The following is a 253,668-nucleotide window of genomic DNA, read 5'->3' as shown; positions in this document are numbered from 1 at the left end:
TCACCTAGTCTTAGAGTAAAGTCTGAAAGTAGTAACTGACATGGAGTAAAGTGCAAGTATGCCAACATTGTACCTAAGTAAATAAATATACACTGAATATACATGCATGTAAACACATGTACATTTTTTGATGTATTTTGGATTCTTTAATACATTTCAGATCCATTAAGACTTTTATTCAAGTGTTGTTTGTATGGGTGACTTTCAGTTTTACAAACTTATATTTAACACAATAGCATTTGTTGTTTTACTCAAGTATGACTTTTAGGTGCAAACATGCAGATTAAACAGAAGCCATGGGTGAATATTCACTTATCTAAAAGCCAAAAAGTTCAGACTATATATATACACACATATATATATGTATATATATATATATATATTAAGAGGAAAACAGTGTCTGAGCTGTTAGAATTGTGAGAAATAGAAAGTGGGTCACAATTTTTCTTTTATGTTGTACATACTTGTCGATCTAAGAGCATCAGTTTTTATTGAAACGGTGAGACGGAAACATGAAAGATCCTGGTGAACAGATTATATAGAATTTGAACGGTCGATGTGTTTAACTTTGTCTTTGAAGTTTAGGGAAAGAAGGGCAAACTATCTAACGACTGTCCTCTTACTTGGCTATAATTATCGTGTACATGTGTGCTGCAGCCTGGAAGCCTGATTGGGAAAAATATTTAAGCTGGTTTTCTTTTATTTTGGGCCTCTTTGTAGTGCTGATGAAAATGTATAAATGGCTTCAAAGACATGTTTATATATATATATATATATAATTTGTGGTGTCTTGTAAGCCCACGTGGGCTGAGGATAGCTGAATACATGACACAGTAATAAATAACTCATTCATCCATCCCTGTATTAGGTGTGTTTACAATAATAGGATGCTTCCCTCTGTTGCTTTACTTGTTTAAGGCAGATTTAATCATTATAATGACATGTTGTTGCCACCTAAGAGCTCAGACCTTTTTCCAGCCAGGCCTGCAGAATAGAAATCCTCAGAGGCACCACTTGGTGGCAGCAGTTTCAAACCCTGACTGGCAGCACGCTGAGGTCAAACACTATTTGTATACAGTGTAATGTAAATGTAGATATTTGTCTTAATGTATTCAGACTCAGACACTAAGGTAAAGTGTTCAGTGTATAATACCACAGTGAGTGTCTGCATTGAAGTCAAACACCATCCTGACGGTATCTGAGGAGGCCGTGAGCCGAGCCCCCACTCAGCGAGATAAACAGAGAGCTATTTGATCAAGGTCTGATGAGCAGTGGCGTATTCGTGCCCGGACGGCGGAGTACGCAGTAGTCACAGACAGCCTGTAATCAAATGTACTCTACTTACACAGTTAATGTCCTCCTGCCGGGATTCTTTTGGATGCATAATTGCAAAAAACAAATGGCTGAAAAACCAACAATGGCAACAAACAAGTGTACTCTGCTGCAGCATTCCCCCCCCCCCCCCCCCACACACACACACACATCAACAATGTTGGACTCATTTCCTCCATGTCTCATGAGGGCCCTGCTTTTTAATTGGGTAGACTTTAACAAGCAGCTTTTAAAAAATACAGTCTTGTTTTTTTCTTTCTTTCTTTTTTTTCACATAGTGTTTCATTTGAGCGGTGCAAATTTGCAGAGTTAAGCAGAAACGTCTCACTCTGCAGAAAGAAAGAAAAAAAGGCATCAAAAGCTGCTTGTTCATCTAAACGCATCTGCCACGGAGCAGGAGCCAGTTCACTCGGCGGCGCTGCGTTTCACAGGCGAAATGTGGTTTTGAGAATTTGACACTTTGACAGGATGAGGGTATGATACTTTCCTCAATTGCAACGCAACAAACACCTGTAAGTTGTCTTTGGGATTGAATTGGCAATTTTGGGGGATCTGTTGTGCTCATTAGCAACAGACGGAGGTTCAGTGAGCTCTGTAAACACCACGTTAGAGTCAGAACTACCTGCTGTGCAGTTTTGTGTGTTTGTTGGAAAGAATAAGGTACGAATCCCTTTGTAGATAGACACTGATGCAAAAAAACATTGTGGGATGACATTATTCACCATGGCAGCTGCTCAGTTCTAGTCAGTCTGTGTGTTTGTCCACAGCTAAGGTCTAATATACCTAGTGACAGTTAATGGTCTGTAGTTATAGTTATACAGTATATTATCCATAACATCACCATGAGGTTGACATTTTAGTTTTTTAGTCAACTGTCTCCACAGCTACTGGATGGATTGTCGTGGGATCTGGTACAGATGTGGTCTCCAGAGGAATATGAATGAATCCGGTGATCCCTCAACTTTCCATAGTGCCACCAGCAGGTCAAATATGTACTCACCTACTGAAATATCTACAAAATGGATTGGCACAGATTTTTAAAAAATCATATTCATGATCCCCAGATGATGGATCTTCAGGACTTTTCCATTTAGCCCTGTTTGCACAAAACTAGTATCATGTGTGGCCCTCCAGTGATTGGTAATAATTGATTTCACTGCAGAGACAGCACTACAGAGAGGTCACAGACGTCTTGTGGTAATATCAGTCTGTGATTTGGGGTTTTATTCTATTTTAACATAATTTTCCCGTTGTCAGACAACTGAACAAATAGATTGAGGATTAAAAGTGACGGCAGTGAGAGTTTGAAGCAACGAAAATTTGTCATTTTTAAGTACAACCATGAAACATCTTTTACTTGATCTGAAAGAGCTGCATAAGTGTATTAATGCTTAGAACACATGCAGAATATGTGCAAAACAACTCTGAACTATAACAGTAATGTGGCTGTTGAAGAACAGAGGTTCCACTTCTGACAAGCTGATGTTATGCAGAGCCTTGGCATCATATCCAGGGCCTAATGTGAGTCAATTTAAGTAAACATGTTTGTTCCATATGAATGCGCCACACAAAGCACAGTCATTGGGGGGTTACTTCTAAATCACACGAGGTCCCCTGGTAATACTAGTCCCCATGTGTATAGGAGTTTATAATGCTTTTATTAAACTAATAGTAAGACAGTTTGTCCTATTCCTGCAGGCAAATGATGTTGGGAATATCAAAATATTATAATCATTTAGATAAATATATTAATTTAGAACAGTCTATAGTTTTCCTCATACAATTCAAACGTTGAGCTGTATCCCAGGTTATAAAATCAATCAATCGAACTCTGCAGCTCTTTTTCCTTTCTCTGTTAAACCTGCCTGTACAAACACAATTTGAACTGATCTCAGATAGTTTTACATATCTAGGGATGAAAATGACTCAAATTTAATATCTCTTATCCAGCTGTCTACTCAGTGTCTGATTCTAATAATAGATGGTCAGCCATTTTCTGTGATCTGGCATATCAATAATCTTGAAATGAATGTTCGCCTGAATTTCCTTCATCTCTTTCAGTCCATCAACTTGGACCTCCAGCAGTTTTTTCTATGAGAGTGAAATAAATGTTTTAGAATTCTATTTGGACCGACAGGCACTCCAGTCGTTTATTCCCTCATCCCTTCTATACCTACCCCATGAGCGAGGTCCATATCCACAGAAAATATAAATATATATTTAAAAAATAAAATACAGGTCTGGCATGAGCACCCATCAAAGCGAAACCCCAGTATTTTCAAAATTTATGCAAATCTTGGGTGATAGCGTCTTCCCACCTGGTACAAGAGATATGAGTTTGAAAATCTGTGTAGGCAAAACGGTGGCTCGATAATCACAATTTCAAAGATTGACAAACAAATTCAAAAGATTAGAAGCATAGCTAAGACAGACAAACTCCCTATCTTTACCCGCCGTCATCGTTTTAGAACAGATAGCAGTGAATCATCACTCCGTGAGTAGACAGCAGCCAGGTGTCTCTCTTTTACAAAATAATAGTAATTATCTCCCAGTTTCCCTCAGGAAAAAAAGGATTATGTGATGTCGATGTCTGGGAAGAGATATGCTGAAAGGCTTAAAGAGAATCTATAAACTGTTACCTGTTTTAATTATATAACACAAACCTAGTGATATAGATTAGATCCTTTCATTCTGGACCTACGTAGTAAATATGGAACAAAGGGCACACCGTTTCATTGTCTATTGCATGTTCCAATTATCAAAGATTTCTGGATAGTGGTTTTGAAATGTCTTTACATTGCATGTGCAAGGTTATTAAACTCTTTATCATCTGGATTATTTCCTGCATATTAAGCAACATAGATAAGAAAATAACTGTCTTGTTTTAGTCATAAGAAAAGCCGTGAAGACCAAACCTATAAATGTGGCTTGAGGGTCAATCACAACTTACATTGCCGATTAAGTGAATACCTTTGTGAAGATGTAGAGACCTTTGGTCGAGTTTCTTGAGGGGGATAAATCTGCATAAACCCATTTTCTTTGATTATATTCTGATATCATAAGTCATGCAGACTTTTCTAAGTTAAATTTCCATCTCCATCTCTTTTGCATGTACAAGTGTTTTGTTGTTTTGCCTTCACAAAGAGGAGTATAATTAGATTGTGCCTTGATGTGAATGTGAATGGAGGTGCACCCTTTTCTTTATCTGTCTTTCAGAATAATCGTTCATTCAAGTATTTGTGAAGTATTGTTGAAAATACAATGAATACATGTCTGACATCAGACGGACAACTAAATAAACCCATTACACAAAGCTGTTGTCTAGTTGTTGACTATCTCATGTAGGATGGTAATTCTGGGTAATTGCTTTGTTTATTTCAGCAGACAATGTTTGCCTTCAACAGTTTCAACAATTCACAGGAAAGTTCAGTGAAGAGTCAAACAATTCGACAAAAGTTCCAGCTGAGATGCTTTGTGACAAAGTTCACCTAACTCAGACTTATACTTGCAGCTTTTGACGTGACTGAGGAATAGATAGTAGATAACAATGAGTTACTATTGTGTAACAGACTGGGACATACTCCATTAATGAATCATTAGGTAATGATTAGTTCATAAATATCTTTGAATCGACATTCTGATGACTTTCTTCATGAGTTGGTGTTGATTGACTACGAGCCAGCTGCTGTACAAGTTACTAATTACTTATTAAATACTTATTACTTTGTCATAAGTCACTCTTTTTGTGTACCTTCAAGTAAAGTGAAACATCATACTGATAGACTCATCTAAAATACTAATTACTTAATCATTAATTACTTTTTTGGTGTGCCTTCATGTAAAGTTTCTAGCTTGTGCCATAGTAATAGTTAATCGAGAACAACTCATGAAGAAAGTATCCTGAAATACAAATATTTATGAACTAATCATTACCTAATGATTAATTAATACAGAATCTACCAGTCCAATCTCAGTCATTCAGAGATTAATCATAAACAATGAATTAACTATCAAGGAGTTCCTGATTCATTCCTCACTCGTTACTTAGGAACTACACATATGTTGTGCACCTTATTGTCAAGTGTCACCATCACAACAAACTCTTCCGGTCAAGATGTCTGTTTGTCACATATTTAGGTTTTTTGGCCTTCATCCATCAGCGTTAGCTGTTCTTTGTGTTTAGTGCTACCTTGCCTGTTTGAAAACACTTAAAACCAAAACACTAAATTAGAAAACATATAATACTATATCTATACTATATCAAGTATATAAATTCTCTACCAAAACCAAGGATTGTATTTTAACATACCAACGGGTTTATTCATGAGTAGAGGCCTTGGAGCTGGACAATTTATTTTAGCAGCAAAGCATATGTCTTTATTTATATATTATTTACACAATGTGTAATAGGAATATAATATGTTCTGCTAAATATTTAAAACACATTTTGGTCCTGAACTTTTATGGAACAGTGGCATTCTTTACATGGACAATTATAGCCTTACAGAGACTGGCTGCAGATTGTTGGTCTATATTTTTTGATAAACCTGCCCTTGGATCCCTGGTTTAAAATGTTGCAGTATTCAATAATGAATTTTTTAACATGGAAAAAAACAAAACACACACACACACAAAAAGGATTGCAGTCACTGTCATGCAACCTTCTGAACAGTGAGAGATAACTCCCTTCATCTCCTAAGTGAACCCCACTGCTCCAAGGTCATTTAAATACAAAGAATGCTTTCAATAAGCCAATGTTAGTGCTTGCTATTATTGTAACATTCTTTGCAACTTGAAAAATGCTGCTTTGTTGCAAACCTCTGGGAGGCTGTGAGTCTGGATTCCTGCATCTCTTCTTCCTTTTCTTCTCCCAGCGGTTAGTGATTTTTAACTTCCCCTCCCTCCATTTCCCTTGCTGTGCTGTGCTGTGGCGCAGGATGCTGAAGATGCAGTTAAACAGACGGAGACAGAGATGGGGGGGGGGCCTCCCTGGGCCCCTCATGTAGGGGCCAATCTGGAGCAGGCAGGGGGGATGACAGAATAAGGCCACGGGGAGGTGAGACAAGCAGCTCAACCAGGTCCTCTGGGGAGTCGGGCCACCAGGCTGTCACCTGAGCGATTATGGCTCTTTTCATCTGTTCTGCATAGGTGTGTGTACGTCTGAGAGAGGAGGAGGAAGATGGGAGGAAGGAAATGATAGAGTGTGATGAAAAAGCAGCTGAGTACAACAATGATTACAGGAGGTTAGATGCATTTGTGCACCCCCGGCATCAGTCTGTTTCTAAAACACAGCTAGGCTTCATAGAGCTGAGCCGATGCAAAGCAAAAGAAGCCAATAATGCCTCACCTCTTTTGTGCAGAGTGAACGTTATGAGTGCATAACCTCATTTTACATTTAAATGAATTTCCCTGGCTTAATTTCTCTGCTTGTATGTTGGTAAATTGTCTTTCTCTGCTCTCTGCAATGCGCAGGAATCTATTTGTGGTTCAGAGCCTGCTGTAATGGAAACCATGCAGTGTTTGACCTCAAGCGCTCTCGTGACTCTAATTCTTGTGCTCATATCACTCAAGACTGTAGACCACACTGCCTGCACCCATCCCTTCTTCTTCTTCTTCTTCTGCTTCCTCTTCTCTTCGACTCCAGGCGTTTACTGTATCTGACATAGTGTTAACTGACAAAGAGACACAACAGCAGCAGGAGCTTTTGTTCCATGTCTCTTTTTTCAATAGCAATAGATAAGCTGTTCCCATTTATTCCATTCCATATTTGTGTTTCTTGTCAGGCTGCGACCTCTGGCACATCAGTTATTATGACGACTGTGAAGGAGGAAGTGAGGAGTAGTATAATGTGTAGACCAACAAGGCCATGTAGTGAGGAGGTCGGGGACGGATGGTCAGGTTATACAAGCACAGGACTGTCATTCAGGAGACCGCTCTTCATGTTCAGTGTGATACCAAAAGTCAATGGTGAGTTACATACATAAAGTAACAAGCCTATTTTCCACATATGAATCTCCCCTCCATATGAAATATGTGATGGAGTGAAGAGATATAACCATACGTTACAATGTTTTTCTAAACCTAACCAGGTAGTTTCCTTACATAAACCGAACCAAACTGTTACCATATGACTAAGGTCTGGTCTTGTTTTGGGAGCAGTCATTTGGGAGCAGTGATGTAAGTCCTTTTGTGAGATGCTGACAATCGTTCTATTCAGTCGTTTCAGTGTGAGGATGTTATCGCATTCTTTATCGCCCAACCCAGATGCCAGAATAATATTGGCACGTGCACATCTGCAAACCATGCATATGCTGAAAGGTTATGTTTGATATGATGAAAATTTGCATTTCCTTAACTTCAATGAAGGACCTTCAACTCTTCATGGTTCGATGTGTTGCCCCTGTAGCATTCAGCCATGCTAAATAGCATGCCGTGCTACTGACTCTTTCTACTCTGATCTGATCTGCGGGTCACGGCTGTGCCAGAGTAAGATAAGCACTGCAACGTGACGTTTGGCTGCATTTCTATAAACGTTGAGTCTGTTTTAGCTTTTTTTTTGCCACAGCTGGCTAAGTTTCTTTTTTCAGAACCCTCTGCAGTCAGCCATAGTGCACTACCCTCATTAAAATGAATGGGATGGCTTTTGCCAGAATGTTGGATTTGGTGTGAATAGAGCCTTAGGGTTAGTCCCAAAGTCTTATTGAAAATATCAAGTAGTTTCGCACTTACAAAAGTTGAAACGTCGTATTGAACAGTCCTGTCATCTCACATGTGAGGCTAAATGTATTGTAGAAATGTTGATAAGACACATATGAAATGTACAAATTTAATGTAACCCTGGTTTGCAACATGCCAGCATTTTATTCATGCACCTGGGCTCCTATTCAAAGTTGATCATTTTACACATGTGTAAATCATTCCATTTAAAGACTTGACTGGGAAATCCATGTCATACTCAATGGACAGCTGATAAGGGCTGATGGCACCACATAGTTTCTGTTCACGACTCATTGTCGTGATAGAATTACGCATGTTGTCCCGCTTTTAACAGTATCAGTAATTACACTGAGATCAAATAAAACATCTAGTGTTGTTCCTCTCACTTCCTCCGCTTGTGTCTCAATCTACCCTTCTCTTTTCTCTCTCCCTGAAGGTGGTTCAATCAGACGACAGCGGTGGCTGTCTGCCGTTGTCAGAAGACATTTCAATTTGGCGACCCTCCCTCGGGTTCGGGCAAATTACCACTTCAAAAGGCTGCGACTCCCAGGTCGCTCCCAGTGGGGTCGGCGCAGTGTGCTCTCTCCCCCTTCTTGCTCTCTCGCCCCCTTGAGCATGCTTGTCCCTCCACACTAAACAAAACTCTCTCCAGAAGAATTGGGAGCATGCTTCATTTTTCTGCACGAATAGGGTAATGTCTTTAATTTGTGTTGGGTGGAATGGGTTGGTAGCTTTTAAACCACTGAAAATTAGCAAATAGGGAAAATGCTGCAACTGATTAATAGAAGTTTTGAGAGAAGAGACATGAACTTCCAGGCTAATTAATGTATCACAAGTTTTTGTACAAATGATAGATCCTTTCCATTAAGTAGTTTAATTGACTGACGAGAAGGACTTTACAAATTCAATCCATAATCACAATCTGAGATTGGTTTGTCGAAAAAGGAAACAATTCCACTGAAACACGGTATATCTCTCCTCCTTTTTGATACCTTCACTGTGGCTGGGTTGCACCAACAAACATTATTAATCATTTAACACCAAATAAATCACAATTCAACTTTAAATTACGTTTACGTTAAACTTACACTCGAGGAGGTTTGACTAATAAAATGGCTGCCTTTTTTAAAATATGGGTTATGCAAAATAAAGAAGTTCCTAATAAAGTTCAGTGACAGATTCAGCCCAGTTTAATGATGCTGCTGAATTTCTGACTCCTGGTGGCCCTTAGATTTTACACCACCAGATGTTTCCAGATGGTGGATGAGGACCTGATTGGCCTTCACAACTCCAGTCAGTCTGTCAGCAGAGTGTGAAATTAAAGCTTCTCTGCCGAGCCATCATCAGTAGGCTAACCAAAAGTCAATATGACTCGGAGTGTCAGCCCGACAGCAGGGATTTGTAGCCTATATCCATTACAGCATGGCTACCCGCCTGATGTGTCTTTAACTAATGATGCACTTGTCATGAGATGAAGAAAAAAGCCTTAAATGCAGAAGGCTGAAAAGCTCTCCTTATTCTATAATTAGAAGACCTCAGAAACTCTTCACAATAAAAGTCCCCTGTTATTTTGTCATTTCAAACCTGTTACTATGAAGCAGTAAAATCAGGAAATGTTGGGTTTTCACTAGTGGTAACTTCACACGACACCTGAAACAAAGTGAACATGATGTCGATGAACTAACTTTTTAAGCCAGCAAGCAAACGATGTAACATTTAGTTCAAGGTGCTGTAGTATATGGAAGATTTTTTGCTAAACTAAAACGATCACCCAGCTGGAAAAACCAGCATAGACCAGCTCCAAAACCAGCACCAAAACGCAGCATATGTTGTGTTTTGGTGCTGTTGTAATCACTCAAGACTATGCATCATGTCATACTGAACAATTTTATATTCCATTTAACTGACACACCTTTAATTAGATAAAAATGTTGTCTCTAAGGAGCTCTCTTCTTTGTCTCATCCTGCTGTGACTCCTCAAACACCAAACTGCTGAATTTCAAACTCTTTTTTTTATAGCCGATGTGAGCTTTTTAACCGGCATTCAATCTAATAACACCTACAACAGATCAAGTTTAGGTTCGCAGTTGTTATTTAATATACACAGATATCCATTTACGCTGCGGAGCGAAAGCCGTTTTTCATGAAGTGTTTACTTTCTGTAGCCCACCTAGCGGCCAAGAGACATTTGACGCGCTTGTACTGTCAGTTATGTAATTGTCTTGTGTTTCATATGAGGGGTGGGAGATCAGAGTTGAAAGTTCAATAACAGGGAATTTCATAATATTCATTTATGTCTGTGCCATCATATTGCCTTCTATCATTACAAAAAGACACACTCCAGGATTTGTGCGTGTGAGGCTTGATGAGAATTTCCTCCCTCAAAGAAGAACCTTGAGGCCGTAACACTCCCAGGTTGCATGCGTGAAAGAGGTATAAGTCTCTAAAATCCTACCAGATCATTCATTGTAAGTCACCGTGGATAAAGACATTAGCTAAGACCCTAAAAAATGTGATATGAAAAAGGCACGACTGCTGCTATCAGGTGCAGCACAAAGACACGGATTGAAGAAGTGGCTTCTTTTACTACAGTGAGAGGATCGACTTGTTTTAACAGAGACTTAAGTCATGCCTCTGTTGCTCCAAGCTATAAGTTTTAGTTTTGTCAGCTAAATGAATGATGACAATCTATTTTTCACTACACTCAGGCCTGTATTATTGGAGGGACTGTAACAGGGCCTGCAGTGAGTAAAACAGATGTAACGGTATAAAGCGGCGAGCTGACAGAGAGTGACGGCGCACCATTGTCTGAGCTGACTGATGCTCACAGACTCACCATGCATCACCACTGCTCTAATGTGGCCTGCTGCTGCTGAACGGCTCTGTTCCATTCGATCACGGCGCACTAATATAGCAATTAGAGATCAAGCCCTGTTTTTATGAAATATTTAGTGTTCGTACATCATTCAACCCCCGGTCTCTCTGGGCCTTTGACTTGGCTGCTGCACGGAGGCTTTAATTAATCAGATTAGCACAAAATAATTGCAACACAAACAACGTGGGGCCTTCGGGGGGCCTAAGAGTCTGAGATCACTGGGCGGTTGCCCACTATTGCCTTTAGCATATTGGTTATTAGTACATATACGAAATGGCTTTGTGAACATGATGATTTTAATTTTTTTTTACATTTTCCTGTGTGACAAAGTTTGATAGGGCAAGTTTAAACGGTGTCTATTCCAATAAAGTAGCTGTTTGGAGGTATTGTGCAGCTGTTAGTCTCAACCAGGGGTGTCAAACTCAATTGTATCTGATGCCACATTAACATGGTTGCCCTCAGTAGGCCAGTCGTAAAGGTAAGACTGAATAAATGTATCTACTTGTTATCATATTACATAAAGAATAAGCTCACTGACTCACTCTGCAATAATGTTTCTTGACAGTAAGCAGTTAGTAGTAGGAGCATATTAACTCAACAGGTGGCAAATTCTTACATATTGCGCCTTTAACCAAACTAATATTTTAACATGATGTACCTAATTTTACTCAAGTATGACTTTTGGGTACATTTAGAACAGTTACAGGTTATTTCATGTCTGTGGAGGTGAGCATGGTCGAGGCGCGGCTGCAGGAGAGAGAGAGGTGGGGAGAGCTCAGGAGAGACCCAGTTACGAATCACTCTCTCCCTCTATATGCAGTCCAGTGTAGCCTGCTCCATAAATCCAGGACAACCCCCCCACCCCAGACCCCCACACCCCCCCCCCCACACCCCCACACCCCCCAGCCCCCAGCCCCTCTTTCTGTTCCAACAGTTTTCACATCCTGTCACAGGCTGACACGTACTGTACGCACACACACTCAGACTCAAATAGTTTCCCTTCTAGTGCTGCTAAATGAACTGCGTTTGAATGTGTGGGTTCATGTGTTCAGGTATGAGCCATCCCTGACACAAATAGTAGCACACTGGAGCTGCCTGATGGAAATGGAAATGTGGAGCTCCGGCTCTGCATTTCTCTTTCTAACATCATGTGGTGCCCGTGCTGTGCCGGGGGTTGCAGAGGGGGGAGATGTGAGGGTCTTCAAGCCGCTTCCACTTTCTGACATTTCTCCTTTACTTCGTCTCTCTCCCTTCCTCTCTGAATGGGCGAGGTGAGATCTCTCTGTATCCCGTGCCCCCGGTGCGACTGATGATCAGACGTGGGCATGGGAAAGCGAGGCTGTGGCCTTGCACGACGGGAGTTCTCACCTCCTGCTTCCCTCCCCATCCTCCTCCCACCTCCTCCTCTCCCTTCCAGGATAGTGATAAGAGTTGTTTGAAAGACCTTCCTTTCTGCCAGTGGTGGGAACTCTGAGATAAGGTGGGCGGTGGTGGTGGTGGTGGTGGGGTGTGTGTATGTTGGGGGGGGGGGGGCTTCTGGGCCTTCTCCAAGGAACAGGGAGTTCCCAGACTCCTCTAATACCACTGTACTGATGAAGGTTGCAGGTTGTGTGTGTTTGTGTTTGTGTGTGCGCGCGTGTGTGTGTGCGTGTGTGTACGTTTGATGGTTCGTCTTAGCTCGTGGTACTTTTCTCATGCGACATCTTCACACCTGGCTCAAGTTTTCATCAAACAAAACTGTGCTTCCCAAAAAAACACACCATCAGCCCAACTCCGTCTGAGAATCTTGGAGGCACAACAGCACCGACCATCTGATAAAGGTTAAGCAAAACAGCGGTCAAGTTGTCCCTGTGCAGAGCAAACAACCTCGGCCTTGACTCACCACCTCGCTGTAACTTTTGGGTTTTTCTTGAAGGAGCGCTCAAATGTTTTATGGAAGAAAAATACACCGATAATTGGGATACATTTTTCCTCAAGTCACGGGGCAGTCAAAGTAATTACTCAAGTCAGAGTGAGGGATAAATCATCACGATTTATCATATCATAAATCACCAAGATGTATCCCTCACCCATTTGTCCTTGAATAATACCGGTAAGTGGCCGTTGGAAGCTGAAGACTTGGCAGCGATCCCGCTTTTTGGTCTTATTAACAAAAATATGGACTCTTTCTTATCTCAAGAAAACTAAAGTTACGGAACATAAACGTCAGCACAATTAGCCCAGAAGTGAGTGCGCGCAGGTATTTTCCACCCCCGTGCTCACGTCCCCCGCTTGAATAAAGAACTCAACTTTATTCCTCCAGCTTTTACCTCTGTTTCCCCAAGGTTGTTGTCCGTGTTAAGGGGAGGGTAATGAGCTGTCAATCAAGTGACCGGGGGTTTGATTCATGGGTAGCTTCCAGGGAGGACAGAGTTACTGCTCCGGTGGAACCTGAGCGCCGACGACAGCTGATGCGTGCAGAAAAAGAAACAAACAGGCACATTTGCATCACTGTAGTGTTTTTTTTTTTCTTTTTCGAGCTGCCATCACCTATTCAGTTTGACAGAAAATATGATTATCTCCCTTCCCCCCATGTGGTTTATGGTAGGAAAAGAGAGACAAGACGTGTGTGTGTGTGTGTGTGTGTGTGTATCGTTAGGTAGCGGCCTGCTGAAGGAGTCTGTGGTCGTCTTTGTGCGCCCCTCTCTGCTGGATGCACCTTGCGTGTCCCTGACACTTTCCCTCATTATTAGATACACGGCTTCCTGCTGAGGAGGCCAGGTGTTGCTGGGGCTGTCATACATACGCCCCATCAAGATGCCTCATGCACACACACACACACACACACACACACACACACACACACACACACACGTACAGTAGAGTAGTGGTAGGTTGGTTCTGGGAGAGGACAGATGTGATGTATTTTTCTCAGCCCATCACTTCGACACAGCGGAGGTGTTAGATTGTGGTCTGGAAATGCGGAACCCAAACTTCAAGAGCCACTTTTCAGCTAATAGCCATCCAAGTCTGTGTGAAGTATCAAGATGATGAGAACAGGTGTAAAGGGGGGGAGGGGCAGTGTGAGGCGTTACAACAATATTCCTGTCTTCAGCAGAAAATGTGTTCTCGACCCTCAGGGGTAAAAGATACAGACATTTTTGAGCCTAAATCAATTTCAGCCATCAGAAAGTAAAAGCAGGATTTATTTGGTTTTGATTAATGAACCCAGAACACACACAAACCCAGTGGGTCGACATGTTGAGGTGAGAACACTTAGTTCCAAGATTTTACATGAAATTAAAAACTAAACATAAATAAAACCAAAACAGATTAAAAGCCCTGTTAAAATGATGTTAATAACCTGCCAGCTTACTCCGTACATAAGCTCCAACCTGACCTCTAAAAGGCCCTCTTATTTTTCATATTCAGTGACCGGCTGCTCCACAGTACAGCACCAGTTGAAAAGTGAGCCTCTCGATGAATTCTTTACCGAAGGCGTTTACATGAACACCAGTTGGACTGTTGTTACCTGTGGACAACCAGGAGCATGATATCGCACATACGATGGAGCTTCTGTTGCGTCCGTGCTGAGCTGTACAGGCAGCGGTTTGAAATTCACCACAACTAACAAGAATGAAAGAAAACTGATTAATTGCATACAAAATAATGTTATTTTTGTTTCACTCCTGTATTAAGCAGGACAATGTGATCAGAAGACACTTTATCAATCATATTAACTCAAGCTTAACTTAATTTATCTAACATTCTTAGATACTATTCTAACAGGTTTACAATAGAGTGACTATCTTACATTATCGTTATACCCAGCTGGACTAATAATCCAAAAGCCATACAATGTAATTACGCCAAGTAATTAACTCTTTATATATAGGTGTTATTGGTTGTGGCGGAGTCCGCCGCTCCCACTTGGACATGAAGGATTCACAGGAAATCATTTCATCTAATTGATATCAGTGTTTCCATCAGCTGTTCACTCTCATAGCACTACATTAGAGCTGTGTTAAGTTAGTGCAAGACTTTTAAACTTTATTGCCGTTTGCCTTCTGCCTCACCTGCTGGTCCTCTTGTCTCCACTCTGCAGACTGTAGTCCTGCATCATTTTGGTTGTTTTTGTTTGTTTGTTATGTTATTTTACTTAATTTACAACTAATGAGGAGGCATCCGCGGCACATGTACTCATTGAGTAAAGGCTGTTTTTGCTGATATCCAAGAAAATATCCCTCTTTTCCACAGCCTTATGTTAGCAGGTACAAGAACAGTGAGCTGTTAGATGAAGTCTGCTCGGATCACTTTTGCAATCATCATCTCTTAACCTCTTAATATAAAGTACTGTGTATTTGTTGGGCTTCTGTTGTATTTCTGACAAAGCATCTTCTCAATCACCGTCTGCTGCAGGATTAAACTACACCTGCTGTTCCCAAGGTAACAACTCTAAATGCATATAGGGTGTCAAAAAAAACAAAAAACTGGATCCTAAGTGGAAGAAACAAATGTGCCTTCAGGTTATGCAAATATAATTGCAAATTTATATTTCCTGCAACTGTGCAATTTGTGCTAAAAGAGGATAAGGAGCACTTTGTGTGCCTCGTGGATTCATTTCAGTAAAAACTCAGGCAGAGTGTGCACTGCATTGCATAACCCTGACCCTCTGGGACGCTCCTCACTGTGAAGCCATTGTGGATGAATTTTTATGATTTATAAATAACAGCAGCACAGGAGAAGATTTGATCATAATAACCAGCCGGCACAAGTGAAGGATCTTATGCCATTTATTTCCGAAGCCGTCACAGGAGGATGAGTTCAAACATCTCCAGCGGTCCCTGCGGAGAGTAAACAGCTTAAAACCAGAAGAGGTAGAGTCGTACTCCTCCCACTGAAGTAGCTCTCCGTATTTCAATTAAAAAGTGCGTATTCTCATCTTCAGCACTGATACTATCTGCGACCCGCTTTTTTCAGCCGTCTTCATTAACTTTCTTTTCAAGTCATTTCCCACCAAGGTGAGGGTTAATTCATCATTCATTCAATTAATTCAAAAGGAGGGCTAAAATCTGAGTTTATAATTGTCGGGCATTAATTATCTCCTAATAATCTCTTATTCATTAACAGATTGAATAGTGCGGCCGCTCCAAAGTCTTTTTTTCATATTGAAATCTTAAAGATCTCCTCTCTAATTAAAAAGGTGCTCTTTGGAGGGAACATTCAAATAGACAAAATCTCTCTAAAAATATATTATCAATACAGGTTACACAAGTGACTTTTTCAGCATATTCCCTTTGAATCTGGGGTTTTGAGGTTCTGAGAGGACCTCCATCCTTGTCGTTAAAAGTCCAACTGAAGAAACACATTTAAAAGTTTAACTGCACCTGAGCGTCAGTTGTTTTATGGTCTGAGTCAGCACTGGATCAGATCAGACTGTTCCATCTAATCAAAACATCAGAGCAGAATAACTAGTCTTTCACAGAGGATGGAGCCACTGAGCGGTGCTGTGATAAACAAGCGTGTTTTGCCGGTTCCCTTCATGCCCGTAAAGAGGAGCCGCCTCCCTGTATGCATCCACAGGCCAGCAATTACAGCTGAGCCCAGCTACTTCCCTTTTTCTGCCTCTATTGACGTGTCCGTGCCGACAGTGTGACAGAGCAGAGGCAGAGAGAACAGGTAGTGGACAGCTGGCAGGAGGAAACAGCAGCAGAGTTGGGATGAATCCACCTTTGTTTCAGTTGCACAGGGAAGGGATTTTCTGCAGAACTCATATTGATTTTCTTGGGGGGGGGGGAGAAAATGGCTAATCCAACCTATTGGCAAATAATTGAAAGTTTTGCTGCATTGTTAGAAATCTATGTTTACAAGATAACCTATGAGTGCAAAAAACACCCTTTTTTCTCTCGTTTATCTCCCGACTGAGGAGGACACTTGACAGATTTACGGCCGAGAAAGTGTCACAGTTGCCACAAGATGCCACAGTTGATGGAATTTAAAGTGGTGTACACACAGCTTCAACGGCTAAAGTATACGTTTGTTTTAGACCCCGCCTTACTGATTAAAGACCCGCCACCGTTTAGCAATTTTGAGACACTTAAACTCTTTCCCCATAAGGACCGCGGAAGATTGGAGGGAGCAAGTGTGAAATTGTAAATTGCGACAGCTGGGTTTGATGCGGAAAGCCACAGAAGAGAAAGTCATAATCTTGGACTCAGACTTCTTTACCTTCGCAGAGCCGGGCTTCGCCTATAAATAATCCTCGCACTCATTCACTGAGGCTGCTCGTCGCCTTGCAAGAGAAAACAGCTGCGAGGGGAAGCAGTCCTCTCCCCCCTTTCCTTTCTTTGTTTCTCTTTAATTGACTTTTTAACAAGGCTATGTTCAAGCTGACCAGCTACAACCCTTCATTCCCAACCACCACTCACACACATATACACACCTCTTATTGGCTGAGGTGGGAAACTCATTAAAAGTGTGTTTGTGTGTGTGTGTATGTGTGTGTTCAAAATGCACCCAATTTCTGAATCAATGAGGTATGTGCAGAGCGGCATAAACGAACAACATGTTCATATGCATGATAATGCCGCCCCCTCGGTTTCTGTTAGAGGAGGTCGAACTGCATAATGCGAGAAGGAGAACACCCTCCTGGGTGGATTTAGAGCAAATTATTTCACACCATTGTCATAAAGACGGAGTGAGAATCTGCAGGAGCATCATTTGGAGCGGTAATCTACCAAACACTGGGTGGTCAGAGCAGGACGTCTCGTTGACTGGCTGTACACTGAATCGCTAATTCAGGAAGCAGAAAATAAACACTAAGGGATAAGTGCACCTAAAAATGGAAATCAAGTCATTATCTACTCAGTATTATAGGATATAAAAGATCCAAGATGTGGACGCTCGCAGTGGTACTGAGGGGAGGAAGACAAAGGCTGGGCATCTGTATGCGATGAGGAGTCGTCTCTGATGAGCTCAACCTGGGGACTGGATGTGATGGACTGGAGGTGAACGGGGTGAAGGAGGGTCACAACACTGAAATGACAGCTGACAGCAGCAGAGAGGAGAGCAGATTTAAGGTTTGACAGAAGCGACGTGACTGGCTCATAGACACTGTAGCAAAATCTGGTTGGTTTAACTGAAAGCAGGAAAAGGTACATTGGTAAGAAGAAGTAGAGCAGGCGAGAGAAGGAGAACTGTGAATGAAAGAGTGTGAAGATCCTCCGAGTCCTCATTTCATCTGCCAGATCAAGTCAGCTTCAATGTTGGCGTGAAAGTTAATTGCTGACCTTGGAAGAGTAGTTTGACCAAAAAGTGTCAACTCTTGACACCCTCCTTTCTCTGAGGAAGTACGTGACATTTAAATTAACGTTGAATCTATGATGGCATATCTCAAAATGAAAAACAGATACAAAGACAATATTTAAATGTACACGTGGACAGGGCTTCGGGGGTCCACAACCTGGTGACTGGGACATGGCACTCTGGCATAAATGATTGAACATGGCTTCAAACTAACTGCCCACTGTCATGGACACCATGCAGGGAAAGGTTTAGGTTTTAGAACTCAATTATAGACAGAAAAGACAAGGGGCTAAAGTTTAATTCCCCAGAAAAGGAACTGTTCCTGACCTGAAAGACTTTACTTACTGCAGTTTCTACTGTTGCTTTATCCCAACCAGTACACACAACTGAAATCTGCGCCACTTGCAGCACCTGTAACATATTATAGAGCTAGAATCTGCAACTTTTACACCATTAGCCGCTCCGAGTGGCATCAACAGATAAGAGTGTGGAAACTGTTTGAACTTCAATCCCCCGTGAAACCCTGCAGTTGAACATCAGTAAACTGCACAGAACACAGGCTGGCTGCTCGGCAGCACTTTATGATACCAAATGATCCCAAAGGGACGGAGAAGCAAAAGGTCTGACATCACCGGGTCCGGCCGTCTGTAGATGGATCACTCGCTCGCCGCTGTTAAGCAGACAGTTTCTATTTCGCTGTGAAGATTTAGTAATTCTTCTCCGGCAGGCAGAGATGATTTCACACCAGTCACCACACCTGACACCAGAATTTAATTTTGGCAAATACCATAAATGCGCGCCACCAGCAGAGGGGATGATGGGAGTCTCTTCTCCGCCGCTGCTCCACTTTCTGGTGCAGCCTGATAAGACCGGGGTAACTATCTCGCCTCACGCAGGTTTCATTAAGTGGCAATTGCTGTGCCTCATTCAAATAATTGTGAGCTTTTATGACGCTAAACTTGCATGGTTAAAATTACTTCCTCTCCCTTATGTTATTTCTCGAAATATATTTGACACATTAGGATAAAACTTTACGACCACCTCTGTGTGCGGGGAACACGCACTGCTGGAGTGCCAGTGCTGACGTGCTAAATATGTAAGAGCATATCGTATCTAATAATTCTGAAACAGATGTTCAAAATCAAAAACAGCATTTTTAGGGAATCAGTGATGCTGAGTGGTTGTTTATTCCCCTTCCTGTCCTTCCTGTTTGGCTTATTTACCTGCTTTAGCCGCCACAAGGCTGGTGGATTAGAAACTACCCCGAGGGGGCGGTTGTTCACTTCGCAGAGGACTTCAGGGGGACTGAGCTGATGCTATCGTTCCCTCTGAAGTCGGTCCTATCTCTTTGAACACACTTTATCTTCACATCTCTGTGCTCGCCTGCAAATGGAGCAACACACAGGGGCTGCTTTGAAAATGAATTAGCGATAGGAAGGTGCCCGAGTCACTAGTGAAGCATACTTAATCCGTGTAACATAAATTAACGGTCTAAAAATAAGAACCTCGTCCAACCTTTTAGCGGGCTCATGGAGAGCTTGAAACGACGAAGCCCAGACAGTGATGAGGGACTACGATGAGAAATTAGCGGAGTCAAAATGTCACCTTCCCCCCTGAAGTGCAGCCGAGCAGCCCTTAGAAAAAAATAACAGAAAAAGAAAGATGAATGAAAGAAAGAGAGGAGCTAAGCATCCAACGCTAGCGGGGATCCCAGCGGACGGAGAGCACAGAAAGACTGACAGACTTCAAGGGGGCTCAGAGAGACCTTCCTGCTTTTGTCTGGTCCCTCTTGCCCCTTTCCGCTATGGCAGGAAATAGCAATTGTGTGACACCGGGCTCCTGTGGGCCCCGGCTGCTACGAGCCAGCAGTGAAATGCGATTCTTTCTGCCGAGGCTGTGCGCTCCGACTGTTGTTGTTGTTTGGCTGCGGAGGAATCAGAGCGGGGACTCGGGGCTCTACACCCAAAGGAGAGTAGATTTCATATTCCAGAGCGAAATGCCTTCTGGCACTCTTCCGCCAGCCCTTGATTTGAATAGACAAGAGCTGCTGGGGAGGATTGAGGGATAAAAGAGGCTGAGGGAGAGAAGTGACTGGAGCCTCAAGAACAGACACAAAGTCTATATGCTGCATCAGCAGTCAGACATATGGAGGAACGGGGTGCTGAGTGTGAAGTGACACTAAAAAAGAGGGTGCATGTCTTGTTAGGTCTCAGCTGGAGAACACCACAAATATAAGGTTGTGGAGTTTGTTTATGCCTTTGTGTTCGTCAGCACAGAGCTCTTGTTCTCGACCTTTTTCAGCTTGTGTCTCTTTTACAGAGTTGCAATGTGGAAGGTCATGTTTGTTCCTGTAATTATGCAGCCCCACATCGGAATGTTGTTTTTAATGAGCCTCTCAAAGTAACTTAAAGGAACAGTTCACCCAAAAAACGAAAATGCCGTCATAATCTACTCCGCCGCACGCTGATGAAAAAGTCAAGGGACGGTTCATTGTCCACAAAACGTTTTCTGGAAAGCAATGTTTCTGCGTCCTCCTAAGCAACTGAAGTAGATGGCAACTAAAAGACAAACTGAACTGTAGCTGCCAGGTTAAAAGTGCATACACCCTGTCTTAAGAGGTTGAACAAGCTCGAACCATTGTTGAGGGTATGAATAATGTCTTTTTAGGTCAGTCTGGGTTTCTGGGCCTTCTGGAGACTTAACTTACACTGGACAAGCTGTACAGAGACATTTAGGGTTGTTTTTTTTGCTGTTTTTAGAATCTTCTCCAGTTGTTAAGGAGAATGCTGCAGCTCGACCCAACTTTCCATTGGCATGAGGGCGAGTAGATGAAGACTGAATTTGAATTTTTGGCCCGATCTTATCCTTTCACATAGAAACCAATTCCTTCCTGTGATAATGTAATAATAGGTTTATGTTTTTTGCCAACGCGTAGCTCCTCTTTAATGAAAATACGTCTCTTCCTCCTCGCTTATCACCATCTTTCAATGGCTGGGGTCGTTCTTGCGATCTCTCGGGGGTCCTGACCCATGGTTCTAGTAGTCTGTTGGTTGGTGTTCGTTAAGAGCGGCTCTGAAACGCTGCCCTGACTCTACGCGCTCACTTTACCGCAGCGCAGCGAGAGGTGCTTCACTCTGCCACCGCTCACACATGCCTACACCGACAGTTTGTACAATGAGCCCTGTGTTCGTAGCCCTGATCTCACCTCAGGTTTTTAAATTTTTTATGTTTTTTTCATATCCTCTTCTCCTCATCGCCTCAAAGGATTAATCTGAAGCTTTTATAATGCAGCCGCAAACAAGCAGACATGTCTCCTTCTCCTCCCTTTGACCTGAATGCAGCGGCAGCCTTCCCCTTCCCCCCTTTGGTAAAGACTGCCATGAGAGCACATCAAACACCCTCTGCCCTCTGCACCCAAGGCGTTGAAAAATAAATCAACAAACAAATGAATAAGTAATCACAAAGGGGAAAGAAAAAAAAAAAAAACAAGGAGTCTTTTAAATAATGTGGTGCGAATAACAGGTTTATCTGAACAGTTCTTGTGTTTCTGAGCCTCTTGTGCTGATAATCCAAAGTGTATTTCGGGAAACATGCCGTTTTTTCCGGGTCCCTGATCTCATTAGATTTATGTTCATTGTTCATTTTTCTGATCAACAAGATGTAAAAAGATTTCAGTGGGTTTCTTTTTTTTTGTGTGTGCGGCGTCACTGGCTATATACGTCGCCACCCGTGGGCTTCTTGCATTCAGGCCAGTAAAATGGAACTAAAAACACCTCGTCGCTGTTGGGTGATGTCTTGGCAGCGAGAATTGCACGAAAGGAGCCACCTTGATGTTTTTAGAAAATAGCTACATAGCGACGAGAGCTCAGAAGCATCATCCGAACGGTCACACCTGTGTGCACAGCTGTGTGGAATAGATGGAATAAACAAAAAAGAAGCAAGATGCCAATAAGGCTATCTTCAAACCTCTGTATTATCATTAAAACTGTAGACCATTCAGTTTGTAATTAATCGCTCGGGAACTGAAAGACACAACTCCTGCATCTCATTGCGCCGCGATCCTATCCACTGACCCGTGCTGTTTCTTGCTTACGCACACCTGCCGAGCCACGTCAGCTGACTCCTGATGTGCATTAGGCTCCGCTTCCAGTGTTGACACAGAGGTCATTAATTCACATCAAGGACACCTCGGTAATAGACTTGTATCGCGCAAATACAGTGGCTGTTAGTTTGCAAACAGCTTAGCAAGCAGCCAGCTTTGATTCGACACTAAGTGCTTCATCAATCACAATCCCAGACAGATCATTAGAGGCTTCTAGGATGACAAGACCAGCCAAAACATCTACAGCAGATTGCTCCGGACCACCCCTCAAAACCTTTAATTACGCCCGAGGTTGGCAGTTATCAAAGACACGCGGTGATAAGTGGCTCACTCAATAGTAGCTATTAGTTAAAGCAACTTGTTAGTGTCAAGGGGTTTTAAATGACCTGCCTTGCATTGTAGCAGAGGACGTCAGACCCAAGGCAACATGCGCGTGTCAAATTACTGTAGGCCACTGAGCAACCCCCTCGCTGCACAACACAGTGCAGTTTTTTAATAACAGGGCTCGAATTCAGCTCTTTTCAGGCTGAGCTTTGCAGCAGACTTCGTAAAGAGATGCTGGGCTGAATCCCCTGTCAATATGATTTTAAGAAAGATGATGAAGATAATGCTGGCTTTACTTTCAATTAGCTGACAATACAAGGCAAGATTGACATATCAGCTTGTTTTGGGGCATGCTGGCAACGTGGTTCTAGAGATGCCAGTGCCAGTTGTTATTAGGCCACTGAGCTGAAATAGCGGTTGAACGGATTACAATTAAAATATGTAATTTATAGTCGCCCGAGGAGAGAGACTTTTGACTTTGGCAATCCCCTGACCTTCCCTCTAGCTGCACCGCACAGTTTGTACTTTGAGTATTAAGTGGGATATATCTTGACAGCGGCTGGTTGGTTACCATGAACCCTGTTGTTGAAAAACTTTAATTCTTCTGACATGTATCAGCTTTGGTGATTCCTTAACTTTCCATTTTGGGCCATTATCAGGGCAAAACAATTGTATCAAAGACTTTGATTCAAATAAAGATGTATTCGTACATTATTTAGTGCTAATTGGCATATTTTATCAATAGATTTGTATAGAAGAAGGGGATTCCAGATGCAAACAGTGTAATTATGTGATGGAATTTTTTTTCCACTTTTCTCAGCTTATGGGAAGTTTTACAAATCTAAAAACTATAAAAGGCACAGGGGAATTTTTGCTGCAATACCGCGAGTGGCCACCCTCTGATGCCTAATTTTAGCATGCTAAGCTAGCCACCTGAGCAAGCTTACTGTACAGCTCAGCTCTGTGCCGATGCCTCTCGTCAAAGAGTGGTAGGGTTCAACTCAGTTTAATTGAATCAAAAAATTCAAAAGACCCTTTTCAGGGCAGACATTTTGACTCATCAAGGCATCAAAGGTGTGTTCAATATCATTAACAACGGCTCCATTCTATTAAATGTTCCAGTAAGCCATGTCAGTAAATGAGCGCGCCCAACACCAGAGTCCTAGTATAAGCGCACCTAAATGGAATGCTGCCATTATTAATGTTATAAATTCCACCTGTGCTATTCCTGCTTTGACAAGGCAGATATCTTCAATGAAAAGATAGAATTACAGCAGACCTATAACCATGTTCTTTAACTGACAGAGGCCCAACATTTACCCATGAGCAAGAACTTGACAACAGTGGCAAAGAAAATCTGCCATTTTAACAGGCAGAAACCTCGGAGCAGACCAGGACTCAAGGATTATGGATTACTTTAAACAGCATGATGATTTGTGGAGAAACACATTGCTGTTTAATTTCAAATGTATGTTTTTGGTGCTTTGAGCACCACAAGCCAAGTAGAATCCAGATGGATAAACAGCACTAACAGTAAGATGCAAATTATGTATTTTAAATTGGAGCAAAATCTCCGTTGCGGTCCTGATTTATAAACAGTAAGAACAACACACGGAAACATTTATTATGGCAATTTTCTTTTATCATTTTATTCTCATCAACAAATCCCCCCGAACAAACAAAAAACCACAACACTGGATAATCCTACAAGAAAGCCTGTGCAGTCACGGCTTGACATACTCTATAAAAGCTTACTCCTTCAGATCTCCGTAGAGGAGTCATTCCGTTGCATTTGTAACGATGATGTGAACTGTAGGGAATTTGCTGATAAAAATATCTTTATCCTTAAACAACCCATTGCTGACTGCAAATCCTCAGAGACCATTAGACAGATGCACTATGCAATGTGTGTGTGTGCGTGTGTGTGCGTGTGTTTGTGTGTGCAAAACCACATGCACACTCAGTCAACTTTCCCTCAAACAAATAAGGGCTACAAATGGGAATTTGTTCAGTGTGTACTTTCATACTGTAAGCAGAACATGCCCTTTTGTCCTTCCTGCCCACCTGCTTAATGGAAACACTGCTACAGCAATGTAACACCCTGGGAATGATTGGTAACATGTGTGTGTGTGTGGGGGGGGTGGTGGAGCAAGGCTGCTTCATGCCATCGGACAAACTGTTCTCTTCCTGATGAGCGGCTGGGTGATACGTACCATGGCAGACAGGCGTAGGCCAGGGTCAAGAGGTAACTGTCACAGGCCCTTCACCTGTGCGTGGGCTGACAGACGGGAGTCCTAGAAAGAGCGCATCTGGACACAGTGCTTCACAATGTTTCCTCATGAGTTACTCTGGAGTCCAAGTGCCCTCTGGTGAGCAGGAGGGAGAAAAGTCCCTGAGCGAGATGAGTTACGAGGGATTTAGCTCCGCCTTTGTCATCAAACACAAACTTGTGTACACATGTGCTAATTTTTGACTCCAATTTTACCTTAAAGCCCCTGCTCAGTCATGAACTACACTATTCATATAAAAATTCAGCATATTTCTGTATAGCCGACAGCTATACACACCCCCACCCCTCCCATGTTCTGCTCTGGATATGGATCCAATGTAGCATCAATGACTACTTGCCTCAGGAGAGTTATAGTGCTTATTCCAGCAGACAGAGCGGGGAGATCACATGAATATCAGATCCCAGCGGAGCTGTAGCTTTGGCTGCTGTTTAAAGCCTAATCAATGAAAGAAACATGACCCGCGTCTATCTGATGTGTGTTGCACAACAAAATGTTTCTGGGAAAAATGCACGCCAAGGATGATTCAGGAATGAGATAATGCGGGAAAGAAAAAACATTTGCATGGATACCACAACATTTGTAAATGCTTTACGGCACTGTTAGGGCTATGATTTAATGACTACATCTAACACCTGTGCAGAGCGTTGAACGGAGCCGCTACCAAATGCAACAGCATCTCCCCGGATTTGAGTGTGCTGACTGTGGAGATTTGACTGATTTAGCTGCAGGCACAGGCTACCTTCAATGTCCAAAGCCATTAGTGATTCCTGTACTACTAAAGCGCTGCTCCAGGGTACACATTTCCTTGCATTAATGTCTACCCTCCACCACAGCAAATCAAAGGCTTATTCTAATGCCTCTGCCTACCTTAGTACACTCCCTAAATAACACAGGTTAGAGGGCTCAGAGGCTTTCTGATGACCAGAATGAAATAAGACAGAGAGACAGAAACGTTCCACTTTTCCGGTACATTTGAAAGCAGAACAATTTATTATCAAGAACGAGAATATCAAACAAGAGGGAGGAAAAAAAAGTTCATCAGTTTCACAAACTTGTTTTCGCTGCAATTTGATCACTTAAACGCTTCCAGCACAGAGAGAATGACTTATTAAGCTTGGAGTTTTCTTCCATTTAATCTTACGCCTCTAGTTACAGTTTTTTTTTCTTCTTTTTTACCCTATCATGTGAATATAGAACTGCTCTGCTGAAACGAGAGATCACAACAGTAGTTATTAAGAGGCTATTCAGACGGGTTTTAAATCTCAGGTCTGTAAAGTGCTTCTTGCCCTCTTTTTTGACCTCATCACAGACAAGGTAGTGGCTCCGTTGAGTCCGATTTGTGATCCGGGTTCCTTATTGCCAGTCGAAGGTACGCTTCACCAGCCTGAAGAAGGTTCGGTTGTGCTCCTGCAGGTAGGTGCGTAGCTGCTGGAGGACGGTGCTGTTGACAGCTGGGTGAGGACGCCCCTTAGATTCATGCAGACAACGCTCTCGACCGTCGCTTCGGATACAGTAGAACCCCTTGGTCTGGTTGAAGTAGAAGTTGGATGAAACTATCCTTGGGGGCAGGTTGAGGAAGCGCTCCACTTTCTGAAGCTCTGGCAAGGGGTCACGGATGAGAGCATCCCCGTCTACGATGTGTATCTGTTCCAGGGGGAAGTGGCGCAGCCAGTTGTGCATATGAACATCATAGAGGCTCCTTTGAATGGCCTTGTACCGCATATTCAAAGCTCCATTGCGCACTAGCAGGTTCTCAATGGCTTGCACCGGCTTGTGGTTCTCCAGCCGGTTGAAGTACACCTGGGTATAGTCAGAAATGACCCGCTCGGCTGGATCTCGCAAGATCAATAGCAGCTTTATGGACGAGTTCATGGCACAGATGCGTTCTGGTGCGAGGGCTGAGGTGAAGTACCCTGGAGTTTTTTCCACTGTGATCTGATGTGGGTAGGAGTAGGGCATCAAGTCACGGTACCATTCAAAGCCCTTGGCATAGTTCTCATCCCAGTCAAAGAAGTGCACCTCGGTGGCAGCAGCGGCAACCTCAGGGTGTATGTCTAGCATCTCCAGCAGCGCTCTTGTGCCCCCCTTGCGTACCCCAATGATGATACTATGGGGGGCTCTTTTACTAGTCCCTGGGGGTGGGGATGAGGGCACATCTTCAGAGACATTGGCTGGTAGCCCAGCATCAAGTTCCATCGGGTCCAACGTTATGCCATATCCAGCCTGGACAAATTCAGACGGGGCAGCATATGTCTGGAGAACCAGAAGAAAGGCAGATGCCAGGAAAGACGCCATGGTGATGGGATGAAGAGCGAGGTGGCCAAGAGAGCGAAGCGAGAAAAGGAGAGTGGTTTAGCTTCGGACAAGATCTGTCTTTCTGAGCTCAGCGGTAATGAGAGCAGTCTTTGTCTGCCATTGAATTTGACCCGGAGGAGGAGGAGAAATCATCGGCAGTCCACAGCACATCTGTAGTGGAGAACAAAGAGGAAAAAGAAGAAAAGGCTTTCAGATTTCAGGCATATAAAGCAGAATGAATGTCTGTATTATACTGAAATGGCACTTTCCTTATTCTCCTGAAAAAGCAATCCAGCCATAAATACAATCCATGTCTGTTATGAGTGTATCATCTCAAAAGGATAATCTCAATTCATCTTTCTCTGAATCTCTTTTCATCTTCCCCCTTCCCATCTGCTTTCTCCTCTAACTCTATAAAGTCACTTCCAATTGATACTGTAATTTCTGCGGCTGAAAAACATTTAGCCAGACAGCTCGTTAGAAAATGTGTCGGAGATATGCAAGTGTGGCTCAAGGCCAGGAGACAAGGCCAGAGAGCTTTGTCTTCCTTTACCAGGTCAGAATCCACCCCAGAATCGATACACTTAACATCTCCCCCCTGGAGCATCGGAATCGAGGCATTCAGAGACTTATAAAGATACATTTATTGCAGGAAATCAGATGAGTTCCCACTTCTAGGTGACTTTGATTTCCTATACATGCCAATAAAGATCAATACTAGGGCAATGAAATTCAGCAAACACAGGAAGAAGGATTTAGGGCATTAAATTAGATTTACAATATTGCTGAAGAGACGCTCAAAACCATGGGAAAATGTACTGTATCGTGTTTGTAACTCTTTAATATAACGGCTCTTTTAATATTTGCCTTGTTTTCTTCAAAACTTGCCTCCGCTTGACATGAAATCACTTGTGCTAAAAAAAATTTTCTCAAGAAGCCTTAAGCTGAAACAGCAGAATATTATTTTTGTAAATGTCACAGAATTCATTTAAAAACCAAAAAGTCTCTGAGTGCCTTCACCGGGAGAACAAGCTGAAAAACAGTTGGTGCTCCTCTGTGTTAGTCAAAACAGCAGGGCCGGGCAAGGCAAACATCCAGATTCAACAGCAAAGGTCAGGGTAAGGTAATCTAAACAGACTAATGTATTCCCTGCTTGGGAGCAGACCGACACACACACACACACACACACACACACACACACACACACACACACACACACAAAGTACTGTTCTGGATGCATACAGCAGATAGATTTAATGTACAACACATTTCTCTCTTATATCGAAGGCTGGAAGTACATAACACATAATGTGAATACGGTTTCTTCTCAGCACATGCTCACTGTCTGTAGATACAGTGACTGAAACTACATCTTAAAGGTGCGGTGTGTAGTTTTGGGGAACACATTTTTATCAGAAGAGAGAAAGATCTTCATTGACTGGTTGACCTAACTGACCTAAGCAAACTAAATAAACAAACTCTGAGTTTTCATGACTGAATAAAATGTATTAAATTAAACTGACCTTAAAGGACAACACAATTATAATTATATTATAATTTATACTGTTTTATTTTGTTTATATTTGGCGGACCCTGCCCCCTTCAAACAGAGTTCTGGGGACCTTATCTTCCTCTGAGAACAGCTTGTGTATTCAGTTAACAAAATATATATACATATTTTTCTGAGTTTGTATTATTACCTCATTAATATTGTAAATATTAAAATCCTGAGTTTTAATATATTCTCCAAAACTGCATATTGCCCCTTTAAAAGGGAAGGCAGTGAAGTATAATTACATTTGATATGCCACAGCTTTAAAATGAGCAAAAGAGGCTGCTCTCTTCTGTAGATTTTGTCTCAGCAGTGTTTTCTATACAATGTTTTTCACAATGAAGATTGTGAATCGAAAAAAAGGAAAAGGAAAAAGCTGTTCCGTTTCCTGAACAAAGGCTGATGAAATATCTTCCTGAGGCATTTTCATCTTTCCTAACCCTCAGAGCATTTGTACAGTAAAATACCAAGGTAACAGTTATATAAGGATGAATTTGATTCCAAAATGATACCCCGTTGTAAAGAAGTAATTTTGAGATAATAAGAGCCCGTTTGTGAGACACTGTCATTATAAATTGATATGAAAGTACTTTTTTAACATCTTTGCTTTGAAACTCTCAGTAATTATACTTGAGGGGTCATTCATTTGTGCGGCATATAAAAATATCCATATGTGTTTCTCTCAGGTGTTTTTATTGACCAACTGATATAGTTTGGTAATGAAGTCTCTGCAAGCGGAAATACTTGACCTATTCACAGAAGTTGTCCCTCTAATTAAGAGATGGATATGGGAAGTATAACCACCAACGTGCATAGCACCTTTCTACGATGTCACCAGTGGCCTTTCTCTCACCTTACAGAGTCTTTCAACCATATAAAGGCTGTGACACATGCCCTCGCTCTCCACTACGATCTGTGGCTTGAGTGTGCGACTGGGTCTGCGAGCTGAGTGCAGGAGAGTCGACCTGCACTACAGGACCCGGGGTTGTGCACGGAGGCACTTATGTGCTGTGACAGGCGCGCCTGCCTGTCAGCGTTTCCCTGGCAGAGAGCTGCCAAGTCCAATGCTAACAGCCAGGCAGCCAGACGAGCTTTCTGTCTCATCCAATTCCCCCCACTCCTCTCACAGTGCACCACCACCTGGAAGGAGCCATTGTTTCACATTCCACTGGGCCTTATTGCTTTATTCAGCACTTGATGCATATCTTTCCAGCTTTTCATTCAGCACACGGCAGCCACGCTATCTGGCAGACCCCTTAACCGACACTATTTCCACTGAACAGTGTGGGACCAGAGGAGGGTAACAGAACACGGGCTGGCGGAGAAGAACTGTGGGAGTAGGATAAAGCATGAGCGTGCAGAGGCTCAGTGAGAGCACTGCCGACTCACACCCAAACCTGAGCTCTGGTCACTCTTTTGCTTATAGAGTTTGCATGTCTTGCTTCTGTGCATTTCCTTGAGGGACAGGTGCTGTCAGACCAAATCTGGTAAAGTGACATTTACCTGTGGTGAAATGTGGGCACAACTAGAAATACTTTTAATAATAATTTCAAATAAATAACTCAAAGCAAAACATACTGTTGTTATAACCTATCTTATTCATTATTTAATGTCAGTTCTATTTAAAAATTGTGGGCCACCGACCAAGCCCCCAGGAAGAATGCCAAGCTTTCAGGCCATTTCGACATAGCGGCCAAACTATGTAATTATAACAGGGATGATACACAAAGGCCCAAAAATACTTTTTCCCACAAGCTAAAATTGTGAAAGAAGCAGCCAAAAATCGGTTACTTTGGGAAAGTAAAGAAAAGGCTCAAGATTAAATCATTTGATTGCTTAACTCAAACAATGCATCAGGTTTTCATTACATGTCTATGACGCTGATTACATTTTTAGTGCCCAGGCAATCTCTGACCTCATTTTAGTCCAAATAAGAAATGATGCCAGTCACAGTGAAGAATACAGTTCTTATTTCAGTTGGTGTCTGGAGATGAATTGTTGGATCACTTTATTCCTAATATGAACAACTAAAACCTACTAAATTACAATATTTTTTAATTTTGGCAGTTTGAATTTAATCAGATTGAGAATGAGGGGTGATCTATTTGACACATAAAGCAAAGGAGTCTCGCCAAATCACCACACTTTCACTGAACCATTAGCTCTGCAATTGGCTAGTGACATGCTCAAGAATCAAGATGCCACCCTGCCTTGCACACTGGCATATGCTTAAGCCCTCTTTGACTTTGAATAATGAAAAAAAATGAGAATGTGCAGACAGAGGCATGATCGCCTCTTGTAACAAAATCAAACTATACCGCGTTCCCACTTGAACCCGCGATGCAGAGCCCCCACACATCAGGCGCTGCACTTGCCGAGCATTATCTAAGCTCCAAAAACTTGTCGGCGCCGGAGCTGAAGTGCTGTCTCACACCTGGGCAGACAACACAGCCAACAGATCCACACTAGTCATTAAACCTCACCAGGCTAAGAGGAGGGCTCCACAGGTTCTCCGTGCCACAGGAAACCCCTGCTCTCACTAATTTACCCAAACAGCTTCCATACATCTACGGAATAAAACCCTCATTCATATTCAGCCGGGCCCCCTGCCATTAACTGTGGCAGGCAGCAGGTATTGAACAGGGCAGCTTTGTTTTTTTAATGGCCGCTCATTAGAGACATTAGTACAAAATAATTATTACCACATAAAGCTTCATTTTAAAGGGTGGCTTTCCAGCTATTAAACTGATTGATTTCAAATGAAGTAGAAAGTATTCATCATTGTAACATTGATTTTTTTCATGCTGTGGTCGCATTTTTTAACAAATTTCCACACGTAAATCCACACGCGGAGCCGCAACGGAAGAGAGAAATTGTAATCTGAAGTAGAATCAAATGCAGAGAGAAACCCCATTATCTTCTTCTTGTTTTTTTTACCCATCTTGTTTCTCTTTCACGGCCTTGTTAGATGATCTCTTGTAAGATGTATTGACCCTTCCCGCCAAAAAACGCTTGGGATGCAGAAGCGTATTCACCTTCGTTCTATTTTATTCTGCACTTTCCCCTTTGCTCCTTCATCTCTTTCTCAGCCATTTTCTCTAACAGGCCCTCAAAAAACCCAGTACAATATATTTCCCACCCACACACATCCAACTGTAACTCTGAGACTGTACTCCCACATACAGGATGGGTTTTAAATTATGGATGCATTTTGGTTCACAGTGGGATTTCTGGCTCAATTTATTAATTTCTAGTGCCACAACATAAGACAGAGAAGATCTTTTTCTTCCATTCCTCCCTTATTTGAGAAGCAAGACAATTTCTGGGGCACATGAGGCACATACTCCAGAAGAGAACCGGTAACAGTATTAATTTCCAGCCATGTGTTAAGCACCCAGAACACTGAGAAAATGCTCTGCATTAGCATGCAAGGGATTATAAAGCGACACCGTGAGCACTGCCGAGCTTTTTCAATCCTCCCACAAAGCTAGCTTGACCATGATGTGAAGAAATAATGAGTACGAAGTCCCATCTATGCACATTACTGGTGCATTACAGCCACTTGCTGGTGTGTAAATAGGTTGGAGGCTTTGGTAGCTTGGGAACAGAGAGTTGCTACTTTCAACCTCCAGGCAAGACAAGAAAATGAAGCAGGGGAATGAGTAATGCTCTGCTCTCACTAGGAAACTGCTACACAGGTGCCCCTGACTTAGTTGCCTGTTAGCAAAGCATTTAACCCCTAACTGGCCTGTGGAGGCATTCGGTGGCCAGTCCAGAAAACAGAGGAAGCACCATGTGCCACCTTTCTCTGGGTAAAAGTTACTGCATTGGTAAGCATGTTAGAATTAGGCAACTATTCAGAATATGTGAACATGTTTTAGTCATACTTTCCCCTGTCTGGCTTTGTTAGGTCGAATCTGAGAATATACTGTAGATCGAATCACCATGACAGTCACTTCTGGGTCACTTCCGGGGTGATTTGCACTGTCGAGATTTGTGAAATCTTGTTTATTTTCTGCTGTCATTTTGTAAGATGTAACACTTAAGATACATCTTTGTCTTGAGTCTGTAGTCCAACAGGTAAATTAGGTCTTCAACCTAATGTTAGTGAAAGTGTTGTATTTTAGATGAAAGCATCAAACATGCATTTCAGATGAATTAAATGTATACATTCGTACAATTTAGAAAGAATTTGAAAGACATTTCAATTGTATGGGGGCTGGTGCTTGATGAAGAGATTTTCCAAGTTATTACGAACACTGTGATTTGTTCTTTAGTGTCGCTCTGTTAATGACCTCTTGACTCATATTTGTGAAATCCAAGGGGGGAAAGGTACAACTACCTATTCCCACCTTCATGATGGTTAACGTTCTGTGGCCATGTGTAAGTTCAAAATTAGCCTTGCTATCACATAAATTAAAAGTTGTGATTTATGCCTTACTAAAGCACGACAGACGTAAATTACAACATAACTCTTAGTAACACCTAAACACTTACACAAGGCCCTGGGGTAGTTGTAATCCATCACAGAATTCTACTCAGTCACAACAAAACAGTCATTTCACTTCACAGTGACACTTTTCATTAACTGTGACTTAACTTTGCAACAGAACAATCCAGCAGAGACTGTACTTATATATTTCAATATTGATCCATCTTACCATGATATGCTACAATGCCGAGACGCAGTGCAAGCTCGAAGGCTAATGCACATGGTAACCATAACGATAGAGCTCCAATAATGATCACTGAATGGCCACTTGCCTTAGTTATGACTTTACATCCAAATTATTGAGGTGATAACCCAAATACAGATGCAATGGAATTAGTTTTTCCCTTTACCGTAACAATCTCGGAAAATATTAAGCTGTCACAGTAGAAAACAGTTATTACGACCAGCAGGTTATGGTTTATGTTGGTTGGTTTGTCTGCAGGATTACAGGATTACACAAAAACTACATGACAGATTTCTGTAAATCTTGGATGGCGGATGGATCTCAGGCCAGAATAGAGCCCATTAACTTTTGGTCTGGATCCATGGACATTTTCTGACTTTCTTTAACATTGCAAGATTGACCAAAAAGTCTGGTGTATTTAAGAAACTGGGGTCTATGAGTGAGAACAATTTGATGCATATCCAAATAAAAGTCAAGCCCTAGAAGTTTGGATTAGGCCTTGATTGAATTAAAGGGGACTGTCGGGCCTTGGCAGAGGTGTGAGATGGGTTTTCTGGTTGAACACTTAACTGACTGACACTGACTTAAAAACTTGATTAGAAATGACACTTAAGGTGTATATAAGTTTAATAATACTAATATAGTACCATTTAACACATTCACCACGTCAGTAGATAAGCAAATGCACACACTAAAATAATGATCAATTCTCAAACTGGTATTCTGCTGCAACCCAGCCCCAAGTCATCGATTTGCAACCAATTTTAGTCTTAGATTCAGTTAAAAACTAACAAGTAATAAAGCCACTACTGTCGACTTCAACCCGACGCACTGTAGGAGAGAACTTACACATTGCTGCTGCAACCCAGTCCAGTTTTTACTGAGACCATTTCAAAGCGTCGTTGATTAAACTGTATTATGTAAGTTGCACCGCTGTAGATTGCAGATAGCAGATTGTACAGCAACGTTTCTATCATTTAATCTCCCCTCACTGAAATAAATGATATGGACAGAATACTAGAAACACCAACCAGCTAACACAATACAATTCAACGGCACAGCAAACCACAAGCTCCAAGATGACCATCACAGCATTATAACCCTCATTAAGGTAGGACTGACTGCAAGATTGTTCTATTAGACTGCATTAGTTTCAGCTGCATGTACCAAATAAACTGACAACTGAGTGTTAACCACTGCAGCTCAACTAGAACCTGTGTCACAGTAGTGCTCTCCTCTGGGGCCACCTGGTGGATCAGCATCTTAAACCACTCTTATAAAATGTTGGCACTTTGTTCATTACATCAAATTTAAGCAGATAAACAACAAGTTCTCAATTGAACTGATTCAGTGGTCAATTTTCAATAAATGTCTTGTCATCATGTTGTGCAGTGATTACAAATGTGATCTGATCTGATATTTTTCTACATTCAAGTCAAATCTGATTTTATTTATAGCCCAAAATCAGAAGTAATTATTTGCCTCAAGAGGCATAACAATGTGTGCAGAGTAGAAGACCCTCCGTCTTTGGACCCTTTTTCTTAAGCTCAGGAATAAAGACCACGTCTGTCATTAGTGAAATATCTTATCTTAAATAATGATGAATTATATTTGGCAAAATCAATAGAAGTATTCATTATCTGATATGAATTACCATAAATTGGATGAATGAGGGAAAGCTGCTTTCAACCTTGAGTCAGAGAAGTCTGAGAGCAGCTCTGTGCCATAATTAGGACGTATCTAATATTGATACAGACAGTTCGATCTGACACCTCGGCAGCATTTCACACAGTGACACCGAGGATGGAGAGACAACGTTTACTCGTTTTGAGAGGAAATTGCGCCGCAGCTCTGATGGTAAGCAGTATTCAGCTATTTCGGGAGTAAAACAATGACCTAATCCACACCCACATGTCAGCACAGGCATTCATTACGGACCTCAAGTAGCGGGAATCTGCCAGTTGCAAGAGCACCAAGACACACGCGGCCCTGGGCGCTAATTACAGTGTTTTAACCGTGAACTTCTATACGTTCAGTTAAACCTTTGCAGTATAGCGACCATTTCAGCTCCTGTAGGATGATTCAATGTGCAATGCAGTCCCTTCCAATTACCAATCCTTCTGCCCACTACCATCTGTCCACAGGAAGAAGCGCCCATCTTGATGAAGGCCTGCGCCTCCTAAACAAATATACGTTTATGATACGTTGGCAGAATCTGCATAAAGACATGTAACAACAAATGACACATCACACCGATAAGACATGACAAGGATGCAAATTTCAGGCAAGGTAGAGTAGATAGAGCAGCTGTCTACCAATCAAAAGGTCAGTGGTTCGTTTCACTAAAAAGATAGACTAAATTACATTAAATGATGATTTGATTTTGATTGTTGATCTCCTGTGTGCTGCTATTCAGCAACTGTCCCAACAAAATCCAACGCATATGGAGGCTACTCAACGGCTTCTTCATATAGAAAGTACAGAATTGATTGAATTCATGGGTCAAACATGTTATTTCCTCCATTTTCCTGAGAAAACTAGTTAAATATTATGTATTTTCTGGATATGCACAAGTTGTTTATGTCATTATCACAGAGTAATAAATGTTTTCTTTTCCCCGAGACAATTGATCGAGAGAAAATGACTTCGTACGATTCATAAAAGCAGACCACCACATACACAATGCTCTCTGGGCTGGGTTTTGGGGATTTTCAAAGACAACTACATGACCTTCTCATTAATTTCTTTGCCATTAAGTACCCCTTAATCGGACATTTTCAGTTTAGATCAGTTGCTACACTTATTAAAACTCTCGCTGCTGATCTGATAAAGATTGAGCTTTAAGGAATAAAGGAGATCAACCTTTTAATTTTTAATTTGGAATTGATTTTGATACATTTGAAGAAGGTATTTGTAACCTGTGACAAGGTATCTGTGGCCATCTCTGATCGTCAGTTAATACATTTGTATCAGCTAAATTCTTAACAGATCAATGATTTATCGTTGACATCCCTAGTCCCTGACATTGAGGATGGAACAGTCTTGGTTTTCCTGATTTTTGCAGAAGGAACAGGGGTCAAATAATGCTGCAGCCAGCCATAAACTGTCATTCCCCCACGGCATCACCCAGCCCCAAACGCACCATTGTTCAACTGACACAGGATCGCTGTAGCAATCTCTGTTGCCCGGGTGCATGCCCCAGTCCGGGCTTCCTCCAGTTTAGCTTTGACATTTGTCAATGCTCTGAGATTTATTTCAAGCATCAACTGACATTGTCTGGATTCCCAGGAGGCATTTTCGCAGATAAAATAGGCTGACTTGCTCATCACCCTTGGATGAGTGGAGGCAACCAATCCCAGGGACGCTGACTCACTCAGGGAAGTGTTCCGTGGTCGTTCCGAAACAACAACAGACTATGAGAAGGAATTCAATCAGAGTGTGGCCTGATGATCCTCATTCAGCCTGCCACTTCTGATAAAGCACCTATGCTTTCTGCAGCATCTCCCCCCGCTGCAATCGCCTCCCCTTTCACCGACGCTACTGTAAAGCTAATTCTGCTCCGCCAAATTTAATGCTACTGTAATTCTTATCGTGCTTTTCCCATCATGCGCTCCCCGGTCCTCACAATGAGTCTGATCTCCGCCATGTTAAGTAATTGCTCTACAGTTCATCGCGGAGGGAACGCTTGGAAACGCACACTTAATCAAAACAAATGCACCAACTTTCCCCCTCTCTCCTCAGGCCTGAGCCTCCAGAAAAGCCGATGCTGTTCTCCACAGTCTCGCAGGCATCCTTGCAAACGGCAATATACACATACATTATGGATGAATTACTTCATCAAATAAAAAGCAGAGCATCTTGTAATGAACTGTGAGGATACCCTTAATCTTTGATGAGGCCTTTTCTGATGAATAGTTTAATGAGTAAAACTATGGGAAGGCCTGCTGGGTGCTGACAAAGACATCACGCCTCTGATGGGTTAAGTGCAGAAAAATGCACAATGTTTAGATGATTTAATGATCTTGTTGTGTTGCTTATTAAAGGGCATCAATCTTTACAGCTCAAAAACTGCACTAGAGTAAAACATCCAGTGCTATCCCACCTGAGCCAAGTCTTGAGTTATGCGCTGTGAAAGCTGTACTCTAGGGCAAAGCACATAATACATATTAACTATGGTACGTACACTAGGGGCTTGGTATTTTCTTCCAGGAGGTCAACTTAGATATCTCATGTTTATTTCCCAGACTACAGCTGGTGTGTGCAGTTCTACATAACTTGGAAAGCCTCCCCAGCTCTGGCACCGCAACGTCCTATTGGTAGGCGAACGCTACAGATCTGCCAGTGTTTTCCCTCCATAACAAATATGTATTCAGCGCTGCAGAACTCGAGCTTCCGTATTTGGACCTTCTGTGATGTGCTGTTGGCTGCCAAGCTCTGAAGTGATTCAACACCAGGCTGCAGTTAGTGAGCTGGTGATAATGCATTCAACTTAAAGCCGTTTCCCACGGCGGCGCCCCGTGTTTGCCCGCATCAGAGGTCGAGGCATTATACAGTTAGATGTGTCAGTAGCTGTTACGGTGCGCCCTGCCACAGCAGTGGGAGATCACCGGCACACATGCAGTAAACTAAGAGGAGGGCACAATGGAGCCAGTATAGTGAGCAGAAGATAGGATCCTTGAGGAGAGGAAGCTGGAACAAAAATACTATGCCGAATAACATGCCACGACCTGAGAGGCAGAGAATGATCCAGACACACACAGACACACATACGCAAATACATGCATAGGATAGAGTGAGAGCTAAGACCTTAAATAAGTAAGCCTTTTTGCTGATTCCCTCATCTGGAAGGTTATTTATTGGGTTTTATGGATAGGACTAAAAGCTTTGTGGTTAACACAAGCTTCGAGGTATGATTTGTAAGAAATAGCCACATTTGAAGGTAGCTCAAAAGCTACAGGGGGCAGCATAACCGCTCACTGCTGCTCAGTATACTTTTTGCTGTAGCTGTCTTTGGCTGTAGCGCCGAGCTGACTTTAGCAAGTAACTCAGTTAGCCGTGGAGCTAAATGGCCCTATTAACGGACTGGAGTCTGCCCACACTGCAACCTCAGATGACGGGGTAGGCACTGACTCGTCACACCACCGCCACCTCCCAGTGAACACAGCTTGACACTGAACGCAGCCTCTGTGAGTGACAGATGCCAGATTGAAGACAGGGGATACAGTGGAGGGGATTGACAGAGGCTCTGTCCAGGACTATGACTCCAGGGACAGGAAGACACAATGGGCAGGGACAGGAGAGGCGTTCAGTGGCAGAGGAGCGAGAGAGAGTTGGGCAGTCAGCAGCAGGTGAAATGGCATCTAGAGCTGTAGTATTTTGACATCTTACTCTGTGAATTGTGGATTCCTTTCGACCAAGCCAGACGTGACTGTGGAAGGAGCAACCAAGACTGTTTGTTTTTTTTTTAGTTTCTGTCAAGTCCTAAGTATTGTGTTTGTGTATTGTGTTTTTTACGATGAGATATTGAGGCAATTAAATTCGTCTTGATTGGGTTTAAGTTGAATTCAGACCATGTACAACTGTATTTTTCTCTTTAGTAAGGGAAATTAGTGAAAGAATGAGTCCTGAGTTTTTGAACTAAAATTGTGGCCATGTCTTATAAACTGCTCCTTTAAGATACTTTATGTTTACAACATAAAATACATCAGTTAATACCCCACTTGTGAATTTTTTAATTGTATGTGTCTTAAAAAAAAAACAGTTGCATAAAACATCATCACATCAAACTTGAAAACGTTTTAGATGACTTCAAAAACAATAGCCGAAGAAGATGATCTTACTTAAACAATACTTGTAATCAAGCGTAAACCCATTGTCAGAGAAAGTCAACCCTTCAAAACTCAATGTAATGTTTATAATTAATACATATCAATCTTACCTTAATGCTAAAGCTCATATTGTTGTTGTGTTCTGTAACTGTAATTTGGACAAACTGTATTTTGACGTTTGGGAAACATTGTTCCTGAGCCATTTCATGCCATTAAAGCCCGGCTGGGATGGGTGTTGTCTTTCATGCGCAAAGGATACTGAAGCCCCAGTCCGTCACCCTGCTGCCAGCTGGCTAAAGGTACAGAAGTATTTCCTGTCATACCAGCAGACTACAGAACAGCTTCTATCCTCAGGCTGTGAGCCTTCTCAATGAATCCTCCGCACTCTATAAAATAGTTCTTTTTTTTTCTTATGTAGCGTAAAGAGACTTCAACTCACATTTCGTTCCACAACCCTGCCTTAGTAAAAGGACTGTTAAATGAACCTTTGAATTTAATTGAACTGAATTGAACCGTAACAAAGCAGTCTATCTTTTTTTCGTTTCTTACAGGCGGATCAGAAATGTGAGCTCTGGTTGGAGAAAGTCACGGCGCAGCTATCAACTGACCCCCAGTGTGCATGACTCGACTGCGACATGGGTCTACTGCCAGGATTAGCTTCATTTGTTTGTGCAGTGCGTGTGAATGACAAATCAGTCAAGCGTAACTGTGAGATATGCAGATCAGAAGTGGAGGGAGTATCAGACTGACACCGACAGCGACACATTTTCTGAGATGTCATCCAGCCACGGAAAATGACCTTGAACTGGAACTTTCACAGTATCGAGCTGCCTCATCTGCATAAGTAATTCAAGTTGTCGCTTCACATGCTGGTCATTGATTGTAACATGATCAGAGGGATCAGACTTTATGGCTTGAGGTGGCTTAGTCATTTATCAGCGCAGAAGTTTCAACCTTGTAAAGTCATCCTTTTAATGTATTGTGTTTTGTATCAGACAACATTTCATCTTGGACAGGTTCAGATTTTGTGTGAACTCAAAGCAACATTAAAGGTTTTACTTGGAATCTTTCCCTCTGTTCATTCTGGCCATTAAAGTGAAACTCTCACCAAAATGCAACCTAGGCTTTTTTTGTAAATGTATATGAGTCAAACCTTCGTGTAAAAGCATAATTACGACGAAAGAGGCACTTTTAAGATTTACCGTATTTTCGTTTTTGGGTCAAGCTCATTTTCAGTGGGAGTGCTACGGGCACACGCTAGCATCAAAATCGCTATTTTTAACACACTAAGAAGGCTCGACACAACATGAAACTTTGCTCATAGTATCACCAGGGTCTCTACACATGAACATGAGCAATGAGAACATTGTTTGTGTACACAGAGTTTACTAAAAAGAAAGTTTTTGAACAACTCACCTAAGCAGTAGCTTGTTCCACTAGCCGCCATCGTGGTAGCCGAGAAGTATTGATCTCCGAATGCGACATAGCTTGGAGGACAGTTAAGGTGGACCACTACTGTCTTCCATCAACAACGCAACACAATATCTCACATGACTTTTCCGCCTTTTTATTTTAGTATTGTTTCTTATATGAGGCTCCTTTTTGAACGCCAAGGTCAATATCGTTTTTCGCTAACGACAAAACAATGAATTATCCTTGCATTTATATGGAACTTAGCTTTAGGAGCGGTCCACCTTAACTCTCCTCCATGTTACGTTGCATTCGGAGATCGATACTTCTGGCTGGCAGGACGGCGGCTAGCGGAGGAAACATCTGCTAACGTGAGTTGTCCAAAAACTTTCTTTTTAGTAAACTCTGTGTACACAAACAATGTTCTCAATGCTCATGTTCATGTGTAGAGACCCTGGTGATACTACGAGCAAAGTTTCATGTTGTGTCGAGTCTTCTTAGTGTTTTAAAAATAGCGATTTTGATGCAACGCTAAAGTGCCCAAAGCACTCCCATTTAAAATGAGTTTGACCCAAAAACGAAAATACAGTAAATACTTAAAGTGTCTCTTTCGTCGTAATTATGCTTTTACACGAAGGGTTGACTCATATACATTCACAAAAAAAGCCTAGGTGGCATTTTGCTGAGAGTTTCACTTTAAGAGATATTTCACCTAATGTGCTTTTAGTGTCAAGTGATCCAAAAAATGAAGTGAAGTGATAAAAGTGATACAAAAATCCCCAGTCATCGTTTTTGTAAAAAAAATCTAATGTTTATCTGAAGTTAATAAGATGCTCCAGCAGTCTGAGTTAGAGAAATCATGTGGGTATCTTTCAAAGGTTAGTCTTTTAGTGCAAAACTGTTTTTGTTATTATCCTTCCACTGCAGCTCAAGAGGGAAATGCTGTCCAGGGACACAGAGGGAAGAAACTTCACACTAAAAAGACTCTAATATGGGATAGAGATATGGCTCTAATGAGGCGTGTGGCTTTTGTCCCCCATCACTTAGACTGGAAACGCATTAAAGAGGGTCAGTATGAACAGGAAGAAAGATTATAGCGAGTAAAACCTGTTTCAGCGTTAATGCAGGCACCCGACCGACTGTTTTAAGACAGACTTTGGAAAATTGCGAACCTATGCTTGAAGAGACAGCATGTATAAATCATGGTACATTTAGACAGACATCATGAAACTTTTACTTCTGAATCAAAAATATTCTAGTCTTTTGGAATATAACTTTACAAATGCATAATAATATTTTTTTTTTATCAATTAGTCAAATAGTGTTTCCCACACACAGACTTCACTTGGGCTAGCTGCCATGGTATATTAACCGCTGCTCAGGTATCTTCTTGCTGACCCATCATAGCATTTTTTTACTTTCTTTTTTTTTTCTTCAGTCCATCCAAAAGAACGACACCATCCATGATCAATTAACTAGTGGACTACAAACATGCTGATGGTGATGGGACCTCTCCTATTCACTGTAGGTCTTCTTATGCCTAGGGCGACCAGCCGTCTCTGAAAAATTTGGGACAGTCCCGAAAGATTGGCAGTTGTTTTTGTTTTTTCAGCCGTGTACATTAGTTTCGATGATCCGACATTGTCTTTCTTCAAATACTGGTTTGGATGTCGATCACCATGGCAGTAGAAGCTTTGAAGCATTTGGGCCAGCCCTACTCAGGTTTTGTCCAACTAAAAACCCAAAGATATTCTGCTTGAGATAACGCGAGACACACAAGAAAGCAAATCTTCACACTTGAGTCAGAAAATTGTCATTTGTTCTGAATCAAACGACGGTTAAACTGTTCCCGACTAACTTTCCTATCGATCATCCAATCGATGAAGTTCCAGCCGTACACATATGTAAATATATTCCTGAAATGACAATTGACTGAACTGCCCTCGGCTTCATATGCAGACACGCTGAGGACAGTTTTTTAAGTGTGCACAGTGGCACCTCAGAGGCAAATAACATCAGTTGCCTCCAAGCAACATCCTTGTAATTTTCTACTCACAGGGCAAACTAGATCGTACGGGAAGTGTTTATCTATAATAACAATCTCCAGCTCCATTTCCCCGTGCCTACTCTCTGCCTCTCTGCCTCTCCGGCACAGAGTGCCTCAGAAGTCCGACTGGGTAGAGATGGGGGAGGATGTAGACCATCATAGCGCCATAAGCTCTATCATTACATTGTTTATAGTACTTGCTTTAACCCTGTTGCCTACATAGTTCTGTCCAGCTCAGTGGCCTTACCTCTGTGCAGAATTTCCTTTGTGCCAAAGAGGAAATGAAAACTCCTGTGCCAGGTGGGCTTTACATCTGCTTCCAAGCCGAGCATCCTCCACCAGCGAGGCTCTGTTTACAGACGTTTTCAAGGAAAGCTAACCACAAGTATTGGCACTCTCTGTTACTTTAGACTTTTCCCTCTTGTTCATTCTGGCAAACATATCACTGGCAGCGGTTTGAATGCAATCCTACCGTACACTTCTTGTGCTCAGCCTGCATAGCGAGGTGGGATTTGCCATCAGTTCAAATCACTGGAGCGTGCATAAACTGAGATGAGGTGTGGTTAAAAAATTTTTTAAAAAAAAATAAAAACATCCCTGGCTTTAACTGGATTTAATGCACATGAAAAGGAAAAGCAAGAGATGTTAGGTGAGCCAAATTCGAAGAATTCAGGCTCGTTTAAACAGCTGAAAAGACCTGTCTGCGACTTAATGACAATATCCGTGCGTGTGCAGCTCTGGCTGTGTGACAGAATCAGGTTAAGAACAGGGAATAAAACATCATGTCATTTCAGCTGGGTGGCTTTCATAGCAGAGCAGAGCTTTGTCTCTGCTGGTGTGATAATAAACCCACAAGCTAATGTCGGAGCCCTGCTCGAGCTAATGAGTATGCAGTGTAACTTTATGGGTCTCCAAAAAAGGAGCACGAGCACGTTATCCTTAAAAACATCACTGCGATGTGTGTGGAAAACGAAGCCTGGGCCAACGATTAATCAACTCCAAGTACAAGAAGAGTCCTATCAGAACTACATAACAACTCATAGTACGAGGACGTCTCACTGTCAATTTCATCAGTGCCGTCTTGTTGCGCCGTTCTTCATGAATAAGTCATCAGTCGCCCCACTATTCCCCTTTGGCTTATTGCTCGTTCTGCCGCCTCCATGGCCCTGTAAAACCAACTGAAGTGTTTATGGGAGATAAGAGGCAAAGGAGGTCGCAGGCCCAATAACTCCTTTTATTGCCCCACGTTTCTGCAGCGAGGGCCATTTTATGGGTGAATTTGCTGAAGACGAATTCTTAATTAGAGAAGTTTGTGGACCCGGCATCGGCGGCCTAATGGGGGGATAAAAAGGAGCAGAGAAAGGGCATCTCCAAGATTGGTCGCCTCGGCCTGCTTTGTTACTGTGTCTTGTAGGGAAGATGAGAACACCCTCGGTTTGTTCTCAAGCAATATCAATGAAAGAGGCCTTTAAAGAACGGGTTTGCAGGGCCTGTTTGGGTAGGTGCGAATTCTGTGTTTGTCTCGACATCCGCGAGTCCTTTGGAAATTAGATCGGGTTATTGATTTTCTTGGAGGCTTATCTTTATTAAAGGAGTCTACCTTGTCAATGGAATTACTGCCTCAGCCATTAAGGTGAGCTGATTCTATTTCCCATTATTGTAAATTCCAGCCCAAGAGACTTAAAGGGCTTAGGTTAATAGGAAATGCAATGTTTTGTCCTGAGCTTATCTTATTAGACAACAAGTTTGACCGAAATGTGAAACTTTACTTTTTTACTTCCGCTACTTTTAAAACCAGCTAAACCAAACTACTTCACTTCAAGGACAAAATGTACCTAACATCTTAAAAAAAAAAAAAAAAGTCCAAAATCATGAAGTGCCACCCCTGACAAATATGAACAGGGCAGGATGGAAGGGAACGAGCACACCTTTTAATTAGCCGACTTGGCAGACATGTTTCACCAGTACAGACCTGATAATGACTAGGATCCTGTGTTCCAGTCTCCTGCATATTAACCGAGAAAAAATGAGAAAATTAATTACTCATTTTCCCAGACGGGGGGGGGGGGGGGGGGTCTCGTCCTTGATTGCATAATTTTAAAACTCCATAATTATCTCAACTCCATGGCAACAATGAAGCAAGGGGAGATACGTGCAAGTTACATTTTCTACTGCAGACTCCTCAAAGCTGAAAAGACACTTAACCTCGAAGACAGTGTGCTTTCTGTTCGAGACCCTCGCACCCTGAGCAGAATGGTTTCTGAGCTTAGCCCAAAAGTGTTGACGATTAAAGTTAATAAACAAGTGGAACAATGGAGCATTAATATAGACGTGTGATGCAATCCGCCCCCTCCTCGCTCGTCAACCCCTGCTGTAAAGCCTAGATTAACCATCTTTCACTTCATTTAGATGGAGGATTGTTTTGGGGTTTGCCTGATTATATCTGTCTCAAGCACACACCATGCTTCTATTGGTATTTAACAAAGATTAGCTTTAAATTGATGATTAACCTTTGTAATCCTGCGTGCATATTGAAAATGGCTTGCTTGTCTTTACCACAGCCGCACAAAAGAGATGCTGCATTATCGTTGGAGAAAATTGAAGCTCGGAAAGCAAATGAGGCGGTGTTATCTGCCCGGTGCTCGGCTGGATAATGAAGATGAATCTTCAGACCAGAGAGCCATCTCATAATGAATCCGTACAGATGAATTCTTTTGCGTTTCTTAGCGCGCATCTTTTAATAAAACTTCATTGTGACCCTGACAAGCAATTGCCGCCCTTATCTGGCAAAGAGGCAGAATTTACTTGTGGGAATGAGTGGTTGCCATTGTTTAGATGGCTGTATTAGGGAGTAATCAGACATTAAATGAGTCATTTCTCCATATTTAACTCCAACTGGGGAGGTAATGGTTTAATTTGCTGGGCAATGAGTTTTCCCATGTGTCGTGCTCCATGCATTAAATCACAGACTGGTGCGGCTGCATCTGCTGCTCTGGAAATCATCAGCTACGCAATGGCACAATTCAAAGTGGTGCCTTCACCCTCTGGAGTAAAAAACAGAAGTACCTTGTGGAATACCAGTGGTTTGACGAGCAAAGTGGGAACAACAGCAGATTTCTTGTTTTTGACAAAAACAGAGCAATACATCCAAACTTCACATGTTGCACTCAGAACCTCAGGAACTGGAACTGTGACTGGTAGATATACATTTCTATATGCATACAGCAGTATCCACCAGTTTTATGATGGGGAATCGATTGTCGGTGACACATCTGGTGCTCGTGGATATAGTAACAAGTAACAAAGATCATCATAACTGACACACCAGCCGCACTGCAAGGCTTTTGAAGCACAAGATAGGTCGGCTAAGCTAGTATTCATGCTATAAAGTGACTATAATTCATGCAAGGTATAATAGGGGCTAGGCATACAGTGGATAAAATGTTCATATACACTTAAAGCTGGGGTTTGTCAGACTGTAGAAACCCACAAAAGCAAGCTACATTTTGAAAGTATCCAACAGAACCTCCCACCTCCTCCCCTCAGAGCCTCTCTTTCAAACTACATAAACACACACTGCTTGACTAGACAGCCCTGCAGCTCTCACTGCTAGCTGGGAGATGATCTAGCAACCAGTTCCAAACGTTCTCTTTGCTTTAAGACTGATAAATACATAAACAAACAACTCTGTTAACTGCCAAAGTGCCCAAATCACGTAAACACAGGCAATGTCTCGCTCACATGTAAGAGAACACCCAGTGTTAATGAACATAAATGGAAGGGTGACTGACAGGTAGCCTGTCCAGTCTGCTCAATGATACGGATCGAGGGAGACAGTTTATGGGCTTATTAGAGACCTGCAACAGCCACAGTTAATGGACTCTTTTATTTTATTTGTCAAAGCAATTTGATTTATGGATCACAGTTAGGATGTTAAGAGGCTCTCTAGAAATATAACAAAAATGCTTGTAGATAATTTACTGAGCCTATGTAGACTTATTGAAATAGCTTGTTTTGTTCAATCAGCAGCAACTCAGTAATGGAAAATTTTCACATTTAAGATGGTGGGTTCAGTGGCATTTTGGCATTTTTGCTTGAAAATTAGTTAAAGAAATAATCAATTATTACAATTGTTGCCATTTGTTTAATAAGCTGATCAATTCATAGACGATTCGTTTCAGCTCTAAATATATCTCCTATAATAACATTCAAGAAGTATATTTACTTAGATGCTTTTGTGCTCAGCATACAATAGACAAGCCTTGTTACATTTATCTTTTAATAAAAATCAAAAATTCTACTACTCTGTGTCATTTCTCCCTCATACTGAACAGTGGTATTATTTAGGTATTGTGTCAAAGCTAGAATTTCCAGTATCGTGTCAACACTTATTCAACCTCTTCCATACGCTTCCTTACAAAGCTATAAACCAGAAAACCTGAGCTCACTTATCACGGACAATGTCCAAAACCTCCCTCTCTGTTCCTTTCTACATATAGTGATGAAATGAGGAGGGTATATTATTCTTTGAAACCTTGGAAGCTGACATCAAATGCCATTCCTAATCCCTACTGTGCTCCAGACCTCTGGAGCAGATCACAGCCTACACCTTGTAATCCTATTGCAGTTTATTAAGGGGATATGATGTAAAGAGGAGGCCGTGTGATGAAAAGTCATTCTGAAGGTGAAAGCGAAAAAAATCTGTGATTTTTTTTATTGGCCCAAGCTAACCCTGAAATATCCCGTTAACTGGGACGCTTCTTATCACAAGCGCACTCTTCGAAATAACAAAAAGATCTTATCGTATGTAGGGATATGATGTAAAAAAAAATATCTTCCCCCAAAAAATCTGCATTAGCACATTTCAGACCCACGTTAAAGCTTGGTGTTGATGTGCAACCGTGTGAAAAACACTGCAGAGCACAAATTTGGACAAATCTGTTTATCTGCTCCCAAGTGAGATGCAAATTTCAGCAAATACAAGTGGCAGAGCCCCAGTAGCAAATGCGTTTCCAATAATGGAATGTGCACCAGATAAATTGAGCATAAGTTTGGCATGCACACTATGAAACAGTTACCTGACGTCGAAGGGAAGTGTGCAAATTTACCGTGACAGAGCGATATGGGAACACAGATTTGAAAAAATGCAGCGAGCATGAATCGTCCTCTTTAACTTCGACTCTGGCAACAACAGAGAGACAAAACATTTGTACACAAGAATCGTTTCCACATCATTTCCGCCTGTGTTTTATTTAATATCACTTGCTCCAATCCTGTTCATGAGATAATGTGGCTCTTTTTGGCTTGTTTGCCTCGATGACAGAAAAAAAAAAACTAAAAGCAAACGTGGAAATATTCATCTCTATCCTCTTATACCAAAATCATCTACGCTCATGAATATTAACTGGTCAAACACTAAAACACTCCATAATAAATGTGCTGAACCTCTGCTGCACACACAGCCTAGATTATTGGAAACAACAAATGATGTAATTACCAGATTAGTACGAGTAAACAAATATGTTATCAACTGAAATGGGTAAAAAAAATTAAAAAACTAATCTGAAATGAATCAAAAGAAAAGCTCATCTGAATGTCTCCAATATCTGAGTGAGCCTCATTAACAGATCAATGCTGATTATATCTTTATATCCCCAGATAATGAGACTACAAACTGCCATCAACACTTCTGTTACTCATACAGAACAGACTACCAAAACCAAAACACATACGGTGCACGGGTAAAAACAAACAAGTAAAAACAGACAAAACACTCACATCATTAATCAGTCTCTCAAAACCGTGACGCTGAAAAGGAGGCAAAATTCAAAAGCAGCTAACAGCTATTTTTAATTGCACAATTCATCTACAGATGACTTTCCCAGATAACTATGTCTACCATTCTATGTAATGTCAGAAACTTGAAGAACTTCTCTCGAAGCCTGACATGAGGTCCAAAGTCTGCTTCCTTGTTTCCCACTGGCATTAACACCCCAACATAAAAAGCATCACTCATCACATTTGAGAATTTGGAACCACACAGTGTTTGTTCTGACTGAGGAAATGATTATCATAATAGTTGTTGCCTTTTTCTCCACTTGACTAATCCTGTTTATTTCCATATCATATTGTGAGTTGTTTCTGATTTCCTAACTGGCAAGGTTTATTGGTTACCTATAAACATCAGTTTCACTATGCAATTCTGTTTGCCAACAGGCACGAGATTTCCCAGGCTCTGTTTCTGTTTCTGCTTTAAATTTGCTTTGAGTGGAAGCTTTTGATAGTAGCTCACAGGGCTAAACATATGTATTTCTTCTATAAAAATGACAGGAGAAAGTGCCAAATGCCAATCAAAATTGCCAAAAGCCTGAGCAGACTCATTTAAAATGCTCATTTTGTTCGTTCAGCAATCCAAAACTCAGTCATATTAAATTAACTACCTTAGAAAGCTGGAGAGACAAGAAAATGCTCACATTTATAAAGGTGGATTCAGTGAACGTTTGGCATTTTTGCTTGAGATTTCTTGTTTCTTCGCTCACAGAAATGATGTGGACAAAACATATTTTAATATATCATATCACAGAACTGTATAAGTTACCTAAAGCCAGGTGTAATATTCAGCCACCAACAATTCTAAATCATCCTCTGTAGATGTAATATTTAAAAAAAAATATTTATTTCTTTTTTTACATAAAAATGTTATCAATATGACTGTAAAAGCACTAAAAATAACAGTTCAATGAGTAGGTCCATGACAGAATTTTTATTTTTATGTGAGATGGGTGATGATAATATCATAGAGCTGCGACTGTCAGTGGTTGTCATCAATTAATCTTTCCAGATGAACTCATTCATCATTTGATCCTTATAATAATTTGTGGGCTTTTGTTTTGTCCAACTAGCTGTCCAAAGCCCCAAAATATTTAATTTACCGTCACATATAACAAAAACAAAAACCTCACGATTAAGAAGCAAAACCAGTATTTGCTTGGCATCATTGCTTGAAAAAAAAATACTTGAAAGACTAATTTGTTATCAAAATATTTGCTGATACATTTTTGGTTGATTGACTAATTAAATAAATGACCAATGTTTTTCCATTATATTTGCGTCTTCATGCACAAATGTTGCGGGAAAATATCAGAAACTACTTTTAATGTCTGTTAAATGTATTCCAATACGGGCACATAGTAACTGAAGCCATGACAGTGACCATATAGTTCAATTAACACAGGGTCAAATTATACAAAGGTGAGATTTAAACTACAGGATTGTAGTTTAAACTGCATTACATTGTACTCTGTATCTGTTCACTCATATGAATCGTTAACATGGGTACTAAAACAGTACAATGGGTCACTCTTCTTCACCCTTTTTATTCTGTTCAGTAATGTGACACCTGGGAGCAAGGAAAAGGTGATAAGCAGCAGTATCCTCTTTGTAACAGGAAGCAGCGCTGTTTATATGAAATGTGGTTTCCTTGACGTAAGCTTCTGAGTGCTGCTGTAATGTTGACTATTTTTAGATCAGACTTTTAACATATATATAGTTCAGTAACAACACTTTGTGCCAACTCCGTGCCTTCTAGCCAAAAAGTAGAAAATCTAAGGCAGAGAAAAGGCATATTCAATTTCAAGTTTCAGATAAGCGGTATTCACCTTTGAGATGGGAAAAAAAAAGAGATCCTCATCTGGGCATCCTCCTCTCCAGAAACCGAGATGAACAGTCTCATTCAGCACAGCGGACAGCTCCCTGCACAGCCTCAAGAGATGGCTTCGTCAGTAAGCATGACCGGGACGTCATTAACACTGGTCGGATAGCTTTCTCTGGATGCTCCTCTGTGCCTAGTCTTTATCCATCCATGTGTCTTCGTTGAATACTTAGTCTTAACATCAAATCTCCCTGTATAGCACAGTGTTTAACTGCTTAAGTTTCAAACAATCATTAATAATATCAATGGGCTGGTAATGATTTTCACTCTCAAAATATGTGAGCACACCCTATGGTTGGCGAGCTTCCTTTCGTCAGCCTACGAAGGTAAGTACAGACCAAGAAAAGCCTCGATTGAAAGGCTGACTGACATCGAAAAAGGAATCACAATGTAATTATTTTTGACATTTTTGAAGTGTAGTTTTTGCACTTCATTTTCACTGGAAAAAAATATCAAAATGATGATGTCAATTTTTCTGAACAAGCATGTTCCCGTAGGGGCGATAAGATTTGTAGGCCGCAGCATCTCTGTAGCACCATAATGCTTCATTTTTAGTGGTAGGTTATGACACATTTACCCTTATAAAAAAAAAATTGGATCACCCACGATTTGGATATTGCGCTCTGCCATAATCGGAATTCAATAACAATTAACTGTTTAGCCCTGCTGGAAAAATGAGGGAGGTGAGCACCAGCAAACATCTCTCCCAGTGCTTCAGACCACATACTGGACAACAGTTCAGAACAAAATCCTGGTTTGAGTTTAAGTCTCTACATTACTTCTGGGACTTCACTTACAAATGTGTTATGTGTGTATTTTGTTTATGTTATGTTAGTAAGTTAAAATAACTCAGTGCTGACTTCTGTTTTCACACTGGACACAAACTCCCTATCCCATACAGACATTTTGCTCTTTATACTACTTCACCTGACTTCCTCCTTTGCATCCACAATAATTACTGCATCCTCTAGAGGTTACCGAGATAACCTCAAATATGAGTCTTAATAAGCTGCTTTCATAGTTGATTCATATGGTCTTTTATCTGATGAGGGCTGGCAGCTTAACAGCTACTACTAGTGTAACTTTTGGCCGCTATGTAAAGTTAGCTAAACAGACACGTTGAGAGATCAGAACTTTAGTTTGCAAACCAGCATTTCAATAAGGATGATGGTGGTTATGCACTAATGTTAGCTAGCTGTGGCTATTGCACTGTCTTGGTTTGTGCTAGCCTGGACAGAGTGACCTCTGTTTGGAGTTTCCAAAAGATTCTCGTTGCTCCTTGGTTAGCTTCCAAAATGCCTTTCCTCACATGTCGATAGTTGGGAGAGACCTCATAACATCAGTTCACCTGTGAAGATATTCTGAAGATGAAGTTCAGGGTTCTCTCAACATTCGGCGCAGCACTCAAGCCATTTTGGACCACACCACAGCTGAATGAATGAATGTGAAATCAAGGACAGCATCAAAACTAACCACAGGACTCAATCTGTTTGTTGCACCACTGCTGAAAAAAAATACTACAGGTACCACTGAAACACATGTTGGACATTTGGTTATCATTTCAAAAATAGCTTAGTTCTGTTCAACAAGCAGTAAAGGTTTGGATCTGAAGGACACCGGGAGGTGGTTACTTTCGTCTCCTCTCAACTTGGGAATCAAAGCACAGGTTGACTGTACTGCTTTTTGTTAGGTGTCTGACCTTCACACAATAAACCTAAATCAATGTCTCTAAAGATCAAATTTCATATTTAGACAAACCCAGATCTTCGCCTTTAGAACAAATGTCAAACATTGCTTCTGGTGGTGGCAAGAGCGCGAGCCAGGAGGACCGACCATTGCTTGACATTTTGTTCTCATGAGTATTCATCTGCTCCTTTAAAACTACCTCCAGTGACGTGTAGAGCGAAGGGGAGGCAGACAAAAGAGAAAAATGGCCTCGGCTGCTGCGCAGAGTAAGGCTGAATTAACATTGTCCTACCAAATGACTGACAAACACTTGATCTTTTTTTTAAAATGAGGACCCAGGGGTTGACTGGACTCCATTCAATATGCAAAACACTTATAAATCTGCTTTAAGATGATGTCCCTCTTCACCCATGATAATCTTAAAATCTCCACGTTAATGGGAAAAGGCCTTGTTCCAGTGAAATCATTTCATTAAAATGTTGCTTAAATAATCTGCTCTCGGGCTACCAGACAGATGAGGAACATATTTCACACACAGAAACCGGTGCAAATCTCTTCACACTATCTGTTCCTCTCCCTTCCTCTGCCTCACAAAACCGCTCACACCCACACATAATAAATGGATACATATGGAGGAGCAGAGGCATCGGAATCAAAACAAATCTCACTCCACGCGACGGGGTCGTGATCCCTCCGAAGCGACAGATACCATTAATCTGACAAATATGACAAGACATGGGTGTGATGGGGAAAAAAATAGGGATGTATGACACACAATCACCAATAATGAGAGATGTGGCTGACATGTGCCTACTCATCTGAGGCAGAGAACAAAGGTAATGAATAAATAACTCCGCTCGTCATCAAGCGGAATGATGAATCTACTTCATAACACTCGGCGGTGATGGCGGCGTCAGGCTTTCTTGAACCCCTTGATGAAAACGTGGCCCGTGAAATGTGTTCACGAGAAGTCATTGCCCTCCACCGTCTCCTCTCTCGCCCTGTCCCACCCCGTTCTATTATTTCAGAATGGCAGTAAATTAAGCAGGAAGGGGCCTGTTGTTTGATTCTGTCTGTGAGACACTGTGCGCCTTTAATAAGGCTTTCCCAAAGGCTGAGTTCAAGCTCGGAGGCGTTTGATGACGAAGGCGCAGCTCCCCGGTGTCTGGCACTGACAGCATCGATGCTGCTTTTTTAATACTGTGCCGTCGGTGCACACAGTGGGTATCAACCCCTGAGATATGGCGTATGGACCAAGGTGGCTCTTTGCACCGTGGCTGGCTGCCTGCTGCACACTCATGAATTATGGAATTCAGCAGAAATATGCAAATTTGGGCATTAGCCTAGTTATGCCCCTGTACTGTAAGTTACAGTGACTTATCTATTATGTATGAACCGAGAACTGGAGTGAAGAGGTCCTGGCAGCCAGCTCCGCGGCCCTCTTTCAGTTGATCACTTTCACATCATGAAAGAACATGAATAGCAGGGGATGTAGCTCCAAAACGTTAGCTTTCTGCCGCTCCACATCTCCCAAGACTTGGGAGAATTAGAGCTTGCTTCCACGCTCAATTGCCAAGCTACTTAAAATAACAATAGCTTCCACAGGATTTGGAGGCCCGGAAGATACGTAGGGGGAATAAGCATGAAGTTGTTGCTAATCCTCTAATTTCCCCCCGCAAGGCTGATATGAAATGCTAGTCTGATCAGTAATCAGTCCACGGGAGAGGCAGACAGGAGATCCAGCCAACTCTACAGGCACACACAAACATTAGCCTCCGTATGACATTACCATCACAATGCTGGATGATTGATCGTACTCGGGTAACCGAATCACAACGGTGTAAAGATCCCAAAATCACAAACCGTATTGAGCATCCCCGAGGTCAAGCGGCTCACTTCTGAAATCGCGCACATGTTCTGCTCGACAGCATAATGAAAGGTCCTGCAGCTCCGAGACGAACACAGCGATCATTAGCTCGGATCAAAGTCAACCATCAGACACATGACAGCTGACAACTTCTATTTAACTGGCTGCCTGGGAAGTAATGATACCTGGTGTTTATGAAACCCGGTCGCTATGGCAACAAGAGGAAGCCATCCCGTTACACTGTCCCACATCCGCGGCCCTGCTCAGTATGACAAGACAATGTTTACTAAAGTTGAACTGAAATTTGAACTCTTATAGGCTATAGTGATACTATACGGATATTATATCATTTATGTGATATGAGACGATACAGTCCCTCACATTTTGAATATCATGATACGGTGATGTAGCATAAGTGTTTTCCTTTAAAGGCTGCGTTACAGTGAAGTGATAATGAATGAAATCAGCCAGTTACATTTATTTATTTGGTTTTGAGGAGATTTCAAATTATAAAGATACTTTTCATGTATTCCGATCCAATCTTCGGTTTTGCATCAATGCAGAGACAAGACCACAGTCAGGAGTTTGTTGCCAACACACAATTATAACATCCGAGGGTTTTCTGGCCTCAGCTGGACAATAAAGCTACAAAGTGAAGTTGCATTGTTGCGCTTAGGCATTTAACTGTGAGTGAAGGCTTTCATAACATTAGCATATGAATGTAAAAAAAAGATGCGGCCAGTGTTTTGTAAGTGAACATCTGGCCACATTTTCTGAACTTACCCGATATTCAACAAAGCATGCGCTGTAGGTAAGCTAACTGTGGCCATTTCAGCAAACTGACGTCTGCAACAATAAAGAATACAGCAAACTTGGCTAATCATCCAAAAATTCAAGAGACACTCTGAGAGATGCGCGTGCAGACATGAGCCATGTTCAAGGGTGAATGATGATCAGATCATGAGGCTTGTCAAGATTCACACCTCTAGAATTAAGCTAGCTAGCAGAAGCTGTTTTTCAGGTGTGGGTTCAGTTGTGGCGATGTCAAATGACGGGACTGTGAAAACACTCCACATGTTAATCCGAGATTGGATTCATGACTCATAACTATAATGAGGAGTCATGGAGAAACAGATGGTTAACCACAACGATCCCCAGACTGTCTCACCGGACCTGTATACTTCCTATCAGCGAGTTAGCATTTTTACATTGGCCGTCAATACAGGAAACAACAACCTACAAGCTGACGGGGTACGGATGTAAACAAGCTAGCAGTCGTTTCCTTTTCTTTTGCAGGGATTTAGACACTTTAACACTGGGGGCTCGCCAGCCCACATGAAAAATGTTCCACCAAAGCAAGTCCAAAAATGTAGGGGGCACTGCAGAAAAATTAAGGTGAAATAAATAAATAACTAAATTTCTTCACATGAATGCATTTTTTTACCAAATAAGCCCACAAGTCAAAACAAACACCAAGGATTCTCATATCTTTGCTGAAACAAATTTCAATTTCAGTCGCACTTTAATAGACAAACGAAGGCCTTGAGGAAGCATCGATCACATTTTACAGCAGAAAGCTCTGAGTTCCCTCCTGAAAGCTCTCTTATCTCCTCACAGAGACGCAAACCGACCCGCCCAGCACAGAAACAGAAAAACTATTCTGTTCATTTGCATTTTTAATAAATATCCCAGTATGCTTCGGCTAATAGTTTTCATCTTTTAATTCGCCAAACATTACCTCATCAATTATTAATCCCGTTCTCTCATGATTTTCTCTTTGCTTTTGATTAGGAAAACTTGAGGAAAAAGAAAATGCACTTTTGTGTCGCTGGCGTGGAGCCAACTCCATCAAACAGAAACCTAATAACAGGAAATTGTACACAAGAAAACACTTTCCTTCCCCACCTCCTCCCGCTCTCTCTATCCTTCCCACATGAAAACCCTCCCGACGATATGGTGTAACGTCCACCGATCCGGTGTATTTGTCCAGTCGTACATCACTGAGACACCTTGACTTCTCTTCTGGGATTTAGAAATCATAACGCCTCCCTGGACCACCATCGTCTTTACAGCCACACTCGTAAACACTTACTGGGGGGGAAAATCCCACAGAACAACCAGCCTGCTGCTGTCCATCCAACGTCACCTTTACTCACACATTTGTTTGCAGCACAAGCAGCTAAGTGTGTCCCAGTTTAGCTTCAGACAAACACCCCAGTATGGAAATAATGAGGATGACCCCTCTTTCATATTGACCTTTTGACCTTTGGTGTCAGACTGACCGATTACATTCTTTATTCATGTTTAACACACATCTTTAATTTTTTATTTTTTTCAATCCATCCAAAATGAGTGAAAATAAAAAAGGCATTCACTTGAAATAAATGTGCAGCTCGGCCTTAAGCAAGCACTGTACACCACCTCACAGGGTAATGAGCAGTCCACGCTCGTACAGTAATTGTGAACATTAGCGGGGCTGCTGCTGCGGCTGCTGCTGCTGAAAACCAGTGTGTTTCATTTGAATTTCATCAGAGAACTTACTCCAGTCAAACAGCCGCGTTATGCCTTTGAGAAATCCTGCAGCTACAAACGCCGGCTCACAGAAGGCAACACCCACATGCCTCGTAATTAAAGGTGAATTGCACAGTCTGTGGCAATTTGCATCCTGTGACGTTGATACACGGCTACTGGAATTTCACTGGGTAGGTCTGATACCAGATACAGGAGATGTGACGCTGCTACATCGAGGCTGCATTTCAGCAGGAGCCGAGGGAAAAGTGTCTGCCCTTCGACTTAGACATCAAGATACAGCACGATGCACTTACAATTTTTGATCCAGCGGTCTTCAGCAATAAAAGTAGAGCTTATACGAATTGTCTTTGTTTAAAGGTGCAGTGTGTAGTTTTGGAGAGGTAATTGTATTCACAAGAGAAAGGTCTTCACTGAATGATTTTGACTGAATAAACTGAATAAATAAACTGACCTGAAACGACAACACAATTCCCTCACTGTCCGTACTTTGTATATGTGGCGGACCCTGCCACCTCTCTAGCTTCGGACTTATTTTCCTCAACAGCATCTTTTTTATTCAGTCGTGAAAAGAATAAAAATGTATCTAAGTCTGTATTATAACCTCATTAATACTGTAAACATTAAAAATTCTGAGTTTACCTGTAAATGAATAACTTAAAGGGGCAATATGCAATTTTTATCAAAACAAAAGTATCAACAGTATGTGAGGAAATTAGAGTTTTGCCGTAACATCAAAGACGTCTATTTATTGGGCTGCAGAGGTTTCTATCAAAGTTAGCAATGCCAACCGACTAGCCCCGGCACATCCCATCTCATGATACCACTTCATAGCTCACAAGGCGATAGTCCGAAAGCGTTCTTAGTGCTCTTAGCTTTTTTTGTCGCATCAGACAATAAACTAAAACTCACAACATGTTGAGAAACAAAATAATCATGCACCTATTTTTGTTATTAAACAGAGAAACATGAGCGCACACCTTCTGATTTCAAGACACTCTATTTTACAGAATGAAGACGAGCTGAGTTGCCTTCACTCACGGTAAGGCACACCTCCTTCTACCCCGATATTCTACATACTGCACCTTTACTACATTTAAAAATGAAAAAAAAAAAAAAAAAACTTTTAATGCTTTTCTATAGTGTTGAGGCAAAGTTGATTTTGATATGGCACGGCCCGTAGGACCTGCTAAACACTGTTCCCCCGGGAGCTTATAAACTAATTTATTGGATGTAACATTTTAATTAGCCTGATCAATACTCTATTACTGAGGATTTAAATGTGAGCTGCTGGGAGAAGGACAAGGCGCTCTCTTCACATGAATGACTGATCACGTCTCGACATGTCAGAGATTGAGCTCGCTGTGAGGCCATGCTGGATTTATTCTAGCTTAATAATTGATAAATTAATCTCCCGTGAATTGAAAAGCATAAAACATCCTTTTGTCAGACGCTGGGGAGATCCAAGTGTGGCATGAAAGCGCGCGCGCACACACTCACACACACACATAAACACACAAAGCACACACACATACACACACAGAAAGTAGAGATCTTGAGAGAAAATCTGGTTACCTCGCAGGGGGCTTCGGCGAGGATCTCAGCGCGCCTCTTGGGTTCGGGTTGATCTCAGGAGCGGAGGATGAGGATGGTGATGGTGATGATGGTGCTGAGGAGGACGATGATGCTGAACCACGGAGGGAGCGCACTTTTGTGCCGGTCCACACTGAAGAAAAGCGTCCGTCCTCGCTCTCGGCCACTCTCATCACTGATTCATTTGAAAGCAGACACCGGGTGGTGGTGGAGGTGGAGGTGGTGGGTGATGGGTGGGGGGTGACGGAGTCCTCGTTTATTCAAAGTGGAGAACTCGACTCCGTCTCCGGCTCACGCAGACGAGCCCGTGTGTAGAAAGACGGGCAGAGTTGTGCCCGAGCCGCCGCTGTGCGTATCAGACTGGAGGGAGCGGGGAGGAGCCGTCTGCCGTCAGATGATCAGGGCAAGGTGCTCTCCTCTCCTCTCCTCTCCTCTCCCCTCTTCTTCTATCCTATCCCCTCCTCTCCTCTCCCCTCCTCTCCTCTGTTCTCCTTTCCTCTTCTCTCCTCACTCACACTCTGCATTTCCAGCCGAGCAGAGCTGCACCTTAACACAGGAGTCCACAGCTGATCATCTACTGTCAGCTTCCACCGTCACTTGCACCTGCGTGAGTGGTAGACTGATGCTTTTGTTTCAGTACCTGTGCACTGACTATGTGTCTGTGGCCAGGTGATAAGGACTATGATGTCATCTTATTACAAAATCTACTGGATGGGCTGCTATATTATTATACAGGCATGTGCACAGATACCCAAGGAGGGGCATCGGCTATTATTTTGCAGTTACCTTATTAACCAACAGTGTTCGGCAAGCTACTTTCAAAAAATATTACTAGTTACCTTCATATAAAAGTAATATTACACTAACTAATCAAATGGCCTTGGATACAGGGATGAGCAGGCAGAGAAGGATCGTAGGTTGATAAATTATGTGATAGGAATAAATTATGTTTTAACTGTAGGCTCAGTCGTATGAAACACAACAGAGATATACCTTCTGTAATGCAGCTGATGGTGACAAACATCTCCTTCTCTATGCCTTTTTAATTTTAGTCCACAGAACAAGGAATTCACAGGCACATTTGATTCAAGAATGTAAATTAAAGTGCTCTCGGAGGATTCGGCTTCATCACCAGGCCTACCAAATACAGCTAATTTCAGTCTCACAGAGAGCAAAGAACATATCGTCTATATGTTAAACACACCCATAGTCTACATTAATATGGTCATGTGTGGTGTGGATGGCTTCTTTAAAAAAAACAACGGTAAATGCTTCACTCCAGTCAGTGAGGCAGATTATAATGCATTACGTGTAGTTATATTACTCCATTATGTAACGCGTTACCCCAACACTGTCAATCAATCAACAACGGTCTGAAGTGTGTGTTTTTAACTTCAACACCACGTCAATCAAACAGTGCCGATATCATATCTAGTGTAGACAGCACCGTCAGCAGTTTGCATTAGTTGACTTACATTTCTTGGAGCTGTGCTGTTTTCCAGACAGTTCTTAACAAATCATGCTTTTAAAAAGAGATGGGGACAAACTCGGCTATCTGGTGCTCCTCAGTGTAAGTGACACGGATGCATTTGCTATTTAACAAGCTCTGGCTTTCAGCTGGTTTGGTATTTTTCTGTGGACTATCTGAATTTGCCAATGGCAATACACAGCAACAGAAAGGTCCATTATTTTCGTTTCATCTCACCTCCATATGTCCAGTGGTTGAAATGTTCTTCCCTAAAAATTCTTTTGTACTAAGAGAAAGAAGAAAAAAACAGTCACTCATATCGAAAATCTGTTTGGATGCCATCAAATTGTTGCCTCCTTCCTAAAGTTCCTTTTTGAAAGAAACTGCTGATGGAACTGGTCAAACAATGGATGGAAACATGTCATCTCTGTGATTTCTTAAGGAATATAGTGTTTGAACAGGCACGTTATTGACAGTTTGTCATTATTGCAACATCGGGGTGAGAATTGAGACTTCGTGGTGGGGGCAAGTGTCCCCCACCTTTTTTAAATACTTGAGCCTGTCCCTCCCTAAATTTGTCTGCACTCATCCATTGTTATTATACACAGTATAGACGTACAGTGGTAGATAAAAGCCTAATGACTCCAAAGAAAATGACATTAAACTGTGTCAACATTGTTTTGTTTGTCTGTATATTAATACCAAATGGGCTGCAGAGACACTCCTCCTCCCCCTGAAAAGAAGTCTGCTCAATTACATGTTCTCTGAACGTGACGTGGCACGTATTGTGGGGATGTTGAGATAACCCACATGACAGGTACAAATTAATCGTTTTATGCAGAAAGGTGCAATGTCAACATTTTATTCTGGTGACTTGGCTGGTTTGAAAGAAGTTGCATCATAGGAAACATAGGATTGTTTTGTTTTTTTGAGCTTGTTACATTTAGAGAATTTGTTGACCAACCGCGTGTTGACAGCTGATCTAATCTGCTTCACTCAAAGGGTGAAATGCCGGTCATCACAGAGGCTGCAAATATCCCCCCGGGGGTAAATAAAGCATGTATCTAGAGAGAGGGCAGACAGGATATCATTTAAATACGAGGGTAACAGTATACATTTTCAGAAAGTAACTCCCAGGAGGCATTCGTAGTGTAGCACATGGTTGTTGAGAAAGTGACAGAAATGTTGTGTAATAAAGAAAAAAACTGAGAATTTCAAATGCTGGCCTCTCTTTCACCTCTGCCACCCAGCCAATCACTGTGTGCAGTGTGTTGTCAGACTGTTGGATTTTAGGATGTTACAGTGATGGTCGACCCTGTTAAAGGGGTCAGTATACTCCAAACAAGGTGCTTTTCTATCCTCTCTCCAACACACCTTTCTACTCTCACGGTGAGAGATTAAGCAGGGTTTGAACTTTTCTCTCAATCACTCTTTTTTTTTTTCGTTCTTAACACACATATTTCAGACACGTTTTTGTGTGTAACAATGAAACAAAATGCCTTCCAGGAAAGATAAAATGTGCACCACTGTTCCAATTGTCAAAAGCGTACATCTTGTTTGTCTGTGTGATGGCGGGCTTTGAACCGTATCTTTAAGCGTAGCCTCTCTTACAGCTGTAAACACATTTGCCTCCTCTTCCACTTGTTGGATACCGATCGTTGTAGTGACTGTAGCATATGATTTACATCAGTCAGTGAGCTCTCTCGTCCTGGGTGAATTGTAAACCTTGACAAATTTTCTGGTAGGAAAATACACCATCTCTACTTGCTGCTGGCTATATTGTATGCAATTTCCAGTAGAGAAACATCTAAATATCACAGCATAAAACATGTGTTTCTAGTTTGAAAGGACAAATACAGGAAGACATGCTATTTTAACAAACTCACCCATTTTTACGGTGAGTGGTTCCATCGGCAGCCTGATCTCCAGCTTTACACTGATCGGTATGTGGTTTTTTCACGTTACTAGAATAGCAGCCTACACTACTCCAAAGTTTAAAACACACGGTGGGTGCACTGGAATCAACAAAGTACAAAACTCCAGTTCTCTCAGCAACAAAAAAAAAACTCAGTTTTGCTGTGGGCATGAAGCGAACGTGTTTCAGCACCAAGCCTTCATCAGCGTGAAACTTGCATGTTATTTGCTGAGATTGCCGGAGATGTGTTCCTTGTTTACATGACGTAAGAGAATGCATACATAAAGTATTCATTGTGGACAGCGATCATCCAACATTACGTTGCGTCTGACGTCTATGTGTAGTTAGAACCCAAAGGACACAGCTTGGTAGTGACTAGCCAAATCGCAAGGTAGCCAGGCCCAAAAGCATACCCCTCTTTATCATCTATAATATTGACCATATTCTATTAATTGAACATCATACTGTCCTAAAGAAAACTTGAAACTAATGATTGAGACCATAATCTCATTAAGAAAGTCATTACTGAGGCAATAAATCATTTTAAAAAAGCAGGATTGTTTTCTCATAAGCTTTTTGGAACCAGAGTCTGTCCACTAGAAATGCATTTTAAGGCACTTTTACACCGCCGTCACACTTCAGACCTGGACACTCAACATCCTTGTCAGTCTTCACCACACTGTCCTTAGTGTTCAGATGGTGCAATGTGTGCTGTGTGTGGTACAGCATATTATAAGACAGTGGTTAGGTGGTATTCTTTGCCCGTTACAGATATCTCCACACGCTATGCTTGTCTCTGGAATTATTGATTTTTCTCCATACACCCAGCAAAGAGAAAACTTTTCCCTCCACCTTGGTTTGAAGCAGTCTCTCAGTTTAACCCGCACGCATTAACATTACCTTTATTCTCTCCCTCTGTGACATCTGCATGCGTCTGTAAGTCTAAAAACAGATGCATCAGCTCACAGGTGGGACGTGGTGTCAGAAAAAGACAAAGCTCTGTTACAAAGAGAAGGGTCAGATATGCCCAGGAGCGACATGTGAATCCAAAATCCCCATTCATAATGGAAGTGTACGTGTGTGTCTAACATCCCCGTCGACGCCGCTGCCTGCTTCCTACAGGAAACTCAGCCGACTCCGAGCTGTTGTAGCCAGATGCCTAAAATGAGAGCCAAAGAGAGGGCAAGCGAAGGGCACATTTATATTTCAGCAGTCCGTACCACATTTATAGAGAGGGAGAAGGACAGAGATCATATTTGATTGCTTAAAAATGTATGGTATTTAGACGACAAAGGATGACAGCATGTGGGAAATGGGGACAATGAATGAGTCGCAGCCTCGTCAGCAGCTGCGAGGCTGACATGGGAATCCAAATTGGGGTAAAGGAAAAAGTCAGTTTTAGCTTTGATTGAGCACAAAAGAGCCCTTTCAAGTGATCGGGTGAACAGTTTGGGGAGTGGAAACTAAAATTCTGTCCTTCTTAATAAAATATAATGCTGTGCAAAATAAAAAATGTCGGGAAATGGGAAATCTAGGACCCCAAGGGTTTCTTTCTGACCCTACTTTGAGGAGTACTGTGGTGTAAGAGATGGAATAGTTGCGGGCAGCGCTTTGCAGTGTGCAGATGTATTTGATAATTTATCAGGCGCCTGGTCTCCGAAGCAGCACAGATAACCTACAGCCCACAGCCGGCAAGACACCTTGAGTCACAAGGTCTTGAAGCTCAAAATGAACTCCTCACGCTGACTCAATGATATTTTGACTGATAAGGGCAGTAATCTTATCCTTAATACTGTTAACTTAGGGGGAGAGTCCGACATTAAATCTGCAGTGTGAGCAATTATTTATTGGAGAATGGATTCTATACCTTCTTATGGCTCTTCATTCAGCCAGTAGCTCTAACACAGCTGTCCTTTCAGTAATTTGAGTGCTCTGTTTGTCGCTGCTAAATGTTGTGTAATCTGCAGCTGCAACGCTCCGAGCCAGCGAGCTGCACCAGCGCTGCTCAGACTTGTCCCACCATGGCCTGGAAAAGACTCCCGCTGATGAAATTTTCATTGAGCATATGAAGCTGAGCGTAGTTTCATAATTCCCCGGCGAGTTGCATCAGCTTGTTCTGCTATCGTTCTATCAAGGCCCGCTAAGAGCAGATCTGATGTCTTGATAGGTGAGGGGGACCCGTCCTGTTTGAGGATGATTCCTTCCTGAGGTGCGCTGCGGCTTTTGGAATACATGCGCCATGATTGAGATGTTGTTTTGGATCTATGTGACACTTTTCCCTCTGAGGAATTCGTCGCCCCTTAACTGTCAATACTTTCTGGTTGAAGTGACGAAAAGACGACCAACTTTCGAAGAACAGCCCAGACGGGGTTCGGCTGCCGGAACGTCTTTTGTGAAATACAGACTGCAGATATTTTACCGGCAACAGTCTCTCTAAGAGAGTGTAAGAGTGGGATGCATCTATAACGGTTACTGCAGGGATTCAAGCATCCCCACTGCTTCTTCTTGCACGGTCTGAAGTGTTTGTTTAAAACTGAATGCTGATTCAAACATGCAGGGATGCTTGGGATTCATATTTGGCTCGAGCAAGAACACAGACGATGATTTGCTCGGTGATACATCATTACTTGCAGATTATTGTATTTTATTTTCCCTCCTTTTTAAACAGTATCTTTTACATCGCCTCGACCGTGTTCAGATATTTTGATGTGGGAGTGAAAACAATGAAACGCCTCTATCGCTTTTGGCACTGTGTGTCTTGCCAAACTGCTGCAACTGTGGCATATGCTTCATGTTTATTTAAACATTTGGAAATCAGAGGAGGCTCTTGGTTAACACAAGGCCAATCCATTACATTTCACCCCATTAGTAGTCAGGATGGTTGTGTTTCCGCAATATTTCCACAGTCTGGGAAGGATTTCTGATGCTCCAAAACTCCAACCATTGACAACAACATATTATTTGTTGCTTAAACATACTACAAGGAGTTTTTAAATGATTATGAAATCAGCCTTAATTTAACACTGATGTCTCTATAAGCAAACGTGACCTTGCGAAAAAAATGGCTGTTTCTGTACAAATGCATACATTACCTCAACACTAGCCATCCTGCAAACAGCTGTGGTTACCATAGAAAAATAGTATTGGAGGTCGTTTGTGGCTTTTTTTCATAATAAATGCACGTCAACCAGATTCTGTCCTTAATTTTTTTGTCAGTCAAATAAGGGTACAGCTAATGATTATTTGTATTTTCTTTTAATCTGTTGATTAGTTTCTTGATTAATCAGTTCGTTGATTGAGTTATAAAGTGCCAGAAAATTGGTGGTGAAACATTTTGATCAGTATTTCCAAAAGCGCAAGACGATGTCCTCAAATGTCTTGTTTAGTCCTCAACCAAAGATACAAAGAAAGTCTTAGAGGAGGAAAGAAACCCCAAAATAGTCACATTTAGGAATTTGACTGTTTTTCCTTAAAAAGAAATAAATAAATACTTGGTGATTAATGTCATGGTTGACAATCTAATAACTAATCAATTCATCTGTACAGCTCTGCTCACCCCTGATGTTGTGTGATGCTTGGATTAGCATAGCTATAAGCCTTTTTCTCACAGGCAACAGCTGGGGCTGAAAATTACATCGATGAGAGTGGATTGGTGCAAACTTTAAAGTTGGCTAATTATACTCTGTGATCGTCACTAAAAGCGACCCTGTTTGAATTATGTATTATTCTACATTTACATGCATTAAGCAAAGAGGCACTATGTAGTTTTGGAAGAGAAATTCACACTCTTGAATATTTGAATGGTAATGAGGTAATAATGCAAACTTAAAAATGGTTATGTTTTCCGTAACTTATAGATGATAAACAAATAAACAAGCTGTTCTCAGGGTAAAATAAGGTCCCCAGAACACTGTTTGATGCTAGAAAGGTGGCGGGGTCTGCCAAATGTAAAAAATTGATCTGAAGAACTTCCTTCTTCTTAAAATGTCCTCCCCAAAACTACATAGTGCGGCTTTAAATTATTGTTGTTTTCTACCAGCTTGAGTTGTGCAGCTTTAATCTTGGCTGCCTCCATAGCATTTGTATCCAGCTGTAAAATTTACCTCTGTCCTTTAGAATGTTCTGCTGATTGAAAAAGTTAAAAAAAAAAAAAAAAAAAAAAAAAAAGTCTTGAACCATTACAAATGACTCACACTCCATTATGAAACATACCTTGGTTTTTATTATGATTCTTTGTGAGATGAAAAGCCAGCACTCCGGGTCATTCATTATGATTGTTCATGGCTACTTGCTGAATATGAAGTGAACGCCCCTGTAAGTGGGAACCACCACCGGCTGTGAGGTGACTTACTCGCCATGGTGAAAGGAAAAAGCCACCCCATCAATTCCTCGCATGGGAATGAAATACTTAATTTTTGTTCTGGAGGACGAGATCAAGAGCTGTGACCTCCCACTCTACCGCTCATTGACCTACTAGTGAGGATTTAAAATGCAGAGGACTTGATTATCCCGTGAGCAAAACCAAATCACGGAGGAGCATCAAGTGTAGACTTGGCCTGCGCTTCTCGTCACGTTGGAGGAACTGAAGAAAAGATCAAAATCGAGGGTGGACCAGCAACAAGAAACAGCCCAGTGCTTTCAGATTTGTTACAACAAATTCAAATTGGCACATTTGTCGATCAGCAAATTATGAATTCAAAAAACACAGTCTGTTAATTAGTATTGTTTGAGTTTGGCTGATGTATAAAACAATGAAAATAATTTTCCAAAGTTTTACCTCACAGTCGCAGACATTAATATTTAACAGTGCACCTTTAATTGGCAATCAAATAGTGTCAGCCTGATAGGCCATTATGAGAAAAAGAATAAATGAGTAGTCTAAAAAAAATCATCAAATTATTTGATCTATTATCTGTCAGTTAAGAGAAGTTCAGGGTCAAACTCAGGACAGGCGGCAGGATATAATGTGAGTAGCTAACGTTTCTGTAAACCACAGATATGTCCGAGGTTGACATTTGTCTCAAATATGACGTATCACGTTCATATTATAAGACAACAAGACTGCCAAACAGTCACACCACTGGATCATCTCCATCTGTGATAGTTGCGACTAAAACAGGTATTAAAAGCCAAACCATGATGTTTTCCTAACCCTAACCAAGTGTCTTTTTGGCTGGAACCAAAGCAGACCATACGCACAGCGTTGTGACATGAAAGAATTAGAAAATTCAACTTAAACAGGCATAAAGTTGCAACATAAAGAAATGTCCACTTTTAACTCATCTCTGGTTTTGCAGAAACGTTTGATTTCATCATGCTATTTTAGCAGATAGCATGATGAGGCACCTGCTCCCTGCTCACTCCTCATCAACACCTGCACACTGCTTTAATGAACCAGCTATCTAAGGACACTCTCTGATGACAAGAAGCGAAACCCCCCTGTGCACGGGTTCCTCTTTTGTTAACACCTAATTTGAATGGAGGTTCATCATGGATTTTCAATCAGCCAGTTGTGTCACTTAAATGCAAACTTTATATTATTTTGGATGTCTTGGTTGACATTTACCAAGATCTTTTGTTATATATATGTTCTAAATGTACCTTAAAGGGATATTTTTCAAGTTTTTAATACTCTTGGAGTGGATAAATATGCTCGCTTTACGCAAATGTATAGCATATGGTGACAAACTCAAGCCCAACAAGCAATGACAGACAGGCAAACTGACCCGAATGTAACATTCCTTTGTAAAACTAACACAACGTAGTGTCCAACTGTACTCTTGTAAAGGTTACTGTAACTAATTGATGTTAATCGGCCTCCAAGCTGCAGCCTCCCATTTAGCTATCTCTGTTTTTCTACTCAAGGAGGTTTTGTTCTGCTTGCCATCCACAGTGTAACTGCTGCAACGCTCCTTGATTTCCCAACCTGAGGGTCATAACGTGGATGCATTAATCACACGTCAAAAAAAATAATGCTGTTAAGAGGAATATGCATTAACACGTTATTATTGCGTTAACTTTGACAGCCATCTGAGCCATAAGATGTAATTTAGTGAGTGCCAGCTGCTGGTGGACAGATTTAGTTAAATTTGGACAGAGCCAGGGCGAACTGTTTCCCCTTCTCGAGTCTTTATACTGAGCAAAGCTAACCAGCTGCTGACTCTAACTTCATATTCACTGTTAAACATGAGATACATAATACTTATGTTGATCTTCTCAACTATTTACAATAAAGCAAATTATCTTACATCCTAAAATGTCTAAATACGAATTTAATAAAAATGAAACAAATGCAGTTTGTTTTTTTGGGGGGGGGAGGGTGATATATCAACATAGTGTTTTATCACCAACTGCAGAACAGAAAAAAAACATGTCTGGGTTGTAAATTTACTCAGTCTGTTTATGAAAAAAAGTATTTCCAGGCTGTCGTATCCTCCCCGTGTCCAGTGCGCAGGCTGAATCCAAGGATCAGCTGAGCTAATTTTGGAGCAGGTGATGTGGGAAAGTTATAATTGTGCTTTTGTTCACATGTTCACAGCTGACAATGTACCACCTGCCGCCGTGTGAAGTGCGCGCGGATAATGTGCTGCCAGTACTTGCCATGTGGTTTTCACCCAGGACCCGTGTTACACATTACGCTGACTTCCATAATAATTCAGCGATGCTTTGCAAATAAGCTCATCAGAGATTCAGAACACAGGCTCCTCTAATTGTGACATATTTAAAGTCCATTTAAGTGCTGTTTCACATTTAAATATATTAGCACATTGCCATATTGTCAATTCCAGCAAGGTATTTGACATCCGAAATAGGAGGTTTTACTGTGTAGGAGTGTATCATTTCACTGTAATGTGAATTGTGTCCCGGCTGCTGGAGTTCATTATCACACTCTTGGCCTGGTGCCGGTTAGAGAGCAACCATCTGAGCGGGTTTCAGACCCCACTCAGATGAGCGTGAACTGCCCTCACAAGCGCAGACTACGCTATCAGATGACCACGCATCTCCAAGTTTAACTAGCTAATTCTCACCCGCCTACGACGCCTCTCCACACGAGCACACCGTGTGATAGGCGGGGGTATTTTTAGTCATGCTTTTTGGAAGTGACAGATATGCATGGCTTCTTTTTTTCCATTAATAAAATACCTTTTCTAATTGACAGTTATTAAGCCTGCGACTTGACTAAAACTATGTTGCACAAGTCCCTGAATTCACCATCCTGACAAGAGCAGCATTGCCAAAAAGCATTTTTTTTCTGCTCTTAAAAACATACATCCTTAAGAGTGCTTCTGTGTCGAGGAGTGGATGGCAGCTACTGCGTGACACAACTTCATCTCCCCGTGCAGCCTCGCCACCCAGAAAAAAAAAAGAGACTTCATCAACAATAAAGAGGCTGACAGCAGTGAGATGTAGGCCCACGGTGAGCAAATCCGACAGGGCTACACATCTCCTCGCTGACTTATTAGCATCCTGAAAAGTAGGTCAATCAAAGGAGGAGGGGGTGAGGAGGGGTTTTTAAAAAATGCATTTTAGTACTGGGAATAGTACAGCCAAAATAATACTGAGCTTATAAAATATATATGTATAATTATATTGTAGTACTTTGCACACAATAACTGATTTAATAGAAATGTTCAGAGCCCTAATGTATAATATTCACTGTAACCCTGCAATCTGCCAGTGCCTATATTGGTATTTTTATGCTCATTGTGATTAATCATTAATGTTTAGTGACACAGCTTTATACGTTTATAACCTAAGATTTAAGATTATGTCAATAAACCGTAATTGATAAAAGTATTGAGATTGTGTCAAAAATGTTAATACATCAAACATCTTTTATCACATTTGACCAAATAAATACAAAAAACATGTTGCACAATGTAGAGAGCTTAACCAAGTATTCCAACACTCCACAGGTGAGAAATAATCGTTTTTATGAGCAGAGTGCAAAGTCGTTTTTATGGTTTCATGAAAATATTTTGAGCGTACAACGTGATGATTTTTATTCAAGGTCAACTGAAACGGTATCATGTTAACAACAACCTCCCACAGCCAGTTTGGGACTACCTGGGGACGTACCTTTTCATCGATTGTAAGGGAATTTCAGAGCCTTCTTTGAATTATTGAAGTTGTTGCTCAACAGCATTATAAGTCTGCTTTTACCCCACTATCATTTCTTACAAGGTAATTGCCAATTTATTCATTTAGGAGCCTTCCAGACAATTAAAATCCCTGTGGAGCTTACAGTACCTTTTTGTTTTATTTACTTTCCCATTGTTGTTTCCTAAGTGCCCAACAAGGCAAGGTACATCCACCTTAAGTAAACCTCCGATCTGTTTCGTTTCATGATGACATTTGAATAGCTATCATTGCAATCGGGAAAGGTGTTAAATGCTCTTCACAAATCGCTGTGTGGAATAAGCAAGCACATAATAAATCAGTCAAACCTGAAATGTGTGAAATGTTTACACTATACGACAAGGAACCAGGAATCAGGTGTGATTTTTAAAAGGGAAGAGCATTAAAGGGAGCTAATGCCGTACATTGTCACGTTGTGATAATGATGACAGTTCGAGTGGTTTTTCTTTTGATTCCAAGCCGGTTTTGAAGTTGGAGTCTGTCAAAGGCCCGTGTAACCTTGCTGCATTAATAATGATGATGATGATGTCAGCCTCTGCAGATGAGAAATGGCACAGAGAAAGGGAAAGTAGGCAGGCAGGTGGGTATACACAAGTGGGAAGACTTGGTGAGCTAATGTAATGCATGGGACGGCAATCGAATGACATTGGTTATACAAACAGCAGAGTGTACATGTGCTGTATATGCATGTGTGAATCTATTGTTTATATAGCCTGTAACCATTTTATGTGAAACAACTAAATATTTAATGGCATGTAAAGGCTTTTTTTGTAGATATGCTGCGTTTGCATATTTATATGCTTTTAAGCCCCCGCAAACAACTGTGTTGATGGCTCACAGTGGATTCAATAAAGTTGTGATTATGGGGAAGGATGGGATTTTATTTTTTTGCAAATGGACTCCTTGTGCATTTATCACTCATTTCCGTGGGCCTGTAATTCACTCTCCAGCCCATAATTTAAAAAACACAATGCGCAGCACATAATGCAGAGCAGAGGTCTTTGATGGATTTGTGTTATAATGTGAATGCGGCGTTATAATTAATCTGGCTCCTGAAAAAGCCAGGGACTTCCAGGGAAATGCAAGGCCAAAGTGTTTTTGTATTGTCAGAACAACTGCAGACTGCCCCAGGTAAACTTTTCTGTCTTTTTTGTTTTTTTCTTGTCTTTTGCAGTCAAGTTTTTTTTTTTATATCGTGACGGTGCTAGAAGCTGTCCCAGGCGAAACTTTGATCACTCCTATAATCATGGCTGTGTAGGCATCACCAAACATGATAGCTGTGTCCCGCATTCGGCTCTGCCCTCATCTATGGAAATGAAAGCAGCAGAAAAAGGGAGGTAGGGTAGTACTTTTAGGGAAGTTTTTTTTTTTCTACATCTTTGCTTTTTCTCTGACAGATCTTTGAAGTTATTTGTATCCTCAGGCAGAGGAAAAGTACTGAGTGTGATAGCTTTTTATTCGCTGCAAGATTCGTTTTTTGTTTTGCTTCTTTTTCTCAACTATTTTTTATGCAGCGTAGCATATTTCAGACACACTGATGGCGGCAGAGCCTCAGGGAGCTACAGCTTTGCTGTGTACAGAGTGCATTTGTTAAGGTCTCTAAGTTCTAGATAATGTCACAGAGAGTGACTGAAAAGGAAACGACAGCTGGGCTAAAACGGTTGAGATCTGAAAACAAGATTACGATGCTAACAGCCGAATGCCCAAAATAACAATGTTATGTTAACATAACATATATAATGTTCATGGTTAACATGTTAACATTTGCTAAATAGCACTAAACAAAGCTGAAGCTCATAAAATATCAGTAGTTTTGCAGGTATTTGGCCATAAATTTAATTTCAAACTCATGTTGTAAAAGTTGGAAAGGACAAAAATCATTTTTCTTTCTAAATGGAAGCCATTGTCATGATTGTGAGCTTTGTCTCTGTGCTTCCTGTCCTGTTTTGTTTTCTATCTGCTCTCAGGCTTCCTGCAGGGGCTGAGCGTGGTGTCCATGGATGTCTGGAGCTCCTCAAACACCTGCAGCTCATCTTGTCATCAGCGCTAGCTCAAATACTGTGGTCCTCTCCACACACTGCCAGATTATTTCCACTTGACGATGTGATTTCATGACACAACCTCTCGAGCTTCTATTTGGGGTTTTTGTACTTGTTTGTCACTTTGAAACTTTCAAGTCTAACTTTTGCAATCTCCTCCTCCTTCTTAGAGCCAGTGTCATCCAGAGCTCAAGCTCCACAGCCACTCTGCCGCCCAGCCTACTGCTACTCAGCCACCTGCCAGATCCCTCAGAGGATCCACTGCTTCTCACACACTGGAGTCCCCACCTAAGCTTCAGTCTTGATGCAGCTTGAGCCCTCATATATTCAGTTGTACAACTTCGACTGAAGTGACACATTTTCATCTGGTTTAATAATTGAAATCATTACATTGTATCTAAATGGTATCATGTGATGAAGAGATGATGAAATAATCGTTTTAGAGACGAGATTTTTAGAGACGCTTTGTTATGGAACAGGTGTCTTTAAAGATTCTTTCTTGCCGATTCCCCAGAGATATACACTGTCCCTCTGCCCCTCCTCAAAGCAAGTATGGCTGTATTACCGCAGGGGCCTAAGGACAGAGGGGGCACCAAGAAAAGTGCCTCTGTTTGAAGTCATTGTTAACATTTCCTGATGAAAAAGTAATTAATATAGAGTGCCAACCAAATTGATTTGATCTTTTCTATTTTTTTTCCATTGTATCATAACTGCAGAGCACACTGAGGCCACAGTAACATTTAATTAGAATTCAGTCACATTCGCAGCGCAATTTTTTTTTAACCCAGAATGATCCTGGTTCAGTTCAGGTATACTTTTTGAATGAATAGCAGCACCTGAGAGGATGGTTCACCTGCATAAATGTCAATGAAAGAGCAAGCAAAAACACAACAAAGATGAACAAAACAGTTACAAAGTAACAACCATACAACAACTACTATAGCTATATATGCAAAAGCAACCAAAGAGAGATGCATAACTTCTTCAAAGAGATCAAAAAAGGCTACAGAATACCACAAAGAGACACAAAAATCTACAGCGTAACACAGGACAACCACTTAACGACCACTACAACTATACGGAAAGCAACCGTGAAGAGATGCCTAACAACTTCAAAGAGAGACACACCAACTGCAGAAAAGCGACAAACGACTACAAACTACAAGTAAATGACTACAAACACAAGAAAAGACGCTACAATGAGGGACACAAAGAGACACATTGCACACACACCTGCAGACAGACACAAAGAACTACAAAGAGAAGCAAAACGACAACAAAGACATAAACAAAGGTTACAAATGGATACAAAATGACTACAAGGAGACAAAAAAACAACCACAAAGATAGACAATCAAACTGCAGGAAGCAAGAAACAACTACAAAGAAACAAAACTGACTACAAACACAAGATAAAAGGGCTACAATGAGATAGATTTAGAATAGTTTTTTTAAATAAATCTTAAAATATTTAAAGACACAGAAGCTGGCCGCATGGAGAGAACTACAGCTACAAAGAATCACATAACTACTACGAGACACGATATTAATTGGTCTGGCAGTTCCTTGTGGCTCGTGTATCCTTCAGGCTTTTTACAAGTGTGTATCTGGGGTCCCTTTTTCTCATTATGTTACAAGACAGGTATCTGAGTAGGTATCAGTAGATAAAGCAATATTTGGTTTACATTCTAATATATTTGCAGTTTGATTAAAGCACAAACGCTCAGGCTGGCCGACACCGTAGTCAGAAGATCTTCTGTATGTATTCTTTTAATATGAGCATGTACATAAAGTTGCCTGCTCATCTTATAATATAATACCAGAAGTCAATGTCTGAATCTCCAAGCATGTACACAGTGCACAAGTTGATAAAAGATTTCTGTAACCGTATGTTTTTTTTTAATTATTGATTACATATCAATTGGAACTCCTCAGGAGCCCTATAGCTTCACAGGTGTTATATCACAATTCTCTGACAGCTCTGATGGACCTGCCAGGGCCACAGTCATTGTTGGTCTTCAAGGCTGCCAGCCTCATTATGAAGAGGAAAACATGCACAGTTTTGCATTTTTTGAATTGTGAAGTCATTCATCATAGTAGCTCAAATAATATATCTCATTTGACTCAATTAATTTATGAAGTTAAAAATAATACTTTCTCTATTTGAAGTTGTCATTAAAATTCAGATGTGGGCTTTGGTAAATCAAGTTTAAGGGATGACCAGACTCACAGAGCTGATTGGTGCCTGCTGTGCAACTGATTATCGTGCAGATCTCCCTCCAATTGAAGCTGACTCACACAGATTATAATCCACTTTATTAGGGAGTGATTGTTCCCTCATCTACAAAAACATTCAAACAATCTGAAGTGCCATTCTGCTGTTTAACTACAAGTGCTGTTGACTCAAATCAAACATGTGCTCATTACTAAAATTGGATTCAAACAGCTTCATCTCTCAACTGTTTATCTGCCGTCATCTGCTTCTTTATGTTCTTTCTTCTTGTCATCGTTACAGAAAAACACAACTGAAGCAATTTGTTCACTTAAATCAAAGCATTATTATATAAACAAAATAATCCCTACTGCAGTTATCTGAGTCATAAAGTTCCGCAAAAATCTTGATAAAACTTAAAAAATATATTCTCATTATAATTTCCCTGAGTTTATCAACTCATTAATTGATGGGGAATTTATCAAAGTATGGCGGTAGCAAAGTTACAGAAAATAATTAATGCCTGCTTAAGCCTTCAGTCATTTGTAGCTCTTAGGATTGTTTGATTAAAACGCTGTGTGGGTTGTCATTCACCGAGCAAAGGAGGACTCGGGCAATTCAATTACTTTTTCACTTAAACACTGTAAATTTGAACATCATGGTGCGCTTATGTAATGCAGTAAAACAGGGCCCAATTGAAACGACTCAATCATTTTAAAACTGAAAATGTGTATCAAAGACTTAAATGCACACATAGAATAAAGAGAATGTAGCAATACATGCAGACGGGATAGCAATGCAATTAAGCTCTGCGCTCTTGTTCAGGTGCCAGGCGCGATGAAAAAAGAGCCTAGAAATATGAAACGAAAATGAAAAAGAGGGAAAGTGACAGAAGCTAACCTGGGGCAGGGAACATAAAATTATAATTAATGTAAAATATAAAGAAAGACAACAGTATGGTCACATTATTGTAATATTCTAAAATAATGTTAATGACAATCTATCGTAGGAAGAGGAAAACTTTGCAAGAAAGATGCACGAGAGCTCAATTCCACTGAGTTTTATCCTCATTATAGTTTGGCTATGAGGGCACTGAATACAGTAAACTAGCATAAAGAACCTTAACATCTTGCTTTCAGGATGCAAATACAGTATACAATCTGATTTCATGCTGCACATGGCATGAGTCATGTTCCACACCACAGCTTGTCACCTTGCTGAGGAGGTGTCCAGCCTGAAGCCTGCAATACAAAAAATAACCGTCTTGTATGTACACGCATTCAAAAGTTCCTTTATTTAAATTAAAAAAGAGTTTCTGCTTGACAGTGTAAAAGCTTGAGTTTTTATCGCCTAAGAAAATATTCTTTTTCCGACAGAATAGTAATGTGAGGCAAAGACTGTTGAACAGTGTATATCTGACAAGGTGCTTTTGTAACAAAATGCTAATCCAAACAACACCAAGTGAAAAGCCTGTGTGCACACTGACCAGGAACAATCTGATGGTATTCATGCAAACACCCACGCAGTCACATTCAAATTAACAGGTGCCAATCGCTCCTCAGGCTGCCTGGAGTCCACCTGTGTGGAGCGACTAGGTTGTGAACTCTTTGTGACACCAATGTGTGAATGCACCTCCGCATCCATCCCTGAATAATTTGTGGGCTGCCTGCTGAACCGGGCTAAATGGTCTCCTAGCCCTTTCAGAGATGCACTCTGCTCTCAATCTCAACTGGTCCACATTTCATGCATCTGGGGCTTCTATAGTGAAAGAGAAACAAGGTCAAAAAGTACTGGTTGCATAACAACGGATTCTTCAAATGTGTGTGTTAAAGAATTATGTGCCACTCACAGGATGTTTTCAGCATTTTCAAGCATTCAGTTTGACTGACATGCACAGGAAATGACACCTAGTCGGATATGGATTTAAATACTACCCCTTGTGAACATTGCAGGTATTATGGACATCTGCCACCAGACACATAATTTCCTCATGCTGCTCTGACATATGAAGATTACCGTGAATCGTTTAAACCTGTAAATTGTGACAACAAAGCCTAGCAATATCCTCTTGTCACTCTTGCCTGAAGAATTCTGTTACTTTATACGCTGAAGACATGTCTCTGCAAATCCTAGTGTTTTGTGATGTAAGCACAACAACTAAAAATGTAGACTAATGCACAGTGCATGAAAAGTTAGAGGAATACATAAGAAACATGATAAGAAACAGGATGCAGTTTGACATAGGAGTTAAAGAAGAATATTGACTAGCAAGGTCAGGTTGTTGAGGTCAGAACGGCATGATGGGTGTATTTCCTGAATTCCTAGTTTGATGACAAATTTGGAAGTGTAAGCAATTAGCAATTCATTCAACTAGTTTTCTCTTCTCCGAACCAGGCTACAATGTTTTTGATAAAGCAGTTACAGTAGTAAACAACTGCAATCAGGGCACTCTTAGAATTCAATTGGAATTGTGTTTCTGGCCACAGGTGTCGAACCTTAGTACAATGTTCACTCTCATTTTAGCTCTATTTTGGTCTCCACCAACTCCTGCGGAAAGAATCTGTCTTCAGTTGCTAAACACTCCTCTACGTTCACCACAATTGCAACAATGCCATGACACCATGCAATGGATAGAAAGCATAGAGGAGCTTTTGCAGTGAAAACAGCTACCTGCTATGGTTGGAAATGGTTGATGGGAGCAGTGAGACAGAAACAAAACCATAAGGTTTCATGCTGAAAAACCAAAACAATGAGCCGAAAAACAGTAGAACAGTTCGTAGACATGAAGCGACCTGCAGAGTCATGTGAAAATCCACTGTTGGTTTGACAGTACAAGTGACACCTTTCACATTATACAGAATACTTTGAACAGTTGATGTTATTAAATATTGATTAGTGCAGCTTTGCTATAAGCATATAATCAGCTTAGAGCTGCACAGCTAAAAACTGACATCCATTTTCACTCTGTGCTACCATAACAGTGAGTAAGCTTGTTACTTAGATGAACTTTGGTAAACTTTACAGTTCCCTGTTAGATGTATATGTCCAATGTGTTTGGTTCTTTTATGTTGTAAGTAAAAAAAGGAAAAACAAGTTCAAATGGTTAAAAGATGATACTGTTGGGTCTTTAAAGCATCACTTGATACTCTGAACCTGTGAAAGGTGTTTTGTTCATTCCATCCCCAAAACCAAAGACATATTTTGTCCAAAGAGCTGATTACTCTGTGGTAGACCTCACCATCTGCTGAAATTTAACACCATCACCAATGACACCTATGTGTGTCCAAAGGTAACATTATGATGTAAAATCACATTATATAGAAGCCGCAATCTTCAGTGACACGTTGGTATATACCATAGTCACATCTTGGATTAGCTAATTTCCGTTTCCTCAAGAGGAATTAGTCTAATGTCAGATCACCAATGCCAGCCAGGTTTGCTTTGTCCTTATTTCTGTGCTAACATTAGTCAGGACGGATAGGTTGGTTTCTGACATATTTTTAAGATGAATTATCGTTAGATAGAAAAGATTGAGGCTTTTACTGTTTTCATTGAGACCTGACTTGGCCTCAATTCGCGTCATTTTGCTGTCTTCATAAAACTTAAAATCATGAATATAAACTTTAATTGCATACTGTAGTCCTTGTGGCCCGAATAAGCTTATAAGCACTGCGGCACTTAATAGAATCGGCCTTGCCATCTTTCTTATTGTCAAGCTTGTCCAACCTGGCAATAGTAACTAAGGGGGGTGGGACTTTGGATCAGTCAATTAAGCATCATATAAAGGGACGATCAGTAGTCATTGTTATTGGCTGAAAATAAACATTTCAGGATGATAACATGGTGCTCTAATTGTGTGCATGCAACATTAACTATATAGATTGCTTGTCGTCTGTCCTCCTCTCCCATCATGATAAGAGTATAAGGCACCTTGTGTTAGTTCCACTGCAGAAGAGACCTGACGTTCCAAAGAAATATGTGCATATATTTGTGTCGACATTGGCAATTGGCCAAAATGAGTAGGAAAATATCTTCGTATCTGCAAAAAATCCAATATTGTGCACCCCTAATTTTCTTTTTTTTTTTACATAATTTGGTTTGTGGTGCAGGAATGCAATCATCACAAAGTATGTATCCATATATTGTAATCACCATTTTAGACTTTTAGCACCAGTGCCACCGTGACAAACTCTCGTACATGTAATGTGTTTGGCAAATAAAGTGATTCATTTACACACTGCAAGATTCCCTTGAGGCAGTAACAGCAATAAACGCACATAGCGAACAAAAAATATTAGAGGAAGGAATAACTGAGGCATAAAACGAACAGTTATCAGAAGATTTAGGTGCCCTCTGAGATATAACTCCATAGTGGACCATAATCACAGTCAGTTTTTTCTCCACGGAGTATGCATCACAAAGACGTAAAGTGCTGCTCCTCTTATGCTTTGTGAATTATAACACACTCAGTGCGAGGGTTTCTCTCCACCGAGATTACCAATGCATGCTTGACCAAGTAGGAACAATGGGGATATCAATTAGAAGAGGGGCTCACCCACCTGCGAGTGGGGAGAGCCCGATCAGCCTGGGCCATCTGCAGGCTGAAGCAGTCTCACATGTATCACTTCCAGTGAGCCAAAGCTAAGGTGAAAATGGTGGATTCACACTTCATTTAGCACAATATTAACATAAATCATTTTGATATCAACACTTCTCCAGGCCGAACTGCGCTGAAGCTCAGCAGTCTATGGTTTCACACTTAACTTCTTCCATATGGATTTTACTGTTTTTTTTTCTTCTTTTTAATGATGCCTTTTGAAATGATGAGGAAACGAACGTTTTCTTTTTTTTTTTACTTTATGATCAACATGAGATCTCAAAGCTAAATCCCTGAGTTTTTTTCCACAAGGTTCATATAAAGTTTAATATCTAACAGGATCCCCTTTTTTCTGAACTAGTTTCAGGACTTATTTCCATCCACGCTGCTGTCATTCAAGGTAACTTAGAATATTCCTGCTCATCCCCCTTTGGCATGTACACACAGTTGTAACTGAAGCCTGAACACTGTTTTAATTGCCTCGAACATTGCAATCAACACACTATGAATACATTTGGAATAAGTGAAAAGAGATGTTGCTCATCTTTTATTTAGCAAACAGGCATCTAATGCTGACTGTACCAGAGGCACCAGTTTACCAAATCTAACACTGTGAACGACCTCCAGGAATGTTACTGATAAACAAGTCAAGACACACAGCATGTATGATGCATGTTAATACTCTGCAATATTATATTTACTACTACTACTGTAAAAGCTCTGCAGACTCCACTGATACATTTACAATATCATTAGCATTATAATTAACCATATTTAGTTCTAGCAAATGTCTTCTCTTAACTTATAGATTTAAAGGTGCAGTACGTAAGAACTGACCACCGGTTAAATTCATACTCAAAACAAATAGGGGGCAACAGATCACCCAAAAACACTACCTTTAGCTGCCCTTAGCTAGTTAGCTTAGTTTAAAAACTCCTCTCCCACACAAAACTGAGACGCGTCATCAGTTGTCCCACATTTAATTCCATAATACTGTGACATCACATTACATCACTATGTCACATGGTGGCTAGTTTGGCATATAAATGTTGATTTAGCACAGTTGCACTGTTGTTGATAGTGATGCTTGGTCAGGCATGTGTCAACTGATCAATCACAGAAGGGAGGGCCTTGAAGAGACATGAGCTAAAATAGATTCTCAGATAGAGGGGAATTACAAAGCTGCAGCACTGTACAGTATGAGAGTGTCTTTTGAGGACTAAAGCATGTGAAACTATTCTAGTGTTAACCTCAAATAAAATGAAGAACCTGGCAATTAGCATACTATGTCTCCTTTATTATGTGTGTGTATGAAACTAGATTTTGTCCAACAAAACTCTGACTGTGCCTTTGAGTCTATACTGTAATCCAAAATTATCCTTCTTGGGATTTGAGACATAGATATTTTATCTTTTTGTTTTTTGCAATGTCAGATACAGGAAAGATTATTATTTTTTTTTTTTTCATCAGACTGAAGCTGAATTATTCATATCTAGGAAGGTCTAAATGACATCGTACTCTCTAAAAGCATGTATGCACGTATTGGTTTTCCAAGGAAGCAAGAATAACCAAGGACAAATAACATTTTTGCAGCCATTTGAGTCTCGGGTGTGACATTTACAATGACACAGGGAAGGCTGTGTGACTTCCTGTGCAATAACAAACTTGATTTGTTTTTAAATTGTGGGTTTTATTATAATGTGCGAGCTTGTCTGTTTCAAAGATTTCCAGAGAAACATGTTGCTTGCACATAGAATAATCCTGGCTCCAATGGAACTCACATGTCTGTTTAAATATCGGGAAACACTGAAAAACATTTTGAAAAAAAAAAAAAGGTTAAAAGCAGTTAGTTTATACTGTAATGACAAGGATAAAGACAGTAATCTGTTCTCTCTCGTGCTGCATTGCCGCAACCCTGTCTCCGAGAAATTACATTTATATATCACTAAATTGTTCTCATAATTGCATTGTGGGGACAAATGTAATTGCTGTCTGGATTATGTTCAGACACGATGTTTCTTTGAGTGAATGAAAAACTGCATTCTTTCTTTTATATTGTTTTGGACTTTCATGGCTTTATTGTGACAAGACAGCTTTAGTATGCCGTTTTTCCATCACATCCGCCGGACTGGCTCTATTGGGTTGGAGCCCGGGTTTTTGCATTTCCACCAAAACAGGGCTACCTGCTTGAAGGTGTGTTTTAAACCAATGACACGCTTGTCCTGATCCCTGCAGTACTATCAAATACTATGTATTTGTAGCGAAGAATCACAGCTACAAATACATTTTTATTTGCTAAAATGTCTTCACAATAAAAGCCCCCTGCTATTTCGTTCTTTAAAAGCTTTTATTCTGAAGCAGCATTACAGGAAACGTTGTGTTTTCACCAGTAGTAACTAATCATGACTCCTGAAACAGCTGAAAGCAAACTAGATTAAACAGTAAAAGACAGCAGATGTTTGAAAGTACAAACAGGAAGAGAGAAACTAAAGAGATTCAGTTAGAAGCTGAAAAAGTACTGAGAGCAGAACACAGACTTTTAAAAACACCTTTCTCTTAGGTTTTCTGCAAGACATGAGTTAAGTATCACTTTTAGGGGGAGACAAATGCTTGTCACTGGTTGTTTTTTTCTGTAAAGTAGGCCATGATCTTTCACAAGCAATGAAAACAATGCTGCCGGTGTTGACACATAATCTTCAGAAAGTTGAATGATGCTGTAGCCACCTTATGTTTTTAGCGGATAGTGTATTGCAAGATTGCCCATTTTGGCGGAAAACAAACAAAATACGTCGACAGTTAACCTCTACCTTCGTTAAATAACTTTTCCACATTAGAAAATGTAATTCGGATGGCATTATGTATCTTTAGTTCCTGTTATAGAAGACATTGTTTTAGTCATAAATCAATGCATTATAACTAAATGAATGCTTTCTAAGATGGTATAGGCATAAAAAAGAATGAAAATATAATCGGTTATGTTTAACACTTACATAAAAAATGTATAGAAATCTGAATGCCTGAATGATATCAATGTATTACTTTCAGTCTACTCTTCAACTTATATCAGATGAATGAAGAAAAATACCTACCTGTCTATTTCACAAGAATAGGGTTTACTGCCAGAACATAAGAGTAAGCCATCCTGAGAATGGAAGTATAATGTCTTTGTTACAGAAGTGCTGATAAGTATAGGATGCCAATTTATGAAGTGGCTCTTTGTAGACGAATAGACCAAAGTGCTGAGCGTCAGATACAAGACACTATGACAGATGCCGTATGGGTCATAAGTAATAAATCTGAGAGCCGAGTGATAGACAGCAGCTAGATGTTTAAGGTAAGACATAGTAGCATGTCTAAGAATAACATCGGCACAATCTAACACAGTTGCAGATTGGGTGTATATAAAAGGCTGATCATTGTTGGATTTTCAAACTTATTTTGCTTTCAAAGCTTGAATTACTGACGATCTTGAGCTCGAGGGGCGCACTGCAACTGCTTCTCACACTAATCTACTCATACATTTTAGAGCCTGTTTCATCATTAAGTCAGATTGCAAACTCTGCTGCAAGTTTCACGAAGTCTGATACACACACAAAATGAATGACAGGACATTAAGTTGTAACTCTCCTTTCATTCTTTTTTTGCACACATGCTGTTTTAAAAAACTTGGATATCCATTTATTCATCAGTTGGCATGAATGAAAATGAGCATTGAGACTGAGAGGGAGGGTCAGATTTTTGCTGTGGTTGCATGAGGGTTTTTTAACTACCTTTGTGCCGGCTACAGCGTGGTGAGAAAAATATCTTTTACTAATCGGATGTGAGGAGAATCTTCTCAGCAATGTAATTTAGTCTCTTTTAACGGTGCAAAATGTAGGAATCTGCCTCCTGTGAAACTCAAAGGACAAGGGGGCAGCATGTCAGCAATGTAACCGCTAACTGCTGTAGTTACTGTTAACTAGTTATGTCAATTAGCCTTTCAGTTTGCTCAATATGAACCGACTGGGAGCTCAGAGCACTGGGGACTTTGGACGGCAGGAAGGAGGGTTTCACCACAGGTACAGTACAGAGGCGATTTACAGCCACTCCAACTAGGCTTCTGACTCCACTGACGACGAAGATATGGCATTTTCAGGTGGGCAAGGGATAGACGCAACACAAGAGAGGAGCTAGAGTCAGGCATGAGTCAGCACCATACTATCGGACTATCATCTCCAGAGGTACAAAGTGGTTGGACTGGCTTCGGCGAGCTGGTTAGCATGCTAACTTTAGTACATATCTCTAGATTCATAGATGTCTATAAAGAAGCACAATGTAAGAATTTGCCACCTGATAAATTCATACTTCCGACCAAAATGGGCAGCATATAGCATATAGTTACTACTGAAACTGTATTCTGTTTATACATCCATGACTGTACCTATTGGTAGCTTGTTATTTGAGTTAGCCATGCAACTTCAGTAGATATCTCTGCAACAAAATACATAGCTAGCTGTCTTTGACATACAGCAACCTCAAAACAGTTATTGGATCTCTGTCTGTTTCCTACATATTGCACCATTAAAGTGTTTCCGAGTTTTTAAAACTCATTTTATTTTATTTTGATTACAGGATTGTGAATTTATTAGCGTTGTTTTTGTGTTAGGCAATTTTGTCTTTATTTGAGAAAGAGACAATACATTTTGTTTTGTTTTTTGTAATATTCTGTCGTTTGGCTGCAAGAACAAACACATTTCTCCTGTTTCTGGGACATTAAAGGATTACTGATTCTGATTCTCAGTGGATGCCAATATTTGTCACTTATTTTATGGCTCCACTACCTCTATTCAACATAGAAATAACCTTTATCATAATATCATCAATTCGAGTGAAATTGATTTATTGTTATGAAATGAATTGACTTCAAGCTCAACTGTTAAACAGCACATTTAGAGAATAGATTAGCTTTCTTTAATGAAAGTCAGTGTTATAATCTATAATTCTGACTGCAGACATCTCGCCTATTGTTGAAAACATTCATTGAAACAAACAAGTTGTTAAATTCATGGAGCTTTTCAATCTCATGGGTCACACACTGTTATTATCCAAAATAATACAGTTCATTTTGCTCATCACATATCTTCCTTTGGACCCAGCACCTGGCCCTCCATAGCACTGTCCTGCCTCAGTAAACATAAAGGTTCAATGCATTCGGGTCTGCATAAACACTTTTCTTATTGCTCTACCCAAAGGAAAAGCAAATCCTGTTGCTAATTTATTCATATTTTCTCTGTGGCCTGGCTTGGAAAACAGAGGAGAAGGCAGGACAGTAATGCATTTTTATTTTTCCTTTTGAAGGTCTTCCATTAAAAATGAATGGCTCTCTGATTTGGTGAAACGAAGGCTGGGATTGGGATCGACTCCCATACAGAGACGGGCAGGGTGAAGCCTTAATGGGTCCAAATTAAATATCTACTACTCTGCCTTTCTTTGTATTTGAGGCACTTTGGGAAAATAGCATACGCACTTGGCAAGCCCTCGCTGTTTTAAGGTTAAGAAAATGTAGCTGCTTGGTGACGATTCAGCTGAGATGTAACACAGAAAAACTACAGCAGCTTGCTTTGGGCCTCTTTTAACTTCTAATGGTAAAAGTGTGCCAACTGCCAAGTCAACTTAACGCCAGTCAGATTAAAATCTCCAATTGTTCCTTCTTTTCTGTATTGTCAATGACAAGTCAGCAGATCAGAGATGGAGAATTGTCAGAATATTGTGCTTTGATGAATTGTACTTTGCTCTGCGAGACAAATAAAACAGTTTTTACTCCTCCCAAACAGAGTTTTATCTCTGGTGCAGTAGAGGAATTGCTGAATACAGTCAAAAGAATTATCACACGCTAAAAAGTCACTCTGGGAAGCTTTATTTGTCCAGTGTTTCAACTTGGCAGTGGAGCTTTGCTGATGTGTCACCTGGACATCAACATTGTGCTGAAGTAGTGCAATATTAAAGTTTTCTGGGAGCAGGAGGGGTTGAAAATAACAACTAACTGGCCTGGAGCAGATCTAATCAGTAAGTTTCTCTTCCCCTGCTTTGGCCTTTGTCAGGTGCGGCATGAACAAGACCTATATTAGCTTGAAACATAGCACCAATAAAGGGTAGAGGGTGAAAGATTCAGTGTGGAAGTATATACTTCAACAAAAATCCTCCAATTCTAAACAACAATATATGTGTTTGTAGCTACCTCTTCTCCGCTCACTTGTTGAAATATAAATCTGTTTAGTAATGTTACAACAATATGGTTTAGACAGCTTCGGCAGGTTGAGGGTGAAAATAAGTGAGAAGTGTTTTTTGTTAAAATGACAGCTTTGTTAGGTTGAAGGAGCCAGCGCCTGGACAAGTCCTTGTCAGAGAATTCAGAAGCCACATTTTTCCGATGTCTGACCGTAACTTTCCAAAACTATCGATCTGACTGGCCAGCTGTGAGAAAATAAGAAAGGAGCCATGATTTGATCTTGTGTTTATTGCTCTCTTTTTGATTTTCACAACTAATCATGTATCTCATCATGTGAAAAACCAAGTGCAACAGTATGGAAGTCTTCCAGCAACCCCATTGCTAGAATAAGGGTTGCCAATACTGTACTATACTGTAAACCACAGATACAGTATGTTGAGACTTTTGTTTATGTGCCTAAATACTCAATTTAGAGCAGCCCCCAAAGTCTCTGGTCATTTCTTTCTTTCTCTGGGTCAATACCTAGTAACACCTGCATTTTTCAGTAATTCATGATATTCTGGGTGAATTATTGATGACACTGAACCAACAGTTGGTGGTTTCTTTGTTTGCCTCTCAAACGCATTTGATTCAGTGCATCATAAAATAAAAATAGAATAATAAAATGACTGATCTGCTGATTTAGATGGAGCTGAGTTAAGCTCTTTAAGAGGTAGTCTTGGTCCATTTATAGTTATAGTAATCTTGAATAACATTCACCTTAATCAGTACCTCAAAGCTGATTTCTATGCAGATGAGCCAACTTTTTTCTGGTATGATCCTGATTTCACTCCAACCCAAGCTCTCAACACATCCTCATACCTAACAACTGAGTGGGTTGATTGCCAGCATTTTCCTTGAAGCTTACCTGCGACACACCAGACCTTCACAAACCCGTGAGCCGGTCCTTCATCATACAGCCGCAGTGATTATTTTCCTTATTTATGTGACATGCTTAACTACATTAGTAAATTAAAATAACTCAAGTTAACTTAACACATGCATCCACTTCGCCTCCCTTCCTCCTATGCTGCCTAATAATTACAGGGATTACAAGAGTTTGCCTTTTCTCAATAAGAAAAATTCAGCATGTTAGGTATAGGTTGACATTTCACAGTCAACCTATATGGTAGTCTTCCTGGTAAGGAGAGGCTGAGGCTCTTGAACATCTTCAGTTCGCCTTTGATGCTTTCATGGTAATTTATTCATTTATGGCTCAAAGAAAACAACAGTGAATGTTGGTGGAAGACAGCATGTGAACCATCTCTTATATCCAAATCCGGATGCTTTGTATGACCAACCACTCACACTGTTCTCCTCTCTACTTTGTGTAATTACTTTACACAACATCAGGCTCTTTGCTTCTGTAAAACAGTAGTAAAAGCATGAATACAAGAGGTCATGTGTCCGAAAGTGTAATAAGGTCATATTACAAAGTTGCTGAAAATCCATTTTTGACATGGACGTGAGCACAAAATGACCTGCTAAAATTAGGTCCTGATGAACTAAATCAGCTTTGGAGAGTTAACATCTTAATAAATTACACCTAAAGATGTTTTCTGTATTTTTTTCCCCTCAAAATGTGGCCTTGATTGCTGATTATTTAATCATGAATACTTAATGTTAATTAGTGTTTTTCTGGTGCAGACAGTCTCAGGATCCCCAGCACATGCATTGAAGTGTATGGTTCCGATGATGCAGAGTCAAAATAAAAACACTTTATATTCAGCTCTAACATCATTCCCCTCTGAAACACCTCTATTATGTGAGTACACATAGTTCCCTATATATCGTAAACATGTGCGTTCGCAGATGCGTACACACAAACAGCGTGCACGCTTATAGACACACATATAATGACAATGACATGCTGCTAAGGCATGTTTGCTGCCGTGAATAATTCATATGTTTTGACGCTTTAATGATGTGTGCATCATAGTGGATGGAGTCTTCCTGGTCAGTCAAGGTCCCAAGCCCTGCCTGCACCAGGACTGCAGCAGAATGCCTAATACAAGACTGGCAGGCAGAGGATATCAGTGTTTTGATGAGTGTGTGTGTGTGTGTGCCTGTGCATGTGTGCATGTGGGTGACGAGGGAGGGGAGTAGTCCTAAGATCACAGGGTGAAGGCTGCAAGCAAAATGCATCTTTAATTCTAAAGTTGTTTATTTTTCCTCCTGTTAGTGCAGAAAGTCTGTATAATGTGGAAAATCACTGCAATAATTACACCCGATTTCAGCTGATGCACAAAGGAAGTAGTTCTCGGTAAATCCTGAAAACAGTCTTTAACACCTTCAGAGAAGAGTGTTTACATCAAAGCCGCATCAAGAATTCCAGGCTGAGACTAATTTCCTACAGGTTAAACTTGTGTTTGTCCATGACAAGTTTGGTAAAGACGACACAAGGGTAAAAACACGCAGACAAGTGTGAACCAAGCATTTGAGATATCCGATCGTTTTCTTCATCTATTTCTTTATTCAGGGCTTTGCGATGGCAGAATATGCTTCGAATGCTTGTTCGCTGTCTATGCAGGCAGACGGAGGGAGGGAGGAGAAGCCGGCTGCATTTGCATGAGCCTTTCCACACTACATTAGGCAGAAAGTGGAGATAGACCTATTAATGTGAGCCCCTTCTTTTACTGCGGTGATGAGCTTATTTCAGCCATTACCCTTGAGAGATCTTCTTTGTTACCTTAAGGGAGAATTTGCTGAGCAGGCAAACAGGATTCAAACACTTTGACTCTTGGCAGCTAACCCCTTGGTCACATACATAGAGTTGAATGTTTTCCTATTATTTTGAAATTACAAATGACTTTTTCATCACTTCTCATCTCTTTTCACTCTTTGGGATCTCTTGCTGGAGGAAGAGAGCTGGCAGTGTGATTGGGAGCACTGGGTTGAAGAGCTTGTGGAGTATGAGAAAGACTCTCTGCACCGTGGCTTTGATTGACACTAGCTGGCGCTATGGGTGATAACAGCACAACACTCAGTTCTCCCCCGCAAAAGGGTTTTACTGTCTGTTATGATGAAAAAAACTTGGGACAGACATACAAGAACAAGCTGCTCCTCCATTTTCTTAGTTACCAGGCTGACGGATGACAAGTCCCGCCTGATCGAATATAAAATTGGTTGCCTGAAACAGAGTGATGGTGGAGACCCCAGGGCCTTTTTTTCCAAAAAGTTCAGGCATTTTCATCCAGAAGTTCTTGGTGTTATGTTCTATGGACGTGGGCCCTTTTTTCTTTCAGTATGCGATAGATTTAAGCTGTAGATGTATTTTGGCCTTTCATACGTTTGAGGTCGTTGAAAATGGACGGGCAGAAACAGAGATATTGGGAAACGATGATGCAGGCAAAATTGGATATTTTTAGGAGAGGAGGAAAATTGCCTGCCTGTGTTTGTGGTAACACAACCGGGTAAGCGGAAACATGATCTTTTCTTCAACCTAAACCTAACCAGACCATCAGCACATTGACATCACCATATAAAAATGTAAAACTGGACCTAAAGAAACGTCAAGTTGCAACATGAGGAAGTTTCAAGTTTGAACATATCTGTTATTTGCAGAGAGGAGTTGGTAGACTGTATCTTGCCCTCTGCTAGATGTTTTTTAACCTTTATCTTTGTCTGTTTCTCGTCTAACCCTCAACTCTATGGGAGTGCAATAAACTCTCATTTAAATTGCAAAAAAATGAAAATACTTTTCTTACATCCATTTGTTGACCTGCCGTTTTTTTGGTTACAGATTTTATACACAGTGTAACACACCGCACAGTGAGCTGCCAGTTGTCTGAAAAGTAACCAAGAGAAGCCGCTGCAGCTGAAAAATAGACCCAGTTATTACCATGATAACAGGATTTCAAGGTTGGATATGAAGCAACTCTAACATAGTAGGTTTTAACAAGATGACCTTTGTATTAAATCTGTATTTTGACAGAACATAAACACACAAGTGCGCCAACACTAAAGTTTAGGTAAGAATTTACTATAAATACTCAGTCCCTGGTATTCAACCCTGGCACAGAGATTTCTAACACAGGGAGGAATAGGTGGACTGATGTGTCAGAGACTCGTGTTTGAACATAAATGGATCCAAAAGTGGCAGAAACATGACTGACAGCTGCTGTATGCACATGCCCAAGGACAGATCTTGGGCAAAACACAACCTAGAAATGAACTTTATTAATATTATTCATCACAGGAGTAGATGTGCTATCATTGGGGGCACCACATCACCACAGTAACAGCATTATTTACCAGCCCTCTATCTGTAGTAGCTGTTTTTGTGCACTTGTGTCACACTTCTGTCTGCACGTATGATTTATGTTCTCGGCGCTTGCAGCTGTTCCGTCTTCATGAGACAGCAGTCAACATGGAAATGAAGCTGATGTGAATGGAACCAAAATTACTGTTTGATTAATGGAATCAGTCCCTTAACAGACTTGCTCATCATGAAATCGACAGATTAAACAAATCTTAATCGCTGATTGAATGTAATGGAGACTAATAAGATCCAGAGATGTACTTATCTTTATTCACCCGGTGTAATCCTAACTTAATGTTTAATAATTGCATCATTACATGCCATCTGTTATTGCTAATGGAAGAGGGGTTTTAAGTTCTTTCTCTAAAATCATTCACACTTCCTTGTAATTCCCCAAAAGCCTTCACTTGATACAGCTTATTTCAGACAGGATTAGTTTAGTAGGTAGAGAGGTGATGTACCAGAGCATGTCTGCAATTTCAGTCCCATCTGAATCTGCCATGGCAGTCATTTTTATGGACTGCTCACGCCCGCAACCAGTTAAATTTCTGTCACCTTTTATCGTCTTTATGATGTCCAGTGAAAGTAACCTCAGAAAATATGGGTCCAACTCAAACTGACATCTCTGAGATTATTGCCAAATATTGGGTCATTTCCTTTGGGAGAGCACTCCTTCTGTATGGTAGTGAGCCATCTGCTCAAATTGCTATTGGCAGCAGGGCTCAGCCCAAAGAGAGAGCTGACCCAAAGTCTCAGCTCCGGTCTGGCTGTGACTTTCTCTCTGCTTGTCATCCTCTGCAAATTGGACGTCTGATGTCCAGGGTTAGCAGCTATTGTCCAGCAAAAACCAAACAGGGTCTGTATTACCTTCAACAAAACTGCACTGTGTGTGAAAATATGAGTCCATGTGATGAAGCACATAAAAATATAAATCAAATCTGATATTCATTAGGTCTATTACTTTTTCAATTTGTGCCTTTTTTTCCCGATGTTGCACTCGGAAGCTGACTCTCAGAAGAAATTAAATTACTTTGGGGATTTTAACGACTCTAGACAGCAGTTTGATCAAGGCAAATTCAAAGCAAGCAGGGAGACTTTTAAGATGTTTTAAGAGATCTAATTTCACAATGCTTGCAGCACAATGTACCAAATGTGGGTAAACAGATTGGCTTGTTGTCAAAAATACCATCACTTGGCATCTTCTCGCCTTAAATTGAGCCGTCATCGACAGACCGGGGAGATGCCTAACAAATGCATGTGAGCAGCTTAATGCCTGTCACAGCGAGAGCCAGAGTTATAATTATTCCACTTACATAGCATGCTGCTGTTGTCAGAACTGAAGTATAATAGACAATGACTGCTGGAGAGGCCTCTCGTCGCACATTAAGATCAGATAAATTCAGTGAGAGACGGGGCTGAAGAGGTTGGTGTTGTTTATCCATGTCAGTCATTCAGCTTATATCATAAACAGTAATATAGTTTACTTCTATCAGGTCAATCAAAAGTGCATTAAAATGCTAGGCAGCAAAGGAGGAAGTCAGGTGATGGTGGATACTACTGTTGGTGTCCCGTGTGATGTCATCCTGAGTCATTTTAACATCAGCGTCAACTCACATCATGTACATAACATAATAGCTCGTTAACTTACTGTTAATTACTTAAATAAACCTAAACAAGTAGTTTTCTTGCCCAAACATCACCAGTTACTCTAATTTGGTAGCTCTTTAGCCTAAACCAAATTTGGTTGTTTTATTGCCTCTCTAAACCACAACAATAAATTCAATAAGTCAAAATAAAAAAAGCTGTACCCACCACAGGAAACAAACTCCCATGCTGTTAAAACAGTCTTTGTATCATGTCACTTTCTAAAGGCTTTTGGGCAGAAAACTTCAAATGCACAAATTGCACAAAACACATGAGCACTCAGAGCACGGCCCGAGCAATCACAGAGCTCACAGTAGCATGCACTGCCATGTGCTGCAAAACCACATCTAAATACCAAGTTTTCTGTGAGACCGATGCTCTAATGCAGTGTGCACAGCTGCATGTTAACAGGACTTTTAAAAAAAAAAATCATTTTCATTAGCAATGTAAGCAACTTAGTCGGAGGAATGTGGTCTCTTTTCAGCTGAAATGCAAAAACCTGAATGTATTTTTTGGCATTTAAATGTACCGATTCTATATTGTCCTCCAGAAAAATCCAAATCCCAGGGAGGAAAGGGAGCTGGGGGCAACATCCACTTTGGGACAGGAAGCAATGCTGTACTGGACAAAGGCAAGATGATAAAAAATAATGATTTAAAAAACAAAAAAACTGGAAAGTCATCATATCAGCATTTGTTCATTAGAATCCTGTCCCGTCCTCTCTATGTGTCCACAGTTATACTGTAAGGTGGCTACATGTGATGCCATATCAGCTAACATATTTTGGAGAAAAAACATTTTCATTATTTGTGCAACACAATTTACATAATTGGTAAAATGCCAATCTTCCTCCAGTGTTTATTAACAGAATCTATAATAACATTTTGGTGTGTTTATTTTTACTTTTTCAAACTTGTTTAAGGCCCAAAAAAATTGTTCTGACAATCCAACAGAAATTAAAACATCCATCCAAATCATACAATCAAGTTGGACCGCAGCTCATGTAGTCTCACCTTTAAATCATGCGACAAAGTCAACACAACAGTAATATCAGTGTCCTGCTGTGTCTGAGACAGATTTGGATCATTCCCTCGCTTTCAAACCACAAATGTTGCAGCTGGATTTGATGCAAACTGAGACTGGCATTTCTTGTGCATTTTTTGTTATCATCAACTGAAATTATACTTATTGTAGAAAGAATTGTGTTCTTCTTGTAGTATAATTGTTGAAAATTCACAGTGAGGCTGGTAACACAAAAAGCTACACAGCCTTTTGATTAAATGCTCGAAAATGGCTGACTAATGGGTCAAGGCCCAAACGGATGGATGGATGGATGGATGGATGGATGGATGGACAGTTGCTTATCATACAAGACAACACAAAACATGATCAGATCAGCAGATGAACTAAATTGGACTCCAATCCCAGCTGAGTCAGACAACCCCGAACCGCAGGACACTAATAGTTATTTTGAGACAGTGTGGGGGAAAAGATAATTCCACAGTGTTATTCCAGCTTGTGTTTTAGGGATGGTAGATTATTATTAGAACCAGTTATGAACTGACCTTCGTGTTATTAAACTTTATCGACGGTTCTCCCAGGTAATATATCTATCCACAGCAGAGTGCACACCGGGAGGAGCAGAGGCGTGGGGGTATCGCGGATAAATATTTGACTTTGTGAGTTTACACTGTTTACTGAGGATTATGAGTTTGAGAGGCCAAACACTCAGTGTGCAAGGTCTGTTCTTCCTCCACCTTCCATGATCTGCCTCGCCATAATTCTTCCTGCCAATCCATCACTCTCAGCGGGATCTCCTATTTCATAAACACCACCGTGTAAACACACCTCTGCATTCGCGGGTTGTCGTACTGACTCCGGGTGTAATGCGTCTGCAGGGGTGTGTGTGTATATGCGTAAGAGAGCAATGTGGGAGTGGTTTGATTAAGACTTGAGAAACAGGAATTTGCCACTCATTAGCACAGACACTTCAGAAACATTAATTGGAAACATGCGATCCCAGAGGAATCAGACGGCGGCGGCTCAGTGGATGTAATTCAATTTTCACAATGTTTGAAAATACATCTTAGCGTCTTTTAACCTCACAGGTGACAGGCGCAATTTATCCTTGAGTTCCCGCTGAACAGCTGACGTGATTATCACTACCGCTCGCATTGCCAGTATCATCCGTCACGCCCAAAGTGACGGAGTCAGGTCACCATTTCAGCACCTTTGCTTTGATTTTCAGTAAATCAATCACAATATTTGACTCATTTAGACAGAGATAAATCACTTTACAGAGGTTATATTGTGCTTTTTGCCCTTTCCGTTGCGCTATATAGCATTTTTGTGCATGTAAAAGGTCCACAAAGTGTAAAAGCCCAAACACTGATGGCGGTCGCTGCCATGCAAGATGCAGTTTGGGGTTCACGATCTTGCCCAAGGACATTTCGAGATGCAGACCAGGGGAATCAAACCAGCGACCTTCTGATAACAAGATGCTGGCTCTCTCCCTGAGCCACAGCCTCCCCTTAATTGCCTGAAATATCTGGTTTGGAGTCAAGCCTTTACTTCCCCAGTTTATGTGCATCACAATGTAACAAGCATCATATAAACATATATTAACCAGGTGGACCAGGTTACCTGCTGTAGATTATCAATATAACCCTTAAAATATCTCAAAGGAGGCAATCTTTACATTTAGGCAGTTATTTCTACTCCCTTTTTATTTGTACCAGTCACAAGCTGCTTCGATTTACCTAAGTGGCCCAAAGAGGCCAGGAGTTGCACTCATGTGTGAATATTTGACAACGCAATTAAATAAAAAAACTCAACTTGGGAGAAAAAAAAAAGAAAAGAAAAATGTTACTCCTAATTACTGAGAGATTTCTTGCCTCATTTTAATTTTATGGGCATCTTGTGAACTTGCCCTCGCTGCCCATTAACATCTGACCCTAGTCACAGGTCATTAAACATACTTTATTTCACAAGATTTAAAAATCCAGCCGCTGAGAAAAATAACCTTTAAAAGGGTCGGATCACCGTACTGAAAATTATCATTAGGAAAGATAAATATATAAATAAAATTATATTATTATTATTATATAGATAATTGGTGTGGAGGGATAGCATTCTGAAGCTAACAATCCAATAAAAACATGAATTCTGCACGAATCAATCGTTTTATGTTGACAGTGTGAAAGAGTTATTAGAGAGGATTATCATCCAGCTCAGTAGTTCTCCTCAGCTGCACAGATAATTATATCCTATTTTAGCAAACTGTTTTTGCAGCAACTATAATGTTTTGGCACCACTCTCATCAAATTCTTATCCAGCAGCAGCAGGCAGCTGTTTTCAGCCAAAAAAAAAAGGCGATAAACCCACCGTCCTACCGTGTTCTACCTGCCCAGCAACAACCAGCAGACAGACATAATTAGCAACTAGTTGGTGAATGAATTTGAGCATTTTTGGTGCTTAACAGCCAGATAGAGCCGGTGGAAAGGAAAATTGAACATTGAGCTAAAAGCTAATGTTGCTCCATGTCTGCTGGATAAGTAAACCCTAAAAGTTATAATATTACATGGCAGAAAAGGTTGATAAAAATGAATGATGAATTAAAGCAGACATATTGTGCTTATTTTCAGGTTCATCATTTTTTTAGGGGTTATCACCAGAATAGGTTTACATGTTTTAATGCTCATAAAACATATAAGTTTTCTCATTGTGCGGCTGATATATATTCCCGTTCTCTTTTAACTCCTTTCTCTTTAAGGCACACCTCCTGAATATCCAGTCTGCTCTGAATGGTCAGCTCACACATGCCTTGGCCAGCACTGCTAGCAACAACTGGGCAGCGGTGCTAAATCGATTCTTATGTGCCAAACTAGACGCTAGGCATGCAATAATTCAAATGTGTGACATGGTGGTGTAGTGTGATGTCACAAAGTCACGTTTAAAGCCAGGTCTGCTGATGAAGCGTTTCAGGAGCGGTGTTCTCCATGGGAGAGAGGAGCTTCTGTTGGTCAAGTCATTTTTCAACTTTCAACACCTTTTACAAGCACGAGAAAGCAGATATATAACACACTGACAGAAAAAAGCTACAGTGTCTGATGCTTCCTAAATGCTCTTGTTTTTCAATGCTGTTTTTTCCTCAGATATGGATCTTATTTAGAATGATTACACTTTTAACACTGAGCACATTCCTTACTCTGTTATACTGTCAGATTCATAATGGACAGATTGAAAACAAACGATTGCCACTGAGTGACATCATTGGAAGCAATTTATCGGATTACATGCAGCATCCTTTGTTGCCACAAAAGGCTTCACATAGTATCACAAAACGAGCAGTTCAAGATGTTAACTGTTAGGTTTGACATGTGGTTGTTACACCTGTCACAGGGGGGTGTGGGAGAGAGTGGTGACAGGGAAAGCACCCAGGAAGTGCAGAACAGCGAAGGCAGAGAGGATGATTTCTGTGATTTAGTGCAACCCTTAGCAAAAAGTAGTATACTTGAAGTTCATTTTATTAAGTATGCTTGAGTATAAGTACAAGTATAGCAAGTAAACTATGGACCATGTACTTGTAGCATACTAGAAAGTATACTAATTTAATACTTCTTCGGACTAAATTGGAACATTTTAAGTTTATAAAAGTATACTTTAAGTATACTTTATAAGGTCATTTTAAGTTTACAGAAGTACACTTTCAAGTATACAACAAGTACACTAATCTATATACTACGAGTGTACTAAGTATATACTTCTAGTCCACATTTTAGTTTATTAACATGTAAGTTTATAACAGGGTTAATACATCAAGGCAAATGTGTGTAGTGAAAACATTTTTATTCTGCTAAATTAAATGTAAGCACAACTCAATAAGTCAACCTTTTTCTGTACTTACATCAAGATATTGAAAGTATTACCACTTGCAATGTGACAAGCTTTAGCAAGAAATCTACCATTTATTACCATACATACCCACAGCTTAACAGACGGGAAGTTTCTCCTGGAAAACACCCCTTCACTCACGGTGCCAACATTTTTATCATCTTTGTTAATTCGACACAATTTAACCACAGAACAAGGATGTGAATTAACCCGCAACCATCTTACACATCATCTTATTCACAAACACATTCACAAACCATAATTACACCAACAACAACAGAATACCCAAGAGTCTTTGCGCCACAGTCCACAGTATACTAAAGTACAAGTATAAGCTTTAGTATTAAAGTATAAGTCTAAGTATTAATGTACTTAGTCTTAGACTATTCTTTATACTTTTCAGTATAAGCCAAGTATACTTCACTATACTTTTCTTAAGTATAAACTTCAAGTATACTGCCTCAGTTTTAGTATAAAATAAGTATACTTGAATAAACTACTTTTTGCTAAGGGAATTGAAAGGCTTACAAGCAGGCACATGTAGGCAGGCACGAAGTCGGGCAAGTATGGATTACAAGTAGGTTTCGCTGCAATCCATTAAAAGTCCATGTATCCAAATTTGTATTCCTGACCTTCAATATCTCTGCGCATCTGCTCGGGAAAACAGGACGCCTGCAGCAAACTGATGTTTGCACTGCAAGTCTCTGAACTCCACAAGCAGCCACAGCAGCTGATTTAATAGATAGGCACTATTAAGATACGAGTCGGCTTGAACTGCATTCTTGCAAAGAGGTCTATCAAGCAAAAATCAACTGAATAAAAAATGAAAATGGCAACTTTGAAGGTCCTTTGTGTAAGAAATGTTGATTTTAGAATCTCTTCAGATACTGTCTCAGGATGGCAGGTCAGGACGGTCACCACCTCAAAGGGTAATTATTTGACAAGTTTGGAATGTTACTCAAGAAACTACTTTTCTCACAAGTAGGACCTTTAAAGTTTGTATAGCACATTTCACAAAATAAAGTAAAAAGTGATGATAAATAAGGAGTTTCCAAATTGAATTGTGACTTGATAGACCGTTCCACTGAAATGTTCCTTGTCGGAAGTCTCTCTTTCTGAGTTAGATGGATTGCAGCAAAACTACTGGTTAAAGTTGTAGAAAACGTCTGAGGCACTCGAGAGGGTAATGAGTTAAAAAACCTTTAATTACTCATGGCTACTGAATCACAACATCAGTAAAAATGTGTCTACGCGTTTCAGCCATTAAGGCCTTTATCAGGGTGGTACAAAACAGCTACCTTTAGGCTCTTACATTACATCACCACCTTGAATGCCTCAGACTTTTTCTGCAATTTCTGAAAGAACAAGATCCCTGAGCTGATGAGCACCAGAGGGACAACCATTTTTCACAAACCGAGCAGCACCCCTTGAATCCTGTTTTTTACTTGTCTAAATTGTTTCAAAACAAGGACGAACCCCGACCAGGCAATATTACACCGACAGACAGACAAAGTGGGCCTGTATTTGTGTGAGTGACTGATGAAGGGATGAGATGCAGGTGAGGAGGCTGGTGGGGTAGTTCCAAGAAACCGTAGAGCCGATGAGGGAAGTGGAAACAACGTGTGAAGATGGGTGGAGCAGGCAGGTGGGGAGGAAGCGAGGCTGTCCGAGGACATCTGGTGAATGGATAAAAATGGCAGCGGCCCAAGGGGGCCTAGGGGATTACTGTAAGTATGTCTCCAGAGAGGTGGGACACAGAGACAGACTGTGACAAGACTGAGGACAACCTTAAAGGGCAACTCCAACAATTTAACACATTAAAGAGTGTTTACAGGTCTTGCAGGGTACTACTACTGTAAAATGATATACTCTTCTTCATTTTAATTGAATTTCTCAATATCGGCCTATCCACAGTCTTCACTGAGAAATCTTGTCCACCAAGCCTTAAACATTGAAAAACAATTCACAGCAGTGACATGACCCTTTAAAGTTTCAAAGGCATTTCAAGCATTGTCTATATAAAGTCTATGTATACACACACACACACATATATATATGATACATGTTCAGAAGCCTTAGATACAAGTTTCATAAGGAAATATAAAGAATGGCGCTGCCAAAAACAAACTATAAGCTCACCAGCACCTCAAACTGAGGAACTCAAGCGAGCGTCTCTCTCCACCTCTGATCAAATGTTCCCAGAACTGTGAACATCTGATAAAGTGCCCAACTGCAGCTGCAGTTCTCGCAGAGAGTACAGATTGCAAAGAAAGACTGCAAGATGCAGTCATAAAAACAGGCCATTTTTCTTTGGCTGTGGGTATTGACTGTGTATAGGCCTGTCTTCACACATGATCAATAGCAATGCATAATGTCTGCTCTCCACCGCTCTTAATAATGAGCCCCAAACACAGCCAAATTCTCATTTTGTTTGGCCTCGAAAGAATAACAAGGTTGTTAACTACAAAGGTTACACTGATTAATATTCCTTCGGCCCATCAATGGATGGGTAATTCTCTGTAATGGAACACGCTTTGCTCAGAGAATCGATCCGGGCTTCATGGAAGATGAAAAAATATCTGTTTGTTATCAGAGAAAAATGAATTAGAAGACAATCAAAGGGGGGCAATGAGCTCTGGCATGTTCCAGACACCTTAACGTGATGGAATTGAGACAGAGATAACTGGACAGAAATCTGCATTTACAGTTGCTATTTTCTGCCAAAAGTGCAATAATTCTACACAACTGAACCCTCCGTGGAGCTTGATATATGAAAATCTACTGTATGTTGGCAGCTGGCTTCCCACATTCTGCGTTTGGACACATCCATAATGACTCATTTGATTTGTAGCCAGAAGTGATTATACATATGGCACATAATGCATGCTGTACCTGCTGATAAACCATCTAAGTGAGACATATTCTGCTGCATCCAAACAAGAAATAACACTTATGTAGTTATTTTTATGGAGGGAAAAAAAAACAAAAAACAACACATTCTGTTTTGGCTTCCATGGCGTCTCTCCGGAGGTGAGGGGGAGATGCCATCCTGATCGTCTAATCCCCACCTCCTCCCCCTCTGTACGCCGCTCCTGCCTATCTCTGTGACTGAGGCAGACACCAGTGGAGGGCCAGATGGTGTGTGTTACACTTGTTTCGCTGTCGTGCGACTGTTATTTATACGCCACAGAGGCAGAGGCAGCAGCGGCGGCAGCGGGCCCGATAGACGAAAGCTTTTGTTTCGGAGCTTGAAGAGGAGAGAGGAGGGCGAGGAGGAGAGGAATGAGCTGGGAGACAAAAACAAATGTCCCTATTAGATTATCACCTCAGTCCCTGTGGAAGAACTCCCTCCTCCTGTCTTGTGTGTGTGAGCTCTGCTGGCGTGGGTGTGTGCCCCCATGTTCCTGCCAGGGACAGAAAACAGCGGTCTGATATCTCAATATCAGCGGTATTAGCCCGGGAAAGAGGCCATGGATCATTTTAATGCCAGCGCGTGTACAGGAAGACCCGAGTCGTGGATCGATGATACATGTCCCGCGGACACCCATGACACCTACCGCCTCACATACACACACACACACACACACACACACACACACATCCCTCAAACCCGGCCTGCATTTCTACCTTTTTACTCTGTCACACACACACACACACACACACACGCCCCCCCACACACACACACACATGCACACATGCACACCCCTCCCCTACCCACTCAATAAACTGTGAGAAAAAGCAATATCTCTCTTGAAGGCAGAGGAATATGATTAAAGCTTTCGCGCAGCCTTTATCATCCCATGAGCCGTTAACAGCGAGCAAAATGAAGCAAAGTGAATTACCTCCAGCTGTCACTGTGTAGCCTGCAGACCCAGAGTCAAGGGCCTGTAATGTTCAAAGCATTGTTAAGCTTATAATGACAGATAGAAGGGGGGGAAAAAAAGAAACATGCCAGGAACAATGTTATCGCGGGGGGAAAAGTTCCTGCCTTTGTGTTCAGTGTGAGAAGCTACAGAGAAAACACTACAAACGCTTTTATTGTGATAGTATAGAAAGTGCAAACATCTTGACATTGCATACATGTGGCGGGGACACCGCCTACACCAGTGCTTTGCATGGCCCATACCTTTATTTTCTCAAACAATGCCAAGTGTTTCCACTCACTCACTTCCCAACCACTTCAGATTTGCCTTTATTTAAATAAATCTAAACACTTCCTAGACAGATGTTTTAAATGAAAATGGACATAATCTCTCCGATGATGGTTAATTCGATATTTTACTATGTTATGTATTACTTTAAATAGGTTAAATCTCCATACAACTTACCCAGCAGCGAGCTCCTTTAGATCTTGTCCACGTCTCTCCCCAACCGTGTCCTGCTTTAAAATACAGTTTCTGTTGTTTCACTTGGCTGTGCTGATTCTGTATGATTAGCTACTGCCTGTGTGTGAGAAGTGTCCGTGGGGTGGATGTGTTTTGGTGGTGTGTTTTTCTAGACCAAGTGCAGGCAATGTAGTCCAGAAGACTTCTGGCGAGACAATCTTGACGAGATAAACAAAGCCTGTTTCTCCTTCCCGAGTCGTCTGATAGATTGTCAACCAAAAACTCCCTCGCCATAGCTTCCTCGAACTCTTGCCAAACCCTAACGTTCTCTTTGATAACACCGTAAGCCACAGCACCTCAGAACTTCCAATATCTGTACACTGTTTCAGGAGGCACCCAAGTCCCTCGTAACACCATGCAGTGCGCTGAGTTTACCTCAAATGTACTGTACAACTGAAAATGCCTTTCCTTGCCACTGTTGGAAGGGTAAAAGGGTCAGTTCACCTGAATGATAAAAAAAAAAACAGTTAGCTCTAGTGGTATTTTGTCACACTGATGTGGTTTTATTTGTCCAGGTCTTAAAGTACCTTTCTTGGTCCCCTGCCACCATCCCAATACTTTGAGAAAAAAAAGCACAAAAACGCCAGCAGCAACATTTCTTGCTGGCGGTGAAGACACTTGTGGCAGAGATCTCACAGATGAATATCTTGAACTATTCTTGGGCCGTCGAGACAGGGCAGGTATTAAAAAAAATAGATTTTCATTTCCTCTCCTTTGACTGATTGTCATCATCCCAGATATGGTGTTAACATTAAGACTGTTAGATCAGGTTGTGGGGAAAGGAAAGGATTATCATTCCTGTCATCGCACCGAGATGTCTGTGTCTCATGCCCCCTGTGGTGTGTTGTTGAATCCAATAAAAGATGACAGCGACGTAAAGGTAAATATTTAGTCATTTCGAGCATGCCATTTACTCAGTTAATCCCATGCCTTATCAGTTCTCTTGCTTCTTCCAGAGCGCATTTTATTATGTCGGGGGAAACATCTCAGAGCGAGACACGGGTTATAAACACTGTCATTAGGAGATGTTCACTCTGTCCCTCTTGAAAAGCCAAGGATTTTGCAATCCTCCAAAGATAACATTACAGCTCGCCATCAAACGGAAACACCATCAGCCCTGGCTGCTACGCTAATCGGTAGCAGCAGCGAGATGAGAGAAGACTCAAGCAGGAAGAAAGAAAATGAGATAGAGGGAATGAGAGGAGTAAAAAAATGTGAGTAGGAGACTGATTGCAGCCGGCTGTCTGATCCCCGTCGGTCTCCCCGTTTGATTGCAGCCTTGTCAGCGAGTCTTAGACCTGCCTTTTTTGAAGTTGGCGGACAATGTAATGGTTTACTCTGTGATCAGCGCCCAGATGGAGCAGGTAGGGACGCCTTGTCAAACCCTCAGGGAGCATTTGCATTAAAAGCAGCGTGTAGGCAGAAAAAAGCAATGCAGCGGCTGTTAGAGCAGCGAGCTCTCCAGTGAAGGGAAAGGCAGCGTGTTGATAAATTAAGTCAAGTAAATTAGGACAGGGACTCATTTTGTGCCCAGCTGACAATTAAAGATGTCTTGGGACTCACCCAGTGATAACATCCATCTCCTCTTTTTACATCCATTAAACAGGAGCAATCATCTAGATTGACACAATGAGTGCTTGTGAAAAAAGAACGCATCACGTGACGTTATTACTCGACTTTTCAGCAGCAGTTAACGTTCAATAATCTAGTTTTCACTGACTGATGTTCTCCAATGGAGGACATGGGACTGCCCCAAAAGGAAAATGCTAGATTTTTGAGTGTGCTGCTAATTGACTCTATTGACCCGCAATTAAATGAAACTGAAAAAGCTCAATAAATTGCCGGTTACAGCTGATTTGAGTGACCAAAACAAGCATTTAATTCTCTCTTTTAGGCGGCAGGCCTAAAGGTCGATCTCATTTTATAAATATAATGTGATGCTGTAGATTTCCAACCACAGTGTACATCTTAAAGGTACAATATGTTATTTTTCTAGTCAAACATTCAAAAGTCCACTTAAATTATCAGCAGAATATGAAGGAATAACCGTTTTAACATTATGTCGTCTACATATTGTGTTGTGAAGCATGTTCCTTAATCATTAACGTAATGAATGTAAAGCATTAACAAATATCAAATATCGTAAAAAGAATTCAATCTGAGAGGATTAGCAGTCATTAAAAGAGCATCCGTGTCAAAGTGAGCAACAGTGTCAAGGCAGTCTCTCTTCTTGGCAACAGGTCGTCCATATCTGCCTCCTCCTGCCCCGAGGACTCTCCAACTGTTCTTCCAAGTCAAACTACAGAACAGATTGTCATTTCCATCCAAAAACAAAACACATGGGGGTGTCTGATCAAGGGACGATATCATTTCTCAATGTAATTTCCAAACGCATATGATCATTACAAAATCATCCATTTGATTTACTGGATCTTTCACATCTACGGTTTAGGTTTTTCTTGGCTACTAAGACCACTTAATTAAAGCTGGCCTACAGATTTAATGTATTAACAGGAAAGTAAATTGTGTAATGTGAAAGGGGTTGATCGTAATTACACACCCTCCGAATGATCTCTAAACTCTGCAGTTTCCCACGGCTTTATGTTGCGTATTAATGCCTCACAGCTAACTGTTTTTCACCAGGCAGCAGGAAAGACAAGAGGAAGCTAAAAACCAGCCGGTGAACATAGGGGGAACATTTTAGCTGTTAAATAAAGAGCCAGATACACCCCTCAGTAAATATCACAACTTCTTACTGCAAAACTGCAAGATGGTGCAGTTGTTTGGCTACAAGTTCACCATAATAGCGCTACAAGAAATGATATGTCACTGTTGCGTTCGCAGCTTGTTCAGTCAAACTTAATGCTGCTTTAAGGCGGTATTGTTACATAAATATATACCTTTTTTCAAGAGTTTAACCGGAGCAGCAGTGCCACCTCTTTCTGCTAAAGACGCTCACACTCTTACCATTCGTTTTGAGGAGGAGATGGAGCTCCTAGCAGATTTTCATAACAATCAATATGCAATTTTAAGCCCATGTAAAGTAGAAATGATGCAATTGGAACAGTGGAAATGAAACAGAGTTTTACATGAATTGGGAAATCAAAGCCGCTGCCACTTTGTGTGGCGAAGTAATCCAGCATATTAAACACCTACTCTCACTGCAGGGAGCGAGATGTAAAATTAACTGCAGGGAGATGTCAATCATCCTGACAATGAGATGAGTTTACAGTGAAAACCCCAAAAAGTGATGACGTGCCTCCACCACCTTTAACAAACACGAGACGATTGAGTCGGAAACATGTTAAAAGGTGTGTGCTTATCCAAAAAGGCTATAGGTGAGACTGAACTGGACTCCTATCTGGCTGCTCTGCCTCGCCAATTGTTGTCGAACGCTTTACGTTTGCCTCTTTTGCTCAATCCGTTGCGATGGCGCGTGGCACGGCCCTCGAGGGGTGTCCAGACGCCGGTGTTTATTCAGCATGAAATGAGGTGAGGCCTAAAAATACATGGGGGTCAGGTGGGGTGCTGGGCGGGGTTAAATGGTTGGCCCCTCCATTCAAAGAGCCACAGAATGAACAGCGCCGCCTCATTAGCAGCCTGATATGGAGGAAGGTCCATCTGGAATAGCAGGCAGAGGAAGTGAAGAGACCGGGGCCCCGGCACATACAGAGAGAGAGAGGGGGGTCAGAAACAGCTGAGAGATGAACAGACTGACCGCAGTGACGCACACATGAAGACCACAGCAGCGTGCAGACAAAGGAGTTATGGAGCCGCACACACACACACACACACACACACACACACAGATGAGACAAGGTCAAACACAGACAGACACACACAGCACATCACGGAGACGCGAACAGATGTAGACACAGATACATGTACTCCATCATGGATCGCTGATATTATTATTTATAACACGATGTAAAAAGCGCAGTCGGCTACAGAACTTAGCTCCTGGGTATTCTGACGGAACAGGACAGATGCGCCCGTGCTGTACCAGCAGTCGGGCTCAATTCATACTGAAGGAATGCATGTATATTTTAGCTCCCCACTGCGTGATCCAGTAAATATGAATCCTACATATATGTGTATACACAGTGTGTGTATGAGTGGCTGTGTTTGCATTGGGTATGCAGTGGTAAACATCTCGTACTGTATGCATGTTTAAAGCGATGCTCCTGCAATTCATACTGCGTTTCATTTAGTTGGGGTGACTCTCGGCCCTACCGTTCCCATAATGCCTTTCTCTACTCTTGGAATTTGCACCAATATCTACACTTCCCTTGACAACCCAAGCGCCCGGATTAATAATATGCGTACGTTTCTGCTGAGCAACAGACAAGTTTGTTTACATTCGATTTTCTGTCCCTCTCTTGTCACAATGCTTATGCTCTTGTTGGGTTTAGACACAAAACTAGTTAGGGTCACCTGTTACCTGTTTTAGTCGTTTAGTCAGGTGGAGATGGTTCGGCCTCCCGTGAAAAATAGCTGGTTTCGGTTGCCAAAAAAAAGTAGGTCTCCTTCAAACACAACTCCTTTTCATGCTACAAAAACATCTCGAAACATCCCCAGCTGCCCTGAGATAACATCGGGTTCTGACGCCACTAAAAGAGATGGAAGAATTCTCCAGTTCTGGTTGGACGTTTAGCTGCCTTGTTGGTTTGAAAAAACGCCCCCACCGTCTCCACCCGCCGATGTGAGAGTCAGCCAATTAGCATATATTGTGAACACGATGCGCCACGTCTGCTAAAATGTGTGACAGCAATATAAGGTTTACTAATTGAGATATGATTATTAATAACACTCAAAATTGTCGACCTTGGATCTGTGGTTCGCAGAAGCTTTAACTGCTAACACGATCTGCCAGTGACTGGACTGCCCTTGGACCAGACACTGCTATTAGCATTTCTCCAGAATATCCATTTGAGATGCACGTATAAAAAGAGCAGAGCAGAAAAAAGATCATTGTTCAAGTCACAAGTAAACTTTGCTGTTGGGAAAACTGTTACTGTCTTTTTCTCTTGCTCTTGTTTGTGGAGAGGGCATGCAGTGGAGAGAGGTCAGGTTTAAATACAGAGTAAGATTCTGGTGGAAGTTAGTAAAGAAGCAAAGACAAGATGGCTAAAACACAAGGAAAACTGAAGGAGTATAGTGAAATACGACAGGAATTAATTTATATATATTATATATTATATTATAAATATTATATATCAATGATCGCCAAAATCACAGAGCTTCTATATAAAAACACAAATCGGAGACACTTGCACGCAAATACACATACACACACACACACACACACACACACACACGGTAAGACAGAATTCACAGACATAGTGGATAGAAAGCTGAGCATGCACACCACCATTCAAAGACAAACAGATCAGATCCTCTCCCCCGGCTGGCCTGCCTGCCTGCCTGCCACAAAGCAGAGAGTGGAGGGAGGAGTGGAGTACGGTGATATGTTGCAGCAGATGGCTTGTCTCCTCCTCTTCATCTTCCTCTTCTCGTTCCTTTCAATCCTCCGCCACCTGTGGAGGAGGACGCGCAAGCTCATAAAAAAAAACAAAAAAACGTCCGCCCTCCCACGGAAAAATTAAGGATGCAGGTCATTTATCATGAGCAGGTCACCTCGGATTAAAGTTTGCCTTGCGAGCGCATTGTTTCTGTTGTGCTCCCCCGAGTCCTGCACATCGCTCTGTAGTTTTTAGACTGGATGATGGCGAAAAGTCACAGCGACACAGACGGGAGTTTGTCTTACTGAGCACATCCTCCCTTAGATCTATTTTTAAAACATCTACTGATTACACGAGTGTTTAATTTCTTTTCTTTTTCTCTCAGGCAAATTAAAACGTTTGGTGATTGCTGAAAATCACTGTGGGAATCCAAACCTTTTTTTTTTTTCCATTTCGCCTTCGGAATCTATTCAGTGGAGAAATGTTTGTATATTTAGTGCATATTCTACGTACAGTGCTCTTTTCAAGAAGACTGATTGTGATCGAACAAAAGAAGATCCGTTGGTGGTGACAGGGTCACGATGAGAACTTTAAAAAAAATCCTTTAAAAGTCTGTTTTCTATTTGATGCAGACGTCGCACTGTGCGCAGCCTTCTCCTCGCTCTCTGTTCTTTTGTTTCAGAGGCGGCCGGAGCCGTGCATCGGCTTCACTCCTCTCCGGCTGAGCTGACGATGTGACAGGCCTTGAGAGGCAAGGATACACAGTGTCCTTATTCTGTCACCTTCCCCCATTGGCTTTGACTGGCCCCAACACATGCATTCAAACCCCTACAGCACAGCCAATAAATCACTGTCTTCTGATACAATACAAGGGAAAGTTTGCTGAAGGAGCCCGGCTCAGACATTATCAGTGTTTGGTCCTGATCTATTTTGGTCCACTCCCTTTTCAGTCGCTGGATGTCTGACATGAAAGGATAGACACGCCAGTGGCTCAAACCGAGATGAAAACTGCGATGTCGTTGCTGCATTAATGGTTTGGATAACAATCAAACCGATCTGGATGCGTGTGTCAGCTCCCTTTTTTTTGCGGGGGGGGGATTTCAGTTGCACACGCTCGCTCTCACCTCCGAGGATCGTGTTCACGCAATTATTCACATTACACACTCGCTCAGTCGTTGCGCGTCATGACCTTTCATCACGTAACTTTGCGAGGAAAGTGACACTTCATATTCTATCTTCAGACCATCTCTGGAGAGGCATTATGGCTGATGCATGTTCCCCCGGGTACATGTGTCCTCCTCAAAGAGCCACCCATTAATCTTTGAGCACTTCCTATCAATGCAAACCGTCCCCTTATCATCAGCTCTCTCAATCAACCCCGTAATATCTGCAGTGATAAATTGACAGAGCCGCAGAATGACCTTATGTCATTTTACATTGCAGCGTATCAAGATCCATTGTGGGACTCAGCTGTCTCTTTGTGGTTGTTTTGCATTGCTTTCAGATTAATAAATGTATCTTCTTTGTTGTTTTGCATCTGTTTGTTGTGGCTGTGTGTTGTAGTCATTTTGTATTTATTTTTCAGCATTTTAAGTTTCTTTGCAGTTGGTTTTCGTCTTTTTCTGGTTTTTTCTTGGCTGTTTTTTGTGGTCATTTCAGATCTATTTGTTGCCATTTACTATGTCTTGGCTATAATTTAGCTTCCTTCAAATCATTTTGTGTCTATTTGAGGTATTAAATTTTTTTTTGTGGTTATTTTTCTTTCTCTTTTTTTGCTCATTTAACATCTCATTGGAGCTGTGATACGTCTCCCTGTGATCATTTTGCCTCTCTTCACTGTCATTTTGCAGCTTCTTGCTGAAATTTGTAATTTCTTCAGAGTCATTTTGCCTCCTCTGTAGTCATTTCTTGCCATTGTGGTTGTTTAGCGTCTCTTTGTCGTCGTCCAGTTGGCTTGCCAACAAGAAACGTTAAAGGGGCTCTGTGATGCTTCAGTGTTGCGCTGGAAGACGGTGGTTAGTTTATGTTAACGTTAGTTACTGTTGCTCTCCGTTAGGAACTGAGAGACAATCAAGAACATGCATGAAGTCACATCCTTTGGCCTGCTGTAGAAAATCCTACCTGAGTCCAGCAGCTTTAAACAACCTAAACAAATCGTCGACAGGCTTGTACAGGCAACTGAAAGACATTTTTCAAGTCACATTACAATCTGATCACATATGGCCAATAAAAAAGTGATTAATTAATTAATTGAAACAGCGGATCCCTACAGGCCACTGTTTAGTGTCTCTTTGTAGTCGTCTGGTTGACTTGCCAACAGATAATGGTAACAATCGGTTTTAACAGAGGCTCCCTGCCGGGCAGAGATCCAGGGGTAGCCTGGTTCAGTCTTCCATCCATCACAGTCCACATGACGTTGTAAAGGTCAGCCATGAGGCTTCAACACTGTGAATGAGTGAGACCTAGCCGGCATATACCATCGAGCTGTCATTATAAAGCCCCTGTGCCATGATGGATCTGACTCAGTTAAAAGAATGGTTGCCAGACTGCGATGATTGAAAGCTTTTGGCGCTGGAATGTCACTGACAGAAAACTGTGAATTGGAAATGATTGCATAGGTAGAAATGAAAACTGATTGGATGGCAAAATTCATTTTTGTCAGCAAATCAAGCACTTTTATGCAAATTCTTGTGAGCAATCTTTCATATATTCACACATCTGTCATCTCGGGCAGACCTCAGACATGGAGCATGCAAAAAAAAGGGAGTGTTTGCCAGACTGCAAAGAGCCAAAGGCCGTGATTTGCATAGAAAATAGCCATGTGTGATTGGCTGAAAGTGATGAATAAACAAATAAGTTAGATCGGAGCCTTTAGAGTTGGACCTCAGCAAAAACAATTTCTCTGAGCGAGATGGAAATTTGGACAGTAATGAGTTAATAAAATGTGTCAGGTCATCTCTCAACTTAATATTTAGTCAGTGTGGAGAAACAGCAAGTCCTGCAGCGTTTGTTAATACAACACAATAAGTATTTATTGGGACTAATAAAGTTATACTTCAACCTACGTATCTTTAAATCCATCCTAAAACTTCCACTTGTGTCGTAAGAGCACGCAGCTCTATTTGTGTGTCTCCTGCAGTTGTCTCAGGCTAAAAAAGACCAGGCCCCTATCTAAATGAATGAGGAGACACACCTGGACATAAAAACTACATGTGTAGAATCTTCACAATAAGGTTCGAGACACTTTCCTCCCACAGGTTATACTTCTACTACACATGCACATGGTTTTATGACACCAGCTTTTATAATGGCTCAGTACAGAGTGTGCCGATGTGATGCTGTCACCCCACCAGAGGGTATTAGTGTGATATCCTCTTCTTCCATGGCCATTAGAAGTCCGCCTGCAGCTAAACCAAATTGGTTTAGACTGTTGTGAATCTCAACTATGTGCTCAGATCAGTGCAACCACACAAATGCCTTATATGTTTCCAAGATGATTGGGTTTTGGGGTGAAGGGGCAGGTTATGTGTCATACAACCAACCGTCTCTGGCTGCTATAAGCAAGACTTTAGAAAAGTCTCTAAACATAACAAAATTACAAGAAAATAAGAAAATACACATTACCAGTGGACCACTTTTGGTCCTGTACAGTATACCTTAAAGTATTTTTTTCTGATACTTACGCAGGTGTATTGTAGCCATATTTGAATTGCCTGAGTTGTATTTGCACTCGTACCGTGAGAGTATTTTTACTTAGTAGTGTTGGTACTTTACGGCTCTTACAGAACTTTTATTATTTTATTTTCATAATACAGACTGAAAAATGACAACTACAAACAAACCTGCATACACAACCCACACTCAAAAACAAAACAAAAAAACCAGCAGACAACCACTAAAAGCCAAACTATAACACACCAGCGCCTCAAAGTCTAAATAAAGCACATGGTGAAGGGTCTTCAGCTAAGAAACGGTAGCATCATGGTGTCTGATAATTGGGCCCCAGGTACTCTGAAATGTTTCCTAAAAAACACAGCTGATGCCTTAGCCTCTCAAGGTGCATCCCTGAGACTGTTCCCTAACCCACCTAAAGAAACAAGGAGCACCAGTAGCCTTCCATTCTTTGAGAATCATCTTCTACGCTGCTAACATACCAAACATTAGAGTCTGCTGTACAGTATGTGGCCAGAGAGGCTTGTAAACAACCACACAAGGTTCAGTTTTTAAATCACACATTTTACAATACCAAATAAATTTATCTGGCCGAAAAGGGACGATCTGAGGAAAATACCAGATAGTGTTGCATCTGTCAAAATTACATTAGGATACATTTCTGCAATTTCTTCTTTATATAATAACGCAATCTATGCATGACTTTGAGCTGAATCAACTGCAACCTGACTATAATTAAACCTGGGTGGATCCTCTCCATCCCCTCCCTCACATCACCTCAGGCAACTCCACACCTAGATTTGAAATAATTAAATGATTCAACAGTCAAAGGGAAAACAACAGGACAGGGTGTTGCCTCATTAAAGCGTGAAAGTGTTGCTCACATAAGCTTTCAAAATGTTTTTTAACTATTCTTAAAGGTGCAATATGTAAGAATTGGCCTCTACTTGAATACTTGCTACAACCAAATGGAGGCAGCATATCGCCCGAGTCGCTGCAAACTACAGCAGTCTGGTATTAGGAGAATGGATGGGCTGGGGCTAGCTGGTTAGTTTGATGACTTTAGTAGATATCACTTCAACACAATACAAAGATGTCTTTGAAATAATGTCAAACTCCTATTTGTTCACATTCTGTTGATCATGTATGTATATTTTTCTTAAATTCTTACATATTGCAGTGCTTATTTATGTACAATAAAATGTATGGACTCTGGGACCTTAAATGAATTTGTGATTACACCCAATCCTGGGACCTGTGCACAGACCTTGCTGGCAACATCAAGAGAAGTCAAAATGTTTATTAAAATGTCATATTGATAATTGTCGGGTACCTTAGCAGGGACATATCCCTACAATCACAAACACAATCTACATGTAGGGTTTGTTGATTCATCTCACACACAGTATGTAAAAGTGATTAGACTACAATATCTGTTGAGTCCAATGCGAGTGCTTTCCAAATTAATTTCCTGTATTAGCATTAGTAATTATCTGAGTTCACGGAGGTTAAGTGTTGCACCACTTCATTATAATCAGCGGAATTGTTCGGCATTCACAGCTCTCTCCTACACTGCAAACAGCGGCTGAGCAAGGACGTGGTCCCACCTAATAATGCATCGCTCCACTGGGAGTGAAATGGAGGAGTTTGGAGCAGAAAGTGTAACTCTTAACTCTTTGCTTTTCAGCTTTACAAACAGTTTAGGACTCTCTCAGCCCAAAACCACAATGTGTGAATTCTTAAATTGAGTAGTACAGCCTTTTAATCCCTTTACACTGGTGAATATTTAATGTGAAAGTAGAAAGAGATCCCATTCTCACTTGAAAAAAACAGAGCCGGACAAATGTAAATTTATTGAGGCCAGCTTGGTTTTTGTTTTTTTGTTTTTTTTCACTCTGGAGACATCTCCTATTTTTTGGTGAAAAGCCATCCCAGCTTTAAAGTGAAAACATTAGATAACCCAGGAGACCATGGCTGCAGTGGCTGGCTCCATCTGGTTAACACTGCAAACTGGGATCCTTTTAAAGTTTGTTTTTTGTGTCGGCGAGGTTGAGGGACTAGCGCAGCGGGAGAGAGAGAGGAAGACGGAGACCAAGAGGGAGAGGGAAAGAGAAGAAAGGGTAGTGGGAGGAGGCCCGGGTCGAGTCCTCGACGTGCAGGACTGTTCTACTTAAAGATCTTTAAATAGGGTGATTCACTAGAATGCCTCGCTCTCATCTGTCTCTGCTCTTGTTGAGGCACCACGGGATGAAGCGGGGGGCTGAGCATCATGGGAAAGTGGGTTGGGATGTGGACAGCCGGGCAGGTCGTGTCATCGCCCAAATTGCCCACGGGGATCAATAAAGCTTCTTCGTTAGTGGACCGCTGTCCATTTGAAAAATATGGACACAACTCAAGATGAGTCGCCCTCATACATAAAACATAAGCCAGAGTCGGACCAGTGAGATAATGGATGCCGAGATCCACCCATGTGGTTAGTGGACTCATTTACCTTCCGTCTGATTTCTTCCTGATTTCCCGGTGCAGCTGATTGCCTCTAATTTGAGCCGAGCATCTGGGGAAGGGGACTCATTGTGAGACAAGAGCGGAGACTATGGGTCTTCGGGTAGCGTCGTGCCAGCTAAATGATCTCCAGTGGACGTAGGCTTAAATGGGGGCTAAATGGCGATGCAGAACGCTCCTCTATCTGAGGCTCATTACCCGCCTCTCAATTCCCCCAGAGACCTGGCTCAGCTTCACGCCAAGCACTCTCCTGCCAGGAGGAGGGTGATTACATCATTTTGCTCAACAAAAGCCCCCTTCCCCTCTCGCCTCTCTCACCGCTTCCTGTCTTCTCCCTCGCCCTCTCTCTCTCTCTGGTCATCCGCTTCCCCCTGTTTCTTTCACGCTCCCTCTCTCCTGCGCCGCGCCGGCACCCCAGGCTATTTGAGCTCTGACTGATTCGTCTTTGTGTCCTGCCTGTGATTGCAACACTTAGAGACGGGCGAGCCATGAATGGTATAGGAGAGTGTTTACTCACTTAGAGACAATAAGCAAAATTATGAATCACAGAGCAGCGTGTAATGCAGACAACAGCAGTAATGGCAACAACAACACAAAACTGTACGGAAAATCAAAAGCTGTTTGAAAGTGAATCACGGGAGACCTGCAGAACGGCAAGCAGATGGGATAAACACTGATGCACGCACAGGATATCATGCAGCCAGCGAGGAGCGGAGGCCTACGCATTTCTCTGCCAAGGCTCGATGTACTCCAGACCCAGATGGGCAAAGATGTCCCTTTCGGTCGTAGCTGCCAGGAACTCTTTCTAGAGAGAGGACAAACAAACAAAAAGTCAGTGACTTGTGCAGGAATTTGTCTCGGTGACACGAGTCCAAATCCATAAATTCTCAATTTTAAGCTTGAAAATGCCTAGAACGCCTAGAACGCCGCTCACGTTCGCGCTCCTATCTCTCCCGCAAGCTGTCAATATCAATTTAGGATTTTTTTGTTTGTGCCAAGGTTCAAACACGGCGTGCCTGCGCCGATTTACATTTGACCGTCCACCACCCATAAACACCCTAACCTTGCTCTAAGTGATTGCACTCCTCAGCAGATGAGTATTTTCCCTGACAAATCACGACAGGGCTATTAACTGCTGGCCGTCTACCAACGCCATGCGCTCGGGCTATGTCTCCATAGGAGTGGTGACGAGGCCTGACTCACCTTGGGAGAGAGACAGCCTGGGGAGAGATAAAGAGAGAGAGAGAGAGAGAGAGAGAGAGGGCTGTGATTCTGACACATCCTGCCTTCAAGTGCTAAACTGGACCTGACATGTTGCGAAGAGATGGCACCAAGAGCACGTCGGCTCCCGCTGCCAGGAGAAGGCGGAGATAACTGAGAACAACTAGTAGGCAGCCAGGAGAGGGGAAAACACTACAAGGCACGTCTCGCAGCATACCGGCTTGTTACTTATAATGCAAATGACAGGTTAGCCGAGCGGCGGGGAGGTCGGGGTTCACACGGCATTAAGCTCAGTTCATATCACGCCTCTTTAATTCTCGGTTAAAGTTATAAATAAGTTGGGTGTTGTTTGTTGGTTTGGCCATCATACTATACATCATCGCTGCTGAGGTCTGGGAACAGGGCGGCAGTCAGGTCAGGTCAGACAGGGCGAGAAATGAAGGCAAGAAGCAAACAGTTTATCCAGATTATCTTAAAGGGTAGTATAGAGCCTTTTGTGGCTCCAGGGGAAGATGCATGTAATCTGATAAATTGCCTGCAATGATGTCGCTCAGTGGCTGAGTTGCATGGTAGGCAATGTAGGCGCTTGGATTTGAAAAGGAAGAAGTTTGCGTGGAAAAAAAAAGGTGATCTCACTGGTTCTGCTGTATTGATTTTAATGATTCATTTTTCAATAATGAGTCCAACAGTCTTGTAGGAGTGCAATACCAGACCGGTGGACTGCTTTTTGTGACATCATTCTGGCTCCTGGCCATATAAATGGCTTACTTGGCACAAATGTTGATGATGCTTTTTTGGATTAACTCTCAAGGTAATAAAGGCTAATCAAGGTGGTTCTTCTGTGTAAGTGGAATCAAATCTGCCACTTATATATTCATGAGAGGAAACCCAATGTTTGTTAAGACTGGGTAATTCTTAACTTCAGCTTCTCCCATGTGAATCCCAGCCTCAGCAGGAGGGCATGGAGACAGTGGAGCCTCATGAGGTAACAGGATGGGATACTTTAGTGTGGGATCAGTGTCATCTTCCAGAGGAGGAAATCCTATGTTTCACAAATCCAAGTACTTCTTTTCATTGTCGACTCCCGTGTGAAGCCAGGCCTCAGCAGGGGGAGGGCTTGGAGGCAGTGGTAGCTCACAAGCCAATATGCTGAGAGATAGGCACATGAGACAGGCCACTTCCTCATCTGGAACCTTCTGGAATCTGGATGTCTTTCAAATCTGGGTACTTCTTTTTGTCTTCTCCAGTGTGAAGCTAGGCCTCAGCAGGAGGAGGGCTTGGAGGCAGTGGAACCTCATGATCCAACAGGATGCGACACTTTGGACCGGCGTTGTCTTCCAGAGCAGGAAACCCTCAGTTTTTTAGATCAAGGTACTTTATGTGATTGTTGTCTCCGATGTGAAGCCGAGCCTCAGCATTATTCACTGCCAGCACCCCCCAAGCCCCCTTACAGTGAAGTGGCAGATGTCCACAGAGTGGAATGACAGAGTAACTCAAGATGTAATATTGTGACGTACTGAACTTGATACAGTGATTTTGCCGAAATTGACAGACTACAAGACAGTCATCTACGATACATCTTAGACTGTGTAACTGAAAAATAACGTAAGTAGCCCAAAAAAGGCTAAAAGAAGGAATTATGTATATACACTGCTTTGTGGCGTCTGTTGCACTGAATTTGACAGATGAAGTAAAACAATGTACAAAAAAGTGCATAAAAGAATACATTCAAATTGCTATACGTATACCTACACACCACCTTATTTAGGTTTTTATTTCAAATTCATGAAATCATCAATCCTTTTCACGTGAATGACAGGAATAAATGGAAACATAGCATCGGCTCATAACAACGAGCTGTGTCCTGCTGCCCAGTGCTGTCTCACATTTAGCCAGTTAGGACATTACAATCTCAAACAATGCAAACCCACTGATTTTGTTCGTATAGACCATCATCATGAAAGTACTACAATCTACTTACGATTCTTAAGAAAACACGATGAAGTTGTAAGGAGGGATTTATAAGTGCTTTTATGGACGTTTAGTGGGATGGATAACAGAGACAGCAAAATATCTGGAAGGACCAAGTGTCAGATTTGTTTTTATTTCGATGTGACTGGTTATGACTGCAAAGAAAAGGGTGGCAGTGTTGATGCAAATTGCAGGTTAGGAGGGTAACATTTTCATTTCCACCTGATGGAAAAAAAATAAGACCACAGTAATAATAACACATTGTATCCTTCAGGGAAAATCTGTCGACTCTGAGATCAGATGAATACCTGAGGTGAGTTCTGTTTAAGTTCTCAATTTCTCTTGCACACAAAAACATTTAATCAGTGGTGTCCTGAGAAATATGATCTTTCTCTTGCAAAGAACGGTGTGTTGTTAGTGAAACAGTATTCTCTTTGAGTGAGACTATCCAAGGGCCCATTAAGTGGTCCACCACTGCCTGTATTTTTCACTGTTCTCATAACCCTGAGCCCATTTATTGCTCTAACCACTCAAAACACAGCAAATGCACACACGCACACACCGCGCTGCAATTTATGATGCTGCAAGCTGTGCAGTATTAGACATACAGGTGATAGAAAGTGGAGGAGGAATGAAAGAAAACAAAAGAAAAGAGCCTGCTGGACAAGGCTGATGCGATTTGGAGTAAATCCACATTGCTATCAGCACATGGCAGGGCTTATTGTTTGCAGGAAACAGAGGACAACTCAGGAGATCCAACTAAAGGAGAAAACACAGGGTTCAGATGAGATTCTCAACATTACCAATTTAGCCATTGTCCCAGATCAGGACTAAAGCCCTCTGTCCGCTGGACTGTCCACTTTCCTCAACTCCGACAATGCTCACATTCCCTCAGGGAGACGCTGCTTTATTTACTTTGCACAACACAGTGTGGGCTCTCTGAGAGATAAATCCACAAACCTTATGTACCTCTGAGTTCTCCCCTTCAGGCATACACAGGGAAACTCTATTTGAAATGGCAAAAGCAGCATTTATTCCAGGGCTCTTTTGGTATATCAAAAGCAGCTTAAAGTTAAAGAACAGAGCGGCGGTTAATTAGAGGGAGAGGTTATCTGTCTGAGACACGCAGGTTCTCTGTGACTGGCAAGCCATCAGCGCCACAAGCCAGAATGGAAGCAGTGTGTGTTACAGCGAGCCAGTGTCCTTGACTTAATAAGCTGCTAATCAGCTACATGTTTCTCTGTCCGCTGCGTAATGACATCCCTCGTGGACGTGAACACATATCAGTGCCTGCAAAACATCTGCCCCTTCTCTGCTGCCCGTCATCCTCTCTCTGCCACCCGGCCCACTGCTTGATGGATGGAGCTGATGGACATGGCTGCCTGCCCGGCTCTGGCCCCACTCAACTGACACATCAGAGAGAGGGAGGGAGACAGAGAGACAAAGAGACAGAGGGAAGGCCTGGATGGCTGCTTAACACCACCGTGCCAGCCAGCAGACAGTATGAAGGACAGAAACATGGAGGGAGCCCAACATCAGCCCGAATGAGTTTAACAGCCACTTAAAGGCACATTATGCAACTTTCAGAAATTCTGCACCATTTGGCAGCCACAGTTTTTGCGCTAGGAGACTTAACTTTGGCATGGAGCTCGAGTGTGTATGTCAGGTGTGTGTGTGTGGAGGTGTGTGTTTGTGTTCATACTGATAGAATTCCAGGAATGAGTCCCAAAACCTGGAAATAAGTTTGCATTTTTGTACTTCCTGTTCCCTCATCCCAAAGTAAATGGGAATTTTGAATTGTGTGGCAGTGAATTACAATTACTGTTTTAAAAAGCCACTTGTTAAAGGTTGATAACAAGTGGCTAAAAGAGAGGTTGTCAGTGACATTAAATGTCATCACGCCGACATGGAGACTCACCTACTCGCTAGTCCATCTTTACAGGCTGACTTTTGTTGCAAACTATTCTAACTCCAACTTTGCAGCTTGTAAGTTGATCAATTTATAGTAAAATGTTCATACTATAGCATAGTACGATCAATCAATCAATTCACGATTTGTCTGTAGGTTTATAATAATGTGATGCGTAAAAATGGAATGTGACATTTTTGCTGCAACCAGCAGCTCTGTATCTCATTCTGTTGATCCATCAATTCACTGGATCACAAAGCTGTGAACCATCTATAACCATCTATGAGACTGAAATTTACCATGGAGGTCAAGTCTTTCATAGGCTTTTTATGTGTGAATAAAGTCGGACCAGTCGGACCAGTAAGATAATGGATGCTGAGATCCACCCATGTGGTTAGTGGACTCATTTACCTTCCGTCTGATTTCTTCATGATTTCCCGGTGCAGCTGATTGCCTCTAATTTGAGCCGAGCATCTGGGGAAGGGGACTCATTGTTAGACAGGAGCGGAGACTATGGGTCTTTTGGTAGGGTCGTGCCAGCTAAATGATCTCCAGTGGACGCAGGCTTAAATGGGGGCTAAATGGCGATGCAGAACACTCCTCTATCTGAGGAGTTTATAATAATGTGATGCATAAAAATGAAATGTGACATTTTAGCTGCAACCAGCAGCTCTGTACTCATTCTGTTGATCTGTCAATTTTATCTGTGAATGCATTAATACATAGCTGCACATGTGTATGGGGTTTTAGCTCTTGACATGAAGTCTTGTAAATTTAAATGAGGTGACTAAAAGTCCTGATGTGTGCTCACTAATCTCATCAAATTAACTTCCTGAAGCAACACAGTGGGCACATTACCATGTTTATAGGTTAACACCCTCCTCAAAGTGTCCTCTTCTTTAGCATGAGTATAAATTGTTGAAAAGACTTGGGAATACATGTGTTTCCTCATTACATTTAAAAACTGCTCTAACTGTGATGAAGGCTCACATTAACTTCAATCAACAGTCGCCCACTTCATTTCTGAGTAGTTCTTTTTATTTGCTTAAAGTTTGGCATGGTGAACATCTCGAAACGCTATGATACCCATGAGCCTCAGCTGCTGTTGTTTGGAATCGTAGCTTAAAAAAATATAAGTTTGCATTTTTGTACTTCCTGTTCCCTCATCCCAAAGTAAATGGGAATTTTGAATTGTGTGGCAGTGAATTACAATTACTGTTTTAAAAAGCCACTTGTTAAAGGTTGATAACAAGTGGCTAAAAGAGAGGTTGTCAGTGACATTAAATGTCATCACGCCGACATGGAGACTCACCTACTCGCTTGTCCATCTTTACAGGCTGACTTTTGTTGCAAACTATTCTAACTCCAACTTTGCAGCTTGTAAGTTGATCAATTTATAGTAAAATGTTCATACTATAGCATAGTACGAGTATGAGTATAAATTGTTGAAAAGACTTGGGAATACATGTGTTTCCTCATTACATTTAAAAACTGCTCTAACTGTGATGAAGGCTCACATTAACTTCAATCAACAGTCGCCCACTTCATTTCTGAGTAGTTCTTTTTATTTGCTTAAAGTTTGGCATGGTGAACATCTCGAAACGCTATGATACCCATGAGCCTCAGCTGCTGTTGTTTGGAATCGTAGCTTAAAAAAATATTAACACATAATATGTGCAATCGGGAACGATACACTGTGCCAAAGCAGCTGAAATCATCCTCAATCCAAAAGTAAACTGATTTAATCTGCTGAATGTTTCCCTTGCAAACAACAGGATGTTGAGTTAAGTGACTTGATGATTGGGACCAACATTCAAAAATCAGCAAACCAGATATATTCTACAGTCCTACACTTTCTCACTAAACAACCAGGAGAGTTTCGCTCTCCGAAAAAGTAGTCAAGTTAAGTTTATCAGCAATGGGCACCTGTGTTTTAAAGTTAAACCAGTTCAAGCATGATAGAGAATGAAAGGAGAGAGGGTGTGGCGTTAGCGAGAACAAAGCAGTGAATCAGAGGAATAAAACATTATTTTCTGATCGTTTCATGGCAGTTCCCTTATAAAGCACAAATTAGCAAACCCAAACTTCTATACAACCCTCTAGGTTTTGTGTGAATGCACTTAATTCTGTTCACTGCTCTGCCTCTCTGCTCTTGTGTGTATGTAGCTCAGCCCTGCCCTCAGTCACAGTCACAGACCTGCAGCTCTTTAAACATCCATAACAGAATGAGAGCAGAGGATATAGATGGAGACAGTGATTTAACCTGATTGCTCTGTTTTCCTGAGCTCAAACCATGTGCGCTGCTACTGGGCTACACACTACTGTCTGACACCCAGAATAAAACTCAAGAAATAAGAAAATAATAGGCAGAGTACTCTGATACCACACGCTTCTAGTGGGTACATTAGTTTTGTATGAGACTATACATTTTCTATTAGGAAAATCCTGCATAGCATAGCTGCAAATGTTAGTGTGTGTACAATTAAGCATCGTCTCATACAAACACTGCAAATGTAAAAAGTATTAGACCGAGAGAGACATCTTTAGAAACACGAGGACACAACAGAAACCAAATGGCTGCCAAACGATCCAGGCGAAAGGTCGTGTGGTGAAGTATGCAAAACACAACCTGAAATCCATGCAAATCCACTTACACAAAGTCACTGGTAGGAAAATGTATCTGTGCAAAAGCCTCAGTAAGAGTGGTGTCATCTCACTTACAGAGCTGACTGCCTGCATGGCCAGAGGAGCGATGGCCGCGTGTCGAGTACTCAAATACTGAGGTCAGACTGAATAGCAGATGCACGTAGAGCCTTCAGCAGCATCGCTTTCACTGTTGTATTTTAACAGGTGAGAGGAACATATTCATAGTTAAGTATTTTATGTCTGAGTACACTTCCATCAGAGCAGGTACACTCAAAGGCAGAAAAGAAAGGTGAGGTTTTCACCACATGAATTCAGGTTATCAGATCAGCTAATGCTCCCAGTCTCCTGCTTTTATTTGGACTTCCCTCTTCTCACTGACATTTAGAAATAGATTACTTTATTGCCAAGAGATCAAGTAAAAAAAATCCTTTGATTGCCTTTAAGTTAATTTGTCTTTATTGCAGGGAGAAGGAAAGGGCTGACAGGGGCAGAAAAAAAGTGGGAAGTCGATTATGCCCCTGTGTCTTCCTCCTGCAACGATCCGCTGCACACCCACACTTCCCCTGCGCTCCGGTCTGCAGGAGCTCAGTTCACAGGACAGCCAGAGCAACCAGAGAGGGCACAGACACCTCACTAATCACACCAGCAATTAGTGCAAGCATCATAAAGCACAGCTGCCTATAAAACAGCTATTGAGTTTAGTGTTATCGTCATTACCTGTCCTGCCCCAGCCTGCTAATCAGCCCATGCACTGGGCAGAGAGGCAGACGGGTGGCAAATAATGAATTCCTAATCAGAAACAATGGGATCCTCGGTCAGCGTCCCCGGTGTTATGGCTCTTTGCTCCCGTGGAGGAGTAAACATTTTCAAATCAAAGTTATTTTGTTGATTAGGCTGCCCAAAGGTAATGAACAGATACAGCAGAGAGTCTGAGAGAAGAGTAATAAAAGCTCTGCTATTCTAGTGTCCTTATGATGTGACCAAAGTACAACTTTCACACCCTTTGAATGAAGAAAATACATTTGCATATCATTAAAAGAGGAGTTGGATTGAGCCAATGACAAAAACATTTCTTCACAATGTTAAGCTGTGTGTGAGTTCTGAATTCTTCTTGTTGTCCCGTTACTTGATTGAGAGAAAGAGGCTGAGGCTAAGTGGCCACTTATAGTGTTATTAGTTTAATAATTTATAAATCTTTTCACCGAAAGTAAGTGGAACCTACGCAGTGGAAATATCACTGAACAAATCTTGACTGCGAATACAGATTTACTGAAGAAATTAATCACGGTCTCTCTGCACATCCGCAACCTCAACGACAAATATGTTATTAACTGAAGTAATGTAGCTGGATGACACTGACATTTTCAACAAGAACAGCGAAACCAACAAACCCGAACAAGATTTCTCAATAGGGTGTAAAGAGCATGTCAACCCACAGTAACTCCACCAGAATTAGTGTTTCTCTAACTTCCACAATTCAGACAGATAAAATACCATGGTATTAATCTGAAGGTCCTGGGTGTTCTCATTATGTTTTCATTAGTCTAGGATCATCTGAAACTAAGATTTCTTGTGTCTGACGTTACTTTAGGCTCACGCGCACTGAAAGCAATAACTGACAGGCCCCTATGGAAGAGCATCATTTCATGTTCCTGTGGCACATTAAAGGCACCAGGTTTAAAATGCCAACACCACAGATTTAGCAGTATTTTGGGATTAAGTGATCTCAGTTGTGCCCATCTGTTCGTGCGTGTTCATACACTGTCACATGCAGCGTGTCAACCCCGAAATGAAAGCTCTGAATAATCATTACATTTACCTTAGTATTGATAATATGGCCCCTGGGTCCTGATTATTGGTTCAGGGAAATATCAAGCATTTTCCATTTATCGGTATCAGTGATTTTTCCGTCAGATAGCCGAAAATAAACTAATTCAAAAATGTGCTACTTTGGCTCTGATGCAGCACCAACAACGTCACGTCAACACTACTATCTGATTTGGAGCACGTCACAATGAATAGCCTATTAACAGGAACCATATGAATCTGTAAAGTAACTAGTAGCTAAATGTATCCAATAATTGTGGTGGAGTGGAAGTATTAAGTAGCAGAAAATCGAGATACTCAAGTAAAGTACCTGAAAATTGTACTTAACAGTAATTCAGTAAATTGTATCACTGGTTGTGACACGGAGAGTTTAATTTTAACTCCCCTAGTAGTAATCTAGCTACTATATGTACAACTGATGCGCTGTGATGCAAGTTTTTGTCCCACTGTAATTATCCGCTCTGACCTCATATGATTGTCCCATTACATTGCCTTCAATCACATATGTTGAAGACCACATAACGTTCTTCTCTGAGCACCATCGTCAAGTGTTTATGGCGGCGTCTTCTTTCGGATCGCTCTCCCTTTTTCTACGCGGCCACTCCCAGCACTTCTAGTCGAAGATCAGTGAAGTATTTGGAAAGACTCCGGGCTCGTCGTCATTACTCTTTCTCAGGCAACCAAATTAGATCAGGTGGGACTTGTCATCCGTCACCCTGGTAACCAAGAATAAAGACAGCACAGACTGTCTGTACGCTGAATGTTGCTGGTGAGTGCTTTTATCACCCGATGCGTTGTAAGCTCGTTATTATCTGTGTGCTCAGCCCTCTGTTACTCTGTGTCACTGAGTGACAACACCGGAGACAAATTATCAGATCGTACGCGGCTCATAAACACTTCTGGCAACTTCTTCCACATATGCAGTAATACTCCCCAAAGTGCCACACAGTCACCCAGCACCACGCAGCACACTGCTCGCACTTTTCCACCAGAAAGAAACATCGTGTGCACGTGGGCTGCTAAAAAGTGTTTTTCATTTGAGCCTCTATGTCCCCACCACCTTTGAACAAGAAGTGTCGCCCTTCAGTGCCCTCACCCTTCCTCATTTGCATTTACTAGCCGGGCTTCTTCCCGAGGTTCATCACTGAATTTTTCGGAGGAATCTTGTGAACTTGTGAAGTGTGAGAACCGCTGTCTGCCGCAGCCGTGTGAAGTTCTCTCTAATCTGTGGAGCCTGTAATTGTAGCCCGAGTCTTCCTCGTACGGACCCAAACAGAACACTCTTCTAATGATAACAATAAATTAACTTTCTCTGCTCCACTGAAGCCCATAAATAATTAATTGGTTTGTTGAAGAGGGGCTGGTTTTGCATGACCAATTTGCTTCCTGCTCCAGACAGTGTGATCAGATGCTGCTGCCTCAGCACTCCTTTCATTCTGCTCAATTAAAACAGCACATTGGCAAAATATGAGCTTTGGTTGGTTGTTTTAACAACACGCTTTCATTCTGACATAAGCCAGGATCCTCTGAGTCATTGGATCGGTCACATCACCAGAGAAGCCGCAAATCCTGGGACTAAATGAATATGCTTTACCTGGAGATAAGAAACGCTGTAAGCAAGTTGCCATTAGTTGTATGTGTTGCTTTCATGCTGATATTACTATGCTGGCAGCTCACTTTTAAACTTGCAGAACAAAACTGTGTCTTACTTTTTAGCAATTTATGAGGGCTGGACCAAATTATTTGATGCCTCTTCACTCTGATCACTCTGTCTATAGCTGATGATCTTGTGTGGCCTGATCTCTTTTAGGTAACCACAGTGGAGAGGACATCTTTTGGTCAGCACACAAAGGGCTATCATGACCTAATGCTTTTGCCCACCTTAGACCGACGTCTCCAGCTGTAATCTCTTGCCAGCTGGGGCAGATGAAGCACTTTTTCTGATAATATTTCTACATTTACAATTTCAAATTTGTGCTCAAGGTTATAATGCAATAAATCATGGATTTCAAGTCTGCTGATTTATAATTAGAAGCTAGCAAGCAATTCTTTCAAACACAAAACTTTCACATCCAGCGATTGGAGGTTGAAAAAAAAAACCCAAAGCTGTCAAAACCAAATTTCAAACAGGTGTTTTGAGACTGAAAAACTGAGTGAATTTCATCTGTCAGAGGGAGCGATCACTGACTGCGAATGCAAACAAGTTTTTCTGATGGTGAGAGCACCACTCAAAAATCAGCCAGCAGATTTCGTCAATGACAGCACTCAGGGTTCTATGTTTGTGACACAGCACTGGTGGGCTTTGTGCCCGCATTTTGGCTGGACGCACGGTGCTTTATTTCTCGATGGCAGTCATTTAGTATTTCGGTAACTCACTGTGATGTCCCGGTGTCCCATCGGGGAGCCAAAGGTGATAATCGAGCAGCGCTAGGTCATTTTGATGTCAGAGCCCTGAAATGTGTGCTTGGAGAGGGACTCGGTCAGAGGTCTGTGGCACGGGAAGCTGCTATTTTCTGGTATTTTCATGGCAGCCAAACAGTGCACATATGAAGAGATCCGAAAGCTGCCAACACATGTCATGTTGCACAGAATAAAAAAGGGCTGCCAAACTAATTCTTCTTCTGTACACTGGACAGTTTCCTACTTTGAAAAATGGTGCACTCGGGATCTGGGAACATGTCGCCAACATCTCCTGCCCACGCCAGTTTAATTTAAGGTTCTGTAAATTTACCTCAGAGTCCCATTGGGGGAGGCTTTTGCAGCAGAATCTTTTGGCATTTTTTTCCTCTCTGAACTGTTCTCTCCATCACTAAGTTGTCAGAGCACGTCTTCTCAGAGCAGACCGCTCTTAAAAGGAAAGAATAGAAGTGATCTTATTTGTGGTGACTCATGTCAGAGCCTCCACTGGCTGATTAATGCTTTTCTCCCAGTCGCACCCTGTTTCCAATGGTGTAACTGTGGCCACAAGGTGACAAAAAATCACTTGCCACTTCCTGTGCGCCTGTACCATTACCGAAATAGAAATGCAGCTTCTTATCGCAGCTCTGCCCTCTCATATTTTGTCCAAACAAACCGCAGCTGTTGGTTCTGCAAACAGAGAATGCATCACCTCAGTGCAGGAGGGCTCTGATCAACAAACACTGTTCAGAATAGCTCATGTACAAACTTGAACATGAACTGGGGACCGGCTGAATCATCAGCGTATGACAGCAACTGACAAGAGGGCTGCTAGACAGATATAATCAAATTAAACATTTGCTTATTTTTCAGAAATATCGACTTCATCCTGGTCCAGCCCGTCATGTGCTCTTGGTTCTTCATCGGCATTGAATAAGTCAATTAGTATACGAGCGCAGGCTGTATACCTCACATCAACACATCTAAACAAAACATGATTACTATTACATGATCATGTATTATTCAGTGCATATGAATCTTTTCCTTCAGTCAAGGTCAAAGATAATTACTCACTGACTGTGTACAAACCTGATTCCAAAAAAGTTAGGCTGCAAAACATAAATAAAACACAATGGGATAGTTTGCGTTTCCTTTTAAACATATACTCTATTGAAAACGGTACAAAGCCAATATATTTAATGTATTATTCCATCAACTTTAAATAGTTGTTAGGACAGGGGAATAGAAAAGTTCTGCCAAATTTGGTGAATGCCCCAAAAACACTTGTTTAGAACAGGTGAACAGGTTCAGCGGTCACAGGTGACAGTATCATGATTGAGTCATCCTCAAAAGACTCAATCATTCACAAGCATGTTCCTGGAACACCATAATCAGTGTTGCTCAGGGACCATCATTGACTGCAACTGACGTTTGTGTGATGGGAAAAAAGAACATGAAATACACACAGAGGAGAAGTTATCCTTTGTTTGTTTTAAATGTTGTGACATTCTTAGGTTTGCGCAAAGTTTGAAACCCAAATGCACACACAAAGGCAGACAGGCAGGTTGAAAAACAAAATGAAGCTGAAAACTGAAAGGACCATAACACAGACAATACAAAGGCAGGTAACACAAGGTCAGGCAACAAGAGCAGTCCAAGAAAAGGATAGGATACAGTGGGAGAGACGCAAGACTAAGAAACTGACATAGAAACAAATAAACCGTCTAAAGCCTCGTCAACACTGTACAGGTATTTTTGTGGAACAAAACTGGATTTTGGAGAAAAAAAAAATCTCCATCCAGATGAATGTTTTGGGCAGGTGTGTGTTGTTGTAAACAGGAAGCAGATTGTTTTCTCTGGTCAGTTGCTTAGAAACAGAAGATACTTTGAATGAGGCAAGCTGCTCTTGAGCAGAATGCTCGGGGATAATTTGTCGGTAAAACATTGCAAGAACGTGTGTGTGTCTCTTTTCCATCGTTGCGATATCAGTGTCCATTTGTGTCCTTCTAAATATAATGTTAAACAATGACATCCATTCCGTCACCATACAAACTCAAATACTCCAACATGCTAACACATCCAGATGTAAACACTGAAAAATGTTAAGAAATACCAGTGTACGTGTGGACAGGGCTCAAGAGACGGGGAAACACACATATTTAAACACACTAGGGAGTGAACTACAATAAGGGACAGGTGAAACAAATAGGGCATTCATAAAAAGGCAGGGAAAACAACAAAGATTGAAGCAGGTTAAAGCAGAGCAAGATGCATGAGAATAAATCATACAAAATAAAACCGAAACAGGGCATCTTTTAACCCACACCATTTTTTTTACAAGGTGCCTAAACATAACTCGACAGGGACAGAACATTGTAAATAAGCAGAAAATAACAAGTGAACAGTACCCAACCCCCGGACAGCTTGCTCAAAATGTGGATTTTGTCACTTTCTTGTACAACAATTGTCCTTGAGCAACATCAACATGGCAATACCAGATAGACAGAGGTTCACAACATGACTGTAGAAAGCATATTCATACATGGGCTCAGGAACACCTTGTAAAACTGTCAGTAAACACAGTTCATTTGCAAGCGATTGCATTCTGTTTTTATTTGAATTTTAAGTAGCATCTCATCTCATCATCTTTTTGGAATCCCAAAAACCTGAGCACTTGCACCTTACACTTCGGTACATAGGTGCCGTTCACATCACTTGTTTGTCTTCATTTAAGTAGTTTGTTCACTCATTTGCTGGTTTTACAGTTATTTCTGTAATAATTAGCCCCATTTGATTCATAGAGTAAAGCCTACCTCCTTCAGTTCACTGTGATGATTCAGTATAGTCCTTCCAGTTTAGGAATTTGTTCGTACATGTCTTTTCTTGCAACCGGATCTCCTTTTCCTGGTATTCTGCAGTGAAACCAGCCTTTGTCTTTTAGAGGGCATGACAGCCCAGAAACCACAAGATAAGCCTGAAACACCCTGCTGATTGTTCAGCTGATTGTGCCTGTAAATAAATCATGCTGCAATCTGAAACGGGAGCCCCGGACAGACGGGTTCCTGTGCCACCGCAACGGCAATGTCAATTAATGTTACATGACAAGCGGACACGGCCCAACACTGGCCCTTCCTGAAACCCTCTGCCGTTCACTTTCATCAATAATGGAGCAGGATCTGTCTCCTGAGTGAGCTCGAGACCCCGGTTCAGCTCAATCCCCAGGCAGCACCTCCGACATTCCCGTTCCCCTCATTATGAGCCCGTCTTTGTCCTCTCCTTCCATCACGCAAGTTCACAGAGTCAACTCACGGTTGGTCGCAGGATTCAGGGCGATAATAGCTTGCCACTGAATTCCCCTTTTTTTTTTTTTTTTTGGCCATGCAAAGCACAGGCTCAATGGAATCTATTAATACTTTCTACCCTTTTTATTCACCCATTAAGCATCGGAAAGAGGCACTGTGTGGGTGGATGGGAGGCTGGAGAAGTGGAGGCACAGGCACAGTGGGCGAGGTGACGATGGTGAAATGGGTGACAGGGGGAAAGAGGGGGCGGTAGAATTCAAGTCCAGTAAGTGAACAGATAATATCCATGTAATTATCCTGAATCTGCTTCTCTTCTTTTAGAAATTTCCATCCACCCAAATGTGCCCATCACTCTTCTTTCCCCCCCTTAATTCCCCTTTAATTTCAGTCGATTTTTCAACAGTTCCACATTCCCTCCTCTATCATTACCCCCCTTCTGTCAGGCAATAGCTGTCAATATGATTTATCATTGATTGCTAGCTGATGTAGTTGTCCCACTGTGAAGGCTGATTAGATGACCATCCCGCTGATAGAGCCTCACCAGGGATAACATTCTCCGGGAATGGCGACAAAACCTTCCTGTCTCTTCACATGTCACTATATCCATCGCTCTTGAACCTTTCTTTTATAGCCATGACTATTTGCCTTCCCACACCAAGCATCGTACAGCAGCCTCTTAAAGCGGCACTAGCCAACAATCTTATGGAAACATATACTTGTCGTGTCATCATAAATCACAAAGTGCAGCTAAAAATGTATCTCCATTCCCTGTGATGTTGTAGATTTGCCCTATTTGCCCCAGAAAAACTGTGGTGTCAGGCACGAGCAGAGTCCTCTACGCCTGGAGAAAGTGATGAATGGAAACATAAGAGCGTAGTACAAACTATCTGACAAACAGCAGTGGGAAGCCCTGCTTCTACAGAAAGAGGAAGTCAGCACTGTTTTTTTTTGCCTGTTTCATCCCTTTGTTGCATTTGGTGTGAAGCATCTCATGATAGCAGGGCCATCAGCTTGATTCAGCCAGAAATATCTTTACAACATTTGGATGGATTACCAGGAAATGTTGTAGCCTACAGATATTCATGGTCCCCAGAGGATGGATCCCACTTAGTTTGGTGAACCTATGACTTCTCCTCCAGAGCCACCAGGCTGACGTTTTCGGTTTTTGAGTAAAATGTCTCAACAACTTTTGGATGGATGACTGGAAATTAGGTCCATATATATGCAGTGTTCCCAGAGAATGAATCTTTATGAATTTGGTGATCTCCTAAAGCCGTCAGTTATCCAGAGTAACATATTAACATCTTTTAGCTGGATCGACACATAACGGGATGTATTCTCTGGGAAACATGAATTATCTGAACCCCCTGTAAAACTTTGGTGGGATTGCACAAAATTAGGATCTTCAATAGTCACAGTCGTCATTAAAGCTTTTTATGAGTTCAGACCAAATTTATGACATTACCATCAGCTGCGGTGGTACTAATTAGCAAATGATAGAATGCTCAAACACGTGTTCAAGCCAATGAGCATAGTAAAAACTATACCTTATTAGCATTTAGCTCAAAGAATCGCTGTGCCTCAGTATAGCCCATATAAAATATGGACCGAATTTCCAGGTCTGAAAAATGAAGCCTTTCCCCTGCATTCTTGTGAATGGCCAGGAGGAGGCGTCCCACTGGTTGCAAAAAGAAGTCAGATTGTATGTAATTTACGAGAAAATTACCCCACTTCTCAGTTTATGGCGTCAATGGGTTGTTTTAAGTCTTAAATCTAACGCAGCATGATGTTAATTTCAAAAGTTATGGTCCTATTCAGAGTATAACAGATGATAAAGCAGGGTATTCTACAGCATGACTACCTTGTGATTAACAAGTAACAACACAGCATGTCATTGGGTTCTCAGTCAAATCTGGCTATCCTCCCCAGCTGCCACATGTGGCTGCTTCTAGCTCCCAAAAACCAAGACGGAGACAAAATGTCAAACATCAGGCTTCAAAATGCTTGTGCACAAACGTGATGTCACAGGGCGTTTACCTCACAGAGATGCTACAATGGCTGGTTGTACATGTTAGTCGTGTTTCTTCTTTATAGCGTTGGTTCTCATCAGGTCATGTGTTATGTGTATCATGTATTCTGATCATGAACCGCATTATTGATGAGCCTGATGGGAAATTATGTTTGGAATCGTCTTCACCCGACTTCCAAGTAAATACTAAATGTATTAAAAAATACAACAAAATGCGTGTGAACGGTGAAAAGATTAATAAGGATTGTCACCGGGCCAGTAAATCACTACGTAAACCGGATGCTGGTGGACCATTTATTAGCTGGCTGCTCTGTAACAGTTACTCCATCACTGTGCACCATTATCGCTGCAGCCCTCCCACTTCACACTCCCCAATCATTCCCATTAAAGTCCCTTAATTGTTTCTCTAACCTCTATGTGGAACGACCCAATCACATGGCAACTGTATCCTGAAATGAATGTCCATATTTGCATTGTTCACCTGTCATGGGGGCGTCATTACTTGGGTGGTTGGAGCGAGCAGGCGTCTTGTTCAAGGAGAGAGAGGACAAAAGAACGGTTCTCACACATTTGTGCTCATGAATATCTAGATCTTTTTTTTCAGTGACTGTGCTGTCACGCTGAAAGACATCTGGACAACTGATTTTAAATGGCCTGCTCCTCTGGTTGCAAACTACAACTTTTCCTTGAGATTTGCAAAAAACATATTTCAATAAATATAATAATAATTATAGACATATTTCGACACATTTTCAGGGAAATCTTAGTTTCTTTTCCATAAAAACAAGCTTAAATCATGAGCTGAGACTGGTCAGAAATCTGAGGAGTGGAATTAGACTTCACTGCAGCAAACACCGTCACATTACACTCAATGAATCCTGTCACTGTATAATCCATCATACATCTGTGCTGATCTACCTGTCTGCAATCATTCCACTCGGCTTCCGTCTTACAGTCAGAGCCTTTCAAGACCAACTCAGGGACACAGCAGAGAAAACGTCCACACCGGTGTGATCAAAGCAAATCCCTGAAGTGAAATATTCCTTGAACCCTTTTTGACTGGCAGGGAAAAAAGAAAAAAGAAAAAGGGAAATATGTGCAGGCTTTTTATGGCAAACCAGCAAAAGCCCTGTCTTTGTAATGCTGAGTGGCAGCTCCCTCAGAGGAGAACAGGGTTTTTAATCAGAATAAATGCAAGAAGACACTCAGACCTGTTGCGTGGCTACGGCATTAACATGGACAGAGAATCGACTGAGACATTCCAGCCATGTAGACGAGATCCTCTTTACTGCAGCTGCATACAGACTGAAAGCAAATGACTATCAGTCAAAGATAACAAGCCAGCCAAAGTGTGGCAATAATGGATCAAACAAGGAGGCTTCAGATGTGTTTAAGGATTGTACGGACATGAATGAAAGCAGAAGAAACAGAGTTGCCTTTCCTCTCTTTTACCAGCTACTGGCTACCGCTGATGAGCCACACTTACATTTGTTCCAATTGAACTGCTATCTTGGCAAAGATACCCAATTTACACCTTGTAAGACAACCTGGATCTAAATATACTATTCCAGATAATAACCAATCTGATGGTATTCGCTGTTATCTGTATTCTGTCTGCAATGATTAGATCCTATTATGGATGAGCACTGTGCAAGCCAGCTGAAAAGGTGACAACAGAGACGAACAAAAGACACAAAGTGCTAAATGTCTTTTTTTCTTCTTCACTGAAAGAATTATTGTTAACCGCCATTTTGGCCTTTTTGTTTTGGAGAGAATTACCTTTTCTCAGATGTGACTTGATTGGACCGCGGTCATTACAAAAGCCGATCCATTCTCCAATCCATTCTTACACTTGGCTGGAATGTCCAGATAAGGATGTGTGATTATCCCTTGGTGACTAAATAAAAGAAACCTGTGCTCAGAACCACTTTGGACCACCTCAGGCCCTGACATACTATGCCACACATCATGGCGGTGACTCAGATAAAGACCTGGAGTGTCCCATTATTTAAACTGATTATGCAGTCCACAGAGTTAATGGATGGATGCTACTTCCTGCGGATGCCTCATTCACGTTCTTCCCAGGGTGTGCAATGGGACCGACTTCAAGGAATGGCGGTGGCAGGGTCAAATTGACGATTATATCCCACAACTGCATTTTGATGTTATCTTACCTATTAGGCCCTGTGTCACCCAACATCTATCAAGTTCATCTTCCAAGGGCAGCCACAACTCAGACATGATCAAGTCTTTATCTGTTAGATAAGTCACAAAGTCCTCTCTTTAGTAGTTTATGTTAATGTAGCAACACATTTGCCTCCTTTTGTTTAGGGGTTGTGTTTCTTATTCTTTGGCCAACAAGTACAATCAATTTGAAACGTGCTAACAGCTCTGTGAGACAACACTTGTTTTTAAAAAAAATGCTAGAAGCATGCTTACATACTCAGAATGACAATGTTCACATGACAGTGTCTTGCAGATACAATACTACGTTCACCATCTTAGTTCAGTGTGTTAGTGTGCTATAATTTTTTGATGAATTCTAAAAACATGTAAAGCTAAGGCTGATGGGAATCTGAGTTTTGTGGGTATGTGTTTACATTTCTATTTTGAAGTGATGGCTCTCGATGAAAATGCAGAACATCGCCAAAAAATAAATCATGGGGGGTCGATGAAAATCTGTGTCAGATTGCATGGCAGTACATCCAGTACTCAGAACCACAACTGTCAACCTCACGGTGGTGCTAGAGGAAAAGTAAGGGCACCATCTGTATACGTGACGCCTTATTGGGGAGCTACATCTGACGTTTTTTGCAATTTTTTGCAACATTTCAGAAAACACATCATATAAAAAGCACATCATCTCACAGAACAACATGAACGTCTTTTCTGAAATGTTTCTGTGTTTCCTGAAATGTTGTCGTGTTTTCTATGATGTTGATTGTGTTTTGTGAAATGCTGTTGTGGCCACCACACATTAGCCGGCGGCATGTTATTTAAAAAAACATTTACAAGCATTGTTTACATGCAAATCACAAATGGTGGCAGCATCACAATACATTTCTTGAGTCGTGCATGTGTGGCAAGTATGGTGTTTGTTAAGATTAGTGAAACTTGTTAATATTAATTGAGGAAAAAATGTTTTCACAAAGCAAACGGCAGCCGGCATGTTGCACATTTGGTGAAACTAACTACTTCCATCACTTTTGTTTTGTACAGTGCACCACCATCAGTGCCTTTAGGATAAACTCCCAAAACATGTGCAGAGTTATCCACATTTTTACCTATCATAGCATCATGCCACTATGACAGCAGGCCTTACAACCCACCCTGGAGTGTGAACACTAAAAACAGATATTAACTTGAACCTTCAGACTTGGCTGAATAACACACTTAGCTTAAAGCGTAACCTCACCTCAAGAAAAGTAAAACTATCATTAAATGGAATGTCACAGCAACAAAAGTTAGAAGAAAAGCTTAATGCTGTTGCTGCACAGCCGAGCGCTTATGTTTTCTTCACCTGCACGCCTTCTATCATTCACGTGAGCTTCTCGCTGTGTTTTTTGCAAAGATTTTACTGCTGGCCCAGCTCCATGCTCATTTTGAGTTTGTCACCACACATTGTGAGAATGCACACGTTGGCAATATTCAACATGGTCCAATTTTACAAATCCTATTTACAAATCCGAATGAATCTTGTAATCTGTAATTTTCTGTCCTTATCGCTACGGCTAGGTGGGAGCTTCTCCTGGAAAGCGAGACAAGGTTTTATGAGAGAAATCTGGAGCGGACGGCCTGTAAATATGAGATATGTTGAGATTCTTTAAATCCTGTAGTCTGATCCCAGCTTAAGAACCAACTCCTTATCCAGCTCTGCTCTGCTCCAAGATGTCTTCATGCAGTATATTGGTCTATTTTTAAAACTGCCCAATTTTTCTTGGACTGCGCTGTCACATCGCTGTCCAATGTTTTTGAGTTTGTTTTTTTTGTTGGCTCCAGGGATGATAATAGCCCTTTTGATGATGTGTGACCAGGAGTCGGGGACATAATATGTTATTACCGGAGACCTGTAGTGATGACATTGGTTCCTGTGGTTATGACATTTCTTTCTGCAGTGATAATGCCTACACCCACAGTGATAACTGTTCTACTCGCGGTGAGGATGTTGCCAGCCATGATGATGACGCGGCTACATTACATTCCCATGACAATGACTGAGAAGATGACGATGACACATTCAGTATTGCGTCCGTCCTCTGAGCAGTGATGGATACTTACTGACTGACAGACACTATGAATTTCTTTTTTGATATGTCTTCCACAGTATCACGGTCATTAAACTGAAAACCCTTTTGAGCAGCCCACAGTTAACAAAACAGCCGGTTCTCTTGCTGTCATCACATCTAATCCACACTTGTGGCTGCCGTCTTTAACCGCCATCATCTCCTCAAAGGACGCTGATTGGTTCCATGCCCACGTGATCACGTGATCTCACAATCCTGCTGCCTCGTAAGGTAGTCAGAAGCCATTGTCTTTGGATGAACTGTTTGGTTTCTTCCAGTTGGAACACAGGTAGTAGGCTACAACGCGATGAGATGAAAATCAGCATTAAAATAATTAAAACAGCACTGGTGTCCCAACTCATACAGCTGTTGCCCTTTTTTTTCATCCCGAGTCCGCCACTACTCAGACATACATGTACCCCAGGATGAATTGAAATAACTGGTCACTTTTCATCTAGTCCCATCATCAGGTTTCATTTTTAATATGCCTGATTTGTACGATCAACTTCCTGCAAAACTGTTTACATTCCCATCAGTCTCCACAATGTGTTTGGTGCTAATTATCAAATATTAGCTTGCCAGCACGCTAAACTAAGATGGGGATCCTCATTACTATTCCTTAAAATCATCTATGTGCATGCTAACATAAGAATTTAGCTCAAAGCTGTTCTGATGTAAAGCCTGTGGGCAAAACATCGCTCCAGACTGTCAGTCAGTCTTGTTATAATGCTCATCTAATTAGTGTTAGCTTGTTGTGTTTAGCCCTCATCAAATCACAACTTTAGAGCAATGAGAGCTTGGGAATGGACATGCTGATGTGGACATAATTCCCTGTCTATTTAAGTGACAATAACAAGCTTAATTCTGATAGAATAAACCAAAGTGTTCTGATAATCACACTGTATGCTGCTTCATCTTATAATTTGTTTTTAAAAGGGGCAAAAAGTACAAATTTAAGTTTGAAAACAATAAAAAATTATCTAAAACTATCAACAGAACGTGAAGACATAGCAGATTTGACATCATGATGTCTATGCACAATTTGCATAAATACCTACGAAAGTTAACATGCCAGCGTGTCCACAGCTCTCGTGCCAGCACTCTGAACCGCGAGCAACATGGCTAACTGTGCTATCTAGCTAATAGCAGCCACAGTCTACAGTTGAAAGCAGTTACTCTGGTGATACTCTGGTGATATGTTGCCCCATTTGTCTCCCATTGACAGGTGGCCAATTTCTTACATATTGCACCTTAATCAGTTATCGGTCATGATGAGAGCCACCAACACACTGATCACAGCTAAAGCCTGAGAATATTCCATTCACAATATTTGCACAATGTACATTCATTGACACCTTAAACAAACCTTTCATAGACTTTATAAAAAGGTATTAATGATCTTGAGACTCATGCTGCTCCTGACACACGCATTTGCTCTTTATGTCTAACCTTTATACTCCAATTCCTCTACGTTCTTCAGTCCATTATGTAGCTAAATAAGGGTTAAAAGCTAAAGAGAGCACAATCCAATACAGAGAGCAAAATAAGCTAAAGAGAGCACAATCCAATACAGAGAGCAAAATAAACCACATGTAGTCTAATAAAGAAGACCATCTCCAAACAGGAGGAAGCCAAGAGGAAAGGAAAAAAAACTTGAAATCAATTTCTGCTCCTGAAAATAGAACAACCAGTGTAGCAATTACCAGTGTAATGTTCCTGGAATACTCCACTTCTGCGACAATAATAAACAGTGACGACACTTCAACTTGTAATTCACTTAGTGTGCCTAATGAAATGCTACATATTGTTTGTACCCATGTAAGACAAAAGAAAAAAATATATTCTCCCTCTGGCTGGCACTTCTTCACCAACACTCAGCCCTCTTCAGTTGTAATTCATTGGATGTGACAAGGAAACAGAGCAGACATGGGTGCATGTCTTATTTTATTGCTGTTTGGTTGCTTAAAATGTGGGCAGAGAACAGGAATTTGTTAAATGAGGTCTATTTCTAAGCAGCATTGTATTGAAGCTAAGCTAAAGGTTAATAACGGAAACAGAAATCATAATAAAGCAGCGCCAAATTGCTGTGTGCTTTAAATTGTTATGAAATCATGCTTGTTCTATTACAATCACGGGAAAAGGGGCAGCTGGTTAGGTCATTACTATTATCTATTTCTATGTATATTATTGGATGATGGCACCAGAATCCCACTTACTGCCACTTTCATAGAGACAGTCTATTTCAATTTAGAATGAAAAATAAACGACTGCATTAAACAAATGTTAAGAACTGTATTAGACTGCATCTCATCAATTCGCATCAAATTGGATTGTTTCATATCATCCCCTGAATCGTATCGAAGCCCATGCATCTAAATGCAAAACCATGCCCACCCCTACTATAGGTGTTCAGGGTGTATAGGAGTGCAAGTATGTGGTTCAGGGTTAGGGTAGGCCATCTATGTACATATATGTGAGTTTGCGCGAGGTGAAGTGATTTTCCTTCAGAACTCTTTTTCACACCATGAAGCCCTTCTTCATATTGCCAACAGAAAGATACTCTCACTATTCAACCAGATACAAAAACAACTTGCATTCACTGAAAGCTTATAGCCGCACCGAGCACTGACAAAAGTGGATCAGCGTCTGACCTTGAAAAAGAAAAACCATCACAATGTCTCCCTGCTCTTTCAAGCAGCCACACCAGGTCTATTCATCTACCTCTGTTAATTAAAATTCATAAGAACAGACGTGCCACCAAGGTCGAGAGGAAACGTTTGCAAATGTGAGTGGTAAGTGAACAACCTCCCCCCCACACCCACTCCACCCGTCGCCCCATTTAGAAACAGCAAATTTCCCAGCTCTCCCAGCCTGCTGCTGGGATGTTTAGAGGACAGAGACCCCACCCTACTCGGCTCGCTTGTCTGTCACAACGTACGCTCAGGTATGCACGTGTCATACAGTGACGCCCTGAGGGTCCCTGTGCCACCATCCGCTAAATTAAACCTCCTTCCCCCCTTCCTCTGCTCGCCGAGTGGGGCCTCCTTCCAGGCGGCACCGCAAACACAGCCTGTGTGAGCACCAGGCAGCCGGCCGGGGGAGCCATTCGAAAACCGCCGGTCCCCAAAGCCCAGTGCAATTGCCCTGTTATTGTCCACTCATCCACTGCTCAGAGGGTGGAGGAGAGTGGGGGGTCGAAAAAGAGCTGTGAGCACTCTACATCCAAGATATCGTAATTTGACAGTGAGCTTCGTATTAAATTCAACTGTTACCCCGGTGGACAGACACAGAGAGGAAGCAGCGGTGGAGCCGAGAGGACTGTCCTCACTTTGTGATCACATTAAATTAGACATGGTATTATTGTCAAGGAAAAAATTGGGAGAGCAATCTGTAGAATGATGTTCATTTAGTTATAGGTTTTTAAAAATGTAAAAAGGAATCTCCTGTGGACCTTCGCGATGCTGTTTGTGCATAAATTTGTGCACCAAAGCGCAGACAGATTGGTCCATTTATGCACATGAAAGAGCGGCCCCGCAGGAATCTGAATCCAAAGAGATGTGTTTGAACTTAGCTTGTTTTCATGTGCCGAGTGTTTATGAGATTACAGCATTTTTCTGATAGCTTTCATTTGTGTTGGAAAAAATTTAATATTTTTCACACAAACAGAAACTCACAAAATCTTACATTAGGAGTTTGTGGGTTTGTACAATAACTTTCATTGCGGTATTTATTTGCACTTTGAGGTTAGTTGAACAATAATGAATAAAATATCATACATTCAAATAAATTTGGCATTAAATCTGTTTGGTTCCGGCCCAAATCTATCTTCGCTTTTGCTTAAAAATAAAAGCTTCGATTAAATTTCAAACGGCATATTTTAAATTCAGGAGAACCTCCAGCCATGTATTTTCACTTGCAATAAGCAAAGTCTATTTTAATGTCCACAGTACAGTAACAGGAGAGCAAGCACCGTCTGAAACATGCTCTAGAGTGACGGTATTTGTATCTGATTTGAATATTTGATATGATGTTACTTTATAATTGACTATTGGCTTCAATTCAGTTTTGTTTTAATTTATCTGCTATGTTTATGTTTCAGATATACAATTTTTTTTTTTTTACAGTTAATTTGTTGTTTATCTTCCACGTTTACTGTTATTGTAGATAGTAAGTGTCTTCTCTTAAAGAATAGGCAGGTTTAGGATCAATCTTTGTATCTGATTGGCTCTCCCTGCCCTGCCCTGCCATCTTTATCAATCGGAGCCGTTCTTAACCTTTGTTGCTAGGCTTTGTTGTAAGATGGCAGGTGAGAGTAGGTCATTTGATACATTACTGTTACTGCTCAATATTACAGGCACTGGTCTCTGATTCATGAGTTTGGAATAACCAGTTAAATGTATGTTTTGTTTTCCTTTTCCTTCAATAATCACTATTTCATTATATAATAAAAATAATGTTGATGTCCCCACAGTCGTGACATGACAGGGGAGAAGATCGAGAGATCTGAGATTATTATTAAGAAAAAGGAGTTTGTACAACATAAAAGCATTTGAAATATAGAATAGTCTTCTCAGCCTTCTGACTGTACATAGCCAAGCTTTTGTGGCAGTCGATTCTAAACTTTTGAACAGTAGTGTATATACTGCTAATGTTTAAAGGTGCACAATGTAGTGCTGATCCAGAAATTAAAAGTCAGAAAGGTATTAATTACAATACTAATATGTTGATAATACAAACCAGTATTTCATTAATTATGAATGAACAAGCAGTCCTCAGAGGAACATATGGTCCCTAGACCTGTGTGAAGCGAGAAAGGTGGCTCCTTAGAATGGTTCTGCAAATGTAATCAAAGTAATACAACACCAAACTGTGTTGTAGTTTTGTAGTGCACCTTTAAGTGCAATAACACAATGGAGAGAAAAAAGGAAAATCAACAATTACATTTGTATTTAAGTCTACAGTAGATTTGATCACTCCAAGGGTTCAAAAGTCCAACACTGAGAGTTTCTTATTGCCTATAGCTTGTATTAAACTGGGAAAATGCTGTAGTTTGGATAACACTACGTTACTTGAACAGCACATCAGAGTGCGGTGTAGCGCCGGAGGGGTGTCAGTTATAGAGAGAATATGAATGGTGCTCTTATATCAGTAACTGTGCTTCAGGGCCGAAGTCAGGACATCTATGCTCACAGCCTTTTGACCAGAAGCTCATTAATCACACTCCTACAGATGACATAGAGTAATTACCCTCTGAGAAAGACACATACTGATACACACACACATGAGCACGCGCGCACACATGTACACACACACACACACACACACACACACAGTATAGAGCGCACTTTACGCACGGGGTATGTGGAAGTGTGCATAAATAGGCAGAACAAACGACAAGGAATTGCATTTACATGAACACATTTTTACCAGGTGTACATCGGTTTGGGATCAACTGAGCTGCACCGCACCAGTGAGCATTCACACACACACACACACACAACCACATAGAGGGAGTTTCAAGGGTAGATCCTACCACACATAGAGGGGAGTGTTTTTTTCGAGGTGTTGGGCAGGGTCATGGATCCCTCCTGCCCGGGGAGGGAGTCAGTCTGTCTAGGCATGATGAAATCCTCCACCTGTCCTCATTCATCAAGCCCACTACACATATTAATTATCACAAACCTTCAGACTTACAGCAAAGGGCACACACACACACAGATAGGCAGACACATAGAGAGACCCACCTATCCCCCGGCCAACACCCCTCCCTCAGACCTGCACTTCAGTTAAAATTCAACTGCGGTGGCCGGCACCGATGCTGGTTGTAAGCGCCTGTGGCACTACAAGTCAGCAGAGTATTTCCAGAGGACGCCTGGATGTCAGTTATTGCTAGCAGGGTGTCCCAACCCAAACCTGACACATGGAGGTGCAGTCATATCGATCACATCAGGGTGCAAAAGATGTCCTGGCTGCAATTTGGTGTTTAGGACATTTCATTTCGCAGTGACCAATTACAGCTGAACCCATCGGACTGAGTGGCAAATTCCCACAGCAGGAACCTTTCCAGGAAAACCATGATCTAAATTTGGATCCTGAGCCACAAAAAGTCTCCTCAGAGTTGGTGCGTGCTGATGACCCAGAAACTACGAAGGTGAAGGTCTTTTCCTGCTTGAGAGATTTTGACTCATCACAGTAGGAAAATAAAAGCACAGATGTGAATAATAACATGAATAATGGCTGAAATATATTCAGCTGCTTCAGTTCCCGACTCCTGGTATTGTGCGTGATGGGGTGTTATGTGATGAACACATAATGAATTATCACCTGAACTTGCAGCTCACACAGCTTCATTCCCAGCCACAGCAGGCAGCTGTTTTGCGTGAAAAATATCTAGAAGCCCTCTGTACACTACCTGCTCAGCACCAAGCAGCAGACAGGTGCCGTTCAGGTGTAGCTGGCGAACATTATGGGAGCAATTAGCAGCTAAATGATCAATTGGTGATCACAATTGGTAGTTGGTAGAGACAAAAAAGAGAGCTAAAATAGTGAATATTGGACTCACATTTATCAGTTACCCAGAAACACGACTGCAGATGACGCATTATGTTGCTGGATGTGTGTATAAACTGTACCTTACAAACAGGTATAGAGTATATAAGAATGGGGCGCTGTTTAGCTCAGTTGGTAGAGTGCGCGTCCCATGTGCCAAGGCTCTGCAGCAGACCTGGGTTCAACTCCCGGCTTGGGTCCCTTTGCTGCGTGTCACTCCCTCTCTCTCTCTCCCCGTTTCCTGTCATATCTTCAGTTGTTCTATCAATAAAGCCATAAAAATATTTTTAAAAAGAGTATGTAAGAATTTAGTTTGCATCATCCAAAAAAATCCGCTAAAGTTATCTACAGAATGTGAAGAACAGCTCTGACATTATATGTTGCAAAAATACAAACTAAATTTAGCATGCCATCCAGCCAGCTCCAAGCTAACTGAGCCAACTAGCTGACTGTTTTTACAGTTGCAGGCTCACGCATTTGTGTGCACAAGCATTGCATACAACTCAGAAGAGTGACAGCACATCAAGCTAACGTTACGTGAACCAGGGAAGATAAACCTTGTAATCGGCAGACTTGAATTATGATCAAAAACTAGCAACACGTTTGCTTACATAACCAAACATCAAGCTCGTGCAAAAACACAATACATACAAAGCCGGTTATGTTACTTAGTAGTCAACAAGTCCAGCTTTGCATCTGTCATGTGGCCTTTCATTTAGCAAAGCTGCCACCAACAACCAAAAGCCAGTCTGAAACTCTTGTGTTTTGCCTCTTACTTAGTCACTGTCTATTTTTCCTCCCCTTAGCGTCCTCCATCAACACCCTGTTCACCTTATTAGAAGTCACTGTGACATTACAATGATTTTGAAGCTGTTGTTTTAATGTCAGATAATTACAATATATTCTTTTGAAAGGTGATAATGAGTCACAATCTGTTTCAGCTGCGCCCAATTGAATGTTTAAATCTGAGCACTACTTTTTCAGATTTAAAGATTAAATTAATTAATTAACAAAAAACAGTTTACCTAAGAGGACATCCTAAAATTGGTTGCTTTTTCTGAACAACAATCCAGAGCCCCAGGAAACATCTCAGAAGCTGTAACCAGAGAATGTTTGACACTTTTTCTAAATAAATGACCTCAAATTAAAAAAAATAATGGATGACAAAAATGCTCAAGATTCATTTTTGGTAAATCAACAACAATTAGTAAACCAATTATGTTTACACTGACTGGAACATTTCTGTAAATGCTCATTCAAATATTAAAGCAGAAATTGATCAAACACGCACAACACACTTGATTATTGCTCCTTCAGACGCTGGTAATCTGGTGTTTTCAATCTCTGTCCACTTCTGTATGTGACAACTGAATAACAGTTAACCACAAAAAACAATACTACGACTCTGTTGTTGCCCCTCTGACAAATGGCCTCATCTTAATGGTTCTTCCGATAAAGTGAAAACGCAAAATGGACCTTCAGCTGGTGATTTACTTCCTTCTTGGGGCTCCTTTTTTTTCCTCTTGGACTGCCTGGTAAAACAGGGGGCTACAGTTTTGGTAATCTGTCATCCTGCCAGTTTGGAGGATTTAGCAGCAGGCAGAAATCAGAAGGGAAAATTGTTGAGGCGAAAACAGACGTAGCTTAGCATGTCAATACAGCTGTGTTTCCCTTCAAGGAGCCCATATTCCAACGCAGGTTATGGTCTGTTCATTTTGTTATGCGAGGCTTTATGAGCACGAGGAACTCCAGCTGTCAACACCCACCTCCTGATACCCATAAAGCCTTGTGCTGTGGGGTCATTCCCCATAATTGGTTTGGATAATGCTCCCACTATGGACCACAACCTGCACTTTCAGCCATTTCACTGCTGTTCCCTCGGTGTCACCTGTGTTCAAATGACATCATTTTCACCTAAATGACGGTAAATGCTTTAAACTGGAAACATGTTTGCTGTGCATGAATCATTGTGTCCCTGTGTGACGGTTGACAAGTCCCCTCCCACGACGATTCGAGGATCCCCCCTAAGCCTCTTCTTAATTGGGACGAGATCATTAGCTCAAGTATAACCCTCTAATCTTTTTTAAAGTATTTTATAATAAGACGGAGATCGGCTTGTATCCGTCGAGAGCCTCTCTGAAGCCCACAAGATTAAAGTCCTCTAAATGACCGCCTTTGGTCCTTAGTTAGGTTGTCTCCCATTTAATCAGACATCAGTCCTCATCCCTCCACTGTTCCTCTGACACAAGTCACACGAGCAGCGGCGAATCCCTCCAAAACACCGTCCAATTAGGAGGGACTTGAAAAAGAGGAAAGCACCATTATCGCGCCGTCCTCAGCCATACGTTGAACCAATTAACGCCGATGAGTGCGGGCAAAAAGGGGGGACCCTCATCCTCTCCTGCCCACGGCGAACACTGAGAGCGAACAGAGGGAACAGTCAGCGTCATGTGCAGGCACTAACAGGACTGACGACGGGACAGTTAATTGATCTTCATTACGTTAATTACAGCTGTGATGTGGAGCGGAGAGTGAGAAACGGGTCACGCTGTTGTGCGACTCTTGTCTGAGTGAACCCCGTTAAGCTTTCTGCTGACCTTGAAACCAGCCTGGGAAGTGATGGTGCTGCTTAAGTGAGCGAGTGTGCACGCATAAACAGTTTGGCCTCTCGCTGCATTTAAATCTCCAACGGGCTGATAGTAGTCTACTGTAACTCTCCTGTTGTAGTCTCATTTCCTCAACCTTCTCACTTTAAAGAATCGACTTTTCCTCAAAGTGCTTGACGCCACCTTCTTACCTCATCAAACTCCAGCAAACACATGCAAAGATTTTCTATGAAAATGCCTGTGCGTGTGTGTGTGTGTGTGTGTGTGTGTGTGTGTGTGTGTGTGTGTGTGTCGGTCTTTGTGTGTGATTTCCCCCTGTCCACTCCAGTGCACGGATGACTGCACTGTCAGCAAGCCTGGTTCTGCCCTTGCATTTGAATAAACACCATCTGAGTTGGCTGGTTGTGTATAATATCTGTCAGGAAGCTGCCACCCAGTGATCCCGCTGACTCTGACCTCTGTCCCTGGGGAGCAGCTGATGGGACATCGCGGTGACAGGGTGTCTCCCCTGTCGATCCGTGCGCTGATACGCCGTACACCCTTGTCCCACTCTGCTCTGCTCAAACACTCTGCCTTATGCATTGGAAATGAGCTGGGGCTCCTTTACAGGATGCAATGAATAGTCGCAAGGATAGGATAAACACAAGCTTCGGAGATGCCTGTCACAAAGATGGATGGTTGCCTGGAATTTTCGTTGCCATCTTGTCAGTACTATAAACTTTTCCCTGCTGAATAATTGAGTCCTTCAGCTGAAGAGTCCTGTCAATCTTATTTAAGTTTACACTCACGCACTTGTGTTTGCAGGAGTGTATCTCACTGTCTGAAAGCTGTAAATCAGAGAGTCGTGCAGATAAAAGAAAGCTGAGGTTGTGCAATTTCAGCTGATGTACGGCTTACAATTGACTGGGATTCATACAAACACTGCAAGTGGCTTCATTGATCAACACGTTTCAAACAAACTTGTGTTTGTCAGGTTTGCGTTAGCAAAATCCAATTTTTGTTACACAGTGTTGAAACTCCTCCATTTGTTGCCCTCGGCGTGGGTAATGTAGAAAAAAAACTAAAAAAACGTTTCCACCTGTTACCCCTGCCTCCATGCTCATCACGCCTGCTGTCAAACTGATTGTCACATGGGGAAAATGACTTCTCTGCATGGCTGAAGATATTGATTAATCATTAAGTCTAAAAAAAAATACCAGGAAACTGAAAAACTAACACAGGATTTGTGTGAGCGTGCAAAGTGATGTCTTCCAAATGCTTACTCTATCTAACCAACAGTCCAAAACAATCCAAGACATTTTAAATAAATAATAATAAAAAGCAAAATGCTTTGCAGTCATTTGACGAGGAGGAACGAGTCGTTGCTTAATAAATCAATGAAAGATGTCATTTGTAAGATATGGCAAGAACACAAAAGGTAGTTCCAAATACACTATATTGCCAAAAGTATTCACTCACCCATCCAAATATTTGAGATCAGGTGTTCCAATCACTTCCATGGCCACAGGTGTATAAAAGCAAGCACCTAGGCATGCAGACTGTTTCTACAAACATTTGTGAAAGAATGGGTCGCTCTCAGGAGCTCAGTGAATTCCAGCCTGGTACGGTGATAGGATGCCACCTGTGCAACGAGTCCAGTCATGAAATTTCTTCGCTCCTAAATATTCCACAGTCAAATGTCAGTGGTATTATAACAAAGTGGAAGTGTCACCAACTTTCTGCAGAGTCAATCGCTACAGACCTCCAAACTTCATGTGGCCTTTAGATTAGCTCAAGAACAGTGTGTAGAGAGCTTCATGGAATGGCTTTCCATGGCCAAGCAGCTGCATCCAAGCCATACATCAGCAAGTGCAATGCAAAGCGTTGGATCCGGTGGTGTAAAGCACGCCGCCACTGGACTCTAAAGCAGTGGAGACACGTTCTCTGGAGTGATGAATCGTGCTTCTCTATCTGGCAATCTGATGGACGGGTCTGGGTTTGGCGGTTGCCAGGAGAACAGTTCTTGTCTGACTGCACTGTGCCAAGTGTAAAGTTTGGTGAAGGGGGATTATGGTGTGGGATTGTTTTTCAGGAGCTGGACTTGGCCCCTTAGTTCCAGTGAAAGGAACTCTGAATGTTTCAGCATACCAAGAGATGTTGGACAATTCCATGCTCCCAACTTTGTGGGAACAGTTTGGGGATGGCCCCTTCCTGTTTCAAACATGACTGTGCCCCAGTGCACAAAGCAAGGTCCATAGAGACATGGATGAGAGAGTTTGGTGTGGATGAACTTGACTGGCCTGCAAAGAGTCCTGAGTTCAACCCGATAAAACACCTTTGTGATGAATTTGAGCGGCGACTGAGAGCCAGGCCTTCCCATCCAACATGAGTGTGTGACCTCACAAATGCGCTTCTGGAAGAATGGTCAAAAATTCCCTAAACCTTGTTGAAAGCCTTTCCAGAAGAGTTGAAGCTGTTATAGCTGCAAAGGGTGGACTGACGTCATACTAAACCCTATAGATTATGAATGGGATGTCACTTGAGTTCATATGCGAGTCAAGGCAGGTGAGCGAATACTTTTGGCAATATAGTGTACGTAGGTACAGCTCACTCTACTCTTTGTTTGTAGCTATCTGCTGTTAGCTAATTGGCTCGGTTAGCTGCATAGCTAGCGTCCTAAATAGCTAACTCAAGTTTGCCTGGACTGCAACCTTGGATCGCATAGGAGTCAATGCAGGCAAGAGGGCTTAGCTCAACTGGGCTCAGTTGCCTCCAAGAACACAGTCTTCGAATCCTTTGGATGTAAGTTTGAGGAGTACAGAGGCAATTTACAGCTCTGACCAGGACTATGACTCAAGTGACATGAAAGCAAGGCAGCCAGGGACAGTAGAAGCATGAATTGGCAGAGGAGCAAGGGAGGGTCGAGCATGAACAGCACACAAAAATCAGCTGTACAGAAAGAACATTTTCACATCTTACTCCGTAAATTAAGGATTTATTTCAACCAAACCGGACTTGATTATAGGACGACAAACCAAGACTGTTTGGTAAATTTTATTTTATGAAAGTTTGAATGAAGTGTGTCTTACGATGACTTAACATGGCAGTTGAGGTCGTCTTCGTTCAGTAATAGAGAGAAGCTTGAATTCAGAGTGCAGTGTTGTATTTTTGTGTTTAATAAGTAATATAGATGCAATAATATATCCTTCCCTCTATATAATTTACATGCTAGACTTAGTAGCCAACTCAGTACTTTCATCATTCATCTGAAACTACAGGGGCTATCAGACTATTGCCTCTTGCGGTATAAAATGGTATAACAAGACAGAACAGACAGGGGCTAGCTGGTTAGCATGCTAACTTCAGTAGATGTCTCTGCAGCACAATACATAGACGTTGTTGACGTAAGACCAACCTTCGTTTCCTCACGCTGCTGAAAGTATTAGTTTAAATAAAGTCTCAATTCTGGTCATGTATAAAACATTGCACCTTTTAATGATTAATTGATTATCAAAATGATTAGAAATGAGCGCTGTTATTAGTGCAGAATACAAAAGCTTGATAGTGGCTTCACTGATCAACACTTTTCACACAAACTTGCCTTCCTGTCTGTTCTTGACTTTCAGCTAGATACATTAATTCAAAAATAATCATATTCATTACCTGACAATCATACTCCCTGACTTGTTGCTCTCTGCGTGGAAAATGTAAAAATCGCTGCCACCTGTCACCGCTGCCTGCGAGCTCGTCACACCTGTCGCCAAAGCTGATTGTCACATGTTGAAAATGACTTCTCTGCACGGCTGAAAATTTCTCATGTGCCACAACTGATGGTTTGACTTTGACATAGGGTGTCAGTCACGACAGCCTGTTTCTACATAGTATCATTACCTCCTCTGCATGACACTTTGAACTCCGGGATGGAAACACACATCCCCACCATTTTATCCCTCTGAAGCCAATTAAAGTCATGATTGCAACAAAGGAAAGGTGCTCCTTCATAAAATCTGATTAACTCTTGCTATGTGAGCAGACAAAGAGTTAATGTCTCAATAGATTTCATCTCCTTTCCTGTTTGCCTTTAGCCACCCTATAAGGTACGATTGTGTTTATTTAATTTGGGAATGTGTAAATGAACCTTGAACTCCCCAGTGTAATTATGTTTACATTAACAAGCCTGTGCTTTCATACATTTAAAAATGAGGTTGCATTTTATCCGCTCAGATTGCTCTGGTGTACTCATGTGTACAGAATGAGGCATTTGTTTGTGAGTGTGTGTGATGGAGAGCTGCGCCGCATCCAAGCCGCAACCCTGCCCACTCCCCACTAAGCACTGTGCTATAATTAAAAATGTTGTTCTCGCTTCAGTATCACCTTTCTGCTTGCTCAGAGTGGAAACACATATTGCACCAAATAATTTCAGATCTGTCAACGTTTTCTCATGCTGTGGTATTCCAACACGTCGGCCCTGATCTTTCCAAAAAACCTTTGCGGACCTAAGCTTTGAAAGTAATTCACTCCCTGGACTCATACGCACACACTCGGAGGGAGATGACACAGCAAATCCCACCTGACAGTATAAACTCTGTGGAAAACACTTGAGGTGGTCTTTGCACTCGCTGCTGATAGACCTAGTTTTGAAGTTTCCACTGGTTGTAACTTAAGAAAACATTTTGCTCTTGAGCTCCCCCAGAACAGTCGGTTTAAAGAAGCAATTTGTATGAATTAACCACCTGCTAAACCCATATTCGGGACAGATAGGGGGCAGCATATCAGCATCATGCTTACTATAGCTGCCATCAGCTAGTCAGCTCATTTTTGAATGTTTTTGAACAAAGAATCCTACATATTGCCCTTTAAGACGACTGAATCACCACCTACTTACTGTAGTTAAATCTCTAAACTTGTGCAACCATTGTGTTCCACATTTATAGAAACTATTCATCATACCAGTAAGTGGGTTTGATATTGAATTAAACCCACCTATTAAAAATAGCAACAACAAAATGCAGACAAGCTTGGACATAAAAAGGGACAGTTCACCCGAAAATCAAAAACTGCATATCAACCTCTGACCTCTTGAGCTATTTTTCCATCTAGATTGTTTTGATGTGAGTTGCAGAGACTGGGAGAGATCGGGCGTAAAGGTGTCTGCCTCCTCTTTAATATACTGGAACTAGATAGCACTTGGCTTTGGTGCTCCAAAATATAGCTATATTGGATTATCCAGCCCACCACTTTAAAATATCTAAAGAAAGACTTCTGTATACAAAAATAAATAAATACATAAAAGAACTCAAAATACAGAGGTAACTATATTTAACAGTAAGGTGCAGCAGAAAAGGAAAACATCACTGCCACAAATTGAAACGTCTCTGTAGTGAGCACACACTGAAAGGAAGATTCTCACAGCCAAAGAAAGCAACAAAGTAGAGTTTAAGAGAAAAATACAATCTGCTGTAATTCACCAACAAAATCTGCCTGTCTCATTACGGGTGACTAAATGAACCATTTGGCAATTTCATGCAGATTATCATGTTTTTGCTGAAGTGGTAGCCACAGTATGTTCTGGTATAAACGTGTGAAGTTATACTCGATACAACCCAACTGTTATATTGGTTAGCTGATATCATTTTACAATGATACATTTGTTGTGATAACTTTTTTATAATAAGATATAGAAAATTGGTCAATATATACATATTATGTTTATTATATTATACGCTATGTATGTCTATTTGTATTGCATTGAATCTTAGAATCTTTTTGCATGGCTGATATGTACTGATGAGAAATCAGTCCTGTTACTGAGTACCTTGGTTTTGTCGTACAGGGCGTGGTTGTCCAAAAGCATATTCCGCTCCAGTCGCGCGAACCTCCTCAGGTCTCTCTCAAACTGCTGCGGAAGAAAAGAATCAATTGTCTGAAACCAAATATCTGTTTTACTTGTCTGTTTTTATGCCATTGAAAGGAAATAGTGATACATGAAAGCCCTTACGCTTCCTGAAGAGCTGTATGAGGAAGAAGGGATTCTATGTCAGACATTACTGTTCATATAATATAATACACTTCCATGTGACTCTGCATTCATTTTGATGTCCTTCAAGTTTCTTTGAAGTTGTTCTAGTTGTCTGAAAATAATGTCTCCTGAGAACTAGATTTAAGAAATTAATTCAACACCTTTTTGGCAAAATAAAGACTCCCTGGACCTTGACCTTGATGTTGTTCTTGAGTCCAAGCAACATTTCATCACACGGTGTCAGCACACACAGAAATGATTCATTGTGAAGTACAGTAACTGCTACATTTTCCTTTTTTTACCCATGGATTCGACCTGCAGCTACTCCTCACTGTCACACACTCTGTATAATCCTTCATACCCTGGAGCCAGACCAGCCCAGGAGAGCAAACGCGTAGCGATCCATAGGTGGCGCCACCAGGTCCACGCGCACCGCCCTCCAGCCCCTGCTGTCCCCCTCAGCCAGGTGGAGACCTCCTTCCACTTGGCTGCCCTCCAGCCGCATGATCAGGAAGCACTTTGCAAAGTGGTCCATGGCCTCAAACCTGTAGCTGGGAAGCTTCGACATATCGAAGGTGGAGGCCTGGTAGTCACAGTATAGCAGAATGCGCTGGTGGAGAGAGAAAAGTACAATATCTTAGCATGGATGTTGGTAAAACTTAACAATCTGCGTTTACTGGGTTTAATAGACCTTTTCGCTGTGCACCAGTCTATAAAATATTCGCTATAACCATTAATAACATCATTTTTATAACACAAATAGCTTTAATAGTGTCATAAAATTCATTCAAGTCATGCAACTGAAATTATCTGCATGGGTCTTGGCAAGAGGCTTTAAGGAGGACAGCCATCCGTCCCTCTCAAGCGAGCACCCAGGAGCCCTCTCAGCAAAAAGCCGGTCACCTTTCATCTGCAGCCCAGACTTCAGAGCAGCCAGAAAGAGCTCTATCTGAGGATCAGAGCCTGCACACTGGCCCACAGAAGGTTAAAAGTACTGGAGAATAATCTGTCGGCAAGGTGTTCAGCCCTAAATACTTCCAATAACTGTTCATCTCCAAAGCAAGGATGCCATGTTTGAAGTAATGTGGTCAGAAGCGCTGAGGAGACCTGAGTCATGCCTCCTCAGCTTTACACTCATTAAGATGAGTAGATATCAAAAGCCTGCATGATTATGTGGCAAGAACCATTTCATATTTTTACATTTGAACTTGTACTTTATTCAGTTACCGGAATACGACTCAAGATAAAACTTGAATCAAAAAGCACATTTACTGCAAAATGTTTCACTGCCTGGCTTTATGCTTTTTGTTAGCAGACCATCAGAGTCACTTTTTACAACACAATCAAAAAAACTTCTCAATTATCACTGATAAACTGCAGAAATTGTGGTAGCATTTTCATCCTGGAAGAATTGGCTGAATATTGACGGTCTGGCTCCTACTGTCTGATCCAGAAGTGTGTCTTTTAGTACACTAAAGTCACTTTATTTGTTATTTGACAGGTAGGGTGAGATCACAGCCACTGAAAACCAGACCCTTATTTAAAACTTTGTAAAAATGCTGGGGTCACTGGAAGCCAAATGGTGTAATTTAAAACAGCAGCTGTATCACAGATTAGCTCTGTTTCAAAATCCTTCAAAAGAAGATTTAAAAACCCAACATAGATAGATTCAGTGTGATTATTAGAAAATGTTATTGCCTACAATGAGCACTGCAACTTGCAAAAAACCTAATTATTCATAATCTTGGAGATAAATAGCAAACACTCTGTACATGCCTGGAGGGATTGACAGTGGTTGAGTCGAGGTTATGTTTTTTTAAACAGCACTGGTTATTTACACATCTCGTGAGAGAGAGAATAATAAGCAAGAGTGAAATGAGAGGGGATGATGTGTGAGTGGATCTTATCTGTGGAACGTTTGTGGGTTTTTTTCTTTTTTGAATGGCTGTTAGTAAATAGTCCGCACAGTCTTGTTCCCTCAGTCATATATACCGATAGCCAGTACATAACGTGAACTTCTAGATTGACAGAAGTAATTCAACAACTGTTCTGTGCAGACATTCCCCAGAGAATGGACTCTAATGATTCTGGTGATCTCTAGACTTTTCTTCAAGCGCCACCAGGAGGTAAAAGTTCCCAGACCATGAATTCTATTGACTCCAAACTTGCTTGCTTGCCTCATCATTACGTCAGCATTTGTGCTTTTGAGTAAAATGTCGTGACCACACCAGATGAAACGCCATGAAAATTGGCACAGACATTCTGTTCCGCTCAAATCCTGTCTGATGGTTCCATTCGCCTCAACTGTACTTTGTGTTTCGCACTAATTGGCAAGTATGTGTGTGCTAACAGGCTGAGCTAAGATGGTAAACATTAGCATAAATTCAGCATATTTGAGTATTTTTGGCCAAATTTGTAGAAAACTTTGGCTGCTTTAGGCCCACTTGACTTTGGACGAACCCCCCCAACCAAATCATTGTCAGTGAAAGCTTCATCCTCTGAGCCTGTCAGAACATGTTGGACCCCAACATATACAACCCAAACCCGATTGCTGACCCCGGCCAAATCATTTCCACTCTGATTCAGAACGTTCTTTTATTCTTGGAATAACTCTTTACAACAGTTTTATTGCATATATTTGTGCTTTGTACATGTATTTTCATATCTTAGAAACCAAAACCAGCTTTGAGATATTGTAGTGAACCATGTTGCTACTTGTAGAGTGAGTTCATTAATAAAATCTGCTTGTCAATTGAATTGACAGCGATGTCGACATGATTGGTTAAATCAGGCTTAAAAACACAACTGTAACTTTTGTCACAGCTGCAGACAGATGTAACCATGGATACATGAAGCAGGACATGGACCACTGTGTGAACATCTGCTCAGACTTGTCGTCGGTCTCATTCGAGGATGGAGCGGTGGGGGAAAAAAAAGGGTGAGCGTAAGATTCAATAGAAAGACGAGCCTTCAGTCAGATATACTGGATGGCTGGAGCTCATTCCCTGGTAAATGGTTCCACTCCTTAGATAATGGAAATCTCTGCCAAGTAAGATGTCAGTGTGTTGAAGAGAGAGACGGAGAGGGGGCCACTGATGAGAAACAAAGCCGTGAGTGTAAGCGAGTGCCAGGGAGTTAGAGAATATAGGGTTCGACCTGTAAGAGAAAGTAAAAAAAATAGGTGGGCCAGGAGATAACAGAAAGACAAAAAAGAGGTAGAGAGAGGAAGAAGCCAGCCAGAGAGTCTTTGAATTGATTTCCTCAGGGCCTCGCCCTGGCTGATTATGCTTCTCTCTGGATGCACGAGTGTTAAGGCGATTAAGATTACAAATTGTCAATTTAATTCTAGCGCTCGGCGTAATTGTTGGGATACTACTCTCCTCTCACTGGCCATAAATCTGCTGCACTCTCCTTAAAGAGCAATAATTGGGGAAGCCAGTGCAGCGAGCAGCCACTCTGCCCGTCCAGCAAATGACTGAGGTTAATCATGAGACATTAAACACCATGTCAGCAGAGCCCGGATAGCTGCAGCTAAACAGTCCTGCCCGACTGTCGACCTGCGCAAACGTTTCCCAGAATGCACTGAGCAGGTAACTAAGTCATAAGCGGGATTGCCAAATGTAGGGATATAATCATAACTGTATGTTTTTCTAAGCAGAAATACTTGTTATGTATTGTTATGCCTTACTCTATCATAATAAAGAGTAAAGTAATTATGTGACTGTGACAGGAAACTCTCCATATGGAAAGAGAATAAACATTAAGCTTCTGGTCAGATGGAGCCCAGGACTGCTGTGATGAGGACACAGCCTCTGTACATGGGACGCACCAGTTAAAGAACATAGAACATTATAACACATAAAATTTCATCATGGAGGATCTTGCTGCCATTTTTTTTTTTTACAACTGCTGAATCTGTTGATAATCTGCAGATTATCCGTGGTGCCCATGGATTAAGCTGTGGTCGGTGCATCAGCACTGTGGTACAACAAAAGGTGTGTCTTTGTTTGCACTTCATATCAGAAATGATATTTAGCCGACATGACTGAAGTTATAGTCAATATTGTTTAGGCCTACACTTGGATTGTGATTGTAATTAACATGATTAGTGGATGGTTTAAAACAGGGTTGCCCAAAGTGCCCCCCCCCCCCACCCACCAGATGTTTCCAGTCATTAAATCTGTAGGATTCCAAATGATTACTTGATGTTCATTATTCATCGGGCAGAGTGACACTCAGACAAATCAGGAAAAATTCAACTTTGTGATACTTCGGTAACCCTGAAGCCAAGTGAGGTAAAAAATAATAATAATCTAGGAATTTAAGATTATCCTGTCAAAAATCATTCATCAGCTGTTCTTAAGTCATAAAAACAGAAACAGTTAAGATCAGATTTAGAAAATGGAAGCCAGAATTAGTTTTTTCTAACTTGCCTCTCAAGTCTTCTATATGGTGCTATTTGTCATCTTGACAAGCCCACACACCACACACTTTCTTTTGGCCCTTGGTCCACGATTAAAATATGATTAAGATATTATTGCAATCATCCTTATGACTCTCTGTGCCCGGAGTTATAACCAACCCAGTCGTTTTTTTTCCAGTTTAAATATCTTTAAAGTGGACAGCGATCATTTCTGGAGAAACACTAATTGCAGGGATCTGTATTTGGTTTCCTGTCTTGTTTTGCGGGGGCAACACCAAACCTTGAAGTTCAAACTCTGCCTGTGTGAGAAGTCCGAGGGGGCCATGCTATGAGACCCACAGGGAGCAGATCTCAACTAAAGGGCCAGACCTCTCTCCTCACTTTCCCTCCTCTAATTATCTTCACTGGTGGTGCGATTGCAGGCAAAAAATTCTGGAGTCGCCCTCTGCTGCAACCCCTGGAATGCACTCCCTCTGCAATTACAGATAACCATTCACCTTCCCTATAATAGGCAGGGATTCTTAAAGTTCCCTTTACGTTCAGTAATAGCTTAGCTAAAGGCAGTGACAGTCCCCACTTAGATAATGAGCCCAGAATGACAGCATAAAAGCACTTAAACACTGACTAATCTCAAATTAAAATCCCCCTGAGACACACTTGAGACAAGTTGCGGGAGAAGGTCTGAAACCCATCTCATACACGAGGCCGCAAATGTAGGTCACTTCTTCTTCTGGCAGATATTTCAGTCCCTCCTGGTGGTGCATTTTCTTTCAGCCCAGAATCATTTTGATGCCTTCACAGAGAAGTATTAATGAGTGATGATGACAGTCGCACAGACCATTAAGTACCTGGATGCGGATGCCCTTCGTTCGATGAGGTTTTGCAGCCCTCCTGCCCACACGCGCACGCCGCAGTCGCGCTGCTTTCTCTCGGCTCTGACACACACACACACTCACAAATCCACCATAAAAACAGGATGTCATGAAGTTCCCGCGTCTCAGCATCGCCGGGGGCTGTTTAGCCTCGTAGCGCTCTGTAATCATCTCCCACGCAGCAGGTAATGTCAGCAAGCATCTGAGAGTAAGCTTATTCCAGCAGAACTGTTTACAGAGGGAATTACAGAGGAGGACGGCAGGAAGATAATCTTTTCCCCCAAAGCATCGCCCCGGAGCACTGAATATAAGAAGAAGAAAAAAAGAGAGAACACTTTTGAAATAGTGGGTTTTTTTTCGATTTGACTATTTACTCAGGCTCTTTACTTGATGAGTGGTCGCGGCCACCTGCATCCAGAGGACGAGCACAATGCCGTGAGGCTCTGATCTCATCTCACATTCTCTCTCCCCCGCCAAAAGAGACTTCAAACCTCGCCTTCAAGTCGCAGATTAGCGTGCGTTAGCCAGGACCGTTTCAACAGCGCTTTGACTTTGATTCACAGCGCCGATGGAATGAAAGACACTGATTGCCGGAGTTAAAGTGTAGCGGCTTGTGTGTCTCGCATGTGTGTGTCCTCTCAATGTCACTCAAAGTAGCCTTTTCAGCTCAGATTTTATTTAGATCTCAATGTGACTAACTCCCTGTGACTGCTAAAATAACCTCAGCTGTATACGGGCAGCTCTGCCTGAATCACTTATTCAACCGAAAGGGGAAAACTCTCCGATCCCTAACCACATTGACTCAGACCAGATGCAGAACAATAAAAGCATGAGCTGAATGGCATTACGACGACGGCAGCGCATACAAAGCTCGGCCTTCAGGAAGCAGCACTTCTACAGTATTTAGAGACAGAGATGATAGATGGATGGAGGATGAAACATGGCCCTCTCTCCGTCTCTCCGTCGCTATCACCACAGCCAAGCTGAATCTCATCAGTCTGCCACAGAAGCTGGTGGCTGACCTTGCCTCTGCCCCCAAGTTATGCTTTCAGAATATCAGCAGGAGGGGGGAGGGAAAAAAAAAATGATGAACCCGTTTTTGCAAGGACGTTTTCTAGATAGATGTATTTTTAACTCCCTGCAGGCTGAAGAGGGGTGCTGAGGAGGGGTGCTGAAGGGGTGGGAGGGGGGGTGCCCGTGATATTAGGCCTGAGTGAAGACACGTGGGCCCCCGGGGGCTTGATTGCAGATGACAAGGTTACACGACTTAGAGTCAACCTCTGCTTCCTCCACTTAATCATTGTCTCTTGTGTCCTCGTCCCTGCAGGCCGCTTCCCCCTCTGCATCCCTGTCCCATCCAGCCGTCCATGAGAAGAAGGCTTCCGGTGGTATCAAAACCGTCCGTGCTCAGGCTCCGAAAAGCCGCTTTAACACCTGACCCAGCTGCCTAATTCACTGTCTCACATCCATTCTGCCTCCTTATCCCCCGCACACTCACACCTTCACCTCGTTCCCTCCACCTATAGTGAGTGTAAGTGGCTGCAAGTGGTGAGAGCTCGGCGCGATAACATACAGTAAGTGGGAGGTAATTACAGTCAGGACAGACCGCTGGAGGAGGAGGCATGTGGAGGTGTGGATGGAAGAGGGGAAGGAGGGATTTATTTTTAAACCCGGCGACGACCAAAAAAAAAACAAGCCGACAGCTAGACCAGACAGCGCGGTCCTGCTCTTCATCAAACACTTGTCTCCTCTCATGACCCTCTCCAGCTACGCATTTATCTGGGGGAGAAAACTGTGTTGACAAAGAGAGGTCCTTCCACATCCTCTTTCTTGTTTTTGTCACAGAATGTCACGTACTGTACATTTTTTGTCAGCTATATACCGTAATGTATTTGCGTTGGCCTTTGCTCTAACATGTTGCATCAACATAGTCAGTGGAAAGGAATCAACCGTATGTGTGACATTAAAGGACACGACATATTATGCTCATTTTAAGGTTCATAATCGTATTTTGGGTCAGTACTAGAATAGATTTAGATGCTTAATGTTCAAAAACACATCAGTTTTCTCATACTGACCAGTGCTGCAGCTCTGTATTCCCCTCTGTCTGAAACGCTCAGTTTAAGCTCCTGTTTCTTTAGGGCCCTGATCTGCTCCGATTGGTCTGCTCACTCATGCCTTACCCAGCACTAACATGCTAACAACAACAGGGCAATCTGTACTAAATCAATTCTTAGAAAAGCAAAACTAGCCGCTAGACAAACATTTTGCAAATGGTGACACAGTATGATGTCACAAAGTCACAGAATTAAAGGCGGGACTACTGACGAGGTGTTTCAGGAGCATTGTTTTCTGGGGGAGAGAGGAGCTTCTGTTGGTGCGGACTCTGACATTTTTAACTTTGACAATCTTTTACAAAAAACATAATAGGTTTCCTTTACTTGTACGAACATTTTGCTGAGATACGACGATCTGGAGGCGGACAAAATCACATTGAAGGGACTGGTGTGTCGTCAGTGGACAACAGAAGATCTGCTGCGCAGTACTCTAATTGTTTCCTTGTAGTTAAACAGTACAGAAGATAAGCTCTTACTGCTGTATTTTGTAAACATGTCATATCTACATTAAAAAAGTTTTTTGTTACTGTAATTGAAAGCAGAAACAATGTGTTATACAATCTGCCTCCAGATGTCTTGTTTGCTTGTTTGTTTTTTTTAAACTGACGTTGCCTCAACCCTCAGGCCATCTCTGATATCAACAACTGCTGGTTTCTGTAATCCCTCCTGCTGTTCGCATGAAGTGTCTCCTTCGTAGCATTTCAAGTCCCCAGGAGGTGTGTCAGCATTCTTCAGTTGTCAATCTGACCGAACATTCCTATTGTAGCAGTTTATTCAGTCTGCCTGACAGCTCACATATTTTCTCTAGGATTTTAGTGGGCGTTCAATGCAAGGAGCCGCTTCAGGAACTGTTGAGACAATGAAATGTGATCGAGGAACTCCATAGACTGAAGGCTTATTAGAAGCCAAAACCCAGCATAGTGGTTTATAACACTACCAGGCAAGATTTTACAACTCTGAGAAGGTAGCACAGTGATAATCAGTACCTTAACAACAACATAGAATGTGGATACATAATCACAGAAGAGGTTCAGTATTGAGTTTATCATTGTGAATTTATTTTAAGTCTCCATAAAGACACTGCGTTTCAAGGCTGGATTACAAATCCGCTGAAAAGGACAATATCACACCACAGTCCTCTTCAGGACAAAACTAAGTTACTAACATGTAGATTTCCAGAGATATTAATTATGTTGTATATGATATACGTATTAATGTTGTGAGTAATGGTGACGATAATTTTGCCTTAGTAAATGTAATAACTTTCTTTTAGTAATGCGTTAATATCATTTTTTACAGCTAAAAGTGATACGTCGCTGTAGCACGTTATAAAAGTAACCCCTGACCCCGAATTAGGGTTGGGGATGGGACGTTCAATAAAAAAAAAAATGTAGTTAAAAAGAAAAAATGAAAGATATGTGTGTGAACTAGTTCATTTGTGGGATGAAAAGTTTAGGAACTGCTTCTTGAAAGTCTACTAATATTCAAGAAAGGCAAGGTCACTATTCACGGATGAAAAACAAACCATTTCTATTTTTATCAAAAAGAAAAGTTCACTGACGATTCAGGCTTTGGCAGTGATCTAACTGCAAATCCAATCAATGTTTGTGTAACTGAACTCGCAGACATTAAATTGATTTGGCAATTTCCCCCTCTGAGGGGCCGAATCTATGCACACAACAAATCGTTTTACTCCAACTCTGATTTCTGCCGTTTCGCAAACGGTGCCATTATTGAAATTTCCATTCTCATATAATCGTGTAAAGCTGGAGGTAAAAAGCAGTGGGTGGAAACACGAACACGCTGGACTTCTGTTTGCCCAATTATTGTGATGAAGACTTCACTTTAATGTAATTAGATAATTGTGTTTACATGCACTGGGTTTTTAATTGGACACTTCTGGAGAGCATTGATATTTGTCACATTACTGTGATATTAGCGGCGAATAACTGTCGTCATTTGAGTACCGCCAGTAATTAAACCATTAAGTGTATGTAAACATGAACTGCCATTAACATCGTTGCCCTCTTTGTTTAATCTCTCATTCACACATTTCCTTTCTATTCTCACTTTCTGCTCTCTCTCTCTCTCTCTCTCTCTCTCTCTCTGCTTTAATCAGCTCTGTATGTCTCTCTCTGTCTGTTTCCCTCCTTCATCCACTCCTTTTTCTCTCCTCTCACCCACATGTCTTTTTTTGCCCATTTTCCGTTAAAGGACTCAGTTTCCATTAAGGTGACTCCAGGGCTGGTGACGGTCCTTGAAAGCCCGGCTAAAAGTTCTTCAAGTAACCCACTAAATTGCACTATTTCTCTTTTTACCTGATTCATTCACCTTTCTCCAATCTCTTTCCATCAGAAGTGATGAAAACCAGCAGAGCCACCTTCTCTCCAACTTCTGTGAAAGAGGCTGCTGTAAGTGACCAAGGACAAAGTTCTGAATGATGGAAAAGTGACCAACTCGGTTTGAAGCTTTATGTGGAAACACTCTGAATGCGCTGCAGTGAGATACGACCTTAGAAGCGTTCTGAATTCTCCATAATTGTGTCACAAAAATCTTACAGTACTCTGCCATGACAATGAAGGTACAATCGACTTTATATCTAAATAGTCAAGTTGTCTGATTGCACAATATACCACGGTCACCGGGATATTGTGACGGATTTAATTTGCAGACACTTTTTCAGACATAAAATCGATCTCCTGTGTACTGGGAGTGTGTACAAGGCGTATCACTCCATGCAAAGGAAAATCCATTAGGATCAATAGAGATTGTTAGACAGTCCTATTAGTCAGTTAGTAAACAGTGTAAGAAATAGACACAGTGATTTACCACCATCACATTAACATAAACACTTGGAACGGAACAGACTCATGTTAAGTCTGTTCTACCTCTCAGCAGCTATGAGCTAGTTTCAAACTGGTGACTTATTAAATCTGGTTTCACCATGAAATACAAATGTTTTTGCTTACAAAGACTTTATCTATCTCAGAACACATCAGCTATCTTGTATTGTTCGAGAGATAACTCTTGATTTATTTTCAACTGAACGTATATGACTGCAGATAACTGTAATATAAGAAAATTGACAAGCTTAATCGTCATCAGAAATTAACGGATGGGTTCCAACCATAGCCAGCTCAAATGTGATTGGTCATTACCACTTGGACTGCAAATGGAACCAGAACAATCCTGATAACAAAATCTTGTCCCTTGCAGTTATACGCAGATATCCGTTAACAGAGATCAGGACTAGTTGTGTGTAAATCGGTTGCTGGGGAACAATAATAGTGACGTCCAATCAAAAGCGATCAAAACTGACAACAGGAAGTTACTGTAGAATCAATATTTGACCTAAAAACTGTTCTATGGGACCAAATGATTTATTAAATTCATTGTTGATGTACATCGAAAAATATGTGACACAGGTCAGATGTGACATTTTGTACATTAAAGTACTACTACTAAAGTAAAGTACATACTATAAGCAAGCTAATGTTAGCTTTGTCTGACAACGTTTATGTGATTTAACTAATTTTAACGTCATTCTAGTGGAATGCTACCTTTGGCTCGACTAAAATATTGTAGACTTGGCCCCATCTGGTACATCTTGTTCGCTCTACAAAGGTTCATGCATCACAGCCAGTACACACAGGAGGATATTTTGGCAAAGTTATCATTCATGGATGAGAATTCATTTTAATCTAGCCATGCAATCAGCTATCATCGCCCTGCAGTAAATATTACCTTATGATTCAGATATTACCACGGTCCGTCTCAAGATAGTAGTTTGTTTTTTTTAAACTCGTGTTATTGTGACCTCCTCCGGTACACACTCTGCCCTATCTTCTTTCTCACTTTTCAGAGAGCAGAATTGTAGGATATTCGCCGGCTTTAATTAAAGAGTGTTTGATTATGCATATGGAAACACAGATGGCCAACTGGACCTCAAAGTTTTTAGTTTCATGAAACTCCAAACAAGTTTTTAATAATTTAGCTTTAAATGCAAAGCAGTGTTCTGAACTCCTGCTCATTATAATGCAACACTCCGCACCAGAACAAGGTTTTCAGGTTTTCAAGAGGACTTCCTGCAGTCATCTATTCCGTCCAGAAAACTGAGCGTTTGCGAAACAGAAATTAATTAGCGGCTAAGGTAAATGCCTACTAATTATACAGTTGCAGGGAATGCACAACATTTTCTCGTTCCTTTAGTGTGAAGAGAAAGGGAACAACATACTCACTTGCTTCGTCAGTCTTTTAATAATGCTGGGCAGCAGATTCTTCTCCTTCCCCAGCTCAGGTGTGGTCACGATAAAGTCTACATCATGACCAAACTCCTTCCCCCTGGAGACAAAGACACAGCACCGTTACCCACACTGTGTCGAGGAAATAATGAAAAGAATTATCTCTTAGTCACAGCTCTCCACTGATGAAGAGGGAAGGTGGCAGACGGAGCTATTAAAAGCACAGGCCATACTAATGGCACTGACTACTTTCATTTTTTCAACAAGTAATTTGTCCTAAGTTGTTAAGTGTAAAAGCTCCCTTTTTGTTGCCTCAGCTGTCAGAGCTTTAACTTTTATGATAATCATCATTTTCTCCTTGGATCAGTGTCATAAAGCGGACCCGTATGGAGCCTGACTGCGCTTACACAATGCATTTTCTCAGTCAGCACAACTGCCAGCAGAGGGGTGTTTCAGTGCTGTAAGTGATTATCAAGCGATTATCAAGCAGGAGCACATACGGGGGAAGAACCCCGGCATCAGCAGAGAACCCTGTGCATGTTCATAAGGTGTACACAAAGCTTCGGTCTGGAGTCAATGCATCAATTACAGTACGACACGGTTTTCAAATCACTCCTGCCATTAATCTTTTAATTTCTGAAGATGCAGCTTGGGATGATTGTCATGTTTCAGTAGCTCGTTCACACGAGCGGCATATCAGAGGTTCGAGTTGGTTAAAGATGGTTTATGGTTTCAGGGTTGAGGTTTGTTTTGTTCTAATAAGTCAGATGGATTCTCTGTTAAAATTCACGTCGATCCGTGTCAGGATGTAATGAGTGGGAGTAAAATCCTATTCTGAGTGTTAAATAAGTGAGTTTAGTCCTGTGTGAATTTGCCAAGCCCTATCATACTGAGTGGCTGTGAGCTGTGAGGTGTGTTATGTTGATTTGCAACCTTGTTGCGCCCTCATACTGTGGCATACAATATAAGCTAAGACAAAAGCTTAAGGTATATTCACACTTTTTGAATGAACTATTAAACGCACTGTCCCATTAATGACTAGCTTGCTAACTAAACTGCAAGACTGAACACATCCAATAGGTGCCACCTCTGTGGGGGCTTTGGGTTTTATGTTTCCCAAAAGATGGGGGTGAAAAATTGCTGTGCTGTCTTGCAGTGGCCAGGTTAGAGCTCCGCTTCTTATAGCCCTTATTATACTTGAATGTTAGATTTCACCATTAGATATGGCGGTTGCACGTCACATATCCTGCCCCTTCCCCCCAAAAGTCAATCGTGTGCTTTGTGCTCAGCTGAACCAGGACAGATACCGGCCAAATGTGCTGTTCTAAACTCACATTAGTTCAAGTGCTCTGTGGGCTGAGCTGAGAGGTTCTTCCACTTATGGTTTGTAGCTGCTGATCAGAAAAGTACAATTTGAGGTTCTGCTCCAACATATGCAGAGTGAGCCTGTAGAGCGGGACTGCGTGCACAACCAGGCAATCAAATGTAATAAATGGAAAAGCGGTGCGGCTGCGCACTTTGTGCTGAGAAGTATAAAATGATTCGACTTGTAAAAACTGCTAGAAAAATGCGACGTATTCATGAGGTGCATCAGATGATTGATGAGCATCCCAGTGCCAGCAGGAAAGAGGCAAAGCTGAGCCCAAACTCAGTTGGAGCATGCAGAGTCTCCCTGACATCATGATGTCATCTGACACCATCTATATCTATTGCAATGATTAATAGATACAATAATTAACCCAAGTCAGTGTCTGTGAGTCAATCATATTGTGCTGTCATATAAGCTGTCATTGTTGTTATTGTTGTTATGTATGTCATTTTTTGTTGGTGTGTATGTAGTGTCCGTTGTCGTCTGAGATGTGTAATGTATTGTCAGTGAAGACAAATCTCCCTACGGGACAAATAAAATCAAAATCAAATCAAATCATATTGTTGCAGTCGAACTTTCAAACTTTTCCTTTCTCTGCTGCTGTCAGCAGTCAGTTCAGTGTAGGATCGATGCAGCCCTGCTCTAACCACTTCACATCTAGTTTCTATCACGTCCAGCACCCATGGGTCCCTCCACTGAGCTCATAAGGAGTCCAGCTTCACATCACATGCATCCAGATCTTCGTCACAGTGTACCCCCTCTCCTATCTCTAAGTGCCTCTTGATTGAACTACAAGGCCGAAACACTTCATTTTACTGATGAATGTTAGTTAGCTGCAAAAACATCATCACTTCAAAGCATATTTATATTTGCATATTTGTGCTTTGAAGGTCATGAGAGGAGCTCATTTGATTGGCCATTACTGAAAACTGCTCCAACTCGCTCTCAACTGATAATGTATTCCTCCTACTGGCTAAATATTCACCCTGCTGCAGCCAATCCTCCAGATTGGTGGCTGCTGTGCCAGGGATGCATATGCACCTCCAGTCATCAGAATTACTGAACCAGTTGGACACACCCACGTGTGTCAGCACTGTGTGCTCTAGTGCTCATTACCGCTTCCCAGCAGTTCAACAGAAATATAATAAACCCTGTTGACTTCTGTGGTTTAAAGGTGCAATATCTAAATAAAATAGTGGGCAAAATATCACCAAGGTAAATGCTTATTGGTGGTAACTGTAGCTGCTGTTAGCTAGTTAGCTCTGTTAGCCATACATCTAGCGGTCTGGACAGAGAGCTTGGAGAAGCAGGGGAGTGTTGGTGCTTGCAACGCTACAACAGGAGCTTTGGACCGGAGCAGGCTGTTGGCTAGGAGACTAGATATCTCCTCAACATCTTACATCAACAAACTGTTGCTAATTTGAGCTAATACTTTAAAGGGTGCAGTATGTCAGAATTGGCCACCTGTCAAATTCATGCTCAAAACAAAGAGGGCAGAGTATCGCCGGATTAGCCGCTAACTGCTGCTAATTGTAGCTGCTCTTAGCTAGTTTGAACACAGTCCGCCATACAGCTAATGTTCATACTGGGAGCTCGGGGGCCAGTGGAGCTTTGGTCCAGGATGGGTTGTGGCTAGCTGGTTAGCATGCGAACCTCTGTAGACATCCCTGAAACACAATACTATGACATCATAAGCTCAAAACTGCTATTCACATTCTGTTGATAAATTCATTTTGTGAACATCTTAAACTAAAATTCTTACACATCGCACCACAAGGAACATGTGTATCCACTAGGTACTTTATTTGTAGCTCGGTTGGCATTCAAGCAAGGCAACACGAATGGTGGCCTAAAGCAAGAGTGACAATTTCAGCTGAATTGGAAACTGTTCTGAAGTGTAAATAACAGGAGAGAGTGTGGACTGACCACCTGTCGCAGGTGTTTCCCTGCCTCTCAAACAGCAATCAGAGTGATGGAGTGATGAAAAGAAACATTGTAACCCACTAAAACAACCTCATATGGCAGCTGCTTCAACAGTGTTGAAAGTGAGAACAAATGCACACACACACACACACACACACACACACACACACACACCAAACACCATCCAATAGTGATGGAGTTGCCCCTCGAACGACTGCAGCCTCCCCCTGCCAGGCTGAGCTCTGCTGAAGTTGGCTGCCACTTCCTGCTTTGGCCCAAGTCAGCGCTACCCGCTGCAGAGCCAGGCATCATTTCAAATTCACTGTTACGAACACACACAAACGCACCTTTTGTTTAACAGTGGGTAAAATCACACAGACATAAGCGCTGGTGTCACAGCTCACAACAAAGCGAAAATTACACTGAGTGTTGGGGGCAATGCGGCTGCCACAAGGCCACGCGACTGATCTCTCCTCGCCATCTCTAGCTCGCGGGCGATGGCGGCGAGGGAGAGGAACATTAAAGGAGCAGAGAGGAGCTGTGAATGGCTTGTGGGAAGGCTTCAAAGGTCACCGTGGCTAATTCAGGGAGCATGAAAGTATTAGAAAACAGCCATTAGCGCTCCACAAGGCATGATAACGTTAATGGTTAGTGTTAGTGGCAGAGAGCGTCTACCCCGGTGGCATTAACAGAATGAGTGGCTGGCTCTCACTTGGCAGACGCAGCCTGAGTCGCAGTTGTTTAATTTGCACTGACTGTATATAATTCTAAAATAATAGAAGACGTGGGAGTTCTCACTTTTGTGCTTGGGTTTACACTCGGCGGCGTGGAATGCGGGCATTCGTGTGAGAGGTTGATACTTCTTTAATGAACTGACTGGTAGGATACAACTATCTGAGGGAGCGTCGCGGATTTCCATCTGCTGAAGAGCGTCTTTATTCGGCGAGAAAAAACTAACCTTCCAGCACTCTTGATTGGCATCGCTGAGACTCCACAACACTTGTGCAGCGCGTTCGAGTTGTTAAGTGAACCTCACCACTAGCCTCTGCTGCGCTGGCAAAACTCACTCGAGTGCACTGCATAAATGTGTGCCATGAATAGCAAAAAAACCAGAGCAGGAGAGAGAGGGAGAGATCATCAGCATAAATTCAGTTTACCTCCAACCGGGGTTTAACAAACAACTTGATTTTTGCGGAATGGTGTGTGTGCGTGTGTTAGTGAGGGGCTAACATGGGGATTGGTGGTTACTTAAAGAGAGGCGATACACTCCTGAGCTCCTTCCCAAATTGCACCGGCGCATTAGTATGTGTCAGGTCTGTGCAGATACCCCCTCTAGTTTTACTCAAGTCAGCGGAAAAGTAGTCAACAGCACGTCAGGCAAGCAAAGAGGGAGTTTTCTTCTTCTTCCTCCTCTTCTTCTCTGCCGCTAATGGTGCACCTTCAGAATGCTGTGTTTTTTTATTTAACATTAGGCATCCACTCCTGCTCAGCGGGGGAGGCATGGCTGTGGAAGATTCTTGCAGAAAATCGTCGCTTTGATGGACTTTCAATACACTGTGCACAGTCGCTCCTTTCAATTTAGTGCAACACGGGGCAAAACAGTTGAATTCAGCCAGTCTACTATTTCATTGCGTGAGGGAAAATGCTGAATTATTAATCCCCCTCTGCACAAAGCCTATAAAAAATACATGGTTATTTACAAGTTTGTCTGGACGACAGGGTGACATGTATAAATAATACAGATGTGGGAAGTGTCGCTGCGAGTGGGAAATTCCACGGAACGTGTTTATCTGCAGGGTGGAGAGTTAAAAGTGGCCGATCAGGGAAAAGAACGGGGGCTCGTGAATCATTTCACCTTGCATCTCGCTTGCAATCTCAGTTTCTCGCTAGCGCAAGAAAAACAAGGTGATAATCAGGAAGATAAAGCACGAAGTGGAGAAAAAGCTGGAAGTGCGAGGAGTGCGTGGGCCATACCTCATGATCAGACAGCTTGTTTTGCTCTTCTCCCCCCGCTGATAATAGAGTTGGTTTTAAAAACCATGACACCGTGAACTAAACTGATAAGGGCTTACTTATCTCTGTTGTTGTTCAGGGGGGAAAACAATGCAGCGCCCTGTTTGAGGAGCTGAGCGCAGACACCTCTCATCAGTGTCCCTTTGACTCTTTTCCAGACAATCTGATGTTAAATAAGATCCACAGCTGGGGACCTGCCGGCGTCACGCCGAAATAAATGCTGCGCTCCGCTGACACCGCGTGAGCCTTTCACACACAGTGGCGTTCGGAGCTGTATTTTCAAGCCTAATCTATTTTTAATCCCCCCCCAACAAAACCGCTTTAAGACTTGTCACCCGCCTTCCACAGCTGTCCTTTCAATAAGGCCAATGTCAGTGGCATCCAGAAATCCTCGCCATGCTGTTTCCCTCTGAAGTGGATGACAGCTTGAGGTTGCTGGAGCACGGCGCTTATTTTCCTGAAACTTTTTGAGAGTCGTTTCATTGTGCATGTTATCCAGGGATGAAAGATGTGCCCAAGATGAAAGATTAGCCCGAGCTCAGTACATCTATTTAAAGAGGTATATAGTATGTGTGCATTTCCATTTTTGACAAGGGCTATCGGCTGGAAAAGATGAAGATAATAAGAGGCTCTACATCGCGCTGTAAATTATAGGTAATTAAATCGAGCTTTGACAGGACTTTAGAAGGGAACATTTTCAAATATGTCACACTGGGGCGAATTAGCGGGCTATTAGCGGTGCTGCTGGCATCTTAGCAAGCATATGAACTATTTTGGCGTAATGGGCCTTCTAATGCTTCCCGCTGTGTTTTAACCATGTCTGGAGAATCTGCTTTTTCAACAAGATAAAGGTAAATTACTCACTTACAGACTGATAATGTACAAGTCATCATTCTTCAATTATAGCTCCGCATGATTCCAATTAGGTCTCACATAATACTCCCCCAAGCCCGCACCAAATATGAGATGAAGTAAATGTGTGCTTCATCTCCCCGAGTTTGAAGCAATAAAAGCCCTCTCACAGGCCCCTTTACGCCGTGCAGCAGACTCGTGGCCCATAAATCTTTGCACTGTTCCTCCCCTTCATTCTTGATGTTAACTATCCATGATGCTCTAATCACTCTCCTCATCTCCTTTACCACATTTTCCCCTTGAGGAGCAGTTATTTACATAATCAGATATCATTCCAGCTGTCATTTATCCTTTTGAAGATTAGAGATATTGGATTTTTTTTTTTTTCTAGTGCTGTTTGATAAGATCTTTACTTAACAAAGTGAGGCTATGTAACTTCTGAAAGAATAAAAACAAAAATCCCAAAACTTTCTATTACAAATGAAAAGTTGAGTTCATAAAATCCACCCTTGCTCAAGTGAATACAGAGAGAGGTTTTAGTGCTACAGCCTTACTTGGTGGGGTTTGACAAGTAGCTTGCGGTGGCTACACTGTTAGCTTACGTAATTTAGGTCGAGAATATTGCTTTATAGTAAGTTTGCTCATTTCTAGCTGGGTCAAACAGTGTTAGACTGAAATGTATTACTTAATTCTATGTAGTAATGTAATTATATGAATGTTGCTCCATAACCTCGACCATCTGGGGCTTTGCTTGTTTGCTATTTTACTTCAGTCTGCTCAGTCTCTCGCAGTCAATTGAGAGGTTGTGTCTTCTTAGCAACCTTGCTAACGTTAATTCAACTGGTAGTTTCTATTTTGACCTCTGGCAGCACACGTTTTGTATCATTATGACTTAGCATAAAACAGTCAAATATGGTGAATATTTGTACACTTCCCACATAAACCCTATACTATTAAATGTGTTACATAATATAATATTAATCCACACTAAATTAGTATTGTAATGTGAGCATTTCAGCATAAGACATAACCAGGTCAGAAAAAAACGTTGTTAGCTAGCTTCCCTGAAGCCACGTGGCTAGCTGTTTAACTCCCCTGCTCGCACTAGCTAGTGCTTTATGCTTGTTGTATTCCCTTTGAAAATCTAAAATTCTCACACCTAGATGACTGAATAGGTAATCTACCAAAACAACATCATGACCGTTGCCACATAATGGCGACACCATACAGTAGAATTTTGGTCAGGTTTAGACACTAAAAGTACTCCGATCCGAGTTAAACCACTACTTTTATTCTATAATTTTACCTAACAACCATTGTTATTTACGTGACATATTTGCTAGGTTAGCCTGTTAAAAGAACTGCACAAACTGCAGTCTCCTGAATGAAAGTCCTCCGTTTTTTTTCTGATGAGGACAGGTGTTGAAAATCCAACCACTGTCACCAAAAGACTCTCCTGTCGTTTGTAGACACATAACAAGGGCGGTCTTCAGGCAACCCATATATTTCAGTCTCAAGTTTGTGCTAACCATGTGCTTCAACACACCCCATAACTTAAAAACAACAATGTTTTTCTTTGCTTATACTCACCTGCTGATGTCGTTCACCGAACAGCCCAAATCAAATCAGTTTTGTTTATACAGTCCAAAATCACATTCACATTGCTTCAGTAGGCTTTACAATTTATAGTGAATTATATCCTCTGTCCATAAAATCAACCTTCAAATCAACCTTCTCAAAAGTTTTTTTCACAATAAAAGCATGTGCAATTGAATTGGCAGAGACTTATGACTTTCACTTTTGCTATAACAATAACTTATCAGTTTACTTTTGCAATAGCATTTAATAATTGTCACTTCCCACTGTGTTTGTTGTTTAGAAAAGATATGTGTCTCACTTTAAAATTCTGTCTATGATAATTTTGTACCAAACTTTGACAAAGTGTGTCAGAACACAACAAACAGAGACAAGGGAATCTTTCCAAAGATCTTTAGAGGAAAAAGAGAACTGTCTCCTGACAACATGTAATGTTTGTACCCAGGCACTATTCAGGACTAACAGCTAAGCTGTGGCAGCTCCGTCACCCCTGTTGAGAGGCAAGCGCCTGTCCTTACTGCCAGACTGCTTTTGAATTATTTACCGCACACACCACTGGTTATGGCTGGATTTTTACAACACCACAGCGCAGAGTGCTCCACGTTTATACTCAGGCACAAAGCACCGCACATAAAAAAAAAAAAGAGAAAAAAAAGAAGCAGCTCAAAGAGGCGGCGACAGAGGGAGGCGCCGGCTGTGTGCAAATAGTTGTGCTCAGTAGGTAGTTTTACAAGAGCACTCAATGTGCATTCTGAAAGTGACAATGTAATGCATTTTATCATCTTAATGTAAAAACTACACTGTGTTGGGAACATTCTCTGCTTCAGTTTTTTTTAATGACAAAGAAAAAAGAGTTTGTGAGCTTTCATGTGCTGTGTTGTCAAATCAATGCATCTGATGTGTTAATTCACATCAGCTCCAGGATGCATTTAACCACCAGCAGTTGTAATGCTTCTACCCTACCACGCACACCTCTTTTTCTAAGACCTTTGCATTCCCATGTGAAAAACCAAAACGTGTTCAAAGGACAAGTTCAGCCGAAAATGAAAATTCACCCCCATGCCGATGAAAAGTCAGGATCAGTTACGTAGTCCACCAAATATTTTCCGAAGCGTCACAGCAAAATAACCTTTCAGCATTCTCCCAAATTCTCTAAAATGTAAAAAATCAACAGAAATAAATATGAAATGGCTTCATACAGGTCTAATTCAGGTCACCAGAAGATCAAAAACTGATTTCAAAAGATATTTACACCTATGACGTGCAGTTGAACCCCTACTTCAGATGGGGTGCTTGCTAATGCTTTTAGCTTAGCAGCTACAGTGAAGATTTCAGTTTAAGAGAAAGTGTAAACAAGGTTTTGTTCAATTCAATTTTCTCTCAATCTTGGATCAATGCCAGATGTGATGTATGGAGTCATTACCTGTTCAGTAAAATATTTTACATCTCAAAACAAGTCTCTATCTACTTCAGTTGTCTAGGAGAATGCTGTGAAGCCGTTTTGCTGTGACGCTCCAGAAATGTTTCGTCGACTATGAAACTTTACCGAGTAGAGTTGACAATGGCTGAATTCTCATTTTCCAGTTGAACATGTCTTTCAGCAGTAAGATGTAAAAACTGCAGGATAGGAAGTCCTGCTCTGTTTCAACTACCATATCAACGCTGAGAGGAGGAGACAAGTCTTGTACCTGCGAAAGCCACCTGTCAGTGCCAGCACGGCGTCCGGTGTGATCGCATGGACAGCTTCGTCAATAATGTTCCTCAGGGCTCGGGCCTCTGCTTTACTGACAGCCCTGGAGATGTCTCCATAATGCAGAAAACCTACAGGGAAAAGACCACGTGGTTATTAGTCTGGGAGAGCCGCCATCAATCATAGCCATTTGCTCTGGGGAAGTGGAGAGTCGGGGTGAATTAAAAGTAAGGTAAAATGCGATGCGTTCTGCCGGCTGATAGAAGGCGACTAGCGGTGCAGGCCTGCCGCAGACACGAGAGGATTGCAGCCGCTGTAGACACGGAGCTAAATTATGATTGATGGATTGACGGGGATCTTGCTGATTTCATGCATCTCGCTTCTGTGTTTTCTCATTTATCTGTGCTACGTAAAAAGCATTTATTCCCTTTTCTTCCCTCAGAACAGAGATACACCTCCAATTAATTTCACGATATTGATATTTCTGTCCACGCCGCAGCAGTATAAATACATAATAACTCATGTTTCTGCTCTTTTAAGATTTACAGAGTACAGTGGAGAGACCAAGGTTCAAACACATTTTCCATGTCAAAAACTCACATTACTTCTCGGCATGAAGCAGAGACTGCAGTGTTCCGAGTGATGGATTATGACCAGTTTGATGAAGATGTCTGTCAGCATAACACAATATCAGAAGGAGCTGCTAACTGAATGGAACCTGCAAGCGGTGTAATATAATGTTTTTGAATTACCGCCTCATGCAGCACTCCACTATGCGCACCCGGCAACATCCTGAGCAGCAAAAGAAGCCGAGAGATGATGCAGACAAATGAAAAGCTGCGTGTCAGTACTTCCCTTTCAGACTCTTAAGCGCATACATTAAATGCTCTGTGGGATTTCTATCGCTGACGACAATTGAGGCTGATGCTATCTACATGTTTGGATGCTCCGGTGGTGCTCTATTCTTGTTCACTCAGCTATTTTTGTCAGATATGAGTACTGCATCACCTCAGAGAATAATCACTGCAGATATGCTTTAAGCTTCTTCTCAGTTTACATCCTTTTTTTTTTTTTTTAACCAGATTATTATATGTTTGCTTGTCGGCCACACTGGTGGTGTAGGTCTACCGAAGTCCACCTCTGTGGTCCACACTGAAATATCTCAACACCTATTTGATGGATTGCCAATAAAGTTTTACACAGACATTCATGGTTCCAGAGAAAGGAGCCTATTGACTTAGATGATCTCTCACTTTTCCTCCAGTGGCATGATGAGACTGGCCTTTATGGGTCACAGAGGAATGTCTCAAATTCTGACTCTGTGATGGAGAACTACCCAACCTACGATCCAAAGCATCTGACGAGTTGGGAATGAGACTTAAAAATAAACTTGAACCTTTTAAGGGATCATCACAGTTATTAAAGGTCATCCAGTGTGGGGTATAAATGTACCAGATTTGATGGTTCAGTAGTTGTCAAGCAACCTGGCATCAAACCAAACTGTGTAATAGACCTTGCATACCTGTAAAAACAACAGGGTCTCATTCCGTTGTTGAGTTACCAATTGTACATGCAACGTCCAGTTACACTTTTGGCAATCAAACCAGCAGTTGTCTAAACATTTTCAGTCCTTACATTGCTCAAACTTATATTTTACACCTTTGCTCATCAGACAACAATCATAAAATCTCAACACTCATTTCATGTTCATGATAAGCGCTGCTGATGTTGGTCGCCAAAGGCCTTAAGTCTGACACCTTTCTCCGGAGAATTGGTGCATTTACTCCACCACGACTACTAAAGATCAAAAACTGACAAAGATCAACCTCTTTCAGACGTCGACAGCTTGGTTTCTTTAGACGGAACATCTTCACAGAGCCAGTAGAGTCACTGCAGGCTCTTAGTTATTTAATCATGCAGCTCCAAATTAATTTACCACAGCTCTGGAAACTGTCCAAAAATATTTATCCAAAATCCATCTGTAATTAAACCAAGTAGCAATATTACAAAAGCAATAAAGGCCGATTCCCCACAGAAATATAAACCAAGATCATGTGAAGGAAATCATAACTCTGCCACAGGAAGTCAGCGACCTCTCCGTCGTCTTTGCCTCTGCCCGGCTAATGAAGAGAGCTCATGGGAATTCCACAGCAAGTGTTCCCTCTCACAGTCACTATTCATTGATTTTTATTAAAGAATACACTTGCTGTCTTTTTTCTTTTGTTTTTTACCCTGCTGCTCTCCCCTCAGGGAACACACGTACAGATAGAGCCTCACATAAGGAGCCTCCTGAGGGATCGAAACAGACATAAAAATCCCAAATGGAATGAAAACGAAAGCCCCCCTGGAGGAACCTATTTAGGTCTTTGAATCTTTCTTGGAAGTGAATGAGAGTTGAGGTTTTCAGTCTATAATTTATGGAGTGGCAGAGGGGATTTTTGTAAGATGTTGACGCACCACTTTGTTGCATCCGGTTTAGACGAATGCCGCGGTCTCCCAGAACGTCGCTGAATGAGCGCAGCCCTCCGCGGTACCACTTGTCAGCCGTCTTAGGTCCAACCCCAAACACACTTGTGAACAGCTGGCAGGAAACGAGGTAAGGACGTAATCAAGAAGACATGCTCTGAAATGACAGGCTCTTCTCAGGAGGGGTTAGCATTCAAAAGTTTCGAAGAGCTCGGTGTCCTTAAGAGACGGCAAATGCAAATCACTTTCACAGTAATTTCAAAGCAGCAAGACGGAGAAAGTAAACAAATGAGTTTGTTTTTCATCTACTGACCTTTAGTGTCCGATACCTTTCATCAGACAGTATTTTCTCGACTTCAAACGAACGACCATATCGAAGGATCTCCTGCGAAACATAAAAGTAGATGATATTATTAAGAAAGAGGCTGTCGGTGTCAGCATCAGTATGTTTTCCCTGGTTTCTGTTCCATCAGCAATTAACAAATGGCCCCAAATTGCCGCTCGTTTGAAAACAGTTTCCACTTAAATCAGGTGCTCCTCGCGTCCTCATTTCCATTCCTTTTCAAGAACTAACGATTTTGTTGTTGTGGAACCTGGGATTAATACCGCTTTTATGGCATTCATAAAAAAGCCCAAGGTAATGTTTTCTCCAGCTTCAATTGTTTTTTCTCTGAAACAACTTTATTCGACATTTAATTGTCTGCCGCGCTCAGCAGAGCACCACTAATTTGTCGGTCACAGAAGCTGCTTTAACTGTCTTCATTACGTGCAGGCATAAAATCAGGCAGCGGTTATCTGGTTAATACAGACCATATTCCATGAGTAAAATGTAAGAGTTGTTAGTGTTGAAAAATTTTTTTAATTTTTTTATTCTATTAACGCCAATTGATTTCTTAGTTTTTCTGGTTATTGTTTGTGCTTCTTGTTGTCATTCAATGTTTTGCATTTCCCCAAATTATTTAAAGGTCACATTAATAACATTATGTAAACAAATCTCTTTGTTTTAAATAACTCATCTACAGAGCTCTTGTAGAAAGATGCAGAATTAAAGTATCTCTTTTCCTTAAAGAAAATCATACCTTAATTATGGTTGTGAATTGAAAAATTGAAAAATTATTGTTTTGTTTATCTCTTTATGAGAATTTTGACAGTTGGTTCCAGCCATTGAACCCATGCTTTAACACCGTTGGTATCATGTGGTATCTGTTTCGTAGGCGATCATGAATTGCGGTACTTGCAGGATTGTGGACAAACAAATGTAAAATGGCTGAATTCTACATTACACAAATACAGTACAGCCGTAATGTTAGCTAGCTACCATTAGCAGCATTAACGTTAGCTAGTGATGGTAACCATAATGTAGGCTAACTATAGTTAGAAGTTTTGCCAGTTTTTTCCTCAATATGACAATGCCAATCGTAGCTAGCCACAACAAACTGGCAATACATTGAGGGAGTAGATCAGGGGTACTCAAATTCAAATCTTAAAGGGCCACAAAGATTTTTTTGAATGACTCAGAGGTCCATGTATTGAGGTCGGTCAGGCCACATGCAATAATACTGTAATATTCAAAACAAAATGTCCTTTTCATTCTAAACAACAAAATACGAACTAAAATAAAATGTAATTTCCATTTTAACATAAATTAAAATACGTAGTTGAATATTTCCTCTTTTGGTTTGCTTTCAAACATTGTGTCCATCACTTCAGTCATGCATTATTTTATTTCATTGTGACATAGATGTGACAAGAATCCTGCTTGCAGCTTGATATGACGATTTCAGTGCATTTATTTGTGTTTTGCTTATCTCTGAATTTTGAGGAAATGTCTCTTCAAAATTCCTATGATTCGTCTCATAATGCCGTTTCAAATTGGAAATCTTCATCACAGCTTCTCCTGGCATATTGTAACGCCACTTGTGGACTGTGGCGCAATGGATCTTGGGTATTCTGTTGTTGTTGGTGTAATTATGGTTCGTGAATGTGTTTGTGAATAAGATGATATGTAAGATGGTTGTGGGTTATTTCACGTCATTTGTTCTGTGATTAAATGGTGTTTTAACAAGGATGATACAAATTTTGGCACCGTGAGTAAAAGGGTGTTTGCCGGGAGAAACTCCCCGTCCGTTACACTCTTTGCAACATAGAATATACATGAGGTTGCTAACGTTAGCTAAAACTTGGCAAACAGCGCAAGGTGGTAAAGTAAGATTTAAAACCGCTGCACTGTCAGATACGTGGAGATTGTCCCGGTTGGAGGCAGAATAAATGCAACTTTGAAGATCCTATTTCTGCGAGTTGCCAATTATCACTGTCCACTTTGTCATAACAGTTTACTTGGAAACACGCCATATTCAATCTCTTACCACCAGCAAAATGTGAATACTTGAAGTGCTCCGAAAACGAAAGTGAAAGTTAAAAGTTGCGCTCTGTCTGTGTATCGTTGGCATGGAGACAAGTCCCGGTATACACGTGCTGACCCAACCAAAACACATAGTGAAGGAATAATAGTTCGGGGGCCACAAACAGGAGGCCGGCGGGCCGGATGCGGCCCGGGGGCCGCCTATTGAGGACCGCTGGAGTAGATGATTGGAACGACAGCAGTGTGTTCAACGAAAGGGGTGAGATGGAACACATGAAGTGACTGAATATAACAGCTTAAATATTGATTTGTATTTTTTCTGGCCCGTTGCATAAGGTCATGTGACCAATTGACGCATATTCAATGCCAACATGTCTTCCTTTAGTGGTTGAATGAGACACACCTCTTCTTATTGGATTTATGTGGAACTTCTTCAAGCTAACTAAGCTAGCTAACTAAGCTAGCTAACTAAGCTAGCTCACATCACAGTTAAGCTGAGTCGGAAGCCATAAAGGTTTACATCCTGCGCTGATAACGAGCCTTATGTCCATGTATGCATTCCTTCTGCACAGTGATATGGGTGGCGGGTGTAGCAAGAAAATAGTTCCGACTTGAAACTGCTCACAAGGAGGTTCACAGGATTTATTGCCATCTGGTTCCATTTTATCGGAGAGATGTCACACATGTGTTTTTGATTGTTTTGGGGGTGAACTGTCCCTTTAAGCTTGTGCACAAAGGGATGACATGTAGTATCAACGAGCCAGTGAACCTGAGATCCAGACTGTGAGTACAGCGTATTTTAAAGCAGTCCCTCACTGCTCAGCGATGCATCCACCCGTCCACCTCTGCTTTTCAACCCTCGAGCTGAGGCCAACCTCAAACACAGGGATAATGCTCCGACACACTCGGCGCTCGGGGGGAGACACACAGCTTCACAGGCACGACGTCTCTCGTGCACACAGAGAAACACATACTGACTATTCATCCCCAACTCTGCCTCGGTGCTCTGAGATTTTCATGTCAGTAGGTTCATATCTTTTCCCCACTTTGGATGTTGTCAGCAGCGAGCGGTTCAGTCGCTGCTGACAGAGCGTCACTCCGATGTTCACGGGCACATCAAGCATTTTGTTTTTACTCTGTTTGGCTTCACTTTGTTTTTTGTGTCGTGTCATTTAGTTTTGAGCCGGGTTCTTTTTTTAAAGAGACAACCTAGTGGGAGAAAAAAAAAAAAAAAAGGCTGGGTGTACGTCTGAATCATGTAAGAACAACAACAGGGAGAGGTCATTTGCAGGCAGTCTAATTTGGTCTCCTGGGACATTTATTTTATTTTGTTTAATGAATCTGCCTCGCCGCTGACAGGTTTGTCAGATTTTGAAACTTGCTCTGAGACCCGCCGTGTGTGTGTTAGGTTTAATGTGTCAGAAAGCTCACCTCGTTCTCCTACGGGGACTCTGCGTTCTCGCCGAGCAAACATTTCTCGACACTTTTCCCCGACAACTTGCCATTGATGATTTCAGCCCTGAGCGCAGCTGTAGGTGAGGACTGTGATTGCAGAGTGACCCAAGAAGACGAGATACATTTGTGCGATGCCTGTCAGTGTGTGTACTCAAGTGTGAGGCAATTTTTTTTTTACCGTGTCTGTCTAGGACTTGGAATCTCAAAACTATTTGATATCTTGTTGGAATGATTGAACTCTGCATTGAATTCTTTTTCAACCTTCCATGACTTACGGCAAATGCGTTCTGTAAGATGCAATTCCACTTTGATGTCACCTTGAGAAAAGCATATTTGTGCAGATTGGCATTGTTAGAAGGAGACTGAACCACTCCTTTCTTGACTGCGTGCTGAAAGTAACACCTCCATCATGACCCACCAGTAAAGCACGGGTGATGATGGAGGTGGTCAGTTTCTCCCCAACATTGCTAAATGCACTGCTTCTCCTCCTTGTAGCTCTGACATTCAGCCGAAAATACCTTATTTCGAGATAAGGCCTGGATTTTGTATATTCCATGAAAAGAAGCTACACTATTTTTATGTATTAGGTTTTGTGGAAGATATGTTAATCAGATGAGAAAGATCTTCATTGGCTGATTTTTTCATGTCATAAACTAAATAAACAATTTCTCTTCATTTTCATGACTGAATAAACTGAATAACAAACTGACCTTAAAGGACGACACAGTCACATACTGTTTAACTTTGTTCATATTTGGCGGACCCTGCCACCTTTCTAGCTTCAAACAGTGTTCTGGGGAGCTTTCCTCTGAGAACAGCTTGTTTATCCGCAATATTTCTGAGTTTGTATTATTACCTCATTAATATTGTGAATATTAAAAGCATGCATTTGAATTGCTTCTCCAAACTAGATGCAGTCCCTTTAAAGGTCCAGTTTGTGAGAGAGTTGATTATGAGTCAGTTATTAACCGTCTTGGACCGTTAATATTTTTGGACTTCCTTACCCTGTCTGTGACACACACAAGTTGAAAACCTTTCAAGCCGATGCTGCTGCGGCTGTAAATTAACAAACAACGTTCGATATATTATGACACATATTTTCTGTGACTCATAGTAAATAAGAGCTGTGAATCCAAGCTGACTAATGGTGCCATCCTCGGTGTGGTTAGCAACAAGTCGAAAGACATGACAAAACATCGAGAAATGCCTGATATCTCGCGGTGACATCAAATCATTTTAGACACCGTCCAACATCAACACCTCCCAGCCAACAAAAAAGTAGTCAGTGTTACCATTTTATACTCGAGTAGTTCTTTCAGCATTGTCACAGTAATAAAGGTCATTAAAGTTTTGTGGTTAACTGTTATATTAAATAGATAACAAATATTTCCAGATTAAAATGTCCAAACATGGCCTGACCTTTGTTTTTTATTTTGTAAGTTGTCCTCTTGCATCATCTTTCAAATCTTCAGCGTTTAAGCTCGTGTATCACACAGTTTAATATCACAGCTGAACATTTTCCAAAATGTTTAGATTGACTTTCTGCTTTCAAGGCAGCCACTGATCTTAGATCATTTCACAGCAGCATGAAAATCAAGTCAAAGCGACCTGAAAGTTGTGCAGTGACAGAAGTGATCCATCACATTAAACACTGCATTACTTATTATTTGCAGACACAGGCGGATTTTTAAAACTCTCTCTGTTTGAAAAATTGAGAGTTGGTGTTCTCAAAACGTTGCGTTCACAAGCTGTGTTGTCAGAAAATCAAATCCAGCAGATGAAACGTGAACTAAACATTTGCTGTCCCATCCATTTAGTGCGGCTGCCCAAATTAAACACTGTTGTTTGATGACAACTCAACTCCCAACACGTAATACAGATGGATTGAGTGTCAGCAGCACTCTGAGAAGGCTCTGAATGCGAACTCCTACCTCCATCACTGCCTTAGTGTGCTCCCCCAGGCAGGGCACATTGCGAGTGGCTTCCAGGCACTGCACCGCCCAGGACAGACTCTTCAGGACAGATGCAGCTCTCCTGAAGGCCAGGCATGGACCCTCGATCTCGTTGAATTCATAGCTCTCCGCAAGCACTTCAAAAGCATCCTAGAGGGAGGACAGGTGAAAGGAGAGAGAAGAATTATGTAGGAGCAAAGATAAGATGGGGAAAATTCCACCTGTGAGATCATGTATAAAACACGATTCAACCCTTCTTTAAAACCTTTAAACAATGGAGAGAAAATTCCAGGAAGGACAGACACCCAGCAAAGATGTGTCAGGTGTTCATTCACATGTGAGATGCACTGAACCATACAAGAAACCAGCACTCCCTCCCGTCCCCCCTCTTCTTCCTTCATCACCCCTCTCTGTCTCCGTCCCCGTCCCTGTCACTGTACAGCAGGACATGCTGCATGTTGATTTTCTTCTGGATGACCGGACAGAGACATTAGAGGCTGGCGAACACCAGACAGGAACCTGTCATTTTCCACTTGTTCACAACAGGCTCCCCTGGGGAGGCAGCCGTGACTTTCCCCTTTACAAAAGGCGACACGTCTAAACACTCGGATAGGCTGCAGTCAGGATCCTGGAATGGATGAATCTACCAGAGAGCGGCCAAAAAAAAGAGAACACAATTCTGCAAACCCCACACGATCCTTCATTTTGTTTTTGTTTTCTTATCTTAAAAAAGGTGCGATATGTAAAACTGAGAAAAAGCTGACCAATCCGTGCTATCCGCCCGAATCGCACGGATTGGTCAGATGCCTTCATGTCTCGTTCTGTCCCTCCCTCCTCCGCACGTACACACGTTACGTTTCACTGATGCCGTAAATATTCAGCACACTCCTCTGCAGAAATACGGAGTTGCAGGACGTTCATTTGGTTACAATGGCAGAGAAAATGCAGCCAGTGTTACTTGTAACAGCTCACCCCACTAAAAAGGCAAGGAAAAGAAAGCCTGAGGCAGAAAAGGCTGCGACAAAAAAAGGCTCTGGGTAAAGAAAGAAGTCGGACCGAGTCAACATCGGTGCAGCGTTTGAGCAGTGGAGACAACTGGGGCATGTGAAGGGCTTGAAAAGTGATGCAGAGTTTGCTCTCTTTCTGTTGGACAGGTAATTATTTGTTTTGTTTTAGGGGGATTTGTTATTTTCATGAAATATGTGAGGTTTGCCAACTTGGCTACGTTTGTAGCTCGTATTAGCCCAATGCTAACGTTAGCTTCTTTGTGTGTTGTTTTTAGCCATGGGAATGGCTAATGAGTCGGCCCAATTTCCACTGGATAGGGGTCCGCTGCGTTGCGGCTCCGATCCGGTTTTGCTCCGCCTTCCGGCAATCCCCACCGGTTGCGGTTTGAGTCCGCCACAGCGCAGTACGGTAAACAGCTGGCCTCACGATGTGTGCTGCTGGTGTCAACATGGAGTGTTTTATTTTGAAAAGTAGCCGGATGTAGTTTGTTATTTTGGCACTTGACTTCCTGTCTGCTCCGTGCTAAATTCAGCGGAATTGCTGCATCTTGCTCCGGCATCTCCTTCTCTCTGCTGAGTCCCACTGCCAGATGCGCGTTCAAGTTTGTGGGGGAGTGGCTTTGGACGGAGCACTGACAGGATGGGGTGGAACTTAGGCCCCGTCCAGACAACAAATTTTTTTTTCGACAACGCACACATATTGCATCGTTTTGGCCGACTGTCCATAAGGATCCTGAAAACACAGCGCCTGAAAACGCACTATTTTAAAACGGGTCTCAGGGTGGAGAAATCCGAAAACGCAGCCCTCCCGTTTTCATGTGAACGCCGAATCTGCATACTTTCCAAAACGATGACGCCATCGCCCCACCCCGCGATGTCCCATAACAACAACAACAACAATGGCGGACTACATGCTCGTGTTCGTGCCGCAGAAGATATTGAGCCTTTCTTACAACTTACTCGCCTTGTAGTCGAGTGTGAGTCGCAGCAGCAGTTGGACCTCATTACCGGTCCACACAAACGATTCTGGTTTCCTTGCACTAGCCATTTTCATCTTCTTCTTGTTGTGTTCGGTTTCTCCGTCTACTGTCTGTTTACAGAGCGCAAGCTTAATGCGCATGCTCCGTGTCTTCTTCTCCGTTTTTGGTGAATGTCAAGCGCCACCTAGAGGCCTGGAATATGAACTACAGCGTTTTTGGTCGTTTTTTGTGGATCCGTGTGGACACAAATATTCTTAAAACGATGACGAGGAAGACGGAGAAAAAAAAGATCGTTTTCGCCCGTGTGGACGGCCCCTTAGAGGAGTTGCCACTTTCAAATCTTGCTAGCTCTCTTGCTAGCTCTTCAGGATTGTAGACCCTAGCTTTAATGCTGCTAACTGTAAACCTTAGCTAGTTAGCTCAGTTAGCCATGCAGCTAGCTGTATCAACTGGGAGCTCAGGGACTAAGGAAGTGTAAGTGTTAACACCGTTAGTGCATGAGCTTCGGAGCACAATGGGCCAGGGCTAGCGGGTAAGCATGCTAACTTTAGTAAATATCTCTGCAACAATATATTTACATCATCAACTACAATTCCTACGTATTGCCCATTTAAGATTATTTTAAAGCTATTATAAGCAGTATTTAGTATAAACAAACATTTAGCAGCTAAAGATTCAACTATGTCTTTCAGGAGTTGGTGGAGACAACCAGAGCTGAAAGAAGGGTTAATATTGGACTCCTATGTGTTGGGTGGCCAAAAAACAATACTCTAATTTAATGCTAATGGTGGAAAACACTTCCGGTTTTATGATTCTACCCTTCTCCATGACCAATCTGAAAGCTGTGGTTCCACACAGATAATGTCAAACACAAATGAGCATCAGCTTTATTTGTGGAGAATAGCAGGGTCTTAGGACTGTCTGGTATTCAGAATTCATAAACGTTGCCAAGTTAATACGTGTCAACTTCATCTTTATTTGGTAAACACTTGACTGTGTCCTGGTTTTCTGGCTGAAAGTGACAGTACAGTTGTTTGAGTTGTTTAATGTACAGCCTTCTCTCATATATATCGATGTGTGTTTCAAACATCAGAATTAAACCATAAAAACAGCTGCAGATATTTCTATCCTCTCAACAGAACACAGTGCATTATGGGAAACACTTGACTTTTCCCTTGATGGAGAGAGAATAGCAGCTTATATTAGTAACCGTTAACTGTATTTGTAAAATTGTACACGTTTACCTTGAAAATGTGACATAGAGGTAAAAGAAAAAAACATAGAAACTTCACACAGGCTTCGACAGCGATGAGGACACAAACTGACTCTTTTTACAAGGAAAGAAACTTATTAATGTTTTGTATTTACTGCAGAATTTACAAAAAGCATCAATGACATACATTTTGCTGTAGCTGTTTCCCAAAGTTTCTCTTCATGCACCAACTCTTAAAATCACGTGATTTGTTAAGGGAGTCTGGTATACTGCCGTTAGTGGTGACTTCATCACATGGTCCACGTTCATGACTGCCACCCACAAATTAAAGGAATCAGGTGGGTACTGCAGGTGGATTGGGTGTCCTCTCCTCTGCTTTGATATTTATTCGCTACACATGATCTACAATCTTCATTCATTGAAATAATCATATTATATTCAGCCTAGTTTTTGGTTTGTTGGACTCCCACAACTGAACTGCAGGAGGAGGAAATCAAATATTCAGTTCAGAATATTAATTAGTCACAAACTAGTTAAATTAGATACATTCAAAGTTTACGTTGTCATTTTTCTTGACTTCAAAGTTCTTTATATTTCATTATTTGGCGAGATATTTTGAAGTGTATTAGGTGCATCGCTATGGTTTTGTCTTCTCTTCCAGCAGTTTTTGGGCAGGTCATTATTTTGAGGTTTAATGGTATAATTTAATCTATATTAAATAGAAAATAGTGTGAGAATGCTAAGGATTAGTAAAATGATTCATATGAGTCACACTACAGTGTGTGCTCAAGTACTCTTCATTTAACTGAAAGTGCACTAACTTAATTAAGGCACAAATTATGGCAATTAATATTAAAAAAGCAATAACACAAAATGGTATAATATAGAAATCTAAAGAATTCCTGATTTTTTTTTTCCAATCTGGTAAATAGTGGATTTAATGTATGAGGGTGGATTGAATAAGACTAATGGTATTTTTGCACAGCTTTGTGAGGCTGTTCTCAGGCACAGCAGCACTTAGAGGTAAATGCTAAGGTGCAACATGCTTTTAGTGACAATGTTAACAGGATGTTCATTGTAGTTTTGCATGTTAATACGCTGCCTGTTGTGGTTGAGACAAAAAGGAACAAAATGGCAAGAAACCACAGCAGGCAGGTAGAAAAACAAAAAGCAAGCTTTACTGAATAAAGCTGACATTCACAAAACAAAAGGCAGGCTAAAATGCTGGTCAGAGAAGAGGAATAATCCAAGAGCTAAAAAAGAACTAAACTAAGTACAAACCAGGATAACATGAGGAGCAGACAGGACCAGGTAACAAACGAGACACAGATGGACCAATAAAGAGTGGCAGGGAAACACATTACACAGGACTGATGAACTAATGGAATACAGCGTCGGCAACCTCTAGTGGCTGTAGTGATTATCACAGCTGCAAAGGAGGACATAAAATAATGTGTCAAAGTCAGTTTGGGTAGGTTGAGGATGGACTGCGTTACACAAGCACAGGGCTTTCATTAAGGAGACCACTGTTCATGTCCAGTTATCCAAAAGTCAACTGCTATTTCTTATAGGCTACTTACATGTATTGCTGTTGCACCGCAACCGTCATGTCATTTTGAGAACGCTGACAATCGACCTTTTCAGTCGATAGGTAGTCGCAGTAGGTATGAGAATGGGTAAGTAGATTGATAAGTCAAGTATGTCACATGAATGTCTGTACAACATTTTTTGCCAAGCCATTCAGTGGTTGTTGAGATTCAGTGTGAACTAAACTGACCAACTAGCCACGCTGGTGCTAGAGCCGTTAGCAGGGCTGAAAATGTTTCCCAACAAAAGTGTTTGACCAGTTTCAGGAGAAACAGACTTCACTGCAGGGCATTTTAAGTCTTTCACCAAGAAGAAATGCTGTTAGCAGTGACATGCCTACAGTTTAATAGCAAAACATTAATGTTGTAACCTTAGCTAACACTTGACAGCTGTTTTTTATGTTAGGTAGGGTAACGCTGGGATCTTGCCTCGTTACATTAAAGTTTCGTAAATCATTGTCTTATTTGATGGCCTTGATGCAGCCTCTGCCCCTAAAATGATGTACTTCCAGGCCAGAAAAAAAGATGAAAGGCTTTGTAAGTGACCACACGGCAGCGCTATTCTCCCTAAACCCTAATTACTTATTCCTTGCTCCAAAGCCAAACTGCCTGCTGCACTAAGTGTCTCCTGTCGCTTTTTTAGTAGCTTCCATATAAACAGATTCTATTGAATGAACATTTTTACAATGGATTGTTTTTGCACTTCAAGAGAACGAAGTGCGAAAAAACACTTCATGAAACAACTTCTCTGTTACACTTTCTAATACTGGCACGCGGCTGAACATTTGGCACCGTGTTCAGCTGGACCGCTTCACGGTCGGTGCCGCCGCTGGAGTGATGAGCTACTGTTGCGGAACCGAGCGGAGGAAAACATGTCACCACAGGAGAGATGGATCATCAGTGTAGGCATTCATTAGCTACACAGGTAATATTTTCACGTGGGCCATGACAAAACATTTCAAAATAGAATTGCTGTCTGAGTGCGTTTGAGACGGAGCGGGTTGGTGCCGTGAGGAATAAAGAGCTGCAGGTGGGGTTGCGCCTATTAAAATGAGAGTTGCCATTATTTCTAATAGGCGGCACTTCTTTGGAGGTAAATTGTCAGAAATAAGGAGCCAGGTATAAAGGTTCCACCTATTCAGCCACATCAACGATAAATGTTCAGAAAAATGACAGTATATCAATGTTTATTCCAACTTTGAGGGAAAAGCGACTTGATACAATTATCACACTCCTTTGTAGAAGCACATAATGCTCATGAATATCCTCAGGTTATTCTTGCCAAAACATCTACGCATTTTGTGTTATGTGCTTCTTTAAACGAGGGATGTGATGATTACGTTCCCTTTTTCCCCTAAATTTATAATGTGCTATCTCCCTGTGTAGTTTTAATTCCCTGTGTTATTACCACGTAACGCCTCCTCAAAATCGCTTTTCCAACCCATAAATTGTATTATTTTGCATCAGGGAAGAAGCTGCCATCGTGTAATTTGTCTTCCTTTTGAGAAAAACCTCTTATGGTCGACCAAAATCCTTCTTTAATTCCAACGCTGTGTGTGGATGTGGGATATTATGCTCATGAACTCCAATTCTATACAACATCAATACGGACAAACAAAGTTGTCTGCAAAGCTGCTTCATGTGGAAAATGATTGTTTGTTTTTTTTTATTTGCGTAACAGAGAACCCATTTCTAAATGATCAGGAATTAGCAACCCATTTCCACTACAGAGGGTCAAACAGAATGAGTGGAATAAAATGACGCCTGTCAAGAGAGAGGACGGTCTCCCCAGTCTGTCTCCTACATCAGAGAGACTTTAAAAAAGAGAGAAAAAGGACAATCATGCTGTTGTTACTCTTCCAAAATCTGGGGCAGTCAGAAAAAGAGAAGGGATGTGTATTGTATAAATAAAAAGGGATAATGCTGCCCAATTTCATTCTCTCCTGCAAGGCATTCATAGTGCTGCACCTATTTACATAAAACACAAAGTGACAGAAAAGAAAGAAAGAAAGAAAGGACGCTTTATAGAGAAACTCAAAGCCTGCAGACTTTCTCAGCTCAGTTGGTCGATCACTGCATGAAGAGGACATGATTGCATAAATTGTCGCAGTCAAGCCTTCAATAAAGATATAATAACACTTCTGCATTAAAATGCTACACCTTTGTTGTATTTTTTGTTAAGTTGTGCACTTATGTTTTCTAGAACTGAAAAACCGGCAGTGTTATTCAAGATAAAATCTTTGTATCCAATCTAGTCGCTAGGATAACAATGTCACCGCTGCAAACCAAAGTTTCGCGCGTACTCACGGGTCATAGGCTGTGTACCATAATAGTGGAGTTACACACAACAAGGGTGCCAAGCCGTGGCAGCAGGTTGGGTCTGTGTGTCAGCTTTTGTAGGTTCTTAACCAGCGGATATTTTTGATGAGGGACCACAGCGTTTCATATTTGTAAGAACAACTGTCTGCAACTGAGTGATGGTGGATTCCTGGATTTGCCCATCCCTAGTTTATAGAAACAAAACTGTTAAAAAAGGTCTTGAGATACTTCCAGCCGTGTCGGTGGCGACTAAAAAAAATTCAGTGTATTTGACAGGAAATCAGGACACCTCTATCACGTTTCAAAAGAAGAACCCAAATGCAGACTGGCAGGCAGTATAACAATAAGTAATGAGCTCATTCTCCAATCCATAATCCAAAATTCAAAAGTGCAAACGATAAAACGCAGGCTACAAAAAAACGACAACAGAAGACAGGCAGAGGAAAACACAGAGGTGATACAAAAACTGAGGACAAACCAGTAAATATTCAGACGCTGATATATCTTTGGATATATCTTAGTAAGGCTCTAACAAAACAGGCAACTGAGCATGTAATACCTTGTCTAAAACCTTATATATCACGGGGAGCCGAGGTAACAACTGGTGGCATTTGGGTCAGCGTTTCACATTGTGCTAACTCTTGCATGCTGCTACTCTGCCCTTTATGTAGTGCATGAATTAGTTATGTTTACAACTGAAGACAATAATAGAAAATACTTATCAGTGAAATACCATTCATGTCACGGTGCGCAGTGCCTGAAGGACAAACGCTAAAAAATCCACTACATGGACTCGCGCTGAAGCATTCTAAATCCAGGACCTGGACTTGATGCGGCCCAGCGTGAGCTCGGGACGGACTCGGCTGTATTTATGCCTTCCTCTCCTCTCCTCTAGCCAAGCCGCGATCCGAGGTCACTGCACCACCCGCTGTCCTGTGTAGACATGCAGCCTCAGGTCAGTGAGCAGCAGACTTTAGTCCGGCTCGCCCAGGAGACGCACTGACCCGTTTACTGGAGCACATGGAAAGGGAACAAATCTTTATATCCCAGCAAGCACAAACACACACACACACACACACACACAACACATACTCAGGCACACAAACACACACATGTAGCTGGACTCTCCTCACAGCATGCGACAAATAGGAGAAGCAAGCTTGTAATTGGATAGGCGATAGGGCAGGCTTGTGTTGTGTTGTGTGAGTGTTCAGTGTGCCGCGTGTGTTAAATGTAGTATGTCCAGAAAGCGTTCTGGCTTTACTTGTTCTGGCTCCCAGCGTCACACAATACTAACAGCACGCACAAGTTAGACTATGAAAAAAAAAGACTATACAAAATGGTGCAAAACGATGGCGCATTTCTTTGAATCGGGAGATATTTTCTTGATGCCAGAGAAGTGAAATAATTGCCACCAAAATTATAATAATCTCACCCGCAGGAAATACTGGATTTTAAGATCTTACACACCGACACACACTCTCTGCAGCCAGTCTGTCAACCGTCATGTTGTCTTAGCAGCTGCACTGAGTCAGCGCTGCGGGCTTCGAAAAAAAAGAAAAACGCACCCAGTATATTCGTTTATCTAATTAATGAAGAGTTAAGGCTGGTAGGGGGACTTGGTGCGCGGGGACGTTGATAAAGCACGCAGATTTACCCCCCGCCACTGGATATCACGGACATGCCTGCGAGTCGTGTTCACACAGCAGCCCGCCTCTCTGCATGCGCAAAAAGAAACCATGAAAGGAGGTCAGGGAACCCACTGAGAAGAGTTTTAACACGATTAATAGCGAGGAGATGGATTTTATCCATCCCACGTCTAATGAATAAATAGTGGACATAAATCTGGAGTTTTTTGTTTTTTTTTCCTTCATGCAATATTAAGGAGTATCTCTGATGACAAAAAGAAGTTTAACTTTTGTTTCTACGAATTCCTTCACAGTCAAGTCGAGGACATTTTGATATGAAGTTGATGTTGTCATGTAGGTAAGTATTAAAAAACCTCCAAACAAGTGCTGAACAAGCATTCTGATCCTCACGGCTTTCTGTTTGTTAGCCCTTTAAGTTGTGAATGTTAACACCACTGAGGGCTGGAGGGAATCAATCTGATGCGTTTAAGGTTCAGTGCCCCCGTACCCCCCTCCAACCATCTCCTCATCCGTGGCGTTCCTCCTATCAATGCATTGGAGGCCTCGTGCTGAAAGGAGACAAATTCACATTGTTTAGCCCTTTCTCCCTCCCCACGCTAAGTCTTTCTTTGCCTCCCCTCATTAGTCTCCCAAACTGCGTGTGCTCGTACATTCTGGCTTGTGCGCTTGCGATCAGAGAGAAGCCCAGACACAAATGTCAATTTTTGATTCGGCATATATCAGGTTTATGGTAAAATGATGACAGCAGAAGACTCATGGCTATGCAGATAATAATAAAAAAAAAAAAAAACAGGGTGTAGGCTTGACTTGTGTGCACATGCACAAAGACAGTGTGCATTTCCCATTCACAGCAAGAGCGAGACAGCAGGAGACAACAAGAAGTACGAATGGGGTGTTGTTAGACATAACAAAAGGGCAGGGGGAAGTGCTACGGGAGTGAAAGAGTGTGAGATGGTGAGGGATAAAGAGGGAGCAGGGATAAATAAATCAATAGTGCATGGCTGTGGAATGAAGGGCCGATTGCTGCCAGTGTGTGATTGACACCTCACTGGGGTGCTGTTCGCGAGATGATGCACATCCTCTCTTCCTGATCCTGACACCTCTCTGCAACACCTACTTCCTCCTCCTGCAGCAGCACACCCTGCTGGCCCCGGATGCTCCTCTCTCCTCCCCCTGCATCCCGAAAAACACTGCAGGTTGTTTCCTCCAACTCTTCCTCTGTCTGTCTAATGGATCCTTCTACGGCCCTATGCACAAGCAGCACACGCCGTGATGATCACATCAGTGCACACATACAATAATACACTATTAAAGTCTCTGGTATCTTGACTCACAATGTGTATTTGTTTGGTTGGTGGAATAAACTTTGAGGCCAGGGGCAGTGACCTTAACGAACATACAATGAGTTTTAATTAGTGAGCGGTGGTGAATCACCTCATGGTAGGGAAGACAATTTAATCAGAAGCTTTTCTTTTTCGCACCTAAACAAATACAATAAACAAGCTGTCGTCATTTTCATGAACAAGCTGTCGTCATTTTCATGATTGAATAAACAAACTGATCCTTAAGGTCAACACAGTCTCCCAGCTTCAAACAATGTTCTATCCTTATTTTCCTCAGTGAACAGCTTGTTTTATCAGTTATGGAAAACATAAATTTTTGAGTTGGTCAGATTGTTTCCTTCAGTCGGTATGAAACCATCGGACAGACTAGGTGGACGTATTGCTAAAGCTATTAGCATGAACGTGCAGCCAAAATTTCCCAGTACTAACATGCTAGCCTGGTAGCATGTGACACACCTACAGCAGTCAGGTGTAGGCTAACTGTTGTACCAGGTAGCCTTTTCTGACTTGACTGCTATTTTGCTTGGGTTTTATGTGACTGTTCCATTTGAGTTGTTTATGCGTTTATTTGACCACAAAAGCGAAGAGAGCTTGCTGAACGTCGTAAACTAGCTGCTGACATTATATCTCCCAGCTGGCCAACGGGGGCAACAGGACAGTCATCGTCACTGCAGATCATTAATCAATCGAGCCTCATTTAATTTGAGCCAAGAAATTCCAATCTAACCAACTGGGCTGTTTTTGCTCCTGATGAATGCAGCTCTTACCATTCGAAGAATAATTGTCCTTCTTACAAATGGTTGTTCGAGACAGTTTATGGTCCCCTGTTGGGAAAGTTATGTAGATTTGTATTGGCTCCGCAGTCTGCATCAGCGACATCAAACACTGCCTCCAGGGGACTCATCTAAAATTACTGGTGGAAGCTTTAAAGCTACAGGTCATCAAATACTGATACTAAAGGGCTTTGTCACACCACTTGGCATGGCACACAGATACACAAGGTAGTTTTAAGCGTCTGTGGTAGAAGTTTGCCTTCAGGCCTTTCTGCCTTCCACACATATCATGGTTTGTTAGGTTTAGGAAAAGATCATTGACTTTTGATTGAAGAGCGATTCCCTGGACGGAAGTCCTGTGTTTCACCTGTCCATCTCCTCTACTTGTTGACCTTGTCATTCTTTGTACTACACTGGGTTACTCAAAAGTGGAAGTTGGCAGCAGGAGCAGTTGAAGTAATACGAAGAATAAAAAATAAAAACATCCCAGGATGTCAATTTGAGCTCACAAAGTGCTGGTTGCTAGGTGACAGCTAGCCAAGGCTTTCCATGACACAGAGGTGCATGTAACAAAAAGATATGTATTGGCCACATACTGTGCTACAATCTACTACTGTATGTTTGTTATAGATTAGCAGCCAGAGCCTCTGACAGCACTTGTCTGGTTTGCCAATGAGTGAGAACCTTTCAGCACATGTTATTGATTTCATGAATGAAGAAGCATCAGTAATCTGTATCTGGCCACTTTCCAAAACTTTGACAGAGTCTACATGACTGGACGGCAAGGACATCAACCAATCAATGCCAAATGCAGTGTAACTACAGTGTTAAAGGTCATATTGATAACATTTTCATGTTAATTCAAAAAATAATAATACATCCAGAGAACTTGGAGGATGGATCTATGATTGTAAATAAATTCATCATCAGCATCAGGAGTCTCAGTTGTTGCCAGTTTGTGGAAAAAACATAGAAATAACTGATTTCTACCTACAGTATGTGGCCAGGTAGCCAGGTAACATTAGCAACATAAGCATAAGTGTCCCATGGTATCGGTGTTTCGTAAGCATCTCAGTAGTTGCCAGTTTGTGGAGAAAAACGTAAAAAAGACTGCTTTCAACCCAAAGTATTTTCCCAGTATACTGTACAGCCCGAACATTAGCCAGCAAGCATTAGCAACTTAGCATAAGCAAGGTTCATGTTATCTAGCATAAGCAATGTTAGCATACGTTTCACGCGGTATCTGAGTTTCAACAGCATCAAGAGTCTTGGTTGAGGCCAGTTTGAGGAGAAAATGTCAAAATTGTGATTGTACGTTCCCAGTTTACTCTGCTGCAGTAACGTTAGCTAGCTAGCATAAGCAAGATTAGCATTAGCAACGTTCACATTATCGAGCAACATTAAGCGACATTAACATAATATAGCATGAGCAATATTTATGTTTGCTAAGTAGCAATGTTCGCTAGTGCACAAACTGGCAACCACTTGAGGGAGCAGATGATTCGAGCAACAGCGGTGTGTTAACATGAATGCAATAGAATCGGGAAAATGGAAACCCACATTTAGTGGCTGAATGTTAGAAATAACACGTTTAAATCTGAGTTACGAACATATTTATAACTGAGAAGCATTTGCTCCACAGTTTTCATTCAAAAGAAAAACCTCTTTGTTCACATTTAGCAGTGAAATGAAGGAGATATAATTAGCAGCACATACCCACAATAATAGCTGCAGGATAAAGACAGACATCACAGTTATAAACACATTTTTAATGTATCTCAGTTCCCTCAAAGGCTTTTCATTAGACATGTATTCACCAGCAGTACATCATTACTGCGCCTTGCAATCAAGCAGACGGCAGGAGATCAAGGATAGCTTTACCATTGTGGATCAATACCTTGCCCTCATTAGCTCCAATGCACTGTATTGTGTACGTAGATCACATCCTGTGTCGAGTGGATTGTTGCACATTTCTAAAAAGAGGAATGATTTGAAGTCAAAGGACAGGGCAACTCCTTTTTTTGGACATTTATTTCAGGTAATTGCATTGTATCTGCCTCTGCGGAGTGCTTTTTTACCTGTGGCTCAAGCTCACGTCGACAGCAACCTTTCTCTCTAATCAGAAAGTCTTCTTTGATGTGGCTTTATGTGAGGATAATGAGTTAATCATGGGGATAGGGAAATTGAGTGGGATTGCTAATTATGGAGTTAATGCTGTGGAAAGAAACGGGGGGATGAGAAATTGAACAGCCGTCCTCCCCAGGTGAGACGTGCGTGGGTGCGCGCATCTCTACGCGTGCGCCCGCGTGGACAGCGTAGAGATGCGAGCACATGTGGGTGGGTTTCGGTACACGTGCGAGCATCTATTATGTACATTTGCTGTCACTGGGAGGTAAAAAGTCATTATGAAACAGATGCCTCGCAGGCCCTCGGTAAGCTGTGCTTAATAGGTCTTACACAAACTCATCAGCTGGTCTCCACATTCCCACACAAACACACATAGGTTTGCCAGTCACTTCACGGTGTGCATATCTCAGAACTCTGATTTCATATTCCGTGCCAAATATGGCATCGAGACGGCGCCTCTGAGAGGGAGCACAAAAAGCAAAATGAGAGCGGGTGCATCAGTATGGATGTGTCTCTATTCAGAGATGGTTTCATTGGGTCACAGCAGCGTGATTAAACTCACACACAATTACTATTTTTATTAGATGATGATCCAATTATTTTATGATTAGTTGTTTTCTAGATTAATTGTTATAATGTCCATCATAATTTACATTATTTCTGAGAGCACAAAGCAGTGTCTCTTCATATTGACTGTTTTTCTTCCAGCTAACAGTCCATTAAACGTCACTTTAACTGTGTCAGTGTGTCTGCCACTGGGCACAGAATCTCCTGGGAAAATGAAAGCTGACTGGTGATCCAGTCAGGCTGGCAGCCTGGCACCGTTTCTGTCTGCTGTCACGTCTCCATTAGAGACTAAATTAATGAATAAACTCACACTTTGTCCTGTGTTGTTGCCTCTCTGAGGAAAAGGCAAGGCTATGATCAGACTGCCAGCTTTAAAATCCTTTATTTGGCTTAAACCATATTGATTTTAGGAAGTCTGTGTCATTAATTTGTGCGTGTGTCACGTTTACTTTCCATTTCCTGTCTTCTTGTTTCTTCTCATCTGTTTTTATTGACCTATTAACTTCACCTTTGTCTATCTTTGTCAGTTCATTCAGACATATGCGTCTCAGTCTGTAAACTCTGGCCGCTCATATCTGATTTGAAAAGAGGAACGTGGGAAGTCATTCACAGTTTCAGGTACCAAGCAGTCCGTCTATATCAGGAGTACTCAAATACAAATCTTAAAGGGCCACAAAGATTTTTTTCAATGACTCAAAGGTCCATGTATTGAGGTCGGTCAGGCCACATGCAATAATACTGTAATATTCAAAACAAAATGTCCTTTTCATTCTACACAACAAAATACGAACTAAAATAAAATGTAATTTCCATTTTAACATAAATTAAAATACATAGTTGAATATTTCCTCTTTTTGTTTGCCTTCAAACATTGTGTCCATCACTTCAGTCATGCATTATTTTATTTCATTGCTTCTCCTGGCATATTGTAATGCCCCTTGTGGACTGTGGCGCAATGACTCTTGGGTATTCTGTTGGTGTTGGTGTAATTATGGTTCGTGAATGTGTTTGTGAATAAGATGATATGTAAGATGGTGGTGGGTTAATTCACATCATTTGTTCTGTGGTTAAATGGTGTTGAGTTTTAACAAGGATGATAAAAGTTTTGGCACCGTGAGTGAAAGGGTGTTTGCCGGGAGAAACTCCCTGTCTGTTAGATTCTATGTGTATTAAAAAATTCATGCTGAGACTAGCTAGAACTTGTTAAACTACGTAAGGCCAAGTATTTGTTACCGCTGCGCTGTTAGATACGTGGGTCTTATCCTGGTTGGAGGGAGAATGATTGCAAATACTTAGTTCCTATTTCTCTGAGGCGCTGATTTTCCCCGTCCACTTTGTTACGGCAGTGTACTTGGAAACACGCTATTTTCAATCTCTTACCACCGGCAAAATGTGAATACGCGAACTTCTCCGAAAACAAAAGTGAAAGTGAAAGTTACGCTTGCAACAGTGAGTGACCCAGCTGTCTGTGTATCGTTGGCATGGAGACAAGTCCCGGTGTACACATGCTAACCCAACCAAAACACATGGTGAAGGAATAACAGTTCAGGGGCCACAAACAGGAGGCTGGTGGGCCGTGTGCGGCCCGGGGGCCACCTATTGAGGACCGCTGGTCTATATAATGACGTCACTGTAAATGGTGGTTTGTATTCATTTGAATGGCCAGGATAACTTCTATGTAATGATCATTATCATTAATTTACAATTTGAGAATGTCCTGCACTACAGTGGACAAACTTGAACACCAACACACTACAGGTCAAAGCAGCCACCGCAACTACAGTCACCGACAGCTGGGAGGTGAGGCAGGACAAACATTCCTCAGACTCCCTTATAAAATCATTCAATTTTGTGAGTTGTTGAGTTAGGAGAAACTTTGTATAACGCTTTTAATGACAAATTCTTAATTATTTGGGCCTTCTAGTAATTCTTTCTTTGAGGAAAAATCATCGGGCCCTCTCTTCTCAGAGATGTACGTGTTTATCTGCGTACACAGCAGGGAAGTGAGATGCGATCACAAGTGGTCAGTCAAGACGAAGAATCCATGCTGCTACTAGCAGAGCAGTATGAACAACAACACAGAGAACAACAGCCTGTGCACAGTCAGGCTGAAATGCATCATGCGCTCCAAAATAGCCAATTGAAAAAAAATACAAAAATACAATTTACGCCTGTGTCTTTACCAGAGTGAACCATCCAGATTGGTTGATTGGTGATGACTGAGCACAAAACTGATCACTGATCTGATATGATCGCAACAGCGCGGACAGGTAAATGCCTTAAAGATCTGATTTGAGGAACAAATCTGATTTGCCTGAAGTCTGAACACAGCTGAAATTATCTTGCTGTTGTTATGACTAAATGCCAGGGGGTGTTCAATATCCAAGAAGAGGAAAAAAGAGAGAACAGATGCAATTAAAATAGCCACAGTTTGAGATAACTGCTTTATTAGTGGTCTTAATAATTATTCAGTTATCAAAAATGTTAAATTTTTGTAGTTTAGCACTATTCATACCCTTATTTGCACAGTTGATTATAGTTTGTTTGGTTATATATAGACTGCATGTAGACACTACCTTGTTTCCCTTTCATGACTGCTCTCTCACACTACACCTGCAGCTTCACTGCCTTTATCTCAATGCATCATTTCCCCTTTCCTTCAATTTCATCAACATCTGAGCCAATCAGCCGATGAACCACTTCCCCTTTCTGTGTGGGAACCTGCGAGTCCCTTCTCAGCCCTTCCACCCGCACTGCCCACCAGATGGCGGAGGTACAGATCCATCATCGCTTGTGAGGAGTGTCACGTCCGTCGCCCATCTTGGCGTATCGCACGGCGCCTCAGGGTGTGTCTGTGCCAGCCCCCCGTGCCAGGGATCGCGGGCATGTCAGCTGTTGCACCTCCAGCGTGCAGCAGCTGCAGATGCTGCTCATTTGCAGGTTAATGTATTTTGGGGGGGGAGTTGTGTCAGCGCACCGGTGAGTGAAGCAAGCCAGCCGTCCAATTAGAGTGGAACAGATTAGGCGGCTTTCTACACTGCAAAAGTCAGTCAGAGCGGCAGCCTCAGTGTCCAGAATGATGTTAAGTAACTGTGTCTTACTGTGAAAATCTTGTTATTGTTTTCTGTGGTTGTCCGTCTCTGGCAGGCGTATTGAGAAACGACGGCCTGGGCAGTGGGTGCAGAACCTTCTGGCGGTGTGGGCACCGTCTCCTGTGCACAGAAATAACCAGGGACATGTGACAACACACACACACACACACACAGTCATAATATCATCTTCATTTCTGAGCTCTTGCAAACTGTTGACCAGCTCAATGTGTAAATGTGTGTAAGGCTATCCCTGACAAGCACAGAGCCGGGAGTTCAAATTGAATTACATAAAAATGTAGCCATTTGCCTCGGAGAAGTTATTTTTATGACTGTGTGTCTCCAGGGCAACAGGCTAATGACACTCATCTCACAGTCTGGTGGCATCCAAATCCATTACGCTACCTAACCCGTGGCATTACAAATCTGCTTGCCATCATCCAATTTGCCTCCTGTAAATTGCCTTTTCATTCTATGAAGAAACGGTTCCCCATTTGTAATATATGTGTCAAAAGGATTACCAATGTAATATTAATATTCTTGCCGACAATTAGACATCACAAAAGGGAACATTGTGTCCATAAAATTACCAATGGATTGGGTGGGAGACTGATACAGAGAGGGAGAGGAAGATGGGTGAGATTGTCAGCGTGCAGTGTTGACTGGGGCGGATGCTGCAGACGGAACAGGGGTGTCTCAAAAAGATAATGAAAAAGAGCTGGTACCTCTCACACTGCTGGGCCGAATCAATCAGTAAGGGATTCAAAAAATGTTCATCATTTATTCTCTGCCAGGAGCCTTTTCCTGTTCTCAAGGCAAAAAAAAAAAAAAAAAAAAAAAAAAAATTGAATAACTGAATATATTTCACGGCACAATTTTTCTGCCAATCAAAAGTAAAACTGTCGTAGAAAACTCCCCTAACTGCTCTCCCTCGAAATACAACAGGGGGGTTCTCCATCACTTTTCCACCTCAGCTGCGGTTTGTTTAATCCAATATGGGATTGTGGGTCCGTGGAGACGAGCGTCTGTGCATCAGCATGCAGAGGTTGGTTTTCCCCATCTGCGCTGGGTTATTATACAGGCCTATAACTCTGTGAGAAGTTAAAGCTCTCACACTGATTTCACAGGCAGCGTATCCCCTCCTTGCCTTCTCTCCAGTGTCCTCTCCACCTTTACTGTATGGGCTTAGATGTAACTAAGCTAATGTGTGCAGCTTTATTCCTCCACGTACCATCTGCTGAGATGAAAAAGCCACGGAAAGCAGGACCTCGCCCACTCCAGGCCTGTTCCCGCCTCACTGTTAATGCCTGTCATGCAGGCAGAGAAGTGCACTCAGGTGGGTTAGTGAAATCCTCTCGGGCCGCTGAGCGAGACAAAGGTCACGCAGGTGCCACCTCTTAAAGGACGTCGCCTGGCCCTGGCAACCCAGGCACCTACACACTAACCCACAAACATTCCTCCTCCGACGCCCGGCCCACCTGTTCTTCCTCAGAAGAGTGAAGGCAGACACATGTTCACGAGCCAGGAACAGAATCTCTGGCAATCATCTCCATTTTTCCTTCCCTTTCAAGCAGCGTACTCTCACATCTCACCACCTCTCCACTTAAATAGGCTAAACAGCCTCTCTGCAAGCCAGCAAGCAACGTCACATTATAAATACAAATATTACATTTCAATGGGTTTAGTGCTTAAAATTCCTCCCTGGCCCACTGTAGAATATTTATGATAGTAAAACACATTGCATTTCCAGACTATCAAGAAAGAGCCGTAGGCAAATGTGCCCAAGAAGTAGCCTGTTTGGGGAATATTTTATCCCTACATGGTAGCTCCTTAAATGGATTTATGACTCATAAAAACAATCTACTGGAAGCGACGAACGCATAAAATGCCACCGCGCGTTACCTCGTTCGCTTCAGAGAGGGACTGTGTCGCCAAACAAGAAGAGAAGTGGGCTCGTGGTTACCTGGGGAGACGGGTCAATAAATGTCAGCGTGGCATCATTAGCCCTGTCACTTAATGATGCAGCCGACTAGAAGCTGATGTGCCACACTCACGTGGCCATGCAGAATCAATGCCAGAATGAGACAAAAGCGCTTTTTTTGTTTTTTGGAGGGAGGGGGGGCATAATTCACATGTAGGCACAAACGAGGCGAATGTCAGCGTGACTGTTAACGCCGTCACAGGTTGTTTGGAGGGGAAACTGAGATGGAGCCTGGCGAAAACGTAACTTCACGAGCGTTTTATTCCACTCCAATGTGGGATGGAACAGGACACAACATATTTCTTTATTTTAGATCCATATGCTGCCGAGCACTCATGGGGGAAAAATGTGTGTTTCCATGTGTGCGTTCCAGTTTGTGGGCTGCTCTTAGGGCCGACGTCCAGCTGATGGGTTCATTTGACACTCCCACACAATATGGGGGGATGTTTCTGTTGCTATCAGCGAGGTGACATGTGGGGATATGAGCAGAGGCTGAGGGGAAGTTAGATGTGCCTTCTCTGTAAGAGCGCCCTGTCGGGGGGGAGGGGAGGGGTGGCATTATAGATTCAGAGGGAGAGGACTTAGAGGATATGCATTTCCTGCACGAAGGAGTATTAAATCACTGTGTTTGCTCAAATGCTGCACCTTCATGTCATTTTTATTTGTGACACCACACTCAATGTAAAGCCTCCCGTTTGGTCCGTAGTGCCATCTAGTGCTTACCCTATATATCCTATATCAACCTACAGTAAAAAAAAATAAAAAAATAAAAAATGTCTGGCTTGTGAGACAGACATACCTGAATGAGGTGTCTGGTCTCCACAGCAACAGGTCTCCCCTCCCTCATGCTGTCGGTGAACCAGCCGACGTCCAACACGTGCATGTCGGGCAGATTCTTTAAGGCGCACTCCCTCAGCCACTTCCACAGGGATGAAGCTTGGTTGTCCTCTGAAACCACATGAGTGATGTCATCGCTGCAGAGGACGGAGAAACAGCTGTCAGCACCAGTCGCACAAATGAAGGTATTAACAAATCATGTTGTTTGAAATGGGTGTCACATCAGAACTGATAACAAAGGTGGACCTGTTGATTGTTTGTCATCACCCTGTGTTACATGACAAAGGACACAAAAAGTCACAGTTTGAGGGTATCATAGGGTTCGTCCTCACGTGTGTCTTGTGACTTTCCACATCCTGTCTTTGTCTTTTTTCCCCACACTTTGTATGTACACTTGTGTTTTATTTGTTGTTTGTCTGTTCTGTCTGTTGTCTGTTCGTCACTGTGTTTGCTCCATGTGTTATCTGCATTCCTGCCTTGGATCCCTACGTTTCATCCTGGTTTTTACTTCATTTAGTTTTGTATTTCTCTGTGCATTAGCCCCGACCTGTTTTTGTCAGTTTTGCTGCCCAACTTTGATTTTTGTGGATTCAGCTTTAGGTTAATAAAGCTTTCATTTTGTTACATCTTCCCGCACGCCCTGGTGTCTTGCATTTGGGTCTGTTTTTGATAGCATATAACAAAACTATAAAGATAATGTGCCAGAGGTGATTTGGGATGAGTAAGCCTGATAGCCCCCTGCACAGACAGATTGATATACATGAGGTGTTGGCCAACGGGAAGCTAAAGCTGTTATATCCACATGTAGTCTCTCTTCAAATCAACCAGACTACTATGGTTTAGGGGCATTTCAATTTTAATAAACACTCTAATTTGGAGTCAGGTTTTTCAGACCAAGTCAAATATTCTCTTTTAACTCTGCTTTGGTCTCCACCACCTTTTGAGGAGAATTTCTGGCTCTCTAGCGGCTAAATGCTCCTTTGTGTTTACCAGCTATTCGCCTTCTAATTGGTGCTATAATAGAATCAGCTTGTCAAGAAAAACACCTGCAGGTTAAAAATATTAAAACAGCAAATTTGGGGGTCTGGAATCCAAAACCACAAGCTGAAAGACCCTAAAAAGCGCTGTAGACCTGCAGAGTCAGGTGATAATTCATAACAATAGATGTGTGACCACTTTCATATTCAAATAGTCACGTCAGCCTCATGTTTATGGGTTAGTAGGATTCCAAGACACCTTGACTTGTTTGATTGAAAGAGTTTCTTCACTGCTTGACTTCACAGAAATAACTTTCCCGTCTCGGTCTCAGCAGCCTTCAGAGAGTGCAGGAGGCTCAAGTGAAGCTTTTGAAATGCAGCTCAGATCTCAGAGTCATGGTCTTGTTCGTGCTGTTTGGGGATCAACACTGGGTGAACAACAATCAGCTCAGACCCCTCGGTGCCTCCCTCCACTATTTGATAACCGAACTCATTCAACCGGTGCCTCCTAGAGCTCCACCGAGACTTTCTCAACAGACTTTTTATCACGGCCTACTCCCCTCTGCTTCCTGCCACAGAGTCTAACTACCATACCCAATCAGGGCGTTCAGCCGTGCATAATTACCCTCAGCATGCTCCTCCTCTTCCTCTCTCGTGGCGTGTGTAAATCAGTGGAAAGACTTCTTAAGACACGTCCCAGCAGAGCTCAGGCTGAGGCCTAATTGGCCAAATCACTGGCGAAACTAATCCTCTATCTGCTCGGTATACCAGTCCGGCCACCGATGGTCCACGTTGAAAAAAAGAAGGATCCTTCCGAGCCCACAGACTTGTACAAAGAGAAGCATGTGAGGTATCTCAGTGACACAGCTATTATCTCCAAAAAGCTTAAACTCACCGGCCGTGAACAGTTGTCTAACCGCTGTAATAGAGATTTGGCTCTTGGGTTGATTTCCCTCTAAAATTGCAGGGGGTTGAGTTGCTACATTGGAGTTTGAAGATCATAGAGAAAAAACACTCCCCTGTTTACCTTGATCTAATCCAGCCCCTGAATTTGGATCCTTATCTCATGCGTAGCCGCGCAGAATGTAAAACAGCGGATCGACATGCAAATGAGCGCGAATACGAGCCCGGCAACAGATTTGACTCCACAGAATCAGTGGGACTGAGCCCAGACACAAGGACAGGCTAAAGTCAATGAGCTTTGATATGGAGAACTCTCTCGAGCCGTCTCTCTGCCCCTGATCATGTCAGCAGCAACCCTCTTATTCATCCCAGTGAAACCAACGTGCGGATCAAAGATACAGTATGTCCACATCAGATCGTTACACCATTGCAAGGTTTCATCTGTTTTCCTTTTTACAGCATCCACACTGAGATGTGCATGATTATTGTAAGTAGTGAATTAATCATAATAAATAAACATCTAAATTAAATTCCATTATAATAGTATTAGACTCCGCTCAAGAAGAGCTGCTACCATGCCTAATTAACCAAGATGTCACGTCACAGATAAACAACATGAGGAGGGGGCCATTCGCCAAACGAGGTTTGTCCAGTCACAGCTTAATTTGGCAAGATTAGGATTTCTCCGCATGTTGCAAAGAGCGATAATCTTTTTTTTTTAGCAATTCTGAAACTAAAGATGCAAAGGCAGACATTTTAGGAATGGATTACACAGACAAACATTAACATGTCCATCTTACTAGAATGACTCCTTAAACTCAGCAATAAGTTAGTATACTGTTCCCTCGTCTCGAAAGTCAATGAGTTTTTATAATAGGTTTTCGGTTAAATGTCTGGACTGTGGTGAACATGAGATCATGGGATTTTCTGGGTTTTTTTCTACAACATAAAATATGTCAATTAATATGCCATGTTTTGATTTAAAAAGTTTACATCGCTTAAAAAGGTGGCTGCTGATACAAGAGGCTAAATGAGTCTAGAGAAGGTTTCGGTGTCATTAAACATCATCATGCCGATCACAGAGACTCGTCTACATAAAAGTCTTTACAAGCCGACTTTAGTTGCAACACTAACTTTACGACTTTACGTAAACTGATCAACTCATAGTAACGTTTGTACAGTGTTGGGAAGATTACTTTGGAAATGTAGTTGGTTACAATTACAAGTTACCCTGTTGAAAATGTAATAGTAGTGTAACTATTTCAATTACTTTCTCAAAGTAATGTAACTAATTACATTTGATTACATTATGATTACTTTTCTTAATTTTGAATGAAATCTCTCAACTGCTAACCATTTTCACATTTTAAGACCTATAGTGTGATAAACCTTTCAGTTCTAAGGTTTAACCATATATTATGAGTCTGACCTTCGGCCTGTACTGCGAAGGAGGCTCACTTCCTCACTAAACGGAGCGACAACGGGCTGATTTCAGCCAAGAGGAGCAGGTTGTTTTAATGGAGAGAGTATGAGCGATATAAAAAGCCTGATCACAGCCTGAAGCAACAGTGTTGCTGCAAATATGACAAGAGGAGGCTGATTTTAATTTCTGACAGCTCTACATTGAGCTGCTTTTAAATATGAAGCTTTAGACTGTGTTTTATCTTGTTTTCATATATTTCACTGATCGCAATTATAAAATGCCAGTGTGTGTTTTATTGAAAGCGAGGCTGGTGTGCGCATGAAAATAGGTTACAGTGGGTTTTTTAGGTGCTGTAGCTACAAGCAAATCTCATGTTGTCTCTGTACAAAGACCAGGGGCGGTTCTAGGGGGGGGGCCAGCAGGGGCCAGTGCCCCCGTAACCGTCTGGACCCCCCTGTGGCCCCCCTGACAGGGAGTCTGCATCAATAATACAATGACAGATTTCTTGCAATGATTTTGTTCTGAAGGGAAAGGCAGAAATAAAATGTCTCAGCAGTTTACTACCCAATCACAATTGCTGAAATTGTAAACACTGTTTTGTCTGAATGAGGGATTTATCCTTTTTTCCGGGTTGTATGTGCCCCCTAACAAAAAAGCCGGCCCCAACCTGGCCCCCCTATTAAAACTGGTCTAGAACCACCACTGACAAAGACCTTCTTAAATGTGAGAAAACACAGTAGCCCTACTCAAGATTTGCGTTTGGGCAACACATAACAGGCGAAACAATTAATTTATTCATGGCCACATTAAGTTAAATTAGCCTATCTGTCCTGCTGCGAGTGCACAACTTCTCTCAGTGGTGACTGACTGTATATATCTGCGCGATCTCTCCCTCCGTACAAATGCTCCATTCTGATCCAGCTTCACTGGACTTTCAAAGTAAAGGTGACGTCAGCTGTAAATGAGTTAAATAGTGAAACAGCGGCGCTTTTATAACCGATTTTATGATTAAACTCTGAACAGAACCTGGTCGGGACCAGGTTATGAGCTAAGTATAAGTTACCATGGTGATCTAGCCGGGTTAAAAGAGAGCCACCTTTGTAATACAGGGAAGCCTGGCTTCTGTCTGTATGAAGTGTTTTCTGTGTTTCCAGCACAGGAACATCTTGTGCGCCGCCGACACTGTTGCTGCTGAGTCTGACTGCCGCCGTACGGTTTGTCGGTTGAGTCGAATGGCACATGACCAGAGAGCCAATCACAAGCGTCAGTTTTGGAAGGAGGATGTTGATATGAAAAAAACTAAAAACAAATATGAATCCAGGGGGGCGAAAAACTATTTGATAAATCCGAGCTTTTGCAGGCGATTTTTCAAATGTAACTTAAGTTGTAATCATTGAAATTTCCAAAAGCAACTGTAATTTAATTACATATTTTCTCACAGTAATGTAACGGATTACAATTACGTACATTTTGTAATTAAATTACGTAACGTCGTTACATGTAATTCGTTACTCCCCAACACTGCGTTTGTAGAGTGTAGCGTAGCAAGAAGCTCAGTGGTGGCGCTGAAGACGTTGACGCCCGCATGTAGCTCAATTATAGCCTAACGTTAGCTTTGTACTTTTGGCACTTTCATTTACACTTCCGAAATGATAAAAGTGGTGTTGGTCACAAAATGTTAAAGTATCATGAACCTGCGTTTGCCACAGAGCTCATTTTCTGCAAGAATCCAAATTCCAAAAGAAAAAATCCTGTGCGCTTTTTGTCGAGGGAACCAGGGCGATGCTAACTTCTGGGCCTACACATATACGTCACCCCTGCAGCACTCTATCGTAGCCTTAGCTAGCCTAACTTACGAAAGAGTCCAGCATTTGATATTGTTATTTTGAGTATTTCATGGCTATACATACTAGCCATCTAGCTATTATTATATTAAGGCGCAAATTATTATTATCATACTTATTTCATCATAATAAAACTGCAATTTATTGATGGTCCCTAAGTCACCTCTGAAATGCTTACGTAACGAGGGCTGGGAGGAGAGCTAACCGATCTTCTTTTGCCAACACTGGGTGAAACTAAGAAGACACCTATGGATCCTGAGGGAACGTCTGACGAGTATCTGGCTTTGCTTCGCCTCAGTCATTCGTGAAAGAGCATTTATCGCAGCTCATCAATCAGCCAGGACAAACACGTCGATATCTGGATCCACGTTCACGAGCCTCAGACTTGAAATTAGGACAAAAGGAGGCTGGTGTGTGCATGTGTGCTGTGTTTATCAGTGTGTGTGTGTGTGTGAGAGCATATTTTCTTTATGCACAGAGGAATCCACACAGTTTGTCTGAACATATGCTCAAGGCAGCGTGCCTGTAACTTGTGGAGGACTTGATACGGGAGGTGTTGCTATCAAACTGCAGCTGATATCAGTTTTGTCAGCTTGCAGAATTAATGTCAGTTTGAGGCGGGCACGCTCTACTTCCTGTCGTTGGTTTCAAACAATTGTATCAAGCCAAGTGTAACCGTAGGAGCGCTCAAGCTGTGTTTCTGGGAATGCTGCCATGGCCAAGCTGGCGCACGGCTGGCGTGCACACTCAGACGCGCATTTGAACACTGACACACATACACGGTGGTTACGCCATACCTGTGAGGACCCCTGGCAGGACTAAATTGCATGCTTACCTCAACCACTTCTACTTTTTTAACCTTAAGGGAACTTTAATTTGGAGCAACTTCTCTTACTGTATATTTCTAAAAGTGAAATGTATTATTTCAAAGACAGAAGCAGAGAAACACACACACACACATACACCTTCTCACAAGAGGAGCACCAAGTCTGAGTTTGAGCTCAGCCCCCCAAAAAAACGTTTAAAAATGGGAGGTTGCGTCGACAGTATCACAGGCCTCAAAGGAAACTGACTCTGAAGCGGTGTCAAGCGGCGGGCTTCTGCTGTGTTCACAGCTTGGGGTTTAAAGGATACTTTTAATTAGAGGCAGAGAAAAATGAAGAAGGCACGCTACTCGTATAATCAGCGCACAAAAGATGAGTCACCGTGGCAAGGAAGCTCCAAAAACGTCTCTCCTTCAGTGCGATTTAACCGAAAAAAACTTTCGGAAAATGCATTAAAAAAAGTTTGTGTTTGCTCTGTTACCTTTCTCCAAGTGTTTTTACTTCTCTTATTACCAACAAGAGGTAGCTGGGTAAGCCGATTCCTTCCCCTCTCCTAAATGTATTTACAGAGGATCTGTGAGTTGCCCTGGGAAAATCCTCTAAGGTGTTGCAGAGACTGGATGGATGCCCTAACCCCATCTTGGTAAGTATTCATGAGACAATAGAGGCGCTCTAATTAGGAAATCTGATGCCTTACAAAGGCAAAATGTTTTGTTTTTTTAAGGGAGTTTTTTTGTTTCCTTTTATTTTTCAGATGAAAGGTTAAATAGCCTCTGGGTCGTAGTTTCAAATAAAAAATTCTGCACAGGCAAAAAAACTCTCTTTACATTTTCATGACTGAACAAAACAAACGGGCCTTAAAGGGAAATCGTGTCGTCCTTTAAGGTCAGTTTATTTATTCCGTTTATCAGGTAATTAAAACAAAGACAAGTTTGTTTTTTTTTAGTTTGTTTAGGCCGTAAAAAAATCAGTCAACAAAGATCTTTCTCTTCCTGTTAAAGATTATTCCCCAAAACTACACCACACCAGCACTTTTAAAGGACAACACAGTTTCATACTGTTTACAGTGTTTATATGTGGCGGACCCTGCCACCTTCCTAGCTTGAAACAGTATTCTATCCTTATTTTCCTCTGAGAGCAGCTTCTTTATTTAACTTGTAGGAAAAAATTATATTTCTGAGTTTGTTTTATTACCTCATTAATATTATAAATATTAAAATTCGGAGTTTTTAATTTATTCTCCTAACCTCCACAGTGCCCCTTTAAGCCTGCAATTAATTCTTCATTTTGTATTTATCGGCCTGGTTTCTAGACAGGACAGCCATGCTCAAACAGGCCTCTGTGCACTGTGACCTTCCATTTCACCAGTCTTACAATAAAGGCCTTCAGAGGCCATCCACAAGGTCAAAGCAAAAAACAGAAAACCCAGAGCAGAATCTCGCACCCCTCTACGCTCGACATTCTCTTCTGAAAAGCCTTTTAAGCACAGGGTCTCGTTCAGTCAGTGAAAAAACAAAATGGCAAGCGTTTTTTTCCAACCTGAGGACATCCTCCACAATAAAGCCCTTTGACCTGGCCAGCTGGGTCAGAAAGCTTCTCCTGCTGCGGCCCATTTTCCTCTCCACCAGGTACAGTCTGACATCCTCAAACTTCACCCCCTCGCGCCCGGAAACAGTGGCGTCCGCTGGTCTCGACCTTTTCCTCGCACGAGGCACAACGGGAGCGCGGAACATCTCTTTTGAGGCCGTCCAAAAAGTATCTCTGCACCTCTAGGAATTTGAGCTGGTTGTATTGTTGTGTGCCGCTCGACTTCCATCCAGGAAAAAAAACAAAAAAAAAAACGCCCACTTTAATGCCACAGTTGTTTATATCCACAGATGTGGATGTTTTTTTGTTTTGTTTTTTTGTATTTGCCTGATGGTGAGTGGGGGTGTCGGTTGGAGCAGGGTTGGTTAGAGTTGGCAGACAGGAAGAGGCTCTGGCAACAGGTGTTTAAGGATTTGGTGTTTACCAAGAGCCACCTGCCAAGATCGAATGATTGAGGATAGGAGAAGAAAAAGATTAAAAACACTGCGTTGGCATGGCATTTCTCACTTCCAGTAAAAGTTGTTCTACAAAAAAAACACAAGCCTGGAGGAAGTAAACATGGCACGACGCAGGTGCTTCTTAAAAAGCGGCTCGAAAGTTTTCATGTCGTTGTGGTTCCTTCCCTTCTCCTCCTGGCTGGAGCACACCTCTCACTCCTGGGAGATGCCTGAATGCCGGTCACCTCGCGAAAACCCTGCACAGCTGTCCTGCCATGTCCGGTTCGTCTCGCCACTCACCGTCTAATTATGTCCGGACCAAGTCTGCGCCATCTGCTCCACCGCTTTAATTAGCTTACTGCCTAAAATGAGAGCCTTTGTGGCCATTTCCCCCGAGATCCCACAAGCTCGTACACCACGGCCTTTGCACACACACACACACACACACACACACACACACACACACAGACTGTATAAGCAAGCCGTGAACATTTATCCGGGCAGAGAAGAAGAAGTGCATATGCGGAATGGGTTGAATCTCTTTAGCTCGTCGTTGTTGGGATTGCTCTGCCACGGTGGTCAACAACGCAAAAGGAAAGGTTTAAAATGTCACTCTGCTGTAATTATCGACAATAATGCATCTGCTTCAGTAGACCAAATATAAGTGATTTGTTGATTTAGCCAAAGGGGGGGAAGGGGGGGGGGGGGGGTGATCATTACGGGCCCTGATTGTACATCTAATTACCAAAGCCTCTGCTCATTTCTTCACTTTAATAAGCACACCTTGCCTCTTTCATCTACACAGAATTTATTACGCCGCTCTCATTAGCACGGAGTTCCGGGGGTTAAGGGGTGTCACGGGGCAGATGTGACTATTGTTTGACCGTTTACCCCAGCCAATCACTCAGCTTTCTACGAGGGTGCTGGCCCCCATCCAAACAAGCCGAGGCCGAGGAAAAATTTGGGGTGACGCGAAGACAAATGGCTCTAACGCCGCCAGCAGCGATCACTGCAAGAGCAATGAGGCCAATTTCCCATTTAACTTTCTTCGGCCGCTCTAAGGGTGCATGATACAATTTCTGATTAGAATAATTGTTTATTTGGTTGAGAAGGGACGCGGCAGCAAGCGAGACTGTGAGCACAGAACGGTCAAACCCACAGGACTTCATCTTACAAAGATACTGAATATATCAGGGCAAATGTGTGAAGAGCCAGCAGTGTGACTTTGCAGAGTGTGTTTACTCAAGTTAAAAAAACTCCCATTTTATACCCCTTATACTTCACTCTTTTGAAGGCATAACAGGAAACATTTCCTTTGGAAAAACATTTGAAACAACTAGACTTAAGTTATGTATTTCAAATGTTTAAACTCAGAGGAATCTGTAGTTCTATTCAAGGTAACGGTGCATTTCATTTGGTCACCAGTCAATAGTGTCATGTCTCCTTCACCTCCTGTAGTCTCTATAACTTCCATGAAACCACGAAAAACACCAGATATAGGTCAGAGAGTGTGGAAGGAGGTCAGCGGACCAGCTAGCTAAACACTCTGTTGCTCACCATTGTTGTTGTCATTTTTGTCATCAATGGCGGCTGTGTAACAATGAAGAGCCATGATTATTTTTTTCATAACTGAATAAAAAAAGCTGTTCTCAGAGAAAAATATGTTTGCCAGAACACTGTTTGAAGCTAGAAGGGTGGCAGGGTCCGCCAAATATAAACAAAGTAAACCAGTATGAAACTGTGTTGTCCTTTAAGGTCAGTTTTTCTATTCAGTCTTAAAAAAGGTTTATTTAGTTGTTTCTGCATACAAAAATAGTCAGTGAAGATCTTTCTCTTCTGACTAAAACCACTTCCCCAAAACTACACAGTGCACCTAAAAGTAAAACTACAGACACATCACCCACACAATCTACGTAAGGTATAAAAAAGTTACAGCACGTGTCATACAGAATGGCTCCTGGTCCTCCTATTATTATATTACTGGATCCTTATCATTGGTGTATTAAGGGGTTCATTACTGTTGTAGCTGGTAGATGTGAAATAAAGTCTATTTAATATGTTATTCAGACACTGTAGGGTACTTTAATCTATAATGATGCATCATGATCACGTGTTGCTGTGCGTAAAAGTATAATATGTAAAGGAACTAGCAAAAAAAACAGTGCAGTACTTGAGTAAGTACCTTGTTACTTTCCACCTCAGTACTTTTAAACTGTCAAGCAAATATACTGTATAGTATGTGTGGAGTGGTTTTAACAACCTCAAAGGTGCACTATGTAGTTTTTTTGGAACATAAATTCAAATGTAGAAATGTGATATTTACAAGATTAATAAGGTAAAGGTGATATATTCTTTAAGGAATATATTTCCATACCTGAGTGAACAAACAGTCCAAAGAGGAGAAAATAAAGGGTGCAACAAAACACAGTTTGAAGCTAGAAAAGTGGCTTCTTAGGAGGAACCTGCAAATATAAACAAAGCAAAACATTATAAAATTGTGTTTTACTGTGAGAACAGCTTGTTTATTCAGTCATCACAATATAATTTCGATTTTTCTCTTCTGATTATAATTTCTTATAATATAATTATATATTATATAACATAATTATAATTATAATGCACCTTTAAAGTCGGAAATAAAAATGACCACTTGGTGGCAGCAGAACAAGCTGAAAACTGAGCATCTGGCAAGGCATGCATCGCCTCATAACACTGATATGGCTAACATGTTAGCATACAAACACATCCAGCAGACACACAGCATCATTCACGTGGAGTTTTGTTTCTGGCGGTTTGGCAAATGTAAGTTTAATATTTACTCTCATTTTAGCCTTGTTTTGCACTCCACCAGTCCCTGACAGACATATTTAGCTGTTTAGATGCTAAATGCTCCATGTGAGTCAGTTGCTAGCTGCAGGGCGCGCAGGTGGTCGAGTGGTTAGAGCGCATGCCACATACGCAGCCAACCCCGGTTCGATCCTCGCCAGAGGTCCTTTGCTGCATGTCACATCCCCCTCTCTCCCCCATATTGCCTATCTGTCTACTGCTTAATAAAAGTGTCTATGCCGGAAAAAATCTAAAAAACAAAACAAAAAAAAGAAAGAAAAAGTTGCTAGCTGTAGGCTTCGTTTGCAGTTTGGCGCTGAGAGCTTAATGTATCTGCTGTTGCTGCTGGAAGTGAGGTTGCATGAACAAACAATTACCTTAAAAACGCTAAAATGCTCAAGACGAGAGACACGGTCAGATGATTCGCTGAGGGTAAGTGTTTAACGTTACACACAGTCATTTGATATAACGTTAATAAAACGAAAATACAAGGTAAAAACTTGATGACACCGGGTTAAAAATTGTGGAGTTGATACTCAGCAGAGCATCTAAAAGGGAGTACAACACACAGCCTGAAGGTAGGTGTTAGTTATCCAGTTTTCTTGCTGAAGAGTTGCTATTTTGTACCATCAATATTTCAGGCTGAGGATGCCTCCTAAAAAGGGAAAAAGGCTGCGCTGAAGAAATATCCAGCTGAAGAAACCGCAGTGACATAAAAAGAAGTAATGTCTGTCTTTTGTTTTACTGGACGTAGCTACTTCTTCATTGATTAGCATATGTTCAGGAAGTGTGCGACTGGGTTTTAAAGTTATATTCATTATCTGGGAGTTTTTTCAATTTGCTGTTGGGTAATGAGAGGATCAAACACATGCACACTATTACTGAAAATAATTGGAAAATGTAAAAAAAATAAATGAAATAATTGCGATTGTTCGACTGGAAAAGGGACAATTCTGTAGCTTGAGATAAAACTTTTCTTTAACACGAACACCGTTTCAGACCACAAAGGCTCCTATTCATCATGCTTATCCTCAGTTCCTGCCTCAACAGAGTACTTCTGCATTTCTCAAAATATGCTTCCTTGCCGAGAATTAGACAAGATGATGGATCCCACTCTCACATTCGTGTGTTAATTATGGGGACTGGACCCGGGAGGTCATTATCTTGCCTCTGACATGTGCTCATTTGAGGCCACAGCATCCAGCCACTGTTAAAAAATCAAGCAAAACTGTAAAAGCAGCACTTCTGGAAAAATCCAGGCTAGCTGTCTCTAAGTGTTTCTCGTCTTTATGCTAAGCTAGAAACCAAATGGCTGCCAAAGTTAGCGGCTCGCTGGTGAAAATAGTGGAGAGTTTAGCAGCTAAAGACAGACAATAAGTTACAAAGATGGAGCTAAAAGGAGACCAGCGATCAGGCTCAAAATTGCACTGCAGCTCCAACATTACACTCTTCAGTCCAATAAAAAGTATATTTTATTGTAATTTCAGATCTCCATCATGATTTTTTTTATATCACAGTCATATTTCCACCATCAGAGATGCCACGTCAACAAGAAAAACACCCTATTTTCTTGTCTTAATGAAAACCTCCAAAAGTTGAAAGAACACAGTCTCTCTACACGACTTTCATCACAGGTAGTGCAGCTATTATTCTCACTTCAGAAAACTTGTTCTCATACTGTTGGAGTCTTGCACCTTAAATAAGATGACACCGTGGAATAAACCTGAATGCTCAATGAATCACAAACTCTGTCTGTAACTGTAAATGAAGTGTACCCGAGCTGAGAGGTGAAAATCCAGTTACTGTCTCTTATGACACTTTTGTTTCTTAACAGGTTTATATAGAAGGACATTGAGGAAGTCCCTGCTTCCCTTTTGTGGATGCCGTAATGCAATCTTGCTGATGAGTTTCGAATTTTTTTTTTTTTGGGGGGGGGGATGAGCATTTTGTGAATTGCCACATTGCCTATGGATGAAGGGTGTTCTTTTTAATGAGGTGACCTCCCTGTGTGTACTTCTCCCTGCTGAGGCCGGTTTTGAAGCTGCGGGTGCGTGACGGGTCAGTCTATTACTGTACTTCCAAGAGCACACTTGTGCTCAGAGGTTCCCTGTTGAGGAAAAAATGAACCTGCCATCCAGAGAGGAGTGCGAGGGGTGGGACGAGGCTCAAGTAGCCTTCTTCATGTGCAAGGTGAGTGCGAGAAAAAAGGCAATATCAGTAAAGCCAGCATAGTGACCTATTTTCTCATTGTTTAAACTTCAACAGTTCACTAGCTAATGGTGGTATGTGGATTGTGTGTAACCTCGTGTTTGGCAGTTTCTCTTGCTACATACTGTACATATAGAGCTCCAGCAAGTGTTGAAATAAAAAGAACATGGAGGCAAGTGCTGTGGAGTCAAATTCAGTTAACAGTTCTTTTAAGAAACTAAATCAATATGTGTTTACTGCCCTCAGAATCAAATGCAGGAATGTGCTGCCACCGTAAACAGACTGAGAATTAACGGACAGAGACTTTTGGTGAGTGAACCCCTTCCTTTTTCCTTCTTTTCACCTTAATTTTACAGAAAATACTCTTCCCGTCCTTCCCACACTTACATCATTTACTAATACATTCAGGATCATATCTGGGTTGTGGTTGTTATTCCAATTACATCATATAGACAAAACGCCCCCCCCGGCAATTATTATGATGATCGTGGTATTAAAAACAGCAAAATAATTACATCTCCTTGAGCTATTTGTGCAACTGTAAGCCCAGTTTACGATGCCAAACATGTCTAACGTTTGCACACCTCTTTCAAAGTCAAATTAGATCGCATGGCAAAATTCTTCTTGTCGACACAAAGCTGAACGCTTAACCTCTCAAATGTCATTTCAAGAACGACTGCAAACGTCAAGAGTTACAAAACCAATGAGATCTTATAGGATATGAAACATGACGCGCACACTCGCTTGCGTGTAATGCTTCCCACACGTTTCGGTGTGTAATCACTGCCTCTCCTAATATGGAGGTTGGTTAATCAGCTGCAACTTCTGCTTCTATCACTCTCACTGCCTTACGTCCATCATCCATGTTGCTGCGTGCGATCACCGAGGGCCTTTGTGAGAGGCACACTGACACAACGAGTGCAGGTGAAAACTGCCTGCGTGCCAGTCTGGGAGAGAGTAAGAACTGTGAAATGAGACTCACGGATAATAAAGCTGTGATCCCCTACTTATTTAAGGAAGTATCATTAAATCTGCTTCGGTTTTGGGCAGGGTGGGGGTGTTTAAAGAGGATTTCGTGCATTAAAATAGCTGGAGCGTGGGTTTATAACTTCCTAATATCATTTTGAGGATACTAATAATACCTTGGTAATACCTCCTATGCATTGGCACGCCTGTAGGAGCCTGTCTTCCTAGTGGCCACTTATAAACACTTGTTGCCATGCTAACAGGTCCAATCTTCTATTCATTATTCACTGACTGTGAACTGGTTCCTCTTTAGGTGGCATCATGGAAATATTTCCCCTTAACTCACAGCCTTATCTCCCCTAAAATACACTCACTGTGGAATCCTATCACCCACATGATGAATGTTTCAGAGCGAAGGCTTTGAAGTGAGCAGTGCAGATCTGAAAAATACATATACATGCAGTATGTGTATTGACTGATGGATCCCGTGGCTACAGATCCAGCCAGCACACATGGACTCCATTAAGGTCAGGTAAACCCATGTAGTATTAAGAATATTTCACTGCTGACTTCACACACCTTCAATTTGAGCAGTTTCAAGGCCGCAGAGTCTGACAAACATGCACAGTCCCACACTATTAGTTGAGGTATGCACCTGGTTGTGTGTACTCTTGTTTGCTGTGTTTAATTTGTGGCTCTGTGGTGATATCAGTCTCCAGGTCCAGCAAACAGGTCCAGACTGAAATATCTATGGAGTAAATTGACAGACATGAAACGTTGTACAGACATTAGTTGTCCCCAGGAGGTGAAGCCCATTGATTTTTGTGATCTCCTGACTCCTTCCTCTGGTGACACCATGAAGTTGATATACACGTTTCAGAGTGAAATATGTCAACAGCTGTTGAATGTATTTTGATGCTGATATTCAAGGTCCCAAGAGGATATATGCTATTGATTTCTACTGATCCCATGCATTGGCCTCTACCTTATTAATTCAGTACTACCTTATAGACTCGACAGAGGCCTCTTGCTTTAAAGGTCCCATATCATAAAAAACAAGTTTTCTCTGCTCTCTACATATATAAGCTGGTCCTCCCTGAGCCTGCCAACTCCCAGAATGAGGAAAACAAGCGATTCCTGCATGGTCTCTTCAACCCACCCACTGGTAACACGGCGCTCCTACAGGCTGTTCAGATTCTGCTCCTTTCGTTATGTAACGAAAGGAGTCATTATCATAGGCCGACCTCCACTGCGCGGTGATAGAAGAAATCTGAGAGGGGGGCGTTCATCCTGAGATGAAGTTCGGTGTGTCCAGCGGAGAGACAGCAGTGTTTCACAACGTTGTTGCTCAGAGCTAGACACGCAGTTGCTCTGTTGTTGGTTGTATAAATCAACATCAGTGCCTATATTCTGTCCCAGCTACAGAACAACAGAAGAGACCGTGGTTATGTTTCATTTTTAACGACAACGTGCCGGCTGCGGTTCATGTTAGCTTGTATGTGTGTGCTAACCACTTCACATCGGACTGCTTCAGTAAGGAGGGTCAGTACAAAGCTGGCTTTGCCTCAAAACTGACCCTCACAAAAGGATCAGTCCCAACCATACCGGACCCAGCAACTGCACCCGAGCCACCGATAAGTGTCGCCGCGGATTGATAGTATTTACAGTTGCCGACGAGTATGGTGAAGTCAGCTGGAAATTGGCTAACTAGTTAGCTCCACTTCGGTCCGCTATGCAATGGCGTTTGAAGCGAGTTTGATGTTAATAATATTACAGTGGAGCTTGGTTGTCACAGTAAAAAATCTGGAAACATGTGCAGACTGGAGACAGAGACGATGTGAACAGTGTCCAAGAGTTCAGAGACTGAGTTTGAGACAAACACAGCTTTCGCTAGCTGTTAGCCATTAGCTACATGGTAGTAACTGTAACAACACATACAAACAAACTAACATCATTCAGCCACACTAACCATTCTGAAACGTCCTGCTGCAGCCGCAGAGTCTGTATTTCTTCAGAAGCCTCTCCTTCTGTGTCCGATTCTGGGTCAAACTGGTTCGGTGAACGAAAAAAATCTCTGCGAGCCATAGTGTTACATCCACCATAAACATTAGCGTATGCTACCGTTAGCATAAGGGGCTTCCTCTCCCTGAGAGTGACGTAGCAGGCAAGGCTCCCCAAGTAGGCGTTGACAGACGGCGCTCATTAGCATTTAAAGGTGCAGGCACAGAAACAGAGTGCTCTGAATAGAGCTCAGCAGAGACCACGGATGTGTTTGGGGCAATACATATCAAATACAGAGTTGTTGGACCTCAGCTTTACTCCTGGACAGTCAATAATAGTTAATGACAGTCACCCCTGACTTTTCATTCAGCGCCAACAACATGTTGTCATTTTTAGTTCTTGAGTGACGTATTTCAGTTTCTACTGGATCGATCAGCTCAAAAGTTGTTTTTTTTGTAAACCTTCATGGGTCCCTGATAAAGACTTCCCATGTTACAGTAATCCCTTAACTTGTTCTATAGCACCCCCATTAGGCAAAAATTTCAATTTGCAAAATACTTTGGTTTCAACAAAAGCCCTAAGCAACCTCAGTAGTACTGTTTATAGCAAAGTAAAGATATGTTAGCATGCTAACAGTCTTATAATGAATCCAAGGATGATACATAAACCCTGCATACAGCTTGGATGTTACATAAAGTGGCGCATAAAGCCAAAAAATCTTCGGTGTTGTGGGGGCCACTGAGTGTGCTCACTATATAGAGACTTCTGCCAACCGAGCCGGCGAACTCACGGTTTAACACCGGGCTAACTTGAATAGAGATAAAATGATCAAATCTTGTGGTTCTCCATTAAATTAGGTCATTATTGGGGGGCTTCTGAAGGGTGGCAAGTTTAAAAACTTGTGAGTGAGCTGATGGAGTACCTGACCTGTAGAATGTAATAAGAGAGCTTCTCTGTTTGTAAAGAGTAATTTGTCTGTTTGTCCTTGCGTGTCCTCATATTTTGTATTTTGTCCTCACCACATACTTTATCTGTTAGACAGAGCAGTGTTAATATTTAATCTGCGATCTGCATCATCATAGTTTTTTGTTCGACATCTTGAGGTCTAAAAAGTCATTTACTGTAAAGGCATTTATCAGTTTGAGAAATGACGTGTCTTGGATTTGATGGAGTGAGTTTCAGTAGGTGGCACTCTTCACTTATGAGTGTTGCGGCTCATTGTGTAATCATCCAGTTCCTCAAATGTTCTGACAAACAAACTCCTTTAGCCTCAGGCAGTGAAATGTCACTTCCTGCTGCAAGAGGATTTTACAAAAGAAACTGTAAGCTTTGATGCTTCAGTGTAGGTTTGTTTAGGTTTATGACACAGTTGTATTATGAATTAGAGTGAATACTTACTTACCTGTATATATGTTTTTTACATTTATTTTAAGAACTTCAAGAGCCTCTCCTCTAAAATCAAATGGTTACATTATGCTGACGGTAACCTTAGAATTTGGTGCTTCTGTTGATGCAGAAACATATTTGAGCAGAGACATTATTTTACATTATCTGAAGAGGTAAAATTTGTCACACTGCAGGTGGAAACAGACACCACTGGTCAGTTTTGAAATTTGGGGCTATTTTGTTTCAACAACAAGTCCTCTTTCAGACAGAAGGAGGGCAAACGTCCAGAATACACGTTTCTGGGTTTGTTTTGGTTCAGTTTTCTGTTCTGAATATGTGTTTAATTTGATGTGCATATTTAATTAGATAGCCTCATTTTGCTCATTTAAGCATGAAATATTAGAAATCCTTGTAATACAAGAAAGCTAGTCTCGACTTGAGTAAACAACTTGGAAAGTTTGTTAGATAAGATCTTTACCCAGTCCACCAATTTCTAAACCCGTACATACAGCAAACTTTCCAGTTTAATTCCCATCTACAGCATATTCTGAAGATTCCTCTCAGGATTGTACACAAATTAGTTGAATGTAATTACATAATGCATCATTTGCATACTTAAACGTAGAATTTCAGAAAACTGTTGATACAAAAGCATAACTGTCTTAATGTAAGAAACTAACCGGGGAGGTTTCATATCTGATATCTGCTGGTTAAAAGTAGCACTGTTTACCTGTTTACCTGTTGTGCCTCCCCATCTGAGTTTATGTCATGTATGCACAAGCATGATGTGGTTTGATCACAATAGTTTGGTTGCCAATAATGTTTCTGTAAGCGACTTACACAACTGGACTTTCCAGTGACGTAATCATCTGAATCTGATCTTTGAATTCATAATCTGTCTCTGCGCGAATACAACAAGCTCCTGAGATTTCTTTAAAAGTGCATAATCCCAAACGTTTTCTTACATATGGAGGGCATGGCTTTGTCTTCAATATAAATAGTCTCTTGGAAATCAGGCAGTAAATGAGGAATAATTGCTGATGATAACTTCTATTTGACTCATCAGTAACTCAGCATGTGTCTTTGGCCAGAGAGGGTCTGCACCGTGGGCTCTGAATGTCATCCAGCAACTGTGCTGCTGCTGAGCACTGCCCTTGGCTTACTTTGCATATTCATACGATGTTTATGCAGCATGTGGAGCAAAGGTCATAAAATCCTCAAGTAAATCCGCACAAGTAAGCAGACAACGCGTTTTCTGAAATGCTCTCATAAGGCAACGTCGGGGCTGTGCCTGGAATGCAGCTCCTTCGCATTACACCTACAACATCTCTTCATCACGCTGCTAAGGATGAGCCGTGAAATAACAATCCAATTCTGTCTGAGTGGTGGGTGGCTGCGTACTACACTGTGGATGGGAATGACAGTCAGTCGGCACAGTGTAGATAAAGGTAATCTCCATCTTTTTGATGCCGCGTTCGCTCACACAGGTAGACAGGTTAAAAGAGATATGTAGTAGATCAAAAAAGCTGTCAGCTGCTATCTTTGTGATGGAGCCTGTGTTAGAGGAAGTCACTTTCAACTCGCGTGTGTGATGACATCAACGCTGCAAACAAAGGCCCCTCAAAAGTAAAGGAAAGGAATGGACTGTATGTTACATGATTACTTTGCTGTTGGTATCAAAAATGTAGTCATTGGACTGCAAAAAAGAAGAGGGTTTGTAAAATGTGTATAGGCGATAGCTAAAAAGACAAAGAGCAGATATAACATTCAGCAGAGGTTAGGCGTTTGTGTGCTCCAGCTGCAGCTTCACAAAATTACATTTAAATTTTGACAAGTCCCCTTGCAATGGATAATGAAGAACACAAAGAAATCTATTAGTGTCTTAAACCACAATTAACTTGGGATTCTGGAACATCAAAGTGCAGATTCATGACCATGTGGAAAGTCTCTCACTTGATGACAGTCATCAGACCCTGCACAGCTGCTTGGAAAAAATCAAGGGTACGTTTGTGGGCATGTGGCTGAAGAAGTGTTCCTCTATCTTTAGAGTGAACTCGTTTAAAAGAAAAGCATTCACAAATGTTCCATGTTTCGATGCCGCTGCTCACACCATACCAATAGGACAGACAGAACAGAAACAAAAGGTGGTCATCCATGTGCTTGTTTGTGGGTGAAACTGAGATGTCACACGGACACAGAAGATCACTTATAGCAAAACTTTATCTAATCAGTGTGAATATACCTACATATATGCTACAGATTCTTTCAGCTACTAAATGTGCCATTCTATCTCCCCCTTCCATTGCATTCACGTCACAATATCGCTGTTGGCCGAATCATCTGCCCCCTCAAGCGGTTGCCAGTTTGTTGTAGCTCACTTTGCTAACGCTAGCTAGCTAATGCAAACACGAGCAAATGTTAATCCTCCAGTTCTGATAATATCAGATGCTATCGTAGCATCTACGCTAACCTCATAAGGAAGAATACCTTGTTTTATAGATATCTATTCTATATCTTAACTATTTCAAGTAGCCTTAGCTCCCTGCTGAAAAAGACAGCATGGACCAGCTCCAAAACACAACATATGCTGGTCTCGCTAGTGACTGTTCCCCATCAAGACCAGCATATGTTGTGTTTTGTTGCTGGTTTTAGTGCTGGTCTATGCTGGTTTTTTCTGCAGGGCTGTCAGGAATGTTAGCGTATTGACGCAGTGAACTAAGATTATGAATGTGGTGAGCATTACACCAGCTAAGCAACAGCATAGCCGACCCCTGTTATGGCCTCACACAGCTGCTAGCTACTTGAGTGTCGATCATGCTAATACTTCAACCAGATTGTGCCTTTGTCCAAAGTTCTGATGTTCTACATAATAGTGGCTTTAAAGGTGCAGTATGTAAGAACTGGCCACCTGTTGTATCAATACTCCAAATAGCTGCTAACTGTAGCTGACATTTACTAGTTAGCTCTGCTAGCTTGCTGGCTGGCAATTGTGTTAGCTGACTCTGTCCAGACTGGGAGCACAGAGGAGTGTTGGTGTTGCTCGCTATCGGAATATCACCTCTTGAGGTACCACATGGCTAGCTGGTTAGCATGCTAACTTCAGTAGACATTTTGGCAAAAAAGTACATAGTACGCCTTTGACGTAACGCCAGCACTGTTGTTTCTTCACATTTGATGATAATGTCAATTCATTTTTAAATGTTTTCAACTTCAAGTCTCATGTATTGGACCGTTAAAGGCAGTAGGTGATTTGTTAATTTTTAACAGGGGGGATGGCCCAATAGGAGCACCACCCTGCCCCGACACACCTATGTACACCTCCCAGAGGACGTGGTTGCAGGACGCCTTAACCATAACTGTGACATTTCTAATTCTACAATTCCATTTTATCTAGTTATCTTCCTTCTCTCCCTTCTACAATTGTCTCTTTATAACTGTAGTGAGTGTAATGAGTAGATACACCTATAAATTGTATGCAATGGACTGATTTTATTCAGGCAGGGTTTTCTCATGTTTCTCACAATACACTACAAGCAGGGTTATTTTAAGTTACATGACCCCTTGGAATTTTTTACCATCTAAATTCCTTGAATGACACACAATGAACATTTTGTAAAATAGTAGAGCCCGACCGATTTATAGGTAGGCTGACTTTATTGGCCGATATTAGCCTATTACAGATATATTGATATTGGCATATATATTGTCCAGTATGAAAACCTTATATTTAAAAACCATCATGGAGAAAAACATGCTTGGGTAATTTAAAATTGGTGTAACGACATAGTTTGTCCAGCAGAGTGCGCTTCAACGGGGAATAAAACAGCTAGTGTCAGGAAATGTAACAGTTTCCTCACTGTATGGTAAAACTAAAAACCACCACAAAAATGACAATTGCCAACATAACATAGCCACCATGTTCTAAAAAGACACACTAAAAACACTCACAAAAAGTAACATTTTAGTTTTAGAACATAAATAGCAAACTTATGTTGATCTGGTAATTTTTCGTTTTTATACAATCGGAAGTCTGCACCGGGTGTTTTATTTTGAAAATTGACCGGATGCTCTATGCCGTTCCTGTGTCTCTGACTTCCCGCGATCTGCTCTGTGCAGCTTGTTGTGGCTTCCGTCAAAAATAGACCAAGTAGCCAGAACCCAAAGTAGCCGTTCCCAGCTTGACTTGCCTGGAGCTGATCACGACCACTTGTGATTTGTAACACACTATCTGCTATTAGGGGATAGAGAGTGATGACAGGTTAACAAGGGGGTCGCTTTTTGGTAATTTTTCTAACAAGGGGGATGGCATCCCACCTCAAATCACCTACTGGTTAAAGGGAATAGGAAGTAGATATATCAGGAGCAGTTCAGGATTCACTCAAATAATCTTCAACTCAATCAGTTTATCGCAAGTAAGAATTCAAGCTAGAAAGAGATACGACCATGAGGACCGTTTTCATGGCTCACACATGCTAATAAAACTGTATGTATGTTCCAAAAACATGTAAGATGTGAAGATTCGATTGAGTGCTGTTGTGAGTGAGGGGTCCTGCTCTGTGGTACAATGTAGAGGCTGGAGCTTGTAGAGCTGTTGTGTCTCATTTGAACAAGCACAGACACTCCCATAAATTATTCAATGTGGGAGCAGTGCCTGGGAGTATCCACTGGGGCGGACTATTTGATATTTTATTCCGTGTCAAAAGGCTAAGTCTGATTTTATACTATACCTTTTTTTTCTCCTGTAAGCCAGTGGGATGATCAAGTGTGTATCTGTGAGGCCAAGGTTCAGTTCTTTGAAGGAGGCCTTTCATATTAAGTGATCTTACTCACTGATTTACAAAGGATTAAATCAGAAGTTTTGCGTTCACTGTACTACGGGCTTCTTCCAAGAGGTAATATATCCTTTTGTTGCTCCAAGGTTCCCCTTATTCACACACTAAGGTAATATGAGCTGCATTATAAAGTCCGTCCCTGTGGAGTATCTCGCATAAAACCAACAGCTCTGAAAAACTACCATATAATCAACGGTATGCAACATAATAGTACATCATTACACTTGTTTCACAGGATGCTCTGCAGATAAAGAGCAAACTATACATAATTCATGTCTAAATTAACTAGCCATAGTAGAATCATAGCTCAAACTTGAACCCTTTTATCAACAAGCCAATCCCATTTGTTCATTTGACATCCTACAGACTTAAACACACATTCCAAACTTTCACTAATATTCCTTGTCATGGATCTTCATTACACAATGACAAATAAAAAACAGGAAAGCAACAGAGAAAGTAACAACCTGGAGCGATGAATTATGAATGAAGAGGGAAATACATAATTTAGCGGGATTTGTTGCATATTTTATGGTAATCATTTCCTTTCATTTACGAATCACAATTGCCTTACTGCGAAGCAGACATTAAATGCAACAAAAACACTGGAGTCAAATACATTTTTAAAAATGTTCGACAATTTATGAAATCGTGCGAGATGGTGGTGTTGTGTAGTTACAGTGACAGTGCTGTATGGTTCACGGAGCAAGCTCTTCACCTGTACTGATTCACAAAACAACAGGCAAAGAAACCCATATTCTTATCTTTGCTTTATTTTTAGAGATTGTGTCATCAGTTCTATGTCCTTCATGATGGTGACTCATGAACTACCAGTTAGTTTGTTAATCTTCCTGGTTAAATTGCTGTTATATAAGTTACACACATAAATAAAACTATTTGATTTCAACTCCCATTATTGAGTTGTACTCTTGAGCCCTTCCAACAACTGCAGTTGCAGTATCTAACCAACATAAGGGGAGTGCTTTTCGAAGTGATTATATGCATTATGGAGTTTTTGTAACTCTGAACACGCAGTGCTCATGCTCTCTGTACTAATAAAGCAATCGTATCTTCTTCTGTGGTTCGGTTTAGAAATAACATGAGGGTTACATAAGAGAAACACGCTATGTTGTTTGGATCGCCCTCAGTGAGATGCTGCCATCTCCTGTTGGATAAAGGGTGATGCAATACTGCAACCCTATAACAACAGTTGTCCAAAATGCATGTGTTTGACTTAGTTGTAGTATCATACTTGCTCATCAGGAGTCACAGCCATTTATGAGCTTTGTATCCTCTAATTTTACGGTTGATTTCTCTGATGCTTTCACAGAGCCTGTCTGACAGCGAAATGAGCAAGTTTAGTCTCATCCACCAACCGTGAGTAACACTTCGCTGAAATATTGCTGTCACCCCATATTTCAATCTAACCTTCGTTTCTTCTCACCTTACCTCCTTCCTCCCATTTTGTGCTTCTCGTATGTCTTTTATAATTGCTGTTATTTGTAGTAAAACATGTCAGCAGCACTGAGGTTATTCTCAAAACACAGAATGCCCTTTAAATCCATCGGGATAGTGTTTATCATCAAGCAATCATATCATTTCCAAGTGACAGAACACTGGAGGTACTTTATGTATGAGTAGCCTATAATTTATAAAAATCTATGTATTTGCTTGAAAAAAAGGCATCGCTTCAGGAATAGAATTACAATGTGTTTAATATGTTTTTGTTGTTGCAGGTGTACGTGTGTGTGTGGTGTCTTGTTTTTCTACATTTTTGGGGTCCCAAAACCTGTAGCCCACTTACTGATGGTTTTGTGGGGACCAAAAATGCTGCACCCTATTACATATTTCATTAAGTTATAGGATGAGGACTTGGGTTAAAGTGAGGGTTTGGCAAGTAGTGGTTAGAGTTATGGTAAGGTTCAAGGAAATTGATGCAAGTCTATGTAATGTCCCCACAAGTGATGAAAACAAGGATGAGTGACGTGTGTGTGTGTGTTTCTGCCTGACTGCACCTGCACATTTGTCTGCACGTGTTCATTCTTGTTTGTTTGTGAGGAATATGTTCCTGTTCATGTATTCCCATGTGTAAGCGGGTGTGTATTATATCTCAAGTAAACATGTTTGACAATATTCAAGTGTAATCAGTCAGTCAAACTGAAACCATATTGGCAATATGCGTGTATCAATTCAAAGGTGTTATTTATAACTTCCAGCCACTAATTGTGGGTTTCTAATCTCCCCCTCCCCCGGTTCTTGCTATAGAAATGCAAGTCAATTTACCATGTGGATTATAATTGCTGGAGAGTATCCATTGGTCCTCTTCGACAGTTCAAACTCAATGTAGGTCAAATACTTTAAATATTAATCACATACAGTCGCTTTTTAACACAATTTTAGCCAGGAATAAACCTTTTGCCTGCCAAATTAAATGGAAAATCAATTAGTTAGGTGACAAAGTTTAAATCTTCCACATGCATGTAACTTTTTCACACGCTGACTAAAGGGTTGATTCTTATTATGAAGCATACACAGTTGCTTCCTTAAAAATGCCGAACTGACTCTTTAATTATTTTGAATTCTTGAAGTTTCTCACCACTGGCCACTTTTTGGTTACATCTCTTCCACGGTGGGTGACTGTGATCAGGGTAGAACAGACATGAATTTCTCAGAAAAAAAAAAATCCCCTTGGTGACCACAGACACACTGTAGTGGATCATCCCACCAGTCTCACGAGAAAAGGCTGCATACTCACTTCTGTTCACCCTCCCATCTGCAGAAAACACTGAGGATTACAACACGGTACTTTCCATGACACACTATGGATGACCTGATACATAGAAATGATTCAAAGCTAAAACTCTCTAAAACTATCTTTCGCGAGGAAGCTTTTAAAACAATGGCGGAATGTTAAGAAATGTTTCAAAGGAGTTAATAGAGTGATAACTGTATGGTTGACCCATACAGGTATAAACTGTTCCAGAACATACCCCACTAACTAAAAGTCCTCATCCAGTGACCTCATTCAGGGGATATATTGTCAGCAGCAGTTAAAATGGCAGCATTCGGTTGGAGGTGAAATCAAAGACAGACAAGAGAAATATGATGTAACAAGAAAATGTGTCGACTGGAATCTGTTCCTGAGTATGTGCAAGTGAGACGGGGAGTGGAAAGGAGAAGTGATTTGTCTTACAAAGGGCTAGCTAGAATGGATCCCCTCCCCTCTGTGTCAAAGACATGACTTGTGCCCAAGCGCAGCGTTCATTTACATTTCTGCAAACACTTGGGCAGCACAGACGGTAACGCATGAGGCCCAACGATTTAGAAACTTTCCGATTAAGAAATATGGATAAATTAAATATGGATACATTAGGTAAACTGGCTGCTCCCGCTACAGCAAAAATCAGGTAAGAACAGTTGTGGGTTTTTTCATATTTTGTTTCCTCTTCTTCTTTGCTTCTTCCTCAAGGCGCCTGAGAACGACTATTTCACTAGCAGCTTCAGTGTTTGTTGTGCACATGACAAAAAAACAACCTCGAACTTATACTTAAAATGGACAATTTCGCAATTTCACTTGTTGCTAATACTAATTCTAAAATGTCTTACATTTTTGCAGTGTTTGCACTGTACAAAGTACAGAGTTCATGTATTTGTCATTCCACAACATAAAGTTATACAACAGATTTAGAAGAGTTGTGGTCCATCGCAGTATGGACACTGCTGCTGGAAACGTTTTTCAATGGATTACATTTTCTCCTCAAGTAATCATTTATCAGTCACTTTGAGCATTTATTTTCCATATAGAAATTTATTTTTTTACCATTAATGTTGCACTTAGTAGTTGCAAAAATGCATTTAAGCTAAAAAAGGTAACATTTACAATATACGGCATTGATACACAAGTAGAAATATATGTTTCCATAACTAAATAAACAAGCTGTCCTCAGAGGGAAATAAGGTCCCCAGAATGCTGTATTAGATTAGAAAGGTGGCTGCTTAGAAGGGTCCTGCAAATATAAACAAAGTAAAACCATATGTATTGTGTTATCCTTTAATGACAGTTTATTTATTCAGTTCATTCAGAGTTTTCTTTTCTGATTAAATGCCTTCCCCAAAACTACATAGTGGACCTTTGGACAGTGAAAGTGAGGAGAATTAAAGAGAAATTGGAGGAGTGACTGATTAAAATGAATAAAACAATTGTCTTTCCATTGTAACTTTTGTCCAGTTCACTGCAAACTTTGTGTTTGGAATGACAAAGTAAAAAAATCCTGTGTTTTCCAGGCAGCTTCAGAAGATTGTTCAAGACATCAAGAAAAACGACGGCAGCTTACTGAACAAACTTCGAAGGTCAGTCTCTAGAATTACTACACACTTGTGTGACGCATGAAAAAACGTAATGGAAACATGCTAAACGAATGCATAACGTTAAGTAGTAGACAAATCTCTGAGGAGTCTGGAGATCTAAAAATTCTCTGTGTGGTGTATAAATGTATCAGTGGGGGTAGTCAATTCCTCTTTCACAACCGTTGGAATAACAGAGGTATACCCACAATGCAAAAAAAGCTCAAACAGATGGCTCTTCTCTCACTTTCCTTTCCTGAAACGTCTCCTTTGAAGACACGCGAGGATAGACAATGACACATGTGTTACAGAAGCCATTTATTCTCACCCTGACTGCTAAATATGCGCAGCAGTCTGCTAAGTGCGCTCATGTAAATGGAGCCCTTTCACAGATTTACAGCACAGGTTTCTGTGTGAAAAGATGTGTCGAGACAAAGTGTCATTAGCCCAACAATTCCACTCTATATTGAATTTAAATCCCATTTATAGCTCGTATTCATTGTAAAGGGATGTGTTCACGTTGTCCAACTACTACATATTTATATATATGTATAGATAGATAGATACCATAGCCACATATTGTAAAGTCATTCATTGCCTGCTGCTGATGTCATTATCTCTCTACATGGCAGACTAAAAGGCAAACCACTTCCAAAGGTGCCTGCGAGAGATTACAGAGGTAAGAATAGAGTAATTATCACTGATTCCACAAGAAGTGTGAGTTTGTAGATTTCAATGACAGGTGATAACCACATGATATAAATCTATTACATGAAAAAGAATATAGCTGAGTGCTGACCCTTGTTTAGGTCTGTCCCAATAATTACCTAAAAAGGACTTGATAACGTACGTATCTTATCAATATGTATGATAAGACATGTATTTATCGAACATATATTATCATACATATCTTATCAACTTATTGATATATGTACAGGACTTTGATTATCAATGCTGATTGTGTTTACATGCAACTTTTGTTGATTTGGTTGTGTTTTTTTTTATTTGTGTTTTATTTATTCGGGACATTTTAATATTTGGTTCACATTACAATTCCAATGTGTGGATGTTCTTAAATATAAAAAAAAGTTCATAGGTCATACTTGGAATGTTATGTTATAATCATTAAGTAGCATAAATTGGTCTTAAAATGACATGAATATTGTTTATCGCAATTATTTCTGGGACAATATATATTGTCCAGCAGAAGTAGTTACTGTGGCAGGTCTAGTAGTTTTTGATGCACAGATAAACAGAATATTTTAATTGAAGTTCATCCTATGACACTGCTCAAATGCCCATATGTACACTGAAAAAATATTGTTGAATTTAATCATACAGGCTGTGAAAGCACCCGCAATGCAGTTGCAGTTTGAGTAATTAACAGTCTTTATTCTGTGAATCTGAATCAGCCAAATGAAGAAGATATCTTCTACAAGTATAGTGTTTAGTACAAAATTTGCAAAACAATCTGTTACTATCTCACCAACAAAACCACAAAAAAAAAAACTTTAGTAATGAAAAGAGTGTAATTTGGAACTAGATTTTTTAAATAATACATTCCATCATTCAACTCAATGTTACGATGCACATATTATTTAGAAAGATGTACAGAGTGAGGACTGTGGATTATTATCACTTACATTGTCGCGTGTTACTAGTACATATTTTAATATTCACTCTGCACAGGAGGAATTATACTCACCTGTTACTCTTTCAGTGTACATATTGTAAAGTATGGGCGTGTGAGTGTTGACTTTAGAAGGACAATTTACTCCATAATCAATTTGTGCTTACATGTAGAGCTATTTTATCCATCTTGATTGTTCTGTTGTGTGTTGCCCAGTTTCGGAGATGTCTGCTACTTTTGGACTATAATGAAACTCGATGGCACTCAGCTACTGGTGCTCAAAGTGCCAAAAAAGAGAGAAGGTGGACAGTATCTCCAAAATTTAGCAAACACCAAAATGATCTAGATGGATAAAACCTACTACAGATTATATATATATATATATATAAATACAAATATATTTATATATGAGAGAGACAGAAATTTGCCCCTTTAATGAATTTGAAAACAAGATCACAGAGAAGTTTGTATTTGTAAGTGTAGTGAAGTAAGTGTTGGAAACTTCAGTGTACAGTATTTAACTGTAGCCGTGAAGACTATCTGATGGTTTCAGAATGACCTGGTGAATACAGTGCACAACGTACAGAAGTATCAGCAAAAGTACCAAATTACCCACTGGGTTTCATTTCACCTGTTTCTCGGGGCTATTTGGAGAAACACACTGTGCTCAATCATGTGGCGCTGCTGTTCAAATTGCCTCATAAAAACAGCAATTAAGTCACTTGTTGAGAGATTATTCATTATCTCAAGAGGTGGGGAGACGCGCTTCACTGGTTCCTCCACACAGACGCTGACTCTGTTCTAAAATTAGACAATGTACTCTGACACCTGCTCAGATGAATTTGATGCTGGCATTTAATATTTTCCAGGTATCAGAGTTTAATGAAATCCACAATTCAAACGTTAGTTTTAAATAGGCCCATTTTTCTCTCTTTGTAATGAAATTTATGTACGATTTCTGTGTTTACAGATGATGACCAACAGTCTGAGCCTGATTATGTAAGTTGGTGAAAGTTGTGAATTGTGTTTACATTAAACAGTTGATATGTGTTCGAAACGTTAAGTGTACGTCGTTCCCAGGATAATGACATGTACGAGGACCCTCATGAGGAGCAGGATGACAGCTACGAGCCTCCTCCCAGCAGCCACAGAGTCTTCACCACAACTCCCTCTGCTTCCTTCCCGACGGGGGAGTATCTCGGTTGGTACAGTCTATTCACATGAAGAACTATTTATATCTGCACTTTGAACTTTGAGTTTTGATTTTTATGCTGATCTTTTTAGTTCTGCAGATGATCAAATCATAAATCACATGAGCTTTGATTTCTTTTCATATGTTTTTTTCCGACAGCTTCTCCTTTGCACTCATGTCTCTTCCTGCTGAAGTTGGTTCATTCAGCCTCTTCACCACTGTTGAGCCATGGTCACAACACACAGATGGCTCCAAACTTCATGCAAATTCTGATGTCCTCTTTCTGCTTCTGCTTCTCCTTTCCAGACAACTGCCGTAACCGGCCCCAACGGCCACCCAGGAAGCCCCTCCGCCCCGTCAGAGCCTCCAAACAGCTGCCCCCTGAACCCACCCAGATGACAAGTGATGAGGTAAAGCGACTTTCCCCACCTCAAGCTCATATGAATCCTGTACTGAAGGCCTGTGTGGTGTTGAGACTTCCACAAACATTACCGTGTCTTGGTAAATTTCGCAATTTTCCTGTGTGTCCCAGTGAGTGTGGACAGCGGACACAGTCACCATTTCACAATATGTTGTCTGTTGTTGTTTTTGTAGGAAGACTACATCAATCCAGACGGCAGTAACGATGATGACAACTACATAGAGCCCTCAGAGAATCCTCCCACCAGTAAGATACACATCGAATTAGTGAAGAGAAACACAGTAATATGGATACTGCTGCTGCAAGGACTGCTACTATGGAAATATAATAACAGCTAGAGGGGCACTCGGAGAATGAAGACTCTGCCAAGGATGTTAATCTACTCTTCCCCTCAACTTTATATGTCTTGATATATTTCCAAAACTTATCAGAATAATGTCAAAATAAGCCTCATCATCTCAGCTGTGCATTTATGTACATCTAAATAGGAAAAGTTTTTCACATATAACTAGAAAACACTTTAGTAACATGTACAAATATGCAGTTGTTCGAATGAAATAACAGCATGGAAATGGTGCCATCAGTTTCTCTATAGTCCTGATGACACACAGCCAAACAAACTGAACCGAAGACGTGACCTCCTCAATGTAGGTAACAATACTTTCTATACCTCTTCTCAGAATCTACAATGCATGGTGGGACCAGGGCAGGGAGGGACCTTCCCATGTTGCCTACACCTTCACCTGAGTGTCCACCCAGTCCTGGTAGGTACAATAACCCTGCTGCATCTCGTTACAAGTTCACAAGAGCTTACGTCTACAATTATTGCATCTAATAACCTGTATAATCACAGTTCTCTTGCAGTCACACCCACCGTTAAACACACTATCTGTAACCGTTGGTGATAAAACCAATGTCTTGTATGATTATATTTAAAGGTCCAGGGTGTAGAAGCTAGGGGGATCTTTTGGCAGAAATGCAATGTCATATTCACAGTTATGTTTTCATTTCCCTTTTATGTCAAATCGTTTGGTTTTCTGTTACTTCAGAATAATAATTTATATACGCAGAGCAAAAATATCCTCTTCCACAAAGTCTGCCATGTTTCTAAAGTAGCCCAGAACAGACAAACCAAACACTGGTTCTAGAGAGGAACTATCACATATTCAGGGGGTATTCAGTCCGTTTTAATCTGCAACCTCTCTGCTAAATCTGACACAGGTGACTTTTGCTTAGTTGCTAACTTGTTGTTGCCTCCTTGTGAATATTTGGAAATAGTTGGACAGTGGTGATTAACTGTGTTTTACAGGGTGTTGCAAAAACAACAATCTAAAGCCTTGATAGCAGCTCTGTGAGGCTGTACTATGGCAATGTAGTACTTTGAGCTAAATGGTCATGTCAGCACACTAACATGCTCACAATGACAATGCTAGTAGGTTGACTTTTAGCAGGTATAAGATAATATATGTTTTAACATGCTAACATGACATAATTAGCACCACGGCTGATGGAAATGTCATGAGTTTTGCAGATATTTGATAATAAACCAAAGTAACTGACAAAATAAAATTCTGACCTGATTATGGCAGAAATATGGATATCAATATATACATACATATATAAATATATACAGAAAAAAAGCTACGTAACTACCGTATTTAAAGGCAAAGCCCTGAGGAGGACATGAATGCATGTGCCAAATTTCACATTTCATATACCCCCAAAACCACAGGTGTCAACCTCATGGAGATGCTGAGTTAAAAGGCACAGAGAGGAAGATCTAGAGATTTTAACAAATTGTTAAGGCGAAAATGTTTAGGATTTAAGATAATCAGTGTTTGTACATAATTTTAATCTACGGCTAACAGCAGTTATCTATATATTTCAGTCTTGAACACCGACCAACACTGAAGCCACTCTAATGGAATGGGTGAACAAGGAAAAATAGGTGGCCTCCATTATATTATTCTGCAGTACTGAATAAAAAGCTTATCGAGCAATGCGTGGAAAGTCTTTGCCAATACACTACAATGGGAAACAGTCAAATGCAGTTAGTCCAAATAAAAAAAGAATGCCAGAGGGCAGGAGCTTCTGTCAGCTGCAGACATGTTTAAACTAATGAAAATAATGCGATCCAGCTCCAGAACAAGGGTTTTGTGGTTCAACCCCGTGCCTAATTTTGACTCTGGTTATTTTTCAGACCTTTATGAAGTTCCAGACCAAGAGGTAGGTTGCTTATATAACAGTGTTTACGAGTATTTTAAGTTACATTTATATGTGGAATTTATTGTCGTTCCTTTTTTTATGGCCTCTTAGCAGGAGAAGTCATTACCTCTTCCAGTAAACAGGTCAGTCCGACACAGACTTGTCTCATTTAAATCGTACAGACATACAACACAAAATGTTTTAGATAATAATCCCAATTTAGACTCCAGTCTGTGACTAACCATGTCCTTGCATCTAATTTGCAGACTACCTCCAATACCTCCAACAAAACAGTCACATTCATTACCACCCAAACCCAGCCCCAGGTAGGACTGACAGCATTTCATTTAGCCATTATTTGCCACTTAGGTGCAGTTGTTACATTGCATTCCTGTCACTACACTAATAATGACTTCCTTTCTCTCCACAGACTTAATATGAGGAGATCTCCTCATACTGTAAGTGATGACAAATGTGCATGATTTCATTTAGAAGAGGTGCTGTAATGCTGCACAGTTAGGGGAACACTGATTTGCTTATATTGCGATTTTCCAGGTTCAGGAGCCGACAGGTGAAGATGAATATGAAGTGTGCGATCCAGACGACAGTGAGTGTTAAATCAGACAATAAGTGAAACGTTTTCACCTTCATTTTTATTAAGAAAGACTGCCATGAAACATTCAAGCATGAGACGCCATCTAGAGGAGGGTCAGTGGAAGGAGGAATTATAGATTTCCCTACAGTGAATGTGACCAGTGATGGATGTAACATTTACACAAGAACTCTACTTAGGTACAATTTTGAGGTACATGTACTTAATTTGAGTACATTTTTATGCTACTTTTTAGTACCACTTTTACTTTTATCAACAACTATTTACATACGTGACACAATATCTTTACTTTTATTGAAGTCTAACTTTTAGGTACTATATACAACACTGATGATAACCAGTTCATCATGGCATTGTGTGCTCCTCTAGGCTCCAATAATAAATCTGTAGAGGCTCCTCCTATACTCCTACCCAAGCCTTTGCCCAGAGAGTAAGTTTTGCTCTGCTGATTATGCACAGAATACTCTTACCTGCTTAACCTGCTTCTGAGAAGAAATAACTGATGGTTTGTTGTTTTTTTGTCTCTCAGGAGGTCACCAAAACCACCTGTAAAGCCGGTAGGAGTCTCTGATCGCAAAAATTGAATGCTCTGTATACACTATCAATGATCATTTCTCTACTGTGTTTTCATGTGATCGGCTGATTCTGTACTTTTGTTTATGATGCTGAATATCACTAAATGTGACTCTTTTGCAGAAGCCAGAGTTAAAACCCAGGGAATTTGAAAGTAAGTGACACCTGAAACCATGAAACCCATGAAACAACTGAAAAACAATTGATGTATCTTATTTTCTGGATTTGTTCTTGTGCTTCTTACCAAACACCAATCACCGCCCAGTTACATTCTGTCTGTATTTCCCCAGGCCACACGTTGCCTCTGAGCCAAACTGAGCCGAAGCCTCAGCAGAAAGCTTTTACTCTGGACATGAAGCGACCAAAGTAAGAAGTGCAATACGCAAACATACGTCTTAAGCTATGCATCACAGACATTTCTAAAGCGTCTCGACTGAAGAAAATTGCCTTTAATCGCAGCTCTGTGGTGTGTATTTACCATGCTTGGCTCTGTTTGTGGTCTCTGTTGCAGAATTCCTCTTCCACAGTTTACCTCCCTCAGTGAGTACAGCTCCTGCTAGTTTCCCACTGCAGGTCAACACCCATATTCACACCCACAGTTCTGTACTTTGAAAATGAAGTGAAAGAGGTCAACAACTAAATGTAATATTTCTTTATGATCAAACAAAAACATAATTAGCATGAGATTTGTGTGTGTTTTTCCCAGAAACAGCTGACAGAGGAAGTGTTTCTGCTGAAAATGAGTCAACAGACCAAGATAAGGTGTGCTTTTACAGAATGTTTTAAAGATATACACATAACTTAACAAACTCTATTCATACAGTAAATCAGTAAAAAAAGTTATGCATTAAAATCCTTCCTTTCTCTATTTACTTTATTTCAGGATGCAGATGTCTATAAGAAATCCTGGTATGCCAACACATGTGACCGCAAGACTGCTGATGATGTCCTGTTTCGCTTGAATATAGTAAGAGCGCAGTCATCCAAAAGAGTGGCATATGGATTATATCCCATAACCCCCTGCCGGGGTTTGACTGTGAGCGCTCTCTGTTTCAGGACGGGGCGTTTATGGTGAGGAAGAGCTCCGGTCAGGACGCACAGCAGCCCTATACATTAGTGGTGTTTTACAAGGGCAGAGTGTACAACATCCCAGTCCGCTACATACCGACGACTCAGCAGTACGCTCTGGGCAGAGAGAAGAAAGGAGAGGAGGTACAGTACATGACTCCACTATTTTTCCCGTTAACTGTGTTTGACCATCTATGTGGCCTATGGTTGATGACAGAATGGTATTTTGGGGGATTAATCAATGTTTTTCTGTTGAAAGAGTCATGTTTATGTCCACTGAGCAGAAATGCTGATCTAGCTTCTTGTCCTGGGTTAGGTAATGTTATACTTAATTATAGACCATTCACATGTATGTCACACAGTTGTATAAATGAAGGCATTTGACAAATTGTTATAATGTCACTGCTTCCTGATTAATCCCCAACAGAAAAGTAAATGGATAGAGAAAATCCAGAGGGACACTGGGCCATATTTCAATGTAAAACAACATATTTGATAACCCGTTAGCTTCCATTTGACAACAGCGGACTGCTAACAATGTAATTCTACAATGGTAATTTAATCTAATGGGGTTTTTTCACCTTAAAAATATGGCCCTATGTCCCTCTGCAATTTCACGATCCATTGTCTTTTCAGTTGATGATCAGTTGGGAAGCAGTGAAAGGTTAATAATGTGTCAGATTTCCTACCTTTACATGACTTGCATCTGGGTAGATACCAGTTGTATAACATTTTAGCTTCCCCACCTAAAACATGACTTTAGAGGAAAATAGCTTGAGTGAGAATATGGTCTATCAGTCTGTTAGACTAAAGCGATTTGCATTAGTTTGCCAAATAATGTTTAAAATGGCCCTCAATATAACAGCTAGAGTAGAACATATATTGTATGTGTACATTTTAGACTCTGCTCTCCATCAGACAGTGACACAGGCCTGTTTAATCATCTTAAATAGTCACACTGTAGTGCTGAGAAATCCTGACTGACTAATAAACTTAAAGATTAGATTTTATTGTCATAGCAGGGAAAAATACATATATTTACATTTCCCAGTAAGACAGTGTGACCGTGACCAGACGCTTATGATTCACTGTCACTTTGTGTCATCATTATCATCCATAGAAGGTGATGTGTTGCAGTGTGGCATTTTCATGCTGCGTTCCAGACAACTCAGAACTCAGAAATTTCCCAACCTCCGACTAGAAAGAGTAGAATGGAATGCCACTCCAACTGGGAGCTCCTGCTTGTAAACTTCATGATGAAGCAGTTGCCTGACGTGACGTCAGACAACATTGGCAGCACTATGGAGAGGGGGTAGGATGTATTTGTAGGATTAGTATTAGGCTAGCGAATAGAATAATTTGACATGTTTCTAATTATTAAAGTGCAATAAAAATGTATAATGGGGTCTGTTACAACATTCATCCTCAGTGCAGGAGGCTGCACTGCTGAGAGTTCATATGTGTGCACAGTTGTGTTATCAAAACTAGCATGTCACAGTCAGCCACGGTTTTTGTGTACACCAGGCGTGGACAGTGAGCTGTGTAGTAAATGGGTTGTGATTTAAGGCACAGCCGGTGAGCCAGCATACACAACACCAGGATTCTAAAACCAAAGCAGCTAAATGGATTTACATACCTACATACAAGCTGCTGGAGTTTGTAGTGTGACACTTGAATTACAATTATTTTGCTCATGATAGTATTTTGTGTTTCACCTGTTTTATTGGCAATGGAACATTTAGCAGCTTTTGTACCAAATGTAGGAATACAGAAAACTGAGGGAGAAATTATTCAGTATTTCAACTATATACACAACAAGCTGTTTTACAGTTTAATTAGTGGTAAAGCGGTTGGCTGAAATAGAGGGGAGAGCGCTTCTTAATCATTACACTTAATCATCAATAACCTCAACCATTTCTACAATACATCACAGGATTCAATCCCACAAACCAGCTTTCAAGATCGTTTTAAATGTTTGGTTTTTTTTCTATTCAATTTAAAAATCCATTCTAACTTTGTAAATTCTCATTTTTTTTCAGCATTTCAGCACCGTCTCCCACATCATCGAGAACCACCAGAGGCATTCACTGGTGCTAATCGACAGCCAGAATAACACCAAGGACGCCACCAAGCTGTGCTACCCCGTGAAGCCCTAGATGACCCTCGCTGATGGCAAACAGCCAAGAGACTGGACTTACATATTCCATAGAGCTATATGTAGTGTCAAGCTACCGTTTACAGAACTCATTATCTCATGCTTCTCTCCTTCATTTTTGATTCGAGGTCCCGTCAGCAGGACCATCTGTTGCGCTCGCCTGCATTGCTGGCCATGCAGAGCTGAAGTAGCACTGACTCAGAGGACTTTTTAACTTGTTTTATTAAGATGTTTTTTTTGTTTTTTTTAAATGCTCATTCAGTAAACAGTGTTTTAAAATAAATGTAAGGGATGAGACATTGTTGTGCAGGTAGACAATGAATGTTTATAACAGCAATATCTACAGGAGCCATAAATACAAGGTTGTATATTATGTTTTAATAAACTCTTTTCTTGTGTTGCATCACTCAGCTCACATCTTCAGTCACCACACAATGCCACCAGGAACTGACAAACTGATGAATTTATTTTGTGGTCAACAAGTAATGCTATCATACTCATGCACATTTGTTGCATAATGAAAAATTCCTAGGCACTTGGTGGAAATTCTCAGGTAATATTTTACAGTACCTATATCTATATACAATTATAAATCTCTTGTCTATATTGAAAAAAAAAAAAAGAATATATACACAGTGAGTTACTGACACTGAAGTGTGCACTGCACAAACAGGTATACACGCACAATATCAGTATGCAGGACAGGTGCATCTGTCCAATGGTCCTTGACTAACACACACACATACATACATACATACATACATACACACAGAGGAGCCACTGTTCCCTTGCTGAGAATACGGAGGGATCACGGCTGCATAAGGAAATGTTTAGCCACAGTAGGACACTGGTTGAGATTGTCAAAGGCTTCGGCCTGATAAGGTGAGGTAACGGGGAAATATAAATCCTCCTTTCATAGTGCAATTAAAAGATAAGATTATCGTTTCAAGTCAAAAGAGAGGAAACTCACTGGGGAAAACGTGATCAAATCATCCAGGCCTCTTGAATTCATGTTTACAAAGAAAATTATCTTGCTAGAATCTCACTTACATCAAAAAAACACAGGTTTACTTTGTTTTGTTTTTTTTAATTAAATCGCGTCTTTAGGGACTTCTGCTCCCGCTGGATGAATGCATGAAAATATACCTCTTCCAGATAATACTATATTTGAACATAATTTGGAGTTTATACAAAAGATTTTACAAATACACCGATTCTTCAAAAGGGCCGGTAAAAAGCATAAAGAAAAGCATATAAAGACTAAACCTAAGAGTCATAAATAAATGTTGAATAAAACAGCTTATTGTCTTTTTTTGTTGTCGTTTAAAACACACAGTTTTGGTTTATCTGAGTAACTTATGGGTCTCTGCGTCCCGTTCCAGAAACATAAATATGATAGCTACCACGCTGTATAGCCTACCCGTACATAAACTGATTCATAAAATTCAGATGGTATGGCAAATATACATATTACAGTGTTCTATAAAAGATTCCATACGACAGTGTACTTAAATCACTTAAATAAAGCTATATTGCGTAGACAAAATACAAACACTAAAAAGAACTAAATTATCGACACGTGTGGCTTTACAAATAATCTACAAAGAGTCTGTAGCAAGCTACTCAAACTGGGAGAGACGACAGGTAAAGGTTTAAATTACCCTGAGAATGTGAACCCTCCAGGAAGCATGATCGTGTGATTCTCCCCAAACCGACCAATCACAATTAAGACTTAGAAAAAAAAATAAAAAAAACTGAGGAGGCCACCTATCACTTTCCACTATTGTCTTTTTTTTTGTATTGCAAAGTCGTCTTTTTCCAGACGAATTCTTGTTTTTCATCCAGTGTGCGCGACATTTAAAGAGTTTTCACAGTGTGGCTTTTTCCACTCCATCAGATGTCGCTGCCGATGGACCATCCACGTTTCCTGACTTGTGAAGACCCTGCCGCAGAACCAGCAGCGAAACTTCTGCACGGCATCCCTGCTGGGAGAGACTGCTCCCACGACTTCGTACTTTTTCCTGCTCAACCTTCGTAGTTTCAATTTCAACATGAACCTCTCCTGTACAAAGTTTTTACCACGCCCCGATGGATCAGGTGGAGCGTCTGTTGCGTCATCCGTCTTCGGGACCTCACCGTTCATAGCTGAGAGAGCGTTGACAGTTCTACGTGACAGTACGACCTTCTGCACCTCTCCTTTGTACCTGTTGATGACCTCCATGATCCTGGTGACCTCGGGGATGTCGACGTCTGGGTGATTTAGCACCACAACAGGCTGGTCTCCAGCTGGACGCTTAACCAACTGAGATGGACTTATGGCTACTAACTTCAAGGTCCTCTCCTTGGTTTTTGGGACCGGCTGCCACTGGTGGCCAGAGGCTGGCGTGGGCTCCTGTTGGATGGCTTTCACTGCGGGCAAGTTGGTGTTGGAGAGGACATCTGGGCAGGAATCTGCAAGCACTTCTCCGTCTCTATTACCCTCAACACTTGGCTCTGAAGGGACAGGTAGGCTTACATCTTCACCTGCAAGACAGAAGGTGAAAATACTCATTTTAACACAGACAAGCTTGATATTGCTCTTGATTTGTAACATGTGAACATTCAGGTGTACTTAAAGAAAAAGGCAATGCATGTCAAATCCTACGCATAAACTATAATTTGCCGTCTTACCCTGTGGTGTAATCACAGGTTGGGATACAGGGGAGGACTCTGTGTAGCTGCTGTGAGCAGTCGCTCCGTCAGCAGCCGGACTCATCTCATCGTCTTCAACATGGTGGTCGATGCAGCTGCCTGATGTTTGGAGCTGCACGTTCTCGACACACATCTCTACTTCAGTCGTGGCTGCAGCCCTTGAATTTGAGTGGTCTGTCCCAGCAGCTGAATCGCTCATGTCAACCTCTGTTTCCAATAACAGTGACTTATCTGCGTATTCTTGCGCTGACAGCAAGGCTCCAAGCACAACAGGCGCGTTTCCGTCCATCTTGTTAGACACCGTTGGCTCTGTTAGTTCTTCCCCTGCATTCAACTGAGGAATCGAAGTGATGGCTTCAGAAGGGTCGTGCAGGTCGGTCTTGGGGGCTTTGGTCCATGTCTTCTCGTGTGCTTCTGTTAGCGGCGTGTTTTGGAGACTCTTCGCCGAATTCTCTAATGTTGTATGAGGGCTGGGAAGTCCGTGACAGTCATCTGTCGGACCAACTCCTGATGGAGACAAAGAGCTTTGTGACACCCACTGCTTCTCCTTCACTGGATTCTTCTTCAACACTATCTTCAAAGGCAATCCTGAAGATCCTTTATCTACTTTTCTAGATCTGGCTTTCCTTCTTCGTCTTCGCTTTCGTCTCCTATTTTTTGGTACAACTTTATGATTGGATGTCTGCTGCTCTACGCTGTCATTCGTCAGCTTCAGCTCACTGGGGATGTTCATCCCATCATTGTCCTGCATAGGCTCCTCTTGTTTTTTCCCATGCTCCTCAATTTCCTGATCAGTCTTTAGCTCCTGATTTTCCCTGTTTTCCTGCATCTGACTGCACTCTGACGGCTCTTTCTGGCCTGGCACTGAGAAGTCGTTAATTAGTTTGGTTTCATTTTGTGGAGAACATGTATCAGCACTAAAATGTGACTGGCATCCTTTTTGGTCGACGACACAACGAGCATCATCAGCAGTTTCAGGGGGAACGGTTTCCTTATCTGATGATGTCGTCATTTTCAACTTCTTGGCGTATGTTGCACCGTTCTGAGCGACAGTTATCTTGTTCTTGACTGTCAGGACAGTTAGGTCTGATGAGTTCGACACAAGGCCGTTCTCCACCTTGGGGTGAAGATTCATATCTTGAGGGACGTTTGACAAAACGGTTTTAAGAGCCTTGGTCCATTTCTGGTCATTGGTTTCCCCAGCAACAGACTTCATCAGAAAATGTTGCGTCTCCTCTAGTGTCGTTTGTGGATCTGACAGATGGCAGTATTTATCCAGGAATTCTCTCCCTGGCAGAGAAAGGCAGTCCTGTGTCAGCCAACACATTTCCCTAACTGCACTTCTTGTTAATCTAGGCTTAATTTTTGGGATTGGGTCATTAGGATTCATTGCTATGGAATGACCCTTCCTCGTCTTCTTCCTCTGGTAACCATTCTGGCATCCATGGGCAGCCTTTATGTGCTTAGTGATCATCCACTTCTGAGATGCCTCATAGCCACAGTGCTGACAACGCAAGGTTTGAGTGGTTGTTTTAGGCCCAAACTTATTCTTATCCTTTGTGTGCAGCAATAGATCATCATTTGCTTCTTCCAGGCATAAATTATGTGCACACACGTGCTCTAAGAATACTCGAAGATCACCTGTAGAGAATTTCTGACACATTTCACATGAGTATTTGCCATTTTGGCAGTGATACACAGTCAGGTGGGCACTGTATTCAGGCCATGTGCGTTGAACATTGTCATTACAAATGCTGCAACTAGAAAAAGTGTCTTTGTGGCTTAATAGATGAACCTGAAGGTAGGAGAACTCATGTGTGCTAAAAGTGCACATGTGGCAGGAAAACACTGGCGGGCTCCCGCTGTGTTTGTCCTCAAAGTGTCTCGCCAAGTCTTTGGGAGCGTATTCCAAGTTGTCCCTACATTGAGCGCACGTGAACCTGAGTGTATTGCCACTGTCATTCGTCCTGTGCTGGTTCTGCTGTGCTTCCTGGGGGGGCTTCTTTGATGAAGGCCCCACTGTGCTTTGCTCCCACTCCTCTGCTATCTTCTTTGGTCCACGCTTATCTCCACTTTGCATAGTTGGGGGCTGAGTGGCAGTCTTCCTGCGGTGGAGCCATTTGTGCCAATCTTTGTTCTTCTTCTTGTTGTTGACACGTCGTTTATTACCTCCCGTGGAGGCATCTGCGCTCATATCCACCGAATCCATGGTTCAACAGGGTTTCTGTAAGTGCAGAGAGGAGTCGACAAATAAATCATGCAGACTCTAGGGGAGGGGGATGCTACAAATCAAGGAGTGCTTTATGAAATGTACTTTGGCTTGGTTTTAAAGCGACACTAAGACAGTGTGCTCTGCCTGTCGAGGCTGCCGTTTCGTAATTTTACAGTAACACCTATAAAAAAAAAGAAGCTGCATTCACTGTTCTACTCTGCACACTCCTTTACAAAGTCCACCTGTAGCTGGCTAGTCAAAAGCCTCTGCACGTATATTTATTAAGTCATCACACTCACGATCAGGTACAACACCAGTAACTTAACTTTAACGCACATCGACCACCAGGTGCAGGAGGAGGTTGTACACTTAACAACACAGTAGTGAACTTCAACACACAACTACATGCACTGCAGTGGGAGGGTGCAATAAAAAAAAACATCCAAATAAGCAACAAAAAAACGCATGCAACCAATAAAAGAGGAGAATTGCTCAGTGTAGTAATCCTCAATAGTGAACTAATCGGTGGAGTCGTGCGGCCATTGTGCAGTTTGACTTGACCACAACAAAGTGATGAGCCTGCCTTTGTAGCGAGCAAAACCACCGCCTGGGTAAACAGCGAAGTTCCGATCAAACTATCAGCCCGTGATAACCGTTACCACCATGGAAACACACGACGGTTGTCTTTTCGCAGGCGAAGCTGGCCGTGCGAGCGTGCGGGCGGTTATGAATTAACGCGACGCGACGAGAGACGAAATAACTTGAGGAATTAAAAAAAAAGAGAGAAGAAAAAAAAACGTGGCGGCGAAGTTACGACGGGGCGCTCTGCGAAGCTTGCACCGACTTCTCACTGCGGACTAAAAACAAACACCGTGCGAGACGGATTGAACATAAACGTGAAGTTGTGGGTGCTGTCGTGTGTGCGTTGTTTTTTTTTTTTTTTTTTTACCTTTTCTTTCGAGGGGGAGCCTTGACAGCTCAGCGAGTGGCAGCCATGATGGTCTCATACGGGGATTACAGCCCTCTGAGCTGCTTTTAGCCTTTAGCCTGGTGCCTCCCGACGGAGAGCCGCGCCGTCCCGGGCCTGCAGCTACACACACACACACACACACTGTCGTGCGTTTACGTTTAACCCGGGTAGGGACACTACACCTCTGTCAGAATGCGCTTCAACAAACCCGGAATGGTGTAAAAAAAAAAAAAAAAAAAAAAAAAACATTACAAGCGAAGCACCTCTCCCCCCTTCACGTCCTCTGGACAGCAACCTCTAGCTGCATCCATCACACTTCATTGTTTCATGCAGGGAACAATGGGGCTGAAATGTTCCTTTCTACCCTTTGTCAGCTACTAAACTGAGTTTAAAATAAGGATTATGTGCCCACCTCATCACACAGGTGTGCTATAAAATACTATTTAGTCTGGTTTTCACTCCCTTCACTTAGAGGCTTATGGCATAGTCATTATGTGACTTGGGCATAGTCATATATTGCTATTTTTAGATGAAATTGGCTGCTTGTGAATGCCACAGGTTGGTTTGTCAGTGGTAGCCTACCAGTCTGTGAGTAGATAAAGGAGAACATCATTGTTTCAGGATGAACTGTTCCAAAAGGACGTTGCATGAGTAGGCCACTGTTAAAAATGTATTGATAATGCAAAGCCAAAAAGAGGAAGGGTTCACCCAGTCAAAGTGGCTCTACGGAACATCTGTGTTGTGTTGGAGGCAAGGACGTCATAATTATACCTGGACATGGCCACGGAGGCCTGAAGCCAAAATGAGTCAACTGTCTTCTACATTGTGGGACTCATAGAGCCTCCACACTCGAGAGTTTTCTCTGACCAAACAGGGATAAAATGATTAAATTGTGCAGCTCTAATAGACTTTCCAAATGTTATTGGGCTGAGTGGCTAAAATTCTGACAGTGAAACGAGTAATTTCGCAGTTGTCAGTTGTAATGTATCCATCATTTTTGCAGACGCTTCTCAAAAAAGTATTTTTTGGGCCCCAGTGAATCAAGTGACGATGTAATTGCAGGGTTTGGCCACTAGGACAACTGGTTTAAACCCTGGTGCTCTTCCTGGGGGCCTAGTTGGAGGCTGGTCGTTAGCTTATGTTAGAGAAGACTCTATAGAGTGGTTTAGTTTGTAATCTTAAAAATCTGTATCTTAAAAATATAAATATAGAAGTTGTCACTGACAACAAACGTCATCACACTGAACAGAGATTCGTCTACACACTAGTCCGTCTTCACAAGCGGACTTCGTTGCAAATTATTCTAACGTAATTTTGTAGTAAGGCACTTTTAATTTATAGGATTTATTAAGCAGGCTATTTTATATATACTTGTTAAAAGTAATATTTATATATATTCACTTCAGTGCTGTCGTTTGTGGGCTTTCCATCAAAACAAAAAGACGAGTTGTTGTCTTTAATTTTAAACAATGACAATCTAAACCAGACAGTATTGAGTAATACCTGCAGCCCAGTGCTACGCGCCATCCTGACTCTCTTCCCATTTTCATCATCACCTAGCTGTTCAGCGAAATAAAGCCATAAAACAGCCCAAAAATTATGTGTACAACAAAAGTCTTGACATTTTTTCGACATCTAAATGTAGAAATGTTACATATTATGTATTTAACTGTTGCTTTTGAGCACGGGTGCCCAAACTCTTTCCCTTGGAAGGCTAAAAGTGTCTCAAGGATCCCAAGTAACCAAAACTGACTGACCTGTGCATGAGATCCGCCATGCTCAGGTTATGAAAAATAATTAATAACTAGGTGTCCTACATATTTTATGAGCCCTTTTGCCTCACAAAAAGATAACAGAATGAACATGATCATATTTCTTTGATTATTTTTCTTTTTTTGTTGTTGTTTATTTGTTTTGCTCGAAACATTGTGCAAGCCAAATTGAACGTTAAGGTTGGCAAACTTTGGCCTGTGAGCCCCCTTCAGGCAACCCTTCTTTAGAGACAGTATACAATACATTTTGATATTGGATTTCATAGCACTAAGGTAGTCTTTAAATGTAAACTTTTGACTTCAATGTGAAATCACTGAATGTCTGCACTCCATCATTCCCATGTGACTAGTCGTTGAATCTTGTGAATAAGTCTATATTGGCAGAGTGACCTTTGTGCTGCCACAACGCCCCCAAAACCTAAGATAAGGCAAGGATGAGCATTTGTACTACCAAGTAACGTCAGAAGTACAGCGGAAAAATCAATGATTCAGGTTTAGAAACCGGGTGAGTCACTGGAAATCCTTGGCGTCAACGAAACCCCCTCTGACCACAATATTTCTGATGTGATTAGACCCGAAACAGAATGCTCTTTCTGCAAACACTGATCCAGAGTAGTATAAATCCCCGACACACAGCTTACATCCTCTACTTTTGTATTTCTGTCAGGCAGTTCTGGAAAAAAAAGAGCAGCAGTGAGTTGTTCAAAGGGTCAATGGACGTCTGATGCCCTCCACCAAAGCACCGCATGACACCCGGGGGAAGAAAGGCAGAGCAAGGACTGCCACCAGTTCCCTCCACCCAGGACACCATTTGTTTCCTTTGGGAGACATTTGTAGTCCATTAAGAGGAGGACTAAACCCACCACCTCAACAGCCTCTTACACAGAGGAGCTAGCATCACCAATCCTCTTAAGACTCACCCCCCCCCAGCCACAATCTCTGGACTGCTCTTTTTATTATTTAAGCACAAAATGGAACCACTATGATGAGTTGATTTTATTGAATTTGCAGCAGTTCTCCCCACAGAACACAGAAAGAAAATCAAAACAAAATGTAAGCTTACTTCCAGCAGAGTATATCTTTCATAGATGTGATTACATTTAATTAGCAGATAACACAGTGTGTTTCCTTGACTTTAGTGGATGTTTCTAAAGCTACATATTCAGTTTTTTTAAGCTAGTTCTTTAAATGAGGGTATTTGTGTGACTGATCCCATTCTAGGAAACATTGCCTGACAATAAATAACTGGATCTGACATAATTGAATCGTACTGGCTCCATGACTTACCTCCTTGGAAGCAATAGAAAAGTCATTACACTAGCTTTACCTCTTGGATTCATTTCATAAATCTTGTTTTCTCCTGGCACTGCCGACTCAACACAGTAGATATCCCCCGCAAGCTCCAGACAAAATCTCCCATGCTGCTTGAACGCAGATAAGCAACGTATTTCCTGTGGCCTTTGATGATATATACGACCAGTTTCTCTCTGTTTCATCAGCAAATGGTGCATTATACAGTGTTAGTTCCTTTGCTCTTGAAAGACAGGGAAGCCATTGTAGCGTCGATGTCTCTTTAACCTATTTGGGTCAAACTGACTTGTGCTGTGGTGCTGGGGACATCTGACCCATTTTGAGTCGATGCCACACAAGTGAACAACCAGGGAGGTGATAGGTTATGGTAAGTGTTTGCCAAAAATGGTGATTTCCATTCTTGTAACACTCGCTAGATCTCAACATTGCTCTAAGTGGACCCAGACACATATCGTGTAACACTCACTTCACTCAGGAGTAGAGACAGATGGGCTTCTCTGAGTGTAAATACTGTAGTAAAATATCAGATTAGAATATTAATGATATGAAACAGAGGAGACACACCTTGCGTGAGTTTCTTTTTGTAGAATAATCATTATTTAAACGTGGAATATGTAAGAATTTTAGTATGAAAATAAGATTATTGAAATGATTTTTAAAAATGTGAAGAACTGTGAGTTTAAACATTTTATCAAAGAAGTATACGTTTTTGTGTTGCAGAGATATCTACTGAAGTTAGCATGCAAACAAGCTATCACCAACAATCTGCTGGTCATCTGACTGAGCTCTCCATCTAACAGCAGCTGCAGTTAGAAGCAGTTAGCGGTTACTATGGCGATATGTTGACTTTTATTCGTTTGGTGGTTGAAATCGAGAACTGGTTAAATCTTACATATTGCCCCTTTAAGAATACAGGTATTCATTAGTGTTGCATTGAGAAGGTAATTGGCCAGATCCAAAAAAAATCCTATTCTACAATATACTGTGTGACTTGAAATTAAATTAGAAAGAATATATGTGTAGTGTATTTCCATGGGTTTTATTTCCACATCCAAAAGTCCATGAACGTCTCAGGTTGATCTGGCTAATGTCGGCATTGTCAGAAAGGTTAGTGGCAGGAAAGAGTTAACTGAATCCATTTTTACTTTTTTATGTTACCAATATCTTAAATACCATACAGTGATATTTTACAGTGACTTGTTCTATTGTCCAAAAAGTGAAAACTGTCAGAAACTCCCCCCATGTGAGTAAACCTGATGTATTTTAAGTTGTGACAGTGACACTTTACTTTGGCTTTGGCTTTAGTTTTTCAATAAAATCTGATTGGCCAAATTTTCAGTCAACAGTGTTACGAGGTGTTTAGGTTTCTAATAGAACATAGAAGTCATGGTCGCACCTTGCTTCGGAAAACTGGATCGTGACACATTCTGTTAGTATGATTTATTGTCACTGATCACTGGCTGCATCAGCCCAGTGATTGGATGTCGCGAGTTACTACACTCACTTGTAATTGGCTGCGTCCTGTGCGTAATGTCAGTCCTGGCAACGGGGTGATGCCTTCAAGTGCTAATCGGAAACCTTTTATTCAGATATAACAGAAATTGTAAAACTGAACTATTACTTTAGGGGAATAGACTCGATCAAAATACAGTATGATGTGATTTATATTCTACACATTTAACAACCGTTGCGTTTTTCACACGCTCAACGCAACTTATCCGCCGGTTCAGGCACTCCCCTCTCGAACTTGGTGTTTCCGGCGGCATATGAAGGCAGCAGCAGCGTTTGCTGAACTCGTGCTGACTGAGCCGAAGAACCTTCACTGACTGACTACAACAATGAGTGTGAGCGAGCATGTCCGGCTAGTTTGAATTGAAGTTTTACTTCAGTTAAACTGCCCCGTAACATTCATTACATGTGCTCATTGGGTGAGTCTCCACTTTTAATCCGTCAGAAGTCACATGTTTTTATTTCATAGTGTATAAAAAAAAACAATTAATACGATGAACGACAGCCGATCATTGTTGACGCTGCTGGCCCAAACTCCTGACGCGCCACCGTGAGAGCTCAGTTTAAAGGGTTATTGTGCGTCAGATGCTGTGATTCTCGTATTGAGTCTTCAGTGTAAGTTGACCGGTTGCCTGTCACGTGTATTTGCCTTGCAGAGGTTTACCGAAGCACTGTGTTAAATGGAGCTGGAGGACCAATGGTGGAAAGGACAGCTCGCTGCAGATATTTACCAGGCGCTCCGGTACAAAGTGAGTGACGCATAAGAACTTCAGTGATGGCTGCCAAAACAGACACATCGGAGCATCCATGGAAATTAATCACTCCTTACTATTATTTTTTATCTTGTGTACTAATTCTGGTTCCTGAATAGTATCTTGTTTTTGTTTTATAGGTTACTTTATTATTATTATTATTATTATTATTATTCGCATTTGCCATCCCTGTTGAACCTGTGCTCCTTGGATTGGACATGTGTGTTTTTTGCGTATATAGGCTTATAGTTCTAAATATCAATTAAAATCTATTAATAGATGCAAGTTTTCATTTTAAAAAACAAATGGTTAATATTAAAAACAAACATTTCTCATAAGCCGTGCTATGAATCTATTAATAGTATTTAATAGTCTAAAGAATTGTGCCTGAAGTGAAACTTGGAATTTTGTCAAGCACATTTTGGTTTGTGGTGTCTTAGTACTTACTATTCTCCACACACAGTTATAAGTATATCTGTGATGGGTTTATAGGCTACCATCCCAGACCAGGTTATCAGCCCAGCACAGGGCCGCCCCAAGAAGGGCCCACTTCACTCGGAAAGACACTTTGCTGAAGTCAGTCAATTAAGGGAACTTGGGATTCTATTACCATTTTGAATCTTTACAATAGCATACCGTACATTACAATAGCAGCTTGCTTTTGGCCTGTGGCCCACCATTGTGTTTTGGTTTTGGCCCTCCATAGGAAAAAGTTTTGGCACCCCTGTGATTTTAGGCTGGTAAATTAGGGGTTGTTTGTGCACTTGAGGACAAAAGCAGTGTCCCCAAGTGATAAACAGCAGATTTTTGTGTCAATTTTTAGGGATATGGGTGCATATGTGCATGGAAATGCAATTAAAGTCGAATGAAATGGGTCACATTACTTTAGATGACCAATATATTCACCAAAAAACTGAAAAAATATTTCACAGACACTGTAAACTTTGATTGTTCATCAAGGTAGTGCACTCTGAGATCTCAAACCTAACACATTGTCTAACAGGAGCTCAAGTTGCCTTCCTACAAAGGTCAGTCCCCCCAGCTCAACCTAAGAAGGTACTTTGCCGACCTCATAGCCATCGTCAGCAACCGCTTCAGGCTGTGTCCTGCAGCCAGACACCTGGCCGTCTACCTGCTCGACCTCTTCATGGACCGCTATGATGTGACGCTGCAGCAGCTTCATATGGTCTCACTCTCATGTCTTCTGTTGGCCAGTAAGTTTAGAAACTGACCTCGCACTCCAGCATGTTACTGCTCAGTCTCTGCAAGGTGTGACGTTTTATGCCCCATTTCAGGTAAATTTGAGGAAAGGGAGGACCGAGTGCCCAAGCTGGAGACCCTGAACAGCCTGGGCTGCATGAGCTCCATGAACCTGGTCCTGACCAAGCAGGGGTTACTTCACATGGAGCTGCTCCTGCTGGAGACCTTCCAGTGGAACCTGTACCTCCCTACAGCTGCTCATTTCATAGAGTACTACCTGTCCATTGCTGTCCATGAGGGAGACCTCCATGATGGCTGGCCTATGACCTGCCTGGAGAAGACCAAAGTGTACATGGCCAAGTATGCTGACTACTTCCTGGAGGTTTCCCTACAAGGTAGGTTGAATTTTGTTTTTCTTTTCTCTCCATTTTAAAATTGTTATTTTTTTGATTATTTACAGCTCATAAGTGGAGGTAAGGGTTAAAAGTTGATTTCAAACTCCTAACATGAAGGGGGGCAGCATGTTACCAGAGTAAACTAACTGCTGCTAACTGTAGCTACTGTTAGCTAGCAAGCGCAGATAACCGTGCAGCTGACGGTTGAATTAGCTGACTCTGCCCGGACTGAGAGCTCGGAGCACCGCGGGGTCTTAGTGTTGGGCTATCACCTCTTGAGGCACAAACTTGAGAGACATGAGCTGGTTATTGTGCTAACTTCTATAGATATCTCTTCAACACAATACATATTTGACATATTGTCAAAATTGTCATTTTTTTACATCCTATCGATAATTTTAATTAATTTTGAGTATTTTAAAGGAGCACCATGTAGTTTGGGAGAATCTTTTTGTGCATAAACAAAGTAAAACAATAAAACTCTCTTTGTTTTCATTCTTGAATAAACCGAATGTGTTTATATTTGGCAGACCCTGCCACCTTTCTAGCTTCAAAAGGTGTTCTGGGGACCTTTTTCTCCTCTGAGAACAACTTGTTTATTCAGTGATATTTGTATTGTCACCTCAATTATATGGTAAATATCAAAATTCTGAGTTGTCTTCTTCAAAACTATACAACGCCCCTTTTAAAACTAAAATTCCGACATATTGCACCTCTTCAAAACAAATCTACAAAGTTCGATTCCAGCCTTAATTCAGGTTGATACCATTTATGAAGCCAGTTATTCGCTGCCTCTGTTGACGTTTGCCATCTTCTTTCTTTCTTCTCTCAGATCACGTGTTTTTGTGTTTTGCCCCCTCACTGGTGGCGGCTGCCTGTGTGGCCACCTCCCGCCTCATCCTCCGCCTGTCCCCTACATGGCCACCCCGACTGCAGCGCCTGGCAGGATACGCATGGGAGAACCTGGTCCCATGTGCCGAGAAACTACTCATGTGCGTATCTGTCTGTGCATGCTCATGACAGTTAATAAAATCAACTGCAGTCGCCAGGGACACGCAGTACAAGCAAGCAGTAGCTTATACATTTCATGCTAAACATGCTAATCGACAGTGCTACCATTTGTTCCTATTTTTGTAGTGCACATGACAGTGACGTCAAAGAGGCCAACAAGCAGAAGTGCCAGCAGCCTGGTCAGCAGCAGCAGGGCCAGACGGTGTACCACAGTTCAGGCCAGACAGCCACTGTGGCTCAGTACCTGCACCGGCCCAGCATGCAGTACGCGCAGCAGGCTACACAGCCAGGCCTGGCTCCTAACCACAGGCCTGCCTCCTACCTCAGCCACTCCACCGGCAGCCTGCAGGCTCCTAACGGCCCCCAGAACGGCACTACCCAGGCCATCACTACCTCACTGGATCCAAAGTCCAGCATCCCCAACAGGGCTTACCAAGTCAGCATGCACTACACCTGCGCTGCTCCGTGCTTTGACAGATGATGGATCCTCAGGGTTTAGTCATTTTTCAGGCAGTGAAAAATGTACATAGAGTGCAGTCAAGGGAATAGGAGTGTTTTTAATTTCAAGAGACCTGATGAGATCGGTACAGCACTTTGAACGATAAGGTGTGCGCACATGTGCAATATGCATACTCTGCTGTAATTTTCTGTGGAGAGTCTGCAATAGGATTTTCTTTAGTTTAAGATATCGAGTATGAATGTTGTTGAGAGGTTTGCTAGAGGCAGAGTTTGCACCTCTGTAAACGCTAGTGTTGCTGTATAATTTAGCTACAGACCAAAACACTAAGTACTGACTAAGCTAAGCCAAATTACCTCAGAAGTATTGAATGTACAAGTACCTGGTGCCTGTAGCCTTTAGTATTACTGTGCTATGTTAATGATGGTTACAAAAAAGGGACTTTGTGGTTGAGATAAAGGCACAGTTTATGTTGGTTTTCTGTTTTGTTTTGTTTTTGTTTCTTGAATGAGTGTCATTTGTAAAACTAGAAAAAAGAAAATACTCCTCTAGATGTCACAATTTATTTACAGAGAGAGGTTGTTGCTCTTCTGTACACAGAGGATTTCAGTCAGTGCTGTGCACTTCTACAGTGATAGTTTTAATAAAAGAGAAAAAGATCTGTTAGTTGAGCTGAGATTTTTGTCCTTTTTCTTTGATGTCATATTATTGCTATATTAAAATCCTAAGACATGGGTGATTGTGGACAACCTAGAGTCATCAGTTATTTTTTAGTTTCTGTTTGGGGAGAAACTGGATGTGCGACAGTAACCCTACATCATCTTTTAGGCATCCCAGTTATTGGCTGCAGCTGGAACTCAACACTTGCGGCTGATTTATGACCATGTGAAGCCAAAAGACCCAAACAAAGACAGCATGTGGTTTGATTTTGGGTGATTTGGGTCTCTCATTTACAATATGCATGACGGAAATGTAATAAAACAATCAGAGCTACATTTAATTGAAGTAATATCTAATACATTCCAGACTTTATATGACTCACCCAGTCCACTGACAGTGACATTTTTGCTCTGAGCAGCAGCTGTTATTGGGCCTTCCCAGTCAATAATATATTCCTGCTGTAGACAACAAGAGCAAAACTTTCTGCAATCTCAGTCTTGTGCAGCAGTGTGGTGTAGACTGTGGTTAACACAATAGGACCATAGCGAATGACCGACCAAAGTCAAATGCAATCCAATAAAACTGTTGTGCAGTAAAATCTACTGTTGTCTCACAAAGATAGAAACCCTCTAAGTAGACACAGTACAAAAACTGACCTATTGAAATAATGTGGCATTTTCAAAAATATCTTTAACATTGGAGTATTATAACATATTTAATTTGTTTTTTAGTCATGCTACAAATACTGTTCCACATAATAAAGTAATTATGGTGGCCAGTACGCTAAAACAATTACTATTGTGTTCTGACACCATAAAAAGTCCTTATTGGGAAAATCTACAGTTAAAATGTGTTTTTTTCAAAAGTGGGATTTTCAACTTTGAAGCTTTATTTAGCCAGATTAATGGCATTCAGTTGTTTTATGCAGGACCAAATATGATATTATCTGTCGAAGAAGCTTAGAATACACATACAAGGAATAGCGAAACTGATGCAGAGCTGCTCTGTCGGTCTGAATGTATGTCTTGTAGGCAGTTTCCACCGTCAGAAGATGAGAAAGTCTCTAAAAACCTTCTAGTTGTTCTGCAGGCGAGATAGTGACAGGGGCTTATGAGGTCTTAGAACCAGCAGCAAGAGCAGCTGGTTAATGAAAAAAATGTAATTTCCACCTGTATGCGGTTCAAAACGGTGGAAGGGAAGGTGCCAAAGGGGGTGAAAGTGCCTTTATTGCATGTTGCTCCCCACCTCGCTCTCCACTTATCACAGACGCCCGGAAACAGTGAAAGTGATGCATCATCATAACACTTGAGGGATGAACACCAGCCTTCTCCACAAGATACTCCCTCACTTGATATTCTGATGATGGCTGAGCAGAAACACCTCGCTCCACAATCCTCTGTCGCTGTTTCTTAGCTGTTAGCCACATTTTCAAACTCATCCAACCTTCCATTGACGCCCCTAACCCCCCCCCCCAATTCCTGGTTGACGAAAAGCATCTGCATTCATTGTGTTTCTGCCGTCATTTATTCAGCTTCTTCCTTTTATTGTTTTTGTTCCCGTGATTTGAATTCGTCACAGAAACAGCAACTCTTTGTCTCTTCAGTGCAGGACACAGTGACAGAAGCAGAACCATCACACATCTTCTTTGCAGCATTTGATTCATGCATTGCCCTTAGCAGTTTATGTCTAGTGAAGAGGCATCCCACAGTCTGCAGAGGGCAGTATCTTCCACATTTCTCTTCGTGCTTCTCATCTGGGTGACTTCACTCTCTCAGCTCTTTTATACTCTTGCATGTGGGCATGTGTCTGTTGAAAATAAAGCTTCACCTTGAGTGTTCACCTCATATTCTCGACTGAGTAATGTTGTGAAAACGTGCAAGCGGTCAAAACACTTTGAAAGTTGCCTCAGATTGTCATTGTGCTCCGGATTCAGCTGCTTTAATACACCCCCCCCCCCCCCCCCCCCCCCCAAAAAAAAAAGCCTCTGATCTCTGCCGATAGAAGACGTCGAACTGAAACGTGCACGTATCGTTTCTTTCATGCTTTATCATATTACATTCGTTCCACCCCACCTCAAACCTGTTTTTAAGGCCCTGAACGTCATTTCACTGGTTGGTAAAAGCTTGGCGAGGACTAAACTAAATATTTATTCAAGTAAATTAACATAGCGTACCTTCTGAGGTGAACCACATGCGCCACAGAAAAAGGACAGGAACACAAGACAAGAATCACACACAAAGCCAGAATCAATTTGTTTCTCCTCCACGCCAACATTTTGTTTATTCAGGTCAGGAATCATGGCTATACTATTAAGGAAACCCCAAGGGGTCTAAAGCCAGTTCCTGCTTTAAAACAATGCGGTCAGGTCTGACGGAAAACAACGCTTCCAAGTTAACCTCTAATGTACTCCTGATTCCTACATGTCACGATATGGTGGGCCTTACTGAAATAGCGTTTCCTGCTGCGGGGGTTACGCACCGCAGGGCTTCCTGCGGAGGAGGAAGCAGACTGATGAACCTCTCTGTTCCCCCTCCCAAACACTGCCGTTCCCTCGCTGTGGACATCGGTTCAGCAGAGCAAGAACCAGTAGGTGGATTTGTGAAGCCATCCAGGAAGCTCTGTCCTGACCACCTAGTTATTCACTGCATCCTCCTGAGTCTGGATTCAGGCCAGCTGCTGCTCACTCACACACCTTTCAAAACACATCTCGGCCCAGCGTTGATGCTTTTGTCAGCCTTTTGACTTCAGAGAGGTGTTTGGTGTGTGAGGTAAGGGTGATGAAGGCAAACCACAACAAGCAGGGTAAACCATTTCCCAACCAGGCAACACAGGTTGGGTCTCTTCTTGTACGATTGTTTTCAAAGGTCCAGGTGAAGTTAAGGAGAAAAGCAGTCCAAGCTTCACATACTCTCCCGTGGTCACTAAAACACTGTGTCTAGAAAAAAAAAGTAAAAAGAAAACGCCCACCCATCCATCTGTTACTCCATGCACACTAACAGGATTTAGCTAATTGTATTTTACATATTGAGAACGTACATTTATAACAATCAGCTTGATGTAACCCTTTGATAATTAGAGTGGAAAGAACTGCCGTGGTTTGTCTCGGTGCCACTGCGAAACAAGAACAGTAAAACCTGTCAACGGCCATTTAACATCCAGGCCTTTCACTGATACAAGTTTTTAAAAAAGAAATGTTTCAATTGTTGCAATTTAATCGGTCACGTTGAGATGAGTGCCTCTTTTGTCCAAACTCCATGAATTCTCTGTTAATGACAACAGAATTCCCCCCCCCCCCTCTGTAAATTCAGCATCTTTAATGATCGCGGAGGTTTGATCTGCGAGTCGGAGAGCTCTGGAGATGTTGAGCTTCAAAGTTGTCACATCCCACACAGCAGAAAGTGCACATTTAAGTTGCCTCTCATGAGCAAACACCCCAAAGTCACTCCTAATCACATTCATCATAGTCTATCACATTTTTAGATGTGTTTTTTTAGAACTGGTGTTTTGCAGACGGGACACTAAGATTGTGGGAAAATAAATTCTCACTTGAAAACATTGTTTGGACAGAAATCAAGGCGAGAAAGTAGTTTATGTAGTTTGTTTGATATTTGGTTAAAGGTGTTTATGATGTTCATTCAGAGTTGATGTCTCATATCTTTTCAATTTAACCCAGGCATGTGTCCCTACATATGGTGGAAAACATTTTGTCTTAGTTCTTTTTGCTTCACAGATAGTTTGATAGGCTGTATCTTGTCACTGTCTATTTCAAAGGTTTATAGTCACAGTAGGCTTCTTGACTGTTTATTCCTCCCCGGCTGTTGGAGAATGATTGACTGATCACTCTCACATGTGTTACAATGGTGTGGCCTATGTACATCAGTTGCAGTGTCTCAATTCAGGGTCTGCATCCTTCAAAGGACCCGGACTTTGCAGTCTTTGAAGGCGAGTCCTTCGGAGAGACCTTGTTAACCGAGTCAACTGTCGTTAAATGGGATGGTCTAGACTTTGGAGCATTTCCTGGTTGCCTCACCAGATGTTTTACCCTTACGTCACGATTTCACCAAGGGCCAAAGCATTATCTAATTAAAGAAAACCATTTTTTTTATGTTCTACATACGCAGCACACACAAGTTTTACTACCAGTGCGATTCAAAAGAATCCTGTGATTTTAAAATAGTTTTCTCTGTTTATTTTACATTCTTTCCATGTGATATTGTCTCTCCTTTCCTGTGTTTGACTTGGACAAGCTAAAGTCCCCACTGTCACAGTCTGAGCCTTGAATGTAATCTCTGTCATCAGTTTATTTCTGCCCATGTACAGGAGGTGCAGCCCAAACAGCACAAACCCAGTCAGGATCATGGTCAGTGATGGGATGTCACTAAATACGTTTACTCAAGTATAGCGCTTATGTTCAAATGTAAGATATTAAAGTTAAGTTAAATCAACTCTGAAAATTTACACTGCTCCTTATACTTCCACTTCACTACATTTTGGAGGCAAAATAGGAGTTTTTACTCGACCACAGTCATTTGATAACTTCAGTTACTCGGCAGATTTCATATTGCAGCCAAAGTAATGCATTTTTATTTCAGCTGCAATCAGATCAAAAAAAGGTTGGTCAGGCCGATAACCGGTCAACCCCTAGAATACAGTATATACATGCATTTAAATATAAGTTGAATTTGATATCGTTTAAGTACATTTAATATCAGCTACAAGTTTGACACTGACTGTAATGAGGAAGCATGAGGTTACTACAGAGCAGTGAGTTGACAAACTAAAGAAACAGAACTCAACTGTTTCTTCTGTGTGACTCCTGAACAGTAACTACTACTTTGCAGGTAGAGCTTTATAGAACCCAGTATTAGATTTTTTTTTTTTTTCACAAATAAGGCCAACAAAAGATTAAACTAAATGTAAACCACCACAAAGGTTTATAAAGAATAAACCACTGCCGACAAAAAATAAGAGATAGAACTTTGTGATACGTCTCGAAATGAAAGGAAGTAGTTTATGTAATACTCCAATGAAGTCACAAATTGCATAACAAGTAAAAACTGATAAACACGAGTTCATAATATCAGTTAAAAGAAGAGATAAATGACACAAGCAGCAACAGATCTTAAACACACACACACACACACACACACATACGATATCAAACACAGGCGGCAGCAGGCGAGTGAATAAATGAGCCTTCAGAAATTACATATTATTT

At 41.5% G+C, this 253,668-nt stretch overlaps 5 protein-coding genes across 6 annotated transcripts; 2 read left to right on the top strand and 3 right to left on the bottom strand.

Moving 5' to 3' along the window:
- Positions 1-25,868: 25,868 nt before the first annotated feature.
- On the bottom strand, positions 25,869-58,779 carry hs3st1l1 (heparan sulfate (glucosamine) 3-O-sulfotransferase 1-like1). Its single transcript, XM_030440872.1, has 2 exons — positions 58,102-58,779; positions 25,869-27,391 (listed from the first exon to the last, which is right to left on the bottom strand). Exon 2 carries the CDS (start codon positions 27,218-27,220, stop codon positions 26,279-26,281), a length of 942 nt encoding a protein of 313 aa, XP_030296732.1. The 5' UTR covers positions 27,221-27,391; positions 58,102-58,779; the 3' UTR covers positions 25,869-26,278.
- Positions 58,780-74,694: 15,915 nt separating this feature from the next.
- dntt (deoxynucleotidyltransferase, terminal) lies at positions 74,695-204,799 on the bottom strand. The gene is made up of 13 exons (XM_030442215.1): positions 204,606-204,799; positions 197,058-197,232; positions 194,290-194,400; positions 177,604-177,774; positions 172,169-172,240; positions 171,847-171,970; positions 169,388-169,520; positions 159,944-160,046; positions 148,655-148,903; positions 148,090-148,173; positions 112,278-112,360; positions 75,106-75,133; positions 74,695-74,742 (listed from the first exon to the last, which is right to left on the bottom strand). The coding sequence occupies exons 1-13, from the start codon at positions 204,797-204,799 to the stop codon at positions 74,695-74,697; spliced, it is 1,575 nt and encodes a 524-aa protein (XP_030298075.1).
- A 5,153-nt stretch (positions 204,800-209,952) lies between these two features.
- On the top strand, positions 209,953-233,916 carry blnk (B cell linker). 2 transcript variants are annotated; one of them, XM_030442488.1, is made up of 24 exons: positions 209,953-210,106; positions 210,371-210,433; positions 220,640-220,686; positions 223,594-223,659; positions 224,286-224,332; positions 226,254-226,282; positions 226,364-226,484; positions 226,782-226,885; positions 227,070-227,142; positions 227,577-227,660; positions 229,097-229,122; positions 229,213-229,244; positions 229,368-229,427; positions 229,532-229,559; positions 229,657-229,708; positions 230,084-230,144; positions 230,244-230,271; positions 230,411-230,441; positions 230,578-230,653; positions 230,799-230,827; positions 230,994-231,049; positions 231,171-231,254; positions 231,344-231,499; positions 233,395-233,916. In XM_030442488.1, exons 1-24 carry the CDS (start codon positions 210,038-210,040, stop codon positions 233,509-233,511), a joined length of 1,539 nt encoding a protein of 512 aa, XP_030298348.1. In that variant the 5' UTR covers positions 209,953-210,037; the 3' UTR covers positions 233,512-233,916. The 2 variants fall into 2 exon arrangements, with proteins under 2 accessions (XP_030298348.1, XP_030298349.1); XM_030442489.1 differs by lacking the exons at positions 209,953-210,106; positions 210,371-210,433; positions 220,640-220,686 and adding an exon at positions 222,557-222,716.
- Positions 233,917-233,955: 39 nt separating this feature from the next.
- On the bottom strand, positions 233,956-239,590 carry znf518a (zinc finger protein 518A). The gene is made up of 3 exons (XM_030442487.1): positions 239,363-239,590; positions 236,181-238,425; positions 233,956-236,033 (listed from the first exon to the last, which is right to left on the bottom strand). The coding sequence occupies exons 2-3, from the start codon at positions 238,408-238,410 to the stop codon at positions 235,348-235,350; spliced, it is 2,916 nt and encodes a 971-aa protein (XP_030298347.1). The 5' UTR covers positions 238,411-238,425; positions 239,363-239,590; the 3' UTR covers positions 233,956-235,347.
- A 4,644-nt stretch (positions 239,591-244,234) lies between these two features.
- ccnj (cyclin J) lies at positions 244,235-248,534 on the top strand. Its single transcript, XM_030441111.1, has 6 exons — positions 244,235-244,394; positions 244,632-244,724; positions 245,731-245,941; positions 246,023-246,322; positions 247,155-247,314; positions 247,460-248,534. The coding sequence occupies exons 2-6, from the start codon at positions 244,656-244,658 to the stop codon at positions 247,812-247,814; spliced, it is 1,095 nt and encodes a 364-aa protein (XP_030296971.1). The 5' UTR covers positions 244,235-244,394; positions 244,632-244,655; the 3' UTR covers positions 247,815-248,534.
- The last annotated feature ends 5,134 nt before the right edge of the window (positions 248,535-253,668 follow it).

The sequence above is a fragment of the Sparus aurata genome, chromosome 15 (assembly GCF_900880675.1).
Source record: "Sparus aurata chromosome 15, fSpaAur1.1, whole genome shotgun sequence".
NCBI classification, from domain to species: Eukaryota; Metazoa; Chordata; class Actinopteri; order Spariformes; family Sparidae; genus Sparus; species Sparus aurata.
The sequence above is the reverse complement of the archived record's forward strand: the minus strand, read 5'-3'. Positions and strand labels throughout refer to the sequence as shown.

What these genes read in the sequence shown, in the direction of transcription:
- hs3st1l1 (XM_030440872.1), bottom strand. Translation starts at nt 27,220, where the DNA reads ATGGCGTCTTTCCTGGCATCTGCCTTTCTTCTGGTTCTCCAGACATAT.
- dntt (XM_030442215.1), bottom strand. Translation starts at nt 204,799, where the DNA reads ATGTTCCGCGCTCCCGTTGTGCCTCGTGCGAGGAAAAGGTCGAGACCA. An exon ending in ATTGTGGAGGATGTCCTCAG is followed by an intron (nt 197,233 to 204,605) that starts GTTGGAAAAAAA and finishes CGTCCTCTGCAG; the next exon opens with CGATGACATCACTCATGTGG. An exon ending in CTGACAGGTGGCTTTCGCAG is followed by an intron (nt 160,047 to 169,387) that starts GTACAAGACTTG and finishes CTTTGTCTCCAG; the next exon opens with GGGGAAGGAGTTTGGTCATG.
- blnk (XM_030442488.1), top strand. Translation starts at nt 210,038, where the DNA reads ATGAACCTGCCATCCAGAGAGGAGTGCGAGGGGTGGGACGAGGCTCAA. An exon ending in TTACTGAACAAACTTCGAAG is followed by an intron (nt 223,660 to 224,285) that starts GTCAGTCTCTAG and finishes TCTACATGGCAG; the next exon opens with ACTAAAAGGCAAACCACTTC. An exon ending in GCCTGCGAGAGATTACAGAG is followed by an intron (nt 224,333 to 226,253) that starts GTAAGAATAGAG and finishes CTGTGTTTACAG; the next exon opens with ATGATGACCAACAGTCTGAG.
- znf518a (XM_030442487.1), bottom strand. Translation starts at nt 238,410, where the DNA reads ATGGATTCGGTGGATATGAGCGCAGATGCCTCCACGGGAGGTAATAAA. An exon ending in ACCTGTGATTACACCACAGG is followed by an intron (nt 236,034 to 236,180) that starts GTAAGACGGCAA and finishes TCTGTCTTGCAG; the next exon opens with GTGAAGATGTAAGCCTACCT.
- ccnj (XM_030441111.1), top strand. Translation starts at nt 244,656, where the DNA reads ATGGAGCTGGAGGACCAATGGTGGAAAGGACAGCTCGCTGCAGATATT. An exon ending in ACCAGGCGCTCCGGTACAAA is followed by an intron (nt 244,725 to 245,730) that starts GTGAGTGACGCA and finishes ATTGTCTAACAG; the next exon opens with GAGCTCAAGTTGCCTTCCTA. An exon ending in TGTGCCGAGAAACTACTCAT is followed by an intron (nt 247,315 to 247,459) that starts GTGCGTATCTGT and finishes CTATTTTTGTAG; the next exon opens with TGCACATGACAGTGACGTCA.